The sequence below is a fragment of the Cheilinus undulatus genome, linkage group 15 (genome assembly GCF_018320785.1).
Source record: "Cheilinus undulatus linkage group 15, ASM1832078v1, whole genome shotgun sequence".
In the NCBI taxonomy this organism is placed as follows: Eukaryota; Metazoa; Chordata; class Actinopteri; order Labriformes; family Labridae; genus Cheilinus; species Cheilinus undulatus.
In genome coordinates this window covers 44,976,391-45,203,849 of record NC_054879.1, presented here as the reverse complement: position 1 = coordinate 45,203,849, position 227,459 = coordinate 44,976,391, and the positions used below count along the sequence as shown (strand labels likewise).

Here is a 227,459-nt window from a genome sequence, read left to right as displayed (position 1 = left end):
CAGATCACAGAACCTCCTTGGCAGAGGTAATAAGAGCTACCCATGCATTGGCATTCACATGTGAGGCTTTTCTCAACAACTAAGAGGCAAATTAATCATATAGTTCACTCAGCCTTTTTGTAGGTTTTAGTTTCAGTTTCTATTTGAGTCTGTTAAATAAGTTAGTTCTGGTATCTTAAAAATGTAGTAATTGTAAGAGTGAAGGGAACTCTTTATGAGTCAAAAAAGAACCTAAAATGTGCCTAACTATAACTTATGACAAAAGTCAGGTGGAGATGATGTTAGTATCTTCTTCGTTTACCTGTACTGGGTTTTGCAGTGCTGTTTCAAAATAAAAGCATTTTAAAGTCCAGCCCTCTAAAACATGAATGTAAATAAATGTAGTAAGTTTTGTCGCTGTTTGAAGAACACAACAGTCTGACTACTAGTGAAAAAGGGGCGTGTCTCTGTCTGCTAGCTTCCTGACGTCACGCGGCGCGACGTCATCTCTGTTTGAGCATAAAAACATCCAAGTGGGCGTCGTGAAGAGTTTGGTGCATTCTTTGCTTTTTCTCTTCAAACTTCCGAAAAATGGTGCAGCAACTGTCCAAATCTGGAGCGAGGGACTCTCCTCTGCTGAAAGCCGGACATCCTCCTGCAGGTAAAGCTTTTCTTCGCGCTCTCATTGAATTTTCAGCATTTTTCACTACATTGAGACAAAGCGTTGTTGTTCTGCACAGCTCGACGCATGCACGCCGCCGTGCACACCGAGAGTAACAGAGAGTTTTATTTGCCTTTTTTACTACAGCAGTGACTCACATGTTGCTACTTCTAATCGCATTTTGATTGAATTTGTGATTTTTTTGTGATAACAATAACTGCATTCCTCGCGTGAAGCTTTTGCAGCCGTGATTCAGTCACACGCCTCCTCCTCGTACAGGCCCATCGTGAAAGTCACACAGTGTTCTCACAGGATAAGTCCTGATGTACAGACGATTTAATGCCTGCAAATCCTCATCATGAAACAGGCTGTTCTCAAAAGCTAACAGTGTCAGTTATTTACTTCTCTGCTCTTTTTGCGTGCAACTTTAATATTTGCCATTGTGTGAGCATTCTTCAAATATTTGGAAGTGGTTAAAATATTAAAAAGTATATGATATTAAAACATTTGCTGCTAATCTTTTACTGGTGATCCTTTAAAATTAAGCAAAATCCACTTTTATGACCCAAATCACATGATTGATGTCCTTGTAGGCTAAATATTTATTTATTGTGCACTCATTTGTATGAAACTAGCCCAAAGATATTGAAAGAAATATGTTTTTGTTATTGTTCCATGGTGATCTGACCTCCCTGATGTGTCCCAGACCCTGACCCAAAGGTTGGAAAAATGTAGGCCATCCTCTCAACTTGAACTGTAGTGACTCCAGACCAAAGATCTGCTGTCAGACTTTGACTATTTGGCTTGTGTTTTTTAACTTTGCCAGCAAACTGGCTGAGTTGCATTTTAGCTTGTCAAATTTTATCAGTAGTTTTGATACTATGTGATTTTAAACTGGTGCAACCATCATTATTTTGATGATCCATAGTATTTAAAAGTACAAACAACAGATCTTCAGCCATATTTTCTGCACAAAGCCAGGTTGGATCAGCTGATCATGGAGTATATTTGAAATCAGAATAGTGTAAAGATAAACATTATTTCATTAATACATTTTGATCATTGCATGTCTCTAATAATATTTAATTGTAATCTACCGCCACCTAATTAACTAGCCAATTACACAGCCCCTCTGTAAGGAGAATGTTTCAAACTACCATTATCCGGCCTCTACAGGGATGAGTTTTAACTGTATAACTGCTAGTTTTAAAAACAATACTAGGACTGCAAATTATGGCCCAAAAATTAAATCTCCATGTTTTTTAGAACTCAGTCGTTCTCAACTGTCTATTGTCAGTATGCATCATTTCCTCAATGACAAATCATGACCCAAATTTCATACGTTTTTCAATCCTAACCAAGTGTTTTAACACAGTGGTTCTCAACTGATCCAGCCATAGAACCCACCACATACAATGCGAAGTAGGAACCCAAATTTCTGAACTTTATCAAATTAATTCCACAAAAAAAGCAGGAATTTGGACCTTGGAAGGAACACAGCAAAAGGCTGAACACTAAGACATAACATATTTTGGTTGTTTTTTTTTTTAAAGGTAAGACATTTACAAATTATCATATGAAAACTTACTTTCTTGGAAATTTTCCATCCAACACAACAGGATAAATAAGTGAAAATCTCAAGAAACAATCAGAGATTCTTTGCTTTTGTTTTTGTTCCTGAAACCAGTTTGTGACCCAATGAAAACAGCCCCGTGACCCACTTTTGAGTCCCAACCCACCAGTTGAGAACCAATGTTTTAACACATACTATTGGGGCAGATTGGGTTCAACATGGGATTAAAATGTGACAACAAGAAATGAAGGCATTTACTTCAAAATAAAAGCGCATTTTAGAGTTTTTGTCACTTTTCCAGTCTCACACCTGTAACGCACTAAAAATGATCTCACGACCCACATTTGGGTCCTGACCCACCTTTTGGGAACCAAGTTTTTAGCTTAATGGTGAATGTATGTTTATATAAAAAAAAACAAGAGGGGTCTGGCTGCAGACTGTAGTTCTCAGACGCACCCTATCGCAGACTGTTACTGTGAGACGCTGCATCCATCTGAGCGGTGACTCAAAATCAAATCAAATTAAAATTCTAGATAGGCTAAGGCAAAGGGTTAAGGTAAGGGTCAGGATACCAAAAGTGAAGTGTGAAAAACCTGACCTGCAAAACCTGGTTTAAAAAATTTAATAAAGCTGAGTCAACTGTCTGCAGGAAAAAAGGTCGTCCTCCATGAAAACATTATATTGTAGAAAAATAGCTTGCATAGCGAGATTAGTTGCGTAAGCTAAAAAGATAACTGAGCTACATAACTAACATTGCTAAAGCTAAGGCTTGCAAAGCCTATGGATATCTAGGTTTATGTTAACTACCTATGCCGCGTAGCTATGTTAGTTTTAGCTACGTTCGCTAAAGCTAACACAGCTAAGTAATGTTATGTAGGGTAATGGTTAAGGTAAAAATAAGAATACCAATATTTAATAGTGAAAAAAACTTACCTTCAAACCTGATTACAAAATATTTTATAAAACGCAGTAAACAGTGTGCTTACAGGATAAAAATGTCATCCTCTAGGAAACATTGTAATGTAGCAAACATAGCTTCAGTAGCGGCATAAGCTACGTAGACAATGTAGCTATATAGCTAATGTAGCTGAGGGTAAAGCTCATGGATATCTGTGCTTATGTTATCTACATATGCTGCATAGCTATGTTAGTTTTAGCTATCTTCGCTAAAACTAACGCAGCTACGTGAGTTACATAGGTAAAAAGTTAAGGTATGGAGTAAGATACCAACATTTAAAAGTTAAAAACCCGACTACAAAACATTTTATAAAGAGTAAATGGTCTGTTTATGGGATTAAAAGCTCATCTTCTTGGAAAACATTGTACTGTAGCAAATATAGCTTCTGTAGCACCATTAGCAGCATAAGCTATGTAGCTATATAACTAATGTATCTGAAGGTAAAGCTCGTGAAGCTCATAGACGTCTATACTAATTAAGCTACAAATCCAACATTAGCTACGTTTGCTACTTTGAAATGTTATCTACATAGTTCATGTAGCTACATCAGCTTTAGCTATGTTTGCTAAAGCACACATTGCTAATGCTAATTTGGCTGCATTGGCTTGTGTCGTGAGGTTGATGGCATAGCTGGCATAACTATGTTTACTTGAGCTAAAGCTAACCGCTAAAGTGAGCCACGTTCAGGTATCTACTTATAAAACGGGTCTATACATAATTGGCCTGGGTTAGACCTCTGACCTTTTTCTTTTTTAAATGTTGCTTGGTCTGCAATGTTTGGAATGTGGTTATTTTATAAATGTAACTGCCAGACTTTGTTTTTGAATAAAGTTGAATAAATAAAAGTCTAAAACTGGATAAACGCACCGGCAAATTATGGCACTTCCATTCTGACAGAAACAGCAGTTTATCAATTTATTCAACTTTGCACTCACTCGTGGCTAGATAAAGTAGGGAAAATGTGCAACTATACATTAATACTAAATTAATTCTAATGATAGAGAGCCTTATGTCTCAAAAAATGAGTATATCATAAAAACCAAATATATTTCCCATCCATAGTCTAAACCACGAATTTTGGACCAAAAGATGTTTAAAAGTAAATACACTGACAGCATTTCAAGAGTTGGCTCATATTTTCTGGTAGTTGAAATAAACAAGTGATCCAATTCTGTGTGCTCAAAGCTTTTATTTTTATGCATTGGTATTCAAACAGTTATCAATAATTCATGACTTCTACTAGCATCGTATCAAAGACTTAAGCTCTGATTTTGTGGCAACCACAGTGTTTCATGAAGATTGTTTGACAGAGAGGATGCTGCTTTGTTTTTCTTTTCTTGGTAACAGGAAGGGGTCAGGGTCTCCTGCATGCTGTGATATTTTTAAATTCTGCAAAGAAAAAAAGCAGATTTTCCAGGAAATATTCATTAACAATGATTTCTTTTGTGGGTTGTAGTGAAGGCTGGAGGTAAACGGGTGGCCAAGAAAAGTGTGGATGAGAGTGGCTCCCATGGGGCCCCGGATAAGGACACCAAGAGGTCTGATAAAGTGAGGTAGGCCTGAAATCAGCTTCTCTTAACATGTAATAAAAGTTGAATCAACCCTTTAAGTCAGCTTGCCTCAAAGTAAAGTGAAACTGCTGTGATCTTCCAGCAGGTCTGTTGCTACCTCTAACAGGATGCAGCAGATCAGCATTCTCCTGGCAGGAACTCTTGACAAGGTAAATAAACAGTTCCTATTATAAAAAGTTACTTCTCTTTCTGCAAAGCCTTGTGGGTAATAAAATAGACTGCTGCCTGTTGCTTTGCAGCTGAGCCATGACTTTCCAGAGACACCAGTGAGCGTAAGGCACAGCAAGGTGCGCCCTGCGGTGGAGAAGCCCCACTTGCCCCGGACCTTTTTCATCCAGCAGCCGAGGAAGCAGTGAACAAACGGGGAGGAGGAAAGAAAAAACCCAGGAGGGAATTCTGTTAAGTCAACTGTGAAAGACAAACATGAAGTGTTAGACACAGGAGGGGGGAGGGGAGGGAGAAAGGTTGTCTGTGAAGTGTCCGTGCTGATGGAGGGGAAGCTTTCATCAGACTCCGTATTTACTTTCTAGAAAGAGAAAACGAGCTTTTTTTCAGGCTGTGCTTCTTTGTGAGAAATCTCTTAACCAGCATTATTACCTGTGCCTTTTCTATTGTCTAAGAAAAGTGTTGTAGTTGTGTTTACAGATGGTTCTGGGTAAGTGAAACGTGAGGGTGGGGGGTTGTAAAGTGATGTTTTTGACTGTTTTCCAGTGAAATCTTTAATAAGTAATGCTTGGCACTTGGTAGATTTAATAAAAAAATATATTGCATGTTATGACCGGACTTGGATCTCCTTATTCCTGTTCTTTCTGCACTAAGCTAGAATGTCCACTAGGTGGTAATATTTAGCTGTTTTTACATTTTTGAGGCTCCTTGTGTTCTTGAAAATCAAAGTTGCAGATTTATTTTAAAAAAATAAATCCAAAATGACAGTTTTCAACAGTAGTTTGCATTTATTCACACAGCCATGCATTGTTAATACAGCTGATTCAAATCCACAGTGTGATTGTGCATCTTTGTGGTCATTTTTGTTTTTGTTTTTTTTTAGATTATTTTGATTGCATTGATGCTAACAAATCAAATTTTGGTGGTTGCGTTTTTTCCAATAAATTTTTACATTTTATTATAAGAATCGGGAAAAGGTGAAAAGGTTTTAATGCCTTTAATTTTCCCTCAGGGTGTTGGTGGCCAAAAATGCTCGGTTGAGACCCATTGAAACAATTTTTTATCCACCTACCATCACAGTGAAAAACTGCATTTTATGATATCAGGCTTACATTCTGGAGTCATTGCTTCAAATTTACAGTTTTTCCTGTTCATCATTGAATATCAGCTGTTAAATGGCATGAGGGGAAATTGCATGCTTTTTCCCCCCTGGTTTCCTATAGTGGCACCATTATAGTAATTTATTAAAATCTTAAAAATAAAACCTTAAAGTGTTTGATAAACATATTCAAAGCTGTGACAATCCCCCTGGAGAAAAAAAAACAAAAAACAATTTGTATGTAGTATATAAAAATACACTTTTTGTTTTTTGTTTTGTTTTTGTTTGTTTGTTGCATTGCAAAAATCAGGGGTTTTTTTTGCACTTAAACTGGCATTGAAAAAGTTAAATTCCTAAAAAAAACCAAATCAATAAATGATGTTTATTATCAGGTCTGGTCTCAAGTAAAACATCAATGCAAAAACAAGTTTTTGTTTTTTGTTTTTTTTTAAATTTGTATTATTTATTTATTCATGTTTTTTTGCTATTTATATATGGCGTCCATTTGTGGTCATAAATGCCTGGAGTATAACAATTTATTAAAATGTTAGGACAAAAAAAATGCATGAAAATAAATTTGTTGGTCATTATTAACATATTTAAGGCTATTCTAATCACCATCAAAGAAAACACATTTGCTTGTAATGTGTAAAAAGTATTTCATATTTTGCTTTTTTCCATTACAAAAATCTGGTGTTTTTTTTTTTTTGCACTTAGATAATTTTTATATATATTTAATCTTTATTTAGACTCGAAAATCATTGAGGACGAGCCCTCATTTACAATGATGTTGGGCAGATAAAGAAAAATGCATGATAACAATAACTAATATAACAAATACATTAAACACATTCTAAAGATATAAAGTAAGTAACAAGATAAAAAAGACATAATATCAATCAGAAATAAAACACCAAAGTCAATTAAAACAGGTGCAATCAGAGGACAAGAAATTCCAAATTAATGATCTGAAATAACCCAGAGAAAGAAGTTCTTTGATTTTTAAAGTGCTCTGTAATGAGTTCCATCAGATGGTGCAAAGAATATTTTAACCAGAGCGCCTCATCTCCTCAAGCATCAGGTCCCACTGCCTTCTCAATTTCTTAAGTTTTCAATCATAACCAGATCTGTTCTTATAAGAAACTCTGAACATTAAAACACGATGACCTCATTAAATCAACCCAAGGGTGGTCTATGTATAATGTATAGGAAAACACTCAGTTTCTACGTCTTCTTTTAGTGAATTTTAAATATTAGATTCAGATGTAGGCTGCCATTTCTGTGCAATGCACTCTGGGTAATGTTAGGAAGCAATGGTCTTTTGACATCTTTGGGATTGTCCTCACTTTGATCTACGTCATAGTATCCTCTTTTTTGGGTTTAAACTAGGGCGTTGAAGATGAAACTCAACAGAAAGGGCGCTGATGTCATTCTCCATGAAGTTTCAACCTTTTCAGTTTTAAAACCAAATGCAGGCTTAGAAACAAGGACGTTAAAGGAGTTCAGTAACTGTTGAATAAACTGAGGTGAGATCCATCCTAAAGATGTGAAATAAGGAGATTACAGCTAGATGACATACTTTTTTTTCCTATTAAACATTTATTTGACCATAAAAATGTAAAGATTAACAGTCTCTTTTAAAAGAAAATACCAAAAAGGACATGCAGCAGCACAGCAAATAAAGCACCCTAATGTGAATCTATTTTTTGTTTTGTTTTTTTGGTTTGCTTTGAATTTCAGAGACCACTGTGTTTCTGAATATAACATGCAAATAGAAGACATTACGGTCAATTTAATAATACCATAACTTAACACACAGGGTTCCTTTTAATGAAAATGGGACAGTCTGGACTTAAGATGGAACAAAAGAGTGACGGAACAAAGAAATGGAGACATGCCCTACAAAATAAAAGCACATCACTGACTTTTTGCCACTTATTTTATTTGTGGCACACATCCATGACTCTTGGGAAATGACTTTTTCTCCTGACCCACCAGCTGAGAGCCAATTTTTATACATGAGTTTGTTCAGTTTGATGAATATATTGATGTTTTACTGAAGTTTATTGAAAGTACAGTTAAATTTGTCTGAGCAGTGGCGTAATTTTTCACATCCGGAGTGACACTGCAGTGGCTTCACTCAAGTGTGCTAAAAAGGACAATAAAGTATGTGATTTAAAAAAAATAATGCGCTTTTGATGGCCCCTCATTAAGTGCGACTAATGCTGACAGACATTATGCATCACTTATGAACTCAAGGTTTCATTACGTGGTCCCGATTCGTCAGAGTCCTGTCTATCCTAAACATGAACTCATGGGAAATCCCCATGAGGCTTCCTATAGGCCCCATCACTCAGAAGAAACTGGAGACTCTGACTTTTCTTGAGGGCAAATTACTCAAACAACACGTAGCATCTGCTGCACTTATGAGGGAAAAGGGTGAGTTTTGGGTTATTTTGGACTTGACTTTCAGTCCCTTTGACTTTAAGGGGATCTAAAGTTGCAGCATTTGTGTATAAAGTTGTGCAATAGCTACCTGTGAAGGGCAAGGCCCCTTGATGCAGTCTACATGACAGCCACCCAGAGGTTTGCTTATGTAGGACTGAAAGCAAAGACAGACGTTTTCTCCTGTCTGTACTTGCCTGTTTAGAACACACCTGTGCCTCGTCATACAGAGGTCACATTTGACAGAAAACTGTAAAGAGTGACTGTTGTTCCAACAGAGTGGGGATTATTAGGGTTGTAGTTCTTTTCTTGGTATGATTGCAGGCTTGTGTTCATGAAAACATGCCTGGGGTGAGCTGTAAATGAGGTGGAAGAAATGGTGATGGAGGGCCAAGTGGATTATAAACAGTTAGCTACTTTACATTCCTCAGCCTGCTTATGTCACAGCTTTCTTTCAAGTTACCGAAGAATCAACCCTGATGACTTCTATGAACCGCGCTAGCACTATGCATGATCTGAAAAATGAATATGAAGTAGAGCTACTGAGAAAACATCTTTTGGTTAGTCTTAAAGCCTTAATTTACAGAAAGTTGTTTAAGTTTTAGTAGTGGAGAAGAGCGCTAACAATGTCCAGTCATTCAATAAAGAAACTTCAGTTTGGAAAAATGCATGAAGACAGAAACCGAGGCAACAAGAATGACTTTTCTTCATTCACTGATGACATCACTGCATGTGTGTTGGATCAGTAGTGTCCATGCTAGCATCCTGGCTAACAGTTACCTTATAATGGGTCTATAAAGTAGGTCAAACTTGGATTTGTTGTTGCTTTATTTGTGCAACTTTCTAGCCTATTTGAAACAAAATTCTGCCAATTATTACCTATTTTTTTGCCACCTTTAACCCATTTTTCTGTTATTTGCCATTTAATGCCACTTTTTTGCCTCTTTAAACTCTGCTGTCACTTCATGCCAATTTTAGCCAATGATTTGCCATTTTAAACCCAATTTTGGCTGTTCTTTGCCCTTTTCTAATACATTGGAACCCATTTTTACAGTTTACACCCTTTAGTGCCAGTTTTTTTGTGACTCTGGGCCCATTTTTTCCTCTTTCTGCCATTATTTCTGCTTTACATTTAGTTTTGCCACTTCTTTTTGCCACCTTTATTCATTTTGCCCAATTTTAGCCACTTTAAACCCACTTTTTTGCTGTTTTTTTACTTTTATGATAAATTCAAACCATTTTTACAGTATTTCACTCTTTTGTGCCATTTTTGCCAGTTTTATGTGACTCTGTGCCCTTTTGTCACTTTTCTGCCCCTGGTTTCTGCCTTACATTTGTTTTTTCCACTTCTATCCATTTTAGCCACTTTAAACCCACTGTTGCTGCTTTTATTGCATTTTTGCCAGTTTTTGTCATGTTTGCCTCTTCTTTTTACCACTTTTATCCATTTTAGCTGGTGTTTGTGCCACTTTAAACCCACTTATTTGCTGTTGTCGCCCTTTTCTGATAAATTGGAACCCATTTTTTCAGTTTTTCACCCTTTAGTACCATTTTTGCCCATTTTTTAGACTCTATGCCCATTTTGCCCCTCTCTGCCCATTTATTCCACTTTAAATTTATTTTTGGCATTTCTTTTTGACACTTTTATCCATTTTAGCCACTTTAAACCCACTGTTGCTGCTTTTACTGCTTTTTGCCCATATTTGCCCATTGTTTCCACTTTACATTAATTTTTGCTTTGTTGGCAATGTTTATCTATTTCTTGCCCATTCTAGCAATTTTAACCCACTGTTGCTGCTTTTACTGCATTTTTGCCCATTTTTATCTGTTTTCCTCTTCTTTTATCCACTTTTGCCAATTTTTATCTGTTTTCCTCTTCTTTTATCCACTTTTGTCAATTTTTATTCCAATTTTAGCCACTTTAAACCCACTGTTACTGCTTTTACTGCAATTTTGCCCATTTTTGTCCATGTTTGCCACATCTTTGAGCTACTTTTAACCCTTTTTTCAACTTTTTTTGGCTATCTTTGCCTCTCTTAACATTAATGTGATTGTTCTCCATTAAAGTTGTCTCATTTTTTTCCACTCTAAGTTCTGGTGTTTGTGCAGATCATGGTTTAGCTATAAAGTCTGACATTACTTCCATATGGTTAAGTTCAATATTTCCATCCACAGTGTTATCATCACCAATAAAAAATAATTTCTGTTTCAAGAAAATGGCTTTACATTTTGAACAAGGCTGTATTTGCACTACAGCATAAATAAAACACATTTATGTTGCTTTGATAAGATTGTATATGATTCAGATTAAATATAATATGCAAACCACAGTTTAACTTTACAATGGATCATGATTTTGCTGACCTGACCTGGTCCCAGAAAGCTCTACCCTTTATTTCCCCTTAAAGGCGGCCTTGACCACAGTGATGTACGCTAACACCCTATTAAAACATATATTTGTACCTAAATTTAACTGGATGACTCACAAGTGTGGATGCAAACAGCAGAGTTTACCCTGAAATGTCCCTGCCCCTAGCCTCCAAGTATTTTCCTCTCTCCCACCTCACCACTGACGGAAAACTGCTGGAAAATTTAAATTTTTAGCACTGTAAATAACATTCTCACAGGTTAATTTTTTTGTTAAAAACAATGTTATGTTTTCCTTTCACATATTTACTTCCCACCACCAACTGTTGTTTAAGTGTTCGTCATTTGCAGGAAAGTAAAGTATGTGTTGGTAGTATAAACTTCCCTCAGGAGAGACCCCTAAACCATGTCTTTATGTCTGTAGAAAGCCCTGCTAAGTAGATTAGTAAAATGCTGAAAATGTACCTTTTTGACCCTGTTGTTTTGTGTTCATACACAGAAAGCCCACCAATAATAACGGCTCATTCCCTCACCAAGAAAACACTCACTGATAGCCTTGCGAACACAGCGTTCCGACCCTAAATTCTCTGTGATGCTCCTGCTGTTCACACATGCCTTTGATACCATCTGTGTGTGACGTTCAGGGACCTCTGCTGCTCTGTTTGAGGAGTGGAGCAGTTGGTGGTCTTCTGACTTGCAGACAGGGTGCATTTCACTGCCAGTGTCTGCCCGTTCCCAGCCATCTGAGGAGTCTCGCTGACCCCGAGACGCCCACTGCACTGCTGAGAAAACACTGCACACCGAGTGTATGACACTGCCTCACACGGAGGAGTGGGATGACTGAGGACATGTGGTTTACAGTTCTAAAATGTAATCTCTTTTAAATCACAATACAGTTTTAAATTTTACTGCACAGTACTTTCACACTGCAATCCTACATAGCACTACAACACTTCTGAAATCAACAGAATCACTCTTTTGATTTCCCTGCTGTTCATTTCTTGGTGAATGTTGCACAAGCTGCAGTACATGTTCTTACCTCATGATGTCGCTATAAGCTAAAGTGTATTATATGTTTCACACCCAAGTCTGAATAGTCTTAACACCTCTGTATTTTATCACACTTACCACGCAGCTGTAGCATTAATTTGCACTTTTAAAACTTCTGCATGATAAAAGCTTAGAAATAAGGTAGAAATGTGATTCAAATCACGTATGTGCTTTATAAAGCTGAGATTTAAATGCCCACAATGGTTTATGATAAAACAAAGATACCAAATGACTTTCAACTTTCAACAGCCTTCAATGAATGTTTTATCTGTAAATTTAAAAACAACATTGGTAATACTTCTTTTAAAGCGTTGTGCAAAAACTACTGTAATGTTGGCCACACAAGAGTGCAGAACCATGGTCAACAAAATGTGATAATACAAGAAGAAATGCTTGTAATGCTGCGGTGGTACGGTGTGATAAATCTTTGATGTAAAGCAGCACTTTAATGCTGCAGACAGTCCAGGTGGTGCCATGTTTTTTCATCTGCCCTTGGATAGTTTAATGTAGCACTACATCATGTTTTATGAGCTCCTTCATGTCTTAGAAGTTAAATCTTATGTTGCAGAATGGCGAATCATTTCAGACATAGGGTAAGTATGTGGAGTCAAAGTTACATTAAGAAAGTATTGATCTGATATAGAGGTGTGATGTAGAACTGTTTTCATTATTGATGAATGGTCTTAAAATTCCAGAAAAAAAGAGATAAATGTTTGGAGACTATTGAAAGTACTAATTTTTTTCATATACCAAAGATATTTACCTGTGCCAAGGAGGTTATGTGATCGGGTGGGTTTGTTCGTTTGTTAGCAACATAACTCAAAAAGTTGTGGACAGATTTTGATGAAATTTTCAGGAAATGTCAGAAATGGCATAAGGAAGAACTGATTCGATTTTGAGAGTGATCCAGATCACCGTCTGGATTCAGGAATTTTTTTAAAGGATTCTGTACTATTGGGAGATAGGACTAATGGCGGAGGTCTGCGCTGTTACCACTTTACACCAGGAGATGGTGGACATGAGTAACTTCAATCCCAGCAGCATTTTGGGTGTGTTTCTATTCAAAGTTTTGAAGTTTATAGAGTTTGAAAGACGCATGCCCAGTCAAAGAGACGAGTCATAGCGTAACAGAGAGAAAGACAGCAAATTGTAGCAAGAATACTCACAATGCTGGGAGGAATAGAGGAGTATTCATCCTCTGCCATGACTTCCAGTCATCCAGAGACCATGGGTGAGACTGTCAGTGCATCTGTTGGCACCAGCAGGCAATGCTTCCACCATGCCAGTCCACCCATGGCTCACTGTGTTTCCACCCCACTGGGGAGGGAGTAATTGGCAAATGCCGAAGTGGGGAGAACATGGGGATGGATCCAGGATTTTTTTAAAGGATTCTTCTCTATTGGGAGATAGGGCTAATAGCGGAGGTCTGTGCTCTCCGAGTGCTTTTCTAGTTTGGAAAAGCAAACGATTAAGAAGGTTTAATTAAAATATTTCTACAAGTATAGTTTGATAAGTTCTGTCATCAGTTATAACTCATTCATCACATTTGTTATTGGTTCATTTTTGACTGTAATTCAATCAACGTTGAGTATTCAGCTTGAGAGTTTAGTGCATACTTACAGGAGTAGCCTTCTTCTTTGTGTCTGAGGTTCTGGTAGGTTCTTTGCAGTCATGGGATTCTGAATGAATGCTGGGAGGCAGGAAGTGAGGCACAGCCTTATGGAATGAATGGAAACGGGGGAAAGTTAGCGCTTTACATCGCTAAGTGGACCTGTGTCCTGCAATTACCAGCAGAAAACTTCTACATACATCGAGTACGATCCTTACACTTACAAAAAAATTGATGTTTACCACAGTTTAACAAATTTGCCTGCTGTGGAGGCAATCAGTATCACAAATACTCCGTCCTGCAGACCTTCTAGCTTCATCTGGCCAGATGAAGTGAGACAAATCTTGTCTTGTACTGAGCTAAAAGGCTAAATGAGCCCCCTTTAACTTATAAAAAAATTACTAATTTTGTCACAGTCATGCTTTTGATTTAAACAGCAACGTTTACAAATCAACCTTGTAGTGCAAGTGACCCTTCAAATGAGTCTGTTCTCTGGAACGGCTCTTTCAAGCGAGCCACAGTAGCGAGCTAGCTATCTTTGAGTGCCAGTTTCCTTTCCTCCATCCTTTGTCGTTATTCAATCAACATTTAAAAGCCAAACTAAAACCAAATGAAGAGCCGTTTAGGAGCCAAACAACCAGCTCTTCTGAGCTGAGCCAAATGATCTGGATCGCTTAAAGAGACAGACTTCCCGTTACAATGAGAGAGACTGGACAGCTGAGGAAACACAAGTAAGATCAGGGATTAATGCGCTACTTTATGACAAAACTAGACTGAACCACACCAGACCGCTTTGTGGGAACAAACCATACAGGAGCATTCTGTGACACCACCTCTCCAAGCTTTAGATGGATGCTTTTTAAAATTCTGTCAGCTACTTTTTCACTATGACTTTAAAAAAAAACTTTTGCCTTAATATTTCTCTACTTCACGGACACAAAAATAGATTAAGGATTAAGGATGTTTTTATTTTTGCACTTTGAATGCTTAGCACAACATGGCCTTTTGGTAGCATTTCTCTATGCAGAAATCACTTCTTGCCCCCCAAAGGGACTTCTCTCCTGTGGTGTGAAGTCATCTGCAAAGAAACTATACTGTATGTGTTGTGTAGCCAATCAGAAGTCAGTCACACTAAATTTGCTCATCACATCAAATACTGCATATTTAAATAAAGTCAGAAATAGCCCTATCATATTTTTAAAGAATAAGCAGAGGGCAATGCAGAGTATGAGCTAATGGATTGCACAGTCTTGTTGTTTTTGGACTGATTATAGTATTTCTATACATTTTGACTTTAAAGCAGTGGTTATCAATGATCCTCCAGCCATCAGTTTCCACTACCAGCTTCTTAGGAGAAAGTGCAACCCAGATTTATAAAACTTTCTAAGCACTTGACTGTGTTTAATGAAAAGAATTGCAATTTGGATGCCAAATGGAGCAAAACAAATAGAAAGGAGAAAACAAGTCAAAAATGCATATAATTACAGAAGGATGTGCATGCACATATTTTATTTCACTCTAATTTCCCGAGACTGCATAGAAATTCAGTAATTTCTCAAGGAACTTCTTTTTTATCTTAGAAACCCAGCTTTGTCATCAAAGTAAAGGATAAAAAATAAGTAGAAATCTTGAGGCAAAAGCTCAGGGGTGTCGAAACTTTTTCCATTGGGGGCCACATACAGAAATTTATAAGGATCGTGGGCCACTTTTGGATATCGCACCTTAGTACTAAAGTTAGTAATGTTGGTTAAGATATGCTCAGTAATTAGGTATGCTTAAATGGCTAGTTGACGGCTGACAAGGCAAATGGCCAATCATTTTAAGGATTTTGGGGAGGCCAATCAGATTTCAGGTGGCCCAAGTCAGCTCTGGCTACCATTAGCCCCACCTCTTGATCATCATTGGTGCTGCTTTTTGCTGTTGTAATCCATTAGGGCATTACAGATGAAGATATCTCATTGTTTGGTTGCGAATATGTTTACTTTTTATAGTGTCATCTCAATTTAGTCCTGAAAAAACAGCTATAAATCCATGTAAAAATGTTGTTTACAGTAATAGCATGGTAGCACTGCCTTATTTCGAAACTAAGAAGAATAATACAGTGTAGCACAAGCTTCATACTCTTTTGAAGGACATATTTAATTCAATTTAAAGTATTTTTGGTGGCCGATTAAATATGGGCCGTGGGCCACATTTGGTCCCCGGGCCATAGTCTGGACACCCCTGCAAAAGCGTAAAGGTATTTGTCATCATAGGAAAACCTAAAAACATTAAATGATGACCTTGGGGCTTCTGTACAGAGTCTTTTTGCCATTTTTTTTTTTTTCACATTCATGACCATTGGTAAAGAGCCTTGCGACCCTATTTTAGGTCCCAACACAACAGTTGAGAACCACTGCTTTAGGGGATAAGGTGCTTTTTTTTAAACTGAATTTAGACTTAGTCTGTGAAACGACACTTCAATATAATCCTGCGGCAAATAGAACTCAGCAAATAGTCCAATTTGGTCCTTTATTAAGCCTGAAACTGCCTGAATGTTTTTTTTTTTTGGCCCCTCAGAAAGAATATTACACAGCCCCCTGCCCTTAACTGGCTAGCCAAACAACAAAAGTTGCATCATTCTTTACAAATATAAACGCATTTTAATGTATTTTTGAGGTATAATTTCCCCATTCATGAGGAATATTTTTACTATGGTTTAAACTGAATTTACTTGCATTATTTTGAAGCTCTGGACTATACCATTTGGACATTTTTAAGGGAGGGGCAGAGGCCCCCCGGTATTTATTTTACTCTATTTGACAAGAATTTCAGTCCGTTGACCTATTCATTTTGTCGCTTTGCTTCAATAATGACACTAATCACTAAGAAAAAATAGATACAAACACACTTTTTATTACAGGCTCCTTAAGGTCCCTTCCCTTCTGTGGGCCTGGGTGATCAGTACCCTTTCCCCCCCTGTGCTATGCCCCTGAGTACAACACACGTGTATTTTTTTAGTCTTTATTATCCAAAATAATTTCCAATAAAATATCACTATCTAACATGCTTTACAGCAGTTACTGAATTTAATCTTTAAAGCTTGATGGCGGGATATTCCTCAAAGCTCTGCCTTTATTTAGGTTTACCTGCAGAAATAATGAAGTATAGGTCAATAAAAGTAGAAATATGACCATTTTGAAAGGCTAGAGTAAAAATGTTTTTCTCACGGTGTTTACTGATACGTGTATTTGCATCTTAGCATCCTGTCACGACAACTAAACCTGAACAAACACATGGAGGGGGAAGGAGGAGGGAGGGCTAGCTTGTCTTGGTTCCCTGCCCTGTGTTGATGAGCCTCCCTTCAGATGACCTCATGCATGGTGGAGGAGGAGGAGGAGGAGCCCGGCGTCCCGACCCCGTAGCCTACCTTGGTGGATCAAGTGGGGACTGAGTTTTTGTGGAGATACGCTGCTGAAAGACGTGGAAAACTTTTCTGGGGTACTTTTACATCCATGATATTTACCAGGTAAGAGTTTTTGGAATTACTCACCGGCTTTCTGTGTCGACGTAGTTTTCCCGGAGGCGTCGGTTCACCGGTTCAAAAAAAGTAGGTGAAATTGCTCCTGAGTTTAGTGGCACTTTGTAGGGAGGAATGTCGGGACATGCCCATCGAGCAGCCGTCAAACCAACGGGACTGACAGCAGTGTGGTCTATCCTAAAGTTGATAAGGTGTATTCACTCTCTTAGTTTGGGGTATTTTCTGTCTTTTTTGGCTCCAACTGTTAGCCGTTAGTCGAACCAGGCAGTTGTCTTGGCAACAAACTCACTTGCTAGCTTAGCTTGGCTGACGTAAACTTGAATCAAAGTTTTCAGGTAGGTGACGTTACTGAGCGGTTTGGGAGCTAACGGGACAAGCTAATGACGCTAAATATATTCATAGATATTGTAAAGTTTGTTTCAGTTTCCATACAATTAATTTTCATTAACCTGATATAAAAAAAATCATATATTATTTCTACTTGAAATAGCTGGGTGCAGTTGAGATTTTAGCATAACAGTTTGGGAACGAATACTGACATTTCTGAATTGTTTTATCCATAAATGTCAAGAACTATAGAAAAAAAGGAGTCAAAGTGTGTCAATATGAAGCGTAAACTTTATATTTAAGTTTGTTGGACTTACATGAAATACATTTGGGTTTGAGAGTGTACATTGCGTCAAACAAGTAATTTGAAGAATCCCAAACATTGGATAATGAGTAATTCAAGGTAAATTTTATATCGATAAACGTTCAGAGCAGTGTTACTCAACCCCACTCAACCAAAGAGCCTAATTGTTGAAAAATACCTTTGCAAGAGCCACAGTCAAAGTGGTGAACAATGCAGAAACAATTGTTTAAAGTGGCAATAAGCTTTTAAAGCTGGTAAAACAAAAGTCAAATAGTGGCAAAAAGATGGCTTAAAATGGGTGACTGGGGTAAAATAGGCATAAAATGGCAAAACTGGTTGAAAAGTCATAAAAATGGAGAGAAAAGTGGCAGAAATGGTTGAGGAGTGACACAAAAATGTGTTACAGATGGCATAAATGTTCATAAAGCAGCAAATATGTTGGCAAAAAAATGGGTGTGAAGTGTTTACAATGGGCATAAAGGAGAAAAAAAGTGGGATAAATGGGCAAAAAGCATCAAAAAGGTGGGATAAATGGGCAAATTGGGAAAAAGTTACATTTAATGGCAAGAGGCAGCTTACATGGGAATGTGGGGAAGATACAAAATGCAAAAAGAAGGATAAAAGTGTCAAAAAAAAGGTGAAAATGGCAAAAATGGGATAACAGTGTCAAAAGTGGCAAAAAGAAGAGGCAAAAGGCAGCAAAAAGGTGGGAAAATGGGCAAAAAGCAGCCAAAAGGTGGGATAAATGGGCAAAATTGGGAAAAGTTACATTTAATGGCAAGAGGCAGCTTAAATGGGACCAGGGGAATACAAATTGCAAAAAGCAGGATAAAAGTGTCAAAAAAGTGGTGAAAATGGCAAAAATGGGTGAAAAGCAGCAAAAAAAAGATTGAAAGTGTCAAAAATTGCAAATATGGGCAATGGAGACAGACAAAAATTTAAGGTTGACAATGAAGTTCGACAGTTAAAGCCTACTGTAGAAGTGTGGGAAACAAACTGATTAATGCTACTTGCAATGGATAATTTCTGAGGTCAAAGTTTCCATTTTAAAGGTTTCCTGGAGGAATAATATTTCAAATTAAGACATAAAAGAGCCACAAATCATCACAGAAGAGCCACATTTTGGGTACCACTGGTTTAGAGCACTATTGAAGTGTCAGAAGAGCTGCAGGACAGTTTGAATTACTTTAAAGATGTATGGCTGACTTACCTGTATAGTTATTTAATGTGATAAGCTCCTGACCAAGATGCAGCTGTTTATATAAAAAAACTTCAATACTTCTTCTACTGTGTGGTCTTGTTTGATGCTAATGCTAGCCTGTAGTTTAGTGATTGGATGCGGTGGTTTTTCAAACCAAACCCCAACCCAGATATAGTAGTAGGCTTAAGGCTAAAGTAGGATTGTAATCTCATCCACCCACAAAGATTGAGTCATTGATGTTTGACCACTGGCTTTTATATGCTGTTTTCTGCCTGTTTCCAGTGGAGGAATCCCCTTGTAACTCTGCCAGGTGTTTGAAAATCAAAGCTCTGTTTTCCTCATCTGAGAAATTGTGTAAATGTCAGGATGCAGCTTTGATCGTTGTGTGAAAATGAAGTCATCGATTCGGTGCGCTCTTTGATCAAGTATTTTGAAGTCCTCATAACACCCCTTGGCGCTTTACTTTGACAGTCTGCCACAACATTTGCTGTTTCCTGTGTCAAGGGTCTTGTCTTAATGTAGCTCCAAGGGCAGTTCCACTCTTCCTCATAACATGTTGATTTTTCATTTTAAACTCAACAGGTGGAACAGGCTGACACTCATTCTGTCTGCAAGTTTAACCAGGAGACAGTCCGTAATAACATCCAAACATAATTTCAGACAATTTTACGCTAATTACAGAACTATTACTATGGATTTGCATGCCGGCTAGACCTTCCCCGATTGTCTACCAACCGCAGGGTTATGAGATGTTTGCACTACAGAGCACTCGTCTTATTGAAAGAGCCACAAGGGTCTGCCTCCCAGTCTCTCTGAGCCCCGGTTCCCATGGTCCCCAGCCAGTTGGCCGGTAACAGACGCTGGCATCAGAGTCACATTGTTATGGCTGAGGAGGGAAAGTTATTGGAGCCAGTGACCTGACAGACAGCACACACTGAGCTGCTGATGATAAAGTTGATGATTTTGTACTTTTGAAAGGGGTTTCTCATTAGCAAGGCACATGTTTCCAATAGAAAGACATATTTTGAGAGATTTGTAGGGTTCTGGACCTCTAGGATGCCCACTGCATAACCAAGATGGCTCTTGAATAAATCCTGGATGTTGTAGTGTGGGATTGTTTGGATTTGTGAATCCAGGACACTTGATACCACAGACCAAGTCTGACCACAAATATTGAAACCAGTGTAATGCCCTTTAACTCTCTTCAGGGTCTTCTAAGAACTGAACTTCTGTATGTTTTCTGATTTGGTTTTTCTTTGGGCTGCTATGAAGCTAACAGTGGAGACTGATGGGCCTTGAGATGGCATTTTAAAGAACTATTACCTCTTGTATTATTATAAAAAACTCTTAAAGTAATATTCTATATATGCTACATGTTCAAGCCTGACAGATGGGATTGTTAAAACTGAGTCTGACTTTAGAGCAGGGGTTCTCAACCATTTCAGCCTGCGACCCCCAAAATAAAGGTGCCAGAGACCAGGGACCCCCACTGTACCTGAAGGTGGATGATCACAGCAATACACAATTTGGAATATTCATGTGCAGACAAGGCCGTCTGTAAGGGGATAAATGGGAGGGATTTCTGGCGCCCAGCCAATCTGGGGGACCATTGAGGTCAGCAAAAGCATGGTTGATTGTAAAGTTAAGCTGTGATATCCATATTTCATATTTAACCTGAAAAAATAACCACTCTTATCAAAGAAACACATTTTTTTTTAAAAATCATTATTACCTCCGCCAAGGACGTTACGTGATCGGGTGGGTTTGTTAGTTTATTTGTTAGTTTGTTTGTTAGCAACATAACTCAAAAAGTTATGGACAGATTTTGATGAAATTTTCAGGAAATGTCAGAAAGGGGATAAGGAAGAACTGATTAGATTTTGAGAGTGATCCAGATCACCGTCTGGATCCAGAAAGTTTTTAAAAGGTTCTTTACTTTTGAGCGACAGGGCTAATGGCAGAGGTCTGCGCTGTTACCACTTCACACCAGGAGATGGCAGACATGAGTAACTTCAATCCCAGCACCATTTTTGGTGTGTTTCTATTCAAAATTTTGGAGTTTATAGAATTTGAAAGACGCACGCCCGGTAGAGGAGACGAGTCGGAGCGTAATAGAGAGAAAGACAGCAAATCGTAGCAAGAATACTCACAATGCTGGGAGGAATAGAGGAATATTCACCCTCTGCCATGACTTCCAGTCATCCAGTGAGACCATGGATGAGACTGTCAGTGCATCTGTTGGCACCAGCAGGCAACGCTTCCACCATGACAGTCCACGCATAGCGAAGCCAATACTTTGTCTCACCATGTTTCCACCCCATCAGGGAGGGAGTAATTGGCAAATGCTGCAGTGGGGGGCAAATGGGGACGGATCCAGGAATTCTTTAAAGGATTCTTCACTATTGAGAGATAGGGCTAATGGCGGAGGTCTGTGCTCTCCGAGTGCTTTTCTAGTTCATGTAGTAAATAGCCTGCTAAAAAATGTAAATCCCCTTTGTTAAAAAAAAAAAAAATTAACATGGTTCAAAAATTGCTACAATGGGTAAATAATGGCAAAAATGGTGGAAAAGGTGGTGAAATTGGATTTAAAAAAAATAATAAGAAAATAACTGCCCAACTTGAAAGTGAAATATTTATGAAACTCCCTGTTACCACAGACTCATTCCACCTTAGCGTGATAGTTGGAGAGCCCACAATGTATCTGGAGCAGTAACAAGGCAATCTGATGTAAGATTTCAAAATGAAAGCCTTCTCAATTATGTCATATTCATTGTGTAACTGCCTAACTTTAAAAGTCGCAGAAATGGTTAAGAGGTGGTAAAAATTAGATTAAGCTGGCAAAAAAGGCAAAAATGGGCATAAATAGTGGTAAAAATGAGTTAAATGTGGCTGAAATTGCTTTAAATCGGCAAAAATGGGTTAACTGAGAAAGAAAAAACAGGCAAATACTGGCAGAAATTGGTTTAATTAGCAAAAATGGGCATATCAAATGGTAAAATGTGGTTAAAATTGGAAAAATTGGGTGTAAAAAGTGGTTAATATTAGCAATAATTGGTCAAGAGGCAACAGCGTAAGTGGCAAGAATTGGTTTAGATGTGGCAAAATCATGCAGAAGAAAAAGTGGTTGAAAGAGTTTCGAACTGACAAAAATAGTTTTAAATGGTAAAAATATTCTTAATTTTTTCAAAAAAACTGGAGACCCCCTCGTAGTGTCTCACGGCCCCCAAGGGGGTCCCAACCCAAAAGGCTGAGAACCATTGCTTTAGAGGAGAAAACAATTCATATATGGTGGTTGATAAATTCAGTATTTGAGCTGGAACAATTATGGATTTTTTCTTAGCTCAAATAGCTCAAATACTTTTCACCAATGTAACTTTGCAAAGGTTTTAGAATGCTGCTTGTTTTTGTGAAATAATTTCATTTGACTAGCAAGGACCACACCATCAGCAGGATGCGGTTTGACAATTATTGATGATTTTGGAAGGATTCTCTGCAGTGATGTGAGACGATTGCTGGTGATGGTTTGGGGAAGCTTAGCCATAGCCCATAGAAGAGGTGGGATGGGGGGTTGTTGAATATGAGAATGAATTCATAGAAATGCAGGAATAGGCATGGTTGAGGTGTGGTCCTGCTTCTGAAACTTTGCTATGTAGCATCCCTAAATTTTGCCAATCAATTCTACAACCACATGCACCAATGTGATGGTCCTTTCAGCCCCTTTAATAGTGTGTTTCCAACGCACCATAATACAGCTCTGCTGTCATCATGTCTTTGTACATTCAGGTGCAATGTTGGTGTTTTACAGTGCATTATGGTGTTGCAGAAGTACAAGAGAGCACAGCATCCAAACACACAGCAGGAGCTCCATCTGCTCACACAGAAGCGTTCTCCCCTGCTGGCTCGGCCAATCCTGTGTCACTCCTGTAACACCTCTTGTTAATGGCATAGAGGTGGGATCACTTCACCCCCCCCATGACACCTCTGTGACATTCATACTGAGGGCAAGCGTCACTGGGCGTAAATATCACACCTTGACTAGCGCTGTGAGTAGGACTAGAGTGACTGATTTGAAAAATTGTTAAACAAAATCAGGTCCAAAGCAGTAATCCCAGCTGTATTGTGCTGAAAAACAAGTTTCTTTTTGACTATTTTGAAAACACATTCGCAATTGAATGTCCGTTATAGACAGTCAAACAACTTAAATAACTTAGATATCATATACATTGAATATCATGTACATTATGCCTGGTAGGGCTGGCATTTAATTGAAAATTAGATTCACTCACAATATTGCCTGCTGCAATTTTCAAACTGCAGAAAGTGCAATATTTCTTTGACTTGCCATTTTAAACTCTTTTTTTTTGCAGTAGAGATGTTGTGCATGACATATCATGCAATCATTCAAAAGCTATTTTTTTTAGAATTATCTACAAAATATCCTACCTTCATTTTTGTACTTTGTCTTAATAGATATGAGACTGACAAAAAACCCTTCAACGCAACAGTTCATATCCAATTTTCAATATGAGTCAGAATCATCAGAATTAGATATTTTTAAATAATTTTTCAGCCTTTGTTTTGGAATAAAAGAAAGGAATGATCAGATATCAAACCGCTATTTTGATATTGAGGGGAAAAAACCACACTTACATTATTTTCCATAATCATTCAGCCCTAATGCCTGGTAGATTCTGAATGTCAAAATCACTGCACTGGTGTACAGCATGATGAGAAGTAAAGCTCCTCTTCACCCTCGAGTAACAGAGACATCCATGCATGTTGAATGCTTTTGTGCTTAAATGATCCTCATGTACCAATCATTTAGTCCAGGGGTTCTCAACCTTTTCAGCCCATGACCCCCAAAATAAAGGTGCCAGTGACATGGGACCCCCACTGTACCTGAAGGTGGCTGAACACAGCCAATCCACATTCAGGAACAGTCGTGTGCAGACAAGGTCGCCCATTTGGGGGGGGCAATGGGAGAGCTATCAGGGGCCCAGCCAAACTGGGGTCCAGCAAAATCCTGGTCCATTGTAAAGTTAAGCTGTGATATTTTATATTTAACCTGAATAATAACCACTCTTATCAAAGAAACGTTTTTAATTCTATGTGTAGTAAGTAGCCCTCTTATAAATGTGAATCATTTTGTTAAAAACAGAATTAAAATATGTTAAAAACAGCTAAAATGGGTTAAGAATGGCAAAAAAAATGGTGGGAAAGATGGTGAAATTGGAATTTAAAAATTGCAGAAATGGACTAGAAATGCCAAAAATTAGATAAGAGAGGCCACAAATAAACCCAAAAAAAAACAACAAAAAAGGTGAAAATTGGTTAAAGTGGCAAAAATGGGCATATTAAGTGGAAAAAGTTTATTTAAAAAGAAGGGTTAAAGTGGGGGTTAGCTGATCAAATTGTGAAATGTGGCCAACAAGAGGTAGAGAGTTGTAAGATTTAGTTTAGAAGTGGCAAAAACAGGCAGAAAAAAGTGGTGGAAAGGGTTTAAAATTGACAAAAAATGGGTTTAAGTTGCAAAAATGTGTTAAAATTTGGGGGACAAGGTGATGAAAATTGGTGAAAATTAGGCAAAACTGTTGTAAAGTGGCAACACTGTAATTCAAAAATGCACTTTGTTTTTTGATGACCCCCTTGCGACCCCCAATGGGGTCCCGACCCCAACGTTGAAAACCCCGATTTAGTCAACATATCTAAAGTAGAGTATTTTCTCTGAAAGGAGTTAAAGTCAGGTGAGTGTGCTGGTGTGCTGTGGTTTCTGCGTGTCTATAACCGCTCTCTTTTCCTCACATGTGCATATCTGAAGCACGTGTGTGTTTGGATGTACTTCTTGGCAACAGCTGTTACTGATTTACATTTTTGTCAAGCCTTTTTGAAAGCCCCAGAGAGAGATAGGGAAAGGCAGCAATGTAGAGATACGGAGCTCCTGACATTCCAAGTAAGTCAGATGGAGAATCATTTTAGAGATACTTAAGGTATTCACTGAATATTTAAGGTACTGTTCTTTCTTTTGCATTAATATAAATGTTTTATTTCTGAAAGCTATGGCAGCTACAGGAAAGCTGTTTTTCCCACTTGGACAGCTCACATCTGTTTGTTTGTGACAGCAGTTTTCAGTACCTGGACAGAAGATACCAGGTGTCTGCAGCTGTAGGCTTATTTTCCAGAGTTACTTTGAGGAAATGTATCTGAAAGTCACCACAATGCTATCACTAGACAGACTAGTTTTGGTTAGTGGTTTCTTCATGCTCTGAGGAGAAAATAATATCAACTTCCTCCAGTGTATTATGACATTTTATAGTTCTTATTTCTATGCCAAAATGAAACTGCTAGACTGCTCTGCTCTGATAGAATAACAGCTCCAGTCCCTGTCATAACGATGAATCCACTGGACAAATAGTAATTGGATTTGTCTCAAGCAGGTGTATCCATTTGTGTCCGTCTCAGCCACTGCTGGCTGTGTTTGAGCTAGTATATTAAGTTTTTTGAGTTTCAGAAGTTCAACCCTTTTATTTTGTTATTGCATTTCATGGACTTTTTCAGTGTTTGAGTGGCAAGCTAAGAATAAACCTGCAGGTGATAATGGTATCTTATCTGCAAAGTCCTCTTTGGTCTGAAGGCCCACTAGCTAAAATCCCTGCTTCTTTACTAGACACACTCTTATTTAAACAGGTCAACAATATTGCTGCATGTCCATAAATTGGAAATGATCTCAGGTGATGATTCATTGACCCTCTGACCAACATAATGGGTGCAGAAACTTCCTGTAGACTTTAAACACAACTTGTTAATGTTTTACCCGTAATCAAATACCAAGCTCACAGGGAGGCAAATGTCAAACTGAGTCTAAGCAACAGTGGACCGGCTTTATTCTTGCTCCAGATGTTCATTAACACCTACTTGATTGCTTCTGCAAATTGGTAATAGAGTGATAAAGTTTAATCAGCAGTGATAGCAGGAGTTAATGACTGTAACTCTGATGAGATGATTGTTGTTACTCAGTGAGCAGTTAGATCTGTTGCTGATGATGATGACAGAAAAGTGGGGGTGGGGGTGGGGGTTGTTGGTGTGTAATTATTTTGAAAAGACTTCAAAATAATTCTGCAGTAGGGAAACTGGTTTGTGGAAGCTTCGTATCTTATCCATAAATCAATGCAACACTTTGATCCCTCAGACTGAATCAATGTAGGTTATAAAGCTTTAATCTGTGTGTAGCAGAGATGGTGTGATATCATTCGGTTTTGCCATATTCCTACATTGAAGCGCAGGTTTTAGTCTGTTTCCAAAGCCTGGGGTGTAACCGTAAATTTAGAGCAATGATCGCCCTCTAAAACATGCCTTGACACTTCTGGAGCAGCACTGCAGGGATAAAAAAGACAAAGGTTTTCCTGTTGTCACTGCTGAGCCAGCATGTATTCCTGCGTCTGGAGTTATTCATCAGTCATATTAGAAGATCAAGGACAAGTGGGCTCAGAGGGGGAGTCAGTCTTTCCTAAATGAAAGTGCTTTTCCCATGGCGGTGTAATGAGTAGATCAGACTTGTTATCCTTTTTAATTTCACACTGAGCCGTGTGTTTAGGCCTCCTCATATAAGAAGACGGCTGGCCTTGCCCCAAGCTGCAACGTTAAATCTGCCAGTGTCTGTGATGAGACGTTGTAAATTCCCACAAGGTAAAGGTCAGTAATCCGAGCTGTCTCCAATTGAATACCAGCCTCTTTTCTCTTCATTTAATTTGAAAGTTCCTCCCATGAAATGTCATATATTCTCTTAGATGGTAGCTACATAATAATTTTTACAAATAGCACTACATATTTTGCATGTAGTAAAGATGATGCCCAGTTTCCCCCAGAATGCCTTGCTACTGAGTAGTATTCTTCTCTTGTGTCATTTTATACAAAGAGTTTGTGGAATTAGCGGCCTTTTAAGATCTCCCACTGCTTTTCATCTGCAGGTTCATTTTCCTGGGTAATATTTAAGGCTGTCAAAGTGTTCTGCATCCAAGGCAGTACTTTTTCTAGGGATGCATGATATTATCAGCATGACATTGGTATCAGCAGATAATAGCTTAAAAGGTTAAAACATTAATACATTTACAGTAGGGCTGGGCAATTAATCGAAAATTAGATTAAATCACAATATGGCCTGCCGCAATTTTCAAATCACAGACAATGCAATATTTCTTTGACCTGAAATTTGTGTCAAAATAGCAGTTTTAAACTTTTTTTGCAGCAGAGATGCTATGCATGACATATCATGCAATCATTCAAGTGAACTGTTTTTTAAATGGTCTTTAAAAGAATCCAACCTACATTTTTGTGCCTTTTTTTAATCCATATGAGAATGACAAAAACCCTTCAATGCAACAATTATATCCAATTTGCAATAGGAATCAAAACCATCAGAATTAGATCTTTTTAAAACAAATTTTCACCCCTTGTTTAGGAATGAAAGAGAGTTAAGGAATAATCGCGTATCAAATCGCAGTTCGAATATTGAAGGAAAAAGGGGTTAGCGATGCTGCCTCACAGCAAGAAGGTCACTGGTTGGCTTCCCGGCCAGGGCCAGGGTCTTTCTGTGCGGAGTTTGCATTTTCTTCCTATGCACGCGTGAGTTCTCTCCGGGTACTCCAGCTTCCTCCCACCACCAAAGAAATGCTCATTAGGTTAATTGGTGACTCTAAATTACCTGTAGGTGTGAATGTGAGCATGTCTGTCTCTATATGTCCGCCCTGCGATTGACTGGTGACCAGTCCAGGGTGTACCCTGCCTCTCACCCGATGACAGCTGGGATAGGCTCCACCCCCCCCCCCCCCCCCCCCCAGAACGGAATAAGCAGTATAGAAAATGGATGGATGAAAAATTGCAATTAGATTATTTTCCAAAATTGTTTAGCCCTAATTTACAGCCATAACTTCAGCTGTACGTGTCAGCAGCATGTATCTTATAATGGCATTGAATATCTGTAAAAAATATACAAGCATACCATCAGGTATAGTTGATTGCTAAAAAGGACACTTTTTTTATTGGGTTGATAGTACATCACCGTTTCAATGCAATGCATATTTATGACAGAATGAGGATTTTCTATAAGTTTAAAGAGCTCAGCTAGCCTCTTAGCTTAGTACAGGACTTTTCAAGTCTCTCTTCATCTAACTAGATGATGCTAAATACTAGGAGGTCTGCAGGTCTGAGTAATTTGTGATATTGACTTCCAGGCTAATCAGTTAAACCATGCTAAAAGTCACAGTTTTTTAAAGTGCATGAATCCTATTTAGAGTATAGAAATTTTCTGATGATAAGTGCAGTGTACAGGCTCATTCAGAGCTGTTAAGTACTAACTTACCTCCATTCCATTCATTCCTTATGGCCGTCCCCCTCTTCCTGACCCCCAACAGATATTCTGGATCACCTGAATGCAACAACCAATTGGTTATTGACAGTAATGCACATCTTTAACTTTTCAAAACTGTTCTGGATGAAGCTTTTCTCACTGACACTTGAATGACAATGCACAACCTGTGGCCTCTGACTCGAGGGAGTAATGATGACCTGTGTTGAAAAGGTCAAATTAGATTAGGTTATTTGGTGTGATTTAGCTGCAGTGCTATCCATCTAATATTTCCTTGAAAACTTGAGCACTAGTGGCTGCATACCAGGCATCTTTTTCTGCTTGCAGATACAGCTAATTGGGATTCAAAGATTTCCTTAAAGGATGAAAAAATTGAGCTGAACACTCAGCTGCCTTTGTTGGGACTTCAAAAACAGTTTTAATGCATATTCTTTTGTATCTCTGGCGAAACAACAAATGAAGCAGCTTAAAGATGAAGGCCTGCTTCTTATTGGCTCTAAGTTGGAGGGCAGTGCAGGAAGCCCTTGAGTCAAGCAGTAGACTTATGACATAAAAATGTCTGTTCTTTTGTTATTTCCCTTCCTCTCATTTTAGCGTGAATAACAACCTTTGCTTACAATGGCCGACACCAAGGCTGTGCCGTCCTCCGTACCTACTCCCAACACTTCCTCCTTGAAAGTTTTGTTAGCTAACTTCCCATTGTTTATGGACCACTTGAACTCACAGCCCAGCCTGGGCCTGTTTCCTGCTCTCAGTGAATGGACAACAAAAGAATAGATAATTATGGAGTTCACAGGAGGATCTGAAAATATCCGATCACTTCTAGGCAGTGTTTGATAAATAAACCTGAAGGTCAGCCCATGGTGAGAACTTCCATGTTGCTATGACAACAGGGTGGAAATCTGAGTGTGATCTGTCATGTATCAGCTGAGGAAGAAAGCTGGCAGAGCATTTTAACAAGAGATACACTCATTGGGTGAGAAAAACTGCAATCCTGGAAGAGTGGCGGAGTTGATCTGGGCTTAAGGGTGCTCGCTCTCTATTGTGTGCCACCTAACAGAGGACAAAACAGGCTCCAACTCACCAACTACTGATGTATGTGAAATGCTTCCCTGCCAGAGGCAATTGGGTCAAACAATCCTGTTTCCGTTCTAAATATAGCTGGCTTCTCAGGTGACGGTGGTGTAGCTGGATGGCCCCATTAGCCACATGTCACACCAGCATTGTGCAGGTGAGGATCTTTTCTTCCTCACAATCTGTATGGACTTGAACTCTATCAAGTCAGGAATGACCTGGAAAAACATACATGTTGATAACCTGAGGCACCTCTTAACCACTTCGGTTTCCAATTTCTCTTGTGTGAAAGGAAGCTGTTTCTACATTGTATCAGTGAGGAGTCCTTTTTATTGTTGCCTTGAGCTTTAACAGACGGTCCACATGTGAAGGTCATACAGCTGACATATGGACAACGCTAGCGGAGGAGAAGCATCCTTGGCGCTACATTTTATGGCCTGAATACTAGGGCCGAACGATTTGGGAAAAATTTTTCACCCAACATTGCGATTGCAATTTAACGTGATTGTTCTTCAGGTTCCTCATCTTATAAACCATTCTATATTATAACACACAAAGCTATTTCCTCCAGAAATTTATATCCAGTCTCCCAAAATCTACAAGGAAATGTTCAAAGATTCTAAGAAGATAACTAAAACTTCAAAACCTGCCCCACCGCTCAAAAAAATCAAATCAAATTCCCAAAAAATGTCAAATAAATTCCTCAAATTGTCATAGAAATGCTTTTAAAAATCAAAGCCCCCCCCCCCAAAAAAAATAAATCAAATCAACTTCTTAAAAATTTATAAATAAATTTCTCATTTTTTATGGAATTACCTAAAGGTTTCAAAGCTAATTTCCCCAGAAATTTGAATTAAATTTCCAAAAATTTACAGATAAATATTTAAAATTTCCATAAAAAAACCTAAAATTTTCTAAACAAATTTCCAAAGAAATTCAAATCAAATTCCCAAAAATTTACAAATAAATTTTTAAAATTTTCATGAAGATACTTTAAATTTTTAAAGCAAATTTCTACCCCAAAATTCAAATCAAATTCCTAAAAATTTCAAAAGAAATTTCTCAATTTTCCGCAAAAATATCTCAAAATTTATAAGCAAAAATCCATCCAAAATTCAAATCAATCTGACAAAAATGTCTTATTGTATTTATTCTGTCCTATATTACAAATTTGATATGAATTGTAATGAAGGGAGTGATGATTTTATGGACTTGTTATTTTGTAGAAGACAAAAATATACAAAAACACGTAGGAACTTTTGTCAATTATTCTAGAATGCACTTGAATGTTTGCATAATGTGTAGAGCAAAACACCTCTGCCTAATAAAATTTATTTCAAAACACATTTCAGGTCAAAGAAATATTGCACTCTCTGCGATTTGAAAATTGCAGTAGGTCACATTGGGATTTAATGTACATTTCGAATCATTTCCCAGACCTACTGAATACACTGATAAAGTCTGAGGTGTTTATTCTTTTACTTGCGTGGGGGAATTGAGAGTTCTTTTAATGACTAGCATGATGTTTTCTTGATGTAAATAAAGAGGCAGCGCTTTTTTTTCCTGGGATTCTCTTCATTCTGTCTTGCACAAAGCAAATGTGGTTATTAAGAGTCCGTATGGTTCATTTAGCCAGTGTGTGATCACACAAACCTGTGAGGGATTTTTCACTGCCCTGTTTTAATATTGAAAGGCCCCTTGTAAGGCCCCATGCTTTGAGGCTGATATCCAAACAGAGCTTAAGAGCACTGGGATGGACCTCACTTTGAGGGTTTGAGGAATCTTGATGCCGTCTTGCTGCATACCATGCAGTCCATGGCTCCTCTCTGAGGCGGCTTTCTTAGAAAGGTCACAATTATATCCCTACTACAGCTTAGGCGTAGATGTGTTTGAAGTAAAATGTGGTGCCTCCACTCTGGAATCTACCTCCAAAACAACAGCCCAAGCTTCACACACTATAAACACATAGCTAATGCCCTCTTACTGTTTTCAGACAATGCACTCGTGCAGCTAGACTTGCTGAAGATACTTTGACTAAAATGAGTTGTGTCCCTAGGGCATAAACGCATCGTATTACTTTATAATTCAGAGGAATTCGCAGCTGTAAGTGTAGTTGAAACCCATCATTAAGTTTCCATTTCATGATAAAGCTACACTTAATGCACAAAAAAGGTTCATTTGATGTCACATTCAAATGTGCAAAGCAGTGTTGCTTTAAAAACAGACACCCAGAAGAGTTTTTGGCAAGCTTGCCAAGGATTCCCTCACTTTGGATAAAAATGGCTGCTGCAGTCAGACCTCCTCAGGATAAAGAGTGATGACGGTAGATGGTGACCTAATAGACGTTGTCTCATTCTCTCAGTTGGCACTGGCAGTGAGTGGGTGTGTGTGTGTGTGTGTGTGTGTGTGTGTGTGTGTGTGTCTGGCAACTGTGATGGGGGAGGGAAGATGGAAGGAATTTGTCATGTTGGCTTTTGGATTTTAATTTGGGCGTTTCTCATTTCCTCCTGGTTAACCTGGGTGATGTTTATTGTTGCTGCAGGGATGAGCAGCCGGCCCCCACACAGCAGTTCCAACGACAAGGCAAATGTGCCACATGATGCTACACCACAGTGAACGACAATGCTATAGCGCACTGATCATCAACTGTCGGCCTGGGGGCCATATCAGGCCCCCCAAAGCTTCCTGTCCGGCCCCCCAAAGATCATTAAATTCATTAAAATTCATTAAAAAGAGAAAAAGAAGATGATGTGGTTTTAAGAGTATCCTTTGGCTTTAAATATCTGCAGCTGTTAAATCCATCACACAAACAATTAATATTGAAATGGTTTTAGAATGACTCAACATTTGATCTGTTTTTACAGAAATTTACTGTCATAACTAGCAGATATTTAAAAAAGGGTTAAGGTTGACAGAAGTGCTGCAAAAATGACCAGATAAAGTGGTGAAAAGGGGTTAGAGAGTAGAGGTGGGAGAAAAAAATCGATTCTTAGATGCTTATAAATGTCCAATAATCGATCATCAATAATAATTTAAATATTTAATACTGTGGAATGGCTGGAATTTAGATTACCAGTTATTCATCTGTGAAAAAGGACATTTTTATGTTTGTAATTTCAGATGTTACAAGGAAAGGAGGCTTCTACCTTTGTTTCAGTGCAGTTTTAGATTTCCAGTTTACACACATCTACTATTAGAGAATAGTGGAAATTTATCCCTTTTTTAAACACTAATGCAATGTTTTTATTATGTTTGACACAGTGAGAACTAGAAAAGCACTCGGAGAGCCCAGACCTCCGCCATTAGCTCTATCTCCCAATAGTGAAGAATCCTTTAAAAAATGCCTGGATCCGTCCCCATGTGCCCCCCACCACAGCATTCGCTGATTACTCCCTCCCCGGTGGGGTGGAAACATGGTGAGGAAAAGCATTGGCTTCGCTATGGGTAGACTGTCATGGCGGAAGCATTGCCTGCCAGTGCCAACAGATGCACTGACAGTCTCACCCATGGTCTCACTGGACAACTGGAGGTCATGGCAGATAGTGAATATTCCTCTATTCCTCCCAGCATTAAGTATTCTCACTACAATTCGCTGTCTTTCTCTCTGTTATGCTCCGACTCGTCTCCTCGACCGGGCGTGCGTCTTTCAAACTCTATAAACTCCAAAACTTTGAATAGAAACACACCCAAAAATGCTGCTGGGATTGAAGTTACTTATGTCCGCCATCTCCTGGTGTGAAGTGGTAACAGCACCGACCTCCACCATTAGCCCTATTTCCCAATAGTACAGAATCCTGTAAAAAATTCCCAAATCTAATCAGTTCTTCCTTATGCCATTTCTGACGTTTCCTGAAAATTTCCTGAAAATCCGTCCTCAACTTTTTGAGTTATGTTGCTAACAAACAAACAAACCCACCCGATCACATAACCGCCTTGGCACAGGTAATCACAGAAATGTAAAAAAAAATAAAAACAAAACAACCCAAGTGCATCAAAATGTATCAATAATCGATTAAGAATCCAATTGGAGCCCTATAAATCATAATCAAATCAAAGAGTAGCAAAAATGGGTGATAAGGGGCAAAATGGGTTGTGGAGTGGCAGTACAAAGGGACAGAATTTGGAAGAAAATTTTGTGAAAAGAGGTTAAAATGTGACAAAAATTGGTTAAAGAGGAAAAAAGGGGCAAAAAGTATCAAAAATTTGTTACAAATGACGTTACAAATTTGTTACAAATGAAAGTGGTTCAAAGGGGGTTCAAACCTTGCAAAAATTGGGTTAAAGAGGCACAAAGGGGTTAAAAGTGTCAAAAATGAGTTAATACTAGAACTAAATCGTAAAGTTGGAGGGCCCATTCTCTGGAATTTTCAGGGGCCCGGCAAATTCTGCCGCATTACAGATAATACGCATAGATCTCACTGGAAAGGCCTGAAAATGTCCTACGTTTTGAAAGAAAATACAAATACTACTACAATAATATTTCAATCAGACCAAAATATTGATTTAATTTTTGTGTATTTGAAAGTCCGGCCCCCAGAGTTTCTGTCCAGACTAAATCTGGCCCTGTGCAGATGTACTTGACGACCCCTGCTATAGCGCTACCTTACACCTAGTTTACCTGCAAATTCTTGGGTTTAACATGAAATCTGGTTCCTGTTATAAACTAGACTCTTCATTCCAACTTACCCGTTGTTCTGCAGTATATGTTTAACTTGTGTAAAAAGTAGAATTGTAACAGTATTGGCTGTTTGTATTTATATTTATACTACCAATCTCTTTGTGATGGTGTGACGTTAAATGCACATATTTTATTTGCCTTTTCTAAGGTTGTATTTGTTTCAGCACTCAAAATGAATAATTACTATACGATTGATTTCTGTTTTGCTTTTTATTTTGCATCTTTTTTCCTCTTTTTGTTTGTTTTTTTGTAACCACAGGCTCTATAAACTATCATAGATAGTACTAAATTACACTAGAAGAAAAAAAAAACACAAGCTGCACCACTGTCACTTAATAATAATCAAAGAAAACTCCAGAATTGTACATCAGCCGAAACCATGACCGCTGCGTACTGTTACTCTAGTAAATACATGTCAGTCTTAGGGAAGGTAAAATAACCTTGAGTGTACCTGTAGGTAGATTTGGTTCTCAGTGTCTCACGTTAGGATTCCCGACCTAGAACCAATGCTTGTTGTGTGAAATATACTTTTTAACCTTGATTACTCTGTTTTCATCAACTTCTACAATGTAGTGATTTTCGTTATTTAATTGGTTGCTGTCCATATTTTTTGTCTGCTTTAAGAGAAGGATATCTGTTGTCCAAGTGAACATATTACAACTATGTATAGCTTTAGTTCAGGTGCTGCCATATATTTGAGAACAGCTGATCTCATTCAAAACTTCATCAGCTGACGGCCAGCAAACTATTGGCTAATCACACTCAGGCTGTCATATTTCAGCTGCTTTAGCCTAGCTCTGCTTTGCTGCTCCTTCTGCAAACTGCTTTTGTGACCCTCCTCCACCCCAGCTCCTCTTCATTCTGCTTCTCACAGTAAATGCCGTTCTGTAGTCATTGATGCCTGCTCTGCTGTGGGGGTTTTGTTGCTTGCCTCAGGCTTTCCTTGTTGGCATAGGAAGTGCAGAAAGGTGTGCTGTTTCTCCTTGATGCTTTCCATGTAGGTTTGTGGAAGAGCAGGGGGATCCCAGAACAGCCACCACCAAATATGAACAACAGAATAAGTACTAATTAATACAGAAATATTTATAACTGCAAATTATGTGTTTATTTGACAAAGTGGTCCTGTTTGGGATGGTTTTATCCTTAAACGTAATACTAAAGCTGCTGTGTGTATGCATACTGTCTGAAATGATACTGTATTTTTAAGGGAAACTGGTATTGATGAAGGAACGGTTTTGAAACTTTTCTTCTAGCTTTTATGATAAAGAGACACTGTTGATACTGGATCACTCAGAGAGAACTGTCATCCTTGGCACAACAAGGGCTACAGGAAATTGGTTTTGAGCTGCAGAAGACAAAAAGAAAAGGATGGGTTGTGAAAAGTTTCACTGTACAGAAAGATGGGCCGCTTTTACGTGACTGCAGACAGACTATGTTTTGGAAGTTGAAGGAGGGTTGTTGGAGCAGTTTCAGCTAGGTTTAATTCAAGTTATTTATGCAAGTGTTCAGACTTTATTAGTTTATTTAAATTTGAATGTTTTACAGACTATACTACAGTGCAGTACACAGCATTTATCTCGACAGGGTAGTGTTGTCCCAAATTGTGCACTGCTGTTTGGCATGTACTCGATGTGATAACCCCCTTGTTTTTCTTTTTAACTGGCAAATAACAATTAGATGCTTGGCAATAATCTTATGAATTTGACAGCTATTTTAATCCACCGTTGATTTGATGTAACTTGTCTTATATTTGCCATTATTCCCAAGAAAATAAATGTATTTTCTGTAAATGCACTATGCATGATTGAAATGTGCTATTGTTGCTAGTAGCATGTTAGCTACCTTGCTGATGCTAATGCTCGCTAGCATGCTAGTGGACTATCTGCTTTGTCACCACTGTTGCATCTATTAAGTGTAGGAGTGTCCATCTTTCCACACTCAATTTTTGGACCGTTTTGAGTGTGCACTGCATTTTTGTGTTCTTCTCAGTCTGAACGCATTTTGCAGAAATATTAAGTATTTGTAGAAGTAGCAGCCGGATAGCTCATCACTGACAAACAGGAGATCGGGGGTTTGAGTCCTGGTCAGGGCACAATGATTATCCAGTGTGGGCCCTAAGGCAAGGTCCTTAAGGCCATGAACACCTGTCCTACATGTACATCGCTTTAGACAAAAGTGTCCACTGAATCAGTGGTCCCCATCCTAGGGTCCGGGACCCCCTTGGTGGGGGCACTAAAGATTTCGGGGGGGTGAGGCTTGGTCTGTCAAAATTAGATGTGCACATATCAAGTAAAATCATGATAATCATAATCATGATAAGATTATACAGTTATACAGTTTATACAATTGGTAAGAAAAAATAAAGAGGTACTTTCTTAGGGGTTTATTAATTAAACAATTAAATGGATGTTGATTTTTTGCAACAATATGGCAACAGTTTTTTTAATATGAGTCTTGGGGGCTGAGCTTTTTTTTCATACAAGTGAGGGGGCTCCAAGGAAAAATGTTTGGGAACCACTTTGCTAATGACATAGTAACATTGTTGTATGTGATGTGGACCACATCTTCAGTCTTTCATGAGAAAGTTATCCTGGTGCTATTTAACTCTTAAGATCTGTTAGGGCTGGGCAATTAACCGCAAATCAGATAAAATCACAACATGGCCTGCTACAATTTGCAAATCAGAAGTTGCAATATTTCTTTAACTTGAAATTTCTCAAAGTACCAGTTTGATAGATTTTTTTGCAGCAGCAGCAGCAGCAGAGATTTTATGCACATTATGCAAACATTCAATTGTCAACACATTACATTAAAATATGACGGATTTCTCAGTAGTCCCTGCTTGCATCAATGCTGGTGCACCATGCAAAGCTGAACCTCCTCCACCCCAGCCACCTCCTTTATAGTTTAAAGCTTGTTTCACCCTCATAGTCTGATTCATGCTTCTATGGATTAATTACTTCTGAAATATTTAATTGTTTTCAGTACACATTCTAGCTATGCCCTCCCTGGAAAGTCAAAGCATGCTGCTGATTAACCCAGGGAGCGTTTTAAGAAGATTCTTCTTTGCCAAGTAAAACTGCAAATAAAAATAAAACAGTAAAATGTATAATGAGCGTGTTCCTGACTGAATGTAGGTTATAATATAGAATTATTTATTGCTTGACTTTGTTGAAAAATACACAAGATGAGGAACCGAATAATAATCACATATTAAATTACAATCGCAATATATGGGAAAAAAATCAAAATTAAATTCTTTTTGGAAATCGTTCAGCTTTGATATCTGTGTTGTTTCTAATGAGGATAACTGCTAGCTTGCTTGTAGGTCATGTGGATCATTTGGGGCAAACCTAGAATTCAAATGAGACTTCTATTCATTGCAAAATAAAACCAGAATGTTTTGAACTTTAACCTCCCGAGACCTGAGCTTTTCTTTGGAAAGCATTTTGAAATTTTGCTGATGTTTTTTGGGATAACGAAGGTCTGATAAGTTAAAACATCAGGCTGGTTTTTGAACAGGAATTTCTTAGAAAAATTTCTTCTCCAAAAACCAAAATAAAAAATAAACTTTAAAAAGAATCCTAAAATTCCTTTAGATAATCATCAAATCTTTTATTGAAGCTTTATAATAAAGCCTTAAAATTCCAATGAAAAAAATTCTATGCAAATTCATGCAAATTCATGACGATTTTTAAGCAAATCCCCTGAATACCTAGGAACTTTACCCTAAAATTTAATGGCAAATTCTGAAAAAAAAAATCAATTCATTCTCCAAAATTTCATGGAAATGATGGAAACCTCCAGACATCCAAATACATTACCTAAAATTTCCATGAAAATTCCTGAAAAGTTCAAAAAACAACCTCTGCCTCAAAATTCCCAATCCAATTCCCCAAAATTTACTAAAAAATCTCCCAATCTCCCAAGAAAATGGCAAGAAAAATCTAGCAGATTTACCTAAATTCTACCAGTGAAACTCTCCAGAATTTACTGACATATCTCCTCTATATTTTCATGAAATACTTGCTAATTTCCAAGCAAATTTCCTAATAAACAAAAAGCATTGTATCCTAACATTTCAAGTAAATTAGTTATACAAAAATGGACATTCAAGACAAAAATATCGGCAGCACAGCGGTGCAGGGGGTTAGTGCTTTTGCCTCACTGCAAGAAGGTCGGTGGTTCGCTTCCCGGTCAGGGCCAGGGCCTTTCTGTGCAGAGTTTGCATGTTCTTCCCGTGGGTTCTCTCCGGGTACTCCAGCTTCCTCCCACCACCAAAAACATGCTCATTAGGTTAATTTGTGACTCTAAATTGCCTATAGGTGTGAATGTGAGCGTGTCTGGTTGTCTATATGTCAGCCCTGCCATTGACTGGTGACCAGTCCAGGGTGTACCCTGCCTCTCGCCCAATGACAGCTGGTACAGAAAATGGATGGATGGATGGATAGGTGGATGGACATTCTGGACAAAAATCTCAAAAATTCTCATAGCAGAAATTATTACTTTGTTGTACACAACATTTAATGTCCTCATATGTTCATGCTAGGTCTTAGGAGCATGAATAATGTTTCCAAGAAAGTACTAACTTTGTCCAAAAATATAAAAAACTTATTTTTACAGCTGATTGCCCAGTAGGCTTATATGTGACAATGAGTGCAGGAGATGCATGGGGAAAAAATCTTTTTGTTTTCATGTGATTTTTAAAGAACTTTAAAGAATCAAGTTTTTCAAGCCTATTTAAAATCAAGTGACTTACAGGAAAGATCAAAGCACTTGACTTTTTGAGCAGCTTGTAGTCGGGAGACAAGCCGCTGCTTGATGAAGGCTACGCCATAGTTACACTGGAAGTGCTTAATCTCTCTAATCTGATTGTGGTAGTGCAATGTTTGGTATTTGTTTTTTCACCCAGTGAAACCAATTATTCCAGTGAAGAAGCTAGAACCATACGCCCATCTCAGGATTCACCTGATTTAGAGTATATATTTCCCCTGCAGTAGAGTGAACATAGATGCAATATTCATGCAACTACCTTTACAGTCTTGATTTAAAGTTTGGCTTGGAGGAGTAAAACCCCCATGAAGGTTGAATGATTTTTTTACCTTCCAAGGCTGAGTTGAGATGTAGAGGCTCATCAGGGAACTGCCCCCTTTACCTCCCCCTCCCCTAACGGCTTTACTAGATGCTCTGCCTCACAGTGTTTTTCTGACACCATAAAGTATGAAATAGGGCAGGTAAATTTTTTTCTCATTCTCTCACAGCATCAGTTAGTGTACTTAGATGTATAAAGTCTGGCTCCTGCAAGGACTGTGTGATTTGTTTGCAGACAGCATACCCTTATTTGGTTGAAACCGTCCTGTTCTCTTCATTGGATAGATTGCTCTGCTGCTAATAATACAGTAGCATTCCCTATATTGTCTTTAGAGGGTTAGAAAAGATCCCACACAATTTACTGTTGTAGTCGCTGCTGTGTTTAGTCATGTAGGTTTCACCGTTGTCCAACAACTTGAGACTATAAATAATCCCAAAGTAAACAGGCACATCCAGGAGTCTGCAGCCTGGACTTTGAGTTCATGTTATACCGTTTAACTCTTAGGATCCAAAATGCACACTAGCTTGGCAACAACTATGGAAAGCACTTGCAGACACCCAAGTTCAGCCTCAGCATCAATTACATGTGGAATTCAGGGCATTTGACAGAGTGTTTTCCTGCATATCAAGATAGCAGAACTTGTCCTTTTCTGTTTAAATATTAGAGCATTCTTTCCATGCGCCCCTCCACTGATGACCTGCAGGATTGGGAGTGCTGTGGGAAAACTCTCAGACGAGTGCCAGCTAAGCAGTATGAAATGCGGATGTACAGTGTTTTGCTATTGCTATGTTAGGTTTTCGAGGACATTTTGTATTGTTTAGTTTCTGTGGGGGAGGAAAAAAAAAACCCACATTTAAATGTGTTTGAATAGTTTTCTTTATGCAGGTGAGTAGAGGAAATTGCCCCTGTCTTGTCCCATGAATAGAAATAGATCTGCCTGCAATGTTGAATAACTTCCTCGGTTTTGCATGAGTGGAAATACATTTCTGTTGTCTTTTTGTGGCTGGGAGGGACTGAATTATTTTTGTTTTCTTTCCCCAGGGGCCCTGCAGAAAGGTTTCCAAGGATCTTACCATGTTTAAGGCAGTGCTGAAGAAGAACAGGGATGGAGGAAAGGGAAGCAAGAAAGATTCAGGTATGTGGAAGATCAAGAAAAATGAAACAAATACCCCATACCCTACAGGCTTATACACAAACTCTGTTTCAGAGGCAGATGACAGTCCACTTTAAATCATCTTATTTCAGTGCTTAAAATCCATCTCTGTCTGTGAAGAATGTTCAAAGTGTCTTCCATTTACACCCTTCTTTGTAAAGATTCAGATTTGGAAAGCAGATTTGAAGAGAAAGTTGAGATGAAAGCACATAAGCCACGGCAAATCTCAAGTTTGCACCGGAGTGTGTCATCAAGCCATCATCTGCAGCTAATCCCTGAGTATTTATATAGCCATTAAATTACTGTTACCACCTCTGTTTATGTGGTGCTAAGTGATTGGCACATCAGTAAATACATGAAAACATGTTTGAGCAACAGGAATGGAGTAAACACTGTTCAGGGTAGCTGTTTACTCAAAAAGAAATGCTATTTAACTGAAGGCATGTAGTGGTAGTGCTGTTCTCTGTATAAAGGTATAACTCTAAAGCAGTGTTACTCAACCCTGCTCAACCAGAGAGCCTAATTGTTTAAAAAAATACTACTGCAAGAGCCACAACCTAAGCGGGTTAAAGTGGCAATAAAAATAAGTTAAAGCTGGCAAAAAAGGTCAAAAAGCAGAAAAAAAGTGACTAAAATGGGTGATTAGGGAGGAAATTGGCACAAATTGAGGAAAAAGTGACAAAAATGGGGAGAAAAGGTGACAGAAATGGGTGAGACGCTACAAAAAATGGAGTTACAGGTGGCAAAAATGGTCAAAAAATGGTTAAAATGTAGCAAAAAATGAATGAAAACTGACTATAATAGGCAAAAAGCTAGGAAACAGGCAAAAAGCCGCAATGAGTTGCAAAAATGGCAAAAGGCAACTTAAATGGGCAAAAAAATTGACAAAAGGGAAAAACTGCAAATAGCAAAAAGCAGAATAAAAGTGGCAAAAATTGATTAAAAGTGGCAAAAAAAGGGCAAAAGGGGGTAAAAGATAGCAAATAACGTCAATGGAATATACAGACAAAAAATAATGGTTGATAATTAAGTTTGACAATAAGAGCCTTCTGTGTAAGTGTGGGAAAGCAACTGATTAATGTGACTTGCATTGAACAATTTTTTGAGGGTCAAAGTTTCTCTTTTTTAAGGTTTCTCTAGGGGAATAATATTTTAAATCCAGACATAAAAGAGGCACGAATCATCATCAAAGAGCCACACGTGGCTCCAGAACCACACATTGAGTATAACTGCTCTGATGCTCAGTATATACAAGACTGAAAGCAATCTCACCACTATTCATGTTGAACTAAAGTAAAGCATCGGTAACAGTATAAACATGCAAAGAAAATGGCATTTTGTCAAATAAATACTGATACAACACCGTTGATAAAAGTCCCAGAATGCAACATTAAAGGGAGGCTCATGCTATGATAATATGGACCTTTTCAGTCCTTGTAGAGTTAATGTTAAGTCATCCAAAGTTCATGAAAGCATTTGTTCATGTATAAACTTCCAAATTAATATAAACTAAATTTTGCCTGTAGAGACAGTCCAGGCATTGTGTCATAACAGATGTTTTTTTTTTCCTTTTTGAAATCTGTGTTTTTTCCCTAACATGACTAAACATGAGTCATCCTCGGTAATACATTGTTGACTCGTCTCTTGTTCACACAGCGGCCCCCTCAATGATCTGTCTTGACATAGCGAATAGCCATTTATGCTTACAGTGCATCTACCTGCCTGGGCTTGATTTAGCCCCTAAGGTGCTGGTTTTTACAGGTAGTCTGACTCAAACAGTCACTTTATTTAGCAGATTCATGTCTAATAGGCATGCTCTCTCTGCCTTTGTCTGACATGATTGTTTAGCAACAGTCAGCACTAAAAGTGAAGACATCATTCATGTTTATTACACAGGGAGGGGGCTGGATTGAAGGCTTGTATTGTTTTCTATCAGCCTTTCTTACATGTATGAATCATTCTGATAACAGCTTCCCTGGTATCCAGACTCAACCCCCTCCAACACGTTTATACTTAAAGTTAAGAGGCTTCTGTGTACGTGTAGGCTGGGAGCAGCAGAGTTTTATGGCGGGATACAGCTCCTTTATCCCGGCCTTAGTCTCCCAGTTGGACCCCATCCATCAAGCTAAAGCAGCTCTGTCTCCCTTTCCCATGCTGGGACAATAAAAGCTGGCCACTCCTATCTGGTGTTTAGGGCTCTGAGGACAGATGAGATGTCACAGAGGTACAACAGCGACTAGTGGTCACTTTAGTCAAAGTTCTTTTTCAATAATCAGGCTTCAGTTGTTTTTGTTAGGTCAGATTCAAGGAATTGTTGGGATTGTTTGCCAGTCACCTGAAATAGCTGACAAGTAACTCAATGATTATATTCCTTAGAGCAAAGGCTCCAAACTGGTGGGTTGGATGTTTTATTGTTTTTTAAAATCAATCATGCTCAGTATAATTTTGCTTTTTTTTTTGTTTTTTTACAAAGAAAGACAAAAAACTCTTTAATGTCAAAGTGAAGTAAATAAAACAAAAACATGTATGGTTAAATAGGTGATTGCATAAATATCCAACCCCTTAAAATGAGTTCCAGCCAACTGGTGTTAGCAGCTAGCAATTAGTGAAATGGGGGTCACCTGAATGCAGTAAATGTGTCTCAAGTGATTGCGGTTTAAAGACACTTGTGTCTGGAAGTTCCAGTCACTGCTTGACTTGTATTCCTAGCTACCATTACACCATTAAAATAAAGGAACACTCTGAGCAACTCAGAGAAAAAAAAGTATAAGTCAGGGAATGGATACAAAAAATTCCAAGACAGTGAACATTACCTGGCGTTCTGTTAAAACCCTCTAACGAGGGTGCGCTGGTAGATGAGTGGTTAAGGCGCGCACCATGTACCCGGGCAGCCCAGGTTCGAATCCAGCCTGAGACCCTTTGCCACATGTCTCACCCCCACCCGTTTCTGAGTCTATCTACTGTCCTACTCTATCTAATAAAGGCAACAAAAGGCCCAAAAACAAATCTTAAAAAAAAAAAACAACAAAAAACAAAAACATTCTGACTAGATCAAAGTTCATTCAATAACTGAGTGAGTGTGCATGAAGGAGACTAGTGAGAGAGGCCACAAAGACACCTATGACTACTCTGAAGAAGCTCTAAGCCTCAGCAGCTGAGATGGGAGAGACTCTGCAGACAACAACTGTTGGCCGGGTTCTTCACCAGTCAAAGCTGTAGTGGCAAAGAGAAAGGCACTGTTGAAGAAAACTCAAATCTCCACTAAAGTTCAACAAAGGGCATTTAGCAGACTCCATGGGCAAGTGGGAGCAAGTTCTTTGGTCTGATGAGACCAAAATTTGTGCTTTTTGGCCATCAGAGAAGACACCAAAAACTAACATCCCCACAAACATACCATCCCCACTGTGATGCCAGGTGGTGGCACCATCATGCTGTGGGGGTGCTTCTCAGCAGCAGGGTCTGGAGGGCTTGTAAAGGTAGAGGGTGAAATGAATGCAGCAAGATTTTTTTCAAGCAAGACAATGAGCTGAAGCATATGGCGAAAGCTGCACAGAAATTATTTAAAGACAGCAAGAGAATGTTCTGGAGTGGCAGAGTCAAAGCCCAGATCTCTGTCCAGTAAAGAATTTGGGGCTGGACTTGAAAAGGGTTGTTCAAACTGGATCCCATACGCAACCTGACAGAGCTTGTGCAGTTTTGCAGAGAAAAATTGAGTTAAATTTCACCGTCCGGTTGTTCATGCCTAATTGAGACCCATTCACACAGATTCTGCTGTGATCGCAGTCAAATCTGCATCTACTAAATACTGACTTGAAAGTGGTGGATATTTGTGCAGTTACTTATTTTACGTGTCATAATGATAATGATAATTGACATTTCTGTATCAGAACTCCCTGTTTACCATGTTTGCTGTCCTTGAGGAGGGCGGTTCTTGTGTAAATTGTGTAAAATTGTGTTCGAGTGAAATTGAACTCAGGTTTTTATAAAAACTCTGGTTAATCACAGTTAACTCATGAGTTACCAAGGGGGGCAATTATTTTTTCACACAGGGCCAGATAGGTTTAGACTTTTTTCCCCCCTTAAAAAATTAGATAATCATTCAAACACTGCATTTTCTATTTACTTGGGTTGTCTTTGCGAAATATAAAAATAGGTTTGATGATCCGAAACATTTAAGTGTGATAAATATGCAAAAAACTCAGGAATCAGAAAGGGGGCAAATACTTTTTCACACCACTGTAGATCATGGCCAAAAATGTGTCAGAATTGGTAGGATCGTCATCATAACTGACAATTTGCACGCTAGGTAAATTTTTTTGTGCAGATTTTAAACCGCCATGATGTATGAAATTTGTTGGAATTCCACCAAAATGTTTCTAACAGTCCTGCAGGGCCAATGTTTCAGACAGATGAGCGTATTTGACCAATATTCACCGTGGGATGTGTGCTGATATGAAAACTCCTGACAGAAATTAAAAATGCAAGCATCACTTCATGGGGTCATTTAGATATTTTGTGGTCATGCAGGTGTTTGTGTAGGAAATTCGTCTCCCGGCTGCATGTGCATTGAAACAATGGTGAGCTAAACATATAAAAAGGCCTGTTTATTTTCCCCTCATTAATCAATATTCATCTGAAAACCCCTTATTGATCAGCCATCATTCCTGTTATTCATACTGTCCTGACTGGCTTGAGAAAGTTCATATAAAATCTGCTCAGCAACATATAATGGAAATCAGAGGGAGGAGAGACTTCGATAATGGTATAATTGCAAGATAGCTCAGCATATGTTGCTCATGACATGGTGGCTATGGATTGGAGGCAACTTTAAAGCAGCAAAGGAAATTTGGCTTCCATGCCAGATACCACTACAGTCATTAGCTCTCCTCTGGGATCTCCCCATTGCCAAGACCACAAAAACACACAGCTTGCTAATTTAGTCTCTCCATCATGTGCTCCTCCTAGATCCTTCCTCCTCCTCCTCCTCCTCCTCGCTCAGCCCTCTAGTCTAGTCTGTAAGGAATCTGTGTGGAACTGGCCTTTTTAATCCCTTTTAAGAGCTCGTTTTTATGGTCTGCCATTCCACAAGTGGGATGCAAGTTTGCTGTGGCCTTCTGCCTTTGATGTCAACATTTTCTGAGAAAGGTTACTGTGAGCAGGCCTCACTGGAGTTAATAGATTTTTGGACCCTGAGGCACAAGAAGATGATTATATTGTAAAGAATCAAACTGAGCTTTAATTGGTGCTCTCTTTGAGGATAGAGACCCCTTGGATTTTATTGCAAGTTTCACCTCTGACTTCCTATTAAAGCACAGCAGTGTCTGCTCTGTAGTTGACTGCGAGACAAATTACTTCATCTAAAGGCTGTAGGATTGTTTAGAGGCTGTCATATTTTGTGGATATGTTGCATCCTGTTTGAACTCTTGATGCAAATATTCTTCAACATCTGTGCTCCACAGTAACATTAGTGCCTGTTGGAATTACAGACAGATAATAGTCCTCCTTTTTGTGCACCTTCAGTTCCTCAGACACCTTTTAATGCCTTTGGCTTCCAAGAAACATGCAGGGTAACTCAGAGTACCTTACACATATGTGGCCAAAGAAAGCAATAATGTCAAGATACGCTGATTTTAAACTGGTGATATTGCAAGAATCATTTTGACTATTTTTTAATCCCATCCTTGATGATAGACAATGCCACACAAAAATTACCCAGTCTGGTTCGCCTCTTTATAAAGCATATGTATCAAGTGATACTATTTCCTCATTTATACATGTCTTTATCCTTTTTTTAATCGGTAGCCAGTATGCCTCATATGCATGAAACTGCACCTTTTTGTGTCAGATTTGGCAGATACTGTGAATTATTTTGGCTAGATCATAGCACCCCTGGTTATTTTTGACCTGCCATGACAACAGATGTTTTTGTTACACTCATTGACTGTAGAAAGAATTGGACAAAGCCTGTGTGACATCAGCTGTCTGATTACAATAGGCAGACTCAAACAGCTTTTGAAGACAATCCGTGGCGGCCTCCATATTTAAGTCGTTGTCTCAACTGAACTTTGGATCAACCTAACGGCAGACAAGAGCCCCGTCCACTGAGCTCGACTTCCTCTCAGCTAAGCTAATGCTAAAGCTAGCCTCCTGGAGGTGGCGTCTGCTTGTCAAGCTATCTGTCAATCAGTCAAATGAGACGCACCAATCAGTGTGCAGTGAGGTTTGTCCTGAATATAACCGAAACGATTGTGGCGCAAAAAAATGTACCCCCCGTACAGTGAGAGGACATGAAGACATTAGCTAATGAGACACATTTTGTTTTTCAAAACCAGGCTGTAAACCAGTTTATTTATTGTGTAAAAAATTGCTTTTTAACATGTGTTGTTTATGGGACTTCAGGTGTTTATTTAATTTTTTTTTAACCAGGAAAACCTCACTGAGACCAAAAATCTCACTTACAAGAGTGTCTTGGACGTGTTCCCGCAGCCAGCCTCAAGTGGATACTCGCGTTATTGCAACTTTTTGCACTCCTGCATTGGCTTCATTTTTCAGGATTGGAGGTTTCTTCTTGATTACACTCCACTGACTCATGTTTATTGAACATGAAGGGTATTTATTTGCTACAGGTGTAGTAGGGAACCATCTTAATCTCACTACTATAATTTCTGGCGTGTCTGTCCATCTGTGTTGATTTGCATTGTTGCTCCTGTTGTCCTTGACACCTTGCAGAAGATTTCTTGGGTGTACCTGTTCGAAAATGGTGCTATACACAAATCATAAATATGTACAAATTTCCTATAAAATCAAAAATGTTGTGTCTTTCACTGCAGTTTGTCAACATCCCCTGTTATGTCACTTCCCCTTTGCCAGCCTTTGCTCTCAAAACACAAAGACCTAGTGCCTTTATAAAAGGCAAAAACTCAACCAGGGAAACCCAACAGAGAGAGAAAGTGACATAGGTAGAATGTGAAATAGAAAATGACTGGACTTTGTTGATGTTACGCCCACTAGGAAATGTATTTGATTTAAGCAGGAGTTAAATCAGTCAAAGACTCTCAGCTGTTTTTTTTTTTTTTGGTCCATGTGTGGCCCCGTTACGTGATTGTTTTTCAAAGACTTTCATTCAGGGGAAACTTTGTCGCGGTAGCGCTTAAGTGAACATATCAGTTTTCCATTCCTTTAATAAGGATTAGTTTGTTAGACTGAATATTTAACACAGATTGCCAGAATCTATGCAGGATGCAGATTGGGCGCACCTCTTATGGTGCATCCAATCTGCATCCCGTCCAATCGAGGAGGGACTTATAATGACCTTAATGAAGTCATAGGTTTATTGGCGGTTGCATCCCTAGATTTTGATTGTGCTAAATTTTGTTGATGTAACTTGAAGCCTTGTCATAATATTGGAAAGTATGACAAGAAGTCTGCCTTCTCTCTACCAATATTTAATTCTCTCTACAGCTAAAGTGGTCTGCCTGGCTTTCTATTTTTGACTTCACAGAGGCCCCATGGCTGCCTCCTCTAAAGTAAAATAAACTGAAGGAAAGTGTTCTGTCTCTGACTGTCGCTGCTGCCCCGGGAGTGTTGTCAGCCACTATCTGCTCATGTTGCGACCCAGAAAAGCAGTGTTTTTACTTTAATTGCTGACTGTGACTGCTTAAGCCTCAGAAGGCCCACCAACTTGGGCTAACTACTCGTTGAGGCAGCTGCCAGACAGTTGTCTGTCTGTTGTGGGTGACGCAGTGTTAATCACACTAGCATGCTTCACTGTGCACTCTTTGTGGCTGATAACGGTTTCAGCTGTTTATTCCACCCACCGCCAGCACACACACACAAGCCATGTACACACAAACAGATATGTGACCATCACCAGTTGGCAGGGCTTCTCTCCGTTTGTTTGGCACTGGGGGAGACACCTGGCGGGACAGGAGGAGACAGTCCTCCAGAACAGTAAACGGGGTCAACCACTCTGCCCTGCTTTGACTTTTTATTTCCTACTGTGTATTCTCAGGGTCATGTACTGCCCATGCTAATGGATATACCACCAGCTTGTAGGACTGCAAAATAATTCAATCAGATTAGTCAGCCATAAAAGGAAACATAAAATCTTTGCTGGGTTTTGAGTTTGATGGATGTTCAGCGCTATGTATTTAGGGAATTTACCTTACACTCTTAATGCCCAGGACAAAAACCTTCTTAGAACACTACCAGTAGCAAGCAAACCAAGGAACCACCAACAAAAGCAGAACGTATCACAATAGTGAAGGAATTGTATGATCTGGAAAAACTTGACTTTTTCCTTAAGACTTTGTCATAGTAAATTCTGTAGGTACTGCATCAGTGTGTGTTAGATCTGATGTAATATTCCATGCGTCTACCTTTAAAGGTCACATGTTTTACCCTTTTAAGACAAATTTATATCAGTCTCAGAGGTCCCCAAAACATGCTTGTGAAGTTTGTTGCTTAAAAAAACACCCTAGTATTGGATTTTTGCATGTCTAAAAACCCCTCTGTTTCAGCCCTGCTAAGAACGAGTTGTTTCTGTGTCAGTGGCTTTAAATGTTAATGAGCTATGTGACTCCGCCCCCTAACCACGCCCGTCTCAGGAAATGGATGTGGCTTAATTGATGCAGCTTCCCTGATACCCAGCTGAGAGGAGGATCAGGAGAGGAGGTTAGAACTTTCTTCCAAGCAGCGAGGGCCGACCAAACCTGGGGGTGGGGCTAACTCCCCACATGACATCATGAGGGGAAAATCTGAGAACGGCTGGTTTCAGCACACATTTTCTGAAAGGTGGAGACAGAGAGGGATCGAATGGATTTTTCTGATTCTTGGAGGGCATTGTGGACAGGCCAGTGGCACAAATTTTTGTTAGAAAAGCCTGAAAAAGTTTAATTTGCATAATATGTGACCTTTAAGACCTGATGCAGCATCTGTGCATTCTGGGTAATCTTTGCAGGTTTTTTAACTTTTCTGACTCCCTTGTGGAAGGCAGATGAGATTAAAAAGAAGCATTTTGGTTATAGCTTCTTTAGCCTCCATATTGAAAAGTTGACAGGTACCTTTTTTTTTTTTAATTTAAATGTATTTTTTAGTTGATTGTTGATACAGATAACCTGAACGAGGGGAGGGATGTTATTTTAGATGTTGCAGTGTTTTATTTATCAGGCAGGAACAGGGCACAGATGTGAATGATGTCACAATGTGTTGAAGGGCAACATCAAGAAAACTAAAAATCAGTTCAGTCAGGACCACTTTCTGCAGAAACACACGATTTGCAGTTATAAATTTTGTCTTTATTAGCAGTTATTAATTTGCTGTCATTGCTATTATTTATATTTGGCATTGTGGCTGTTCTGCAATGACCCCCCCCCCCCCAGTAGTGTTCAATCAATATAACCGATCAGATCACAACTTTTTTCTTTTTGTGCTGTTTGCTGATGATTTTAAAAAGTGTAGATGAACTTTGGGAGAAATGCAGAGACTTGCTGAAGATTTAAGCTCTGGAGTGGCTGTTATTTCATGTCTCTACCTGCTACAGAGACTGAGAAATAAATATTTTAGAAAACGTTAAAATTCACAAGTTAACCCTGAGGTTTTGGGAGTTTTTTTTTTTTTCAAACAATACTTAGTTTTGTTGTCAAAAAGCAACTATCATAATAGAAAAAAAAACACCATGAAGGATGTGTAAATGTTTTGGTCAGTTTATACTATGACAGCTGTATTAGCACAAAAGTCCTCTTTAAAAGTGACATTTCTTTGTAATTATTTATGTTCAGCATAGCACCACTTGTAGCCACTTTACTTTTATCATCATCAAGGCTTCCCACAGCAGGGGGTGCCTTTTCTCCTCTGACAATTAAATATAACGAGAACCAAGCGAGGATAAGCAGCAGGCTCAGACCAGGACGTGTTATTTCTTGCAGAAATGTTTGAATCTTTAATGACATTTTTAATTTAAGACTACCTCATTTAAATTTCAGGAAGATGAAGTGAAAGAAGAAGGACGTTGAGGTAGAGGGTCCCGTGCAAAAAGCTAATGGTGTGTATTAATATGTGTGAGAAAGAGGTTGTTAAGCGGTGCATGCTGTTGCCTCAGCTGTGGCGGTGACTGGTACATGCTGCCTCTGCAGTTTGTGTGAGTTCCCTGGGTGTTTTGACATGAAACAGTGATTTGTTGCAAGGGGCCAGACAACAGCTAATTAGTTACAAAGCAGGACTTTATGTAGACTTTAATGGATTTCATGTGAAGCAGGAAATCTAAAGCACCATATTGATGATTGAGAGGTCACAGGTTAGCCTTATGTCCTGGATTTACCTCAGTGGTGGACGCAGGAGCCTTGCTATAAATAGTTACTTTCTAAAACTGAAAAAGGGTTTTGTTGGGGCTGTTAGTGAAGTGTTTATTAGAGTTTGAGAGTAGTTTTGTGTTATTTTGCTTCAGTTAGGTTGAGCGAAGAAGCCTGAGATGCTGAGATTACCTCCCTGAGTTGTTTAGTTTCTCTTCTGTTCTACTTACATTTCCCTCTCTGCGGTGATGCAGTTAAATTTTGCAGCTGACATTACAGGGATTCTTTTCCCTGTTGTCTGTATTCTTTCTCTTTCAGATGCCCTCAGGGGTTTACAGAGAGGAATTTTTACTGTTATGGGAAGACTTCCTTCAATAAACAATAACCACAGGTGGTTCACCAGTTATTTGTTCAAACAGAAAAACAAGCTCTTCATGCTCAGCTATTCCTTCAAATAAAAAGCAATTTCAAATGTTCACTGGGCAAATATACAATTATGATCACCGCGTTTCTTTTAGGAGAGGAGATATATCACTTAACATCAGGGTTCTGACAATAATGCATCTCACAGGCCATTAATTACAAGCCTTTGTTGCAAAGAATAATGGGAATGTTAATCTTTTAGATGTTAGTCAGAATTAACAGCAGGCTGTTATTTGAGGACAGCAGAATTAAATACTAAAAGCTACTCAAGCCTGCCTTTGCCCTATATTTTCCTCTCCTAGTTTGGTCTTTTTCATGTACATAAACCACTCTGGCTTCAGAAAACCCATAGCCATCCATCTTTTAGCATTTCTCCCCCTTCAGAGTTGAAGGTGTGTGACATTTCCTGGTCAGGAAAACACCAAACCGTGTTCAGGATCAAGGCGAACTCTCTCACCTACGTGCACACGATGGCCGACCCTCACCTCAGACATTTACAAACACGGCTCAGTGCTCCGTCTGCCCACGGGCTGCAGTGTCAAAGTGCCCATGTTAGCCTGCTTCTTCTTGCCAACAGCTGGGTGGCAGCCTCCTCTCCGGCCATATTTACCGCAGCCATTTTGAGACACACTCCCTCCTCGTCCTGTGGCTTGTAAGGGATCTCAAAGAAAACTCCCTCATAGTTTTCTTCCAAAGTGGCTGGAAGTTTTTTGACATTTTCTCTGACTAGGAAAGCAGATCTTTAACTTGGGGTAAGCATGTCCTCTAGGTGGAGAAGATACAGCAGGAAATCATCAATTACTTAGACTCAGATGCAGAAATATGCTAACTTAAAAATATCAGTGGTTGTTTTCATAAATTTGGTGTTTATAATTAAGAATTAGAGATTGTTGAGATGAGACTGTCAGACAAACAAGATGAGCACAGTTGCCCACAGGATGTCTAGACCACAGATTACAGACAGAGTGACCTGTACCGGACTCCATGTTGTACCCCACACAAAGAGTGCAACTGAGACAGGGAGGCAACCTCAAGAAACATTATTGACATCCTTTGATTAACCATAATAAGCAGTGTTCAGACCAGAACCACTGACTCCTTTATCATCAGCCCATGGTTTTCCTTTTGGAAAACACTTTGAACTGAATGAACTGATGGAGCTATGAAGCTCAGAGAGTTTGCCACTTTAGTTTAAAGCTGTGTTACTCAACCCTGCTCAACCAAAGAGCCAAATTGCTGAAAAAATACAATCGCAAGAGCCAAAATATAAATGGTAAAAAGTGACAAAAGTGGTCAAAAAAGCTGTAAAAAGGTTGGAAAATGGGGGGAAAGTGGCATTTAATGGCAAAAGGCAGCTGAAATGGGCAAAATTTTGCAAAGAAGCAGGATAAAAGTGGCTAAAACTGATGAAAAAGGGCAGAAATTGGATAAAAGTGGTAAAAACAGTTGAAAAAGTGGCTGAAAGAGGTGGTAAAATGGGCTAAAAGCAGCAGAAATGGATTATAAGTGGCAAAAAATGTGGGAAACTGACAAAATAGGTATACAATGGAGAAAACCGGGTGAAAAGTGGCAAAAATAGGTGCAAAGTCCCAAAAAATGAGTTACAGGTGGCCAAAAAACGTCAAAACATGAGTGAACAGTGACAAAAGTGGTCAAAAAAGCTGTAAAAAGGTGGGAAAATGGGGGGGAAGTGGCATTTAACAGCAAAAGGCAGCTGAAATGCGCGAAAAAATTGCAAAGAAGCAGGATAAAAGAGGCTAAAACTGATGAAAGGGTGAAAAATGGGATAAAAGTGGCAAAAAACAGTTGAAAAAGTGGCTAAAAGTAGCAGTAAAATGGGCTGGAAGCAGCAGAAATTGATTTAAAGTGGCAAAAAATGGGGGGAACGGACAAAATAGGCTTACAGTAGAGAAAACTGGGTGAAAAGTGGCAAAAATGGGTGCAAAGTCCCAAAAAATGAGGTATAGGTGGTCAGAAAGCAGCAAAAAATGAGTGAACAGTGACAAAAGTGGTCAAAAAAGCTGTGAAAAGGTGGGAAAATGGGGGGTGAAGTGGCATTTAACAGCAAAAGGCAGCTGAAATGCGCGAAAAAATTGCAAAGAAGCAGGATAAAAGAGGCTAAAACTGATGAAAGGGGCAGAAATGGGATAAAAGTGGCAAAAAAAAACGGTTGAAAAAGTGGCTAAAAGTAGCCGTAAAATGGGCTGAAAGCAGCAGAAATTGATTTAAAGTGGCAAAAAATGGGGGGAACGGACAAAATAGGCTGACGATAGAGAAAACTGGGTGAAAAGTTGCAAAAATGGGTGCAAAGTCATAAAAAATGAGGTACAGGTGGTCAAAAAGCAGCAAAAAAATGAGTGAACAGTGACTTAAGTGGTCAAAAAAGCTGTGAAAAGGTGGGAAAATGGGCTAAAAGCAGCAGAAATTGATTTACAGCGGCAGAAATGTAAAAAAAAGGGGGGGTATAAAGGTTGACAACTAAGTTTGACCATTAAAACCTACTATAAAAGTGTGGAAAACAAACTGGTCAATGTAACTTGAAATGATAAATTTCTGAGGTCAAAGTTTAAAAGAATAATATTTCAAATTAAGACATAAAAGAGCCACATGTTGAGTATCGCTGGTTTACAGTGACAAACACAACCTGAAACCTGAAAACACGTCTAATGTTATTCCTAGGTTATTCCGTGCCCTTCGTTTGACATCATTTTTAGTAAATCATGAAGTAATGAATTGTGAGAAGGCTTTTAGGTCCATGTTTGCTATTTTTGCTCCCAGACATGTTTGTCTAGATTTCCATGTCCAGACAGTCGTGGTGGGCTTTAAAATGTCGGAGAAAAGAATGCACCTGATCTACAAAGGAGACCATTGAGTGCACAGACCTACACGGCTATCAAAGCACTGTGCAGCCAGCAGGCAACCATTAGCAGGGCGTAGCTCAAACCACATCTTTTACTAACACACATGCACGCTCATGTACAAATACACACACTCTCACAAACACACACATACGCCCACTAACCTCAGGTGTATCCACACTGGACACTCCCTGTCTCTCCGTCTGAAAAGCAAAATAAGGGCTCTCGGAGAAAGCTGTGAACCTGGCCGACTAGTCACGCTGTTTAGTGTTTGAAGAGAGTTTTACAACAAACACAAGGCCCTGGTTACATTTTACTTTCACAGTACGTGACAGAGGACTTCTTAGAAGACAACAGATCATTTTATGATCACATATTCAACAGAAGATCCATTTGTTGTCAATCTTTAGCCATATAGTTCTAAAAGTTTAAGCTCAGTGTTTCTTCTATAGGTCTATGAAACCTCTGTAGCTGCTTGCACTACCACTTTATTTCATTGATGGATGTAGCTGAACTATAACCTGACACGCCAGATGGATTTGTTTCAAACATCCATCTGGTGAACTTCCAATAAACAGTGTTTGGGAAAGGGCAGAGCCTTTGAAAAAAACTTAAAGCCTCGTCGTAGCTGCTACTGAGGAGTAAACTCCGTAGTGAACTGCATAACGTGAACCATGGCGACTGTAGACATGTCAGTACATGACTTTTGTCATTTTTGAAAAGAAAACAACTCAATGCTGTTTTTTGTTCCTTTTTTAACGAAGAAATGTCGTCAAGTTCTGATCAAACTGGCAGCATCCACACTGATGTCTTCCGCCATAATTGCACCGGCCTCTTCTTGCTGCTTGCATACATCACAACTCCGCCACGCCTGAAAGTACTGCCCCTTGTCGCTGATTGGTCCTGTCACTTTCTAACCGGGCCCAAACGGTTCAGACAGGAGCTTTGCAAGATGGATTCACCAGTAAGAAACACGGAAATGGCTAGCTTATTCCAGGATCTAATCTGCTTTGCACTAAGGAGCTGTAAACTTGTATTTGACATTTAAATGTTCTAAAATCCTTCTTGTTGCATGTCTTCCCCAACTCTCGCTCCACTATTTCCTGTTTCTTCAGCTAAGAGTGCTTAAAAAAACTAACTACAATAAAATAAAAATGGAGACAAAATATCTTTAGTTTTAGTCTTTGACACAACCATACTGCCAGGCATCGACACACAAGTCTGGGGAGAGTAAAATTGCCTGATCTGATTGGTTAAGACTTCACATAGTGGTAGTTTTATGTCTGAAGTTATTTTCAAACATCATCATTAAGTAAATAAAATGATAAGTGAAGAGTAGCCTGTTTTGATATGTTTTTAAAAATGTATGACCCTCACTCAGTCCCGACATCTATCCGTAAAATACTAAAACGAATAAAAACTAAACTAAAACAAAGCATTTTTGCAAAATAGAAACTAAACTAAAGTAACAAACCAGCAGTCAAAACTAATAAAACTAAACTGAAATCGAACACAGAAAGTGAAAATGAAATAAAAATAGAAACTTATGAAAAATCCAAAACTATTATAACCTTGGTTGACACACTGAGAAAAACCCAAAGCAAAAGTAAAATTCATTTATACTTAAATAGCAAAACAGTTTGTGAGCTTAAACCAGATAACATAAAATTATGTAAGCATACATAAATCTTTCACTGTTCATGAAACCGTTGGAGTACAGGCCTTTTCTTTTTTAATTTTCTGTCAGTTTTGGCTGACAGGTTCCTAAAATGACAATCAGCAGTGATTGGCTGTTCTGCTTATTTAAACTCTTGGTGGTGGTGTGTGATGTGAACTCATTCTTTTGACTCATTCCTAAAGTGCCTCATTTTCATGTAGCAGACTAAGCAGATTGAATAAGTTAGGTTATGCCCTGTGTTACTTGGAGAAGAAGCCATGTAAACATTGTCAGTGCTGTCTGAGAGCTAGCGCTGCTAATTCTAACACTTCCTGCAGCAACCATGCACTAGACAAGTTTGAGACGATACATGGAGGAAAATATCTGCATCAGCATTTGCATCACAAAATTGACTTATATTGCAAATGTATTTAGGATTAAACAAAGTGTGTTTTAAAATGGCAACCTTTTAGAAGGATTCAGAGTTTAAGAAATCTAAAAAAAATTATTGAATTGCGATTTTTTTTCCCCATTACAAATATGATTTAATATTTGATTATAGTTAGGTTCCTCATTTTATGTATTTGTCAACAAATTCAAGCAATAAATCATTCCATATTATAACCTACATTCCATCAGAAACACCCCATTAATCATACATTTAACCATTTGATTGAAAGATGGATATGCAGTTTTACTTTGCACAGATGGTTCTGCTTTAAAGATGCTCCCTGGGTTAGTCAAGCAGCATGCTTTGACTTTTCAAGGAGTATATTGCTAGAAACCACCATATGGATAGATGCATTTATGACAGTGTGTATTGAAAACATTGAAATTGTTTCAGAAGCAATTAATCCATAGCTAACCTTGCAAAGCAGATAGTTACGCCCGTTTCCGTGTTTCTCACTGGTGAATCCATCTTGCAAAGCTCCCGTCCATCAGCGTGGATGCTGCTAAAGCGTCATTTTTATCAGAACTTGACATTTTTTCGTTAAAAGAAGAACAAAGAACAGCACTGAGTTGTTTTCTTTTCAAAAATGACAAAAGTCGTGTACTGACATGTCTCAAGATGCCATGGTTCGTGTTATGCAGTTCTCTATGGAGTTTACTACTCGGTTTGTGGCTACGTCATGCATTTTGTTGCTCTGATTGGCCCGTGAAGATGTGACACACAGAACGTTTATCCAGTCACCCTCTTGAGTTTTTTTTTTTTTTTCAAAGGCTCTGCCCTTTCCCAAACAATGTCTATGGGAGGTTTTCCTAATGGATGTGTGAAACAAATCCATCTGGCGTGCCAAGTTAATCAATAGTAGCATGAATCTGAATATGAGGGTGCAACAAGCTTTAAGCTATAAAGGAGGCAGCTCGGGTGGAGGAGGTGAAGCCTTGCTAGCAGCAGCATGGTGCATCAACATTGATACAAGCAGGGATAAGTGAGAAGTACTTCATACTTAAATGTTCTGCTGTGTTGACTCTTGATTGTTTGCATAATTGGCATAAAATCTCTGCTGCTGCAAAAAATGAATATATCAAACTGGTGTTTCGACAAATTTCAAGTTAAAGAATATTGCAGGTTTGTAAATTGCAGCAGGCCATATTAATTGCAATTAATTTCGCAGCCCTACTTCACAACACATAGAATCATATTGTACAATAAACTTAGATTGCTCATAAATTAATAACATAGTATTCTAAGTTGGTGATTGCTTTTTCCAATCTAAAATTGTCTTCTCATAGTCCTTTTTTCAAACTGAAATTCAACTAAGAGAAGATAGGGCGCTAAATAGAATACCTAATGGTCAAATCTGTGCTGCTCGTTCTGCCCAGTGGCTTCTGACTGTGAAGATTTTGAACAAATCCTTTCATGTGTCTTAGAGGCCCTCCTGTCTGCTGAAGCAGCCAGCGACCGCTTTCCATTACCCTAATTTGGCTCTTGTACACTCTGCATCGATTGTTCCTGTGACCTTGGAAGTGCCTGCACAGCAACGGACAAGAAGCCAAACAAATACACGAGGACTCGGTGGAATCAGGGGCTGATGTCATCTGCAGCACAGCAACACATCAGTTATCATCCCCTCTTATCCCAGCACCCATATGTTGGAGAACAGTTTCTCTAGCACATCAAAGAAGAGGAAAAAACAGTTTATCAGCCAACATGCCAGGATGTTTCAGATGGCCTTTGAAGAGGCGATAGTGGCTCTTATGGTGTTTCATTGGCTGGAGAGGTCAGCAGGCCACTGGTTGTTCTAATTACAGCGTGACCTGCCTGAGCTGGGCAGACACATTCCTTGTGTCTGTTTTCCGTTTTGCTTTTATACCTTTAACATCCTTTGTCTGTGGTCAAAATGAACCATTTCAGTGTCCTTTTCTGTGCTGAGAACTACTCTGTCACTCAAAGGAGTTACAGAGTACTAGGTCTTCATCGCCTATCTTCTGTCTGGTTGACTTTGATTTAGTTTTTCTCATCTGTCGCCTTCTCTGTGCAGATTTAACCCCTGCTGTCACACTGTGTGACTCCAAGAAAGATCTGTGAGGGAGTCTGTGGAGACCTGCGCTTGAGGTCCCTTTTCTCTCCCCCTTCTATCTACGCCGCTCTGCCCTGCCCTGTTCTGCATTTCTGAACACAGAGACTTTTTTTGTAATTGTGCTTTGAGATGAATGTCTTGCCTTCCTTAGCTCAGGAGGGTTTGAGACAGGCTGAACTAATGACCTCAGCTCCTTTGTGCCTTGCCTCAAAAGAAGAGGGGATAGTTCTCATTGGAAAGAGCAGCAGTTTGCACAGAGTACTCCCTCCTCATGTTTACATCTCTCTTATCTTAGCATTTTCTTTTAAAAAACTATTATTGAACAATTGACAAAAGGGGTTGGAGCACTATGGAAATGGTCTTGCATGGCGCCAGAGGGTTTAAGTCAGATACTAACTCATTTTAAAAATCAAAATGATAATCCGATCATCTTTGCATTGCTTTAAATTAGAAAATAACTTCCTATCAAAATTCTAAGCACATCAAAGAAGGGGAAAGTGACTGATGCTGATCTCGCACAGATCCACCCTCAACAAAGATTTTCAAAGATGACATAAAGCTGCAAGATTTTCCCTCATCCTTGTTTGCTTTTGGGATTAGGCTCCGTGGAAGGATTGGATGAACAGCTTTTGTTCCACATCCACGTCCATTTAACGTTAACTGAACAGGCTGTTGTCCAGGGGTTAGCTGTGTTCTCATGACCTCACCTGGCCCCAGAAGAAGCTCTGCCTAATGACCTGTGCTAATGGCAATCCAAATCTGTTGTTAAACCAAATCGCCATGACAACCAGGCAGCTCCAGACCACACTGCACTTCTGTTCAGGAATACTCTCATCTCAGATCGGCTTTATCCATCAATATATAGAGAAATTGGCAGGACTTGAAATTTCGGGGGTTGGGCACACAAATGAAGACTCTTGTTCGACTCTTACCAGGTTACGTTGTGAAAATTTAAAGCTCAGTGGCCCTCAGTAGTGTTTAAATGATTGATTGTTTTATGGACATGTGGGCTTGGCCATCCATCATCCGTCTGTACCAGCTGTTTCCATGACTTTTAGAGGACACTGATGTAATTAACCCAACGTTAAACCGATGTGAGACGTTTTATGGTTTCAGATTTTGAAGAATTAACTTCTCTGCAGCTCAACAGCAATAACAAGAGAGATTTTACAATTTTGATTGAAATCATGACTGAAAAATTATATTGATGGTGGCTTTTATAGTCTTGGTTAATCAGATATCTGAAGTGTCATTGGTTGATTGTGTTGCAATAAATCAATGTTTACAGAATTTTTTTTACAGAATTGCTATATTGCAGTATTATGGTGGTCATGGGCTAGTGATGTCACCATACTAAAATTTAAATACCAGTTTTAAGTTCAGTTCTTGGTATTGAAACCGAAACGATAAGGTTTAATTCTCATTACCTAATAGATGACAGGTTTTTTAAGTGGGGCTGTCAAGACTAATTGAGTTAATCGCAATTAATCATGGTCCGCATTTAGGGCACTAATCTTTTCTAACTGCAGTTAATTGAATGCTGTACTTTTCATTTCAATACAGTTTGGTTAGGCCACTTCAGAGTCTCCCTGCAGCCACAGTGATGTAAAATAAGTCCACCACTGCCCCTTAATGTCTCAATATACGAGGCAAGGAGACATTGACAAATACATAAACAGTAATAAGAAATATTAATTAAAAAAAACAACAATGACAGACATGTAAAAGTAAACAAATGAATAAATAAATAAATAAAATAAAAGGATAAAGGGTTCCACAAATCACAGCAGTGTCACCTGCTCCACTGTACAGCTGTCCATCTTACAAAGGAGGTACACAAGCAAGGTAGGTGGGCAAAGAGAGTATCATTGGTCGTTCAGTTACTCTAGCACTGGACTCCATATCCTGGAGAACTTCAAAGATTACCAGAGAGTTCGTATCTCCGTCTGTCCACATGTAGAATGCTTATGAGTTCCCTCAACCAAGTCTCAAACTTGGGAGCTAAATTGGACTTCCACAGTTTCAGGATACATCTCTTAGCAATCATCATACCATGAATCAGAGCAGATGTCTCAATATACTTTAAAGGGGACATATTTTTGACATTATTAATCCCTATGTGCACAAAAGCAGTTGATTCGGAAAATAGGAATGTTGTAAACATAAACCAGTCGGAAAAATTAAATGATTTTATGGTGATTTTCCCCCTTAAGGGCTGAATTGTAGATCTACATTCAGGTGTGCCCCAAATGGAAAAGGCTAGAGCAGCGGTTTTCAAAGTCTGAGGCAAGCCTCCCCTGGGGGGCATCACAGAACTTCAGGGGAGGCGCAGAACCATAAACCAGAAAAAAAAAGTGATTTGCTTTGCTAACTTCTGCTGTGCATGGAGCTAAATGTATAGACTTATAGTTACTTTAAAGCAGTGATACTCAACGTGTGATTTGTGATTATTAGAGGCTCTTTGATATCTTAATTTTAAATATTATTCCCCCAGAAAACCTTGAAAAAGGGAAACTTTTTTTTGCCTCTTTATACCATTGTTTGATACTTTTCATCCATTTAAGCTACCTTTTGGTCATTAAACACCACTTTTTTCCTACTTTTTTCCAATTTTTGCCCTGTATCACCATTTTTTGCCACTTTTAGCCCATTAAAGCATCCTTTTGTCATTAAATACCTTTTTTCCCTACTTTTTGCCCATTTTTGCCACTCTTGACTGCTTTTTACCCATTTTTTACTCACTTTTTTTGCCTTGTTTTTGCCACCTTCGGACCATTTTTTTGCCACCTGTTACTCATTTTTTGTCACTTCTCACCCATCTTTTTTTTCCACTTTTTATCCCCATTATTGCTCATTTTTGCTGCTTTTTGACCATTTTTGCCAGCTTAAACTTATTTTTATTGCTACTTCAAGCCGTTTTAGCCACTTTTCCCCTCTTATATTTTGGCTGTTGCAAAGGTATTTTTCAACAGTTTGGCTCTTTGGTTGAGTAACACAGCTTTAAGGATTATCAGAGCAGAATAATCAGGTAGTATTGGCAATAAATTTATCACTAACACCAAATAACTGTTTACCTGGTTAAGACGGATGTTAAAGAACATTTGCTGACCAAAATATCAAAGACATAAAAATGTTAAAAGTATTTAAAATTAGACATAAATGTTTGAAAATATGGTTGAGTTTTTTTTCTGTCTGAATCTTTATGTGGGTGGGGGTCCACTGAATGAATCATTTTCTCTTAGGGGAGGCTCACTCTCACACACTTTGAAAACCCCTGGCCTGGAGTATACCAGGTACCGCTGCTACAGTGGACCAGAGTTAGAGCTCAGAAACCGGCTGACATCTTAGACAAGAGTGGATCAAAGCTGAGAGGGGGTATTTCCCTTTAGTGTGGGAGTGCACAGTGTGCCCCTCTTGCCTTCAGTCTCTAACTGAGGAGGCCTGCAGAGAGACATTCACTCTGGGACCTCACAAACAATACTGGCCAGTATGAATATCAATAACTCTCCAGCCAGGACTGTCAACACTGGATGTGCCCTAATTTATTCCAACGCCCTGATGAAGTAAGGTCAAGCCCTTGCAAATTCATTTAGATTTTTATGCTTGGTCGGTCATTTGCATTTGTGCTCTGTTCACTTTTGTCTTCAATATGCAAGACTCAAATCAAGCCAAAGCAGTTTCTAGCTTAATGGTCCTAGATGTTCTTAATTCTAATCTCATTTCCAATTTTTGTTTTCAACTTTTTAATTTTTGGGTTCTCTTCACATTTCAAAGCAAGAAATACTGCAATCCCCCTTCTGCCTTTTTGTTTTACTTGGAGAGGGCTGAGTGATGGGGTGAACACACACATAGTAGTTTTGTAAGTTCTCGCCATCCATACTGTAGTTTCTAAGTCCATGAAGGACATAATCATAGGCTAGGATGGTGAGTTTTCCAAGGTTCTTGCAAATTTTCCAGATACAAATGATTTAACTAAAACTGAACCAAATCCTCTTGTCTCTCTCCTCTGTCTGCCCCTTTAAGTCTTCACTAGTCACAAATCCTGATATGACAAATGGTGAAGATACTGTCTGGCTCCTGGTTTTTTTCCCATACTGCCTCAAATTGGCGATTTATGAAGAGGAATGGGAAATGTCATGGTGGCTGCCCAGTGCTGCCCCCTCCCCCCTCCCCTCACTCCTCTTCCCCAAGACACACACTCACCCCTCCCTGTCAGTCTGGCTTCCCCTGGGGCCGGTGGGGAAGGCATTCCAGAGCTCAGGCCTCCCTCTGCAGAGAGTGCATCAGAGGGAAAAGGGTTCAGACAGACAGAGTCTCAGTGTTTGGGATTCAAAACGTTTTGCCGTCTTGCTTTGCCTACAGCATCTTAGCTTTGCATAAAGCAGCTAATTTGTTCTCATTATCAAGTGCATGAGAATCGTAGTTAAGGGTTTCAGAGCTGTGGGGATGGTTCCTGTTTCTGACAAGTTGAACTAAAGACACTGTCAAAGCTGTTTTCTCTCCTCAGGGGCCACCAGCATAGATGAGTAATCCTTTGAAACCAGGAAGGGTTGCTCTGCACAGTTGAAGAGTTAATGGAATTTGATTATTACAGACAAAAATGACTGTTCAAGGCAGAAAATATGCCCAAAGGAAGGTCTGTTAATATTCTTAATATACATGACCAAATGATCTGCAAAGATGAAATGTCGTAATGGTTTCCGTTCTGCACCAGAAAAGCAGCAATGTGCAGGTTATACAAGTGAAAACTTGAGTATGTTTAAGCAGAACTCATGAGCATAGTTTGCTTTATTATTTATCTGCTAAATCAGTCTGTTTTACTGTCTTTAGTCATGCTGGCGTGTACTGTATTATGACTGTTTCTATGACGACGACTCAGTAAAGTGGGCTGAAATTAGATTGGTCTCATGAGAAAACCACTGATGCCTCCATAGAGTTTAAGTGACTATATGGCTCTGTCTAACAAGGATGTGTTTTAATACTTTAATATTGGCATCATAGTAACATATCAGATCTGATTTGTCCTTCATCATATAGACAGCTTGCATGGACTCCCCTCCCCCCACGTTGTATTCCTTCTTGTCTGGCTCTCTCTCCTCCCTGTGGGTTTCTGTGTGTTAACCATGACAGCTTTTGTGAGACTGTCACCCTAGCCTCGGAAGTACACAGGGAACCCACATTGGCACTCAGTCTAGCGGGAGAATTCCCCCCTTTGGTGGATTGTCCTATGGTCATCGTGCTTTGTGTGTCTGCTGAAAGAATCTGCATTAATTATAGCCTTTCCTCATTTTCTCTTCGCTCCATAGAATTAACTGGCGAGGAGCTAATAGAGCCTTTGTGTGTCTGTCTGTACAGTATATGTATATGGGATAGAAGAAGAATGGTTTCATGGCTCATATTGCTCTAAGTAGGCTTTTCCTAACATGGTATGAGCTGTAAATAGTATCCTGTGGTAGCTACGTGGTTAGCATAATTTTAGCAAAGACAAACTTTTAAACACACCAGTTTTTCTCTGAACCAGAAGTCACCATATTTGAAATATAAAGTACTGCATCTGTTTTTGTGGCATGGTAGTCTTGACTCAATAGGACAATCATTTGCAGAGTAAACATCATGTGTTTAATATGACTCAAAGCCTGCAAGATGGCCCTCATTTCATTGGGAAAATCATTGCTTTTCATTTTCCATCCTTGCCCTCAGAAGCATATTGGCAACACCACATTTCTACCTACCACTAGGGCTAAGTATTATGGGAAATACTTTGACCAGTTAAAGCAGATCTGAAGAATCAGGCTTCCCTTTCAGATGGAAACTGTGATGTGGCTTAACAGTCAGTGTGCATCAGCATTTCTTCTTCTGTTCACTCCTCTCACCTTGGGTAAACACAGCATCTTAGCGAGTTGAAATAATGCAGTTTTCTGGATTTCTGTTACATCCAACAGAGTCCTGAGAAGAAGAGGAGAGAGATAGCCATACTACGATTTGGCCTGAACAAGGGAGCATGTGTAAATGCTAGAAGCGAAGTGTAAGACTTAATTGTTATTATTTATTCGTATCTATCACGGTTAGACAGTGAAGGGTTTTGAACCATACTGCAAACAGAACTCCGATCACATAACCTCTTTGGCGGAGGTGATAAATTCATGCAGTGGATATATGAAACTGTCTGGCATGATAACAGCAGGATTGCCTTTTTGACTCCCTGACTGTAATAAAGGAAATAAACAAGTAGGAAGTAAGCCAGCCTGTGGATCCAGCTGAGTGTTTATTTTTATTAGCTGCTAGTTGTGTTTGCTGGTGATGCTGTTTAAATGGGTGTGAGAGTAACGCTATTTGTGATTTTATTGCTGTTTGCAATTATTTGAAAAGACACTTGTACAAGTAAATCTTGCACAGAGGTCATGTGTTGTAAACTATTCTCTTGCACACCATGAGATAGTTGTCTTGAAATTGCCTAATGTCTGCCCGGCTCATGACAGACAGAATTTTCTTAAAGGTGCATTGCAAGTATGAAGGATGTGCAAAAGCTTGTGCCATGCTTACATGCTTTACTCCTTCACTGTGTGGGAGCAGAACTTATTTTAAAAAATATTGGTGCCACTCAGATCAAGGTAGATCTGCTTGATTGTGCATTTTGTGCTTTTCTGAACAAAGCCTTCAAATATTATTGTGCTCCAAACAGCATTCCTTAAAGTTGTATCATTTTCATGGACATTTCAGCCCCCAGCTGGACAATGGAGGGGGTCTGTGTTTTTCAGTGGGGGGTTGCATCCTCTCTGAAGGAGTGACAGATCACATTCCTTCGCACACATTTACTCAAGAGGCTCAGAATACCATTCAGATTTATTGCCATGAAAGATGTTTTAAAAGCACTGGCTTTCATTATGAGCAGCCGGCTAGTAGGGGAAATGGGAGATGCTAAGGTCATGCATGAAAAAAGGAAATTGTTGTGGTTGACTTCATTTGAAGGGGATGGTTGATTTACTTCGTAGCCAGCGTTTTGGCTCTTCAGGATAGATATGAATTGCGTATTATGATAAGGACACAAGATAAATACAGAGGAGTGAAACTTATCATGAAAATATGAATTAAATGATATTTTTCCTTTTATGTTTTTAATTGAAGTGCAGAGTTTCCATCTTTATGACATGACTGCATATGAAGGAGACAGTGAGACGGCACATTGGTTGGAATAATCGTTTTAGATTGACCTGTTCAAATAATTGATTTGTACTTTAAGGTTTACTTTTCTAAATCAATGCCTTGAAATAATATTGAACTGTCTTTATGGGTTGGGCATGTCCCAGTGGGCTCTGGTCCTTCTCTTTGATGAGGAGAAAAGACCATGCGAGGGACTGTAATCATTTTTACATCATCTTGGGGCACCACTGTATAATTAGAAAGGGTTGATTTCCTTGACCACAGCAGGGGCTGAAATTGTAGGCCTTGCCCCGAACAGGGTTTAGGAAAGAAACTGAAATAGCCCTGGCGAGTTTCTGTCCTTGTGTCCCTCTGCGTTATAAAGTGTTGGTCAGATGGCGGAGCAGTCCCAGTGACACACTGCAGTCGATCCACCAGCACTTGGACGGCTGGCTTTTATGTGGCGCCTCTTGTTTTCTGAACCAGCTACCAAAATTACAACTCTGTTTTAATCTCTTTTGCATGCAGCATGGCTGAACCTGTATGACCACGACCTGCTGTGACTGTAAGTGAACACTACGCTGGCAGCTTTTACAGTGTGACCAGTGTAGCCACTGGACACCACCAGTTTGGTCAAAATAAGTAGTGATTGTAACCCACACTGAGACAGCTGTGTCCAAATGCACAAAGGTAAAAAAAAAAAAAAACAACCAAACATGTCTGTTTTAAGACATCACATGTACTTCTTTACATAACAGGCATTGCATGACTGGGTTGAAATATCCAACATTGTACTAGAATTTTTTTGGGTGGGCTTTTTTGCCTTTATTTAGATGGGCTAGCTGAAGTTAGACAAAGGATTTGGGAAGAGAAAGTGGGGGAAGACATGCACCAAACAGAACCAAGACCATGTGCCTACAAGGAGCGCCTGTGGCAGGCAGAGAGGCAGCAATAAATCCCAGAGCAGAGATCAATGACAGCAGAATGACATTAAGTCGAATATGGCATGAAGGAGGAGCTGGGGTGGAGGAGGTTTGCCAAAGCAACGTGCAGAGGGAGCAGTGAACTATAGCCAGACTAGAGCAGTTTAAATATGGCAGCATGAGTGCATTAGCCAATAGCATTTTGAGCACTTGAGGGCTTATGTGAGATCAGCTGATCTCATTTGCAATACTTGTTTCCCTGGCCAGCCTGAACTAACGCTTTATGCTCGATTCTACTTGAAATACTGCAGCAAGAGATGTGATCACCTAACTCCTAGTTTTAAAACCTTTGCACTGGCTCCCTGTTTTATTTACAACTTATTTTAAGTGTATTTAAAGTTATTGTACTTAGTTTTATAGGTTTATATGGTCTTACTCCTCCATACCTCACGCACCTTTCATTTTACATTCTTGTAAGATCAGTTATGTCCTTTAATACTTCTATTTAATAGAGCTGACCTGACTGTAAAAATTAGGGCTGAACTGATATTGATGTTTAACAGAACAATTTAGCTGATGCTTCCTTGTGAAGGAAATTCTCATGAATAAATTCCTCGGATCCCACACCTATTTTTAATTTTATGTTTATTGGTAATTTGTTGACATTTAATGCCTTTATTGAAGAGAAACAGTAGAAAGATGAGAGGAATTGATGGGAGAACAGCTAAAACAAACTACATGTGATGGCGTTTACTCCACGTATCTGATAATTTCATGGAAAATACTAACTTGACTCCATTTATTTAGCAATTTTACTCATAGCTTTAACTCCAAGAGTGTTTCGAAGTTAAGGATCTAACCCAGCCAGCTCTGACATATGGGCTGCAGCAACCAGGAGTTGTCCTGCTGATCTTCCAATTAGTGGACAGCCTGCAAAAGCCATTGCTGTTCCAGATGTGGAAGCTCTTAAAGTGTGTACCAAAATGAACATTTATGTATTATTAATTTATCTAATTATAACAACTCCACCCCAACATGTGGCAAACACTTGATTTTTAGCAGGGATAAGCTCCTGTGGTTCATGTTGCACCACAGAGAGAGAGAGAGTCCCTGGCTCTCTTCATCTATGAGCGTATCAAACCCACAGCCAGTCATGGGACGGACCCCCATGGAACCTTTAAAGTGTCACTATCAATGCGGATGCAGTCGTTCCCACTCAGGTCAAGAACACAGTCGATCTTGGCCTTGGCTGGCTGACCTTTGGGCCATTGGCAGGTTTTTCCACATCTGAAGGAATGCAGAGGTGTCGCTGCAGCCTCTCCGCTTCCTGTCTCTGGCATTCTTCTTTGTTTGGGAGCCCTTTAAAACACAGAACGGCCTTGTGTCCCCTGCGGGAAGTCAGAGGTGTGGAGAAAATGGGTCTCTGTTCCTGATTAGCCCTGCAGCCCTACAACACTCGTTTCTCCTGAGGGGAGGGCAAGGATGCTAGTGAAGCAGTTTGCATCTCGCATTTGAGTTATTTCTACGAGCCTCTGGCTGCAGACAGGCGTCAGCGTTAATCTGCTGCAGTCTTCTCGTCCTGAAAAGCTAATGGTCGTTACTGTGGTTCACCACATCTGCAGTTCTGATTTAGCTGGGACTGCTGATGTACAGCCCATGTTATTAGTACGGTATTACATGTTATCTTGAGGTTAATAATTCCTACATTTTAATTTGTGGCAATGATGAGTGGGCAACTTTGATGCCACAGGACAGATTAGTTTGCAGTTAGCAGGCTCCATGGTTGGAGTGATCTTTCCATGAAGGGTTGGTTCCCAGTAGAGCCAAGCCAGTTTTTTCCACAATGGGCTTGAATTCCACTGAGCAAACTAGTCACCATGCTCAGTCATCTGTTAGTCTTTCACCAGGGCTTCTGAATTTCCTTTTAGAGCAAAAAAATAACACAGTATCTGAAACATGAGACAGAAAGCAGTGTCTTTGTGGCAGCAGAAGAGGCCAAAAACTGCTGCCTTTAAAGTACAAATGGCTTAATTTAGAGCAAAGTGATGCCTAATCAGGAAGCCACTTTTGTTACTTGTAAGATTTCCGAACAAGTCAAGCTTTTATTCATCTAATAAAAGTAACCTCATATGAGAGATAAAAGCTGATAAATCTTGAGACATTTGAAAGATTAGAAGCCTGATAAAAGAGGATATCATGGCTTAGCTTAGAGGTTAAGTCAAGTTTAGACAGAAATGTTTGCAAAAAAGTGGCCATTAAAGTGGTAAATGGAGTAGATGATGAAGTTTTTCCCACAGGTAAGGATTTCTCCTTCAAGGCAGGCATTGATATTTATATGATGTCTGCTCTAGGTGTCTTTTTCTTCATCTTTCTACCCCTTCCTATAGTTTCACCACCAACTGATGTATAATTCTGATGGGATATCTTTGCAATGTCAACAGCAGAATTTGCTTCTCATTCTCAAGAGTGCTTATTCTCAAAGTTTACCTCATGCCATTGCTGAGATACACTATTAATGATTGATGATATTGCATGATTAGAGATCCTTTACCATGAATAATAGCAGATTTAGAGCAGTGGTTCTCAAATGGTGTGGCAAGGCACACTAGGGGCCCTTGAGACAAATCTATGTGTACCTCGGGAATCTGGCTGGACCCCTGAAAAAAAACAGAGAATGGCCCCTCCCCAGCTATGATTTATTGATGAGTATGTGTGATGGATCAGTAGCATTGGTGCTAGCATCCTGGCTAACAGTTACTACCTCATTTGGCAAGCTATTATTGAGTTGAAATTGGTGTTGAAATTATCATTATTCATGCTACTTTTAACCAAGTTAACCAATGTTTCTACCCATTTTGCCACTAATTTTATCAGCTTAAACCATTTTTGCAACTTTTGTGAAATTTTGCAACTTTTAAAAAATACTTTTGACCCATTTTTTTGCTACTTTTTTGGAACTTTTTGCCACATTTAACCCATTTTTGCTACTTTTTGACAGTTTTTCCTACTTTTGCTATTATTTGGACATTTTTTGCCATTTTTTTCACAATTTTTTTTACCACATTTTAGCAACCTTAACCCTTTTTTGCCACTTTAACCTATTTTGTCACCTTCTTGATACTATCAACCCATTTTTCCCACCTTCCTGCTAATTTTCACTCACTTTGCCTTTGTTTGGCCACTTTTTTGCCTAATTTTGCCCAATTTTAATCACTTTTAAACCATTTTAAACACCTTTTAACAACATTTAACCCCTTTGTCCACTTGTAACCCATTTTTGCCCCCTTTTTGACACTTTCAACATGTTTTGCCACTATTAACCATTTTTTTTGGCCCCTTATGCCAATTGTTATCCATTTTTGACTTTGTCTTGCCACTTTTTACCCAATTTTAACCAATTTTTGCCAGCTTTCAGGCACCTTTTGTCCACTTTTGCCACCCCCAGTTGTCTTGGCCCCAGAAACCTCTCCCTTTATCCCCCCTCATGGGCCAACTTGACTATTATATTATTTAAAAAGTCTCTTTCGTATTGATATGGATATGGTGTGCCTTGAGATTTTGGCTTAACCTTAGGTGTGCCTTGGGCGAAAAAAGTTTGAAACCCACTGATTTAGACAATGTGGTTTGTGAATTACGTTATCTTACCTCAGTGGTCAATGCCACTGTCTTGTTTAGTTTGCTAACTGGATGTCCTTCTCATGAGCCCAGATGGCGTGAGAAACACTCACCAGCCCATGACCCTGAGTTTAAATACATATTATGTTTCCCTGTGTTTTCTAGGATCCAGGTTCATTCTGCTTTTTTTCCACCTTCAGCTGTCGTCCTTGTTTGTGTCCCTAAAGAGACTTATCTCCTGACATTTTCATGGCATGATGCCTTTGGTGATATAAGCTTTAAGTTTACTTTATGAACAACAGTCGTCTGTTACTGTAATTATTCAGTTTAGCTCTGAGACTTGAGCACAACCTTGAACAAAAATTTGATAGCAAAAGCATACTGCTAGATGTGGGTGGTCAAACGAGTCACTGTCAGAATGCTTTCTGTCTGAATCAGTGGATATTATTTCAAATATGAGGTAATCAGACTCTTTAATCAATCATCTAAAAGCAAATTCACATCTGACAAATTCATTACCTGTATACAGAAAATGAACTGAGTTAATGTTAGGCTGTTAATTAATCAGTTATGTAGGCAGACACAAAACTTGGCAAAGGAGATTGAAGAATAATGTCAGTAAAGTTTTCTTTGTGGGAGAATAGAGCCTGCAGTGAATGCTGTCCATGGGGCTTAACCAGTAATGTAAAGTTGAGTGGTTGAACGTTCGTCAGAGTAACTCTGTGACTGCGGAGTGGTATAGGTCATGGATCAGGGCTAGGTTGTTCCAGATAACTCACCCTGCAGACATGATTATCCGTTGCAGTCTGTTCTAGTCCTGTTTGGTGGCAGATCCAACCAGACGATGGTGGGCATACAGAGAACAGGCTTGATGATGGTGGTGTAGAAAATGATCAGCAGCTCCTGAAGCAGGTTAACCTTGCTGCACTTTCCCAGGAAGTTTGCTGGGCCTTTTCCCGGACATAGTCTTTGTGGGAGGTCCACTTCAGGGTTCTGAGAGATTGTGGATCCCAGAAACTTAAAGGTGTCCACAGTAGACACTGTACTGTTCAGGATAGTAAAGGGGGTAGAGTAGGAGGTTCTCCTCCTGAAGTTGTTTCAAAATAGGAGACGCCAAACTCATGCTTGAGATTTTTGTTTGGTTAAAATAACTATTGAAAGTATCTGTTAAAGATAACTCAAGCATTAGCTATACCCTCTGTGTAAGCTAATTTCCTTTCTATGGCCAGGCTGTGTAGCACTGGTACATTATTGCATACTTAAAACACTGGAACAATATGGATACAGAAAGCTGTATGCTGTAATGTGAAGATATGTATATAAAATAGAGTTGAAAATGATGCTCTCCAGCACATAAAAAACAACTTTTGCTTTGCAACCCAAAAAGCTGTTTTAGAAAAGACACAAATGTTTACCCAGAACTCCTCATCCTGTCAGAGGCTGGCAGCTTTCTGCAGCCAAAGAAATGATGCCAGTGTTTCCTTTGAGGTTTTACATTCCTGGTGCTCAGACTCAGGATGGTAGTAATAGAAAATGGTTCTGTACGTTCTTTTAAATGGGGCAGCCTCAAGGTTAGCTTGTACATCTTTATTTAGCTGGTTATTGCAGGTCCTGGCCTTTGTATGGGGCTAAATCCATAGAAATAAGATGTATGGGGTAAGTAAGCTACTATATCAAAACATTGTGTAATCATGTCTTCTTTGCTAAAAAGATGTCCAGCTGGAGACTCTTGTGGCAGTTTAAGTTTGTTTGGGGGTTAATTTTTCCTTCTGGAAGCCCTGCTGAATTTTGCCTCTCATTTTCAGTAGATACAGTTAATAATCTGTGATGACAGTGAGTCTTTGGTACACCAGAATGCATTGTTTTGCTTGATTTAAGTGCAGACCAATTATTGCTAAACTTCTGCATACAGAAGATATCAACGAGTGTTTCCTGTCTTTGTTACCTTGTTGTATTCATTTAACATTTACAACAAATCAAATCACTGGATCTTAACGTGAAACGAAGTTTCCAGTGCTATCAACCCTTCAGAGAAGTTACACCTTAATACAGTGATACTCAACACGTGGCTCTTGAGCCACATGTGGCTCTTTTGTGATGATGTGTGGCTCTTTTATGTCTTGATTTTAAATATTATTCCCCTGGAAAACCTTAAAAAAGGGAAACTTTTACCTCAGAAATTATCCATTGTGGGGCGCAGGTGACCTAGTGGTTAAAGGCGCGCCCCATGTATGCGGACGGCCCGGGTTCGAGTCCGGTCTGAGGCCCTTTGTCACACGTCTTTACCCAGCTCTCGTCCCTGTTTCCAACTTTATCCACTATCCTCATCTATCAAATAAAGGCCCAAAAATGCCCAAAAAAAATCTTAAAAAAAGAAAAAAAAAAAACATTGTAAGTCACATTAATCAGTCTGTTTCCAACACTTATATAGTAGACTTTAATAGTCAAACTTAATTGTCAACCGTTATTTTCCTGTGTATATTTCCGTTACCCTTATTCGTAATTTTGTGCCCCTTTTTTTTTACTGCTTTTAGCCCATTTTTGACACTTTCCTCTTGCTTTTATCTATATGAAGTTTTTTGACCGGTGTTGCCATTTTTCGCCCATTTAAGCTGCTTTTTGCCATTAAATTGCCAATTAAATTTTGCCACTTTTTACTGCTTTTTGCCCATTTTAGTCACTTTCCACTCATTGTTTGCCACAATTTTGCAGCTTTTTGACCATTTTTTGCCACCTGTTACCCATTTTTTTGTCACTTCTCACCCATGTTTAGGCATTTTATTCCTATTTCGACCCTTTTTGACCATTTTTGTCACCCTTAACTTATTTTTATTTCCACTTTAACCAATTTGTGCAACTTTTCACAAATTGGATTGTGGCTTTTGCAAAGGTATTTCTTACAAATGTGGCTCTTTGGTTGAGCAGAGTTGAGTAACACTACCCTAATACTTTTTTCTATATGTTGTCTCTTTAGCTCACTGGGTAACTTTTTCTGCACGATATTGTGAAATATACTGTGTTTAACTCTAAATGGCAATCATCTGTAGCACACAGATTACGTCTGTGTGCCACCTACTTAGTGAGAAATACCTTTCTTTTCCAGTCAGTGCTGTTTTTAATCTGTTTTTGCCAAGTTTCCAGAAAGCTAATGACCCAGATTTGTTTCTTAGTGAAGTCAGACCCAAGTTAAGATGGCCGGGAAATATTACACGAGTGACAGTGCAAGAAATATGATCATGTGTCTGCTGGAAAAAGGAAACGTTATTAGTTTGCTTTAAAATCTAAGTTAGAAAATATCAGACCTGTATTAAGTCATTTCTGGATTCTTTCAGGGGCCATGGCGTCATACTTTTCCGTTTTTCAACTCATTCGAAAAATCCAGTTTGTTTTAAGTCACATTTATGAGTACATTTAGACTTTAGGGAATCTAGTGCAGTGGTTTCCAACCATTTTTCCTTGTTTTTCTGACTGAACGACCATTGTATAAACTGTTTAAGTGTTTTATCATGATTTTACTTAATGTATGCAAATCTAATTATGACAACCTCAGAGCAGAGAAAACCTTGCACCCCCTGAGGTCTTTGGCGCCCCCTCTAGTGGGTCCCAGACTCCAGGTTGGGAACCAGTGCTCTAGGGGCATAGCAAGGAGAATCCTGTGTTATCTGCATTGTTCCCTTTTCATGCATACATACTTATACAGATGTATTTTGTTGTGTTCATGCCCTTTAGTGAACAGGTTTAAAAATCCTCTGACATTACATATTAACACTGATGATTAACATCATTCCTCATGATGCTGTTACAGGAGGTAAACCCAACCTTTTCTCAACAGTGTTGTACTTCTTCTCAACAGGTGATGCTCACAGTGCCCAAAGAAGATTTCCACCTGAGGGAAATCCTCAACTTCAGACACCCGGCAGCATCCATCCTAACGTCCCAGAGGATGTTTTCAGATTAAGTCTTACTAAGGGAGTGTCCATGTCTCTTCCATCCTCACCTCTACTGCCAAGACAGTCTTACATGATGCCCTTGCGCACTGGAAAGAGATCTCCAGGTACAGTTTATGCAGGCAGCTTTTCTGTCTCTTATGTTGTTTCCTGTATGACTGTTGATTTGTTGCCCCTCATTAGTGTACAGACAGACAGGCTGACTGTGCTGAGGAGGTGTCGACTTTTTGTTTTCTTTTCATACCACTTGAGTGTGGCTTGCTGGCTTTTGCAGCTAACATAAGTGAGAGAACAGTGGTGGTCAAAGAAGATGGGCTGGGTGGTTTCTGTGGTCGTGTAGTTGGTTGAAATTGTAGAAGCAAGGGAGGAAGGTGAGATCCAATGACTTTGATTTTACAACATCTGCAACACATGCATTTATCAAACCAAGACACTACTAACACTTTGAAAAACAAGCATATAGGAAAAAAATGAGTGGAAAAACAGCAATAATGCTATATAATAAAAGCACAATGCCCAAACTATTAGAACAACAGTGGAAAACAGTGGATTGCTTCCTCCAAATGGGCAGTGAGTTTTTGCCCCAAGTGAAAAAGTTGGGTTTTGTTCATGAGAAAGGGTAGACCATGACACCGACAGGTGGATTGCAGTTTTGCAAACATTGTCCTCGACTGTAGTAGTATAGAGGAAGCTGAGCTTGAAGGCAAAGCTCTCAATCCACCGTCTATCTTTGTTCCAACTCTCAGCTATAGTCATGAACTCTAGGTAATGACAGAAAGAACAAGACTGCAGATTCAAGCGCTCCAAATGAGATTCCTCAGCATTAGAGACACCTGAAGGGAGCTCAAAGTAGAGTCGATGCTCCTTTGTCTTGAATGGAGCCAGTTAACTTGAGGTGGTTCACTGGCCTGCCTTTGGAGGGCTTCCGGGCCAGTCCAACTGGAAGAAGACCCCGGGTTGACCAAGAACTAGCTAAAGGGATTATACAATATATCTCATGTGGCCTAGGAAGGCCTCAGAAATTCCTCCTGGAACTGGCTCACAAAGGGTAAACATTATGATGGTTAGCATTCAAATTAGCATTCAAGCTAGCTGTAATAAATGATCGTAAAGTCCCGAAAAGTCACGCAAGTTCCAGGCTCACTGAAAATGCTGCCATAAGGAATTCCAACGCGTCAATGGGAAAGCACAACTGCTTATTTATTTATTTATTTATTTATTTATCTAAATAAAACAAAAACAGTTCATATCCAACATAAAAATCTTCCACTTTGAATGAAAAGGAGCAGAATGAAGAATAGTCTTATTCTTTGTAATCCGTTTTCACAAAACATTGATTAACAAATCATTACATGCATAGTAAGAAATCAGAATAAAACACAAGCTGCAGGCCAAAACAGCAGCTTATATCCTGGTACCATTTAATAAGTAAGAATACCAATCAACAGCTTGCTTCAAGAGGAAAAACAAGAAAGAAGCAGCGATTTGTGGTTCTAATGTTTTTTTAACTTTTGATAAACTGTGTCACTTCTTGTCTTGTAAGACGGCGCTGGAAGGCATTCTAACGATCACATTCACAGCGGATCCTTTGGTTCTTCTTCTCTGCTCTAAAAACAGTAGCTTGTGCATGCAGTGCTTTTGAGCAGCGAAGAAGAATTGATATCCGGTTTATAGTGCTAACATATAGCATGGCTAAATGAAGCAAAATACAAAGCTCAACCAAACAGTATCGGATCGGTGCATAAACTTGTTTCCCTCTGATAAGCAGTATCCTATGTATTTCCGGTACTGGTATCGGAATCAGTACAACCCTAGTTCTCAAGTAGGGGATGAACATGAGGCCTATAACTTTGATGTTTGACCTTTGACTCCAAACTCTGATCAGATTATCCTTGAACAGACTGCACATTTGGGTTTATAAGAGCAGCCTGGATAGATGGAGATATAAACAAAAATGAATGCTTCTGGCCCAGGCTATCACCTGTGTGGAGGCATAGAAAGCAGTTGTAGTAAAGGCATTGAAGTAGTTATAACATCTGCACCCTTTTTGTCCCTCTCAGTCAGACTGTGAGCTCACACTGGCTATAAAGAACTCTTCCTGTCCCTCCATCTCGTGTTTGATTACTTCGTGTTGATGTAGAGTTCTCTACAGCAGCACCGTATGTTTACACTTTACCGACTAGTAATGGGTGTGTGTTTACACTGGATCGCATTGTCAGTCCTTCCAGACGCCTTCTATCAACCACATTGGGAACATGCTTGTCAGCAGCTGCAGGGGGCTTCAAAGCAGGGGGATACCTTTGTAGCTAAACTTGTTTCAACCTGAGTCTTTGTTTTCTGAGGACTTGGCAAAGAGGAGAGAAATCCTTTAAGTGGTCAATGTGGCTGCACTCACATGTGGCACTCATCTGTGGGCCTGTGTAGCCTTTGTTTAGAGTGGTAACAGCTTTGATCTGTTTAGTGTAAAGATGAGTTGATGGGAAGGGGGAAGTGTGGTTTAAGCCTAATGCAAACTTTGTGTCGCACAAGTTCACGTCTGTGTTATGAAGTTCTCGTTAGGTTTCGAGGGTTTTAGTTTGTTTTGAATGAGATGTCTAATGTAGAATGAGTATGAGAAGTTTTGTGATTTTGTCTGTTTTACTTCTAAGCCTTGATTTTCTATGCACCTCTTCCTCAAATCTGGTTTAGATTTAATATTGAACTTCCAGGCTTGAAATTAGGATGCACTACATTATGCAGAAGCTAGATATATAATTGCTTAGTCCCAGTTTATTAAAGTTAAAACAAAGGACAGTCATAGTTTAAACTGGCATAGTTTCCTTTGCTTCAACCACTCTGTAATTAAAACTCTAAATCTCGTACCTCAGGTGAGACAGGATTTGCGATGACTGCTTTAAACCCATCAAAGGTAGGGCTGATGAGATGTACATTTACAGACACGGATGGTGATACCAGAGAGGGAGATGAAAAGAGAGAGATGACGGCAGGTTTGTGAAGGTGAAAAGGACCCTTGGGACAGGGGAAGGGGAACACTCATTAAAGGTATATTCCCACTTGGAGTGCTCTGAGGCATGAGAGAGGGAAAGAAAAAAACGGTCTGACAAGATAGGATGCCATGCAGGACAACCTTGGAGAGACAGCTGGGGGATGGTCTCCTCCTCTGTCCTCACGAATATCTGTGAAAAAACCATCGGGGGAGAGTTCACACCTCCAGTTAATAAACACATACTTCAGGAAATGTCTCAGCTCTGCGATGAAAACAACATGGGTCATAATGCAGTGTTTTCTTTTCTCAGTGAGCCCAGGAAGTGACAGTGTACTCAGTTAGAGACTCATCCAGGCTGGATTGAGCAAAATGATCGATAGCAGGTTTGGTGGAAAGAGACCAAAAAAATACAGGTTTTATTTGAAACTGCTGTGCTGATATTACTCAAAGCTGCTAACAATGTGTTCTTAAGCATGCCGAAACAATGAAAATATAAGTTAGAAAGAGCCATGCTTACATGTTTAATTGTAATATATAGGGCTGTCAGCATTAATGCATTATTTTGGTTGTTTAAGGTCAATAGTAAATGCATTGCATGATTGCCTTTTCCTCTTTTGGTACACCTTGACTAAGCTAGAGCAACGTTTCTCTGCACCCTCCAGCCACAGTGATGTAAAATAAGTCCACTGCAGCTCCTTAATGTCTCATTTCATTCACAGACAGCTTGTGGACAAGTCAAAAATCATCTGCATCTTGTGTTATCAAACATTTACCTCTTTACTGTTCACTTTTTTCCTTTTCAATCAATAACAAGTTGGTTTTTCTGAAAAGTTCATGTCATAATCTTCTATCAACCCAAACTTCCTTGCTTTCTTTCAGTATAAGAGCAGGTCTCTTCAGGTCTCTCCAACCAGGAAGTCACTTACCTTAGATCAAGACAGTACAGTTGTGAATGCATAACTGTGGAATTGCATCAAAAAGGGGAGATTAATTGCAAGTCACAGAAATTCTAAGATTTATCACAATTTAAAAAATGTTTCACACCTGTAAATTAATAAATGTAACCATTTAATCGCAAAATGGTTTTACAGTTTTAATAGGCTATGATTAAAAGATTCTCCCTGGGTGAGATAAGCAGCATGCTTAGATTTTCCTGACAACCCCCATGTGAATAGATACATTTGGGACAATGTGTGTTGAATACAATAAAATTATTTCAGAAGAAATTAATCCGTAACAGTATGAATCTGAATGAGGGGGCAACAAGCTGCACGCTATAAAGGAGGAGGCTGGGGTGGAGGAGGTTAAGCTTACAGCTGCTTGCCAGCAGCAGCAGCATGGTGTATCACCAATAATGTAAGCAGAGATTATTGAGAAGTATGCCATATTTAAATACAACAATGTGTTGAGAAAAAGAGCTTTGATTGGCTGAAGTAACTGGGAGGGGATCACTGGGATCAGCTGGCTGTCAGCTTGTCACAGCTGGGTATATGACTGCTGCGTCCTGCATGAAGTAACACTAAGCTTCATTTGAGATCCACATTAGTATGGGTTTAAAAAAATCCCAATTAACTGTGTGATTTATGGTCCCTTTCTGCACACTTTGGTTAATCCACTGCAGCATCTCTCTGCAATCACAGTGGGGAAAAAGTCCATCACTGCTCCTTCACATCTCATTTCATCTGCATCTTGTGTTATTCTACATTTACCTTTTTATTGTTTTTTAATCTGTAACAAGTTAATTTTTCTGTTAATTTCATATTTAAATCTTCTTTCTACTAGGTCTGATTGATACATACATTTAACCATTTTATTGCAAAATGGATAAAGTACATATCCAGTTCATATGAATAGAAACATAAATGACAATGTGCATTGAAAACAAAGAAACTATTTTAGAAGCAATGAATCCATAGCAATATGAATCTGAATATGAGGGTGCAACATGCTTTAAGCTATAAAGGTGGCGGCTGGGGTGGGGGAGGTGATGCTGGCTATAACCTGACCGCAGATGGGAGTATGAACTAATGCTAAGCCTCATCAATATTAGATAGAAAGAACCAGTTATTTCTGCTCATATTGCAAATTTGATACCCATTACTTTATTGAAGAGGATTATCATTTTTATGTCACTCATTTTGACTAAAACAAAACACATAAAAAAACGAAAAGAAATATTCTTGTACACCATTAAAAAAATTGACAGTTGAATTATTGCATGTTGTGCATAAAATCTCTGCTGCAAAAATTAATATATTAAACTGCTATTTTTGACAGTTGCAACTTCTGCAATTTGTAAATTGCAGCGGGCCATATTGTGATTTAATCTAGTTTGTGATTAATTGCCCAGCCCTACTTTCTTCTTCTAGCCCTTACCTATTAAAGTAGGTCTGTATGCAAGCAGGAAGTCCATTAACCCTTGGTTTAAGCTGTAGAAAAGTACAAAATGATACAAAAACAGTTTTGGATGCCAAATACTGGAATTTGAAAATGTGATAAAAAGGATGTGAATGATTGCAGTTGGCTACAGAAATTCTGAGTTTGATTTTGATTTAAAATGCAGTTATTAAATCCTTTCACCTAGGGAACTTGTGCATTGAAAATGTCCCAACCCTCTTTCCTAGCCCCCCAAGCTAATGCAAGGTAAACTTCTTGAGAATCTTACATATACATTATTAGAATCTGCAACAAGATCATTCATATAAATGTGCTTTGTTAAACTGAAGTTTTTTTTACTGCAAAAATGAGTTTGAAAATATTTATGTGGATGGTTCTTATTAGTTTCTACATACTGACACTGGTCTGTAGTCAATTAGTCGTGTTTTCTGGTAAAGGTAATAACTTAAGTCATGCTCAAGTCATTTATTTTTTATTTTGTGTAGGCCTACAGTACATCCGTCATTGACTTCCTTCACATGTCCGTTTGTTTCCCCCCCATCCAGCCCTCACAGATGCCTTTAAGGGGAAGCGGTTTCACAGATTCCTGAAGCATTTTGTGGTTTGGCTTCATTTCCTGACACATTGGATAATCTATCGCAGTTTGGACGGCTCAGACTTGGCGGTTGTTCTTTTCATGAAAACTTCACAGAGGACAACAGAGAAACATTCAGTTAATTAAGAGTGTGACGGATGCCTGAGCTGCAAAGTCCTGGTGGCGTTGAGTGCCACAGCTTTGATCAACTAAGCCCAGAGCTTAACCATGAAACACAGCACTCTGACATGTGTTGAACAGCACCTAGGCTTTAGAGTCTTAATAGTTTACAGGCAGCCTAAATACCCAGGGAGGAGTATTAACTGCAGGAATGTTTCCTGAGTGGACCCATCATGTTTCAGCCAATACATGTCAGAGGTCAAGTATTGAAAAACTGAACCTCAATCTTAAGTGGGTAGAGTAAAGTTGATGACACAGTAAACGAGGTTTTTGAGATGTTTTTCCCCCCTGATGGTTAGAAATTCCCCGTACTCCACCTCTCAGAGTCTCCTGGGCATCTCCACAGTGACCTCCTCTGGTTGTAAAGTGTTACTGTTTCATAGTGGGGATATAAACATCTGTTGTGCCACTGAATGTCTTTGTAAAGCTGAGCACTCTTCTTCATAACCTTACACCCTTCGCCCCGTAACAGCATGAGAAATGATTAATAGTCTGTTAGACCTCAGTTACGATTAATCTCTCAGGGTGACAGGCAGTGGAGACAGAGGTCATCCCTGTGTTTCCACAGTAATTATCCAAGATGTGTGACCTTTCTATAGTCACATGACAAAACTGCTGGCTTCATGCTTTGCCTCCCTGCCAGCCTACAAGGGATCATAAAACAGCAATTCATATTGATTTACTGCCATCATGGGCAGTGTATAATTTTAATTGGTACATCTGCAATGAAGCCACAGAGATAATGGCCTGTGATGGGCTGCTGTGTGTATTCAAATGAGTTAAGTGGACTCTTTGATGGAGGCTTTGGTTGTTGTTTGTAGAGTGGCTGATTTATTTATTAATGAACCTAGAAGGTCTAGAAATCACCACTAGAGAGCAGAATTTACTGTTAAGACTTGATCTCTCTATCAAAGGTATGATTGGCCTATCAAACTATGGAAAATATCCCATCACTGCTCAAATCAGTACTTTTATTTCTACTTAAGTAAGTTTTGGAGTGCAGTGCTTTTTTACTTTTCCTACTTTTATGTGACAATGTTGATCCGCCAATCTTAGGTCAACTCTGTAGAGTCAGTTTAACTAACTCCATCCAATGCAATCTCAAATCTGGGGCGATGTGAGGGTGGAGTTTCCCATCATGCCCTTGGCTGTATGTATTTTTATATGTGTTTGGGTGTTGCTTCTTTTACAGTGATCCCTGCTGTGCTTCTTTTGGTCACGTTTCACGTGGATTATTGTTGCTTTTGATGTGAGACACATTTGCACCATGGGTGGAGTTATCTACTGAGTTAGGGCGCATTCACACCAGAGCTGTTTGGTCTGCATTAAACAAACTCTGGTGCGGACCAAACAAGCAGACTCTGGTCCGCTTGAAAATAGGGCTGAACGATTTGCAAAAACAATCCAATTGAATTTTTTTCCCAAATATTGCGATTTAATATGCAATTATTCTTGGGTTAATCTTGTGTATTTTTTGATGAATTCAAGCAACAAATAATTCCCTGAATAAGACCATCTGTACTGAAAACAATCAATTCATTTCTGAAGCGATTACTCCATAGTAGCATGAATCTGAATATGAGGGTGCAACAAGCTTTAAGCTATAAAGAAGGCAGCTGGGGTGGAGGAGGTGAGGCTGGATATCAGCTGATCACAGCTGGGGTATAACTTTCATGAAGTAACGCTAGGCTTCATCAGTTTTAGATAGAATTAGCGAACTATTTTTGCTTGTATTGCATATGTGACGTCATTTGCTTTGTTTAAAGGCGTTACCATTTTTATGTCACGCATTTTTGAAGAAAAACATTCATAAGCACGAAAAGAAGAATTTTTGTAAACCAGTATAAAAAATGGACACTTGAATGTTTACATAATTTGCATAAAATCTCTTCCGCTGCAAAACATCGATATATTAAACTGGTATTTTGACACATTTCAAGTTAAAGAAAAATTGCAACTTCTGCAATTTGAAAATTGCAGCAGGCCTTATTGCAATTAAATCTAATTCGCTCTAATTTAGAATGAACTATGTTTTTGCGTCTATGCAGCTGATGCAGGATTACATAACTGCAGATCGTCTTCCACCTTCAGCCTTGCCTCATAGTCACTTTTGATCATTGTCAGTGCTGAAAACCTGTACTTGCAGAGGCTGTCAGTGTTTACTTCAGTGACCAGAAGCACACTGCCTTATATTGCCATTAGCTTGTACATACTTGCAAATTAAAAGCTGTGGCTGTAGAGCATCACAAGGACCGACAGAGGAAAATCTAAGCTTTAATAATCGACTGTGTAGTCTTTAGTAACTATAAATCCATCCAGTTTACCCCTTGCACATCAGATGTTAGCAAGCAAATCACCTTTTTTTTTCTGGTGTCTGGTCCTGCACCTCCCCGAAGTCCCGTGGCACCGCCTGGGAAGGCCCACCTCACACTTTGAAAACCGATGGTCTGACATTAATGGCCCAAGAGTTTTGTGTGGATGGTGGGGGTATTGAGCTACAGGGCTCTGTGGCTGATGACTTTGAGCCATCGTCAATGGATGATGGCTTTGTCAATCAGTCAAACCCTTTTTAAAGAATTTAGAGGGTTTTTAAGATAATTTCTTTTGTCCATGCAGGTAAACAGACCTGGTAATGCTCTTTGATTAAATGACACTGTCTTTGAACAATAACAAGCAAAAACCAAGAGTGTAAGCCAATGAGATTGTGACTTTTTCTCATAATGGCATGACACCTACCTTGCATATCTTTTCTTTATCTCCTCTTTATCTCTGTTTCTTTTGTAGCCGCAGCATGACTGCTGCACAATCATTACAGCATGTCTTATTTTGATGTTAAGCACTGAAATGCCTGTGTTTTTTTTCTTTTTTTTTCCAGAGCAGAGGTTAAATCTTTAGAGGATATTAATATCATCACAGAAGACCACATAAAACAACACAGACAATAATTTAGCTGAACTTCTCTGTGGATTTATGTGTTTTTGTTAAGCCTGATAGTTTTATTGCAGTCATTAACAGCATGAACAAGTTCAAGGACAGTGTCTGCTTTAACTGAAACCACTTTTTCTAACAAGATCAAAGGATTCAAAACGATATAATTGCTTTTAACTGTTGTCTCCTATCATGTCAAGCAAAACACTTTATTTCCTTGCAAAATATGCTGCAAAATTTCCTTCTAAATCAAAGCCAGATTTACAATGCCTTATAGTTTAACACATGCCTTCTATGAATGAGACTTTCCTCCATTTATGTCCACTGTGCATGCTCCTCTACGTTGCCAGATGAGTGCAATTTATTGTGCAGCTCTGTCAAGAGGAGAGAGGCTCTCTTCAAAGCTGGTTGTAGCCTCTTTGAGGTGAGCTCTCCTGAAGTTAACTCTGGGGGTATTGACAGTAACCAGACAGCCCTGAGGGAATATTGATGCCTTTCTGAGAGCTGAGCTGTAAAAGGCCTTGTGATGCAGTAGGAACCCTTTGAAAGGTTCCTCTGATGAGCAGCGCCCAGTGAAAAGTTCTATCCAGCTCTCCACTTCACTGCACTTCACTACACCCCAGCTTTGGCTCCTTATCACATCCAATCCCCCCTTTTTCATCTGCAGAGGATTCCCAGCTCACCTACTGCTTAAGAGACCAGCTCTGAATAAACTGCTTCTGCAGTCTGTCAGCCTCTATGTTACAGCAGTGTATCAGACTAGATTGTAAATTGCTCTGGAAAAGGAGAAAAAAAAATCTTCTTTACTCTGCTTAAGTTATTACTGTTACCTTTTAGGAATGTACGACTGTGTGCGGAGCCAAGTGCAATCCATAATTCATATCAGCCTGTGAAACAGCGCGGACAAGATTAGTTGTGACTATTTAACATGTAGTGTTTCACAAAGATTACTGACCTCTCCTGACAGCACAGGGGAGGAAAATGATAATATGTCATTCTGTGAATAGGGAATGAATCATAAATTAGCATTTGTATTATAAGCTCACAAAGCACCATGCCTGTAATACTGTCTCAGCTAATTTGCACCTCTAATGTAGGAGAAATAAAACACTTAGATATAACCATGACCAAGTATATCTAATGCTGTAAGATCCAGTAAGCCTAAGAACCAAAGGAAGAGCTGATTCATGACAGAACTTTACTTTAGTTCAGTCTGACAGCTCACATGTGAAACAGTTAAAATGTTTATCGCTGCAGCAGAACCTAGTTTGTATTTGGCACCATGCTCCGACCTCATCACTCCTCACAGATTTATTTTTCATGCTGAAGAATGAAGAGATAGTATCTTAAAACCCCTGTTGAAATCTGCACATGAATGCTGGGTTGGAAGCAAGAGCACAGTGCTGATTCAGGTTAGAGCCGGCAATGGCGGAGCGCAGGAAGAGACCGGAAAGCTTCTAGCTTGAATGGCCAGTTTGGAGGATGTTTGTCTGGTGATGTCCGCATTTGACCAAATTTTGCACCTTTAAGCTTATGTTTGTGCTTCTAACCTATTTTTGCTATATTGAACCCCTTTTCAAAAGTTTGGTGTCCCATTTTTGTCACTATTTTGCCTCTGTAAACCAGTGTTGCCATTTTTCATAATTTTTGCCCATTTTTGCCCCTTTTTGCCTTTCTTTACCCACTTTTTAGCATTATTTTTTACTGCTTTTCACCATTTTTGCCCCCTTTTTGTGTTTCTCAATCCCTTTTTGACACTTTTTATCCAATTTTTTGCCATTTTTAACTGCTTTTCACCATTTTTGACCCCTTTTTATGTTTCTCAATCCATGTTTGTCACTTTTATCCCATTTTTGCCACTGTTAAACAGCCTTTCTCTATTTTTTCTACCCATTTTGCCTTACATAACCCACTTTTGCCATTTTAATCCCATTTTTGCCAACCATTTTAGGATTTCTTAATCCATTTTTGACACCTGTTATCCCCCTTCGCCACTTTTAAATGGCTTTCACAATTTTTGCCCATTTTTTTGCATTTCTCAATTCATTTTGCTACATTTTAACAGCCTCTCTCCATTTTTTCTACCCTTTTTTGCATTTCTTAATCCTTTTCTTGCCATCTTTATCCCATTTTTGCCCTTTTTAACCACTTTTCACCACATTTGAACTTCTTAATACATTTTTACACCTTTAAACAACCGTATGCAACCTTAAATGACTTTTCACAATTTTTGCCTTTTTTTAATCCTTTTTTGCCTTTCATAACCCACTTTTGACACTTTTTAACAGTTTGCCATTTCTCTCCGCTTTTTGGCATTTTTTTAATCCATTTTCCCACTTTTTTTCCCCCATTTTTTCCAAATGCTTTTCATCATTTTTACCCCTTTTTGGATTCCTTAATTCATTTTGACACTTTCAGCCTGCTTTTGCTGCTTTTAAATGGCTTTTCACAATTTTCTCCTATTTTTGACCCTTTTTTGCATTTTGTAACCCACTTTTGCCACATTTTAACAGCTTCTCGCCATTTTTGACCCCTTTTTTGCATTTCTCAATCTATTTTGCCACTTTTTTACATTGTTGCCACTTTTTAACTACTTTTTGCCATTTTTCACTCTTGTTGCATTTCTTAATCCATTTTTTTATTGCCATTTTTGCGACTTTTTAATGACTTTTCACAATTTTTGACCCTTTCTTTGTGTTTCTGATCTAATTTGCCACTTTTATCCCATTTTTGCCACTCTGTAACCACTTGCTACCATTTATTTTTGCCAGATTTTGCCTGTTTTCACTTTATTTTCTCTTTTTACAATTATGTAATTAATTTCCTTTTTAAGTTATTTAATTTCCTTCTTCTTTATTCTCTGGCATCTGAACGTTTTTTCACATCATGGCGTATTTATTAAGTCTGACATCACTTTCCAAATTGTCTAGTCCATATGCCTATTCACATTGTAAACATTACCAGAAAATGAGAAAATCTGTATTAAGAAAAGAGATTTACATTTTTTTTTAAATTGCTATTTTTTACTATAGAATAAATAAATAAAATTATTTTTTGCTTTATAACATTGTCCATTATTCAGGTGAAAAATAAAACATGGTTGTCACATATTAACTTCACAATGGACCATGCTTTTCCTCATTTCCATGTCCCTCCAGTTTTGCTGGACCCCAGAAAGCTCTCCCTTTTTCCCCCCTTATGGGCGACCTTGCTGCCTGAACTAGCTTGCTCTGTTTGACTATAAGGCAGCACAACTGATCACAATTTCATCATTACTGTGATAAAAGCATCTGCATTAATCCTGTAGCAAAAGTCAGAATGAATTATGATGTAAAAATGTATTTTGATATATTGTATTACATCTTTGCTGCTGGACAGTTTCACACCATTTTGAAGAAGTCAGATGGAGCTCAAGCAATCTATCAGATATCTTCGGGTTAATTGGTGCCAACTCACTCATGAAAAAAGCACAGCTTTTGTGTATTTTTCAGACCCAGGAGAATCACATTGCAAACACTGATTATATAAAACATGGAGGACAAAAACAAAAGACATATAAACTGTGAGTTGCTGCATATATAGCCTCTTTATTTTTGCTTGAACTCTTCATTTTGTTGATTAATTGATAAGTGTTTAAACATCTTATTGTACATTTGAACATCTTAACAGTGTAAAAAACTGTTGATCTCTGTGGATTTATTGATCCAAAGACGATCTAACATTCTTTAAGGGAATTGTGAATATCTCCAGGTTAGAGTTCATCATAGTTTCACACTGATCCGACTGATTGTAACTCTCTCTGCTGCTCTGTCTTCTTCATCACAGGCCCTGCATCCAGAAACATATCACAGCATATGTTGGGATATCTGCAGTTACTGTATTGTTGTCCACAGAGCTGATATAAAATCCTGTGAAGGTGAAACTAGTGACTCACACCTTACTGGCCCATGCTAAAGCTAAATAAAGTCATGCAGATCCTCCATGTGTTACACTGGATTACAACCAGCACAAAATGTTTGTTGTAACCAGCCTCCTCTCCTAGCAGGCTTCTTCTCTGTCAAGAATGAATATGTTCGACATGATGCTCTCAATTCTTTTCACCAGAATATATTATTTTTCAGTTCCGAGTTGGAAAGGGGCATTTTGGATCATAAAGGGGGCTGTTGTGAGACAGCCTTCATTCTCTCTTCTGCACAAAGAGGACACACTGTCTTATTGAAAAGCTGAAATGTGAAGAAGTCAGAGTCCATGGTGAAGAATGCTGGGAGAACTCCTTGATCACTTCCCAGCTATGAACAATCCTTTCTTTCTCTGGCTTTGGCTGGAAGTTGTTGGTCATAGGTATTCTGCTGTTTTGGTCTGTGTGTGTATGCATGAGAGTGAGCCTGCTGAGTGATGGCTTGCTGGTCATGGATTCCTGAATCTTGCAGTGAATTTCTGTTAGTAGAGTCCTCTGCAGTCACATCTCGCATGCCTTACCCCACAGAGGCTGTTTTCCTCCACAAAACTATCTTCTTCTCTTCCTCCAATTTACGCACTTTTCTCCCCATATCTAGAAAAGGGTATTTTTCTCCTAGACACATATAAACACACATGATCAAAGCGAGTAGCTGTTTTCTGCATTATTATAGTGCTGCATTACTCAGCCAGTGGCTCCCTAGTTGCCTGCAGTTCTTTTGTGACTACTTGTGGCTCTTTAAACTCCTGCAAAACAAAAAAGCATGGATTTTTTAAAAGATTATTTTGGGGCTTTTTTGCTTTGATTGAGATAGGACAGCTGTAGAGAGACAGGAAGTATGTGGAGAGAGAATGGGGGGAAGACATGCCTCAAACAGCACCAAGACCAGGAATCGAACCCTTGACCAGTGCGCTGAGGATTATCTTCTCTCTGTGTGAGTGCCTGTTCTACCCACTGAGCTCAACCAGTGCCCAACATGGAATTTTTAAAAGGGAAACATAATAATCAGAAATGATGACTCATTACGAGCCATTTTAATCTATTTGGGTCCCCACTCTCAGCTGCATCAACTAACCAATCACAGCTCATCCCATGCTTCTTGCTGTATACTGATGTTAATTTTTCAAAACCCCAAAATCAAGAGCATACTAGATCAAAATTGCAATTTCATCTGAAATTGCGTGGGGACGCTGAGAGCTCAATTGTGGAAGAACTGCTGAAAATAGCCAAAAGCACAAAAATGGCATTAAAGTAGCAGAAAATGGCATTCAGTAGCTCAAAAAAGGATAAAAATAGCTGAAAGTAGCCTAAAAAAGCTGCAAATAGCCTAAAAATAGCTGAAAGTAACCTTTGAATAGCTGAAAATTGCATTCAATGGCTGAAAAAGCATAGAAATAGCTGAAAATAGCATGAAAATAGCTATATTTTAAAACATTATGAAAGTTAGAAATGAGAAAAGTCATAGCAGTTGAGTGACGTAAGAAACTGAATTTTTTAAAGTTTAAACGGTGTCGATACAACAAAGTATAAAGGAAGAGATAGCCGGCGTGGAGGAAGAATAATAAACAAAATGGCTGAGGTGAATATCAATAGTGTGGATGCTCAGCATCCCTACTAATAATTAGCTTTTAAATACTGCAGTTGAGTCTTTGGGTCAAATAACGTAGCATTAAGTTGTGTTACATTTAAATGAAATCATCATTTTGCATTTGCATATATAATAGGGCTGGGCAATGAATCGCAAACTAGATCAAATGGCAGAAGTTGCAATTTTTTAAAATCAAAATAGCAGTTTAATACATTTGTTTTTTTGCAGCAGAGAGTTTATGTTGATGATGATGATGATTTTTTTGTTTTAGTCAAAATGAGTGGCATAAAAATTTTAAACCCCTTTCAAAAAAGCAATGGGTATCAAATTTGCAATATGAGCAGAATTTAAAAGTTCATTCTATCTAATATGATGAAGCCTAGCATTAGTTCATACTCCCGGCTGCAGTCAGCTTATAGCCAGCTTCACCTCCTCCACCCTAGCCGCCTCCTTTATAGCTTAAAGCTTGTTTCACATATCCACATATTCAAATTCATGCTACTGTAGATTAATTGCTTTAAAATAATTTCTTTGTTTTCAATGCATGTCATTCATGTTTCTATTCATATGGGGGTTTCTAGCTATGCTCTCCCTGAAAAGTCAAAGCATGCTGCTTGACTAACCCAGGGAGCTTCTTAAGAGTAGAGCTTCTCCACCAAGTAAAACTGTACATCCATTTTGCAATAAAATGGTTAAATGTATAATGAGTGCTCCTGACTGATTGTAGGTTATAATATAGAAAGATTTATTGCTTGAATTTGTTGAAAAATGCACAGGTTGAGGAACCTAATAATAATCACATATTAAATCACAATATTTGGGGGAAAAAAAATCGCAATTTTGCACATCGTTCAGCCCTACTATATAAGATTCAGCCAAAATGTGGCACCTTTCAACCGTCTTTGGGTTCAAGAAAACAATTTTGTCAACTCTAGCTACTGCTTCAAACGGCTTTCAGACATCTGGCCTTATAATGCCTGCTGCTGTAGGACAGTCATCCTCCTCATTCACTTCTTATTAAACAGTGGAAAACACTGCTTCAAGTTTCACTAGACAAAAATTATAATCCAATGTTAAAATCTGTGTTGACACAGGCAGGGTAAAAGCTAGTTAGGCAACATGAGGCTATACTGTGATGTTTTTAAGTTTAGGGTGGTTAGAGTGCCTATAGAATATTCTACCCCTCGAATGTTTTATCATGGTCAATATAATTCGGCCTCTTTGACCAAAAAATTACAAAAAGGCCCAGTCACTGGTTTGTCAGTATTCCTGGCTACCATTGCACCATGAAGACAAAAGAACACTCCAAGAAAGTCAGAGAAAAGGTTTTTTTAGTACAAGTCAGGGGATGGATACAAAATAATCCCAAGGCTCTGAACATCCCCAGGAGTTCAGTTAAATCCATCATGAAGAAATGAAGGAATATGGCACATGTGTAAATCTGCCTAGATCCAACCATCCTCATAAGCTGAGTGGGCGTGCAAGAAGGAGACTAGTGAGAGAGGACACCAAGACACCTATGACTACTCTGAAGGAGTTCTAGCAGCTGAGATGGGAGAGACTCTGCAGACAACAACTGTTGTATGGGTTCTTCACCAGTCAAAGCTTTATGGGAGAGTGGCAAAGAGAAAGACACTGTTGAAGAAAACTCATTAACTCTCAGCTAAAGTTTGTCAAAAGGTATGTGGGAGACTCCATGGTCAAGTGGGAGAAAGTTCTGTCATCTGATGAGACCAAAATGGAGCTTTTTGGCCATCAGATAAGACGCCAAACACTGCACATCACCACAAACACACCATCCCCACTGTAACGGTGGTGGCAGCATCATGCTGTGTGGATGCTTCTCAGCAACTGGTTCTGGAAGGCTTGTAAAGGTACAGGGTAAAATGAATGTGGCAAAATATGAATATATAACCATATGCAGTCTGCAAGAAAAAAAAACAGCTTGGGAGACAATGTATTTTCCTGCAAGACAATGACCTGACACATACAGAGAAAGCTGCACAGAAATGGTTTAAAGACAACAAGGTGAATGTTCTAGAGTGGCTGAGTCAAAGCCAAGACCTCAATCCAGTAGAGAACTGTGGCTGGACATGGAAAGGGCTGTTCTATCCACACAGAGTCTGTGCTGTGATTGCAGCCAAAGGTGCATAAATACTGACTTGAAAGGGGGTGGATATTTATGCCGTCACTTATTTTGCATTGCATATTTTTTATTTAACTGACATTACATTGTAGAAATCTGTTTTCACTTTGACATTAACGAGGTGTTTTTGTAACTTTTTTGTCAAAAAAGCCAAATTATATTTATCATGACTAATGTATAAAATCAATAAAAAGGTAAAACATCCAAGGCGTTGAATATTTTTAAAGGCACGGTATTAAAACTACATTATTTATCTCATTATAACTACAAATATCAACTTAAATAAAACAAAAATCTAGGATTAAAGTTAAGTACAGCATACTAAAAATGAATTCAACATGTTCCAAGAGAAATATTCTTAATCTTGTCAAACATCCTTGTGAGTCAGTCTTATCAGTTTTCTTTGCTGTACTGCTTTTTGGAGGACATTAGATTGAGGTATTTCTCCTTGTCCTCTCTGCATGGGGTATGTCCACATTACTAGGAGTTAATGCATTCTAATTGGTCCATCATGGTAGTAAGACAGTCTGGAGACGTGCTGATACAATGGTGATATTTCTCTGTGAAAAGAAATCCTCACATCAAACACAGTGATAATTTTTGCACATATATTTAACCGCCTCGCTCGTTGTTCATAAATTATCATGCTTTTGAATACATTTACATTCTGGATTTTGCCTTTACGGCTTGATGAAAGTGAGAGCACATTTCATTCCCTTCTCTCGTTCTCTCTCTCTGTTAGACTGTCCTTTAAGGGTCACATGTCTGACACTTTCATCTCTGCGACCTTTTCATGCCTCTTATAAACTGCAATTGCCGGTTCGTCAGCGCTCCCGTCTTGAAGGCCAGGGCGGTAATGACACCCCGTTAAATCTGGAGATGAGATTTTGAATGGCGAGGAAACCCCTGCGTGCTCCGTCTGACATCAGAGTCTTGCAGAAGGACCCTTTTCTGTATTATCAGATGTGGCCTTAAATTACTCTTAAAAAGCTAGCCTCATGTTCGGTGTGTGGATCCTGTGTTTCTTCTGGCAGTAGTCTGAACTTTAACATATGGTTGAAATTACTCGAACCATGCCCCCTGTTGTTTTTTAAATGAATACACTCAATGGAACATATTTTGTGGTGCACTGTCAGGCCAAGATATTTACCTGAACTAAGTGTGTCTCACACAGAGCCCTCTCTGTCTCTGGAGTTCTACTTTAATTGGTGCCGTGTGACTCCTGGCTGATAGGTTCTGCCTGACCATCCACAGATGCAGCTATTGTTGCTGGCTTCACTGGATCTACCCTGTTATAGTGTAGATTTTATCTGTGCTCACAAATCAGACGCTTTGTTCAATTTCACATGATTTGGAAATCCATTCCTTATATCAGTGTTACTCAGCCCTGCTCAACCAAAGAGCCTAATTGTTGAAAAATACCTTTGCAAGAGCCACAATCAAAGTGGCAATAAAAATAGGTTAAAGCTGGTAAAAAAGGTCAAAACACAGCAAAAAATGTGGCTAACAATGGGTGACCAGGGTAGAATTAGGGTGGGAATCACTAGTAGCCCCACGATATGATATTATCACAATACTTGGGTCACGACGAGTATTGCGAAACATTTTATCACCAGACAAAATGTCGCAATACTAATCTGTATCAATTTTTTCCCCACCCCTGGGTAAAATAGGCATAAAATGACAAAAACTGGGTAAAAAGTCACAAAAATGGAGAGAAAAGTGGCAGAAATCAGTGAGAAGTGAAAGAAAATGTGTTACAGGTGGCGAAAATGGTCATAAAGCGGCAAATAAGGTGGCAAAAAAAATGAGCGAAAAGTGTTTAAAATGAGCAAAAAGTTGGGAAAATGGGAAAAAGTCACATTTAATGGCAAGAGGCAGCTTAAAGGGATACTTCAACATTTTGGCAAATTCGCCAATTGCCATAAAATAACAGATAATTATGTAACATAACAACACATAAAGCAAATACTCGAAACTACTTTCATGAGTAAACCACTGGGCGGAGCGACACAGTGCGCACCTCAAGCAGTGTCGTAGTTACTTGGTTTCACCTGGAGTATCATTGGCTGGACGTAGCAGAAACGGCTTCTTCTCAAGTTTTGTTGATGGAAGTACCTGCACTAAACATGCGCTTTTGAAATCACTGCGCCTAGCAGCCATGTCTGGAGTATAGTTACGGCTTTGCATTTCGCTCTAAAGCAACTTCATCGAGTAATATTCCATGATTATTTCATAGCGTGGTGAATGTGCAGGTCACAGCTTGTCCATGACAGTGTTTTGGAGTTGTTGGATTGTGTATTTGATGAGTTTGATGAGAGAAAGCTGGAAATACCGTGGGTCTCCATAGCATTAGCTGAGCAGCTGACATATCAGCCCCCCAGATCTAAAAACAGCTTGCACCGACAACTAAAGGAAATGAACCTATAGGAGCGTTACTAAGACTATAGGAATTATGGCAATGAGCGAATTTGCAAAAATGTTGAAGTATCCCTTTAAATGGGGAAAAGGGGGAAAATACAAATTGCAAAAAATGGGATAGAAGTGGCACAAATTGGCAGAAAGTGGCAAAAAGAAGAGGCAAAATGGGCTACAAGCAGTAAAAAATAATTATGTGACAAAAATTGCAAATAAGGGCAATGGAAACAGACAAAAAATAAAGGGTGACAATTAAGTTTGACAAAGCTCGAGTATGTAACATTTGATGAGAGCTGTGTAGAATCAACTCTACTCCCCCTCCCTTCTTTTCTTCTCCATGTTTGAGCTCTGTAGCTCCGCCCCTCTTCTCACATACCTCCTCGCGGATGTGCATTTCCGCTGAATTGATGTTGATGGTGGCAAAGCTCTCGTGGAGTGATTTTGCTCTGCTTTTCTTCTGAAAACACTTCATCTCAGCACAAACAAATTCCACATAGGCCAGAACACCGCTGATAACTCCGCTGTTGTACCAACTTCTTACTGAGCTGAGAGGCGGAAGCGCACCTGCTACAGCGGCAAATAGGAATGCTCCCTCTGACCTGAGCCGTGATTGGCTGCAAGTGCTAGCCTCCTCATTGGCTGGAGCATCGTCCCTTGCTGGTTTTCCTCAAGTGAGAGTGCAGCGCAAAGAGGCATTGCAGAAGTGTGTTATTCTGTTAAATGGCTTCAATAACAAGACCCTGACGGGCTGTATTGTTTTTGTGGGCGTACAATACTGAAAATAAAAAACTTACTGCAGCTTTAAATGGGTAAAAGGGGAAAACTACAAATTGCAAAAAGCAGGATTTAAGAGGCAAAAAGAGGTGAAAATGGGATAAAAGTGGCAAAAAATGATTAAAAGTGGCAAAAATTGCAAATATGGGCAATGGAGACAGACAAAAAAATAAAGGTTGAATATTAAGTTTGACAATTAAATCCTGCTGTTTAAGTGTGGGAAACAAACTGATTAATGTGACTTGTCATGGATAATTTCTGAGGTCAATGTTTCCCTTTTTAAAGGTTTCCTGGAAGAACAATATTTCAAATTAAGACATAAAAGAGCCACAAATCATCACAGAAGAGCCACATATGGCTCCAGAGCTACACGCTGAGCATCACTGCCTTAGATGCTTGTGCTTTCATCAGCATTATAATAACTTAGAAAACTCTTTCTAACTACAACTGCTCCTTTAAGTTTTACTTTGAGTGCTTTTATTGTGCTAACAAGCAATGATTTTGTGGAGACAGAAGCTCTCTGTATGCATCAAAAGCACTCTATGCATTTCATGTCATATATCCATAGATGGCACTGTGCGTCAAGCTGACTTCGGTTTGTTGCAGTGACATTCCCAGATAATTTCCTCACATGCTTCTGCTTTAACTTCCCCCCATAACCCCCTGTGTTTGCATCTGTAACCATGATATTACAGCTGTGATGTTAAAAAAAGCTGTTCCATCAGATACAGGGGATTTTTCCTTTCTTTAGGTGGGAGTGACCAAGTTATCAAATGTGGTAATAGGAAATCTCTGCTCCTCTATCTAATCTTTATGTTATGACTGGGGTTACACACACAGTCATCTGATAACAGGAGGCTGGAGGAGGAGGAGGGGGTCTGGATTGGGTTACAGTGGGTCAAGGCTGAAGATGCATGTAACAGGAGGCATGCTGTTGCCATTCTCTTTGGATTTATGGATCCAGATTATACAGTACCCTCTTGTTTTTATGTCATTTCCTGCAGCTTTTTCCCTGACTTGGATTTATTTCTTTATTAAAAGAAGTGACTGCAGGATAGAAGCAAACATGCACTGCTGAGTTTCTTGGGAGATGTTTGTTTCAGGGCTTAGTATTTAGTCTAGTGTCTTTGCTGGATCTCCTGCAGATATAAACAATTATATTGCCACTCTAGGGAAAGATTAGAAGGCCTATGCTACCACTCAATAAAAAAAGTTTTTTTTTCCTCTATCCAGGGCAGATAAAAAGCAGTTTTAAACAAAACCTTTTTTGTACTCTGCTGCAGAAGGAGCTGTGTCTCAAAGGCTGAGTGTGTGATAAAGTTCAGCACAGTGAGCAAGCATTCTGCGTGTCGCTGTGGGATTTTCTAATTCTGTCACAGGGTGAGCAGAGGGAACAGAGCAGCCAGCTAACCTCAACTCCTCACTAAAGGCATAAAGGCAGTCCTCAGAGGACTGTACCGCTGCCCCAGATACATCATCTAACTTACACAAGGACGCCCGGACTTTAATGTAACCATATGTTTATGTGACCGTTCACCTCCAGCGGACATCTTGCATGCAGAAAAAAAACGTGTCTCCTGTTTGCTTGAACACTCATTTTTAAAGTTCACAAAGAGGCTAATTTTTGCGGTTTCCTGCTGCAGTTTACATTCTCTTAGCTGGTGAGCAGTGTTTTACTGGGAGTCTCCAGCCATGCAGACAACATTCAGGGATGTCAGACAGACCAGAGCTGCTATCAGTGCAGAGAGAGTGTGTGTGTTTGTGTGTGCCAGTGAGTTTATGTGAGCTACAGAGTGCAGCCAAGCCTGTCCAACTAAGACACCACCGCCTCTCATCTCTAGTCCCATCTGGAACACGTTAATCCAGCAAGAACTCTCTCTGTCTCTCTCTCTGTTTCTCCCATTCTCTCCTCTTTTGCATCCCTCCCCCCCCCCCCCGCTCTCTTTCTCCTGCCCTGTCTGACACACTCCTTTTCACCCTCTCTCATTCTCCCTGCATCTTCGCTTCGTGCTCGCAGGTCCAGCCAGGAAGCCCAAATATGTGGAAAGTCCTCGCGTTCCTTCTGATGCCATCGTGTCAGCACTGAGAAAGGTGGCAGATAACAAGGAGTCCTCCCACAATGGTGAGTTTTGCTTCATATTTGCTAGTTTCCTGCTTGTTTCTTTGGTGTAATTGGAGGCACTTCGACCTAACTCAACAGCAAGAAATGTACAAGTTATCTGCAGGAATTCACAACTTACCCCTGATGGTGCGAACACTCCTGTATGTTTTGTTTAAGTAAGTTCAGGAAAAGGTCTGAGGATAGAATGAGCTGCATGAGAGAGCCATGCTAGAATGAGTGCGTTTGAGCAGTGTTCCTCCATGTAACCTCTTATACAAACACACAACAGTGCTGTGTTTATTTTAAAGTGTGTGTTTGGATTACAGAGGAGTCAGTTGGATACAAAGTCTGACCAGTGCTCTGGATTTGTTTCATGTGAACACAATGACGACAAAGCCTTACATTTCTCGGTAATTGCACTCATTATATGTATTCTGGTGTTTTTGGAAGGTGTGCTTTTCTGCTAACTATTCTCTCCCGTGTTGGGCGTTGTTGTGTTTGTTTGTGTTGGGGTAATGTTCCATTAAGTGGTCTGTTTTGGTTTCCAACAGAGCAGTGCAGGCTCAGATTCCTTCCATAGGCTCAAGCGGAGTTGTAGGATGCGTTATCTTTAGCGAAAGCAGTGCCCTCCGACTGGACGTGGCTCAGACAGTAGTAACCCGGCACAGCACTGTCACTGTTGACTGTTTCATACCAGTCCACGAGGGTGTGTCTGACATTGAGCTGGCATGGAGCAGCGCCTCGGCTCAGAGTGGGCTACCGGCAGATAGCGGCCAACAGATAAATGTTATCTCATGACAGCTGGTGAGTTGGCACTCGAAGAAAAACAAGTGTATGAGCTGTTTAATTCACAAATCTTCAGGTGGAACCAGATTGGATTTTCATGACAATATTCTAAAGATCACCTTGAAGCAAATTTACACATTTGTGTTACTGCACTGACTTAGAAATGATCCTTCTCTATCTCCTTTGCTCCCTCATATAAAAGAGAAACCAAATTATGCTCCAGGTGAATTAAGTGTAACTTAAACAAAGAACTTTGTGTACAGAAGAACTGCTGTAGTCATTTCTTTAACCTTTCGTACTCATCAGCCTCTTCTCTAAGTTTATTCCAGGCTAAAATTACTCCTTAGGGGATAAAGCAGCCTCACTAGTTTGTAAGTGTAAGACTGATCTGCTGATCAAGCCTACAAAGAGTCTTTTAGGAAGCTCAGAATAACAGGACTATCTAGCTTTGTTAGGCAATTTAGAAAAATGTGCCAGGATTTTGATTTAGTTTGCATTTCTTACGGTGTCACCCAGTGTTCATTTCATCGACTAAAACTCTGACTAAAAATGTTTGTCGACAGCCTTTTTTCCATGACAAAAACTAGACTAAGACTAACAAAATAGATCTGTGATGACTAAAACTGACAAAAACTAAGTTTAAATTTTGATTAAGATGACTAAAACTAGATTGAAATGTTATTTAGTTTTCGTCAGACATTCAAAATCCATGATATTTCTCCACTGTGGGTAAATCTGTCAAAATGCATCTGTAGCTATTCTGCCTCTCAGCTAGAGAACCAGAAAGCAGAGACCCTAGGTTTGGCAGAGTGCAAAGAACACACCACCATGATTTGATACCAGATGTTGGCAAGAAAATAAAAGCTATGACTAAAAGTAAAGACTTAAATTTGAGGACTTTTTATGGACTAACACTAGACTAAAGTGTTTTGAGTTTTCATTGATTACAACTAGACAAAAACTAAAAGGGTAGAAATGACTAATATGTGAATAAAACTAACATGCATTTCATTAAAGACTAAAACGAAGACTAAAATTAAAAATAGCTTCCAAATTAACACTGGTGTCACCATATATAAAGCATGGACATAGTCTCAGTGACATCACTCATTGTTTAAAGTTGTTTGAAGTTGAACAGTCGTGATCCCCATTTTGGAAATGCTATCTTTACTTCATTGTTGACACATCTAGAAACCTGCAAAGAGCCAAGTTAGGATATGTCTAACCCAGGGAAAACGACTGATTTATAGGGATGTGAAAATAGCTGCACTTCCATTACCCTTAGAAATGTGCAAAATCTAAGTAGCGCTTTAAAAAAACAGGTAATGGAAGCACCTGAATTTCTAAAAATTCTCTCAAATAACACTAAAAAGTTTTTACGCTCTCATGAGAAGGTTTTTCAGATGTTTTGATAAATACGAGGGTGCAACAAGATTTAAGCTATAAAGGAGGAGGCTGGGGTGGAGGAGGTTAAGCTTTCCCAGCAGCAGTGTGGTGCATCAGCAGAGATTAGTGAGAAGTACGTCATATTTACCTCCACCAAGGAGGTTATGTGATCGGCAGGGTTTGTTAGTTAGTTTGTTTGTTTGTTAGCGATATAACTCAAAAAGTTATGGACGAATTTTCAGGAAATGTCAGGAATGGCATAAGGAAGAACTGATTAGATTCTCTCCGAGTGCTTTTCTAGTTAAAAATGCAGCTGTGTTGAGAGGGCTGTGACTGGCTGTAGGAGCTCCAACTGCAAATTTGATATCAACTGCTTTATTGAAGGGCATTATCATTTTTATGTCATTCTTGTTTTGATTAAGAAAAACAAGCGTAAAACCCAAAAAGGAGGATTTTTGTAAACCGTTCTAAAAAAGTGAAACTTGAATGTCTGCATAATATGCACAAAATGTCTGCTTCTGCAAATAAAAATGAATGCATTAAACTAGTATTTTGACACATTTAAAGTTAAAGAAATATTGCATATTTGTAAATTGCAGCAAGCCATATTGTGCTTCAGTCTAATTTGCCCAGCCCTATTTGATACATAAATATATCGCAAAATTGCAATGGAAACACTTTTTCCGTATTTACACGTCGCTGGATGTAACGTATGATGCCACATGATTAGTTCACTCTGAGACAACATGACGCGGTATATATGGACAGAGGAGGAACAAGACTTTTCCCATCATCATACTTAAACCCTTACATGCTTTTGCCATACATACGGACTTTGCCTCTGAACTATCATCCGTTGCCTTCATCTTTTGTTTAAAATTATCAGCCGCTGTAAATGTAATTAGCTTTTGCAGCCAGCCTCTACTGGACTCTCAAGAAACAACAATGCTTTTCCACTTCTGCACTGCCTCCTTTATCACTCTTAACTTTTCAAACAGCACCAAAAGTCCCCCTCTTCTTGAGCAGCTGCAGGCATTTTCAAACTTTGAGTTTATTTTTTAGCAGTAACTTCTAAATGTTCTCAAATATTGACATTTCTCTCACAAAACTGAAAAAATCCAAGGATTTACTTGCACTACTGCGGCCATGTACTTCAGCTCAAAGCTTTAGAATAAGCTGAGTAACTTTCTCTCCTCTCACAGCCAGACATAACAGGTAAGAACGAGTTTACTGCTGAGAAATTTCAGGAACGAGCAAACTCACTCAACTCATTATGTACCATTAGGTGCTGTATAAATTCTACACTAATGACGGCTAATTGTGATAGCCCAGCTGTAGAAGGATGAGGCCCCAGCTGAGAGCGTAGACACACATACCATGCTCCGTTTTTATCTCCCATGTGAACAAATTAACACATGTAGAATAAGGATTCTATTTGCAGCCTTACCACTCTCGTAGAGCAAGTGTGTGAGTCTTTGGTAAGCCTGCTAGAACACCTGGATTCATTTGTATTAATCTGTGCTACATACAGCTGAAACAAGGATATATCCAAGGCTGTTTTGTCAATACAGAGAGCATCTTCCAGGCTGTGTTATCTCCTTCTTCAAAGAAGGTAAACTTCTTCTGTGAACTGCCAAGACAGGAGGAGATGGTTGTTCGACATTGCAGCTTTTGTAACAAGGTCAGTGTCAGCGAGGAATGTCGATACAGCGATAGAAGAATCACAGATGGAAAATTTTGCAGCATGAGAGCCGTGTGACATTTAGGCTCTGAATAAAGTGAGCTGTAAAGAGGCTTTTTGTTGGGTGTTGTGCTGAAGGATGCCTTTTTTGAATGCATCACATCAGTCACATGCTGAGTCCAAGTGAGGCTGTTTGTTGTATTTTAAGCAGTGTGTTCTTGCCCTGTGTTTTTAGATTTAAAGGCAATATCATTTTCTGTGTTTCTTTTTGGTTACCCTCAGATATGATTAAAGCCTGCATGTGGAGTTTGTTTGCATTTGCTTGTTTTCCTTTGCCGGCCTCCACTGATCACTGCTGTGGATGAGCAGGATAGGCTGTAGGCTAAGAAAGGAAACACGCGTTTGACCTGCTGTGGACTCGTCTCACACTGCTCCATCTTTGAGGAAGGATAGAGTTTCTTGTGCATGTGTGTCCATGCAAACTGTACTCCATGTGTCCACAAGTACATTTCTGTTTTTCTAACGTATGTGCGTGTTTGCGTGCACGAGTGCCTTTGCAACAGGCGGCCAACAGTCCGCCTGTCAAAATTGTTTCAGCTGTGGTCACAGACCTCTGTCTCTGTCATTCAAAACTGAACCTCAGGTCCCGTCCTCTCCCGCAATTATGTTTCTCCCTCACACACCCCCATGTTACAACTCCCGGGCAAGGGGCCAAGCTCTAACCACCTGTTTCATCATGTACTGATTATCTTGTCAATGCTGAAAGTGCAGTGCAGTATGGCTTTCACTCCTCTGCTCTACCTAAGTAATTAGACCAACATTTACTGTCATATCTTTACAACCCATTTATTAACACCTTTTAGCGACCATGATACCATTTGGGCATTCTATTTCACTGCTTATTCTGCAGACACGCTGAGTGGCAGTAGTTAAAAGTTTACAAAAATGATGGTATAACAAAGCTCAATGAAAGGACCAGCATTAGTGTCGCTGAGCAGGAGTTAATTTTATGTGATTCTGGATTTGAAAATCATGTCCTAATCAGATACGGGATAAGAAGAGACAACCAGTATAACCTAACACATAAATCACACAAATTTCAGTGGAGTATTGAAGTAGAGAATCGATATCTGTGCTGTAATTTGGGCTTGTAGGTATCAGATATGTTGGTACCAGTACCATATCTGTGCCAGATTTTGGTACTTTACCTTCCCTTTAGGACAATTAATATGATACAAGTTCAAACATCCACAGAGGCATGTTCTTACAATTTTAAAACCATTTTTTTCCTGTTAAGTTCTTCAGATCACATTAACCTTAAACTGCACAGAAAAGCCAAGAACATGTTTGTGTCCTTGTTGTGATATTTTTTGAAGAAACAGAAAAACTTGCATCAACTCCGTTGGGGCACAGATAGCCTAGTGGTTTAAGGCGCCCTATGTATGTGGACGGCCCGGGTTGAGTCCGGCCTGAGGCCCTTTGCTGCAAGTCTCTCCCCTCTCTCTTGTCCCTATTTCCAACTCTATCCACTGTCCTCCTCTATCAATAAAGACACATAAAGCCCACAAATAAATCTTAAAAACAACTCCTTAGTGAAAATTCAATATGTTGGGTCGCAGACACAGTTTTAATTTCATCGACTAAAACTATGACTAAAAATGTTTGTGTACAACCTTTTTCTCATGACAAAAACTAGACTAAGACTAACAGAATTAGATCTGTGATGAATAAAACTGACAAAAAGTAAGTTTCAAAATCCATGATATTTCTGTACTGGTGGTAAATCTGTCAAAAACGATGCAGCTTTATCTCTGTTTCTCAGCTGTAGAAAGCAGGGACCCCAGGTTTAGCAGAGTGCAGAGAACACACCACCATGACTTGGTACCAGATTTAGGCAAGAGAATAAAAGCTTGGACAGGTTCAAGTCCAGTCTGTGGCGCTGTCACTACATTTAACTCCCCTTTCTCTCATCCCTGTTTCTAACTCTATCCACGCCTCTTTCTCCAATAAAGGCAAAAAGCCCCAAAATAAATCTTTTAAAAATGGAATTTGTCAGAGCGCGGATGCCCTAGCATGTCATGCCCCATAGATGCAGGATGATCAAGTCCGGCCCGTGGCTCCTTTCCCACATCTCTCCTCACTCTCTATTCCCTGTTCCTGACCCAATCAAATGTCCTCTTCTAAACAAAGGCATAAAACGCCCAAAAATATACCTTAAAATAAACACCGCTGTATGCACAAATGCATACAATATAGTTCAATCTTGTGTTACAAAGCCATAGATTGAAGGCAGAAGAATTCTTTGTTGAGATGTTGTTATTGGTGTGCATTACATTGCACAGATGTGTCTAATGAAGGGATCAGTGAGTGTATTTACAAATGATGACTATTATTATCTCTAAATAATAGATAGGTGGATAAACACCGTCATAAAAGTCACTGGTGAGATGATATGCGACTCTCTGGTATCCTCTAAATGTAAATTTGCATTTTCTCTCTTCTGTGTTTGTGAACCGCGTAGCCGTTATGAATCAAACTCTGGCTGAGCTAGCTAATGCTAAGCTAGGGTATCCTAACTTTAGCTCGCTAAAATAAACAGATAAGCATGACTGACACAACAAGGCATGTCATGAATCGTGGAAAAGCAGGCTAAATTGAAACAGGAAACTTATGGGGTTGATGTTTATTTCACAAATTAGTTGTAAACTAGACATCGAGGCATCTTCAACAAATGTGATGCTCAGCCATGCTGCTCTGAGCTCTAGTTTACTCTTCTGTAAGGAGGTAGACATGATGCATGTGACATGAGAGGAGTTAGAGCGCCCTCTACTGGATAGATAATAGAACACGGGCATCATGCCGGCAAACTTTTGGCCAATTAACCATCATTTTTAATAGGCTGAAATTGCCCGATTAGACAGGCCAGGTGAAGGTGATTTTGTTGCAGCAGAGACAAAGAGACTTGTTTCTTAGATTTGTAATCTTGTCTCTTTTTAATGGGATATTTCCACTCTCTGTATTTTCTCAGCAGTTTTTATTTTTCATTATTTATTGAAAGTCTTATCAATCTGTTCTCAAGCAGATTTAGCTCTGATTTAAGTGAAGTGCTTGTTCTGTCACCAGGTCTAACAGCTATTAAAACAGCAGAGTGTTGTCAAGCCAAGATGTCCATCAAGACTATGGTTACTGTGACCTTGCTGGATCTCATTTTACTTAGAGATAAAACATTATCACCAGGCTCACCTAGTATGCTACACTGGACCCTCCCTCTGTGCTCATAGTGAGGACAATTGTGGTTCCCACATTGGAATGTGCAATAAGAGCACTCAGAGTGCTTCAGGGGGGCATGTCACCTCGTACCTCTAAATTTAAAGGGGGGGAGCAGGATGCATGTTCTCATCGAGGGTTCATTAAACAGGCTCCACTGTTGTGGTAATGAAACTCCAGCTGCTAATGAGCACCGGCTGGATTGTTTCTCAGCACTGAGAGAGCACAGACAGCTCTGTGGAGCTGGTCTGTTCATGCCGCTCCCCTCCTCAGCCTCCGTGCTTCTTCTGCTCCTCCTCCTTCCGTCTTCATTCTTTTACAGTGTCACTGCAGCACACGGCTGCTACTTCACACCTGCTCATAAACTTCCTCAGGCTGCAGATAGCCGTTTTGTTTTGTATTTGGCTCCAGGGATAATGAAAAGTGGTTCCACCAACATACTGTCTGCACTACAAGTTAATTTTTCTCTGCAGCTGTTGCATGCAGATAAATAGATGTTATGAGAATGGGCACTGGGGCAAAGATGCTGTTTCACTACTACTTCCTCAGGAATCAAAAGTTATCTGTGTTGCATAATGAAATCTTAAACTGGTTCATTAGATTTTGCTCTGTGGCCTAAAGTTTTGAAAAAGAGGTACAGCTATCGCTTAATGAAGTGTGTTAATCAAGAGAAAAGTTGTTGGAGAACTCCTTGAGAGTAATGCTGCTAAGAGCTCTTGATGCAGCCAGATGCCTTTTTATGTTTTACTATTTAAAGCGGTGGATCATAGAAGCAAAAACCTTACCATCATAAACATCAAGTCAAGACAGTCTGCATCCCAGATGGAAAGCTTCTTCCTATAGCATTCAATTCTGCACTGATTGCTTTCATATATCAAATAAAGTGTACCATTTTGTCTTACCTAAAACCAAAGAAAACAGGAAATAATGGGGAGAGAGGGACATGTTTCTGCTCAACCCTTGTAATCCAGGCATTTTAAAGGTCACATTTTATGCAAAATACACTTTTTCAGACTTTTCTGATAAAAATATGTGCTAGGAATGCACGATATTATTGGTCTGACATTGGTATCTGCAGATAGTGGCTTAAAAAGGCAAATATCGGGACTGCCAGATATCAAAATCTCTGCCGATATTTACATCTGATATTTTGTCTGTGTATTTCAGCACATATTGACTGTAAATTTTGGCCATAAACACTAATAAATTGGTGGAATTTTAGGCTGAGCTGACAGACCTGTGTCAGTATAGGTCTATTTCTTTTTTTATCCTTATTCTTTAAACTTTTTAGTGATTTTTAGGAACGAAAGTTTGTTTTCTTGGTCATCCTCAGACCTTAAAGTGTGTCCAAAAGGACTATATTTAATTATCAGTATCGGCTAAAATGAATCTGTAAATATCGGCAAAATCCAACATCGTGCATCCCTAATATGTGTCCCTGGCCTGTCCACAATCCCCTCAAGAATCAGAAAAATCCATTCCTCCCCTATCTTTCTCCACCTTTCAGAAAATATGTGCTGAAACGAGCCGTTCTAAGATTTTCCCCTCATGATGTCATGTGGGGAGTAAGCCCCGCCCCCAGGTTCGGTTGGCCCTCCCCGTTTCCACCCTCCTCTCCTGATCTTTCATTCAACTGCCAGCTGAGAGGAAGATCAGGAGAGCCCCATCCATCAAGCCACATCCATTTCCTGAGAGGGGCGGAGTCAGGGGTGGAGTCAGACACAGAAACAGCTCATTCTGTGCAGGGCTGAAACAGAGGAGTTTTTAGACATGCAAAAATCCAATACTCGAGTGTTTTTTCAGCAACAAACTTCAAAAGCATGTTTCAGGGACCTCTGAGACCAATATAACCTTGTCTTGAAAGGGTAAAATATGTCCCCTTTAAGTTATTTCACTCATAATAACACATTTCTGGCAGTTTATAGACCAATCTGTCATCTAGTCACTAAACATTTGACTAAAAATGTACTGCTTTGGGGGTTTTTTTCTCATTTGTTAAAAGTGCTGTACTGCTTCAGTGACACATAGTGCCTATTATTGCCCATGACAACACTAACCAAATGTCTTCTTGTCGTTAGAGTGTTGTGGCAGCTGCATTTGGTCCACCTCCAGCTGTTGAAGTTGCTACCATCAATCACATACACACAAACTGGTAGAGACAGACAGGGTAATAGAAAATTCCGTCAAATCCATTTTCAGTGTGCTGTGGATAGTAACAGAGGTTTGTGAGTGGAAGAGAGTCCAATTAATGATGGATTTCAAGGCAACAAAACTAGAACTGCAGTATCAGTGAAAGAGTGGAGAGCAATACAGAAACAAGCAGAAAATAGGGAGAAGCAGCGACATGACTACATTAATGTGACCATTCACTCACTCACGTAAGCTATCACACATTACACCGAGTTTCTACTGAGGGCTGGTATTTCTGTCTGATATTCATCTGATTCAGGAATTTGTATTCTAACATGCAGCTCCTCCAGGTAATGTCCAGACAGGTTCAGCAGTGCAGTGCATGGGTGAAGAGGGATACACATTGAGTAACCACAGAGCCGTACCTCTTGAGTCCTGGCTCCTGCACTTGTTGCATTTTTCATGCGAGATGAAAGATGTCTGTAAAGCTTAAGTCTGACTACATGATTCAAACATGATTATTGGCTGACCTGGCAGTTGTAGGGATTCAGAACCAGATAGCCCTTGAAAATCTGTCGTTTCATCTCGTGTAGTGCGTCAAAGTGAACAACAATCACACCTGAGACACCTCTCAATGGAAGGTTTGGCATTTTTGTCTGCCTTTGATGATATTTTCTGACTTACATGGACCAATAAGAGCAGAGCACTCCGCACGTGCAGCAGTCACAAATGTAAACAAACCAAATGCCACAGCATGAAACAATGATGAAGTTGGCGCTGTGAGATGGAACTATAAGACAGAGGAAATGTCTTGAGCACTGACAACATTCCTGCCTTTGTGAAGTGTTATAGAGAGACTCCACATGACTGAAAATGACAAGTGTTTTAAGAAATAGCTACCAGTGAGTCACTGCCCCTGGCAACAGATGTCATTCATCATAATGTTTGGATAGAAAAAAGCACAATGCAGTACAGTAAAAACAATATGTTTATTTACAGTCTTCTTCGTCTTGCCCAGCTCTTCTTCCTTTCCACCTCAGCACTAAAGTTGCAGTGATTATTCTCCCACCTCTATGAAGGGTGTCATGTTTGCTGAATTTTGGATTTAGACCAATAGAAAGCTGTTCACATCTTTCCTGTCTAAGTTTAATTTGCGCGGGGAAAATATAGCAAGCCAGGAGGTCATCAGCTTCTAAGGAGAATTAACCCCTTTAACAGTACTACGGTATAAAATCTCAGAGCAGTTCATCTCAGTCCAGTCTGTTGTTAGCTGATGTCACTGCCCTTATTGAAAGTTAACAGTCAGTTAAATGCTGTTTTTTTGTTCATTGTGGGGTAAATTTCTATCATCCACAGTGGTCTATGGATCATTGAAAATATCATTACAGATAGATTTGTACCAGAAAACAGTAAATTTAATCTCTGATCTGGCACTTAGCCAGGTAGCTGCACTCTGACCAGAGTTCACCATAAGGCCACAGGGCAGGCTAGTTTCTGGGGTCCTTCTATCCATCTATCCATCCATCCATCCATCCATCCATCCATCCATCCATTTTCTTCTGCTTTTCCTGGGTCGGGTCGCGGTGGCATCAGGGTAAGCAAGTCAACACAGACATCTCTCTCCCCAGCAACATTTTCCAACTCATCTTGGGGGATTTCAAGGCCTTCCCAGGCCAGATGAGATATATAATCTGGGTCTACCCCGGGGTATCCTTCCAGTTGGACGTGCCCGGAAGACCTCCACAGGGAGGCGACCAGGAGGCATCCTGATCAAATGCCTCAACTTTCACTGTAAAGGAGTAGCGTCTCTACTCCTAGCTCCTCCCCCCATCTCTAAGGCTCAGCCCAGCCACTCTTCTGAGGAATCTCATTTTGATCACTTGAACCCGTGATCTTGTTCTTTCAGTCATTTCCCAGAGTTCATGACCATAGGTGCAGGGGTGCTTGTCTATTTTTCACTCATCTTTACTACTGACGGTGTTTTTAATCTATATTTCCCTTGTCTTTAGTCCTGGATGATTTAAAGGAGTAGTTCTCAACAGGTGGGTCGGGACCCAAAAGTGGGTCACGAAGCCCTATTCAGTGGGTCATGGATGTGTGCCTGGTGGATAACAATGTTGCCAAATTGTCTATTACACTCTCTAAAACATACATGTTTAGTCCTGTTTCATTGTTTTGTTACACCCTTTGTACTGTCTTTGGCTCAAGCTCTACTGTTTTCATCAAAAACTCATTGACCAAAAAGATCTCCAATATTTGGGTCGCAATTCTCCTTGAGGAGTTGATGGTGGGTCCTGTGACTCAATCAGCTGAGAACCACTGATCTGATTTAAAGCACACTGTGACTGTCTCTCTCCAAGCAGCAACACTTCAATCTCTCATTTCTGTCAGTGTCGCAATGCTAAAGTTTAGTGCTAATGCTAATCATCATTGAAGACTTTTATTTTGAAGAGCAGCATCAGGAAATGGGGTATTTTCAGCAGCAACTTAACAGCAAAGACGTTAAAGAGGGTTAAATGTGATCGCTTCTCTACTGGCTTTAAAAAGAGAGTTTTAACAGAGCAGCATGGCAGACAGATGATTTCTCCTGTCAGGTTGGAGCTTTTTTTTTTTTTTTTTTATCTGAGAGGATCGTATTTCTCATGAGTGGGCGTAGCTTCGCTCATTAGGCGACACACCCACACCACCCAAGAGCGGATTTCCTACCCTTATTTTTCATGGTTTTGAGGCTTAAATTTTCAAACTTAGACATATTTTTCATGACTGAAATTTGGCGTGGTGGTTCATAACACAGTGGCCTATCATACAAAAAAACCTAAAGTACAGATTTTTTATCACTTACCAGGGACTTTAATTAACAAAAACACTCCAATAAACTGTAAAAATATATCTTAGTGAGAAAGACAGCTGAATAGATGCAGGGATATTTATTGTGTAAGCTTGGATGTGTTTAACCATCCTGCTAGGCTGCATGTTAAATGGCCACTGAGGGTTGATATAAAACCAGAGCAGACCCAGTCTGTGCCTCTGCAGCCAGCAGGTCTGCTTGGATTCATCGCACCATGGTTGGATTATCTCAGGCTACAGGTTGACGACTTGCAGTCGGTGCTACACTGCTGATAGCATTTTAAATAAGTAAACGACCAGCTCTTTTTTTTTTTTTTTTTTTTTTTTTGAGATTTCAGAGTCCTTTGTGGGTTGTGAGATGCAGCTTTTAAATTAAGTTGAGATATAAAAAAACTTCACTTGGAGGTGACTTCATGTGTTGTGTTCATGTGTCTTAGATTGAGAACTGTTATGAAGTTGAACAGAAGGTCAAAGCCCTGGAATATCAATGCCATACTCTGATAGGGTTTTTTTGATGTATAACACTCTATAAATCCTATTCTTTAAGCATGGTGTGTCAGTTTTTTATAAGTACATGCTTTCTTTTATTATGGCTTTAGTAGAGATTCTTTTTCTCTATGAACTGAAAGAGAAATATGGCCCTGGAGTTATTTGGCCTTGAGCTCAGATTAGCACTGAATAGTCGATGACACCATAGCAAAATTAAGTACTGAAGTCTGTTGCTGTGTTAGAAGTCCAAACCATGCTGCATAGAAGGTCTCTCAGGAGTACAGCAAACTGTCCAAGAGTCTCTTACTTCCACCGGTGTCCGGCCCCTACAGTGTGTTGTTATTGGTGAAGGTGATGAGGTCAGACAAACGACAACAACAGTTACCTTGGCCATTGGCAGCAGCGTAAACCGTGATAGCAGCAGTGTTACACTGAATGCAGTGGCCGTTCAATAAAGCTTTAGACGGGATCAGATTGATGTGCTGCCGCTGTGACAGAAAGGTTACAAAAAGGAGCTCCCGACTGAAAGGAAGCTGATTTGATCCACAGCCAGGTTAGTGAAATCTGGCCGGAAAGTTGAAGAGCAGCATGCATCTCTCCTTTAAATACCACAGCTGAAGTGCCCAGAAGCAAGACGCTTAACCACCAACAGATGACGTGGATTCTTTAGAGCAGCTTCTAGCAGTGGAAATAAAGGTAAAACAATAAGAGATCACAGTTTTTACTTTACATGAGCAGGATGATTTTAAATTCTCTCTGCGTGCCATGTTTACTCTAACTCTGAGTCAGTGATGCTCAGTGTGTGGCTCTAGAGCCACATGTGGCTCTTTGTGATGATTTGTGGCTCTTTTATGTCTTAATTTGAAATATTGTTCCTCCAGAAAACCATAAAAAGGGAAAAAACTTTACCTCAGAAATTATCCACTGCAAGTAACATCAATCAGTTTGTTTGACACACTTATACAGTAGGCTTTAATTGTCAAACATAATTGTCAACCTCTATTTTTTATTTTTTTTTATTTCTATTTCCATTGCCACTAATTTCTATTTTGCCTCTTTTTGATGATTTTTGCCCATTTTTCCAACGTCTTTTCTGATTTTGCCCATTTTGGTCACTTTTTATTAATCTTTGCCACTTTCTGCCTTGTTTTGCCACTTTTCTCCCAGTGTTTGCCACTTGAAGCCCATTTTTGCCATTTCTTTTTGACACTTTTTATCCTGCTTTTTGCAATTTTTTGCCCCTTTTTTGCCTTTTTTGCCATTTTTCGCCCATTTAACCTGCCTTTTCCAATTAAATGCCACTATTTTTCCATTTTGCCACTTTTCTAAGCTTTTTGTCCATTTTCCCCACCTTTTTTTCAGATTTTTACCCATTCTAGGTACTTTTTACTCATTTTTCTTCACAGTTTTGCCACTTTTGGACCATTTTTGCCACTTGTAGCTCATTTTTTTGCCACTTTTCTCCCATTGTTTGCCGCTTTAAGACCATTTCTGCCACCTCTTTCGTAATTTTATCCCCTTTTTGACACTTTTATCCTGCTTTTAGCCATTTTTTGCCTCTTTTTTCCACTTCTGGCCCATTTAGGCTGCCTATTGCAATTAAATGCAACTTTTCATCCATTTTTTCCACTTTTTTTTCTGATTTTTGCCCACTTTAGTCACTTTTCACTCATGTTTTGCAACATTTTTGCCTTTTTCAACTCATTTGGTAATTCCCACCCATTTTTGCCACTGTTGTGTTTGCTGCTTGAAGCCCATTTTTGCCACCTCTGACTTATTTTATTGCCACTTTACCACTTAGATTGTGGCTCTTGTAAATGTATTTTTCAATTATTTGGCTCTTTGGTTGAGCAGTCTTGAGTAACACTGCTCTACGGTATCATTGCTGTCAATAGGCAGTGAAATGGTAAGGGCTGATGAGTCGGCTATTACAGCTTAAGTAAGAAAAAGAAAGGGACCCTGGACTCAGGGTTAACAATTCAGCAGCGCTGTTTAAAAGCCCTGTAGTGTGGTGAACAAGCATAATGACAACACTGCTCGTGGAAGTTGCTATTTAGACAAGGCGGCATTCATGTTAATGTAAATGTCATATAAGCATGGTTTAAGGACAGGTCCTTCCCTGGGTTTTTCTTTCTGAGTGTTGTGAAATTAGCTTACAAAGTGAAGGTTTTGTGACTAGCAGGGGGTGCAGTTGCACTGAATCTAATTTGTGTTCTTGGTACCGTGTATTGATTTGCAGAGATAGAAGATAGTGTTATCGATGTGGCCCATGAGCCTCACTTCGGCTTACTAGTGCTGTGTAAATCCCACATGTGCTTTTCTGTCTGTTATGTTGCCTTTATGTCAGAAGACTAGAAGTCTATCACAGACCCAGGGCCATGATTGGTCCTCAGAGGCAGGAAGGTTTAACTGGTTTCAAGGAGTAAATGATGAATTGGTCCTGCACAGATCTCTATGAACCCTTGCTTTTTTTCTCTATTAACACCGTTTCTACTTCAGTATCATTCCACAGGATCAATAAGTGTGATTCTTCACTGTTACCAGTCTTTACAATCATTATTTTTTCTATTTTTAGGCCAAAAAGCCACACCACCCCTGAAAGAGCCCCTCACAGTAACAACAGCCTGTCACAGCTAAAGTATGATACTAATAAATGTCTGACATGTAAGGTGCCCTTTTTAAAGACCGCAGACCAATTCCCATTATCCGTAGCCATCTAATAAAAGTTGATGAAGCATGCAATCTGTTGTTGTGTACTCCAAATTACTATTGACCCATAAGTGGCACTCAGCAAAGATTAAATCATGCAGCTGAAATTAACGCCATGTTCAGTCTTAGCTCAGATCTCACTTGTACTGTTCTGTCAGCTTGGAGTGATTTCCAGTGAAGTAGCTCATTGATTTGTTTAGTTTTTTTATTGTTCAACAGAGCTGTGTTTATGAAATGTATGGATCTGTGTACCGTAACAAGGGTCTTCAGGATCACAGACTTTAATGAAAGAAATTCAAGAACAGATGTCAGAGCATTGAGAAATTGCATTAACCTTCTGAGACCTGAGCTGTTTGGAGTGCATTTCTACTTTCTTCCACTTATTTGAGACGAGTAGGACCTGATAGGTTTAAAACTCAGCCTTGTCTTTGAATAGAAATTAAATTTGGCCAAAGAAGTATGTCCAATAGCAACACAAATTCTCTAAAATTTCAAAGAAGCTACCTAAATTTCTATTCTTAAAATTTCTCAAAAAAAGTACCTCAAAATTTCTTCAGATATTTCTCATTTTTTTCAGTGGAAGTATTTCATAAGGTTTAAACATTCTAATAACTCCTGAAAGAAAATCTCAAAGCAATTTCCCCTAAAATTTAAAAGCAAAGTCCTCAATTGTACTATGAAAATGTCCTAAACCTCATAATAAATTTCCATTAATTTTCCCCAAAATATCAGGACATTTCAAAGCACATCGTCTTCCCCCAACTGCAATCAAATTCCCCAAATCAACAAATATACTTCCCAAGTTTCCTTGAAAATGCAAAAAAAAAAAAAAAATTAAAGCAAATCCCACCCCAAAATAACAGATTAAATTCCCCAGAATTGCAAATACTTTCCCCAAAATGCCTGAAAATTTCAAAAAAAATCCCCCAGATATATATTTAACAAAAATCCCCTTAAAAAATAAAAAAATCCACAGGATAAAAATTTCCAATGAAACTCTCCAAGGACACAAATATTTCCAGAAATTTCCATGAAAATACTTAAAAATTTTCAAGATATATTCCCCAAAATATCTATGAAAATACCTGAAAATTTTAATAGCAATTTCCTCCAGTATTTCAAGTAAATTACTCAAACTTTAATGGAAATTCCAGACAATTATTTCAAATATTCATATTGTTGAAGTAATTACTGCATTGTAGAAAGCCAGAATGTAATGTCCTCATGTGTGCATGCAGGGTCTCAGAGGTTAATAGCCATCAAAGTCATGTTTGATTGATGCTAATGTTCATGCTTGTTAGGAGCTGTAGATGTATTTGAGTCTTAAATAATCTTGCATGTGATTTTTCTTTAGCATGATAATATCAGCATCCATGAACTTCACATGTTTGCTGCTTTGCTGTCAACCTGAAACTCAATAAAACTGTTTGTGTTTGCATTTACATCTGCCACAGTGGACAGTCATTTCCAGGTCTTTATAAATGAGAGATGTCCACTAAGGTCCAAGGCAGAGCTCTGGTTAGGCCACTCTGGTACATCCTTTATCCCAGTCTGAGGTCCTGAGCACTGCAGATCTGGTTTCCATTGAGGATATCTCTTTATCCAGCTTTCCCTCAACCCTGAGCAGTCTCCCAGTCCAAGCTGCTGAAAAACACCCCCACAGCATGATGCCGCCACCACCATGCTTCACTGTTGGGATGGTATTGGGCTGGTCATGAGCGGTGCATGGTTTCCTCCAGACATACCGTTTGGATTTTAGGATAAACAGTTCAGTCTTGGTGTCATCAAACCAGGGAAACTTTTCCGTCTTAGTCTCAGAGTCCGTTCAGGTGAGTTTTTTTTTACCAAATCCAAGCGGCTTTCATGTGTTTGCACTGAGGAAAGGCCTCCGTCTAGCTCAGGAGTATCAAACTCATATTGAGTCTGGGGCCAGACTTTCTCCAATGAGACGTCCTGAGGGCCCGACTGTTTAGGCCAGGAGTGTAAAATTAGGCCTAACCTAAGAATCCAACAAGTTGAACATTTAAACCTCATTTCCCCATCAATAAAATATAAAAAAAATAAATAAATAAAACTGATAACAAATTATTCTGAGATTCAAAAAGTCAAAATTATAAGTTTTAAGGCTCAAACACTGAGATAAAAAGTCAAACTTCTTAGTTCAAAAGGTCAAAACATGAAATTTAAAGGCGAAATAATGTTTTTAAAAGGCAAAAATATGAGATAGAAAGTCAAAATCCCAAGTTTAAAAGGTAAAATATGACTCTGGATTTTAAATTGTGAATCTTGAAGGTCAAAATATGATAGGAAAAGGTCAAAACATGAAAAAAGTCAAAACCATGAGTTTTAAGTCAGAACTGTGAGATGAAAAATTAAAATCTAATATGACAACATTAATTTATTTTCCCACCTTCCTGACTTTTTCTCTAACTACTTTCACTCTTTACTTTCGAGATTTTTATAATTTACCAAGGATATTTAAAATCATCAAGGTAACGCGTTTATACTGGAGGAAATATGCAGACCTCATACTGGTTGGCCAGTTATAATAGAAAAGTCATATGCTCTTGCGGGCCGGGTATAACTTTACCACGGGCCGGATTTAACCTCCGGGCCTTGAGTTTGACCCCCCTGGTCTAGCCACTCAAACAGTCCAGACCAGTGGAGGGCTGCAGTGATGGCTGACCTTCTGGAACTTTGTCCCATGTCCACACAGGATCTCTGGAGCTCAGTCAGAGGGACCATCAGGTTCTTGGTCACCTCTCTTACCAGGGCCCTTCTTCCTGGTTTACTCACTTTGTCAAGCTTTTGGTAGCCTTTTTCAGCCTTGCAACAATCCTCTGAGTCTCTGAGCTCTGTGGACAGTTCCTTTGACCTCATGGCTCTTAGTTTAGTCACCTGTGAGGCCTTCTATAGAGGTGTGACTTTCCACATTTAATGAACACAGGTGACAGGTGGACTCCAATCAAGGTGTAGAAACATCTTAGCAACGATAAAATGTTGTTGCAAAGGGTCTGAAAACTTTTGTCCATGTGAAATTTTAGTATTTTATTTTTCAAAAATTTAAAAAAATGTCTTAGAATCTGTTTTTACTTTATCTTTATGGGGGTATACCTAGTCTGGGCGAGGTATCTGGGCTCCCAAAATGCCAGTTCATGGTGGATTTCTGAATTCTTACCCTCTCTTGGAACCAATTTGTCTTGGGAGACCCTACCAGGAGCTAATGCCCCTGACAACGCAGCTCCCAGGTTCACAGGGCCTTGCAAACCCCCCCACCAGGATAAGGCAGCGAGGTAGCGATTCTCGAGGTGGTGCTTGGGATCATCCAGAAGGAGTTGGAAAGTGTCGCTGGCAAAAGGGACATCTGGGTGGACTTGAGTGTAGATTGGTAAGAATAAAAATGAATTTAAGCAATGGTAGCATCAGGCTGCAAAATGAAGGGGTTGAATACTTTGTCAATGAACTGCTTCTCTTAGAAGGTCTGAGTAATATTATTTCAGTGTCTCAGACTTTAAAGGGAATGCAGTCTTGGAGGCAGTGAAACTCGCCTTAAGTCAGCGCAGCCATAAAACACACACTTGCATCAGAAAGCAGGCAACCCAGTGGGCAGAAGTGTCAGAGAGCTCACATCAATTTTCAACTCAATTTCAACTTAAAGATATATTCTTGTCTGCTGTTACTCTCAGCACAAGTATCTTGTCTAACACATTTTGTTCTTGGCTGAAAGCTCAGCACATGACTAACATGTGCCAAAGCCATAATGCTTCATTTTGTCTTTGCACAGAAGCCTTTGGAGAAACTGTTGGCATGTCTGTGTCTTCCCTGCAGAAGTGATAGTCGACCAGCTGTTTGTATCTCAATCATGTCCAGCATAAGTTTTCAGGAAAATCCAAAAACCTTTGGTGTTCTTAAATTAGTGGGGAATTTGTTCTCAGCGTTCACATCTGCTTGATTAGGCATGCTGGGTATCTCTCTGTAAAAATTCATATGCTTCTCAAGGATAAGACATAGCTGGTTCTACTGCAGGGTCTCTCTAAAGAGGAGTCTGAATTAGGTTATTTTAATTTAGCATTCAAGTTTTTATTTCATCCAGCAGTGGAAATTATGTTTGCGCTCTCTTTCTCAGCCAAAGCAAATGAAGCGTCTGCTCTGCAGAGCTGTAGGAACAATTGCATTTTCTCTGACTCAACAGCAGTAAGGAGATTTACCTCATGAGTAACAACAAGCCTTTCTTAGTCAAAACTTCGTCTGCATACATGTGACTTTAGCTGCACCATTCAGACAGATGCTCAGAGAGATCTTCAGGTGAATACTGAAAATAAAAGCTACAGTTCAGGAAATAGTTCATGATCTGCAGTGTTTTATTTCCTCACTGCTGCCACAGTTGGGAAGTTTTACTTTTCATACTATCTTCACTTGACATTTTATCTTAACCTCCTAAGACACTGCATCCACATATAAGGACATTACATTTTGGCTTTCCTACATTATAGTAATCATTTTTGGTATTAGAATTGATGTAATTATCGCCCAAAATGTCTATTCAGATTCAAGGTATTTTATTGAAATGCTGGAATAAGTTGCTGTTTAGATATTTTAGGGAATTTGCTTGGAAGTTATCAAAGTATTTTATAGAAATTTAGAGGATATGTTTGTATGGTTTCATTGCTTTGAATTTATTTCAATTTTTAATGCATTTTTAATGAAATATGGGGAATTTATTAGCATTTTTTAAAATTTGATTGGGTATTTGGTGTTAGGATTGTCATTTGTAATTTTTAGGATTTTTCTTAGAAGAGAATTTTAGGGGGGAAATGTTTCCTTCATTTCCTGGAATTTTGGAGATTTTTTTTTTAATTTCTAGAATATGTCAAAAAATTTAAGGGGGCATATGCTTTAATATTTGGGGAGTTTGCTTGCAATTTTTCAGGAATTTGCATGGAATTTTGGGGGAAATTTGTATTGGAATTTTCAGGCTTTATGAAGAAGTTTCACTGAAAGATTTGAGGACTATATAAAGAAATATTTGGGAACTTTTCATGGGACACTTAAAAAATATATTATAGTAGGGTGCAGGTGGCCTGGTGGTTAAAGGTGCGCCTCATGTACGCAGACGGCCCAGGTTAAAATCTGCCCTGAGGCCTTTATTGTCTCTCCCCCGCTCTCATCCCTGTTTCCAACTCTATCCACTGTCCTCCGCTATCAAATAAAGGCACAAAAATGCCCCCCAAAAATAAATATATATTATAGTTTGTTTTTTTTATTATTATTATGGAATTGTTTGAGTTTTGGACAGGAAAATTTCTGAGAAATTCCTGTTTAACGACCAGACTGATGTTTTAACTTATCAGACCATATTTATCCCAAATAAGTGGGAGAAACTAAAGATGATCTCCAAACAAAGGCTCAGGTCTCAGGAGGTTAAACTCCCCCATTGTTGTTTTAATGACCAGGTAGCAGTGAGAGCAGTGCTCCAGAGAAATAATTCCTGAACGAGAAGCCAGAAGGTGTCTATCCTTTCCAAGACAGTAGAGGGAATATATTTCCTAAAGTAGAAATACATTATTTTGGTAGGGGGCTCTGTGCTGTATCACCTTTCTCTAAATGGTCATGAGTGGAAGTTGGGGGCTTAGGACTTAAGATCCTGTTGGCTTGGATTTCCTTGCACCAACCCCACCACTTTCACTCTTCATGCTTCTTCCTCTTAACAGAAAAAAGGCATCATTGTTACCGATGTTGTGTCAGGGTTTTGTTAGGATGAGAGTTTTAGAAGATAGTTAAAAATGATAAATTATTACTTTAGATATCAAACCATGCCTTAATTCTCCCACAAGGGGTTCTTGATTAATGGAATTCATGTCATGAATTTGGGGAATTCAATGACTGCACATTAAGAATTACTACCCTGTCATCACGCTCAATTATACTTTGACCAGGATATCATATAAAGATGTGTTGAAAAATACCCCCCAGGAAAAACTGAGGATGATTTTCCAGTTCCTATGAAATGTTTTCACCCCTTAGATGTTCTACTCTTTTACTGATTTTTATAAATCAATCATAGTTAATATAATTTGGCTTTTTTGACAACAAAATAAAAAAAGCCTCTACATGTCAAAGTGAAAACAGATTTCTACAAAGTAATGTCAATTTGGAAAAAAAAACATTAAGTAAAATAAGTGACTGCATGAATATAAAGAGATTGACCTATTTCAACAGAGGACCAGGCAATTGGTGCTAGAAGTTGTACAGTTTGTGAAGGAGGATCACCTGAGTAAAGTTGATGTGTTTTAAGTGACACCTGTGTCTTGAAGGTCCACTCATTGGCTAATCAGTATTCCTGCCTACCATTACACCATGATGACAAACGCACACTCCTAGCAACTCGGAGAAAAGGTTATTGAAATATATAAATACAAAAAAAAAAAAAAAATGCAAGGCACTGAATATCCTCCTGAGCAGCATTACTCAACACTGCTCAACCAAACAGCCAAATTGTTGAAGAATGCCTTTGCAAGAGCCACACTGTAAATGGTGAAAAGTAGCTAAAACTGATTAAAGTGGCAATAAAATAAGTTAAAGGTAATGGTCAAACAGCGGCAAAAAAGTGGCAAAAAGGGGCAGAGTAGGCATAAATTGACAAAAAGTGGGTGAAAAGTAAATAAATAAGGAGAAAAATAAGGCAAAAAGTGACATAAATGCGTGGTAATTTACAAAATCATGAGTTACAGGTGGCAAAAAAATGGCCAAAAAAACAGCAAAAAATAGCAAAAAATGAGTGTAAAATCAACTAAAATGGGCATAAATATGTGAAAATGGTCAAATAGCAGCAAAGAGTGGCAAGAATGCTGAAAACAGTGTCATTTAATGGCAAAACGCAGCTTCAATGGGTGAAAAGTGGTGAAAAATGGCAAAAAGTGAAAAAATTACAAATAGCAAAAAGCAGGGTAAAAGACGCAAAAAACTGGTGGCAAAAATGGGATAGAAGTAGTAAAAATGGGCAAAAAGTGGCAAAAAGAAATGGCAAAAGTGGGCTGAAAGCAGTGAAAATGAATTAAAAGTGGCAAAAAACTAAAAAATTAAAATTGGCAAAAATTGCAAATAAGGGCAATGGAAATATACAGACAAAAAATAAAGGTTGGCAATTAAAGCCAACTGCATAAATGTAGGGATTTAAACTGATTAATGTGACTTGCAATGGATAATTTCTAAGGTCATAGTTTCCCTTTTTAAAGGTTTTCTGGAGGAACAATATTTAAAATTAAGACATAAAAGAGCCACAAATCATCACCAAAGAGCCACATGTGGCTCCAGGGCCACATGTTGAGTAGCACTGCTCCAAAGTTCCGTTAAATCCATCTAGATCAGACCGTCCTCACAAACTGAGTGAGTGTGCAAGAAGGAGACTAGTGAGAGAGGCCACCAAGACACCTATGACTACTCTGGAGGAGTTTCAAGCTTCAGCAGCTGAGATGGGAGAGACTGTAAACAACAACTATTGGCCGGGTTCTTCACCAATCAAAGCTTTATGTTGAAGAAAACTCATCAAATCTCAACTAGAGTTCACAAAAAGACATGTTGGAGACTCCATGGTCAAGTGGGAGAAAGTTCCTTGGTCTGATGAGACCAAGATGGAGCTTTTTGGCCATCTGGCAAGACCCAAAATACTGTACATGACCACAAACACACCATCCCTACTGGCGGCAGCATCATGCTGTGGGGATGCTTCTCAGGAGCCAGTCGGTTTATAGCCTGTTAACTAGTCTTGAAGAGTGGGATGGAAAACATCTTACATATTTGACCATTTTGGCAGTAAAATGATGAAAGATACGATAGGGAAAAATGGTGGAGATGCATCTTATTGTCTTCATCAAGTGCTGTTAGTTAATTCTGTAAGGTGGGGTTCATCCACATTAGTACATATGAAAGGTGCATTAAAGAAGTGTACTAGTTTGCATGTAATTGTACGTGTTTGTGTGCATGTTGACTTTAGAAAACACCTTTTGGGTGAGTACATTGTAAATGCCAACATTATTAATAACTGTGGAAGAAAGAGGGTAAAGGGGAAAGAGAAGGAGAGAGGAGGGAAGGTGCTGACAGAGAACTGTATAATATGCTTCTGTAACTTGGACATCTGCCCCCCTCTCTCTCTCTCTCTCTGAATGTCATTCACTCTCAGGTAAAGTTATGACTCTGGCTCAGCTCCACACCTATATCTAAGCTTCTGTCTTCATGTATAAAATGATAGAAATGATGCTTTCTGAGGGGTTTTAATTCTACTTAATGAGTGTTTCTTGTCTTGTCAGTGGCACTCAAACCTTGAGATTTCCCTCCTAACAAGAATTAAACTTTGAAGTGAAGACCACGAACAGTTGAAGCTGAAGAAATCCCATGTCCTCTCATTGATATTCAGAGGCTCTATGAGTGAGAGCTGTAAACAACCACAAGCCCTGAAATTGGCACTCAAGGCATGTTGCAGGACACACAAACATTCACTTGCAGCCTCTGCTTTCTTAACAATGCTTGACATTCACACGCATTCACACTCTTAGAACAGACACTCACACTAGCCATTGCCCCCGCCAACCTCCCTCTCTCTCTCCTACTCTCTTGCCCCCCCCTCCTCCTCTCCTGGTCTGCACCACATCAGCAGCAGCTGGAGAGTGCAGCATAACATTTCAGAGCAGAGCCGCCGAGGGCAGGGCAGGCAGATCAGCCCCTGTGTGGGCCATCCAGCGGAGAGAGGGAATGTGCCCGCTAACTCACTCTCTCTCTTCCCTCTCTCTCCCTCCTCTCTAGAGCTGCAAGCGGAGAAACAGCCAAGCCCCTCCTCCCCTGCCACTCAGGAACTGATGACAAGGCTTGGCTTTTTATTAGGAGAAGGGATCCCGGGTACGGCACGCATACCTATGGACGACAAGAATGAAAAGAAGGTATTTGATTTTCTCCCTCCCTCCCCTCCAACTCCCTCCCTCCCTCTTCCAGCAGCAGCTGCTGCCGCTCCTGCGGCACACAGATAGAGAGATAGAGGAGAGAGGCTGAGGATGAGAAGGCAGAGGGAGTTGTGACAATGTATCAGAAGACTGGATATTTTTTTAAGCGGCTTTCCTCTGTGCATTATATTTGGATGAGGATTTAGGAGACACCTTTGGGATCTATATTTTTGGCACGAACAACGGTAACTGTCAAAAGTGCTTTTTGATCTTTTTGGAGGTGTTGGACTGCTTCAAAGAAAGTAACTGTATTTAAAATTGACTAAATGTGCTTATGTTTTAATGCAAGCTCTTTAGTGTTGTGTATGTCTCCCACGGTAACTTGAGTGCTATTCCAGGGGCTCTTGAGTATGTAACAAGAGTGTCTGAGTTCTCGTCCAGAAATAGAGTTATGTTAGGTCTGAGCCTCAGTTTGTTTGGCTCCACTAATTAAGCTAGTGCTGTGTGAAGAGCAGAGCAAAGCGCAGCACGCTACGCTTCCTTCATTCATTTTGGACACGTCTCGGACACATTTTGACATCAAACACACAAATCTGAGATGTGCTTATGAGTGAAACTGATGGGTAAAGATGTCAGGAAAGGAGGCGAGCAGTGTTGGACTTTATTTCATGTTTGTTTGTGTGTGTGTAGGTGTGTGTTTTCAGTTAGGGAGGAGTACATTAGTGTCATCTGTGAGCAATTCGTATTTCCTCCATACTGCTGTTTAACAACACTTCTAACCCAGCATGATGTTTTTTTAATTCAGCCTTTCAGTAAATTATTGAATGTCAGTAAGCAGTTTGGGTCTTCCTGTAACTTGTTTGGTGGCAAAGCTTGAGGCTAAAGCCTTAAAATGGAATGTTGCAAAAAACACTGCAAAAAACTTAGAAATAGGAAATGTGTTGCTACAATTAGCATTCCTCTTGTTTTAATAAAACAAGGGTTTACAAAGTGCTTTGACATAGTTAGCAACAAAGACAAAGCAGCTAAAAAAAGACAAAGACAACAGAAAAAATGATACCCAGAAACATCAACAGAACCCAACAGTTCAAGAACAGAACAGAAAACATGATCGAGATAATAAACTAAACAGACACCAAGTAAACCATGATATCATAAGATCATTAGTGTGCAGGCATTGTAACAATACAACTAAGACATTACTGATCAGAAGAGCACAGGCATCATAGGTACCATAAAAACAATAAAAACATAGAAAACTACACAAGTTGAGACTAAGAGGACCAAAATGCAAGAGTGAGAAGTTAAAGGGGACATAAAGAGGTAAAAAAACAAGAGAAATAAAAACATTAAAAGGAGGGTAAAAGCAATCAGACGTGATAAGAGAAGCAGAACAAGAGCCAATAAGAATGGTAAATTTGCAATGAAAGGGGAAAAATCCATTAAAGGTAAAGCTCTATCCACCTTATTCCTGGGGCTGCTACTGTAAATCTGCATATGGGCGAAACTTCCGGTGCTAAAGTGGAAGTACATTAAATACATAGTACAGCAGCTAATGATAGATGCTATCAAACGACAGTTGTTTCGATATGAATTCACCTCGAATTTGTAAATATTGATATATTCTTGTTTTTGTTCACATTGTTTGTATTGTAAGCTGTAAGTAAGTAAATAAGGTGGATACCACATTATTCCTGGGGGGTCTACTGGAGCTATGAATGTGGGTGGAACTTCCCATACAGTAACAATTATAGCAAAACGCGGTCCTTCCAAGGGCTTACTAAAATGATTCAGCTTCAACAGTGGCTGTTCTTAAATAAATATTTTCTGCAATAAAAACTGCTTCATTTTTGTTAAATCAATGTGAGCTGAAAGTTTTAAATAATATTTTCTGTAATGCACAGTACCTGTATCTACGTTTGTGGTGCTAATTGTGACAAAGTTAAATATGTCTCTCACAATTGTGTTTTAAACATGCCATTCACTGACTAAGTGCATCGGGGATGATCATTAATAACCTTTATGTCTTTAAACAATTTGCTTATTCAGTTTCTGCAAGACAAGTCTAACACATGCATTGATAAATGAGCTCTGTAATAATTGGGGTTAATTTTGGCATTTAATATTTACAGAATGAATTATGTAGATGGGTATATTGCAGACGTATTGTCAGAATTTTTTGTGAAATGTTGCTGTGAGTAAATCAGCTTTTTTCAGGTAGCCTTGTTTGCTGTTTAAGAATTGTGGGTGAAAGTCCCTCAGGCTTCAAAAGCAGTAGGGTGGAGAGTGTATTTGGGGAAAGAGTTGGTTTGATTTTACCTGCATGGAAAGAGTATCCACAAGAAACCCTGAAAGGATTAGGATTTAGGTTGATATTTTTTTGTCTTGAAGTTTGCAAGCTTTGCCGAAATCTTGTGTTTTATGCAAATAAAGCTTAACAAAGAGGAGAAGAATGTTTAAAACTTACTGTGATTGTCAGGCTCTCTGTGGTGTGTAACTGTTTTATAACAGTAGGACAAGGATAACCTTCTTTAGCTACAGTACATTGTTCACAATCAAAATACAGTTTGGGGAAGAAGGGAAACAGGACAAACCAGCTTTAATTTGGATTTGTTCAGTTGTCAGTTAGGTCAAAGATTCAGCTGTTGTATGGTTGTCAGACTGGCTTGATGGCATAAGAAAAGGTGTCCATTGTGTCACAACAAAGTAGAGACTTCTTCCCTCATGAAATCCTCTTCAGGCTTTTTTTTGGATCTTCCAGACACATGAGTGTGTAATTTTCAAGCCTTGCTCCTTTTGCAGCGCTCATGCCCTTCGGCTCGTGTGTCATGCTCACACGTGAAAGCCTTGTTTATTTGTAAAAGAAAGTTTTGCACTGCTTTCACATGATCCAAGTCAGATATGCAAATGAAATCATTCTCCCTAGTTTTCTCAATTCTCTTTCCAAATAAGGTTCAAACATTATTGTTTGTTGTAGTTATAGCTTCAGCTCATGCTGCAAAAATGTGAGCTGGTTGCCAGCTGACAGTTTGTATCGGGTTGACTACATACTTCATTGACATATTTGATTCATATCAGCATATTTTTGTTGTTCCTAAAACCTGTGTCTCATTTTTTCCTCCAGTGCTCTGTGACCAGCCAGGGTATCAGCCCGTGCTCTACGCTGACCAGCAGCACGGCGTCTCCCTGCACTGACAGCCCATGTTCAACACTCAACAGCACGACTAGTCGGCCCCCTCTCAGCCGCTCCAGCCCCTGTGGGACCATCACAAGCCCCAGCTCCACACTTGAGAGCAAAGACAGTGGGATCATAGGTGAGAAATGACTGTGTTGATTTGCATGCCACAGTGTTTCTCCAATTGTCCTTAATATCACTCAGAAGACTTCTTATGTGTATTGGTTTGAAACTCGTGCTATGATATATGTACAGATTTTCTATAAAGTCCCAAAATGTTGCTCTGAGTCATCATTCCGCCACTTCTTCCACTTACCTTGGAAGTGGGACGTCGGAGCTGGGAATCACGTCACACCTGAGTTGAAAGCGTTCCATTTGCTACAAGCTCATAAGAGTAGTGGCAGAGCTGGAAAACAACTGGACTCTGTTGAAACACAGGGAAACGTATTTGGACACTATCATACACCTGCTCCACGATCCCTGATCAAAGAAAGCTCTCTTTAAAGCACTTCTCTGTGCTTATATTAACAAGATAATACAGGAGACACGCCACACATAGATGTCAGAAGCGCTCATGCTTTGTTAAAGCTCCACAAAGAAGTGCTACACTAAAACTTTGTAAATATGTCAAAAGGCGAGCAGAGATGATGGGTGATTATGCAGTTATTTGGGGTGGGGGGCACCTCTTTCCATACAAATTGGCTGTATTGCATTTAGAACTAATCATGATGGTAACAGCATAGATAGTGTAGAGATTATCCTCCTGCCTGCAAGAGCTGATGGAAGTGGGCTGAAGTTTTTATGATGCACAAACTTTCCGGAGATCATGAAACAATTTTACCTCTGTATGACGTAATAAAAGTAAATAAGGTTGGAAAATATTACTTTGACATTGCTATTACTAAACCATAACCAGAAGTTAAATCAGTCTGAGACTCGTGTGGCACCTTTTCCCATGACATGGATGTGGTTGTTTTCTTGGGTTTTGTTCATTCAGAGAGGAAACTTAATCAGGGTGGTGCTTAAATGAACATATTTATATTGCCTTTAATCAAATTTACTGTCTGTTTTTCTGATGATTAACATGGACTGTCAGAATCCATGCGGGATGGAGGCGAGGTTTGACACAGTTTTTACAGTTGCATTTGGGCTCCAGTCATTGTTAAACAGCCCTCATGTAACACTCGTGTCCTTAAATAAAAGTACAATCCAGAGCAATGGACAATGGATCAATGGATGGAAATTTCAGCTCCAAAACAAACTGAGTCCCCCGGACTGTCAGGTGTGAAAACGACTTCAGATTATACCTGTTAAAAAATAACTGCACAAGGAGGATTTAATCCCACGAAACACACTGCTATCCACAAACAGACCATAGGTAACCTGACACGCCAGCTGGATTTGTTTCACACATCCATCTGGAAAACCTTCGATAGACAGTGTTTGGGAAAGGGCAGAGCCTTTGAAAAAAAAATACTCGAAGGGTGATTGGATGAACGTTCTGTCTACATGATTTTAGCCAATCAGGGCAACAACTGCTCTGGACATAACTAATAGATACAGCATTCACTTTAAGTTCATAGAAAACTTCAAAAAGGCCGCGAACCATGGCGACTGTAAACATGTTAGTACATGACTTTTGTTGTTTTTGAAAAGAAAACAATTCACTGCTGTTCTTTGTTCTTCTTTTATCGAAGAAATGTTGTCAAGTTATGATAAAACTGGCGCTTTAGCAGCATCCACGCTAATGTATTCCGCCATAACAGCGCCAGCCTCTTGTTGCTGCTTGCTTATGACATGACTCCGCCCGAGCATTGAGGTGACAGTTGCCACAGCTTTGCAAGATGGATTGTATTATATCTCTAGTTATAGTGCTGTAAGACATCTGGTGGAAATGTTATATAAGCTGATTTGAATGTGGCATAGTCTACAAAGTTGCATATATTAAAATCTGCCAAATGCTGTTTCTTCTACTCATCAAAGCTCTGAGCGGCCATACAAATATAAGAAATTCATTCTGAAAATGGCACTGTAAATCAATAGTTTAATAAGAAGTGTAAGCATCCCACAACAGCTCATGATCTACTGATTTTAGCTCTTTTCAGAGCATTTCCCTGCTCTGGACTATAACTAATAGATACGGCATTCACTTTAAGTTCATCTAATTCTAATTTCCAGCCTGAGAATGTTCACCTCGTACGCACTGATTTAGCAAAACTCCCCCTTGTGTGACGTCACTCATTCATCCTTTTGTTAATCCCACTGGATTTCTATTGGACTGAGTAGAGTTTGTGTCAGGTTGTTTGTATCCTCCACCATGTGTCAGTTATTAGCTTTGCATAGAGACCGAGCATTGAGGTGACAGTTGCCACAGTTTGAGGTTGTATTATATCTCTAGTTATAGTGCTGTAAGACATCTGGGGATTTATATAAGCTGACAGGAATGTGGCATAGTCTATTGATATATTAATCTGCCTGCTGTTTCTTCTCGCAAAGCTCGCAGCGGCCATACAAATATAAGAAATTCATTCTGAAAATGGCTTTTGAACCTTTGTGTTGATGATTCAATGCTAAATTGTAACCATATGATCCTCCATCTATCCTTGGTTGAACTTGAGTCACTTCTCTAAGTGCTGGGAGGTGTTGCAGTGGAATGGGCTTTAACAGTTTTCTTAACTATGGTGTCACACATTTTATGCCTGAATCACTTGGTTCTTGCAATAAAAGCCAGCTCCATCACACCAATGAAGGCTCCAGCAGAGCTGATATACTGATTATCATGAGTCAGTCATTCTATCCCCCCAGGGCAATATCATAGCTGGCTGCTTAATAATTTATAGAAGCTTGATGTATCTCCCAGCATAAAGCACTGACACGCTGCCACCCAGGATGATGCTCACATGTTCTCGACTCTGCTTGTGTCATATCCAAGCGTGTTTGGTGAGAAAATTACATAATGTGAAGTTGGTGTAAACAGCCCCCATAAGACTGTGCAGAAATGGAGAAACAAAGCTTTGTTGTATCCATAAGTCAGATTCCAGCCTGTGATTAATGTTCTTTGCTCTTTGAAGTCTGAGTTGGCCTCTGATTTCAAAAGCACATTAATTTGGCTTTGTATTACATTAAAAGCTTCTTGGTGGAACTGTGGAGATTTTGCAATGTCTTAACATTTTCAAAACAGCACCCAGAGGAGTTTTTAAGTAGACAGGCATAACAGACCTTTAGCATTGCTCATAAAAACCTTTCTGTGTGGTAAAGTAGCACTCCTAATGCCATGCTCAGGATAGTTTATGTGTGTGAAAAATTATTTGCCCCTTTTCTGATTCCTGAGTTTTATGCATTTTTATCACACTTAAATGTTTCAGATCATCAAATCAATATTAATATCTCACCAAAACAACCCAACTAAATACAAAATGCAGTTCCTAAATGATGATTTTATTTATTAAGGGGAAAAAATCCAAACCTATCTGGCCCTATGTAAAAAAGTAATTGCCCCCTGAACCTAATAACTGGTTGTGCCACCCTTGGCAGCAATAACTGAAATCAAGCGTTTGCCCGTTAAAGGCCACACCACAGCATCTCAGTTGGATTTAAGTCTGGACTTTGACTTGGCCACTCCAGATCCTTAAATTTGCTTTTTTTGAGCCATTCAGAGGTGGACTTGCTGGTATGTTTCAGGTCGTTGTTCTGCTGCATAACCCAAGGGCACTTAAGCTTGAGGGCATGAACTGATGGCCGGACGTTGGCCTTCAAGATTTTTTGGTAGACAGCAGAATTCATAGTTCCATCAATCACAGCAAGTGGTCCAAGTCCTGAAGCAACAAAGCAGCCCCAGACCATCACACTGCCACCACCATGTTTGACTGTTGGCATGATGTTCTTTTTATCAAATGCTGTGTTATTTTTACTCCAGATGTAACGGGCAGCACACCTTCCAGAAAGTTCAACTTTCGTCTTGTCAGTCCACAGAATATTTCTCCAAAAGTCTTGGGGATCATCAAGATGTTTGTTGGCAAATGTGAGACGAGCCTTTGTGTTCTTTTTTGTCAGCAGTGGTTTTGCCCTTGGAACTCTCCCATGATGCCTTTTGTGCCCAGTGTCTTTCTTATGGTTGAGTCATGAACTCAACATTAAACTGAACTGAGGCCAGTGAGGCCTGCAGGTCTTTGAGATGTGGTTCTGGGTTCTCTTGTGACCTCCTGGATGAGTCGTCATTGTGCTCTTGGAGCCATTTTGGTTGACCAACCACTCCTGGGAAGGTTCATCACTGTCCCCAGTTTTCTCCATTTGTGGATAATGACCGTGGTTTGCTGGAGTCCCAAAGCCTTGGAAATGGCTTTGTAACCTTTTCCAGACTGATAGATTTCAATCACTTTGTTTCTCATTTGTTCTTGATTTTCTTTGGATCGTGGCGTGATGCGTTTCTTTTTGAGATCTTGTAGCCCACTTCACTTTGTCTGAAAGCTTCTATTTAAGGGATTTCTTGATTCTACAAATCAGGCCTGGGTGTGGCCAGTGAAACTGCACACAGCTTTTAAAAAACTGTGGTTAATCACAGTTTACTGATGATTTAACAAGGTGGGCAGTTACTTTCACACACAGGGCCAGATAAGTTTGGATTTTTTCCCCCCTTAAAAAATTAGATAATCATTCAGAAACTGCATTTTCTATTTACTTGGGTTGTCTTTGTAACTTCATATTTCTAGAGCAAAAACAGAGGAGACAACAGGTCCAGGACATGATCTATTAGTGTTTCTCATGATGCAACATGCATCTGTATTATGAAATCCAGATTAGGCATATATGATGCAAACACAGCCAGCTGGCCAGTCAGTTCAGTTTCCTGACTCATTCTGACGTTTCTGTGTCCAGCTGCCTGTCAATATGTAGCTTTTGCCCTCTGCTCACAGTTTAGCATCATATTCCATGGCTGTATAAGCCTGAAGGAGGATTAAAGGATTTGTTGTCTTTTTTTTTTTTTGTAAAGCACCTGTTTGATATGAAAATTACAAATACAGTTGTCAACACAAGCTATTCCTCTATTTGATTTATGTTTGGGTGAGCCTTTTTTCACAGTAAAGCATCCAATCCGTGTGAACATTTTGAGATTTTCAGTCTTTCCAGAAGAGCGAAAGACAATCAAAGAATCTGTGCTCTGAAAATGATTTTTACAAATCTGTGCCATCATATCTTTCATTAGTGCGAGCAGACTGTCTCTGCTAATAAAAATTCAGGTGGTGAACGGTGTTGATAAGGGCACTGAGGAAAAGCATGGAGTTATTCAAATTTTAAAGTTCCATTACAGCTCAGTATCTCAGCAGAGATGAAGACTGATAAATGTTCATGGCACACAAAGAACCTACGCTCACATTTCTCGCCACTTACCCTCATCTTACCTCCCTCGCTGTCTCTAATCCCCTTTGTGTTTTTAATCTTCTCTCAGCCACCATCACTAGTTCCTCGGAGAATGATGACCGCAGCGGCTCCAGCCTGGAGTGGAGTAAGGATGGCAGCCTGAGAGGCAGCGGGCGCCATGGCCTGGCACAGAACGTCCGGGCTGACACCTGCTCTCCTGTGGCTGAAGAAGAGTCCAACAGCGGTACAACGACACCAGCCGACACCCCATCTAAGACCGACCAGCAACATCAGCAGACCAACACATCAGCAGGGGCACCTCAGCCTCCAATTCACTCACCCGAGGGACCCATTCCATATCCACCACAGACATCTTCTTCCCTCATGATGCCGAGGCCAAACTCTGTAGCAGGTAACAGCTCTCTGGCTTTGACATCTGGCTTTCTTCTGTGCAGTCAGGAAAGGAAGATACTGTTTACTTCTCCTCAGCATACATTTAGCGTCACATGAAATATTAACTTCTTCTTGTAGCCCAGTAACCCTTTGTTATGCTGACAGTAAAAATGACTTTGTGCTTAGGTGTCTCACTGCGCTGCATCACCACTCAGATCAAGATTGAAATGCTGTGATACAGCCTGTGCCTGAGGCTGACAAGTGTTGTGTCACTTCTTGTGCCATACAAGTAGCAGACAGAGACAGGGGGAAAAAATGCAGGAATAAACGAAAAGTTTTTTTCTGAGGCCAGGTCCAATGAAGAGTGGGATTGAAGGCAGAGGTTTGGGATTAGGCAGCTGTTGTGTGTTGTGCCTTAGCCCTGCCATGTTGGACCCAGGCGAGAGCCACTGTCTGGCTGATCTGTTCTGCATTCCTGCCCTGGAGCCTCCCTGTTATGGCTCAGCTCACCATATCCACACAGCTGTCACAGTTGTTGATATCCCTCTTCTACCCCCTTTTCCTTCTCTGTCTCTCCCCCTTTTCCATCCCCTGATCTCCCTCACACTGCCCCTCTCTGTTTTTACCATTGGCTGCTTTTAACCTTTGCCCTGTTGTTTTTAGGAGCCCACGAGTTACATGCTTCCTCAAAGGTTAGTCCAGACTGTGCTGAAGCTTGTACAAAAAAATTCAGTCATTTTTAGTAGTTTTAGCTAGGATTCACTAAGGACAGTTGTTGGATTTAATGCATATAATAAAAAAATAAAGCACTTTGTCTGCAGACTTTTCTGCGACTGTATGCGGTTCTCTGAAGGAACATGCTGCACATTTACTGTCAGGCTGAGAGCATGCTAGAAGTAAAAGCACTATAAAGGTCATAAATTAGCAGTGACAGACTAAAGTGTGAGAAAAAAAGAGACAAATTTGATGAAAAAAGATGGATTTGCCAGACTCCATGTCTGTCATCAGGAAAAACCGTCTCGAAAAGCTCCGATCTACAATGTTTCTGCCGCACCAAACATGGTACCGACCAATCATTTTGAGGAGAACAAGGTGGTAGCTATGGGCGGGGCTTAGTTACACTAGCTGTTTTCATTTGCTGCCTCCAGTGAGGTGATTAGCTAGGATGTAGCCACAACATAGCTGCAGTTTTATCAGAACTGGACCAGGTTTTTGTATGAAATAAAGATTAAAAACAACACTAAAAGCTTTTCACAAGCTCTTCTGCAAACATGCTTTGGCATGAGTTTGTGATAGTTACAGGAGGGGGTTTGTTGTTGTGTATGTGCTTGTTTACAATAGCTCAGTGATACTCAGTGTGTGGCTCTTTTGCAATTATTTGTGGCTCTTTTATGTCTTAATTTGAAATATTACTCCCCCAGAAAACCTTAGAAAAGGGAAACTTTGACCTCAGAAATTAATCACATTTATCAGTTTGTTTCCCAGACTTATACAGAAGGCATAACAGTTGAATTTAATTGTTCCATTAATCAAATTTTTGCCTTTTTTCACCATTTTTCTGCCGCTTTTCACCTGTTTAAGCTACCTTTGCCATTAGATACCACTTTTTCTTCTGACTTTTTGCCCATTTTTTCCACTTCTTTTTGACACTTTTTCCCAATTTTTGCCATTTTTTCACTATTATATCGTAACTTTTTGCCCATTTAAACTGCCTTTTGCCATCAAGTATGCCTTTTTCCTGTATTTTTTTTGCTCATTTTTGCAACTTCTTTTTGCCACTTTTATCCCATTTTTGCCCTTTTCACCATTTATTGGCCATTTAAGCAACATTTTGCCATCAAATACCACCTCTTTCCTATTTTTGCCCTATTTTGCAACTCTTAACTGCTTTTTGCCCATTTTAGTCACTTTTTTAGTCACTGGTTTTCTGTTTTTCTATGTGAGCTTTGTTCCACATGTATTCGTTCGGTACACGTCTGTACCATACCGAGAGGCCCATACTGAATCGGTACAGTACAAATACACGTACCTTTACACCCCTAGTGTATATGCTTTCATATCATATCATACGATCTTTTCCTGGATGTTTTCATCTTCTAGTATTTTAACTGCCTTCTAGGTCATCTATGTCATTCCCATTCCTTTCAGTTTTGCTAATTCTGTAGACTTGTTTCAGTTTGTTTTCATTTTTCTGTTTGATTATCAAGACTTTCTCTGTTTGGTTTATTGCTTATTTATTTTGTGAATTTTGTGAGTTTTTGCTCTTGCTATGTCTGTAAAAGCACTTTGTAAACATCTGTTTTTAAAGTTGCTATATAAATAAGGTTATAATTATTATGTAGTAAATAAATTAACTGTCTATCTGGTATGTCAGGTTAGTTAAAAGTGCCCTTGGCGAGACTTTTTGGAGGTGATGGTGACACACTTTGTAGAGCCGATGCTGTTTACTGTATGTTGCATTTGCATTGTAAAAGCAGACATTCCCATTATCGAGGCAAATCACCAGTAATGCTAAAAGCAGAGGCAGGCTTAGCAGAACTGGGGAAGAAGAATCATGAAATTATAAATGGACTCCGGTCAGATCAATAGCCAAGATAAAGAGGAAAGGAAGAAAAAATCTTACTGAGACAGCAAACACACAAGGATCCAGACAGAGATCAGACAGAATAGCAAATCTCAACATGAGAAGATGAGTTTTTTAGTTTGAAGATGATGTTTTTTTGTTTATACTGCTGGGCGACATGACAAGATAAAAAGAGCGGATTACCTTTTTTTTTAAACTCGGATGCTACAGCTGCAAATGTTCTGAAGTTTAATTGCTTTAACGCTCCTGCAAAAAAAAAAAAAAATGTCTCCCTTGGGTTTGAGTATGATGAAATACAGTAATTGTTCACTCCTGTCCACAGCCACATCAGAGTGTTTTCTCTCTTTGATGACACAGCTCAGGTTCCTCTCAAGTTCAAATGAACTTGTTTGAATGGCCTTGGATAGAAAACATCTGCCACATGAGAACTTGTCAGCAATTGACGGGTGACAGGTTAGCCTTGATTCTGTACAATTTCCATCAAGTTTCCCACCTATCTGCTCAAGGTTTGCCTTTTCGGTTTATGAAAAATGTCACTCTGGGTTTCACTTTGGCTGTTTAGAGAGTTAGATGGAGCAAAACAAGCAAAACATGATTGCTGTCTGTTCCCAGACATAGTACACGTGCTGTAACTTGTTTGTAGCTTTCACACAGTGGCCTGCTTCTGCTCCACAGAGGAATATGCACCCTCAGATTAAACATAAAGTGGTTCATGGGATTGTGCTGATTATGCCTGTTCACTGGCTGGGCTCTTGTTCCATGATTCCATAATCTTTAACATCTCACCGTTATTTTACCGCTAACATAAACCCGAGCTGCGCAGACACACACTGCCTCATAAAGCAAACACACCAGGGACTGTTCTGCTGTTTATGTGTGTTGGTTTGCGTGTTGGCACCGGCGTGCTCGCCTCCCTCGGCGCTCTAAGAGTTTATGGCCTGATGTCATAGTTATGCAGCGTTGCCCTCTGGGGACCTGCAGAATTCACACCTCAGATTTTTACGCTGGGTGGCAGAGCCCTTGGAGAGGACATCAAGGACGTGGCGAGACAGCTTCATTTATGGTCCGCACCAGGCCGAGGCAATGTCACTTTGTGAAAGGAAGACCACTTCTTCTTTCTTTCTTTTGTTAATGCTCAAGGAAATTTTGTTCAATAAAAATAATGATTCTAGAGAAGTAATTACTGAAGCAGGAAGGAGCTAAATGGAAGAGATCCCATTGTACAAAACAAACAAAATTGCATTCATCATTAGTGAATTCACTCAATGTGCCAGAAGCTTACTGACTATTTCCCTGTTGTCAGACTCTGTGTGCCTGTTCATTAAATAACAAGGCTTCTGCTGTGCATACTTTTCATTGACATAAAGAGCCAACATGAATGTAAAGGCCTAATTTATTTTCAGCTTTTTTCCACCTTAAGACTGCCTCCATCACTTTGTGACACGCTGCTGCTTAGAGATCTATGAGCTCCTGCAGGCCACTGTGACACATCTAGAGTCGGTATGTTGTCATCATTAGGAGTGAGTAAATAACTTTCATGCTATGCTCTTGGGATGAGAGTCAGCACCTCCAGGTCTGAGAAATGTCACTCTGTTTGAAAATATTGGATTACCTTCTTTCGGGTTGGGAGCAACTTCTTTTCCAAAAGAGATGGGTCAGTACAGGAGGATGAAAAATGATGGTGCTCTGAAAGGATCTATGGCTAGCTCCTGTAGGTAAGACCAGAATGTTTCTTCAGTCTTTTCTGGATGTTTCTAGTCATCCAGCTGGGCAAAGAGCAACCAGCATACTTGTAAAAGGAAGATGAAGCAGAAGTGGATACTGCAATGGATATTTTTTCCATAATTCAATCAAAATGACAATACTTTTTAACAGAGTTGGTAAAAGCTGAGTAAAGCTTGACTTAAGAATTAATGAAGGTCATGAAAATTGGACTAAGTCCTTATTAGACCAGGTTTCAGGTTCCATCCCAACTTGAAGCTGGTGGCAAAAAAAAAAAAAAGGAAATGCCCAGCTGAAATTATAGCCTGTTTCAAAAAGCAAAATTGTGTTCAGTAGCTCATATTCTTAATGGTGTGAGTTGGATTATACCTCAGTCTTAATGTTAGTTTTAGGTTTGTGATATGACAGCAGCGTTAATATCGTCAACTAAAACCATGACTAACAAAAATAGATCTGTGATGACTAACACTGACAAAAACTAAGTTTAGTTTTCATCAAGATGACTAAAACTAGACTAAAATGTAATTTGGTTTTGGCGGAGAACACACAGATGCAGAGAACACACTACCATTACTTTTTACCAGATTTAGGCAAGAAAAAAGATGCTTGGACTATAAATAAAGACTAAAATGTGAGGACTTTTTATGGACTAAAACTAGACTAAAATGTAGAAATGACTAAAATGTGACTAAAACTAAAAGACATTTCACCTAAAGACTAAGACTAAAATCATGATGGAATTTCAAAAATAGGGAATGTCATCGTCTGGCCTCGTTATGCCTCTTTGGAATTATTTATACAATCACTGAGACTTTGTCCATCTCTTACATAGCAGTACATTAGAAAGGATTTACCTGCCCTAGGAAAACCTGTAGGATCCCTCACAGAGAGCTGAAGTTCAGGGGCTTTGAAGAGGAAAATATGGGCAGCCTTGATCAACCTGAGATATGTGGGCAAAAAATAGGGATAGATGCATGGACTTGTCTGTTTTTCATAGAGATCAATTTCCCTATAAAGCAGACAGTGATGAAACCATAATGTTTGTTTCTGAAGCATTGTGCAGTCCTTCTATCCACTGACTTGTGTACATTTGTAACTACAACAGGCAGTTGAGAGAAACACTCAGACTTGCAGAGGGCTGCAGCACAAAGGCCAATATTTTTCTTTAGGCGAAGCAGATTTATCCATCTGTCTCATGCCAATCAGAGACTGTAAAGCTGGGCCTCTGGAATCTAAGCTATGTATGTCGAAGGAATGTGTATGTGTTACCTAGAAGTGTCATTTGCAGCGCTGTGGTGATCACACTCATTCTGTGGCTCGCCTGTCCCTGAGCTGCTGTGGGAAGGTCTGTGTGGAGTTGCATGTGCTGTGGCAATTTGCAGAGACATTGGCTTGCAGCACCTGTCACCACGGACAGAGAGGAATTTAGATGTCTCTTTAGGAGCCGTTTGTAATTGTATCATTAGTTAGTTTTGTCAGGGACTGTCTCTGCAGCTATTTCTCAGAGTAAATGTTCTCCTTCATAACTTGTGAGGCAGTATTAAAATGCTTTTGGCTCCAAAGGCAATGCAGACATTTATCATCCCTTTGATTAAAAAATATAGCTGGATGTAAAGGTCACAGCCGACCACAGAAGCGGCTTTGTGGAATTCACAGAAGGCCCTACACATGTACTTGATGTTTCTCCCTTGGTGTTTTTATGTTTTCAGGGATCCTATCTGAAAAGAAGTATATGCTCATGGCAGAGAGTTTAACCTTTCTCAGTCATGTTCACACAAGCCTGCCTATACAGTCAATGCAGTTCTTTCAGGTGGTTTCACTTCAGTAGCTATCAGAAAACCTGCAAAAATCTACAATGGTTATTATACCCTGCATAAAAAAACCTCAGCAAAATCACTTGAGGTCTTAAAGCGTTTTGTTACAAACACCAATTCCAGAAAAGTTTGGACAAAATGATGTTAAATATCCAAACCAGTGTTAATTTCGTCGACTAAAACTATGACTAAAAATGTTCGTTGACAGCCTTTTTTCCGTGGCAAAAATTAGACTAAAACTAATAAAATAGATCTGTGATGACTAAGACTGACAAAACTACATTTAGTTTTCGTCAAGACGATTAAAACTAGACTAAAATCAACCTTAAAGATCACATATTATGCAAAACACACTTTTTCAGGCTTTTCTAATAAAAATATGTGCCTTGGCCTGTCCACAATCCTCCCAAGAATCAGATAAATACATACTCTCAGCTTGTTCTGAGCAGGGCTGAAACAGAGGGGTCTTTAGACATGCAAAAATCCAATACTGGAGTGTTTTTTTAGCAACAGACTTCACAGGCATGTTTTGGGAACTTCTGAGACCAATATAAACTTGTCTTAAGGGGGTAAAATACGTCACCTTTGCTCAGAACGAGCCATTTCTGTGTCCGTGGCTTTAAATGAGGAGAGGACAGTGTAACTTTCTTCCAAGCAGGGAGGTCCAACCAAACCTGGGGCTGGAGCCAATTCCCCACATGACATCATGAGGGAAAATTTTCTGAAATGCTGGGGGGTCCTGATTCATGGGGGGGGGGGTTATGGACAGGCCAGAGGCACATAGTTTTGCTAGAAAAGCCTGAAAAGGTGTATTTTGCATAATATGTGACCTTTAAGGTTAATTTAAAGTTGTGCAGTTTGCTAATACTCAAATACAGTGAGTGATCAAATATATTTTTGTGTATTTGTGTTGAGTTTTTTCTTGATTGCATTAAACTATACAGTTTCATTGGAGTTTTTCATGTTGAATAATGTAAGAGTCAAGAGTACGTTGAAGCACTTAGGTAATTTCTTGCATTGTTTAAAAATCTACAGGAACAGTTTTCTTTATAAAATGGGTTTTGATATTTCCCCTTACATGTCTGTGCCACCCTAGCAGCCACACTACATTACTCTAGAGTAATAAGAATTCTATTTTTTGAGCCGTTCATGCAGAGTTTTATACAAAGGCTTACAGAGTCAAAGGGCCATATTAGTTCTGGCCACTGGAATGCCATGGTTTTGAAACTTTAGCTTGAGCTGCTTGTGGTCAGGTTTCTCAGACAGAGCGATTGAGTTGGGGTCACTGAGGCTCAGGAACGAGGCCACAGTGCATCTGAGGTGTTTTTCCATTCAGCAGAGCTTTGTGGTCTGAGTCATGTTGAGATTCAGGACATATAAATGTTTTTTTTTTTTCTACTAAGGTCTTCTTTTGTAAAGGAAAATCTCCAGTGATGTATTCACTGATGGAAATGGATCTCAGATCCTATGCTAGACTTTCTTTTGACCTGATGCTCCAAAATTTGACAGGAAACCTTGTGGATTTGTTATTGGAGTATCTAAACCAGTGTTACTAAACCCTGCTTAACCGTAGAGCCAAAAGGTTGAAAAATACCTTTGTAAGAGCCACAGTCTAAGTGGTGAAAAGTGGCAAAAACAGTTTGAAGTAGCAATAACAATAAGTTAAAGGTGGCAAAAATAGGTGAAAAGGGGTGAAAATGGGGAGGAAGAACTGGAAAAATGGTCAGAAAGTAGCAAAAATGAGTGAGAAGTGACAAAATATAGTTACAGGTGGCAATAAAGGTCCAGAAGTGGCAAAAATGTGGCAAAAAAAGAGTGGTATTAAGTGCTAAGAGGTAGCTTAAATGGATGAAAAGTGGTGAAAAAGGGCAAAAAAGGGATAAAAGTGGCAAAAACGGGCCAAGAAAGGGGAAACAAGTGGTATTTAATGGCAAAAGGTAGCATAAATGGGTGAAAAGTGGCAAAAAAATAATGGTGAAGAATGGCAAAAATGAGATAAAAGTGGTGAAAAGAATTGGCTAGAGGGGAAAAACTATGGAAAAAGTGGTATTTAATGACAAAAGGTAGCTTAAATTGGTGAAAATGAGCAAAAAAATATGAAAAAGGGCAAAAATGGGAATGAGGTGGCAAAAAATCGATAAAAGATTGTAAAAAACGTGACAAAAATGGGCAAAAAATAGGGAAAAATTGTATTTATTGGCAAAACGTAGCTTAAATCGACAAAAATGGGATAAAATTGGCAAAAATTGGGAAAAAAGTGGCAAAAATTAGCAAAAAAGTGGTATTTGATAGCAAAAGGTAGCTTGAATGGATGAAAAGTAGCAAAAAATGGATAAAGAGTTGCAACAAAAGTGGCATAAATGAACAAAAAAGTGGTATTTAATGGCTAAAGGTAGCTTAAATAGGCAAAAATGGGATAAAAGTGGCAAAAATTGGAAAATAAAGTGGTATAAAAGAGCAAAAAGATGGTGTGTGTAAGTGGTTATACCAACAGGTAGCTTGAATGGATGAGAAGTGGCAAAAAATGGTGAAAAGGGGCAAAAAAGTTTCACTTTTTTTAAGGTTTTCTGGGGGAATAATATTTAAAATGAAGACATAAAAGAGCCACAGATCATCACAAAAGAGCCACACATTGAGAATCTATGGAAGACAGTGACATCTGTGCTTTATTAGGAGGAAATGAAGTCTTCTCCACCTGCTCTATTTGATCATAATCTGTCAGTCAATGATGTTTGCAAAGGTCAGACAGTGAAATTAAAATGATACCTTCCAAACTGCTGCAGCACTGTTGCATGAAAAGAGGTTTGGCTTATTAAGTTTGATATTCTGTTGTCTCTCTGTAGTGCTAGGACAGGAAAGTATGATGTAACAGTTTTTCTGATACGCTGTAAGCTCATCATCGTTCTGGTTGTTTTCAGACAACAGTGTCGGCTGTTATCTTCGGACCACGTCAACTCAGTTTTGTCTATGCTTTGTGATGTCTGCAGGTAGCCATAGATTTATCTTTTGCCTTCAGCTTGGTGAAAAAATTGATCATTTCAGCAAAAGATTAAAAGAAGCTAAAAGAAACTTGACTGACTCATGGCCTCCAGCTGTGAAAAGGTCACAGAGCCACGTCTTTTACAAAAATCCACTCTAAGAGAATTGCCGGTAGCTCAATGTCACAGCAGGGGCAAAGTAAAAACCATCGTAGAGATCAATCAGCTTGGGTTTTGAAGAACGATTTAATATTCCTCTCAGTGGCACTTCATCGACTGATCACAATTTGCCAAATGCCCGATCTCAGAGGGACAGCGTGTTCGTAACCGCCATTGGGCCATCTGGCTACGTTTGATTGACAGCACCCCACCATTGCGTTATGTAAGAGTTGCTAAAGAACTACAGGAAAGTAAGTCTTATTCCATATCCAAGGTCCTTTTTCTTCTTTTGCAGCTTTTTTAGCAGATTTGTATTGTCTGGCTTCTGAATAGAGTTGTGCATGGCTTCCTTCAGTGAAGAAAGTGTGAAAACTCAAGCTGCTCTCTCTTTTTGCACTTTTATTCACTCTAAATGTGATAGTTATCTTAGCTCATTGATTTTTTCCATTTCAATTTTCCATTGCATAGGATATGTCTCACATCCTCCTCCCGTAGTCTTTGTTTGGGAAGAGCAGACCCTTTGAAGAAAGTCTTTGAGAAGGATTGAACAAAAACTCAGTTGCATTCTTTACAGGCCAATCAGAACATCAAAACGTATGATGTAGTGCAGTGATTCCCTACCATTTTTCCTTGAAGCCCCCCATACATATACCTAAGAAAAGCAGAGCCCCTTCAGGACTCAAGAAAGAAGAAAAAGTGACACACTGCCACCAAAAATCAACATAGATTTGAATTGTTTCACTGATAAAACCCTGAAAAGACCTATACATGTGTTTCTTATCAAAAAACCTTTATATAAATTATTTAATCACATGGTTTTAGTCAACATTTGCAGATGTAATTTTGGCAGCCTCAGACAAAGCCTCGTGCCCTCCTTAGCATTATTTCACCTAAGTCATACCCCCAGCCTCAATTGGCTGATAGCCAGCTGAAACAATTATTACCTCCCAGGTCCCACAGCCAATCACAGCTCTTTCTCTCAACACAGTGGTCCATTTAAAGACGACATACTGCTCACTGATTCCTGCTTGCGTCAGTGCTGATGCATCACACTGCTTCCCCTCCTCCACCCCAGCCTCCTCCTTTATAGCTTAAAGCTTGTTGCACCCTCCTATTCAGATTCATGCTACTATGGATTCATTACTTCTGAATAATTTCATCGTTTTCAATGCACATTGTCATAACTGTGAGGATTTTACACACTTCATGGAAAGTCAAAGCATGCTGCTTGACTAACCCAGGGAGAATCTCTTGAGCAGAGCTTTCTCAGCCAAGTAAAACTGTTGTAGATCCATTTGGCAATGAAATGATGTACTGCTTGAGTTTGATGAAAAATTCACAAAATGAGGAACCTAATAATAATTGCATATCAAATTGCAATTGCAATGCTGGGGAAAAAAATCACAATTAGATTATTTTTGCAAATCGTTCAGCCCTAGTGTGTAATTAACTGTTTCCCCTATGTTGCATCTCTGTTTCTACCCCAGATGCCAGCTCAGCAGTTAGCAGTACACCTCCGTGACATTTACATTTACATCAAAGTGTAACAGGGGCATAATTTCCTGCCTTTAATGGCAATGTAAAAGGGACTACAGGTGTCAAAATAATCAAAATAAGAGCCCCAGTGTTGGAAAGTTCACTTATATCTCCTCAAGTCAGAGCAGAAACTCAGATGCAAAGTAACAGCAGTAATATCTCATTTCATACTGAATAATAAATGAAGAAAATAACAAAAAGTTCATGTAAAGAAATGTTTTACCTATAAACTGCATGCACAGAGATTCAGATCATAGAGATTTTGAGGACCTTCTCTGATATACTTAATATGCACTCATGAAATGTCACACAGTGGTTACAATGAAAGCCAACAACTAATAAAACAGCAAAGAGGTGAGCAATGTGATGGGAGTTCTGATTGTATTCAGAGATAAAGGTGAGGGTAGATTCACGGCAGGGTGATAAGGGGGCATTGGTTGGAGTAAAGGAAATCAGCCTTACTCTGCCGCCTGTCATGGGAAGCACAGTGCTGAAGGATTCAAAGGGCAGGCCTGCCTGAGGAAAAAAGAATTCCATTTTCATCAGAATACAGTCTTGACACATCGGTGTAGCTTCAAAGTCACGGTGAGGAGCGACTTCAAGGTATCAAATGTCTGTTTTTCAAAGTAAAGGTGTGTAAGAATAGGAAAGAGTCTGGAGAGCGATGGGGAAAAGGACTGAAGAGGGGGGTCGGGTGATAGGAAGTTTACCTGTGGGAATTCTTTGCTTTTGAAACATTTTGGAAATGTGGTAGAAAGAATAAAAAGGTTGTAGTGACAGGATAAAGCATTTAGGGTACTTCAGGTAGACAAAGTTAAAATACTGGACCCATGGGAAAAAGATGTGTGAAATGAGGTTCTCTGTGGCTTTTTGGGTTCTTTGCTTCAAGTTCAGAGATGAGAGAAGAAAAAAGAGAAACCCTCTTCATGTGGTCAGCAGCGTGTCAGTATTGGGCTTTAGGAGGCAGATATGATACATAAGGTTGATTCCCACTCTCTCTCCTGTTCCTCTGAGCATCCACGTTTTATTCTCTCATGATTCTGCTTTTCTGCCTCCTTTTTCAGTCCCTCTCACCTAACTATAGCCAGGATCATTGATTAGTTCTACAGCAGCTTCCCATTAGAGACTGTAATCAGCCACTGGAGACTAGATCTCTTGGTTTTCCATTTATTTTCCTTTTAATTCACTCCCTTTTTAAACTCTGCAGTGTGCTTATCTAGTTCTGGTGAATACATTCAAACGCATGCAGCACATAGACGGAGGTGCATGCATTTGTGCAACACATGGAGGGCTGATGACTTTTGAAAAAGAATTAATTTAGCGAGCGCCTCACACTGCAGATGATGTGAGTGGCTGAGCGCTGGAGAGGGTGCAGCCAAGCCCCCTGCTCTGCAGCTGAATGCTGCCAGTGTGCCTGCATGGGAGCACTGGGGCAGAGGAATTGCTTTTGTGCCCTCGGTGAGCTCATCGACTGGGAGCACTCTCCAGAGATTTAGCTAAGGGTCTGCACCCTGCCTACTTGTCTGTATGCCTGCCCAGGGATATTCCATGCTTGGGATAAGGGGAGGGATTTGAGAATTCCCACCGCCCGGCCTGGCTCTGCTGTTAGATGTAAGTACTCAAGCTGTGCAGTTAAGTTTAAGAATGGACTGTTAGTGCTGTAGTGCGTTGCATTCACTGACACCAGATTGTGTTTGCTGTTATTTTTGTGATTTTGTTTGGTTGAGCTCAACTTTTTCCATTATAGTGAATAGTGAATGCACCATCCGCTGCAGTAAAAGAAAGCATAAAGGCCGTTTTTTCAAACTAGTCAAACTTGTATTGATTATAACCGCGTCCTCAGTCACTCTGTTGTCAGCAGACGGGTTTTAATTAGTGGGACATTCCATAGAGGAAGTTAGCGACCAAGTGATGAGCAAAGAGGGAGTGAAGAGAAGAGTTGAGTGTTTGTGACAGTCTCTCTCAGCCGGGGCTGAGTGAGGAGAGAGCAGAGGCTTTGATACTGCTCTTCAACAGGACCAAGAGAGCATGGATCACCATGGTGATAGCATTGTTGAAGAATGAAAAGCAATTGCAAGAGAGACCTTGTGGTACTAATGCATATTTTTAATATGTTTACAGACCAAGGTTATTCTTAGAAGAAAATCAATTATGGGCCCTGAAATGACAGTCACATTAACTCTAATTGTGTTCTCTAATGCAGCTCATTATTTGGTGCTGTTATTGAATGACAGTGCATTTATTTAGAAATATCTGCTTTGCATTATGGTTGTGAGGGATTTCTTCAAGATGCACATACAGAGTGAAACATTTCTATATTTTTCTTGATTGGTTATTTCCTCTGTGTTTTTTACAGTGTGAAAGGTTTGTCTGCTGTGCACTTGAGTGGTTGTCTTTTAGGGCACAGACCTCTCGCTGTATTTTTGTGTGTAGCTGTCAGCTCAAATCAAAGAAAAAAGAAGCAATTCTACCTCGACTTGGGGACACTGTTCGTCTCGCTGCTACGGTATACCGGTACCTGCACAAACTGCCTCAAGCGACACAAATGTCAGAGAGAGTGACTTGCTGCTTCTGCGCTCACCTTCTCTCTCTGATGCCTTATGTCCTACAAATACTTCTTTATCATGTGCATCTGTCTGACTTTATATATGGGAAACTTTTTAAACTTTTATTGTCTGAAAAGTCTTATTTAGAAACAAGACATCACCCTCAGAGTTTTGGCTTGGGGCAAACGCTATTTAGAGGCCAAAGGTGTAAAGTAACTAATTGCATTTACTCAAGTTACTGTACTTGAGTAGCTTTTTTGTGTGCTTGTACTTTTTTGTAGTTGCTTGAGGATGCTCCAAAGGTTCTCAACAGGGTTGAGTTCAGGGGAAGATGGGGGGCACACACTGAGTTCTCTCCTTTTATGCCCATAGCAGCCAATGACACAGAAGTATTCTTTGCAGCATGAGATGGTGCATTGTTGTGCATGAAGATCATTTTGCAACAGAAGGCACGGTTCTTCTTTTTGTATCATGGAAGAACTTGGTCAGTCAGAAACTCTATATGCTTTGCCGAGGTCATTTTCACACCTGCCTTCTAGCCTTCTGCCAACAACAAAATGGTCAGAAGTTTGACTTTAACAGCACATGATGGTCAGTAGCGAGTTGTGATGTGTCAGTTTCAAGCGAGCCCGCTCCAAGGCCCCGTCCACATGGAAATAAATTTAGGAGTATACGCAAAAGTTTTTTTTCGTATCGGCGTTTCATCCGCACAGAAACGGCATTTTGGGAGGCCGTAAACACTACTTTTTGAAACCGGGTCCCAGAGTGAACAAATCTGCAAACGCTTCCCGTTTCCTCTCCGTGTGGACAGGCAACTGCATCTTTCTTGAAACGACTACATCACACATAGCTTAGCCCACTTGCGACGCATGCACATGTCACACCAAAACAACAATGGCAGATACAGGGGTGTGTTTGAGCTGCAGAAGCTACTGAGTTTATTATTGCCTTTACAGCAAAATCTGATGCTCCTTTACCACCACTGAGAACAGCAGACATCAGATGTTCTTAAACCCACCACGCAGAACAACCAGGAGAAAGTGTGTGGCAGTTTTCTGTAATCTTCCTCTCTTTTGGTGCATTTCCATGGGAACGTTACAGCGCCACTTACAGGCTTGGCATATATACTGCAGTGTTTTCAGTTGATTTCAGTGGTTCCGTGCTTACACATACATTTCTTGAAACGATCCTGTGTTTACAGAAAACTTTTTCAAAACAAAACGGAAATATATTGTTTTCGTCTTTGTGTGGTCAAGACATAAGTGCCGGCTCTTGAGTGTGAACGATGGGAGCTGGCACACTGTTGAGAGCCGTCCATCCCTCCCCCACCCCCCCTTCCCACACAAAAAAGCACAGAATAAAGGGAGAATAAAGGTGTTCTGCCACAGCCAACACCTTAAAGACACTTACTCATCAACATAAGCGCTGTGGTTGACTCCATATGCGTGTATAGCTGCATCTGTTTGTGTGTATGACCAATCAGATGTGATAACAGAAGAGCTGGAGGGGAGGGGGATGATGTTGCTCAGTGCACCATGGCCATTCAGTCTCCACCAAGCGGCAACCTCCAGTCCTGAAAAATGAAGCTGATGAAGAAGTGCAAAATATTGCAATACCGCAAGAGTCCACTTGTGGCTTTGGAAGTCACATACACAACATATGTTAGAAAGCCGTTTTTTACACTAGAAATAAACTGGTTTACAGCCTGGTTCCAAAACCCAAGCATATCTCATCAGCTAATGTCTTCATGTGCTCTCACTGTACGGGGGGTGAATTTTTTTGTACCACAATCGTTCAGATTATATTTAGGAAAAACCTCACTGCGCACTGATTGGGGCATCTCATTTGATTGACAGATAGCTTGGCAGGCAGAAGCTCCATTTCTGTCAACCAGAATGCTAGGTAGCTAGCTGACAGGAAGTTGAGTTAGAGGGCGGGCCATTAGGTTTATCCAAAGTTTGGTTGAGACAGCAACTTTAGTATGGAAGTCGCCTTTTGTAATCAAACAGCTGACGTCACACAGGCTTTGTCCAATTCTTTTTACAGTCTTTAGTCTCCACTCACAGAGAGAAAATGTAGCTAGTAAATTTCAGAAACCAGTAACAATAAGTTATAATATAAATAAGGACATGTGCTAGGTTGTGTGATAGTTTTTTTTTTTTTTTTTTTTTTTACAAAACATGTAAATATAGTCATTTTTTCAGTTGTATGGTTTATTTCTTGTCCCCATGCTCCATTTAGAGTTTGATTTATTTGGGAACTATTTTGACAAAGCAGTGTTATTTATTTTTTTATTATTATTTGTTATACTGTAATGGAAATCGCAGTAGACTACTCATGCTGTGTTTTATGTTGAATGTAAAACAATAATAAATTACAGCTTTCAGCATATTAAAAAGTTATAGAACTGGTGCATGATTTTCTAAAAAAATATATAGTTTTATATTAAGCATTATGTAAAACTTGTGCTATTCTGAGAATAAAAGGATTTAGTCCAATAATTTAAAAAATGCATTTATATGTTGTTATTTTTTTTTTTTTTTTTTTTTTTTTTTGTTTTTTTTTTTTGATCCATGGGTCAAAAATGCTGAATTTCTCTGAGCTGGCTCTTCTTGCTGAAGTGAGACGATATATTTTACTGTAAAACCCCCTCAAGTATCAAAAGTAGCTACTCAGTACTTTAAGTAAATTTTAAATGACTTTTTACTTTTACTTGAGTAGACTTATAGATTACTACTTGTACTTCTACTTAAGAAAATTTTATCCAAGGTAACTATACTTTTACCAGAGTACAATAGTCTGGTACTTTTTCCACCTCTAATAGAGGCAGTGATAAATCTACTTCACCTTTTCTCTATTTCTTTCTGTGTCTGTCAACAGCAACAAGTTCCACTAAGCTGGAAGACCTCAGCTTTCTGGATGAACAGCGCAACACCCCACTGCGGACATCCATACGCCTGCCCTGGCACAACACAGGAGGAAGGCCACCTCAGGACGCTAAAGGTGACTCCTCTGGACATTTTAGCTGTACACAAAGAAGGAACACTAGGAAAAATAGTGAATACATCACTCATCAGACAATCAGCAGATTAAGAGAAATGCATTTATGTTGTGCTTTGGCTATTGATTAGAAACGATGTATTTTCTGTGCACAGTTAGCTCCAGAGATCAACTTATGTAAGGCTCCTTTGGTTCTCTAGCCTTTTACTTTGTTATATGTCCAGTTTTAGTGAGAGAAATCCCACAGAGTGAATATTTGATGAGTACATGAATAATTTAATTTGACATCGTTGGATACTCAAACTGTTTAACCCTCTTTTGAAAACCCCTTCTTCCCTTTCCACACCTCCTGAAACATGGAGTCGAAGCTGAAGCATGATGATAGATCTCCTTGATTAACTCCTCATATTTTCAACATTTATTTTCAGATGCTTGAATGTAGTTTTGTGTTGCTGACAGAAAATACATTTTTCTGCTGCTTGACACAAAGCCTGAAAAAACAGTGCAACAAAACGAGTTTGCTCAAAGTCTTGAGATTATTTTTGCTTTTTATAGCAAAGGTGGGTGTATAGGCCAGAGACATGACATAGCCCACACACTGGGTCAAGTCAAACGTTTGCCAGCAGTTCTCACAGAAGAGTGTTATATAGACATTTCAATAAACATCACATGCATTTGAATGTTGTAATGTTGCAGTAAATCTACTACTAGTATCAATTTCAATTGGGTATTTTTAAAATGAAGATGCAATATATTGAACATCCATAATTCATCCATCCATCTTATTCTGCTTACCTGGGGTTGGGTCGCAGTGGCAGCAGGCAGGTCAGCCTAGTCATCGCCCTTCCCAGCGATATTTTCCAGCAATTCCTGTGGAATTATGAGGCATTTCCTGGGCCAGATGAGCAAGTCGTGAGTCTACCCCAGGGTCTCCTCCCAGTCCAACCTCCACAGGGAGGCGACCAAGAGGCATCCAGATCAACTGCCCCCTTCGAGACGAAGAATCCGCAGCTCTACTTCGAAACTCCTAATGCTATCTCTAAGGCTGAGCCCAGAGACCCTCTTGAGAAATCTCATTTCGACTGCTTGAACCCACAATTTCATTCTTTCGGTCATTAACCAGAGTTCATGACCTTTGGTGAGAGTTGAAACGAAGATCGACTGGTAAATTGAGAGCTTTGTCTCTCGGCTAAGGTCTCTCATCACCACAACAATTTCTACTATACCACCAATGCTGCAGCAATCTGCCTGTCAAGCTCACGGTCCATTCTACCCTCACTTGTGACCAAAATACTAGAACTCCTTCACTTGGGGCAAAGCAGGTCAGCTCTGACATCCCCCTTTCAACAACATTTTCCTGCAATTCCTGGGGGTTCACGAGGCGTTCCCAGGCCAGATGAGATATATAATCCCTCCAGCAAGTCCTTTGTCTACCCCGGGGTCTCCTCCCAGTTGGATGCTCCTGAAAGACCTGCACAGGGAGGCGACCAGGAGGGAGTATTTCACCGTTTTCAAAAAGATTACCGTGGCCTTGGACTTGGTGCTGACCCTCATCCAGACCACTTTGCTCTTTGCTACAAAGTGCCTCAGCACATGCTGGAGGTCCCTGGCTGAAGAAGACAACAGAACCACATCATCTGCAAAAAGGAGAGATGAAATTCTAACCCTAACCTTGGCTGCACCTCAAGATCCTGTCCATGAAAATCACAACAGAATTGGTGAGAAGGGGCAGCCCTGGCAGAGGCCAACATACACTGGGAACGTGTTCAACTTAGCACTTAGGATGTAGATTGGCCCTCTGATTATACAGCGACCTTATGGCTTGCTCTAGTGGCCCGTGTTTCCCATATTCCTGCAGCACCCCCTACATTGGCCAAAGTCTCCTTTCTACATCCTAGAGTAGGCATTTCTATACATCCATATTTTTTTTTAAACACGACTGTAATTTCTTACATAAATCAAAGGAAAGGAAGACTGTCTTTGTCCAGAGATAAAGCAGGCAGATATTTTATTTCAATAAGAGCAAGAAGAAGAAAAATCCAGCAGGTTTTACTCTGAAGATTAGCAGGACTTGTGGCTTTAAAAGCAGCAGAAACAGAAGTGTAGGTAGTCATATCGATAGAAGCATGCAGGCTTTAGGGGAGCTCTGAATGAACAAGTGTTCTGGGATCTAATAGTCCTGAAGTGGACTAGTAAGAGTCCTTTCTCACAGCCACTTAACATGGTGGAATCAGTTGGATTTGCATGAATCCCAGTAAAGCAGACAATACCTTAGAAGCTGTTTTAAGACTGCAAGGTTGAAGTTTGGGTTTTACATGGCACACAGAGGAACACAGCAATGATTTCTGCATCTGTGAAGACTCTAACACAATTGAAATTCTGATTTCTCTCTTTCAGCTCGCTTCGCTCCCTACAAACCCGTGGACATCATGCTCAAGCCCTTGCTGTTCGAGGTGCCTAGCATCACCACAGACTCTGTGTTCGTAGGCCGCGATTGGCTCTTCCAGCAGCTAGAGGATGTCTTGAAGGCCAGCGAGTCCACAGAGAGCCAAGGCGCTGTGGTGGTGGGCAGCGTAGGCTATGGAAAGACAGCCATTATCTCCCGGCTAGTAGCGCTGAGCTGCCACGGCGGCCGCATGCGTCAGATAGCCTCCAACAGTCCCAGTGCCTCCCCTAAAAGTAATCCATTTTACTATTTGCCTCTGGAAATCAATACTCTTCAAGGTTTTACTGTATGTTCTTGTATTTGGATTTTTAAATTAGTTTGCAGAGTTTGGAGGTCAAGTCAAGATACATACACCAATCTCTGAACTACTTTTTTTTTTTTTTTACATACCACTGATATGAGACAAAGTGCCTGTTTATGTCCTTCAGGTGGTGCAGGAGTAAGCACAGAGCTTCCTCTTAGCCAGCCCCCACAGCCCACACCACCGTCCAGTGCTACCAACACGCTGCGGACCAACAGCTGCCCCGGGACACCTGAGATGCAGCGCAGGAGGGAGGAGGCTGTCAAACGCCTGGCTGCAAAGGTACGTCAGCAAGAGGAAGTGTTAAAGAAACCTGAAAGAAGGGGAAAATTAAAGGCTTACTAATCCTAAAATATCCTTTAAACCCTGAATTATTATGTCAGTCAGCTACAGAAGGTAATTTGTCACTTCAGAGCAGACTGTTTACAAGTATGCCAGTTTATCCTCTGTCTATGGAATACATTAGTTTGTTTAGGAAGCCTACCTTTCAGCTGTGTTCCTTTGTATTCCTCTTTCTTATTACAGAGATATCATGTTGTGTAGAGTTGCTTTTAGTATGTATGAGATGCTCTGCAGAAACCTGATACCAGCCCTGCTCAGTTGATTTATGTTGTTTGTATATGATCTATGGCTGCTTATGTTCATTTATTTGATATTCAGAGGATGAAATATGGATGGTCTTCAGCCATCTACTGGGATAATGAAAGACAGTCCTGCCATTGGTCTTTCAGAGACCTTTAATATCTCAGGCTTGTTTGATTTGAGAGCCAGTGTGCTTAGTTTAAGACTCGGCCATGAGATGCGAGTTCAGTATTAATGTACACAGCATCTGCGTGCTGCAGTGACTGTGAGGAGTTGGGAAGATAGAAAACTTTGGCTCAGGTCTTAAGCATGCCCTTTTAGCTCAAAGTGAGGTGGCATTTGCATTGAGTCGTGTGGAAAAATGAGGGTCTTTCCCCAGCATGGAAACACACTACAGACTTAACAGACTTTCTTATGTATTCTAGTGTGACATTTACTTCATATCAGCTGCTACATTTACATTATTGAGCTCATTTATATTTTTTATTCAAATACATATTTTTTCACATTTAAAGCAACCTTGCATGATCAGACAAGTTCATCTTGTTGGATGGGTATTTGTATCTCTCATATGTATATTGAACTAAAAAAAACTCACCGGATATCTACATTTTGAGTCATTTGAGTTTATAAACTCACCAGGAGGCCGCCATGTTTTGGTCCACACTGGCAGTGTAACATCACTAACCCTCTTCAGTTACCGCTGTTTCAGACTGTCAGCCAGTGTTAGGGCTGCATCTTAGAGACGCTGCATGTCTCATGCACAGAGAATTTTAAGATTTGAGGACTTTTCTATTTTTTCCTTGCAGTTATCAGTCAAACTAGACAAGAAAATGATAAATACAAAGCCATATTTACCTTGTTGTAGCTAATATTTTCGTCCACATGGGTAGAATATGTTTGAAATCTTTTTCTTGATGAATCAGATGAAGGCCACAAGATAAAATGCATCTGTTTAATAAGGTTGTTCCCCAAATTTCTACTATTTATGAAGCTTTCTGTTTCCACACGGTTCAAGATGTTGCAGGTAAAGATAAACACAGTATGAAAACACTTCAGGTTTGCACTTTTCAAAATGAAAGCCCACTTGAGCATACCTTTGGAGAAACTCCCTTCGTATATACATAATGTTTTTATTTTGAAAAGCTACCAGCACACTTCCACTATACACTGAATCCAGTCACTTGTAGGGAGGTTTATTAAGGTAAAACTTAGGAGGAATGACAGAGCGTTGACAGCAGGGAGACAAAGCCAACACACAGCAAACTAATGTCTGGTATGAAAGCTTTTTTGGCAGCAAGAGCTGCAAGCAGCAAAATACACTGCCAGTACCAGCGCGGACCAAATGAAACAAATATCTATCCAACAAGATGAACTTGTCTGATCATGCAGGGTTCCTTTTAAGAGTTTTGCTGTCTGTAGATTTAGGTCAGTACATAATGGTACAGTAAAACTGTTTCTTTGTAAATCATAATCAAAGCCACCATGATTAGCTGCTAATTCATGGTGCTACAAGTCGCCACTTTCTAAGTTTATAACAAGGTACATTTAAAGGATTAATTGCATACTTTGAACTGTTTAGCTGTTTTTAATAAACTGACCTCATTTAGGTCAAATCACTTAAATTTAAAGCTGCATTCAAACAGGCAAACCGAGATATATATATATATTTTTTGTTTGTTTGTTTTGTTTTGTTTTGTTTTTTTGTTTTTTTGTGCAAAATAAATTTGCCCTTTTTTTTAATCAATCAGGTCCTAAGGCCACCACACTGTTGTATTTCTCGTAAAATATTGCTGCCTCTGTGTGCTCCCCTCTCTCATGTTGTCAGTTGTTGTCTTTGTCAATTTTTAACTTAAAGGGGTCGTATTTTACCCTTTTAAGATAAGTTTATATTGGTCTCAGTCTGCCCCAACACATGCCTGTGAAGTCTGTTGCGGAAAAAAACACTCCAATATTGGATCTTGCATGTCTTAGGTGGCTTTCACACGAGGGGATCGGTCCCGATCCGAGTGCACCTGAGCCCGAAGTCTGTTTCGTTTTGGTTAGTGTGAATGCAAATGAACTGCACCTGGGCACCAGGCCCAGGCCCACTTGGGGAGGTGGTCTCGGGGGCAATTCAAGTGGACTGTGGCAAGGTTTGGATGAGATGTGAATGCAACTGTGCCCGGATACGAGACAGAGCACTGTAACAGCTTTATGATAGGCCCTCCTTAGAATGAGTGGTTTCTGTGTCTGTGGCTTTAAATGTTAATGAGCTGTGTGACTCCATCTCCTGACTCCGCCCCTCTCAGGAAATGGATGTGGCTCTCCTGATCCTACTCTTGGCAGAACTTTCTTCCAAGCAGTGAGGGCCAACTGAACCTGGGGGCGGAGCTAACTACCCACATGACAAGACTTCCGGTGTTCCTGCAGGCAGCCTCAAGTGGACAGTCGCAGTATTGCAATATTTTGCAATGGCTTCTATTTCCATGACCCGAGGTTGCTGATTGAGCAGTCTCTCCACTTGTGGTCCAACTTGTCGGCCTGCTCTCTCTGCTGAAATGTCTGTTTGAGAGGGGATTTCTGCTTCAAGCTTTCTTTTGGATTCATGTTTATTTGCTCCACATTTTGGTATGTACAGTAACTACTGAGATATGTCACAGTGCACTCATTGACTACAGACAGCATGTGCTGTTTGTACATCAGCTGCTTGCTCAAACTCTTTGAGGCTTTGCCTGCTCAGAGGTGTAAAATAAAAATAGGCACACTTTCATTTTCGATGAGCACACCATTCACTTTGAGCATCGTTGTGATGTTGGGTTGTTAGTTCTTTGATGGGTGACACAGCTGTCTAATGAGACTCCTGTCATTGAGCTTACTTTTATCCCCATTGTCAGTGTTACTTATTAAAACCTGGTGTCTATTACAAGCTTTAATACTCCTTTCCTGCCTCTTTGACAGTGAAATGGGGCACGGGACAAGTAAGCGTCACTTTAGTGGTTCTCCTCTACCGCTGGGAACACTAAAGTTTGTGCACCACACAGCCGACTTTATGCCACTGAGACTCATCTAAATGTCTATGAAGCCCGAGCAATATCCCTCCAGCCAATTATTGTGTAAAGTGTTTCCAACAGGCACCCTCCCAGGGGCTCTGTTCCTGTGATGTGTGAATGCTGATGCAACACCGAGCAGCTTCTGTCAGATTCTGTCAGTTCTTTTTAATCATTTTTAATCAGGCGTTTTCATAACGGGGACAGCGAGGCCATTGCATTTTATGGTTTATTGCAAGATGTTATGACAGGGATGAGATTTTAGGCTTTGTTTCCCCACATTTCATTCATTGTTGTGCCAATAGATGAAACAGTGCAGGTGGACTGCAGAGTGTTGCATCATCATTTTTGAAAATCGTAATGCTCATTGAGGAGCCGACAGACTGGTTTACTATCACTGCAGCGTCTTTGTCAGGCATCTATTCAGAGTTATTGTGTTTTTACATACAGCAGTTAGCTCTGCTGTATTTACTGAGTGTAATTTAGCTGCTTTCCTCTGCTGCTTTGTTGTCTTTTAAACAAAGCCCTCAATTAGTGTGACATAAAACGCACTGAGAGTAAAGTGTTATAGGCTCTGTTTTCAACCAGGCTGCTGCGTTGTGTTCTTCAAAGGTGAAAATCACAGCCCTGTTTATATTTTTAGTCAACTGCTTTTGTGACTTTTGAGCTATTAAGGCTAACAAAAGACAGAAAAAGTGTTCAAATATGCAATCCAGACCACACTGCAGTGTAATATTTGAATTTTAGATTAGTTATTGTTGATTTCTTACAGTTTTCCACTTCTCCAAATTCTGTTTTTTATGTTGATACGATACACTTGTTTCCTAGGGGAAATCTATCTTGGAATCCACATTCAGCTGCCATTACAATGATCATGATAATGAATTGATCCACTAAGAAAAACAATCATTCTATATACACAAGATCTACAAGGACATGGATTAGCACCAATAAAGAAATGAGAACCAACAGCCAACATATATTGCACAAGATCAGATAGAAATATGTATATATTTATAGAGCTGTAATGCAGTACAAACCCCTCAGCCTCAGGAATCATTATTGCAAATTTTAATCGAGGTGGACACAAACAAGTTTTTAAAGGTCACATATTATGCAGAATACACTTTTTTTCAGGCATTTCTGCCCACATTCCCCCTTAAGAATCAGACCCCCCCCCCCCCAAGCCTTTCAGAAAATCTGTGCTGAAACAAGACATTCTCAGATTTCCCCTTATGATGTCACATGGGAGGGTAGCCCTGCCCCCAGGTTCGGTTGGCCCTCCCTGCTTGTCAGAAAGTTCCACCCTTCTCTGAGAGAAGGAGCAGGCAAGCTCAGCCTACTAAGCTACATCCATTTCCTGAGAGGGGCGGGGTCTTTAACATTTAAAGCCACAGACACAGAAACCACTCGTTCTGAGCAGGGCTGAATCAGAGGATTTTTTAGACATGCAAAAATCCAATACTGGAGTATTTTTTCAGCAGCAAACTTCACAGGTGTGTTTCGGGGACCTCTGAGACTGATAAAAACTTGTCTCAAGAAATTGCAGAAAAAATGCTGGAAAAAATTGCATTTAGATTATTTTCACAAATTGTTCAGCTCTAATTTTTAATGTGAGTTTTAGCCCTAGTTTTATCTAGTATTGTGTTGGCTTTATTATAGAATGATTTATTGCTTGTTTTTGTTGGAAGTGACATAAGATGAAGAACTTCAGAAATAATTGTATATCAAATGCAGACGCAATATTGGGGGTAAAATTGCAATTTGAGTATTTCCCAAATCGTTCAGCCCTGGTCTGCATCAGACAAACATGTTCAGATTTAACTGGACAGAGAGATTATCATACCAGCCTGACATCCTGTACCTGATTATGCTCTCTAAAACAGCCTGATGAAACAAAAACATGATCTTCTGATCAACACCAAACACCCTGAGTCGGTGTAAAAAATACGGCCTTTGCTGTAAAGGAGAACATAAGTTATCAACATATATTTCCAAGCTAAACAGGCTGTCTGAGTAAATGCCTAGATACCTTGAGGAGCTTACTTGGTTGATCTTATCACCATGATATAAACACCAAGTTAAGTGAATTTGTGTTTTGTGCTGTTGAAGCCTGTTTCTTAATTTACTTGTAGAAATTTGACCTCCTTGTGTGCTAAATTCAGCCACATATTACTCACTGTCTTCCATCCTCAGATATTTCACATAAACTTTGCAGAGCTCCTCTTTATTTGATCAATTTAAAAAGTTTCTTGTGGAGACGATCAGATGAAAAATGCCAAGGACAAAGCCTCCACCTGAGGCTTTTGTTCCAGCCAAACTGCAGAGGCTTAATGACTCATAGACCTCTCTTTTAGTGCAGCTATCACAAAGCCCTGAAATATTGCTGAAGTTTATAGTTGTATTGTTCTAGCCTCGTTTGAGACCTTTAAATCAATAACATGTTTTTTGCTTCAGTGAAATGGGAATTCCTTTTAATTATATGGCCAGTTTACACCCACATACATCCCAGGAGAACAGAAACATTATAGCCTCATATAAGACTTTCACTAAACAGCGTACGACAGTTGTTTCTATAACAATCTAAGGAAATACAATTTCAGAAGTGACTTTGGTGGGATTAGACTTCAGCTCATAACTTTTCCAGAGGCTTGTCATCATAGTTGATGAATTAACAGGCAGCAGCATCCTGCAGAGGAACAGGTCACCTGCTCCTCCTCCTGCTGCCCCTTTAAGTGTGTCAGCTCCTCCAGGTTGGACTGTAATTAGAACACAGTCAAATGTCCCCAGGGCATCTCTCGTTCCTTCTCCTTCATCCCCGTCCCTCCTCTTACCTTCTAAATCAGAACTCCTTCAAACACTGCGGCGCTCTGTTCCTCCACACAGGATCCCTCTTTAGGCCTCCACATGGGATCTTCCTCCTCCTTTTTAAAGCAGAGTTTATCTGAGGTGGTCAGCCGTTGCCCACTTACATCATCACTGCTTCTTTTTGGGACTAGTGAGGCTGTAGTGAAGCTCTCAGCTTCATGAGGGGGAAAATGCAGCACTAAGGGGGCTATAAATATAAGAAATCAGTTTTTCTTCTAAGGTGATGTTTTTCGGTAAATGAAAGATTCCACTCCTGCTAAAGCTAACACTAGTTTACACTGCTCAGATGTTCCTCTTTCTATTAAAATTATGTCTAAAACATCCCTGACTCAGTCTGTTTTGTCTGTTTTCTGTGTTCCAGGTGGTGGCGTATCATTACTGCCAGGCCGATAACACGTACACTTGCCTGGTCCCAGAGTTTGTGCATAGCATCGCTGCTCTGCTGTGCAGAGCACACCAGCTCAGTGCGTACCGGGAGCTGCTCCTGAAAGAGCCCAACCTCCAGAGCATGCTCAGTCTGCGCTCCTGTGTGCAGGACCCCATGGCTGCTTTTCGAAGGGGGGTCCTCGAGCCACTGGCCAACCTTCGGAAAGGTAAAAAGATACACAGTTGTTTTCATTTCAAATCAGCCTCTTCTATCATGACTTTAATCAAGGGAATAAAATGAAAATTTAAGATCCTAAGCCCAAGGACCTACCAGAAAACCCTCAGTCAGAAACTGAGGTTTAATTTTCTGATATTTTTATCTATTTAGATTTATTGAATGAATAATGAGCTTGGACCTCATACAGTAAAAAACCTGACATGACCAAAATAATATGTTTTTAGTGATTTTTATAGACTTTAGGCACATTTCTTTAAAGATCTACATTTGCAACCCACTGAAAGACCCTACTGCGCCCATATAGGCCCCTCACTTACACTTACTTGCCTCTTACAGTTTTGACTACTTTGTGTTTATACATTTCATTTGGGTATGAGCGTGTATATATTTTCTTTGAGAAGGCACTGAAAAATGTTGCAAAATGTTGTAATCTTAAATTACTTTAGCCCCTTTGAATTCTGGGTAAAATTAGTCAAAAACTCCTATCCAGGAAAACCAAAATTAAATTCAATGCTGTGTTTGAACCATTTGGATTTAAAGCACAAATGAGGGGTCCTTAGAAATGTAAAACTCTGAAGTTTCATCCCAGACTGTCAGGCTCACCTTAGCTGCTATTGGTTGAATTTTTATCATGGCAGAGAGACCTGAAGCTAAGTTAAACTTGACCAAAGCATGAAGCTTTAGCTAGTTCAGGTTCAAAGCTGATAATAATAGAAGAGAAAATGAGTATTTTACACCTGTCTTTCTGGGAAAAAAGTCCAGGTATTTTCAAACTGGAGACTTCAGAAAGGATCTAGGTTGGCAGACATTTTTCTGTATAGCATCGCTAATAATTGCATGGGAATAAAGACTGTATTCCAGCAAACAGAGAGGACTGAGAACAACACTGGCAAATTTGAGATAGCATGGATCTTTATGGATGTAATCCTGTTCTTGTGCTTAAAATTTGACTGGGTTTAGATTTTGGTGACTCTTTCTAATGCAGCAGGATTTTTTTGATGTAGGAGTGCAGGAGAGCTTCCAGTGGGGAGATGTGTCACTGTTAGTATTGTTTGTTTGTAGCCTAACAAATGCATTAATTGTGGCTGCTGTGGTGGTTTTATCCTGGAATGTTTAACATGGTGGAATTCTGAGAACGAGAGCTTTCTGGTTGTATAGAACACGTGGTATACTTATGAGCAGTCAGTTTGTAAATTACTGAATCGTTGCAAAAATCTGCTAGTGGGCTCTCTGATTTTAAGGGGCTAAACAAAAGTGCTAAAGCGTCATCTTGCACTCCTACTGCAAGTTTCATTTAGCCAGTGCTTTCATTGATTATTTCCAATGCAAACATTTTATATTTCTATGTTACAAAGTAACACACAAGTGTAATAACAAACGAATGACAAATGCAGTGAAACCACCCGCATCCAAGGCTCTTAAAAAAAGTAATCTAGACAGGGTTACAGGATCCTCTTTTCATAACTCTGCAAATTAAATATTTTCAAAAGCAAGTGGACATAACTGTATTTAAATTCTTTCTTTTTGATAATGGAAAGTGGAGTTAAAATGAGACAAAAAAAATAAAAATTCAAAGAAAGGGAAAAGCTCTAACAGAATCCATGAAAGGGCTCCAGGTCAGCAGACATTATTGGGTTTTTTTTTTGCCTATTTTGTAGGGGTGAGTATTGGCAAGAACCTCACGATACGATATGCATCAAGATACTTGGGTCACGATACGATAGTATCACGATATATCAGGATATCACGATATTGTGATATATTGCGATATTCTACACAGGTAAATACGAAAAATATAGAGATGATGTGTATGTAAATCACACAATATGTCGGTGGTGTTCCCGCTATATTTCACGGCAGCAAGACAGAGCTTGCAAACGGCATTTCCTTTCTTTAACTCACTGTTTGTGCTCACACAAACCTGTGAGCAAGTTGTATTTTACTAACAACTCAGCTAAAATATGAATTTTTATTTTTTTTACCAAAAAATCAATATTAAGAGTTGAAGTATCAATATTGTATCAGATGTCAAAGTATCACGATATATTGCCGTATCGATATTTTTGCACAGCTCTACTATTTTGTATCTGAACTTTTCTAAAGGTAAAAAGATAAGCACCTCTCATACCCACTGCACAAAAAATGGAGCTTTGTTTGAATTCCAATTTAGAAAGAGTGAGTGTGCGAGCAAGCGATGACGCATATACTAGAGCATTTGCCTGCAAGCTTGTGAGACTACATATGGGTGTGGTATTCCAGAAAGGGCTGTGTGGAAATGAGGGGCTATTGTCTGCTTACAAATATGAGAGAATACATCAAAAAAAGTGTTCCCAGTAACGACATAGGGAGGGGAACATCCAGAACATATACTATACTGAGGCTGGCCTACAGCTGCATCTCAGACTAATGCAAACATTTTCACTTCACTTGTTATTGTGTGTGTTTTCAGAGCGGAAAATACCAGAGGAGGACCACATCATCTTGATAGACGGGCTGAACGAAGCTGAGTTCCATAAACCTGACTACGGAGACACCATCGCCTCCTTCATCACTAAGATCATTACCAAGTTTCCCCCCTGGCTTAAACTGGTGGTCACCGTCCGGGTCAATTTACTGGTATGGGAGACTTGAGTTTCCAGAGTTGCTCCGCCTTATCATACTCTGAGTCTACTGAGTCATTTTGTCAGGCATATCCAGAAACATTCAACGAGAATGGAAGTATCTGTGACCCGGGAATCAAAACTGCATGACAGTATTGGAGCAGTCAGTCACTTTGAGCCGACTAGCTCGGAGCAGAATTGACACTAGGTTGACTGGTTACAGAGACGTGCTCAGCTGGGTGTTGAACTCCCACTGTGGGTAGCCGAGGCTTTGACATGCTTGTAGTGTCACATGCCGGCTGATTTTTTTTTTTCTAACTGGGACAAACTGTGAGCCTTGGATAATAATGTGAAGGCTGACTGACATTCAGGGTTCAGTTATAAATGCACCATGCAGGTAGTGACCATCACTATGCTACGCACTTCAAACCAAATTCATTTGTTTTATCCTGCAACTATGTGGCAGGATTATCATTCAGTCCATGCAGAGCTCCTGTGGATGTGCTAGATCAATAATGTAACTCTGTAACTCTGACATTCTGTATGCTGCCTTTATAAATTCAGCTGTTTTTGCTTGTCAGGATAAGTTTGTGGTGTTAAAAGGGTTTTTTGACGTCTCAGTTGAATGCATAAAATACACTTAAATTATTTCTGTCAAAGTGAACATCTCTGATTGACACATGGATGCAGCTTTTTGAATAAAATGAATCTACATGTCAGCGTGCCTTGGAGATAAAAAGGGTGACTCACTCAAAATCACAGGGACATATCAAGTCTTATGAAAGTGTCACAGTTTTGTTTTGCACTCTGAACAAACAAATAGGATTTCACCCCTGGCGGACAGGTCTTCAACATATCAGCCCTTGCTTGCTAGACTAATATCTGTGAGGTGTTGCTAGCACTTTACCCTCCACTGGGATTAGTATCAGTGACTCTGGGCATGTGTGTATACATGTGTGTGTGTTTACTGTACCTTGTCATGATGAGGAAAGGAGAAGTGTTATCTCACTGAGGCAATGTTTCTCTAGCCTCAGACAGCCAGAGGATTGGAGGATTAAGGTGCATTGATTTCTCCAAGCCGCAGGACATAGATTGAAATGTGAGCTCAGGCTCAGACCTTTGCTAGAAGTGTTACCCCAACCATGCCATCCATCCATCTCCTGCCTCTTAATACTCACTTTTCTAGTTTTGTTTTTGCCATAGCCATACTTCCTGCAGTAAAGTGTCTGCTTTGGCCCGATAGTCGAACATGTTTGCTTCCCTGCTGCTCAAAAGCAGTTTGATAGAAAATCGACACAAGAAGAATGTTTTTTAAAATGGAGAAAAACTGTCAGGACAACTCTTCTGTCTGTGTCTGGAATAAGTAATTTAAAATATTTTGACAAACTCAATGGAAAAGTGTTATTTTTATTGTTCCTTTTTTGATATTTTCTTTTTAATATAATTGACAAGTACAGCAGCATGACTCCTCAAAAATTACTTCTAACTAGAGCCCTATGCAGGAGCCTTTTCTTAATTCTCTTCCCGCCTGCCGGATTCTGACCATTACCACCTGCTCCTGTAGCACATGCTATCTTCTCCACCTGCACCTGCAACAGGTGTGTCAAATCCCATCAGCATCCCACATGGATTCTGACAATGCATGTTAGATATTCAGAATAACAGACAGTGCATTTAATTAAAAGCAGTATTGATATGTTTTCTAAAGCACCACCCTGATGAAGTTTCCTCTGCATGAAGGAAATAACCCTGTGTAAGGGTGCCATACAAGGATAAAAAAAAGCAGCTGGGAATCTCAGACTGATTTATCTTGGTTATGGCTTATCTACGGCGATGTTAGAGTAATATTTACCAAGCTTATTTACACATCATTTATCATAATTTATTTTAAAACCATACAAAAGGTGAAATTGTTTTCTGATCCCTGGAAAGTTCATACGTCATAAAAAACGCAGCACACTTCCATCAGCTCTCACCAAAAGTAGTCAGTCTTTACTCTTTTTATGCCGTGCTGTTACTAACCTCATCATTAGATGCTTAATGCAATAAGGCCAATTTGCATTGAAAAGGGTGCACAACTGCATAAAGGCTCAGCATCTCTGATTGCCAACGCTCAGGCCTTTAGACACTGGCTATCGCTCTGCCCTTAGATTTATAACTGTGATGAATACAGCGCTTATCATGGTGTCCTGAGAGAAGGATGGTTGGCCTTCCCTTGAAAAAAGGCACTCACACAACCCGCTCTACTGATATATTAGTTCTTAAAGTTCCTCGAACTTGCTCAGAACTTGGTAAAACTGCATTTTGCTTCAATGTCGAAAGCACACGAAACACCCTCAAAGAAATTTAAAAATTGTCCTACCCTCTCTTGCAGAGTTTAGGGACCTTGGTTTCTAGTCAATTTGTTTCCAATCGTTACTGTTTTGATGCAACAGTCAACTACAATCAGTTTTAACTGATTGTAGTTGACTGTTGTTTTGCCTTGCTTTGTTCTAACGTGCTTGTAATCTCAACAACATTGGAAATGAAGGAAACCTCAATGTCCTCTCGAGAATAAATAAAGGTTTGACTGACTGAATGAATGTGCAACAACACAATAAGGGGAGCATTAAAGTTGTACCTTTTGTCTGATTTACAAAGTTTTAATAAAGTGTCATACGGCCCACATGCCTTGTGATGCTGGCTCCACAAAGACGGACCAATATTCAGACATGTTTATGCTGCACCGATGACTCAAGTTGACATACGAGCAATTCTGAGTGAATGATTTTTTCATGACACGAGTTTCGAACCAGTTTACCCAAGAAGTCTTCTGAAAGTTATCAAGGACAATCAGAGCAACGGTGTGGCATGCAAATCAACACAGACAGACACAGACATGTCACCAATTACAGAAGTAAGATATGTTACTGTTTGTCTTTGCTTGTCTTTTCTGCAGGAGATCACCAGCCTTCTGCCCTTCTCCAAGATCTCACTGGATGACTTTACAGACAACAAAGAGATAAGCAACGACCTCAGCGCCTACATCCAGTACCGCATCAATGGCAGCAAGGATATCATGAACAACATCAGCCTGAATGGTAAAGCTGACCCAATCACAGTGGGTAAGCTCAGCAGCCACCTCATCTCCCGCAGCCAGGGCTCCTACCTGTATCTCAAACTGACCCTGGATCTGTTTGAAAGAGGCCACCTTGTGATTAAGAGCGCCAGCTACAAAGTGGTTCCCGTCTCGCTAGCTGAGCTCTACCAGCTACAGTGTAACATGAAGTTCATGACCAATTCAGCCTTCGAGCGCTCACTGCCGATCCTAAATGTGGCGCTCGCCTCACTGCACCCCATGACTGACGAACAGCTGTTCACGGCCATCAATGCTGGCTACATGCACGGGGAGCTGCAATGGGAGGATTTCCAACAACGCATGGAGTTACTTTCATGCTTCCTCATCAAACGGCGGGACAAGACACGCATGTTTTGCCACCCCTCATTCAGAGAGTGGTTGGTGTGGCGAGCTGACGGGGAGAGTACAGACTTCCTCTGTGACCCCAGGTTAGTCCTCTTCTTTATAAGCAAAAGCAGTTATTCAGCAGCGTTCCCCTTTGGGAGAGTGTGCATGACAAATCTAAACTGCATCTAGGAACACATTAAAATCAGAACTAAAAAAAACAATAAGAACGGCCAAATCAAGCTGTGCTGATAATTAAATATTTTCTCTTCAAGTGCCAAAAATATGCAAACCAGATAGCACTCTCATGTTGAATAGAAACCATTATTTATCACTCCTCAGAGTGGCTCTGAATTGGTTGTTAATGGTATGCGAGTCATGGCCATCACTTTGCAGGAGAAGTAAACATGAGAGACAGCAAAGAAGAAAGTCCTCATCAGAATGTGCAGCATGACTCATGTCTGAGTCACAGAGGAAATTGAGTCTGAGATGTTCCAGGTATTTGTTAAAATCACAAAGACTCTCTATTCATAATGCTGTTGCTAATGCAGTTCATAGCATCTTGTTAATGTCTTCCATATAAACAAATTCACTAGACATGTGCTGCATACAAAGATCCCTGTTGCAGGTAGATTAAGTGAATTTTCCATTAAAAGGAAAAAGCTTACTTGTAAGTTTTCTCTTAATTCTTAAGCTTTTGCTGTTGGTAGCATGGCTCTGGATGTGTGCAGAATTTCAAAAAGCCTGGTGTGCAAAAACAAAGATTAGATAGACATAATTAAGTTTTGCAAAAGTCATTCTTTTCAGGAATAAAATGCTAACCTTTAATCAATCCTCAGGGGAAGAATGTTTGCAAAACTTTGACATCCTTTTTTTATAAGTAAACTTATCACAAAATGTAAGGAAATTTTTGTTTTGTAGATTATTTCTTTGTTGTAACGATGCTTCTTGGCAATAAATTTTATACTGTTGGAAAGCCTGTTTATTTCCCTTTTAAATGGTGCCACATTTGTCAGGAGCATGCATTTGTGGGATGAGCAGGAGAACTGAGTATGTGGGTTGGGCCCATGAAAAATTAGCCAAATCTTCTCTGCCAATTCCAAACAGTGTATTTTGCTGTTGCTATTGACTCTTGTTTTAAGCTTCTGGTACCCCAGTAGCTGCCAATCAGGTGCCTGATTGGCACCTGAGTGGCAGCACCTGTAAGCATAGGTCCTGCCATGGTGGTCAGTAGGTGTCTGCTCCAAGAATCAGTATGCCATGTTTGACTGATCTGATAGTGCCCGTGTGAAAGGGCAACTTCAAGCTGGTGTTTCGCAAAACCAAAATGCGGCATTGTTTAGAGTGAGCCCTAGTACCATCCCCAAACTGAAGGCCAAGTTCCATATAACGGGGGATGTCAGAGACAGGCCGCGAAGTGGGCGTCCCAAGAAGACGACATCCCAAGAAGACCATTTCCTCACCCTGATTTGCAGTCGAGGTTCACAGGACGATAATGGCTGACGGCTCTCTGCTCAGACATCTGGAACAGAGAGAGAAGATTTGGCAAATTTTTCATGGATGCAACCCACATACTCAGCTCTGCTGCTCATCCCACAAATGCATGTTCCTTACAAATTTGGCACCATTTTAAAGGGATATATACAGGCTTTCCAACGGTATAACATTCATTGCCAAGATGCATTGTTACAACAAAGGAATAATCTACCAAACACAAATATCCTTACTTCTTGTGCTAAGTTTATAATACACAGTCATTTGAGGCCATCATGCATTTTCCCCAAATTAGAATAATTTTCCAGGAGTTTAATCTGTTGAAAATTTACCATTGTTTCCCTCTGTGCCCTCTTTGCCCTGCGAGACAGTCTTATCTGCTTTAGTGGCGCTACCTAATTGTAATTCTGGAGCCCTGCCTCGCCCACATCAGAGGCTTCAGTCATTCACACTTAATAAATTGGATGATGTCACTCTGGCTTGCTCTTCCTCCTCCCTGTTGCTTGTCAGTATCACCTCTGTGCACACTGCAGTGTCTTTAAAATGGACCCAAGCCGAGCTTCATATTCTGGTCATTCACAGCCCTCCAACTCTGCTGGTTTAAAAAAAAAAAAAAGAAACAAAGGCTCAGAGTCTGGCACAGGGAACGCACATGCAGACAAAAGCTTTGCCTCTCTGTTTGTGGCCAGGCACGACGAGAGAGAATTTATAACTAGATCAAAGTGATCTGCAATCATGCATGTCCTTTTAATGAATTCTGCATTAATTAACAGCAGAGTGTCTGAGTGAGGGAGGAGAAAACTCAGGGGTTTAACGCTATTCCCTATCATTCAGTGAATGGGACATGACTCAGCATTATACACTAGCTTATTAACACAAATAAGGAATAAATAGCTCCCTAGGACATTGCCAAGGTGCCTTTATGACTAAATGAATGATCGGTTTAGTGATAAGACAAGCAAAAAAAGTAAACTCTGAATGCTTCTGTTGATTTAACCTGTTGCAAGAAAGTGCTAAAAAGGTAATCTTGATGTAGAAGCCCGATACAGCTGCCTATTTCTATTCTTTTGTGTCTCTTTCTCTTACATCTGACCTCTTCCTCTGTTGTTTTCCAACCTCAGGACTGGCCATGCTCTTATGGCCTTCATGCTCTCCCGCCAAGAAGGGAAGCTGAACCGTCAGCAGACAATGGAGCTGGGACATCACATCCTCAAAGCACACATCTTCAAGGTACCTATATGTGCTCTCTACATCCATCTCAGTTTAAAATCGAGCTCTCCTTTGATTACCATGCTGTTCACTCTGATTTATTTGTATGATGTGAGGGTATGTCACCCGAGGATAAGCCGTAAGATGTGAAGAGAAGCACTGACAGCTTGTGTGGCTCAGGTTCAGTGACTTGACGTATGTGTTTTTGCATTCATGTATGCATTGGTTTGTGTGTGTGTGTGTGTGTGTGTGTGTGTGTGTATGTGTGCGCAGGGTCTGAGTAAGAAAACAGGTGTGTCATCCAGTGTGCTGCAGGCTCTGTGGATAAGCTGCAGTGCCGATGGCCTTTCTGCAGCCCTGGCCTCCCTGAGGAATCTTTACACACCAAACGTCAAGGTAAATATGTTCTCCAGCTCCTCTCATGCTCTCGTGTTTGAGGTGACCTGAAGCTCCGTAAAGAAGTGAGTTCACTACTGAAGTACTTAGCATCTGCTAGTGAGTCTCTCTTACATGTAAGGGTTCTAAAATGTAAAACACATCTAAGTTATTTCTTCTTAAAAAAAAAAAACACTACATTATAGTAGGTGTTTGAAGACAATGCTGATTTATGAGTAGCGACTTCTCTGAGCATGGAGATGACAAGTCATTCCTGCTAATATATCAGTCAAATGATCAGTTCATTTCTTTATAATTAAAAAAAAAGAATCTGACACTCCAATGTCACAGTGAGATTGGGACATCTAAAAGTGCTTTACAAAAAATATAATGAGAAAGCAACAAGAAAAATCCATACAGTGAGCTAGAATAAAACAGAAATAGAACAGGCGTACAAAAATCAACTCAAAGGCACGATCACCTTTGGTTTTTAGCTGGACCTAGGAACAGCAAGTAAACTCTAATCTGAGAACCTGAGGCAGTGACACTCAACGTGTGGCTCTTGAGCCCCATGTGGCTCTTTTGTGATGATTTGTGGCTCTTAAATATCTTCATTTGAAATATTTTTCCCCAGAAAACCTTGAAAAAGTTCAGCTTTAACCTCAGAAATTATGGATTGCAAGTTACATTATCAGTTTTTTTCCCACTCTTTCACAGTTTGGCTTTAATAGTCAATCGTTATGTTTTTTGTCTGTATATTTCCATTGCCCTTATTTGCATTTCTCCCCCTTTTTCTTTCCTTTTTTTTGCCACTTTTAATCCCTTTGTGCTGCTTTTTAAGTCCAAGTTTGCTACTTCTCTTTGCCCCTTTTCACCAGTTTTTGCCTCTTTTATCCTGTTTTTTGCGATTTGCAATTTTTTCTTTTTTTTTCGTCATTTTTTGCCCCTTCTCGCCCATTTAAGCTACCTTTTCCACTGAATGACATTTTATTCCCAATTTTTGCTCATTTTAGTCTCTTTTCACTCATTTTTTCCCACATTTTTACAGTTTTTTGACCATTTTTGCCACCTGTAACTCATTTTTTATCAATTTTTAGCACTTTTTGTCACTTAAACTTATTTTTTGTTACTTCTTTGCTGCTTTTTGACCATTTTTGCCACTTACACTTATTTTTATTGCCACTCAAACCCAGTTTCGCAACTTTTCACCACTACAAAAGCATGAGTTCACATGTCTAACTCAGCTTATGAGACAACACATTTTAGTTTAGCGATGTTTCATTATTGATAGAAACAGGAACTGGTTCATGATTTAATATGTTGATCCAAAAACAATGTCTGCTCCAAGATTTTTCAGATTTAATTTGACTGAGAAAGAAAGGGGCCAAATACACTTAACAACCTTGGAGACAATGATACCTGAGGTAAAAATAATAACCTGCTTTATCTGTGTGGATCTGAATGAAGTTAGACTTTATTCAGTCCTTAACAGCAGACAGACAGTTAAGAAGTACATCAACCTTATCTGTGTCATCGGGCGTAAAAGAAGTTCACAACTGAATGCCAACAGCATAAAAATGATCCAATTTTCACCGAAACCCCCTTATTACATGGCCCAGTGGCAGCATACTCATGGTTATAAACAAGGACCAGGACAGAACCTTGAGGCACACCACAATAAGAAGTTAAGGGTCAATTATTATGCAAAATACTCTTTTCAGGCTTTTCTTGGAAAAATATGTGCCCCTGGCCTGTCCACAATCCCATCAAGTTCCAGATACCCCCCCCCCCCCCCATCTTTCTCCACCTTTCAGAAAATGTGTGGTGAAATGAGCCATTCTCAGATTTTTCCCTCATGATGTCATGTGGGGAGGTAGCCCTGCCCCCAGGTTCAGTTGGCCCTCCTCTCCTGATCTGAGAGGGGGATCATGAGAGCCACATCCATTAAACCGCATCCATTTCCTGAGATGGGCGGAGTCAGACAGCTCAGTAACATTTAAAGTTACAGACACATCAACAGCACTTTGTAGCAGGGCTGAAACAGAGGGGTTCTTAGACATAAAAAATCCAATACTGGAGTGTTTTTTCAGTAACAGACTTCACCTTGTCACCTTTAAGCATACTGTAAAAATGTTCACCCTCTTTAGTGATGCAAGTTGTTTCTGCCATCAACTTTATCATATGCCTTATTCTACCTGCATATTAGCACTGTAGTTAGTGCTTCACCTGCATGCATGTATGAGGGCATTACATTTTGGCTTTCCTACAACAAAGTAAACATCTCTGCTAGTAGAGTTTTTGAGATAATGCCCATTGAAGTTTAAGTGATTTGCTTGGAATATTGGGAGAATTTGCTGTTTGGATGTTTGGGGGAGTTTGTTTGGAAAATATTAAATATTTTCATGCAAATTTAGGGGATGATTTCGGGCAAAATAACTTCTTTTTCTTTTTTTTTTTTTTTCTTTTTTTTTTTTGCATTTTCATGGGAATTTGAGAAATTTGTAATTTTGGGGGGAATTGGATTAGGAAATTTGGGGGTAGGGGTTGTACTTTAAATTTTCGTGATTTTTTATAGAAATTTGAAGTAATTAGTCTGGATGTTTCTTTCATGTTTTTGAGGATTTCTTCTTGAGAACTGTTTAGGAATTTAAAAAGAAACTTTAGTGGGAATTTTCATTGAGTTTTTGGGGGGATTTTTTATTGGAGTGTTTAGGTTTTATGATAAAGATTTCCTGAAAGATTTGAGGACTCTTTAAATAAATGTTGAGGTACTTTTTATGGGATTCTTTAGAAATATGTTTAAGAATTTTCACAGAAAGTTTTGGTACTTTCTTTAAAAGTTTAGGAAATTTGTTTGGATTTTGGAAAGGAAACTTTCTAAGTTATTCCTGTTCAGAGATAAGGCTGATGTTTTTACTTACACTTATTGAAAATATATGGGAGAAACTAGAAATCCTTTCCAAAGAAAAGCTCAGGTCTCAGGAGGTTAAATCACCTATTTTTATGTTACATTATCAGTCCTCGCATTTAAGTCGTTTATAAATCATCAGTACCTTCGCAGTTCTTGAAATTAATTTTAGAAGTACATTTTATTTAATCAGATGTTTTTCATTCTTTCACTCTTCTTGACAAGTTTGCCGTCTGCTCTTCTCTCGTCCTCATTTTTGTTACAATACCACATACATAGCTCCAGTGTTGCTGACCTGCTCAAAGAATAAGAGGCTAACATCATGCTGTATAATGATAATGAGCACAGAATCAGCTGTTTTATGAGGATGGGTTCTTAAACTTGGTATTGGCACCAATAACCAATAGTTGTATCTATGAATGCACCCTAGTTTGTCTCAGAACCAGTGTTGGAGTAGTTACTCAAAAAAGTATTGCATAATACATTGGTAGTTTTTTCTAATAGCTACGTATTGTGTTTCTATTTTACTCGATGTTTTTAGGTACTAGTTGCATTATTTTTGCTTCACTGAGTAACATTTGCTGAGATGCACAGTCACTTAAGTGCCAATTGAAAACATTAGTTAAACATTTTTTATGCCCACAGTAGCCCATATCCTGTAGCTCAAAATTGGAAAACAACACAAATTGTTCTATAATGCTGACACTACACTTACTTATCTCTGCCTTTTCTTATACCTCCAGCCTCTGTGCTTGGTTGGTGTTTTTTTAGGTTTTTGTCTTGAGCAGCAGGGAGCTACAGCTGTGTTAGCGTCCTGCCTTTGCAGGTGCTTGGAAAGATTAGACGGCAAACTCACAGTAGTTTCTGGTTTGGGAATAGTTTACGTTTGATCAACACATTCTAGTCTCCTCAGACTGAAAATAAGAGCAGAAACATCAAAATATGTCTTGATTGAACTGCTCTGTGATTTTCATTTTTCTCGTCTATGGATTCAAGCCAGCTTTCCATGAGTGATGTTCGTCGAGTTTTGGATTATCATGAATTGAAAGGGACGTTTGATTTGTTTTTCTGTCTTTCCCTCTCTCAGAAACCAGCAGTTTGAGAACTTAAAGTATACAGTAATGTAGTATTAAAAATTTTGAATTATAATAACTAACCCAACACTGCTCAGATTATTCATTAGTCTAGTTTGTGTTTTTATGAGTGATATTAATGAAGGTAAACTAAATCTATATTTAAAAAAAAAAGACTGTTATGTGAAATTATCACACTGGATGAATGCAAACAGCTTATTCAAACACGAGAAAAAAAGAAAGAGACACTTAGACACAGCTTGCATCTTTGGCAGAATCTCCTATCATTTATTAATTGTAGCTGAATAATCCTTCCAGACTAAAATAGTCAGTTTCTTATTTCACACAGTGATTAGCCAATAATTTATCAGATGTTGCCAGGGGATATTAATATCTTAAATGAGCAACAGGAAATTGGAAAGCAGATATTTGATGAAATGTGTGGCAGAGTGAGTAAAATAGGAAATGTGATGAGGTAACAGGTCAGCAGAAGATGAATGGGGGACAGAAAATCCTTTTTAGTACTTGGAATATGGCTTATCTTAATGACCATTATTTAAACAGATATGATCCAGTTAGACTCAGGATAGTCTTTTAATGAGTTGTTGACTTGGAGCATTTTCTTGAGAATCCACTGATCCAAATTAATGTCAGCTGTAGGTTGTTTGGGGTTTTTTTGCTCTTTCATGGAGGAGAGAATCTTTGTCCTTCCGTGTTAAATTGGCACATAATTATACTGAGTTTTACTCAACCTGACTCTGTTAGTGTTTTCTGAGTGTTGCTTTTTGTCCGTGTAACTTGGCTCAGAGAGTTTTACAGAATGACCTTCTTCTGTCCTCTGGGGGAAACAGCTGTTAATTTATTCCACAGTGGATCCAACAAATAACAGAATTTCATTTCCTGTTGTTGGCTGCTCATTTGGCTCCGTGGTTCAGTTTGACCAAGCATTTATTATTGATTTCCTCACGGTAGAAGAGAATAACACACTTAATAATTGCATTCAGAAGAATGTGACCACTTCATTCGGTGCCTGACCTTTGCTTGATAGAAAATCTCAGGAGTAGGCTGAAGCAGTACGAGCACTTGCACTCGAATGAGTTAGAAGAGGAAAATGAAGTGTATCTATGATTTTGCTGCTGTTTAAATTAGTCATTGGCCACGGTGTCCACAAATCCCTAAACCTCTGAACTGGGATAAGTTTATGGATTTGGAAGTTAGTTTTTGCCACACATTTTGCTTGAATAAAAACTTTGTTTTCAAGTCTTGTCAAGAGCCAGTTTTTAAACCGTGTGCACTGCTGTTGTGTTTATTTGGTGACAGTCTGTGTGTATATCTTTAAGGAAACTTCAGGGGATTTTAAAAGCAGCAGAGAGGAAGATAAAATCAAAAGACTTCCAAAAAGTCATCCTGATTTCTCATTTTGTAATTTTGCACTTCATCCTATTCTGTCCCCAGGATGTACCATGGATGTCTGTCAGTCAGGGAGAACAGTTTCTTTTTTTTCTTTTTTTTTTTTTTTTTTTTTGGCAAAGGACCTCAGGCCAGATTCGGACCCGGGCCGCCCACGTACATGGGTCATGCCTTAGACCGCTAGGCTAGGGGTGTCAAAACTTTTCCATTGGGGGCCACATACAGAAGTTTATAAGGATGGTGGGGCCACTTTTATATATCTCACCGTGATACTGAAGTTAGTAAAGCTTAACTAATGTTGGTTAAAGGAGACATATTATACCCTTTTAAGACAAGCTTAAATTGGTCTCAGAGGTCCCCAAAACATGCCTGTGAAGTTTGTTGCTGAAAAAAACACTCCGGTATAGGATTTTTGTACGTCTAAAACCCCCTCTATTTCAGCCCTTCTCAGAACAAGCCATTTCTGTGTCTGTGGCTCTAAATGGTAATTAGCTGTCTGACTCCGCCCCTGACCGCACCTCTCTCAGGAAATGGATGCAGCACTCCTGGCACTACAGACACTTTTATCCAAAGGTTAGAACTTGACTGGGATTCAAACCATCAACCTCCCAGACCATAGTCAGCAGGATAACCCATTGAGCTATCCAGCATCTTAGCTGGTAGTTGAGAGGATCAGTAGAGGAGGGCAGAACTTTCCTCCAAGTGGGGGGAGGGCCAACCAAACCTGGGGGCGGGTGCTTACGCTCCTGGTGAGGTCACCAGGAGCTAAATCTGAGAACAGCTTGTTTCAGCACATATTTTCTGAAAGGTGGAGAAAGAGAGGGGGAGAGGGAATGGATTTTTCTGGTATTTGAGGGGATTGTGGACAGGCCAGGGGCACATATTTGTGTTAGAAAAGCCTGAAAAAGTGATTTTTGCATAATATATCTCCTTTAAGATATGCTCAGTGGTTGGGTATGCTTAAATGGCTAGTTGATGGCAAGGCAAATGGTCAACCATTTTAAGGATTTTGAGGAGGCCAATCAGATTTCAGGGAGCCCTAGTTAGCTCTGGTTACCACTGGCCCCACCCCTGGAACATCATTGGTGCTGCTATTTGCTGCTGTAATCCATTCAGGCAATGTAAATCAAGATGTCTTATTATTTGGTTGTGAATATTTTTACTATTAATAGCAGTGATACTCAATGCGTGGCTGTTGACCCGCATGGGGCTCTTTTGTGATGATTTGTGGCTCTTTTTTGTCTTAATTTTGAAACATTATTCCCACAGAAAAACTTTAAAATAGGAAACTTTGATCTCAGAAATTTTCCATTGCAAGTCATGAGTCAGTTTGTTTCCCCACACTTCTACAGTAGGCTTCGATTGTCAAACTTAACTCTCAACCCTTATTTTCAGTCTGTATATTTCCATTGCCCTTACTTGCATTTTTTGACCCTTTTTTGCCACTCTTATTTCATTTCTGCTACTTTTATCCTGTTTTTACTTGTTGCACACCATTTTAATTTTTTCCCTTTTTGCCATTTCCTACCAATTTTCACCCATGAAAGCTTCCTTTTGCCAATAAATGCTACTTTTGCAGATTTTTCCCACCATTTTGCTGTTGTTTGTCCATTATAGTCACTTTTCACTAATGTTTTGCTGTTTTTCCGCTTTTTGACCATTTGGCCACTTGTAACTCATTTTTTGTCACTTTTCACCCATTTTGGCCACTTTTTGGTAATTTTTGCCACCTTTTGCTTATTTTTATTTCCACTGTAACCCTTTTCGCCATTTTTCACCACTCAGCTTGTGGCTCTTGCAAAGGTAATTTTCCAAAAATTTGGCTCTTTGGTTGGGCAGGGTTGAGTAACACGGGTCTAATATCTTTAGATGGTGGATTTGAGATTTGTGTGAGCTGTAATCATCAACTTTCAAACAAAAAAAAATCTTGAAACATCACCTTATCACCTAGCTACCAGGGGGCAATATTTTTGCTAAATATTTGTAGGACTGTCATGTTGTCCATGACTGAGTTTGAGGATAATCTGTTGTGTCCTGATTGGTGAAAAATGTGCAGGAAAAAGGCATTTCATTTTGATGTGGCCCTTGGGTCGCCAGTTCATAATCACTGTGGAATACTGGGAGCACTATGAGGAAAATTCATTGTTGTTATTATTTGTCAGGGTGAAATACAGGTATTTTATTTTCTACTTATACATAGTGTTTGGTGTCATCCTCCGTCTTCCACCCCCTGATTAAAAGCCTAAATAGATCTTTTATAGTGGTTTAGATTTACTCTAATGACATGTTTCCAACCACATGTCTGCATCTTTTGTCCATCAGGTCAGCCGTCTGCTGATGCTGGGCGGGGCAAATGTGAACTACCGCACAGAAGTCTTAAACAACGCTCCAGTGCTCTGCGTCCAGTGTCACCTTGGTCATCTTGAAATCGCCTCCTTGCTGCTGGAGTTTGGGGCCAGTGTGGACGTGGTGTCTGAAAACGGCATGAGCCCACTTTGCTTCTCAGCTGCTGCGGGACACTTGAGTTTGGTCATGCTGCTCTGCAAAAGGGGGGCCATGGTGAGGACATTTACATGAATCTACTGCTATTTTTACCTGGACATGTAATGTATATATTCTCATGCCACAGAGTTGTATTTTGAATTCCCACCAGGTTGATCATGTAGATAAGAGTGGCCAGTGTGCACTGGTCCATGCCGCGCTCAGAGGACACCCAGAGATTATCCAGTACCTGCTGGAGCTGGAGTGGAGTGTTGAAGGGCAGCAGCAGGACTGCGCTCTGAAGAACAAAGCTCTGCAGCAGGCTTTGATAGCAGCCTCCAGCATGGGACACACACAGGTCTGACTCAAACACAAATATTTCACTTTCTATACAGGAAACCCTCGCTTGGATAACAGAATGAATGAAATATTTATTAAAATGCTCTTGTGTCTGCTTTATTCATTGGTTTCTCTTTCATACGTTGAATACCAAATGTTTCCACGCTTTCAGACACCTTTTAAACTCTGAGTGTTCAGCAGGCTTCACTAGCTTATATAGAGTGTAAAGGGCAGAACAGGTAAAGAGTGAACACACCTCCTCTGCGGTGTCGATGACTTAAAATTCCAGGACCTACTCGGCCTTGTAATGTCAGAAAAAAGGATTTGGGGATCGATCATGGCGCAGTGCCTTCAGCTGCCCAGGTACAACTCGGGCGGGTTCAAGGTTTATTTTGGCTTCCTCATTAGCTGGGATGGGATCCAGAGACCCGGCACAGAATAACAGATCTGGGCCAGGCTCGGCTGTCAACCCACATGTTGAAGCAGACCCCTTTAAAGTTGAAGTATAAATCAGCTTGGACTCGCATAACCTTCGATAGTTGCTGAGGGGCCTGTAGTTTTCAAGTCTGCTGTGATTAATTTATAATAATCTTCTCAGGCAACAGATCACATTTCTCTTCTTAAACTCTCTTTAAAAATTACTGTTGTAGAAGCTCTTGAAGGTTTATTTGATATCTCATGCTTGAAACAGTATGCCATTAATCTAAGTTTCTTTTTTGGCAGGTTGTGAGAGGCTTGCTGGCGTTGAATAATGAGCACGCTGTGCAAATTGATAGCCACGACACTCTGTGGGGAGAGACAGGTATGTTTTCATCCATCTTTCTGCATTACCTTACTTGGCAGTATCGTCACCTGCTGTTTTTGCATTCTGGACCTCACCGCTGTGATGGCGTCCTGCAGCAGAAGGTCTTGTTTCTCTTGTCTGCACAGCAATGCTCTCTGTTTGATGTGGAGGTCGCTCGACCTTAATGCGTGTGCATTTTATGGCTGCTCCAAGTTTTCCTGCGCTGTCCTCTCTGCTAAAAACATTACTTAGCACAGCTCATGTGGGTTTCTACTTAGAGTCTGGAAAACACAATTTATTTTGAGAACAAATGATTTCCCAACATGCTGATGAATGTCAGCTGCGTTATGCTTTTAGTGCTCTTTGTCAAGAAAGTTTAAAGTTACTCAGCCTTCCACTGGGGACATTTCAGCTGAGCAGGCATGGAGAATCATCATTAAATTCATCTTTAACCATCATAATCTATCTATATTTTAACTGATACATAAACTTGTTGGTTTAGTAGGTTTTAGCGTGACTTCTGAGATGTCTGGCTACTGTGACTCTGATTAAAGGAAAGAAATATGGCACATACTTTGACTATGAGGGTAGATGTTTTGGACATAAGCTGCTGTTTGTGGCCTCATGTCGTCATTTGCGTATTTCTCTCAGCTCTCTCACCTCTATTTCTGATTCTGTCCACTGTCCTCCTCTGTCAATAAAGGCATAAAATGCTCAAAAGTAAACAAAAAAAAAAATATATATACATATATATAAAAAGAACCAAAATACTGAAGAAGTATTATGAGAGTATTGATCGTTTATGGATTTTTAAAAAACAGAATAAGGTGTTATCTGCCACAGATGTGAAAATTTAAGCTGAAGGTGACGAGTAAAGTTCACACTATCAGGATTTTTTTTGGTGTAGTGGAAGCGTCACAGATGACCAAAAAAAGTTTTATTTATTCACAGACTTATTCTAGATATTATATATATTTATTTTCATAAATATTTACAAATATCAGCATGTTTGAATTTTTGGATAAAAACATATATGATAGATTGAGAGTTATTCCCCAATCATGTTAAAATCTAGATCATCAAAGGTTATTTAGGTCACATAATGTACCCCTTTAAGACAGGTTTATATTGGTCTCAGAGGTCCCCAGAACATGCCTGTGAAGTTTGTTGCGGTAAAAACACTCCAGTATTGGATTTTTGCATGTCTAAAACCCCCTCTGTTTCAGCCCTGCTCAGAATGAGCTGTTTCTCTGACTGTGGCTTTAAATGGTAATTAGCTGCCTGACTCCACCCCTCTCAGGAAATGAATGAGGCTTAATGGATGTGGCATCTGAGAGGAGGGCAGAACATTTTTGTGAGCAGGAAGGGCCAACTGAACATGTGGGCGGGGCTAACTCCCCACATGACATCATCCGGGGAAAATCTGTGAACAGCTTGTTTCAGCACACATTTTCTGAAAGATGGAGAAATAGAGGGAGGGGAAAGGGATTTTTCTGATTCTTGTGAAGATTGTGGACAGGCCAGGGGCACAGGTTTTTGTTAGAAAAGCTTGAAAAAGTGCTTTTTTTGCATAATATGTGACCTTTAAAAAACACCTGCCCTGTCATGTTTGCATAAGCATTATAAGACTGTGAATGGTGTGAACATTTATGTGGGAGGAGAAAGCAAGACATTTAGGCTTTTATTTAAATTAAATTCAAATTCAATCATTTATTTTCTTTTCTCAAAAAAGAAACACAATAAAGTGCATAAAATTCAAGGACCCCCAGACCCCCATCTTAAAGAAATGTATGTTTCCCCACCAAAAATGAAGACTGAGAGCTAAACCTGCACAGTATGACTCAAAAAAGTTATTCCACAACGGAACAAGTGGCCTCTCTTGCCTTGGCACCCTGCAGATATTATATTTTTTAAGGCAGGTATAAATTTGAGATTAAAGGTGGAAATATTGTGAAAATCACAGGGTGCCTGCCTGCTGTTAAAGTGCAGAAATGAAGTACAAATGTAGCTTCTCATTTTCTAAATATGCAAAGACATGGACAGGATTTTTGTAGCAAATGTGCTTCTTTTCTTCAACTATCCATTTGAGCTCTAAAAATACTCCTGCTACATTTGTAAGTATCAGACACGTCACGCTGTGTTACACTTGAAGTTTCCCGCCTGATGTGTCAGACCCATTTGAAATGTCGTCTCTTATCTTCAGTCCTGCTTCTGCTTTGAGTTTCCTGATGCTATAAATGTTCAAATTGCACCCTTCCTTATTTGATTTTTTTTATATTTTTGCTCCGAATCACACCAAAATAGATGTCTAAAAGCTAACAATTTTAATAATAGCCTCTTTGTGTCTGTAAGGCAGCAGGATTTAGCTCTAAAAGTTTGTTGCTACAGGAATGTAGGTCAGCCTATTAGTGGAGAGGCCGTCCACAGTGCGGTTAGCTTGTGTCCTGCTAAATGACTGCAGGACTTCAGACCTCACTGCAGACCTGGAACACAGAGTTGTCCCTCTGAAATATTCATTTGTGGAGCTGCTGTTCTGTCTCTGTTTTCAAACTTGGGCCTTCTTGTTATTAGAAGCGTAATACATTTATCCAAAGCTTTGGGCCTTGTTACCTTGGCTGCTGCTGCTTCTGTTGAGAATGATAGTAATCACACTTTCATAAACACTGAAGCCACCTGTGCTGCGACTGCTGCAGTACTTTCCTCTCAGCTCCGTTTACAGAGCGAATGCTTAATCACCCTCTTGAGCATGCTTCAGCAGTAATGAAAGATTAAGTCCCAGGTAGTAATAGAAAGGTGCTGAGTTATGACACAACTGACCTAAAACTAAATGACTCCCAAACCCCTGATATGACCACTTAGTCAAATATTTCTGCAGCCATCTGGAAACAGGCCTGAGCATGATCTCTGCTCATTCGCTGTTAGGGAAAAAAGGTTCGATTTAAGGACATCTAAGGACATGGGGTTTTTGCATGCTTGAAAAAAAAACTAGTATTAGACGGAGAGATGCGACATTGTAGCGTTCAGTCTGACAATAAAAATGGCTTTGTTTATTGTGGGTGGATGCAAACAGCAGAAATGATTAGCACTGAGAGATATATTAAATTTCTGTTTCACTTCAAATCCCTTCTCTGCCATTCAGAGAGCAGATTTAATAATCTGACCTGGTAGCAGCTCTGATTCAGAGAAACCTAAAAGCTCACGAGTTATCCCCCTTAGAACCGGCCGTTCATGGCTGTCTCTGAAACAATTCTCAGAGAATAAGCAATTTCTGTGCAAATGCATTTCATATTTAAAATTCAACAGAACATTACTTGTCTGAGTAAATAGGCCCACTTTGTGTCCTGTGTTTAAATCGAGGCAGGTTGAATCACACGTCTTGGCAGGCTTCAGCTTTTAAAATCCCCTCTTAGGATGCAAAACTCTACCTGGTTATGCAAAGAAAGGTGATGCATCTGCACTGGCTCATTGTCAATGTGGTTAAAAATCAGCAGCAGGGCTGGCTGGAGGAAGAGACCAACATATTCGTCTGTTGCATCTACAATAATCTTCTGCACATCACTCGTTATTTTATGAGTTTTTTGTTTCTATCAAATGCAGAGTCAAAGGTTTTAAAATTTATATAATTTACTTATGTCAATTCTTGTCATGGCAATAAGACGATTAGATGACAAAATATTTATGTCACCACAGTCAGGATTGAACTGCTTTTCAGCTGTGCTCTGAGACTAGTGAAGTGTTTACTGCTTTCTGATGGACTGATTCATCTCCATTAGCTTTATTTATCAGCAAGATTCTTCATTTGAACCACCACGCTCCTTTACAGGATGATTAATATCTTCAAAATAAAAACATGCTCTGAAAAATACCTTTACAAATTAGAAATTCAGCTTATGGTACTTTGTGTGGCAAATTCCCTCCTTCAGTGCAGGGCAGGTAAATGGTAAGGTCACGTATAATGCAAAATATACATTTTCTAACAAAAATATTTGCCCCTGGCCTGTCTACAATCCCCCCAAGTTTATCCTTTCATTTCTTACAGTAATATAGTATGTGCCAGCTAAACTAATCTTCATTCCATTTTTCTATTGCAAAAAAAATTTGTTAGAATCGTCACCTACTCAGAGTGGAATACTCATACTGCTCAATTATTTCAAAGCCTACTAATATTAAATATAATTGATGTAAATATTATGCAAATAGGCACTATTGTTTTTCAGTACCTTAATAATTTACTTCCTGAATCTTTCAATGGCTTTTTTGTGACTAGGTCTGATATCCACCAGTATGATACCAGATCTATTGATCTTCTCCATACTCCATTCTATAGAACCAGCCTTGGACAGTTTTCAACCAGGTTCAGAGGCCCAGTAATTTGGAACAGATTTTCTGCCTCACTCCGCAGTCACACTTCTATTTTTGCCTTCAAAAGAGATCTTAAACTGCATATAGCATTTTTTAAGTGCATTGTACTACGGAACAAAAATTGTTTTCCTGTAAACTGTATTATGTTCCTGCTTTTAACTTTAAGAATATGAATTTGTTGATATTTTTTCCCTGACAGGATCTAGCAGATGTTTGTGTTTAATATTATGTGGGACCCTCTTATAAGCCCTTAGGGGTTTCTTTTGTCCCACCTGTGCATTTAATATGTTCCATGTATTCTTTTGTACTATTTTAATCTTCTTCCTTTTGCACAAATAAATAAATGGGGAAAAAAAAGTATCAGAAAAATCCATTCCCACCCACCCCTCTTTTTCCACCTTTCAGAAAATGTGTGCTGAAACAAGCTGTTCTCAGATTTTCCCCTCACGATGTCATGTTGGGAGTTAGCCCTGCCCCCATGTTCAGTTGGCCCTCCCTGCTTGGAAGAAAGTTCCACCCTCAAGGAGAACAGCCGTTTTGGAATTCGCCTACTATATTAGAGTGCGTACTGATTTTCCCAAAATGCAGTATGCAATATGCGAACAAATGCGAAAGTTGCAGTATGCCAAAAATACCCGGATGACATACTGATTCGGGAAAATTTCACAGAATGCATCGGACCAGTCTGCTTCGTCTACCGTTACCCACAATGCAAAGCACCGGGTCAGAGTTCGTAATAGCGGAAAGGGGCGGAACTTACACCAGAGCGGCTGAAGGTTACAAAAAGTGCCATTACCTTTATCTTTACCTTTTTAACATGACCTATAGCGAAATAAGTTGTAATAAGGTCACTGTTGTTTTTTTTTTGGTTTTTTTTGCCATCACGGCTCGTGACGGCCGGAAAGGTGCTGTCCTTTCACTGCACTATACATGCTAAGCTAAAAACAATGGCTATAAAAATCCCCAAAAAATCAAATAAAAACACTTCCCAGATTTTTTTGTACATAAATGGATGGAAAACACTAGCATCGTTTAATACTGACCAGGGTATGACGTACTTCTGTATACCTGAAACCAGCTAAACCGGGCCAAGCATACTACACAATAACGTCCGACTGGCAGTCATACTGCATACTACTGTCGAAAGCAGTATGCAGTGCGCAATACATACTGCATACTGCATTTGGCAGGAGTATGGAGTAGGCCAGTTCAAAAACAGCCAACCACATCCATTTCCTGAGAGGGGCGGAGTCAGACAGCTCAGTAACATTTAAAGACACAGGAACAGCTTGTTCTGAGCAGGGCTGAAACAGAGGGGTTTAAGACATGCAAAAATCCAATACTGGAGTGTTTTTACCGCAACAAACTTCACAGGCATGTTTTGGGGAACTCTGAGGCCCATATAAACTTGTCTTAAGTGGTAAAATATGTGACCTTTAAAGAAAGCTTTTCTTTTGTTTTTGTTTTTTTAAGATTTATTTTTGGGCCTTTATTTAATAGAGGAAGACAGTGGATGGACTCAGAAACAGGCATTTTTGAAGGCAAAACAAAGAATGTCTGTGCTCAGTATAAAAAAAAAAAACATTCTTATGTAATTGAGCATCTGTTCAGTCCTCAGGCAATGCAAACTTGTAATTTTACAAATAGCAATCAGTGTTGTGCTGCCTCGTATAAATAGCCTCCAACATGCTTTAATTGAATGAGTTTTGTGCTGAAATGTCATCTCAGTGCTTTTAGCAGCCATAACAAATCCAGGAATTACAAACTCTCCTTCAACATTATTACTTAAAGTGTTGTTCAGCGTGCATAAAATGTTTGAGGTTGTGTTTCTGCAGAGCTGTGATTTGAAAGTCAGATTAAACCCCTCTCGGTTGTTTTCCAGTGTGTCTTGTGTTTCTCCAGCCAGGTGCTGAAGTGATGCTGGATAAGGATGTAATTATGTGTTTGCTTTGTAAATCTCTCCATCAGACAGTGATTTAGTGTCCCCTCCTAGAAAACTGTCAAAGCAGCTTTGTAGGTGGGCTAGAAGAGCAGGCACAGCAGATTTGAGACAAGGCTGATAAATAGCTCAGAAAACAGTAGATAAGATAAAATAGGGATGACTTTATTGATAAAAACTGAAGCGATGTTGAAAATAGATCTTCTCTTTTGTGTTTATAGAAATGTATTTTATAGATCTGGCATGTAGATCTTTTAAGATGTGCAGACATATATCAACAACCTGTGAAACCTCTGATACTGTAACCATGGACCTGCTCAGGTGATGCTAATGTTGCTCTCTGGAGAATAGACTGAGCCTAAGTTTAGCTGCCTGGACTTATTGTCTTGACTGTTCTGTCTGAGGATAGCCATATTTTGAGCAGATGGAGGGCGGGGCTGTTTGGCTCTGATGACTGTTTATCCAGATGGATGATGTCAGTCAGATACTGAGGCTCGGCAGCACCTTAAATCTCTCAGAGGTGAATGTGAGAGCAGAGCGGCTCCGCTTCTTACGCTGGATCTCACTTTGTTTTGACAACTAGCACTCATTTAAGACCAGCCCATCTGCTGCCTTCTACATCAGCAGGCGCTGATTAACTGTGAGCATCGAACATTTAAAGACTCTCTTTGTATTCTTCCTAGACTCAGATACCAGCACCAGCTCACATTTGTTTCCCTCTTTTGCTAAAAACCAATCAGACACAGTTAAATCCAGCTAATCACAGTCTTACAAAGATACATAAAATAAACAAGAATGGTTGTTAAACAGAATTGTTCGACTTTCTTGCCTAATGTTTGTCTGCCGATGCATAAATGCCTGAATTCTCATCTCTCTGTGAAAGGCCTGGGGAGCTTGAGGCAGGATTTTAATAAGCATAACATCATTGTCGGTTTTTTAAACTCAATTAGCACCAAACATTAGCCCGAATGTCTCAGCTTATCTGGACTCTGCAAAGAATAGAAGCATTTTAGGATTGTAAACACTATTTATATACAAGCCATTTATACTTCACATGCTGGATGTTTCCCATGGGCTGCACAGACCTCTGGGTGCTAAACGTTATCAGACTCGCTAATCCTCCTATACAGTGTCCTCTCTGGTGTAGAGAGATGCCTCTGTTATCTTACCTTAACTCCTCCCTCTGTTCAAATCCAAACAAAGAGTTCTTCAGTCTTAATGTCTGTGTCTCCTTTCGCCTCCCGCTAGCCTTGACGGCAGCAGCCGGCCGGGGGAAGATGGAGGTGTGCAGCTTCCTGCTGGAGCAGGGGGCGGTGGTGCAGCAGGTCAACCGGCGGGGGGTGTCTCCTCTTTTCTGTGCCGTCAGGCAGGGACACTGGCAGGTGAGAAAAGCTGTGTGTCTCCACAGCAACCACACAGCAACACCTCAACATTTTCTTATCCGAACCTTCAACAGTGTGTGATATTTTACCGTAGTGCAGTGTCGATGTCCTCTCTGAGGTGACTGTGATCCGCTTCTCCACACAGGGTCACTGCGCCCGCTGACTGAATAGACTTCACTTTAGTGTAAGCACCGGTTGCGTTTGCCGTCTGTTCTCTGAGGGTGTTTGTGTCTGTTTTACAGATTGCAGAGTTGCTGTTGCAGCACGGTGCTGATATTAACATCAGCGACAAGCAGGGCAGGACCCTTCTCATGGTGGCGGCCTGCGAGGGTCACCTGAGCACTGTGGAGTTTCTGCTTTCTAAAGGTGAGTGGCGAGATAACGACCAGAGAATAGCCACAGTTGATCACAACCATTAACACTAGAAAAACAGTGGGCGCTATTTTGACTGTCTTTGCGTTTATATCAGGTATAACTTTCCTGAATTGGAAGTTGCTGGTCCCTGACTTTGTCTGAAATTGTCTGTTTGAATTCAGAATGTTATCTGTGAACACGTTTACCCATAAAGACCACAGCTGGTGATGTTTACTCCACAGACTTTGCTGCACTTATATTGATACATTTCCTGCGGCCTCAGTTGCTTAGCAACATTCATTGTCTCGCACAGCATAAGCTGTTACCTTTTGGCGTTTTATTTTTTTACAAATGTTTTATAAACTTTGTGCTCCAGTGTGTATTTTTGTGCTTTCACATGTTTTATGCACTCCTATCTCCTATGCAGCAGTGGAAAAGCAACTAATTTTATATACTTAGGCGACGTTCACACTGAAGGCCTTAATGCTCAATTCTGATCTTTTCTCAGATCTGATTCTTTTGTTTGCCTGTTCACACAGCAGTCAACTTCCAAACAATCAGATACATGTCTGATTTAGAACCACATATGAAAGTGATTTGAATCTGATTCAAAAAGGTCAGATTCAATGTGACTTGTGCTGTTCACACTGTCAGAAAAAAATCAGATACGAGTCACATGTGAGCAAAAAAATCTGATTCAGGTCACTTTTAACTGCAGTGTGAACGTAGCCGTAAAGTACTGTAACTGAATAGTTTTTTTTTTTTTTTGGTGCTTGTACTTTTTCCTGAGATGATAAAGTACACAACTTTTATCCTCATGAAAGAGTAAAGATACTCTGGTTAAAATGTACTTCAGTAAAAGTATTGATCTATAAATCTAATCAAGCAAAAGTAGAAAGTATTTAATATAAAGTTTACACAGTGATCTTTCCTTATTGGCAAGAACAGCAAGAGAATACATCTCCAGCCAGGTAATTCAGGTAAACTCACACCTCTATAATAAAACTAAATGCACCACAAAATAGACAGTGCTAATTTAACTCAAAAAGAACTAAATTTAATGTTAAGAACTGCCTATGTTGACCCACACTACATATAAACTACACTTTAAGATATTTTACAATATGACAGAGCTGCTGTAACTCATGAAAATCTGTGGTAAGGTGGGTCTCCTCTGAAAAGAACAAAGCAGAAAGTCAACTCAGTAGATAACTTCACTCAGAGTTCACTCCAGTTTTTGACGTGTACAACAGCAGATGTTATGTGCTACTTTGTAGTCAACAGAGGTGGTAAAAGTACAAAAGTTTTGTACTCAAGTAAAAGTACAGTTACTCGGGCTAAAACCTTAAGTAGAAGGAAATGTACTGATTTCAAAATAAATAAATACCCCAAAAACTAGGGATGCATGATTGTATCAACCTGATATATAAATATTTACATCCAATATTTTGGCCGTGAATATCAGCATATATTGACTAGAGCTGGAAAATTAATCGTAAATTAGCTTAAATCCCAATATGGCCTGCTGCAATTCACAAATAGCAGAAAGTGCAATATTTCTTTAATTTGAAATGTGTCAAAACACCGGTTTAATGCAGAAATTTTGTGCACATTATGCAAAAGTGTCAATTTTTTTTTTTTCAGAATGGTTTACGGAAAAACTCCTTTTTGTTTTTTATTTGCATGTTTTTCTTAATCAAAATGAGAACATAACGGTGTTTCTAAATATGACTTCTTACCAATCCCTGCTTACATTAATGCTGATGCACCACGCTGCTGCTCCTGCTGGGAAAGCTTAACCTCCCCCACCCCAGCCTCCTCCTTTATAGCTTAAAGCTTTGTTGCTGCTATGGATTAATTGCTTGCAAAAAGTCATTGCAAGCTGCTGACTAACCCAAGCAGCATCTTTAGAGCAGAGCCTTGCTCTACATTCATGTTACTAAATGTAGGTAAAATACAGAATTGATTTATTGCTTGTATTTTTTTGAAAAATATATAAGATGAGGAACCCAATAATAATCGCATATTGAATCGCAACCACAAAATTGGGAAAAAATTGCAGTTAGATTATTTTTGCAAATCATTCAGCCCTAATATGGACTTTAAAATTTGGCCATATATGCTAATAAATTAGTGGAGTTTAGACTGGACCAACAGACCTATGTAAGTTAAGATTGTTTTTTTCATCCTCATTCCTTAAACTTTTACATTTGTTTTAAGAGAAAAGGTTTGTTTCTTTTTCTTTCTCAAACCTTAAAGTGTATTCAAAAGACTGAACTTTTAGTTGTGTAAAACATATTTAAATATCAGGATTGATATCGGTATCTGTTTAAATGAATCTCTAAATATCGGCAAAAATCCAATATAATGCATCCCTGCAAATTAACTACTCCATTACAGTAATTTTAGCAAATGTAATTAGTTACTTACCTCCCCTGCTTTTATGAGTACATTTAACATCAGTACTTTTAGTTCTACTGAAGTACCTTTTAACCAGAGTAACTGTACTTAAACTTGAGTGCAACACTGTCGTACCCTGTTGTACTGTCTCTTGACTCCACATTACATCCATAATCATCTGTAGTATTAGTGTGACTTTCCCTGGAAAAAAAAACTGGTAGGAGATTTATGTTTTCATGTTGTCATTCACAAGATTGTTTACGCTGCACTGCACAATCAGCAGCAACTACAGCTGGGCAATTAATCAAAATTTATACTAAATCTCAATTTGACCGACTGCAATTATCAAATTACAGAAGTTGCAATATTTCTTTGACCAGAAATATATGTCCAACAGCAGCTTTATACATTTTTCTCCACACACGTTATGCTCTTGGTCTTTCTAGCAGGTAGTAGAATTCAGGTCCTCCTGGTATTACAAAAATACGAGGTGGTGACTCTTCATTAGCCTGATCTGTTCATTTCAAGTGTTTACTGTTTGTCTCTAAGGTGCATCTTTGACTTCGATGGACAAAGAGGGGCTCACACCTCTGAGCTGGGCATGTTTAAAAGGACATAAGAACGTTGTGCAGTTTTTGGTGGAGAAAGGTGGGGTCATCGACCACACGGACAAAAACGGACGAACTCCGCTGGACCTCGCTGCTTTCTACGGAGATGCAGAGATCGTAAGAGAAACACAACATACACACACCAGTCCTAGTCTGTTTAGCTCACTGAGAGCCTCTTTGTTTCTTTATTGAGCACATAGTGTTGTGCGTTAGCCTGGCTCCTGGCTGACAACAGTATTAGCTGGTTTTTAACTGCTGGTGCCCTCATGCAGGTCCAGTATTTGGTGGAGAGAGGAGCAGTGATAGAGCATGTGGACTACAGTGGGATGAGGCCTCTGGATCGGGCCATAGGCTGTCGAAACACATCGGTGGTGGTGACTCTGCTGAAGAAAGGGGCCAAGCTGGGTAAGTAGACCCAATAAGAGCAACACTTTATAAAACTACTTTAAAAAATACATTTATCATCTATTGTACATGCTCATGCAGATTGTCAGTGCTGTCAGTTTGGGATAAGATCACTTTTTTATTGAAGTCTGTGGATTTATCTCAGATAACCTAGAGAATGTCAGCCTGTTTCTGTGCTGCTCAGTCTCTCAAGTTAAAACAGACTAATTTGTGGAATGTCGTGGAAAAACCCTGTTTCTATTCCTGCTTCTTGCTCATGTGTATGCTCATTTTTACTGGTACATCAGTGCATGTGCATGTCCTTCCTCTCCTCCCTCACGTGCTGCTTTGTTAATTTAAGAGCGCGACTTATCACTTAAAGACCCTGTAAAGTGAAAATAAATCTGTATTTAGGTCTGCTGTATGACAGGCCACACTCTTAAATTAAACAAATTTGTCATTTATTTTATTTATTTATGCTTTGGTAAGATATAGCCTTCTTAAAATGCTATCCTCTTAAACAGAATGACCTTTTTATTGAGAATGTAAACACTATTGATGGAGACACTGAACTTGATGATTAGGAAAGTAATGTCAACTTCATAGCTAGGCCATAATGTGCAGAAACATCAGGATGCCAGAAAATAAAGTTGAAGAAACTGAGACAACTTTGACTGAGAAGAACTGAATAATTATGAAAGGAGAAAACAAATGAGTTGACGTGGCAAAAAAAGCAAAAAGTGGCCAAACAAGGGAAAAAAAGTGAAAAAAGTGGCAAAAATCAGGATCGTTTTTTTTAAATATGGAAAATTGGGGCAAAAAAAAGCCAAAAAAATAGGCAAAAAGTGCTAAAAATCAGTTAAAATTGTTATTTTTCAATATGGCAAATTTGGGCAAAAAAATGGGGGAAAAAAGTGGCAAAAGTGGTGACAAGTGGCAAAAAATGATTAAAAGTGATGAAAAAATGTGGCAAAAAGAGGCCAAACAAAGACAAAAATGGGCAAAAAGGTGGAAAAAATGCTTAAAAGTGATGAAAAAATTGGTCAAAAGTGGTCAATGAAGGACAAAAAAGTGGCAAAAAAAGTAAAAAATTGTTAACTTGGCCAAAAAGGGTTAAAAAATTGCAAAAAAGTGGAAAAATTGGTTACAATAGACAAAAAAAGTCAAAATTGATGAAAAAATGTGGCAAAAATTGGGCTCAAAGTGACATAAAGGTGGCAAAGATAGGTTGAAGACCCTGTGATGTGAGAATAAATCTGTATTTAGGTTTGTTGTATTACAGGCCACTGTCTTATGAACCATCAGGTCAAATTTCAGTCAAATAAAACATCTCTAAGTTTATAAATTTAAACTTCAAAATCATGAAAATGAGCCCACAACATCTGAAGTAGGATGTTGTGGGTGTGTCTGTTGAAATCAAATCTCTGTTCTGATGCTTTAAATGATCCATAGACCACTGTGGCTGATAGATTTGGTAAATTTACCTCACAATGAACAAAAAGACAGCATTTAACTGACTGTTAACTTTCAATAAAGGTAGTGACATTAGCTAACAACAGACTGGACTGAGATGAACTACTCTGTGATTTCATATTGTAGTGTTAGAGGGGTGGGGTCATGCCCCACTGGGCCATATGTGGGGGCCCACATATTTGCTCCGCCCACATTAAACCCAACCAAGAAAGAGGTGAAAAACTTTCTAACAGTCTAAATCCAAAATTCAGTCACATGTAGATCTCAGTGTTTTCACATATTTACAACAACTATATTCCAACATATCTAGAGTGTTTAGACAGAAATTCTGGATTTCACTCTACCGGGTCTTTAAACGTCATCCAGAGAGCTAGCCTCTCCCTGACTTATCTACGGTGCACTCTGCTGTCTCAGAAACAGCTAGGACATTTAAGTAGTCTGCATGCATTTCCAAGGCCACTTCAAGCTGAAGGACACTTAACTGCATACTGTCACACTTCACTTTATGGCACATTTTCCTTTCACTACAGATGACTACTCTCACTGTTGCATGACCTCTTTTCTCTTCACTCTTTCCCTCCTAACTCCCTCACTGCCTTCACTAAACTAAGGCCACAGAACGTCTCCTTACGATCGATCAGGTACAATCTTTAGGTAACTTTACCTTGTACCAATTTCCAGAGAATACACTGACCGTCTCTTGGCCCCCATTCACGACAACACTAACAGACGTGTTTTTGTTTACCTCCTGTGCATACAGGAAATGCTGCTTGGGCCATGGCTACGTCAAAGCCTGATATCCTGATCATCCTCCTGCAGAAGCTGATGGAGGAGGGGAACCTACTTTACAAGGTGAGCTAAAAGTAGAGTTAGATAAGATATTAGCTTGATTTCTTTTTATAGAAGCAGAAAAACTGATAAGAGTGAAATGATTGCCATCTGTTTGTCGCTCAGTCAGATGAAGGGAATGAATAGATCTCGATTTTTCTGCATCACTCACCAAAGCAGCCATGATCGATGCCTGACATTTAACAGATTGAGTTTGTGGCAGAAAGGACAAACCTGTCAGGTGTTACTTGTATGTTTGTGTGATTGATGAGGACAAAAGCTCCCAAACAATGAAAAACAGCTATTGTAGGGAGAATACTTTTCCCTGTTTCTCTAACCCACGTTTCTTCTGGTTCTGTCCCTCTTTTTCTCTCATGTTTGCTCCTCACAGAAAGGGAAGATGAAGGAGGCGGCCCAGAGGTACCAGTACGCCCTGAGGAAGTTTCCTAGAGAAGGCTTTGGAGATGACCTTAAGGCATTTAAAGACCTCAGGGTCTCTCTGTATCTAAATCTCTCACGCTGTCGCAGAAAAACCAACGTAAGCCTCTCAAGGGACACTCCATTTTCTTTTGTTCCTCTGTATTTTTAGTCCAATCCTTTTATGGCTTTAAATAAGCCACCTCACTTTTATTTGTCAGTGTAATGAACATCTCAGGGCACTGTCAAATGAATGTTTCCTTTAGAGAGAATGTTTATTCTAGGAAGTATCCCCCATTGTTTTTCAAAGTGTTTTAGACAAAAAGCTAAATCTGTGACTAATGGTTGGAGTCTGTGTGGGCAGGAGAAGCTTGTTAGTGTTCAGATGGCATCAGGCAGGAGGTACTGGGCAGTGGACACAATCTCTAATCTTTCTGATGAACAAATATCATTTCCTGAATGTGCCAGCCTGTCTGCTCACTTTGACTATGCCGAGCAGTTGTGCGTCTTTCTGTTCGGGTTCCTACCCAACGTTTTAACAGACTGAGGAATTAAATGACTACTCCAGACTGACTGGATCTTTCTAAAATGACGACGAAGCAAACAAGGGAACAGTGGGTATTTTTAAATTATCATGGTCACTTTTCTGGATCAGTGCTTCTGCAGAGAAGCTCTTCCTAAAAGTTTGTTTACTCAAATCTAATGACTCAGACTAACTGGATGACTGGCCAAGGCCTTTTAGTAGTGAGACAGCTGTTCATGTTATTACAAGCCAAAAGCTATCAGCAAAATGAACAAATCCATTTCAGCAAGTGCAACTTTAGAGGATTATTTTGGGACAAATTCAGCCGTTCTGTTATGTAAAATCTACTTTTATATCCTTGAGAAGAACTAAACCCTTCAACCCCTATTTAGCTGAAAACCTGTATATGGGGACTTAGCATGGATCAGTCAGGGCCCAAATCTTGACATTTTGGCACCAAGTATTTAAACTCCATTTTTTGTCTTAAAAATGTGCATCGTGATTGCCCTCTACAGGGTGAAACAAGCAACTGCAGCTGTTTTTTTTTTTATTATTTTCTGATGTTAAGTGACGTTTGTGTGCCATCTATTGTCACCACAGAGCTCAGCAGTTATTGGTAAACTCTCTTAGAGAAGCCACAGGCAAAATTTGTGGTTCAAACGATACAGGCATCGCTATGACCCTCTGTAGGTACTGTAGTGCTGTCGTCTGAGATCATAATTAAAGGGGTCATATTTCACCTTTTTAAGACAAGTTTATACAGGTCTCAGAGGTCCCCAAAACATGCCTATGAAGTTTGTTAGTGAAAACAACACTCCAGTATTGAATTTTTGCATGTATAAAAACCCCTCTGTTTCAGCCCTGCTCAGAACGAGCTGCTCCTGTGTCTGTGGCTTTAAATGTTACTGAGCTGTCTGACTCCACCCCTGACTCCGCCTCTCTGTGGCTCTACTAATCCTCCTCTCAGCTGAGGAGTAGGAGAGGTGGGCGGAACTTTCTTCCAATCGGGGCGGGCCAACCGGACATTTGGGCGGGGCTAACTCCCCCCATGACAGCATGAGGGGAAAATCTGAGAACGGCTTGTTTCAGCACACATTTTCTGAAAAGTGGAGAAAGAGAGGGACGGAATGGATTTTTCTGGTACTTGGGGGATTGTGGACAGGTCAGGGGCACATGTTTTTGTTAGAAAAGCCTGAAAATGGATTTTTGCATCATATGTCCCCTTTAAACCATGTCTGTCTTAGAACAAGCTAAAAAATATACTTGCTTGTGTCTTCTGTGTCCTTGGTTCCCAACCTGTGGTCCAAGACCACCTTAGGGGGGGCGCCAGAAAACTCAGGGGGCGCGCAAGGCTCTGTCTACCTGAGGTTGTTAAAATTAGATTTCCACATATCAACATAAAATCTGGTATAACACTGAAATAATTATTATAATAAGTAATTCATACAATGGTTGTTGGGTAAAAGAATTTGTTTAGGGCTACTTTGTTTGGATTTACACAAAAATTATTACAATTTATGTTAATTTTGGTGATAAAGTATCACTATTTTTTTGTGTCTGTCCTGGGGGGCTCACATGGAAAAAGGTTGGGGAAACACTGTTCTGCATGATCATATATCTTCATTACCCCCATTGAAATGATCTGCACTGGTTCATTTATTGGTTCCAAACCTGGGGTCTTGCCCCCCTAAGGGGGCACCAAAGATCTGAGGGGGGGCGTGAGGCTCTGTCTGCTTTGAGGTTGTCAAATTAGATTTGCTTTTATTTTTTAAAATCATGATTGGACACATACTGGACAGTTCATACATGGATCTTTTGGTGAGTTATAGGCCTTTTCTATTGGGATTTAGAAATGAAAAACTATTAAAATGATATTTAATTTGTTTGTGTTGGTCTTGGGGGGCTTAGCTTTTCTTATTCCTCAAGAATGTGAGTTTTTAGCGTTCGTATAAATTTCTGGCATGTGACACTGTGCCACATGAATCAGACAACATAAGGTTTGATGGGTGCTGATTGAATGATGATGTCTTCCACTAAACGCAGGCTAAGACGTACGCCGTTACGCAAGAAATAATGTCAGCAGCGCTTCATCCGTCTAAGCCGTGGTAAATAATGAAGCGAAGCAAAACTGTTATAATTTTAGCATTCAAATTACTGGAAAAACATCTGAGATCAACATTTTCCTCCCTGCTGGAATCCCACAGACTTCTGCTCTATGGCACTGACTCCATTACAAACTGCACAAATTAAAAACCGACATCTGTTTTAATTATTTCATGGATAAAAAATCCTCAAAAATCTACAAATGTTTATCACATAAACTATTTAAGTACTGTTTTGCCTTGATCTTAGTTGCCCCCCCCCCAGGTTGGGAACCAATGTTCTACATTACCATACGTCATCATTTCCAACTGAGGTTCCTCATTGTTAATTTACCTTGACTCGTTATGACATGGCTAATAATCAAATCTAAAAAGCAGCCTCAAATATAACTTTAGGGTTCAGCTCGTTTTTAATAAGACTCATGACATATTTTTGTACTGTGTATTTTTATTCTTCTTCGGTGACTCAAACATCTGTGCCTCATTGGCTGTTGTGCTTCTTCTGTAGGACTTTGGGATGGCTGAGGAGTTTGCAACAAAAGCACTGGAGCTGAAACCCAAATCCTACGAGGCCTTCTATGCCCGTGCACGAGCGAAAAGGAGCAGCAGGTAAACTATTCAGCACAGCTCGGGAACAGCTTGTGTGGTTGTTAGAGTGTAAATTATGTGATCTGGATCTGTGTTTGTCTCTACCATCCACAGGCAGTTTACAGCAGCCCTGGCTGACCTGCATGAAGCAGCCAAGCTGTGCCCCAATAACCGGGAGATCCGCCGATTGCTGGCTCGAGTAGAGGACGAGTGTAAACAGATGCAGCGCGTTCAGACTAAAGGAAGCCTCGCCGGTGCTGCAGCTGCTTCCAGTCAGGCATCAGGAGGGCACGATTCCGACCAGGAGCCAGATGAAGGGCAGGGAGGGCTGTCAGAACAAAGCTTCGGCAGGAGTGTGGATGGACAGAGGGACATCCTGGAGGAGGAGGATGAGGAGGAGGAGGCCTCGCTGCAGGACAGGCCGGCTGAAGCCTGCTGGACTCAGAACAGTTATCCCTACAACAGAGTCGGACCGTCTGAGCCTGCTGCTAACAGTCTGTTACACCAGAATCAGAGTCTAAACCCCAGCTCACCCCCAGGCCCCAGCAGGCTTCCCCCTCACCGCTATCCTCGAGAGCACAGAGAGGGGCTGGCCCAACAGGGTCTGGTCCTGCAGCCCACCAAGCAGGCCCAGATCGTTAAGACCAACCAGCATATGAGCTCCATGCAGGCTGTTGGAGGGGCTGTTGGGGGCCGAGCCACAGGGAACAAATCCCAGTATGCTCCTTCAAGTCCCTTACCCAGCCGCCACATGTCCAGTATGCTGAAGCCGGGCCCAGGGATTGACATTAGCCCTCTACCACCACCTGCTGATGAGCCCGTATACGGGAACCGTTCATCTATTGCAGCTGCATCCGCCTCAATGGGTCCCAGCTGTGAAAATGAGAGTCTGCACTCCTCGCAGGCTTCTTACTCATCCTGCAGCAGTTCTAAGGCTCCGGGACAAGACAGGCTCTCTGCTCACTCTGCATCGTCTCTGGACGGGCTGGCCTGCTCTGGTCCTGGACCACAGGGGAACCACACAGAACCAGGAAAGGAAGTAATGTGTGGTGCAGCGGGGTCACAGGGAGGCGGCAGCAGTGGCAGCATGCGAGTATCCAGCTCCACCAGCAGCCTGGCGTCCAGCAGTAGCCTATCAGACAGCGGCAAGCTGGGCCCTGATGTCCGCACCAAGATCTCGGACAAATCCAAGCACAGTCAACAGGCCAGCACTGCATCGGAGTACAAACCCAGACCCTTCATGGGAATCACAGACAAAACAGCTCGCTTTCAGCAGCAGCTCCAACAGCAGCATCATGGCCTGCAGAGCCACCCGAGCCGCGGCTGGATCAACCACTCATCCGACGGTCTCATGTGTCACAACGTGTCACCTATGGGCCTGCTGCCCGTCGACTGTGAGCTGCCTTACACCAAAACAGTGAGCACTTACCAGGAGCAGCACAAACCTCCACCACCTCAGGGTGCTATGGCAATGAGTAGCTTACAAAACGGCATGCACGCCAAGGAATTCACTGAGAAGTTCTGCCAAGCCGCCAACTGTTACAAAGAGTCCAAGCCAGCGCTGGCTCTGCCGCACACTTTCATGGACAGTAAGCCCAAGCAGCCTGGCCTCACCCGAGATAATCCTGCCATCCACGTAGCGTCAATGAAACCAAAGCGATCGTTTATAGAGTCGAATGTGTAGAGATGTTTCTTTTATCTCTCATACAGTCCACAACGCACAAACACCGGCAAAAATCTAAAGTGAGAGAGTTGTTTTCATTTTTTTAAATCAACCCAAACAGGATCAATCTCACTTAAAGCCTTGTAACAAGTACAGAATCAAGCGCTTTGTTTTCCTGTGTGAATACAGACTGCAGGAAGTGTACAGAACACTCCAGATTTTCTCCTCCCAACCTGTCGCTCGTAGCTGTCAGCTTCTGTTACAAGACAACATGTCCGCCATCGTTCAGCCAAGCTGGAGACATTGCACTGAAGGAAGTATTTGGGCATGAACTGTAGAGCCCTCATCAACACAGCGGTGACAGTAAGCACTTTATACACACTTAGGCCGCTCAAGTGCTTAAACATGTTCAGTTACAGTCTGATGTTATTAGAGAAGAGAAATGGAGTTTGAACTGTGTTCACTACGTCCATGGTGCTGAGAGATAAGAAGAGAGTCTAAAGGATGGGCATTCCTGTGTTTTAGGAAGGATGTTAAAGATCCTCATTGTGAATATTCTATAAATATACTTTCCTTCTTTTCACTGAAGGTCTATGTTTATTGTAATGACAAGTTCAGACTTGTGTATTTTGAGTTTTATGCACAATGTTGTTTAAAGGTGTTAAAGGTTCTAAAGAAGCATTTGTTAAATGTGTTTGTACATTATATAAATCACCATTAACAATTGAATTTCTTTCTGTATCTGCTTGTTGTTGCTGTCTAGTTTAATTTATTTACAGCGCCAATGGCTTGGTTAATTGTAAAAGCAATATATTTTATATAGTTATTTTTGCACAGCTACTAAGACATTTTATGATTCTCAATGATGTTGAGTTTAAGTGCATGCTACAATTGCAGTTTATATTACAGAGTAAAAAAAATCTATAAAACAGAAATGGTTTCAGGGCACAGTGCCATCAGCTCTATTTTAATATGTACGTTAAATGCAATTGTCGCCATGTTTTCAGTATTGTGAGCTTTATTAGCTGTGATCACATACTGTAATAAAACATTACTGCCATAGCCACCATGGGAGAGAGAAATAAAGACCCACTGAGGAAAAACACACAAGGCTTTCTGATCATTACTCCACCTAATGCTGGCCAGAGGACTTCACTAAAACTCTAAAAAGACTGACATCTGAGACCCTCTCACATCTAAAGACCATTTGTTAGCAAGCCGTTGAGTTTTTAGTCTCAGACTAAGATTTTGCAAAGACTGTGGGTTGCTATTTCCCATCATGCATCTGGTGGAACTTCACAACAACAGTTTTTGAGCAGAGAACAAGATGTAGAAGGAGATCACATTTGAGTTAATATCTCTTATAATTCGATGTTTTTAAATCATTTACATCGAGTAGAAACGAAAGGAAAGTTAAACACCGAAGCAACTTTGCATGTTACTGCAACAACTGAGGAACTATCCCAGAAACATTTCAGAATAAAAGTACTTTTGATAACGAGGGTCGTCTCGCCACAGAAACAACCTGATCAGGCTTTTACTTTGAAAATCCCAGCGGTGGTTCACCGTACCTGTCATTTCAGCCTGGAACGAATTGAAGAAAGACCACCTTAAAACGGCTAAAATTGTGTCTTATGACCACCTTACACCTAACGACTGAGACAACGGGAGCAAGCTGAGACTTTAGCAAGGCTGCATGCTTTTACTCCGACTTTGGAATTTTGTCTGCGACTTTGAAACTGGAGGAAAAGTCGTGAGGTGTAAGGCCGTCTTCAGTGAAGAGGGCATTTTATTACTACTATGAACAAGAACATTCAACATGAGTTAGAAACATGGCTGCTCGTCTGAGCTAATGCAACAGATCATTACTGAACAGTAGCTACTGCGGCTGCATATGATGGAATTAAGGCACATTATATTTGCATCAGTTTGTGATGATTTTTGATAGATACACTGAATTTTTTATCCATATTATTTTACCAAGAAAACCCTTATGAAGACTCTGCTTTACAAGTGTGTCCTTACAGTCATCAGTCAAACATGTATAACCTGATGCATCGTCCTCCATTGCCTCTAATTAAAAGGACCCTGACCTGATCAGACAAGTTTAACTAAATGGATAGATATTTGTATCTCTCATAATACAAAATGCAGTTTCTAAATGGTGATTTTATTTATTAAGGGGAAAAAATCCAAACCTATCTGGTCCTGTGTGAAAAAGTTATTGTCCCCTGAACCTAATAACTGGTTGTGCCACCCTAGGCAGCAGTAACTGAAATCAAGCGTTTGTGATAGTGGTGATGAGTCTTTCTCATCACTGTGGAGGAATTTTGGCCCACTCTTCTTCTCAGAATTGTTTTAACTCAGCCATATTGGAGAGTTTTCCAGCATAAACTGCGCATTTAAGATCCTACCACACCATCTCAATTGGATTTAAGTCCAGACTTTGACTTGGCCACGCCAAAACCTTAGTTTTTTTTGGTTTTTTTTTGAGCCATTCAGAGGTGGACTTGCTGGTATGTTTCGGGTTGTTGTCCTGCTGCATAACCCAAGAGCGCTTGAGCTTGAGGTCATGAACTGATGGCCGGACGTTTGCCTTCAGGATTTTCTGGTAGACAGCAGCATTCATTGTTCCATCAATCACAGCAGGTGGTCCAGGTCCTGAAGCAGTAAATCAGCCCCAGAAAGCACCTTCCAGAAAGTTCAGATTTTGTCTCTTCAGTCCACAGCATATTTCTCCAAAAGTCTTGGGGATCGTCAGGATGTTTCTTGGAAAATGTGAGACGAGCCTTTGTGTTCTTTTTTTGTCAGCAGTGGTTTTGGCCTTGGAACTCTTCCATGAAGCCATTTTTGCCCAGTGTCTTTCTTATAGTTGATTCATGAACTCTGACCTTAACTGAGGCCAGGGAGGCCTGCAGGTCTATGGATGTGGTTCAGGGTACTTTTGTGACCTCCTGGATGAGTCGTTATTGCACTCTTGGAGTCATTTTGGTTGGCTGACCACTCCTGGGAAGGCTCACCACTGTTCCCAGTTTTCTCCATTTGTGGATAATGGCTCTGACCATGGTTTGCTGGAGTCCAAAAGCCTCGGAAATGTCCTAGTAACCTTTTCCAGACTGATAGATTTCAATCACTTTGTTTCTCATTTGTTCTTGAATTTCTTTGGATGGTGGCATGATGCGTTTCTTTCTGAGATCTTGTAGCCTACTTCACTTTGTCTGACAGCTTCTATTTAAGGGATTTCTTGATTCAACAAATCTGGTGGTAATCAGGCCTGGGTGTGGCCAGTGAAACTGAGCTCAGCTTTCCAAGAACTGTGGTTAATCACACTTAACTCATGATTTAACAAGGGGGGCAATTACTTTTTTACATAAGGCCAGATAGGTTTGGATTTTTCCCCCTTAATAAATGAAATGATCATTTAGAAACTGCATTTTGTATTTACTAGGGTTGTCTTTGTGAGATATTAAAAGTGGTTTGATGATCGGAAACATTTAAGTGTGATAAATATGCAAAAAATCAGGAATCAGAAAGGGGGCTAATACTTTTTCACGGCACTGTAAGTGAGAGTTAGGATAGTTTAGTTCTAATTTAAAGACACATAATAATTCCTTACTACTAGCTTGTGTTTTATCTCGCTGAATCAGACTCATCATTTGCTTGTAAAACACACCTTATCTCATCAAAGACCTGATTTCCTTCACTGTTCCCTGAATACCAATTAATCCTCTCAGTGATAATCATCAGACTTTGTAATCAGATGAAAATTAACAGTAAAATGATGAAGTACCCGTTGAGGTTGATTCTTCTAAATTAAGCTGCTGTCTACTGGCTCGACTTCCATCGTGTGATTGCCATCTTCAGAGATCTGTTGGGGGTGAGCATCGAGGTCTGCAGGGGCAGGTTCGTCATGGGGCTGGTTTTATTCTTGCCCCTGATCCAGCTTTCAATCGACTCTCTCTCATAGGAATACCCATCTGTGGAACAGACCCACATTTATCCCTCATATACCACAGATAGCATCTTGACAATAATCGTGCCCTCACATTAAGACTGAAGGGATTTTTCCACAGTTTTGTTGTCTAACCTGCAGCAATGACCGGATCCTTCATCAACTCTCTGGTGATTGGACACAGAAACTCATCTGGGGCCTCTGACCCGTTCTGCTCTGCCTTCAGGGCTTCAATCTTCCTGAGGAGACGACCGCGAAGACCCACAGACTCTGAGAGACAAACACATTACTCAGCATGAATTTAGAAATCACAAGCAGGTCAAGCCCTTGTGAGACTTGTGATGTGTGAAGCAAATACTGATGATAAATTAGTTGTTAAATGTGGAAATGATTTCATATTCATTTGTCTCTGCTAAGAAGCAAACACCAACATTTCTCTTTTCCTGTTTAGTCCCAGATTACACTCATGGAGGAATAAAACTGAATATTCCCTTTATAAATAAGTGCTGCAGGCATAATGACAATCATTGTGTGTAAAAAATGGTCAGATTTATGAAAATAACTTTGGCCCAGTATAAATCTTTAAAAAGACAGTATGACAAGCAGAGACCAGTGCTGCTCAGCTCAGCTGTTTAATTTTGTTTCGAGGACTGCTCAATTAAAAACGACATTCCATATGGTGAATTTTCTAAACTGTAAACTATGTTTTGGTTTCATGGATGAGTATCTTATAACGACAGAGAAAAGCTGTAAAAAGTGCCCTTCCTTTGTCATGCTGCATGCTTCTTGCAAACATGCTGAGATCACATGTAGTAGCATGAACCAGGAAGGGCCCTTTTAACAGCTTTTCTCCCTCATCTATGAAACCAAAACATTTGTTAACGGTTAAAGTGGGGGTATTATGCCTTTTTCAAGGCTTTACACCATCTCTCTGATACCCATGTAGTAGCTTAACATGGTTTACAGCTCCAAAAACTCCTCATGTTTCTCACACTGACGTCCTGAAAAACCCTTATTTTAACCTCCGTCTGAAACACTTTGTTTTAACTGTCTTTTAACCCCCCCCCCCCGGACCTGCTTTCCTCTGATTGGCTGATTTTCTGGAGGCTGGCCGGCGCAGGACTCAATGTTTTGTGCCCACCCCCTCCAATGTGGCTATATTGCAATGCTAGTACTTGTAAACTTTGAATGAACCGGTCCAACTGAGTAATATATGGTGAATTTTGATATACGTCGGTACGTATTAGACCCAGAGTCTGACCCTGACAGTTTGGAGAGATAAGGGGAAGAAAACCAGCAGCAGCGAAGGATAGAGAAGGACATATCTGTTTGGTAAGTGTTTAATTACTGTGTTACTAAATGGCTTTGATAATGGTGGACTTATCCCGCGCCGCATTTAGCGGTGTATTTATTAATCTCTGTTCATCTTGTGGGGGCGGTCTGTTCTGCTCTGCTGGCAGCACGGACAACCAGTCAGGAGATCCCATTGCGATGACCTCATCAGTTCGCTCCATCGAAATCTCGTCTCGGGAGGATCTCGGAGAGATTCCCAACGAACCGTTTTCATCAGTTTACACTCTAATTCCAAGATTACTGCCACATACGTTTATCTCGCAGTTTGAAAATTTGCATACGTGAAGTATGGACACCCAACATTGTGACTTTATATTTATGTTTTAAAAATCGGAAAAGTATAATACCCCTTCTTTAAATAAACAGACCTTTTGGAGTGGTGTTTTTATTGAATAGAAGTCTCAATTCAAAACAAAAAGTGAGCAGAGCTAAGCAGTGGGCCTCGTCTCTACCTGATATGGAAAAGCCAAGTAGGGGAGGTGAAGTTCCGCATAACAGAGGTGACCTTGGAGATCTGAATTTGCAACAGATTGCTGGGAGTCTCTCAAGTTCTATCTAACATTACCATGGCAACAATTAAATAGTCATGTCTGTCCAGCCTGGTCATGACAGCCCATGTGACAAAACGCGTCCCATAATGTCTCTCATCTTTTTTTTTTTTTTTTTTTTTACTGGTTTAAGACAAGTTTATATCGGTCTCAGAGGTCCCCAAAATATGCCTGTGAAGTTTGTTGTTGAAAAAACACTCCAGTATTGGAGAATGAGCTGTTTCTGTGGCTTTAAATGTCACTAAGCTGTCTGGCTCAAATTTTTCCATTGACAGCAATATATAAGGACGGTGGGGCTAATTTTTTTGTTCCTCGCCCTGAGGATATTTGAAAGTAATAAAACCAATCCAATGAAGATTAACATATGCAAATGGATGGGGCTCTCCTGAGGAGGGCGGAACTTTCTGGGGGCAGGGCCAACTCCCCACATGACATCATAAGGAGAAAATCTGAGAACAGCTTGTTCAGCACACATTTTCTGAAAGCTGGAGAAAGAGGGGGAGGGGGGTGGATTTTTCTGGTATTTGAGGGGATTGTGAACAGGCCAGGGGCACATATTGTTGCTAGGGAAGGCTGAAAAGGTGTATTATGCATAATATGTGACCTTTAATTAACAAACATTTCAGTGCAAAAATTCTGCACATTGCATCTTCAACAATCTACTGACAATACTGCAATTACTAAGAAAAGTAGTTCAGAGAAAGGTGATTAAAAGTGGTTTATAATATTAGACATGAATGCCTTCTGCCAAAAATAGAAAAAATATCCTTTAAAATATTCAACATCATAAGATTTTTACTGCAGCAGAAGAAAAATAAGCCTGTTCAATCCTTCACACATTAGTAGTGATAAGAAATGAAAAAAGAGGGAGAAATCTATCAAAGTTGACACCATGGCGGCTGTGGTTTCTTGTTTGCATGATGTCAGCATTTTGACAGTTCTGCACTCAGTTTTAAATGAAAACACATGTAGCATTGGTGGTCTTCTGTCACACTCACAAATAGTTTGGATCCTTTGGGAAAAATGACGGTGCTTAATCGTAACCTCCTCTAACGATGAGAGATGCTGAACCCATTAAATCCTCTGATTCATCCAATAAACGACTCTCTGATAGAAAAAACTGCTCTTAACAGCTCTATAGGGTTTAAGATTTCCATAAGTAGTTCCCACATTTTTCACAGGGGCACGAGCCATTACCAGTATAGCGTCCACTTTACATTTAGATTGATCATTTGATGAGACGCTACAATAAAACTGCAGAATTGGGCTGTCTCTGCAGAGATACACTGAATTATATCCGAGAGGAACTTTTTTTCTCTCCCTTTACTCAAAGATTCATGAATATTTCATCAAGTAAAATGTGCCGGAATCTAATTTGCTCCGTGAGTGTGTGTCTGTGTAAGAGCACACATTTACCCAAGTAGCATGCACGGAAATGATAGTTTGTTGGTTACAGAGTGCAGAAAGGACAGAAAATGTTGCAATCCTCTGCTTCCTCTGTCCTCATTCTGCGGTAATGATGAGAACTGCCCTCTATGCTAAACACGTGTTGGAGATGCTGCAACTAAACACAACATGTTTAGCATCACTGGGAAGCATGCAAAGAAAGTTCACTCTGATTTCAACGGCTGCCAAAATAAAAAGAGTGTGTTGACAGTGATTAACAGGCAGCGCTGTGCAGCGCTCTTTTACTTGATTGCATTATAAGATGAGCAGCTCTATGCTATAGCTGCATCTGTGTATCTTATCTCTATGTTAAGCTAGAAGTGTCATTATATTCAAATTGGGAAACACTAAGCACCTATAATGCTACCAAACAAAATCCCTGCATGTGTTAATTTCAACAGAATAGTCCGTTTTTGATCTGCTTAAATTACCGTCCACTGAGTGCACCTCATGCACATTTCTGACAAAGCGTACATGCACATTTTAAAGTAAAAAATTAAGATTAATGTGACAGGATGATAGTGAAGGGGTTTTAGTCGACCACTGAGAAGCGTGCATGTACACTAAAATTAAACATTGGCTTACAACTAATGAATAAATTAATGTTTAAAAGAGGTACAAGCTAGTACTCGATGTATCAAACCATGCCAAATAATCCAGACTTTTTATGAAAGTTAGCAAAGGTATTTTTCGAAATTTGCTTGCAAGTCAACAGGAAAAAACAAATTTATAGGAGCTTAATGCAGTGGATCTCCACCTTTTCAGCCTGTGACCACCAAAATAAAGGTGTCAGAGACCGGGGACACCCACTGTACCTGAAGGTGGCTGAACACAGCCATGAACATTCAAGAACAGTCATGTGGAAACAAGGCCGCCCATTAAGGGGGAAAAATGGCCCAGCCAAACTGAGGGCCAGCAAATCATGGTCCATTGTAAAGTTAAGCTGTGATATTTTATATATAGCCTGAATAATAACCACTCTTATCACAGAAACAAATATCTTTTTTATTAATTTGTGCAGTAAGTAGCCATCTTAAAAATGTTAATCCTTTTGTTTAAAACAGAATTAAAATATATTAAAAATAGCTAAAATGGCTTAATAATGGAAAAAAATGTGGGGAAATTTGAGTTTAAAAGTAGCAGAGATGAGTTAGAAATGCCAAATATTAGATAAAAGTGGCAAAAAATAGCCAAAAATGGCAAAAATGGGTTCAAATGGCAAAAAAAAAGGGCATATTAAGTGGTAAAAGGGGATTTAAAAAGTGGCTGAAATGGTGTTAAAGCAGCAAAAATAGGTGGAAATTTGGTGAAATTGGATGAAAAATCAATAAAAACTGGCAGAAAAGGGTTAGCTGAGGCAGAAATTGGATAAACTGGCAAAAATGGGCATATTAAATTGTGAAATGTGGCATATTGAAGATTGATGCAGAAGTGGCAAAAACTGGCAGAAAAAAGCGACAAAACATGGGTTTTAAGTGGCAAAAATGTGTTCAAGTTGGCAACATTGGTGTGAAAAAAGTGATGACAGCTTGAAAAGTGCTGCAACACTGGCAAAATTGGTGTAAAGTGGCAAAAGCGTAAATTAAAAAATACTCCTTGTTTTTTTAAGGCATCTGGAGACCCCGTCTCAGTGTCATGGGACCACCAAGGGGGTCTCAACCCCAACGTTGAGGACCACTGGCTTAAGGAATGCCTGAATATTTTGGGAAATACGAATTAAAAGACATCCGGCTGAGAAGATGGATGCAGCTTTCATGTTTGTAAAGTAAAAAGCTCGGCAGAAAGACTAGACCAGGGATGTCCAAATTTTTCCATTCACAGCAATATGTAAGGACAGTGGGACCAATTTTTTTGTTCCTCACCTTGAGGATATTTAAAATAATAAAACCAATCCAATGAAGATTAATATATGCAAAGTTACTAGATAACAGCTGAAAAGGAAAATAGACAATCATTTTCAGGATTTTGGGGATGCAAATCAGATTTTGGGGGCCCTGTTCAGCCCTGGCTACCTCTGGCTCCGCCCTAAAATCTAACTGGTATTTGCTACTGTAATCCATCAGGAAGTTATAAATGAAGATATTGTGATTATATTGGTTGAAAATGTGTTCACTATTTACAGTGTTGTCCCAATTTAGTTAGAAAAAAAGTCTAAATAAATTTTGGCAAAATGTTTGTTTACAGAGTTGGACATTGAGCTGTTACTACTGAGTTCAATACAGTAAAGCGTGATGTTAATGTTCAATGTGGGCCATTTTTCATTTCATATCAAGAATTTGCTGAGGGCTAATCAAAAACGGACTGCGGGCCGCATTTGGCCCCCAGGCCATAGTTTGGATATCCCTTGAGCAGACATGAATAAACGGATAGCCTAAGGGTGCAGATGACCTAGCAGTTTGGCCATGTCATTTTCATAGAGACTGACGCAGTCACCATATAAGCGGCCTAAGCTCGAGTCCTATGAGTGGCTCCTTTCCTGCATGTCATTCCAGTCTCTTTCTCCCTGATTTCCTTCTCCATCCTCCTCCAATCTAAATTACATTTAAAACCCAAAAGTAATTCTTAACTTAAGTTTATCTGAAGGCAACCTCAGAGCCCTTTGACAATCATTGTCTGGGAATGAAGGTGAATTTTTCAGCACTTACAGTGGAGCCAGAGGACAGCGTTCAACACCTAACATGCAAGATTTCCTTTTTGGTGTGGTATTTTTATTTACAATGTAAACCCTGTAATTTCTTAGTCCATCTTATCCTTGGAGTAATGCTGATAACCTGATTAATACAGAAGAAAATAAGCCACAGCAGCTTTACTCACATTTTCTTCTGCAGAATGAGCCCTAAAAGAGAAACGAGCTTCATTGTGATTTCCCCCAATTAAAGGGAATAAAGTTTGCCAAAGTAACGAAATCATAATACAGATTTGTAAAAAAAATAAAAAGTCAAGCTTTTCCTGGTCTTTCCTTCTGCAGAAAAAAAGAATACAACTTTCAAATTACAGATGAGCACAGAGTTATTGCCACCCCTATTACAAGTGCTGTTAAACAGATCAAGGATTTTTAACAAATCTTGTCCAAACATCCTGGTTTAATTTTGGATGATTCTCACAGCTGTATTTATTCAAGTTTCTGTTCAAAAACTAAAATTTCATTTTCTTGATGTTACATGTAAACACATTAAGACATTTTATTAAACATATCATCGCACTATCATTCTATCCTACTGTTCTTGAACACATCATAAATTTAACCATTGGCTCCTTAAGTGAGCTAATTAAAATCTACTCTGCTGATTTTAACATTGAATAACTGCTGATATCTACAGTGTCTTGTTTTAATATATTCATAATGCCAGTGTGGTTTGAGCTCATGAATTGATTAGCCTTTGGCTAAAGTGCTCTTTAGGCCTGTTGTCTCTGTGTGTCTGAAAAAATAACCACAGTGAAGGAGAGACACAGTGATGCCTCTTCCTCCCTGACCGTTTTTTCCTCGTTCACCTCAGTTAACAGACCTACGCAGCATGCTGTCTGGACCTATTTACCCTCATTTTAAAGCATGGTTGGTAAAACCAAGTCTAAGATATGCTTAAAGACCCTGTAAAGGGAAAATAAATCTGTATTTAGGTTTGTTGTATGACAGGTCACTGTGTTATGAACCACCACGCAAATTATAGTCAAATAAAGCATCTCTAAATTTATAAAATTAAGCTTCAAAAATCATGAAAAATGAGTCAGTAAAATCTGCTCCAGGATGGTGTGGGCGTGTCTGTTGAATAAGCTGAAGCCACACCCACTCATGAGAAAAACAATCCTCTCAGATTTAAAAATGCTATAATCTTATTGGAGGAAAGCACTCATTCTGTGCCCACTCCTTGACCTTACGTTGACCTTATGATCAGAGCACAACGGCCTGGCTCTGTGCCAGAGCAGAAACAAAGTGTTTCTGGCTCAAATCTCTGTTATGATGCTCTAAATGATCCATCTACCACTGTGGCTGATAGATTTGGAAAATTTACCTCACAATTAACAAAAAAACAGCATTTAACTGACTGTTAACTTTCAATGAAGGCAGTGACATCAGCTAACAACCGACTGGACTGAGATGAACTGCCTTGTAGTGAAAGAGGGGCGGGGTCATTCCCCACTGTGGGCTCATGACATCACCAGTCCATATATTTGCCCCGCCTAAATTAAACCCAGCCAGGAAAGAGGTGAAAAACTTTCTAACAGTCTAAACTTAAAATTCAGTCCCATGTAGATCTCAGTGTTTTCACATGTTTGCAGCAACCTTATTCCAACATATCTAGGGTGTTAAGATATGTTTGAGTTTCACTTTACAGGGTCTTTAATGATAGGATAATGGCCAATGATGGATAAATGGCCAGTTAATGACTGATGAGGCAAATAGCTAATTATTTCAAGGATTTTTGGGTGGCCAGTGAGATTTCAGGTGGTCCCTGGTCAGGATGAGAATGCCACTAATAAGCCCATCTCCACATTTGGACACAAAACAAGAAAAACTGCTGAATTTCATAGGAATGTTGGTGCTTGAAGATGATAAGGATGATATACTTTTGAAATCAGACCTTCCCAATGCCATTTTTGCTGCTGTGCAATCCATCAGGCTATTCTAAATCCAGATATCCTTATGATTTGATTGTCAATAGTTTTCCTATTTATAGTGTTATCTCAATTTAGCCACAAAAAAAAAAAATCAAGAAATTCTTCTTGTCAAAATGTTTGTTTACAGAATTAACATGGTAGCACCACTCCATGCTGAAACTACGCACAATACAGTCAATTCGGGACATATTTAATTTTTGTTTTTAGAATCTGCTGTGGGCAAATCATAAAAGGACTGTGGGCCACATTTGGCCCCTAAGCCATAATTTGGACACATCAGCTGTAGGGGGAATTTTAGCATTGTTGTCATCAATACCTGTAACAGTAACTCTAACAGAAATCACATGAGTACAGGCAGGGGCACACTGATAGTGTCTGGGTCAGTAATTATTTCAGGACAACATACAAAACAACAGACAAAATAATTAATAATGCTCAAAAGCTTGGTATGTTGTTTATAAATTCACTTCGACTACCAGGAGGAACCTGTCCCTGATTAACCCTTTACCTACTGACCCGATGCCGGCACTTTGTTTTATATGTCAGGACTATTATTACCATAACTCTGTCAAAGTTTGTCCGATCAGAAAAATTCCCACGGCGTTGGAAAGCTGAGAATTGTGGGCATGCGCACATATATGGTTCATTATGTTACTCGCAACCATATGATGTGGGCATTCATAGCAAAACACCATAGCAAAATACCAGAAGTATCACGAGACTGCTACACGGATTCTCAACACTGTAACTCCTCGAAAGTTTGCTCAATCTAAAAAATTCCAATGCTGACAGAGAGCTGAGAATCTGTGCTTTCCGGCAATATATAATGTGTGGTATATATATTACGGTAATGTCGAACAGCACTGTGAAAACGGCGGCTTTGGCAGAAAAGGAGAGCGAGCGAGAGTGAGGTTTTGTTTTCAAAAAATAGCGTTAGATAGTGGCATTTGTGCGTGTCTGTCATGCGCAATAACAATATATTACTTGAGAATGTTGAGAATGCATTTTTCCACCTTTATTTGCACTAATTTTCACCTATGTATATAGTTAACTTTTGCACTGTGTTTTGCACACCCAGAGTCCTAGACTCAAAAAATGACTGGTGATTGTTCTAAACATGTATAGGTTCACATTTCAAATGTCAAATCAAAACTTCATGAGCAATAACAACATTTCTTCTCATAAAAGCCATGAAAAACAAATCTGTTTTTGTGTTTTTCTTCTTTTAAACTGCTAACAAAAGTCAAGTTCAAGGACTCCTGGGAAAAGAGACCAAAGCTCTCAGACTTAGGGCATTTCCTGACTATTTTATAGCCATAATAACAAAATATGTCCAAATCGCCATTTTTTAGACTCAGTAGGTAAAGGGTTAAAGTGATTTCAAGACAACAAGTAATATTTCTAAATATTTTTTTATTCCAATGACTAATCAGTTGTTTGGTGCATGGGTGTTAATTCAGTTGACCAAGTTTTTCTTTGGATGTATACAAGTCACCATTGATGACTTTTGCATTTTGATAGTATACCTTCTATTTTAACTGCAGTTCTGACATAAGCATACCATTTCATAACATAACTTACATAATGAGCATCAATCCCATTATATAAGATATGTTAGCCTCCGTTCCTGTAATGGGCATTGTAGGTACAAAAGGAAGTCAACCTGTTTGCCACTGCAGGTTTAAGGAGGAACTTGGCTTTACTTTTTAAACCAAAAGTTACTTCCATTTCTTATATTGAGTCCAGCATGTTTAGGAAATTGTAAATATTTTCTTTAAAGCATGCCTGACTTGGTGGGAACAGAGTTAAACGTTATTCATTCCTGCACTTTGGCATCCATCTTCAGGGAGAAGTGTTTTGTTGCTCTTTAGTTTTCTGGCCACAGATCGTCCTGTGACTTTCCCCTCTGAAACCTTGGCCAGCCCTGAACACACTAATCTTATTTTCAGAGGGATTATCATTGTTTGTGACGTAAAGGTCATTCTGTGGGGTTCTGTCCTCACAGCGTGATTTATGATTGTATAAGCAGATAGAAACAGTGCAGCCTCACATCCCTAAATCAGATCACTATTTGGGGAGAGCTGTTTGGAGGGGAAAAACAAATCAGAGCATCGATAAAAAGCGGCTTATATTATGCTATCCCATTCAATCTGCTCATGTTTCAGGATCAAACAGCAATTTTGCACGAAAACACTAAAACGAGTGCATGTGTCTTGTGCATTTATGTCCATGACTTTGTTTTGTATTCCATCCTCACCGATTCCCAGCTCTGCAGCGGTCTCCTTGTTCAGCTTGTTGAGCTCTGCTCCGTCAATGTTGTTGACTTTAAAGATGCTGTTGAGCTCCTTTAGCCCTTCCTCGCACAGCCAAGTCTGCACATCCTCCTCCGACCAATCAGCGAGCAGCAGCCTGGAGTGACCCGGCAACTTCCTTCCTGCAAAACACACAACAGGAAGGGAGGAAGTGTTCTGCTGCTATACCCCCCAACCCCCTACATCTGCAGCAGCAAAACTGATCTGAAGCAAACTATTCTAAACACTCGCTCTGCACTGATACAGGAGTGACAAATACCACACATACGGATCCCTGACCTCGCTTACACACACATGATGTACAAAAAAAAACACCATTAAACCCAGGGTTGTGTTACTGCCAGCATGTAGCTAATCAACCTTCACATGACACCATGCAAGTGAGCTGCCATCATTTATCACACAAGGCTGAGATAAACCGGCCCCATTAATGACACCTCTCAGCAGCCGCATGGTTCCCATCATTAAGAACATGAAGAATAACCTTTAAGACCGGGAAGTGTTGCTCATTACCACCCGAACCACATGTTGGGTTTTCCCTCACCTCTCTCTTCCAGTGCAAGCCCTGAAATAAATCAAAATCCATGCACAGTTCCCCTACACATCTGTATATCAGAATGTGATTTGGCCAGAAACTGGTCTGCGCCTGACAAGCTAATGTTTAGCAGGTAGTGTGTGGCAGAGTAGCATGCTAACATTAAGAAGTGCATTAAAACTGCAGCTGCGGCTGTTAAAGCTCCTGTGGGGAGTTTGTAGCTGATTTTGAACCTATCTGAAATACACTGCTTCCTCTGTTTGAGTTGCAAGAGAAAACTTGGCTATCATAAACAAAATTGGTTATTTCTGTATTATTTTAATGCCTGGAACCACTCAAGTCCAATAATCAGTATTCCTGGCTACCATTACACCATGCTGACAAAAAAACTCGTCCAGCAACTCAGAGAAAAGCTTATTGAAAAACACAAGTCAGAGGATGGATATAAAAGAAATTCAAAGGCACTGAACATCCCCCAGAGTTCAGTAAACCCATCATGAAGAAATGAAGGAATATGGCACTTGTGTAAACCTTCCTAAATCAGGCCATCCCCACAAACTGAGTGAGCGTACAAGAAGGAGACTAGTGAGAGAGGCCAACAAGACACCTATGACTACTCTGAAGGAGTTCCAAGCTTCAGCAGCTGAGATGGGAGAGACTCCAGACAACAACTGTTGGCCGGGTTCTTCACCAGTCAGAGCTTTATGGGAGAGTGGCAAAGAGAAAGACACTGTTGAAAAAAAAACTCAGATTCAATCTGGACTAGAGTTCACCAAAAGGCATGTGGGAGACTCCATGGTCAAGAGGAAGAAAGTTCTACCACAAACACACTATCCCCACTGTGAAACATGGTGGTGGCAGCATCATGCTGTGGGGATGGTTTAAGGACAATAAGGTAAATGTAGAAAAAAGGTGGGTGAGTGCTACATGGGGTCAAAGGTATCCAAAACTATGTCGCTAGGATCAAGTGCTCTTCAGGATAAGAGGACGAAGATATAATATGAAAAAGGGAGCGATGACTTGCCTGTTAACTTATCAAAAACAGTCCATAGTGATAGATGGCAGTCAGAACTGAGCATCCGAGGCACTCTGATGTAGTAAAAATCCCTTATTAAACAATAAATGCGTTGCAGCTGTGCAGCCCCTGAATATTAATATTTTCTCAATTTTCCTGCATACATCTGGAAACATACAGTTTGTTTATTATGTTTCCTTCAAAATAAAAGCCCACATATGAACTTTTAACCTGATTCCTTCTCTACCTATTTAGTAAAACCTTGAAAACTAACAATCAGACCCTGTCTGTCTATTTTGAAAGGCACAGGGGAAAAACATTGATCTTCAACATGTTAGTTAATCATCATCTCCCAAATCATTGATACATTTGTTGCCATTTTAAATCCATATTTTTATTTAAGATGGCTCCAAAATACTGCAGAACTGTCTGCTAAGCAAAATACTATGAAACAAAATCAGCAGTTATACTAAATTACTGCTTTGTTAATACTGTCAGAAAAATCCTAATTCTCCTAATGAAAGCAGCATAAAAGCAGGATGTTGCAATCCTGGTAATCCATCCTTTAGTTGCTAAAATATACACGTTTGATCGCCAGTGGTGGAGGTGTTACTGGACAGTAATGCTGCCAGTGCTTCCTGTGGTGCAGCTGTTATCATCATCAAGCTGTCAACATGGGGCCGTTTACCTTTTGAAAGAGCAAATATTTCTGGTTTTTTTTTTTTTTTAATAAATAATAAAAGGATGCACCTTAACCTGTCCCAAATCTCAGTAGCACTTAGTAGGAAGATCCATGCATGAGTTCAGCAGTGGAGTAACACCACCTCCTCAGTGCGGCCCCGGCTGACAGTGTGGAGACTCACAGTCTAGCAGGCTGAGTCATGGAAAAGCTGTGCCAAAAGCATGAAACCTCACAACACTTCACTGCAGGCTGGGAAAGCCAATACTGTAGTGTTTTAATTACATGGACAGATTCTTGGAGATCTCTCCATCAAGTCTGTTCATTTGTCCATGCAGCTGACCCTCAGTGTAGTCAAAAACACATCACTACAGACCTGGGATTGTGGTTTAGTTCTAGTGCAAGCCTGTAAACGATGGCTGCCAGAGAAGCTTGGATGTAGCTATAGCAGCAGTTTTACCAGAACTGGACAACAAAGAAGAGCAAGGAACCCTGCTGAAAACTTTTCCTGGTGAGAAAGATGTTTATGCTTGTCTCCTGACCAGCATCAGCATAAGTTTGTAATCACCAACTGACTCCACTGATAGTTAACAATGATAGTGGCTGCCTGTTGAGCTCACTACGTAGTTGACTCTCTGTGGCTGCACACACCAACAGCATCATCGCTCTGATTGGCCCATATTGAATGTGGCAGAGAACATTTGTCCAATCACCCTCCAAGATTGTTTCTAAAAAGTTCTGCTCTTTGCAAACACAGACTCTTAACTGTAGCTCAGATGGATGTCAAATACTGGCTGGGAGCATTCTGATCAAATGCTCAGAAGGACAGGAGGAAGTGAGAGAGTCTGGCAATGTTTGTGTCTCCAGCTGTTCCTCCCCTTACACCGTTGTTTCTTAGAGCCACCACTGTTGAAACAGCTGCATTAGAGCCAGCTGATGTGAAATGTCCTGATTATTCTTACCAAACAACTGGTCCACAAATTTAGATTGATAAAGACCAGACATTCTTTATCTTCATGAATGAGCCATGAACAACAAGAAAACACTAAAGTGTGTTAAACCTTAACACACACTTTAAATTTGCAAAGCTTTAGACATCTTCATTCCTGTCTTTTTTAGGTGACCTCTGAGGTCAGCCCTTTTCATGGCTCTGTACGTCTCTGACTGACAGAGAGTGACTATACTTTCAGAGCCATACATACAGAGTTGCCCTATGGGCTGGGTTTCGTCAGGGTTGCCAGGTCTGCAGTTTTCCAGCGGAATTGAGCTACTTTTACATACTCCCACGGTTAGATTTTTTGTCTGCGGGATGAGCGGACCCATTTTTAATGTCTTGTGTATGTGTATTTACTATCCAAAGCAGAACAAATGACTTTATTTACCTTCAAATACAACTAAATCAACCAGCAGAGAAGAAGGAGAACATAGATTATGGCACACAACCAAAGATTCGCTGTGCCACAGTGGCACATAGACCACGCCACACACAGAAGCAGCACACCAGCAATATATGTTTTGTTTTGTTTTGTTGACATAAAAGACGTTTTAGTTCTGCTCTCGCTCTGTTTCGGCATGGGTTTGCGATCGTTATGGTTGCGGTTTGTCGGTGTATCCAGGGGCTACTGCTGCGGAAGCTGTTAGCGTGGATGTAGCTGTAGGAAAGCAGCAGTTTAATTGGAATTGGCCTACATTTCTTTTTAAAACAAGCACAAAGAGTCTTGTCTTGGCATGGAAGTTGGTTTTGAACATCTCATGAGCGGCCTTGGCATCAATTTTACATGAAGCTCCGACATTAAGGTAGAGGTGGCCTGCACAGGACTCGCACATGCACACTACATCATTTGTCGTACATACTCAACAATATTTTTCATTTTTAACAGTTCAGTTCAAACTTGAACGTGGAGTCAACCACACTGGAAAGTGTTGGGAGACCAACACATTATCTGTTTGGACACTTCATGGGCTTTATTGACATTGAGAAAATATTTAATAATTCTAGTCTTATCCTTTAAGGCCAGACAGTAGCCATCCAATTTTGTTTTTATCCACTTTAGCCTCACTAAAGCGCAATTTTTGGGCTCCCATAACATGATATACAGCATACAGGCAGGGAGAAACACAAGATTAAAAAAGCTCTCACTCCACAGTAAAAGGACAAAAATGACTGCCACAATAGCTGAAAAAAGGTTGTTTTCATTATTTGTACACCTATACTTCACTCTGATACCTGCACCATTCACTCATACACATGAAGGACAAATAAAGCAGCAGTGTTTTAGTTCAAAAAGAACTGTGAATAAATGGGGATTTCTGTGGCAAACAGAGTGATGCATTTATTTACCTTGGCACACAGTCTGCTGTGATTCAGCTTCTGTGGAAAAGACATAAAAGAGCATCACTTTAATACGTGGAAAGAAGAAAGAAATAGGATTAAAGAAAAGAGGAAAACAAAAAGATAAAAGAGGTAAAAAAGCAAGGTCGTGGTTGGCTGAAATATGGTTGGTAAAATCAACCTGCTGTCTCGATGAAGCCTCAAGGCCTCCAGGTGTCTTACCATTACACCTTTATCATTTGTTATTCTGATCTTTTTCTTTAATGTTGGACGGAAACTTATTTTAAGGAGGATTCACCTCAATAACAACTACTCTCTGAGGCTCAGTGGTAGTTTCCGCGCTGCACCAATAAACATCAATCACAGTTCTTCCAATAGAATCTGAAGCCAGACAGCAATACAACTATAGTGGGACCTTCTCGTGCTGGATGGCTACCAAAAACACTCTTTTGGGAGACTCCAAATGGCTTCTGGGCTTCGAACCACTGCTAATAGTCTGTGTTTAAAAAGAGGAATGATTGTGCATTTGTTCACGCCAAACTAAACATCGCTCTTTTAGGTATTTACCAGTCTCGATGGCTTCATCTCCTATTCTCCACACGTTTACGCTTCTGTCCATGGAGCCGGTTGCAATCCACGGCATGGTAGGAGACAGAGCAACAGCCGTCACGTACCTGCCAGGAGGGGCACAAATGTGAAAGGTGAGTATGACCGACTGAAAGCGGCACAGGCAGAGATCGCCGTTAAAAATCAGGCTGCCTTTGCCCTAAAAGAAAAGAAAAAATGCATTCTTAGATCATACAATATCTTAAATCCTTTCAAGCACTTCAAAGAGCTCTGCCTGTGGTTACCTGCGGTGCTATTTCAATGACTGTCTGGAAAGCAGAGTTGGATGCTGTTGCATCACTGAACCCTGTGCTTCTGGGAAAAACTAATCAAGCAAAAATCACACATTTTGATCTGGAACACTAGGGCTCCTTATGCCGCTGTTTGCCTGATAGCTGCAGAGATTGCATAGCGGCAGGAGGGCAGGTCATTTACCTGTCGTGCTGTTTCAGAGTGTGGAGCAGAGTTCCCAGGTTCTGTAAGCAAAGTACGAGCAAAAATGAATGAGGATGTTTCGAAGACACAGTAAACTGAGCAGAATACCTATAATTTGTGCTTTACTCACTGCATCATATACAGCAACACTTTTATCCACTGAGCTGTGAAAAAAGAGAGAAAATAAAGTCAGCTTTATTTCCAGATTTCCTATTTGTATTACAGAAAAAGAGAAAAAAATGGACTACTGTCAAACAAAAACAGACTCATTATTCAAATGTGACTAAGCGCTGCAAACAGAGCACAGCTTAACCTTCAGCATACTTGTATTAAAGCCAGGAACATCCATCCATTTTCTGTTCCACTTATTCCTTTAGGGGTCGCAGGGGGCTGGAGCCTATCCCAGCTGCATCCTGGACTGGTCACCAGTCAATCACAGGGCTGACATATACACCCCATTCCTAATTATTATGCAAATGCAATTACTGTCTGATTTTCCGAAATAGTTGAAGCAAATGAGAGTCAGTCTAATTTTCAAGTCAGCAACCATTAGAGCATAATTAAAAAATTTTTACACAAACCTCCCAATGCTAACTATTTTTTTTTTTAAAAAGAGTTTTAAAAACATTTTATAGGTTGTAAAGAACTGAAAGTGGTCATTTGTTGAATTTGCAGCATTAGGAGATCATATTTACTGAAATCAAAGCTATTTCAATCAAAAACATCTTAACAGACCAAGTTCCATGTTAACATAGGAGCCCTTCTTTGATATCACCTTCACAATTCTTGCATCCATTGAACTCGTGAGTTTTTGGAGACTTTCTGTTTGAATTTCTTTGCGAGATATCAGAATAGCCTCCCAGAGCTGCTGTTTTGATGTGAACTGCCTCCCACCCTCATAGATCTTTAGCTTGAGGATTCTCCAAAGGTTCTCAATAGGGTTGAGGTCAGGGGAGGATGGGGGTCACAACATGAGTTTCTCCCCTTTTATGCTCATAGCAGCCAATGACACAGAGGTATTCTCTGCAGCATGAGATGGTGCATTGTCATGAAGATATTTATGCTACATAATAAGGCATGGTTCTTCTTTTTGTACCATGGAAGAAAGTGGTCAGTCAGAAACTATATACTTTGCCGAGGTCATTTTCACACCTTCAGGGACCCTAAAGGGGTCTACCAGCTCTCTCCTCATGATTCCAGCCCAAACATGACTCCCCCACCTCTTTGCCGACATGGAGGCCATCCACCAACCATCCACTACTCCTCCATCTGGACCATCCAGGGTTGCATGGCACTCATCAGTAAACAAGACTGTTTGAAAATGAGTCTTCATGTATTTCTGGGCCCACTGCAACCATTTCTGCTTGTGAGCATTGGTTAGGGGTGGCTGAATAGTAGGTTTATGCATGACTGCAAGCCTCTGGAGGATCCTACACCTTGAGTTTGGTGGGGCTCCAGAGCCACCAGCAGCTTCAAATCCCTGTTTGCTGCTTTGTAATGACATTTTAGCAGCTGCTCTCTTAATCCGTTCAATTTGTCTAGCAGAAACCTTCCTCATTATGCCTTTATCTGCATGAACCCATCTGTGGTCTGAATCAGCCACAAATTTCTTCACAGTATGATGACCATGCTTAAGTTTTCCTGAAATATCTAATGTTTTCATACCTTGTCCAAGGCATTGCACTATTTGAAGCTTTTCAGCAGAGAGGTCCTTTTTCTTTCCCATATTGCTGAAACCTGTAGCCTGCTTAATAATGTGGAACGTCTTTCTTCAGTAGTTTTCCTTTAATTGGGCTCAGCTGGCAAACTAATGATCACAGGTGTCTGAGATTGATTTCAGTGATCCAAAGAGCCCCGAGACACAAGACCATCCATGAGTTTCATTGGAAAACAAAAAATTGAATGTTTATGATACTAAATCAAATTTGCAGACAGACAACCAGGCATGCTCATACTCACACCTACAGCTAATTTAGACCCACCAATTAATCTAACGAGCATGTCTTTGGAAGCAGAAGTACCCAGTGCATGCACAGCGCGAACATGCGAACTCCGCACAGAAAGACCCTGACCAGGAAGTGAACCAGGAACCTTCTTGCTGTGAGGAAACAGCGCTAACCATAGATATCTATAGTAATGGCTAGATGTCTTCCGGCGGAGTTTCTAACGTCATCACTGGCAGCCATCTTAACACAGGCATGCTCTCTGGCAGAATCTGTGGTACCTGAGGGAAGGTGAGTGATCTGCACAAACGTAAATACTCTTATCTCGCTGAAATCTTGACAGATTTACAAACGGTTTGGTGTCTTACAAACGTTATTAACGTGGCCACAATTCTGGATATTTGAACATGTTAAAATTGCAGCTTTTCTCTTCAAAAAACGACTTAATCATGCAGCATAGTTGTGTAAGGCTGAGACCACCAGATTCAACTTGTTAAAAAAGTTTGTTAAAGACATCTCTCATCATGATTCCTACAGGAAATTGCTGAGTGAAGATGCCAGAATTTTGTGCAGCCTACGGATGCTCTAATCGCCATGGTGTTGAAACCAGAGCATGTGGGATCACCTTTCACCTGTAAGATATTACAATACTATGACTACATTTAGGATAATCGTTAGTTACTTAGTGGAAGTATGTACAATACAGGTCCTGTTACAAAGGAACAGCGGGGCTGACATAATAGTATTGCAAAATTGTTGTTGACACAAGGCATTTTAGAATATGTTTGTTTACACGATCACTGAATGTTTCTTTTGGACACCTTTTTATAACTATTTTAATGTGGTTATTCTTAAAGTACATACAAACATACATACAATTTCTCCAAAAATATGATATCATTTATATATCATGTAATAAATATTATTTATTATTATTGATTTCACTATGTTTTTTGGGTCATTTATTAACTCTGTCCTCCATGTGTATACCTCCACAGTAGTCTAGTTCTCTCTAGAGGGTGGGGATTTCGACATGCAGCATTTCTTGATGTATATTTGTAAAGGGAAATCTTGTACCTATTATTATTGCAAATAAATGTCACATTTATAAAATATTACTAATATAATACAACATTTTGAATCATTACTTGTTTAAACATGTAATAATTCAAATTATTTTCTAATATTAGTAATATTCCTATTATAAAAGTATACATATATCTCATGTTGACATTCTGTACGCTGAGTTTTAGTAGCTCATATATTGATTTGACATAAATACCTTGTGTGTGTGTATATTCATTGCACCTATCTGAAGTCCAATGGGGAAATAAGTAGGTGATCCCAAACTTTTGACCGGAAGTGTAACATCATTATCCATAAGTGCAGTGTTAGTACACCTCTGACGTTTATAACAAATCAAACTGTTTGAAAATCGGTTGAAAATTGAGCAAGTTATGGTTATTATAAAAGTACATGCACCACTACTTCACAATGTTATGGGTGAGCGAGCTGACTGTGGCAAGATGGCCGCCAGTGCGGACATGCAACTCCATTGGCCGGCAACACGGACGAGACATCTAGCCATTACTATAGATATCTATGGCGCTAACCCCTGCACGCTTAAACACAACAGACTAAATTCCTCCTGTGGCCAGCTGAGGGAACAGCAGGATTGATCCGCTGTTTATAGCCGATTTAAAGATAAAGGAGAGACTCATCTGAACTTAATTTGTCCCAAATGAGCAAATGATTTCCCAGCAAATGATAAACTATTCTACATAACACAAGCCTGACAGACACTAAAGTCAATATTCAGTTGGCAGCACAGGAGGTGTTTATTAGTGATGCTTAGAGTGATTGAGTGTGTCTTACCCAGAGACGACCATCTCTCCATCAAGAGAAAAGGCACAAGACAGAACCGGCGCTGACTGGCTGGTGAGAGTGTGAAGCAGCTTCATGGCACAGGCTGAAGGTTGATAAACATGCAGATACAAAAAAATAAGGGCAAGGTTTTTCAAGTATTTTGTTCATGAACTAAGAAAGAAGAACTTTAAAATTCTGTCTCTGAAGTTGACACTTCAAAGTAGATTATCGTCTGAATGCATTCAGTCCGATCTCTCTCCAAACTTTTTGTCAATAACTGTCTCCCCCTCACTGGCTCACAGCTGTGCCTCCTGCTGACAGCTGCTAGGAAACAAAAGATTTTCTTTTTGGCTATAAACCTGAGACTCCCACAGTAAGATAGAAAGACACTCCTGAGCAGAGAGAGTTAGTTCATTGTGCAGTAATCCTACGTGCCTAAACTAATTGGTCTAAAGCAGCATTTTGAATCATATAAGCATAAATGTGTGAAATTAAACCACCCTGTTCTCCATTAGAGTAAAAAACAAAGGTTACAGGCTCTGTGGGTGGTTAATTTGTTATTAACATGAGCTAAATACAAAAATATCATAAATCTTGACATATTTTAGCTCAACACTTCAAGTAAAAGAAATACTAACATCTAAAAAACAGCATAGGCTACAGGGTGAAAGGAAAAAGCTGCATAACTGACATAATGAATATCTGACCCACAATACTTTCAAATATCTATAATAAGCATTTACATATTTAAATTTGGCCCTGACTCTGCTGCTGTTGAGTCACCTTCCTCTCAAAAGATGCTAGCACATTTAAGCATGCAGACATCTTTCAAACATCTTTCAGCTCCTGCATTTTAACGAAATGAAACACGGACATGCATCACGCTGTCCCTCTGCAGGCAGCTCTAAAAAATCCCTACTGAGCATAGCGGGTGACAACCTAGGGCACATTACATCCTCCAAAGGAGTGACCGTTACCACGGTAGCACTACTATAAACTAACAACATCATGGTGTGTTTGTACACACTGAAAATAAACTCTGTAGACTGGTTACACAGCCGCTAAGCGGACAGGAAATGTTCTGTTCTGCTCCAGGATGAACATGGTAGAAATGTCACAGAGGATATATGCACCTGATTTTCATCCTACTCTTCTCATATGCACACACTTTCCTCTCCTCCTCCTCCTACTGCTGCTGCTGCCATATTTCAGCAGAGTGTCTTAAAGTGATCCATTATTAATGAGCCAGTCTGCAGCTGATTTATTCCATGCAGTAATAAAATTCTCTTATTCTGCAGAGGGATTCCAAGGTTAAAGCTTTACGCTTCTCTCTCTTTCTCACACACGTGTGATGGAGTGACGGAGCTTTGAGATGAGGAAGTAGTCACAGGGGTTTGGCCTACCGGCTCCTCGCTGAGAAACGATCCATATTTTCAGCTGGCTATCCTGCCCACAGGAGGCCAGTCGAAACTCCACACAGCAGCCATCTGCAAAAAAAATAAAAATTAAAAAAAAAATAAGAGTCCAAGCCTATGGATGCTCGTGCAAAAAGGAGACAAATATCATATGACACCCTGTTTGTGCAGCTACTACACGGTATGTGCCATAAATGAAGTGTTTGGATTTTGGCCTTATTTCTGTGACAAAAGTTTGTTTTTTGTTCTCAAGTAGCAGTAAAACATTTGAATTCAAAATGTGACAGGTCTACACCTGTTTAGATGTGCAACTTAGATTGTAAACCTGTTAGGGCTGGGCAATTAATTGCAAATTAGATTAAATCACAATTTGGCATGTTGCAATTTTCAAATGGCAGACAGTGCAATTTTTCATTAGCCTGAAAAGTGTCAAAAAAACAGTTTTATAAATCTCTTTTCTTTATTTATGTCCTACTTTTCTTGCTTATGTATTTATTTTTCTTTATCAGAATGAGAATAATATGAATAATGATCATATAGCAATTGATATCAAATTGGCTATATAAGCCATAATCGCAATAAGATATTTTTTTCTTAATGTTTATCCCTATTTCAACTTATCTAACATTGTGCTTGTTATAATATAGAATTATTTCTTGCTAATGTTTGTTGAACAATACATAAAATGAGGAACATAAATAATCGGATATTAAATTGAATATCACAATATTGCAGGAAAAAAATTGCAATTACATTATTTTCACAAATCATTTAACCCTAAAACCTATACATATTTTTTTGTGTCTTTTTTGATCCTTTATTTTTTAATTCTGAAAGGCAGACATCAGTGCACAGCATATGCATAGAAAAGTAACTGAGGTTTCTCTGTCATTCAGCCATTTATTTTTTTATGTATTAAGATTTAAGCAAAACATAGGAGACTGTGCATATACATACAGTGCTTAACAAATTTATTAGACCACCCTAACTCTAACCAAAGTAAGGTTTCTGCCACAGCTGCCCTAAATTAACATCATTGGTAATTACCAAAATCATTTTTTATGTTTCTGCAATGGTTAATACACCAATATGTAGAAGCTCTTTAACCCAAATGATATTTTTAATGCTAAAATATAATTATTATTGTTATCCATGAATTTTCACATTTACTGATTTACAAAAAAAAAAAAAAAACAGAAAAAATAGTAAAGCACATTATTATTTCTTGATTGATATGTCATATTATAGTTATTTACTTGCATTCCTGAACAGAAAAATGAGTTTTAGTGCTTGAATGTTATGCTTGATTCATTTCTGACTTCTCAGAGGAGCCCAGAGAGCCGGCTCAAATTTGGGTGAATTCAGTTTGAAATTCCTCATTCCTGTTCAAATGTTAATACGTGGAGAGCTCACTGAAAATGAAAGAGTCCGCATTAAAGCACTTCATGATGCTGGATGGTCTTTGAGACAAAAATGACAGGTGGTCTAATAAATTTGTAAAGCACTGTATATATATATATATATATATATATATATATATATATATATATTAATAAAGATTTTTTAGGGGCTTCTTATGCCTTGACAGAGGAGGACTGTAGACAGAATCGGAAACAGGGGCGAGAGAACTGGGGAGAGACATGCAGGAAAGTGCAACAGGCCAGATTGAACCTGGGCCGCCTGCGTACATGGGGCGTACCTTAACCCACTAGGCCACCTGCGTCCCAACTGTGGATCAACCTTAAAGGTCACATATTTTACACCTTTAAGTCAAGTTTATATCGGTCACAGAGGTCTCCAAAACATGCCTGTGAAGTTTTTTGATGAAAAAACACTCCAGTATCGGACATTTTTATTCACTGACTAGGATTTGAACCATCAGTTTCACAGACCAAAGTCAGCAGGGTAACCCACAGAACTATCCAGCTTGATTGGAGCTTTCCTTCAAGTGGGGAGAGCCATCCGAACCTGGGGGCGGGGCTAGCTCCCCACATGACATTATGAGGGGAAAATCTGAGAACGACTTGTTTCAGTACACATTTTTGGAAAGGCGGGAAAAAAGGCTGGAGGTATGTCTGGTACTTGAGGGGATTGTGGACAATCCAGGGGCACATATCTTGATAGAAAACCTGAAAAAGTGATTTTTGCATAGTATGTGCCCTTTAAGCTAAAAAGCTGTAGAGCCACCTTCCTCCAAAAACATGCTAGCACTTTTAAGCATGCAGACATCAAATATCCTTCAAATATCCTTCAGCACCTGCATTTTTGTCCAGCTTTCTATGATTTGCTGCTTGACAATAGCCACTTTTACCAATTAGAGCACAGAGCTTTCTACATACAGCAGTCACAAATGTAAACAAACAAAATGGTGCTCCAAAGAAGAGATTATGGAGTTGCAGCTGTGAGGTGGAACTATGGGAAGGAGGAAAAGTTTGTCGAGCACCGACAACAACATCCCTGCCTTTATGTGTAGAGAGAATACTACAACAGACAGAAAAATCAGAAATGCTGGAGGGAAAAAACAAGATATCATTCATCAAAGCGCTAGGACAGAATAACAGATGCAGTAGAGGACAGTAAATACAGTATGTTTGTTTGCATATGCTTACAGGGAGAAGTGTAGCCCAAACCCTATGACTTCCAACATCATCTAATCGAAGATGGCTCTGTGATCACCTAATGAGCACAATCACTTGCTGCAATAATCTAGCTGCAACACATGAAAAAAGGGAAACACAATACACCCCAAAATACTCATGGCTTCACTCACCGACGTTGAGTTGTGCTGCAGAGCTGCAGCAGGTGACTCCCAGGTCGTGGGCATCCTTCTCAGCGTGCAGCAGGTTCATGTCCATCACGTCCCAGAGTCTGAGGTCACCGTTGGTGCAGCCTGTCACAAACATCTGACCACAGGGAGAGAAGCAGCAGGCCACAACACTGGCTTCACTAGCAGCACTGCATCTGTAACAGAACAAAAACAATATCTGCTGTAAGGATTTGTCCCACAGGTTTCTATGATCATGCTAGACAGGTCTACATTTTTTTCTGTTTGGCTTGTTATCTCTGAACTTCTTCAGAATCATGATCTTAGCATACAATAATCTGGATAAGGGCTAAGCTCAAACAAAACAAAGACAACAGTAATAGTTTTTTTTTAAATTAATAAATAGGTCTGAGTCATCCTCCCTATCTCTTAAATCCAAATACAGGGTGGATTCAGGAGAAACAGGAGCTGAGGTTGAAAGGAGTGTTACAGCTGTATGTTGTTCCCTGATCTGTGTGTCCCTTCTACCCTCCTGTTGTCCTCTGCTCTGCTCAGGTGAAGCCACTGATTGCTGCTGAGTGAAGCAGGCCTCAGTACTTAAAACCCCAGAGACGGCCTCAGGAATCAGAGACTTTTAAGATGGAGACTACTGCTTGTAGCCTCTTAATCACTGATTTGTGTGTCATTGTATTTTGTCAATTTAACGTGGCTATTGAGCATAAGTTCAGGCAGTCCATGGAGTCAAGCGCTGCCGTAATTGGGATCAGATGATCTTACGCTGGCCGCCAGCTGGCTACACTGCAAGTTGCTCTTGTAACCCTCCTCCACCCCAGCTTCTCCTTTATTTTGCTCTGCTGTCATTGATGCCTGCTCTGCTCTGGGTTTGCTAAATGTGTGCTGTTACTGCTTAAAGTCCCTGTAAAGTGAAATCACAAATTTGTCTCTTAACACACCAGATATGTTGGAATATGGTTGATGTAAACATGTGAAAACACTGAAATCTACATGTAACTGAATTGTTGATTAAGACCGTTAGAAAGGTTTTCACCTCTTTCCTGGCTGGGTTTAATGTGGGCGGGGCAAATATGTGGGCTGATGATGTCACCAACCCACAGTGGGGAATGACCTCCCCCCTCTAACACTACAATCTAAAATCACAGAGCAGTTCATCTCAGTCCAGTCTGTTGTTAGCTGATGTCACTGCCTTTATTGAAAGTTAACAGTCAGTTAAATCCTGTTTCTTTTTGCACAGTGAGGCGAATTTACCAAATCTATCAGCCACAGTGGTCTATGGATCATTTAAAGCAGTGTTACTCAACCCTGCTCAACCAAAGAGCCAAATTGTTGAAAAAATACTTTTGCAAGAGCCACAATATAATAGTATAACAACAATAAGTCAAAGGTGGCAAAAATTGTCAAAAAGCAACAGAAATGGGAGAAAAGGGGTGAGAATGGGGAGGAAACGTGGAAAAGGGATCAGAAAGTAGCAAAAAAATGGGTAAGAAGTGACAAAAAAATTAGTTACGGGTGACATTAAATGTTCCAAATGTGGCAAAAAATGAGTGAAAAGTGACTAAAATGGGCAAATAGCAGTCAAGAGATGCAAAAATTGGCAAAAAAAAAGGAAAAAAGTGGTATTCAGAACCAAAAGGTAGCTGAAATGGGTGAAAAATGGCAACAAAATGGTGAAAAAGGACAAAAATGGGATAAAAGTGGCAACAATAAGTGGCTAAAATGGGCAAAAACTAGGAAAAAATGGTATTTAATAACAAAAAGTAGCTTAAATGGGTGAAAATAAGGAGAAAAAATGGTGAAAAGGGGCCAAAATTGGATAAAAGCGGCAAAAATGGGTAAAAAGTTGCAAAAAAAATTGTCAAAATGGGTAAAAAAGTAGGAAAAAGTTGGTTTTTTAATGCAATAGGTGGCTTAAGTGGGTGAAAAGTGGCAAAAAATGGAGAAAAAGGGGCAAAAAAAGTTCCCCTTTTCTAAGGTTTTCTGGGGGAATATTTAAAATTACGACATAAAAGAGCCACAAAATATGACAAAAGAACCACATGTTGAGCATCACTGATTTAAAGCAGCATAATAAGGATATTTTAGCCAGAAAACAGACTTTGTCTTTTCTCTGGCACAGAGCCAGGCAGCTGCGCTCTGATCATAAGGTCAACAAAAGGTCAAGGGGCAGGGCTAATGTATTTCTCCTGAGTGGGCGTGGCTTCAGCTCATTCAACAGACATGCCCACACCATCCTGGAGCAGATTTTACTGCCTCGTTTTTCATGATTTTAAAGCTCAATTTTATAAACTTAAAGATGTTTTATCCGACTGTAATTTGACCTGCAGGTTCACAACACATCATACAACAAACCTAAATACAGATTTATTTTCACTTTATAGGGTCTTTAATAAAAACAGCAGAAGTGCTAATTTAAAAACAGCTAATAAAGAAATATCTATAGCCACAAATCATGTGTGTTTCTTGACAAAGTGGTCTTGACTTACATTTTCATACAGTTTTTTTAACTGTGTTTATCAATTATTATTCTTATCAAGTTTTGTTTGTGTTTTTTGTTTTGTTTTCTATATCCCTTTTTGTAAAATGTATTTTTGCTGCACTATAAATATTATGATAATATATGTATGTATGTATGTATGTATGTATGCATGCGGTTATTTATTTATTATCCCTTTTCCGTTAATCTGGCTGTCTTTTTTGGAGCTGTTAGGGGACTGTAGGATGTTAAAACTTTACCATTGTAAGGAAAATATCTTTGTTTTGTAATTATGAAAAGCTATAAAGTTGTGAAAAAAGTGGTCCTGACTTAACCTCATTATCTCTGACCTCTCAAAGCAGTGGTGTCAAACTCAACCACAGTGGGGGCAAAATCTGAATTTAGGTCTAACCTGAAGGCTCAACAGGTTCCATATTTAACCATGAACTGTCAACCTTATTTTCACAGGTAATAAATTAAGAGGGAGAAAAACTGATGATAAATGATTTTGAGATTTAAAAAAAAGTCAAAATGATAAGTTTAAAGGCTCAAAATCTGAGATAAAAAGCCCAAATATTAGTTAAAAAGGTCAGAACACAAAATCAAAAGTTAAAATAATGGTTTCAAAAGGCAAATACATGAGATAGAAAGTAAAAATTGTGAATTTAAAGGTCAAAATATGAGATAAAAAATAAAACCATGAGTTTAAAAGGTCGAAATACAACTTAACATTTATAACTGTGAATCTAAAAGGTCAAAATATGGGATGAAATTCTAAATTGTGAGTTTAAAAAGTAAAAATATAACATTACGCCAGCCTGGTGGTGTATGTGTTCTGTCTTGCTCAGGTTTTGTCATTTTTTGTCTGCGTTTTTCCTTTATTAGTTTTATTAATCAATTGATTTATTTTTGTAATATGTTCGTTTATAACGTGTCCTGCTGTGATTTGTTCCCTTGTTAAAGTTACCCAAAGTTAAGAAAAAGAAAAAAAGTGGTTCTATATTTGTACTGAACTAGACTGTAATATTGACTGCCTGAACCTCAATAAAGAGAAAATTTAAACATTTAAAAAAAAAAAAAAGTAAAAATATGGGATTAAAAGTCAAAGTTAAGATTCTAAAAGGGATTAAATTTGAAATTGTGATCTTGAAATTTCAAAATATGACTTGAATTTAAAATTGTAATCTTAAAGTTCACGATATGAGATACAAAGTCAAAATGCCAAGATTAAGTCAGGATTTTGAGATGCAAATTGGAAATATTACGACACAAATTAATTTCTCTCCCCTGTTCCTTACTTTCTATCTCGTTATTTTTACTCTTTACTTTTTCACATTTTTATGACTTAACAAAAACATATTCTAAATCTTCAAGGTTGAATTCTCATTTCTATACTGGAGGAAATCTGCAGACCTCAGACCTGTGGGCCAGTTCTAATTAAAATATGATATGATCCTGTGGGCTGGGTAAAACTGCATCACGGGCCACATTTGGCCCCCGGGCCTTGAGTTTGACACCCCTGTCTCAAAGTGTTCAGACCCCTGACCAACCAAAAAACGTGGATGAATGCTGGATTTTGCTAAGTGTTGGCAACAGGATCTTACAAGAATGCCTTGTAAGATCCTACTCTCTATGATACAGTACTGTTGCCATCTCATTTAAACACACTTGCAAGCACTATTTGAACTTATTTACAGAAAAATACGAGGGAAAATGCTCACAGCAGCCTTAATCAGATAGATGTGCTATTAGGTGTGTTGTCATAATCACTCAAAGCAGGAATAATGGTGTTTGCCTGAAAAGGACGTCTTCAATTTGACACAAGTGGTTTCATGTGTGTGGCCTTTTCCTGATATTAATGGGAAAAAGAAGCTAATAAAGGACAGAAATTCAGAAAATGCCCTGATATCTATTTATCCAGCCCAGTATTCTGAAATCCAGACTGAGTCATACTTTTTGAGTCCAAGTCACGACTCCTAGTCAGGACTTGAGTCAAACTGGATTAAAATGCTCTGAATATATAACAGGGGGCTAATAACAGAGGAGAATGGCCTTTGGTTTGATCACTTCACTGTGGTCATACAGTACCTGCTCAGTGCTTTAGAGGAGAAATCCCACAGGGCCACAGTGCCGTCACAGGCCCCTGCCAGCAGGTGGGAGGAGTCCGGGGCCATTGCGCACACTCGGAGCGGACTTCGGCCCGGGTGTCGCAGCACCGCTGTCACCTCACCTGTCTCCGAGCTCCTCACGATAACGGAGCCGTCTGTGGAGCAGCTGAGCAGGAAACTTCCGCACGAGCTGAAACAGCAGCAGTGAACCCCGTAGTCATGACCCGAGAGAGGCGAGAAGGGGAGCTCCGAGAAGCCCGGCGTTTTGTACACACGGAGGGTTTTATCGCCGGAGGAGGTGGCCAGCAGGGAGTGGGAGAAGGCACAACAGCTCACCTCGTCGGTGTGCTGCTGAAGAGTGCACATTAACGACACCATCTTTGGCTGGAAGCTCTGCTGAGAGAACGGTTCACTCACAAGGTGGCGCAAAATGCTCAAAAATACGCCTGTGAAGGGAGAGGAGAGGAACTCAATCAATGTTACACTTCCTGTTCTTTCAGTCGGTTTAATTTCGCCGTAAAATAAGACACAAACAAACCTGTCTGCTCAAAATGTCGCTCCTGTCGTGGCGTGGCAAAATTTCTCCTCGAGCTCAGGTATTAAGCGTTTATCTCTCACACCTGTTATCAGTCACGTGACTCTGACTTATGTCCACTTACACAACAGTCATATTTATCTTGTCTGTTTGGGTGGGGGCGCTACTCTGAAAAACAATGGATCTGCCCAATTAGACTCCATTTGCTCAATGTGACGTCACGTAAAAATAAATAAATAAATGACGTCACATTTATATTTTACAATTAAAACGTTAAGTATTAGAAAGAAGTTAAATTGAAATTTAGTTTTTTTTTATGTGAAGCTGCATTTTCCTGTGAAATTATAACATCATAACACATAACTCATAAGGGGGACATCAGCACACGTCACTTAAGGTAACAGAAACAAGTCAAGACATCAAGCAAACAACAAGAATTAATCTATTATGGGAGATGGGGAGGGAAATAAAATGTTTGGATATATGTCTGTGCTTCTTCAAGTGTTGCTCTAGGTCAGTGGTTTTCAAATGGTCCTGGGTGTGCTGTGGGAAATTGTAAAACCACGTTAGTACAAAACACTGTCAGGACTCAGGGAAAAAACTGGAATACACAACATAATTTACATAATATTAATATATATGTGAATACATATATGCTGATATTTACAACTGATATATTGTCTGCAAATATCAGCCCATATTGGCTGTAATTATTGGCCTATATTGGCTGTAAATATGCCTACAGTAGGGGTGTCCAAACTTTTTCCACTGGGGACCACATACAGAAATTTGTAAGGATGGTGGGGACACTTTTATATATTTCACCTCGATATTAAAGTTAGTAAAACCATTCTAATGTTGGTTAAGATATGCTCAGTGACTGGTTATGCTTAAATGGCTAGTTGATGGCTGACAAGGCAAATGGCCAATCATTTTAAGGATTTTGGGGAGGCCAATCATAATAATATAATAATAATAATAATACAGTGTAGCACAAGCTTCATGCTCTGTTGAGGGCCATATTTAATTTAATCTCAAGAATTTTTGGGGGGCTGATCAAAAATGGGCCGCAGGCCACTTTTGGTCCCCAGGCCATAGTTTGGACACCCCTGGCTTACAGCATGTCTGAGGCTCTAAATGGCGGCATATATCAAATGAAGATTAGCATAAATTCAGTCAGGAAGACTATATTCGCCATACTGTTCATCCTGTTCAACTTCATCCCTGCACTATTCCATGCACTCCCTCACTCACAGAGGTGGAAAAAGCACTAGACTACTGTACTCAAGTAAAAGTAAAGTTACTTTGGATAAAATTTACTTAAGTAGAAGTAAAAGTACTGGTCAATAAATCTACTCAAGTAAAAGTAAAATGGAAGTCATTTAAAATGTACTCAAAGTACAGAGTAGCTACTTTAAAAGGGGACATATTTTACCCTTTTAAGACAATTTTATATTGGTCTCAGAGGTCCCCAAAACATGCCTGTGAAGTTTGTTGCTGAAAAAACACTCCAGTATTGGATTTTTGCATGTGTAAAAACCCCTGTGTTTCAGCCCTGCTCAGAACGAGCTATTTCTGTGGCTGTGGCTTTAAATGTTAATGAGGTGTCTGACTCCGCCCCTGAAAACACCCATCTCAGGAAATGGATGTGGCTCTCCTGGGCTGAATCTCAAACTCCTCCCTAAACCCTGAGCCCTTATTGACTTAACTGACTGCACCTGAAAGTGAGTGAGTGCATGAGGCTGCATGAGCTCGAAGTGGTAGAAACCGAAATGGGACAGCCCTTTGTTTATTCAGTCGGCATCTTGCAGAGCTTAAAACAAAGATAAAAACAAGCATGCCTCACCTATAGACCTATTTTCTCAGTGGATGAAGGCTGTTTTGTATAATATACTTAAAAGGGAAAATACTTATCTTTTTGGAACGGCCATCCCTTTTCCACCTTTCATGTTTTTTGTTTACAATTTCGCTCTTTTCACTTCACTTTTATAGGGTTTGCTAGTGATCATTCCCCCCAGGATTCCCTGACATACATCACAATGCAATGTACTATGGGTAATTACCTCGCACTAAGTCTGCAGATATGCCCACTAAGGGAAAGGGAGCATGAAGGGCTCAAAAAGTCAGCAAAGATCCCTTACACACGCCATGATTTGACAGTGGGACAGCCCTTAGCCCTCACGGACTTAGCTGGAGTGTGCCTCAAAGTCAGTGAGTGTGGACATTGGGATTGGGCCGTGATCTCAGCTGCAAGCATCAGGAGAGGAGGGTGGAACTTTCTTCCAGGCGGGGAGGGCCAACTGAACCTTGGGGCGGGGCTAACTCCCAACATGACATCATGAGGGGAAAATCTGAGAACGGCTTGCTATAGCACACATTTTCTGGAAGTGGGGTTCTGGTACTTGGGGGGGATTGTAGACAGGCCAGGGGCA

General features: G+C 39.7%; 3 protein-coding genes across 7 annotated transcripts; 2 read left to right on the top strand and 1 right to left on the bottom strand.

The window, feature by feature from the left end:
- Positions 1–480: 480 nt before the first annotated feature.
- On the top strand, positions 481–5,517 carry dap1b (death associated protein 1b). 2 transcript variants are annotated; one of them, XM_041807347.1, is made up of 4 exons: positions 481–640; positions 4,628–4,724; positions 4,828–4,891; positions 4,982–5,517. In XM_041807347.1, exons 1-4 carry the CDS (start codon positions 571–573, stop codon positions 5,096–5,098), a joined length of 348 nt encoding a protein of 115 aa, XP_041663281.1. In that variant the 5' UTR covers positions 481–570; the 3' UTR covers positions 5,099–5,517. The 2 variants fall into 2 exon arrangements, with proteins under 2 accessions (XP_041663281.1, XP_041663280.1); XM_041807346.1 differs by having other exon boundaries at positions 4,825–4,891.
- Positions 5,518–16,851: 11,334 nt separating this feature from the next.
- On the top strand, positions 16,852–193,265 carry tanc1b (tetratricopeptide repeat, ankyrin repeat and coiled-coil containing 1b). Its single transcript, XM_041807849.1, has 26 exons — positions 16,852–16,985; positions 40,076–40,169; positions 73,471–73,671; positions 95,531–95,635; positions 119,709–119,842; positions 122,967–123,156; positions 128,464–128,787; positions 144,988–145,110; positions 147,505–147,786; positions 147,982–148,136; positions 154,695–154,926; positions 157,387–157,553; positions 160,476–161,083; positions 163,595–163,703; positions 163,956–164,078; positions 171,771–172,007; positions 172,102–172,287; positions 172,992–173,070; positions 180,602–180,735; positions 180,978–181,101; positions 184,039–184,214; positions 184,370–184,502; positions 186,715–186,806; positions 187,174–187,320; positions 190,333–190,433; positions 190,527–193,265. Exons 2-26 carry the CDS (start codon positions 40,109–40,111, stop codon positions 192,094–192,096), a joined length of 5,793 nt encoding a protein of 1,930 aa, XP_041663783.1. The 5' UTR covers positions 16,852–16,985; positions 40,076–40,108; the 3' UTR covers positions 192,097–193,265.
- On the bottom strand, positions 184,343–225,213 carry LOC121523091 (WD repeat, SAM and U-box domain-containing protein 1-like). Of its 4 annotated transcripts, none has more exons than XM_041807851.1 (13): positions 225,031–225,212; positions 224,473–224,938; positions 219,900–220,090; positions 217,118–217,201; positions 215,724–215,817; positions 212,036–212,069; positions 211,906–211,946; positions 211,432–211,538; positions 210,874–210,903; positions 206,249–206,425; positions 196,163–196,297; positions 195,866–196,052; positions 184,343–184,480 (listed from the first exon to the last, which is right to left on the bottom strand). In XM_041807851.1, the coding sequence occupies exons 2-12, from the start codon at positions 224,868–224,870 to the stop codon at positions 195,901–195,903; spliced, it is 1,443 nt and encodes a 480-aa protein (XP_041663785.1). In that variant the 5' UTR covers positions 224,871–224,938; positions 225,031–225,212; the 3' UTR covers positions 184,343–184,480; positions 195,866–195,900. The 4 variants fall into 4 exon arrangements, with proteins under 4 accessions (XP_041663785.1, XP_041663786.1, XP_041663787.1 ...); XM_041807852.1 differs by having other exon boundaries at positions 184,347–184,477; positions 225,031–225,213; XM_041807853.1 differs by having other exon boundaries at positions 184,388–184,498; positions 225,031–225,213.
- Positions 225,214–227,459: the final 2,246 nt, after the last annotated feature.

Bases quoted from the DNA above. Each gene is read 5' to 3' on its own strand.
- tanc1b (XM_041807849.1), top strand. From the start codon at position 40,109: ATGTTTAAGGCAGTGCTGAAGAAGAACAGGGATGGAGGAAAGGGAAGC. The intron at 123,157-128,463 runs GTGAGAAATGAC...ATCTTCTCTCAG, and splicing joins CAAAGACAGTGGGATCATAG to CCACCATCACTAGTTCCTCG. The intron at 181,102-184,038 runs GTGAGTGGCGAG...TTTGTCTCTAAG, and splicing joins GGAGTTTCTGCTTTCTAAAG to GTGCATCTTTGACTTCGATG.
- LOC121523091 (XM_041807852.1), bottom strand. From the start codon at position 224,870: ATGGTGTCGTTAATGTGCACTCTTCAGCAGCACACCGACGAGGTGAGC. The intron at 220,091-224,472 runs GTACTGTATGAC...GTTCTGTTACAG, and splicing joins TCCTCTAAAGCACTGAGCAG to ATGCAGTGCTGCTAGTGAAG. The intron at 215,818-217,117 runs GTAGGCCAAACC...ATCAACCTTCAG, and splicing joins CGTTTCTCAGCGAGGAGCCG to CCTGTGCCATGAAGCTGCTT.
- dap1b (XM_041807346.1), top strand. From the start codon at position 571: ATGGTGCAGCAACTGTCCAAATCTGGAGCGAGGGACTCTCCTCTGCTG. The intron at 641-4,627 runs GTAAAGCTTTTC...TGTGGGTTGTAG, and splicing joins AGCCGGACATCCTCCTGCAG to TGAAGGCTGGAGGTAAACGG. The intron at 4,725-4,824 runs GTAGGCCTGAAA...GTGATCTTCCAG, and splicing joins AAGAGGTCTGATAAAGTGAG to CAGGTCTGTTGCTACCTCTA.